Source organism: Lepisosteus oculatus, chromosome 11, assembly GCF_040954835.1.
Source record: "Lepisosteus oculatus isolate fLepOcu1 chromosome 11, fLepOcu1.hap2, whole genome shotgun sequence".
NCBI lineage: Eukaryota > Metazoa > Chordata > Actinopteri > Semionotiformes > Lepisosteidae > Lepisosteus > Lepisosteus oculatus.
In genome coordinates this window covers 35,482,936-35,761,887 of record NC_090706.1, presented here as the reverse complement: position 1 = coordinate 35,761,887, position 278,952 = coordinate 35,482,936, and the positions used below count along the sequence as shown (strand labels likewise).

The window sequence follows — 278,952 nt, the reverse complement described above, 5'->3', positions numbered from 1 at the left end:
ATTTATAAACACAGTAGAACACTTTTCTGGAACTGCCCAGCATTCATGGTTTAAGCATGTAGCTGTATGTATTGTAGACTTCATTCACCTATTTCAAGAGGCTAGAAAAATACTTGGTGGCAAAGATTATAAAACATAGTTCTGCTAGTTTAATTGTTTAAAATTCTATGTGAAATATAAAAGAAAAACTAAGTTACATATTTAATTAATATTGATTAAATCTTTGTTGCCAAAGGAGAAATGTATTCATCAAATATTTTTCATTATATTTGTTAACATTATCAAAGAAATTCCAACACAGTAGAAGAAAATACGGGGGAGATTAAACGGGTTGTCTGTACTGTACTGCTTCTTTTCTGTATGTTCTGAATTTTTTACAATCAAAACCAATTTCATAAACATTTTCAGTATAACATGATTACATACCTTTACTGAATTAAAACTATATTCATAAAATTCCTAGTTTTTGTCATTTGTAAAGGAATGTCTAGTAAAAGTGACCAAAGGGGAACTGAAACAACAAAAAACCTAATAAAAATCACTTTAACTGATATAATAATCATTTTGTGTTTTTAATTTAGAATAAGAAATTAATCACTTTTTATGGAGTATGTGATTTTTTTTATTTATATAGCTAATCCCTTTGTATGTTGACATTTTTTAAGAGAGAATTTGGAACTATTCCTTATTCTCAAAGGATTTCACCTATAATGTTAGCATCAATGGCTGATATAAAGTAACTTCTGGTGTCTAAAATAACATAGTTTTATCATTGCTTTCCTTGTGCAAAGCAAGTTCCATGCCTGCTTCTGTAAAAAACAGAGCAATCGTGATCCAAATTTAACAAACTACATCCTAGTCAAATCAGCCTGAGGTGCATATTAAAGTTTAAGCTGAATAATGGATTAAATTCTACTTTTTTTTCTTTTGCAAAATGAACAACTGCACTGCACAGCATCCTATATTCACCTATCCTTAGGGTCCATTCCCAGGTTATAAATTGTCTGCAATTGATTGCTCAGAAAATTGAGCCATTTCTCTTAAATTGTACAGCTATTCCCCTTGAAAATAAGTTACATTTAACTAATTGAATGAACTAATTGAATGGCTCAAAGCACTGTTCTCGACCTAGTCACATTATTCAAAATGGAAAAAAACCAACAACTGCTTGGCTTGAAGTAAAAAAAACATTACGCTTTCATGGAAAGGGTATCACTTTTGCATTCCAAATGTTGAATGCCTTCAGTACGTGTATAAATGCAGTGTAATGAAATAACACTTAAACTTTCCTGCAGAACTTCATGGGACTACTGCTGTTTTAAACGGAACTTGAGCACAGTCATGGTGAAAATAAAATATGTGCTCTATTCACTGCTTGTCTTTGACAAGAGAAAAACTCTTAACCTGTCTATAAATGCTTGTAATTCATATACATCATGCCACAGACGGGTATTATACTGTAAATGTGTATACTTTTACTACTTCTGTTTTATGTCTAATTGTACACAAAATCTTAATACCTTATTATTGAATAATATTATGAAGTTTCAAACAAAGGGTCAGGAGGAGGTCAAATCCTAATCTCACTCTCTTCTGCCTACCTACATATACTGAAAAGTCGTGAATATACTGAGACTGATACTAGTCATGATACCGAATCATGATTCTTGTGTAATTGTTTGCATGCTTAATTTTCACATCCGCTCACCTCCACCTTGCAGCAGGTGCCTGGATCAGCCTCCATTAAAAGGAAGGAGGGTTCTGTCGCCATCTTCAGTCAAGTTGGTTACCCGATGAAAGCTCACTATTCGAATTATGGCCCTACCCAATTAGAATTTCTTCAAAGTGCTGAAATATTTAATAAACGTGACCATGATTAAATAATCTTCATTATCATTATGATTACCTTTATCTGAATATAGCAACCCAAGAAACAATACTTCTCTATGACCAGATGCACAGATGTGGAGTATATACTGTGTCTTGTATGGGAGGAAACTGTCACTGACATGTTAAACCCTGACTGCTTTCTTTCAATTCCAGATGGTTTTCGATATTTTTGCTAGTATTATGACAGCCTGTGGTTTGAAATGGGTACTGTGATTTGCTGTGTGACATTTTATATAGAGCATCTCACTTAACATGTCATGTAATAAAACAAATATTGGATATAACCAAATAGAAACCATTGAATGATTACAATAAAAAATCTATTCTTGACCGATGTCAGAATCCATTGCATGTGCAGTCATTTCCCTTTATTAAAGCAGCCTGCATCAGCAATACATTACCAAAGAGCCTGGGGTGAAGGTGCTTCTTTAATATTTCAGTGTCTAGCCTTCAGCTCTGTATAATTACAGTTCCTTTCCTTGGTATGAGGGCTGATTTAAAACTCTGTCTCTTTGATTTCCTGCTGGGGCAATGAACTTCAGTCATTTCACAGCCTGCAGGCCCCTGCATTCCCATTTTCTGCCCAGGTGCCCCCTACAGCTTTAATAAGTGTATGCTAATGGAAGAAGCAACACAATAAGAAAAAAAAAGTAAAGCAATTAATTATCTTCAATTACACAAGTTTCTATGTGACAGCTGGATATTGGTACATGAAGTAAGCCTAAGGTATTTGGAAACATCGATCAAGACCTTCAAATCTGTCAGACGAATCAAAGCAGTATTTCTGTTAAATCTTTATATTGCTACTGTGCAGAGAAAATACAGTATGTGTATATGATTTTAAACAGACATACAGTATATTGCCAATGTCAGGGACCAAGCTGTTTTGTGCTGGTTTAAAAAAAATTGCTACCTAATGAATATAGAAAGTTATAATCATCCTAAAGTCTAATTTAAGTGTTTTATTTCCATTTAACATTAAAACATATATTCCAATTGTCTTTTAAATGTTTCTGACATGTTTTAAGAAACAGCCTGCTTACTCATTAACATGCTTTTGAAATTTGCGTCTGTACTGTGACCCTAGATACTGATTAGCATCTATATTGATCAGCATAGTGGAGATCAGTCACTCTGATCATAACGATATTGCCCCGCATTGATCAAGAAGAATTTTCATCAAGTAATCACTGAGTATGGTTTATCACTAATGTCATCAATATCTGACTATTAGCCTTCCTAGTGATTGGTGGTCCTTGGTAGCATAGTGTCTAATCAAAGGGATCTCAAATGTATATCATGCAAAACATGTACAGTATCTTTTGCCCATTTTGCATTGGTTAATGTGTGTTCTCCTCTTACCAAATTTACTGTTGACACACTGCAGTTCATGCAGCATATAATACAGGTATTAAATTAAAAGAATTTTTATTTCATGGTGGGTCCTAATAACATTTGTGACATTTTTAAAGCCTCTAAGTACAGTTGTTCCATTATGTAAGATATTTTATAACTGAGTTTGGTCAATACACCATAGTTCTCTCCAAAGGACTGTCTCCTACTTCCATGTTATAGTGTATATACTGTATATCATGTAATTCATATCATACTTAATACTTTCTATTGTGTTTTTTTCCATTACTTAATTTTTCTGAGCAGTTTCAAAGATAGCTAGCGTTTACTGCAATACACATCTCCTCTTAAAACATCAAATATAAACAAAATAGAAAAAAGAATTGCACAGTTTCAGCCTTTAATTCCTTTTATCAGCTATTCCACATGAATTTGTCTAACACACCCTCCCCCCTTCATTCCCCCTTATGACTCAATAGTTGTGTAACTAACAATTACACTAAAAAATCTAAATTTTCCATATTTGGTTGTATGTATTGACATGTGTTGATGAGTCAGAAGCAGACACATCCTCGCTGAGATATTTTGGAATCATTTTTCACAGTAACATGATACTTGCTGGCCTGTAACTACAGCACAGTGTGGATTGACATGTATTGCCTAGTTCAGCTAAATACTGGCCAACCAGAAGAGTTATTGCTGAGTAATGAGACAAGGATTCCTCTGCCAATTTCTGCGAACCCATTGCTTGTAGCTCTTAGTGCAGTCCATGCTGGATTTTAATAATGATATTTCAGGATCAAGTGTTTGTGCCATATGGTGGTTAGAAGCTTTTAGAGGAACAAAAAATCATGGAACCACAGAATTTTTAAATTAATCTTTTTGTAATTTGTTTTTTATGTCAGTTGTGCACTTAAATCTATTCCTTTCAGATACCATCTGATTCCTAAAAAGGAAAAAGGAGAACTTTAAAAAGCATCTAAAACTTGGGGCGAAGTAGGCTGGTAAGAGAATTTATTTTAACTGTCCACCACACACCATTATTCACCTTTAATTACAATAAATTACAGTCTATTATTTTATCTCCTGATTATTTAAATCAGTGCTTTAAAAAACAAATGATTTGGGTTTAATCAAATATTTGCAGCAGACAGTGCATTGGTTAAACTAACCATTTATGAATCTTTGCAGTCTGGGATATAGTAAAACGTGGCTTTTTTGAATAGGTCACCAGCTTTGCTCAAAACTCAAGCAGTGGTGTGGCCCTTAGCCAAGATGGCCCCGTTAATTGAGAAAACCTACAGAATGACTAATTAACACTCAGAGGGAATGAGATTCCATGGGAAGGAAAGGTGTTGGAAAGGGTGGGCTCTGTATGGAATTATCCACACCTCTGTACTTATTTAGAAACTTATATGGTCAATGGGAAGGAAAGGTCTTTGTCTAGGCTCCAGCCTGGGAGGACGGAGAGGGAAAACTCATGGGTGAAATGCTGGTCCTAAGATCAGATAGACAAGAAATGGACCCTATGTGGGTTCCCAGGCCACAGAAAATCCAAAAGAGAATAGTTGAGGGTAATCCAACACCAGAATCTTGAGGTTAGCGAATGTCCAGAACCAAAAAGATTAATCTAGAAAAACAACCATGAACACGATCCAAAACATGAAGACGATAAACAGGCCAAGGTCCAAAACCAGATAAGGAAAACCAAACCCGCAGCAAAGACAAAGAAGAGGATAAACAGGGAAGCAATCAGGAGCTGGGGAAAAAAATTGGAGAGCTCAGAGTAGTATAACCAACACTAAGCACAGCTTGAACAAAGAAGAGGGTTTAAATAGGATTGAGGAGTGGAGGTGTGGCAAGCTAGAGACACTAGGCAAGCAGGGATTGGCTATCGACATTTGCTTTGTGCCTCAGCTGTGCAGTTTGTGTAGGCACTAGAGGTTGGGGTTCCCTCTGGTGGCGAGATGGGGGAAAAGTAACACAGGGAAGAGCTTTTGCGAGGGGTACGGTACATTGGGAAAGCTTACAGCTCTATGCGACAATGAGCATGTGAGACTTAAGAAAGTGAAGCTTAGGCTGTCTTGAGGGCCTTCCCAGGTTCTGGACAGATGGGCTGTGTGGTAGTTCATTTGGCAGGCTTAACTGGGATAAAGTGTTCCCAGACACATTCTTGGCCAGCTGAACCAGGGTTGTCTGGAGGTGTCCACACCTGGTGGAGTGTTGTATTGCCAAGCAAGGTAGCCGCCTACCTTTAACCCACAGCTGAGAGAGGGGAATCTCGATGGTACATATTGAGTGCCAAGTCCTACTTAAGCCTAACCATCAGGATACAGACAGAGAGAATGGAAAGACAGAGAATAGAGCCGCTAACCTGATTGCTGCTGTGTCAGAGACATGGGTGTGTGTTTAGTAGCGCGTGGAAATAACTGACTTAAGTCACCGACTGCCACCTTTTAGTATTTAGGCGGATGCTGTTCTGGTGTACATCGGTCCTCTAAGAAAGTGGAGATGATAAAAAATGTGAAGCAATAGATTATATAGGAAAACTGTGAAATTTGAAAGTAAACACCTGGAAGTATCATTCTGACATAATGAGATTTATATTCCACCATTACTGTCTCCCTCGATACAATCTTGGATCATTCAGAAAACAAGCACTTTGATGAGGGTTTACAATATTTAGCCACCATATGGTCCAAATTGTATTGGAACAATTTACAAAGAACACTTTATTGCTTTTAGATTGTATGCGGATGGAAGACCTATTGCACAGCTGCTTTTTGTAACAGCTGGTTATATATTATCCTGCTCTTAAGTAAATATAATGAATAAACACAATGGATATCTATTCTCTTTAAGGTTGCCTTTTGTCATCTTTGTGCCACACCTTCAATGAAGCTTTGCCTTTGGCCTAAAGAATAATTTCTTTGCAGCTCATGTAATAAAAAGCTATAATAGTGTACATTCTTACCCAGAGTTTGACATTACTGATAAAAATAACTTGATTATATTATATAAAAAACCATTAACTCTATTGCAAAGATCACCTGGGATCAACTAAAAATAACTAAATGCATAAAAACTACTGTACATCTTCCATGGAGAATAAAAAATACAGTAAAGTAAGTAATTAGTTGTTTTCTAGTAAACATACTTTATTTCCGAGGGAAAAAGAAAATGTAAAGCTAAAACACACAAAATCTTGCATTAAAAATGCACCTATATTTAGTTAAATACCACTGAATCATACCTGATTACTGGATTACTTTCCAATATTCAAGGGAACTGATTTTAAATCAATGTGAAAGTTGCTCCTGGCTGTCAGAAATAACCGATGACTGGACATCTCCAGCCAAATTTTATTTAGCAAACAAGAGAAACTGTGTTAAGTTTTTACAAGAAGTGTTATGGTTTTATGCTCATATTAAAATTCATTGTTTATTAGAAAATTACAGATGAACAGGTAATTAATGAAGTGTAAATGAATCATGAAAAGGCTGGCAGACCCACATGCAAGGTGAGATGATCTAATTAAACAACTCTTTCACACGGATCCTATTGGCAACTGAAAGCTGTTGCTTCTCTAACTCCCAGTCACACCTATTAATGTGAATATTGTGTATAATTTTGGCCACTGTATTTCACAAGAGATATTGCTGCTCTGCAATCAGCCCAAAGATGAGAGAGCAGATATATTCCCTGGCTTAAACAAATGTACTTCACTGACAGGAAATCCTTAAAAATCCTCAAAGGCATTAACAAAGTCAACCCAAAGGACTTAATCAGAATCAACAGTGAAACATGAACCAGAGGGCATAAGTCTAATCTACAGGGATGTGCTTTTAAAAATGAGAACAACAGGCTTTGTTCTACACAACATGTGGTGGGAGTCTGGGAGGAGCTACCCAACCATGCTGTTAAAGGTGATAACCTACTGTACTGTTCTTTCAAGGAAGAGTTGAATACGATCTTTAGGTTAATTAGCTAGTATCATCAAAACTATAGGTAGATTTTCTAAAAGGCATCCTCTTATTTGTAATCTTTCTTATATGACAAAGCAAGAAAATTAAAAATAGGAGGAGAGAAGACATCTTTCAATTATGCAGTGCATCATCCTTGCAGCATTCAGTAAATATTGAAGGATAGATAAAGGCTTTTATATATTTTATTAATTCATTTATTTTTTAATTAATGAACTATCACTCTTCATTTTAAAATGAAAGAGACGGCTTTTTTGCTTGAAGTGTCCGCTTAATGTTTTGTAGATACAAAAAGTAAACTCCTTTAAACTCGAAAGTTAGTGTGAGCGTTCCACAATAATTCTTTGCTGAAGTTTTTAAGTTTGACTGCAGCTCAACTCCCAGACTTAACAAAATATTTTTATTTGTTGATCGGCTCTTTCAAAATAAAACAGCAGTTTTTTTTAACCTAAATGGGGAAGAAGAAAAATTAGAAGCCAAGGCTGTCAGAATAGTGCGTCTTGTCAAGTGTTGCTAGAAAATGTGAAAAATACGTGTAAAAAAATTCTTTGAAAATGTAAAGAGGGATCAGTTGATGCAGCATAGCAGACATTTTCTAGGACAGATGATAGGTACCTTCGAGTAATTTGTATGAAGGAATGAAGTCTCTCATGTGGAAAGCCAGCAAATGACCTCAAACACTGGTGTGTAAAGATAACAAATGGAAGCTTTGTTAAGATTGAAAAGCCTGTAAGCATAAGCTTAGGATGAAAATGTGGACAATATGTAACATTGTGTCATTCTAAGATGGATTCATATGCCTTCGTATCTGCACCAAGATTAGACAAATAAACAGCTGTTCACGTCTGAAAATATCACTTTTTTTATTCTGCAGCTCTGTATACCAGTACCAGTGGCAAAAGCATGAATGGGATCATTAGTTTTTGGTACCACTGTTGCAGATGATTCCTGGGACAGAATTTGCAAGGGACAAATTGAGGTGTTTACTGTTTTTAAGGCTTAGGTCAAATTCAGCCATGCACCCATAAAAAGTTTTACTTACAGTGTGGAAGGTAATGGCAGAGTGGTTGTTTATGTGCAAAGAAATGTAAGTCTAAAATCGAGATAATTCACAAGATAACAGTATGGTATTGTACATGTTTAAATGTAACATGACCAGGTTTCTTCTTTCTCCCTCTCAATAAGAAAAAGGTTTTTTTTTTAGCTGGTATGAAATATCCAAGAGTGTACTAACACAGGCTTTATCATAGATTGATATTTTGTTCCCTCAAAAAATCTGCCAAAGTCTTAAATAAAGGGCCCCACATTTGGTAGTCTATTGTCTTGTGATTGCAAGGCAGCTTTTTATGTATTTCAATGATTGTGCTTGGCATAACCTCGCTTCCACTATAGCACAGTTCACAGCATTCTAATCCAATAATGTTAAGGTACTTAAGGCATGCTGATGGCTGTGAGTAAAGAAACATGTCAATAGCCAACCACCTGATGTAATTCTGTGTAACCAGTCAAGAGGAAACTACAGCATTTTACTATGAATAACGAATTTGAGCACATTGGCCTTGAAGTTTTAAGCTTTATAAAATAAGGCAGCCTCCATTTGTTGCTGACACACAGTGGAAGAATATGCAAGTTCTTCAATATGAATGCGTGAAATTAATCATTTTCTTTTTATTAGATCTCAAAATCTAAAATTTAATCTCATCCTACCATTTTATCAGTGATTCCCCTGACACACAAATTCACAGTTTGGAGATTTTTAGGACATCAGCCTCCGCAATGCGGACATAATGATGTCTGAATAATTGACATACAGTACAGTAAAGATAGAGTTTAAGGCATATTTGGGAAGGAAAGGAAAAACCCAAAATATTTCAGTCCTGCGTAGTTAATTTAATGTATGTTATGTATGTCAGAATTAAAAATTCCGTTACTTTATTTATCTTGCATGCATGTGTTTAAAAGCTAAATCATCATGCAGTCTTGAATTTTTAAATACAATTTCCAAAGCTTTTAACTGACTCCTTTTTTACAATGTTTTCAGTTGTAAGAATCCTTTACTATCAAGGTTTTCCATTGTGATGATATTATTATTATTATTATTATTATTATTATTATTATTATTATTATTATTATTATTATTATTATATTCAGAGATGTTTTTAGTATTTTGAGGGTGGATTTCAAGAAGGACTTTCTGTCTGGAAGATGGTGGATTGTTTGTTCTTTGCATTTTTGTAATAACATTTTGTCTGAAAGCTTTTATTATTCACTTTGACAAAAATCATCGGAGCTGGCTTTTTTTTCCCCTAAAAGTGATTAACACATTTATAGACGACCCTTTAATCAACACCAGTTTTAATTGAATTCACTGTTGTTCCCTAAAGGTCTAGATGGATTTATCTCAGCTCTTCCTCAGCTTAACATTTTTTCCTCATTCGTTGTTGATTAATCTTACTTTGCTTAATCAAGTCTGCATTTTTGCTGTACAGAGGTGGTAATGAGTATTGAATGAAAAGTTTGAATTTGGCTGTCTTTGGTCTTTGTTTGTGTCAAAAACAAAGCTGGAAAAAACAGTGTAGGACTGTTCACTACAGTACATCCTATCCCAACACTCTGAAAGTAACACAGGAGCAGTTTATCTGGCTGAAGGGCACAGAGAAGCAAAAGTGAAGTCCATACCTGAAGCATAGTGTTCAAGGCAGGACTCAACCTACTTTTAATGAGATCTTTAAAGATTTAAAAAGGCGTTGATTAAATATTTCTTAAGTGTATGGGTTAAAAATTCTGTGTGGTATGATCATGTGTGTGGGTGGGTAATAACATAACCTTTATATTTTATATGTATCTTTCCTGTGAGAAGAAAAAAGCATTATTAATGCATTACATGCAGTAAAGCTAAAGATAAAAAAAACAGAATACTAAGCAGACTTTTAATTGCAGTCCTCTGCTTACTTGTTTTTACTGTATGTTACTATGGCATTTGTTCCCTCTCACAAACTATAGAGTTACAGACACACTGAGGGAGGATGCTTTATAATCATCATCCATGGTGTTACTGTGGAAACCAAAGAACTTTTGTCAATAAGGGGAAAGGCACTGATTATGAGAGACTTCAAAAAAGAATCAGCAAAGCTTGAAAAGACAGCAGTGACCTTGATTAGTTCATCTATGGGGGCTTTTTGGAAAGCATGACGATTTTTGTTTTGTTGTATTAATAATTCTGTATGAGACTACATGACACACACTAGTATCTATCTTTATTTTTGTTCTTAAGAAAGAAAATGTGTTTCTGTATTTTTAGAAGGTTGTAGTATTTGTTTACTACTATGTTTCATGTTGTATTGTTATTAAATAGACATGAGTTTTGAACTTCAACAGTTTATTCATTTTTTATTCAGTATATTACTTATGCAAAACAGTCATGTTTTGTTTATACTACTTCCTACTACAGCTTACACTACATTGACAATATATAAAAGAAAAAAAGCACAACATATTGACCTGTTAAAAACAAGAGCAAGACTAAATTCCACATTTAAACTAACAGTAAAAATCTGTCTTTCATTGAGCTTTTAATTGTCAGCAGTCCCAGTCTGTCCAAAAGAAGATCTAGGTAAAGAGTTCCATATATGTGGCACACACAAGAAGGCTGTGTGAGATTCTATATAATCTCAGTCATGGGCATTCAGTTCAAAAAAGCCTTAGAGCTTGGTCTCTAGATATTTTCAAAGTTCAGAAAGTGAGGTAGAAGTATATAATTTCGAAAAGCCACTCGTGCCTGTTACAGCTACTTTTTTTTTATTCAAAATTATTAATTCAGTCGTGAAACTCCCTTATTATTGTGAATAGGATCTGCTTTCTGCATAGACTTACCAAGTCCAAATTTATGTACCTAACACATGCACATTTATTTGTTAAATACATCAACATTTTAATAGTTGCTGGATACAGCAGCAAAATTAACATGGTTGCAGATGTAGATTAGATACAGTAATTAGTGGGCTGAATACAGGTAATATCTCTAAATTCTTATTTGTTGAGCCTACAGGAACTACTGTAGCTGTTGAATCATGCATCCCACACCTGTTTATATATCAGAGGCAGAGCAGGTGTTGGCCTAACAATGGTTCAGTAAGCATGTTGGGTTTAAAAATCCTCATAAATGTCAGAGCTTTTCTGTTTCGTAGGCACTTTACAGCCTGAGCAGTGCCTCATTAACACAAAATCCGTTTAATTTTAATTTGAACAAGAAATTATACCACCACTACCTGTGAGTCACTAGGTGCTTTAATACCCTGATTTTCAATTTAAATTTTGGGCTTTCTGTTTTGAGATGGAAAATAAAACCACTATAACCATAGATAACTATAACCACTTACCATAGATCACTTTTCTGCCATCTGACTGCACAGTGTTTGGAGGTACAGTGAGGGGAAATGTACAAGGAATGGATCATGAAAACAATGAGAAAACTGATGGGCACAATAAATAATGTACTGTATCTTGGTTCTGTTTGTGTCTGTGAAAAGGGTGGGCAGCAGAGAAAATCTAAAAAGTTTAGATTTGAACGTTATAACCTATATATGAGAGGGCTGCATATATTTTATTATGGTTGATAATATATTTTTTGAAATGACAAAAAAAAGAAATAGACTTAGAAGAAAACCACGCTTACTTGTCTTATAATATCCTACAGTTCAGTAGATGTCATATTTAAAGTATTTTAAATTAAACACATGAGTGAAAATAAGAGGCTTGGAAAGATTGGCTTTAAATTATTAATTGTCCCATTAGGGTCCTGTCAGAATAGCCATGACATCATTCTGTCGTGCTATAGGATGATACTCTGAAATCTGTGTATTTGGGTATAGCTGCAGTAAGGGTTTTAATATGACTTTCTGTTTCTCTAAACTAGTGCTTCTATCAATGGCACTACTATCCATCATGAAAGGAAGCACTTAGCCATAGGAACAGCAGTTAATCAATTCATCAACGCAGCTTTGAGCGTCTTAAAGCAGTCCAATAAATTATAGCTGCTCCATTCAGTTCTATATGGGTATTGACAGTTTTTTAAAAAGTAGCACATGCATTTCCATTGACTGAAAGAGTCATAAAATATGTTAATGTATCCCTTTGTTAACATAGTGTGCTTCTAATCATGGACTGTTTGTCACAAACACACTGCAAAATGTGGAGTTTCTCATCATGTATGCACTCACTGTACATCTTCTTTGTGTGCACTAGTGTCAAGAGGTTCCAATTACAATACAGCATGATTTTCTGGATTAAGTTGCCGGTAATGACTTGCACTTAGAGACCAGAATACCACTGAAATTTGTTCTACCTGCTGAAAGTTTATTGAGTTATTTGATATCAGACAAATACTTTGGAAGTGCCAATAAATTCCAACTCCAAACAAGTTCAGATGTTAAGGAAGTGTTACATAAAAAAGTTTAAACATCTTCATCCAGTATGTACATTTAAAAACAATTTTTCCGATAAGTCTGATTGGGTCCTGCCAATCTTCAGACTAGACTATAGTCAGCCATGTTCTTTCACAGCAACTTACAACTTCATATACACTGACAAATCAAATAATCATAATTGGAATGAGATAGGTATTAGGATCAGCCAAACAGGTTGTACTACCAGGGATGTTGTTTTTAAATTTTATTCTGGGTTTTTCACATATTTGTACAACAGTAACCTAGAAAGCTATACTGAGCAAGCGCTTCAATGGAGCCTCACAGAGTAAATCCCTGAATACACATTCAGCACACAAGTGAAGAACAAACACTAATTTAAAACAACAATAAGTTGCCTCATTTCAGTTGTTTTGCCATGGCTCATAGCCAACTGATTAGTACAGAAGCAAAGTCGCAAAACCTTGACGCTCTTTTATGGAATAATGCAGTAATTACTTTTGTGATGATAACAAAACAATTACCTTTGAGATCTGGAGTGTGAGGAAACTCAGGTAGTGAGAGACATGAATACAAAAGAACTCCATCTTTTGTTGACTCCAATGAGAAATTCAGCACACAAATACTGTACAACATGGGATTAACCCTCTCCTGTCAATTTGAATTGTAAGCAACATGCTGAAAAAAGGGATATACCTGACAATGAGTTAACCTTGAGCTGTTGGATAGGCATTTTCAGTGCTAATGAAAATGAAATAAAAATGAAAAAAAAAATCTGTATTTTTTCTTTTTCATAATTATCTTTCTTAGTTTTTATTGACTCCCACGCATCCACCCTACTGATTAAAACATAAACATAAATGCTCAAAAGCATTCTCACTTATGTGGACCTGGAAATCTTTGTTATTCTTATATTAGCTTTGTTACCAAATGAAGCAATTGCCTTTCTTAATATCTGTTTTCATTTTGTGATTCATTACTTGAATGAAAAAGAAAAGATCAGGCTTGCTCACCAGCTCCACCTGACCCTCCCTCAAACAGCTCTGCAATGCAAATAATTATCCCTGTCTGTGAATGCAAAAAGTGCCTCCAATCACGAAAATGTGAAATTCGCAACAGAAGCCCCTTAATGTGTAATTATACTCAGGGTTAGAAAAGCATGTCAGAGTGGATAGTTACATTCCACATTGGCTTTAAATAAACACATTTACTTTTGAATTAGAGGGTGAACATTAGTTAGCTACATTAGTCGATACAACTGTGCTCTTGTTTTATAGCCAAATAGAATTAAATAATGTTCAGTACAGCTAATAGCGTCACTTCTCCTGAGTATGTTGCTGTATCGATGTAAAGATGAAATATCAGATCAATACCACACCTAAAACTATATTGGTTTGCTGAAAAAAACTATATATTCACATAATAAATAAATCAAATAATCCTTCTTAATAATGTGGCTGTCTATCATGTAATTAAGATAAGTATGATATATATGTATTACAATAATTGGCTAAAACATACTTCAGCTGTTCCCAAAAGTGGAAAATTAAAGATGAATTAGGTGTCACTTTTGCAACACACAAGAGCTTTTAATTTGTTTTAATGTTAGACACAGTTAAATTGATTTAGTTCATTTAAGCTGTCAGTGTAGGATATTCCTTTACTGCATGTTTAAAAGTTTTTTTGATTGATTCTGGAGCAGAAATATATTTTTTGTAACATGGTAATAAAACCTGTATACCATATTTTAAATGAAGACTTACCTGTCCAATTATACAATTATACATATACAATTGTACAATTATAACATAACATTTCAACATGATTTAAATTCTTGATATTTAGACTTATATCCCAATGTTTTGTTTGCCTTTTTATTGCTTTTCCTATACTGGCTATAAAAGAAGAAAAGATTTATGGGAGAAAACCCTGTCACGCATAGGTACATTGTATAAGCATAGTTTTCTCTCAGTTTCCTACACCTGCAGTGGTCTTTTATTTGGTATTTGCCCTTCAAATCAGATGATGTGTAAATCTACTTTTGTTTAGTTTACTTACTCTCACAATAGTGTCACAGATGCCGGAAGGGACGAACCATGGAATGGCAGGAGAGTGAACAAAGACCCTATGCGTAGTGGCAGGACGGGGGTTAACCCGGGCTCAGCTGTTCAGAAAGTGCCGTATAGAAACCTATGCCCTCAGGCAGCGGACGTGGGCCGACCTGGAGAGACAGACAGGGAGAGAAGTTTGTGGTCAGAGCACAGGGTCAACCATTGTACAGCACCCCTGGAGCAGCTGTGGTTAAGGGCCTTGCTTAGGGGCCCAACGCAGTTGGATTTCTCTGCCAACCGTGAGATACAAACTGGTAACCTTCCAGCCACAGATCCTTCCAGATCCTTAGCCACAGAACCACTGCACGGCAAATAATCCATTTGTCAAGATAAGGAAGACATGTGTTGATCAATTTAGTGAGCTTTTCTTATAGGGTGCTGGAATTTGTATTTCAAATGAAATCTTTGAACTCCCTATTCGAGCAGCTCTCCTGCTTCAGTGGTGATAACAAAAAAAAATTAAGATGTCAAGATATAAAAAATGTACAGGTGACCGATAAAACGTCTCAGATCTGGTATTGGAGGTCTCCAGGACCAGGCTTGGCCATCCATGTATCAGGACAGTGGAAACACATGGATTCAGGCTGGACTTTAGAAGGAAATATATCCAGTAGTTTATTTGTGTTCATGGCTTAGAGCTCTCTGGAAGGTGAGACTTGTAGTTATAAATTGCTTTCTTTTGTCAAGGATTAATAGCTCAAAGAGGAAATGATTATGTCAGCCTGGGTTGATTCACCTCTGTATACTTCTACAGAAAATGCATACTGGGTTATGTACAGTAACATATGGCAGTTTTGTCTATACAATTGAAATGAGGCCTTTTCAACTAGATTCCTGCTCCATTAGCTCATTGAAAGCATTTCAATCCCACCATCACCACTACCAAAATAACTCAAAACATTCACAACTGAAAAAATACAAGATTTGAAAAAAACATATATAGGAAAAGAAAACAAAAGTATTTTTACTATCAGTAAAAATATTTTTGACTCTGAGAAAAATGTGGTAGCTTTTATATTTTAACCATTTTAGGTACTGTCTTTAAAATTATCATAAGATATCACATTTTCTCAAACACATCATTATCAGCATGAATCAAATTATTAGGCTATGTTTCACAGTCATAAGATGTGTTGGTATCTTTTTAATGGAGATTAAATAATTTAAAATCAAAGCCCTTTAATTTATCTTCTTGTATATTTTAAGTATGTTGCATATTTTTAATAAAAATAGGGATGCTGGAAAAACAATCATCATCTCCACATACGCATTTTCTTTTCATTTCTCAAGTAGTAATTTCAAAGATCAATCCCCAGCACCACCTAAAGTATTCATAAAAGGAGCAGCATCTTTCATCAAAAATAACATTTTTAATTTTCAGGAGCAGGAGTAAGTCTGGCAGAAAACCAGCCACTTTGTCATAGTCCTCCTACAGTCAGGCTTTCAGCACAGAGGAAGCCCTGCACTGTGGAGTAAAGTGTTAGATCTGGTGCTGTGATTTTTCATAAGTGATTGCCCCTTTATTTTCTGATAAATTGTTGAGCTATGCCCAGTTCGAAACAAGCTCGTGTAAGTAAATTATTCACTTCTGCAAACATCAATCAAAAATTGGCACCTTCCTAATATTGGTACACCAACTAAAAAAACAGCTTTCCAGGTTGCTAGGTCTTACATACTGTATTTAACTACTAGTATGACACATTTTTGAAGCACTGCTGAGTCATGGTAGAAATTTCATGTCTACAACTAATGTGCTCTGAAACTTGTTTCTGATGTTCGATGTTTGATGTTGATGTGGTAATTCAATACCCAAGGGGATCCATCTTCATATTTGCTGGGACTGTAAACATGAGAAGAGAAAAGTCCAGGTGTTTCATGTAATTTGACAAAGGCATTGCAAACAGATGCCGCATGAGAAAGACTTTATTGTTCCACTGATGCTTCCAAATTCATTAGGACTTTCAATGAGCAATCAGACTAGGCTTTGAAGTTAAGAACTAACTGTTAAAGCAAAAAGTGAATAAATGCTAAACAGGCCTCGGTTCTTTTGGATCAGTTTTTGCAGTATTTAATCTCTTCAGTAATGTGCGTCCTTCCCTTGCTATTCTTACTGTCTTGCAGTCTTTGCTCTGGAACCTTAATGACCTGGAGTGTCTGACTGTCTTGACATTAATTATTTGTTACAGATTCTTTATATAGCCATTTCGCACAAAGTTCTTCTAGGCTCTTCTACAGCAACAACAGCAGAGACAATATGAGACACATATCTGAACTTAACCTAACCTTCTCCTGAGCAGGCTCCTTGCATAGTTCATATACATTTTTATCTTTAACTGACTGCACCCACATATACTGTAATGCTTTATCAACTGAAAAGATATGAAAGCTGGAGCCCATACTCTACCACATATAGTACCGCTGTGGCACCACTTTAAATGATGGCACATGATGTTTGTCATAGAGGAGCCAAATGGGAAAGAACACACAGGCGTCTTTTAAAATAGCTCACAAAATATTGCCTCACAAGGTTTAGCAGCACCAGCAACAAATGAATAATTTAGTATTTCAATAACAATGAAATAAATTTGTTTCTAGTGAAGTGTTCTTATGGACAATCCCATTACCCAGCAGAAATAGATCCACATTCTGCTGCCAGACCTACTCATTATCAGAGTATTTTGGCATAAAGGTGCTGTTTAAAGAAAAAAAATGGATAGAAAATACTCTTCTTGATTTTACTATACATTGAATGTTTTTCAAAGAACTACAATTATATTGCAATTATATGTGTTCCTTAATACATCACTTAAAATATAAACTGGAATGCTTGCAAAAACATAGTGGTTAATTTTTGCTAACAGACCTGTGTAATCTCTGATTAAGAGAATGTACACAGCACAAATTTAAAGCTTCATGTTAGCTAGTTTACATTAAATGAATGGAAATATCTTGTGTTTTTACTGTCATTGGGGAATTGCAGATGGAATGACAGCTGATGTTTATTATTTGACATATATTGAAAATCTTGTGATTTTTTAAGTTTCTAATTTACTGTACATGGTGTAGTTTCAGTGAAGGTTAAGTTCAATAATTTTCAAGTACTGGGTTCCAAAGATACATCAGAATGCACAGATTCTCTGAAAATAAATTTTAAAATAGTTAACAGAGTTTGGAATTGGTACGTGCAGTTTTCCTATTCTGCTTGTACTGTATCTGAAGTTTTTGGAATTTTCTACAGTGTGGCTACCAAAAAGTACTCCCCCCCACAGTACCTCAAATTTTCTGCCTTTGGTGTTTATGATACAGTACATGAAATGGTTTGTTATTCTTTGCTATTGTACAAGGTATGTTTAAATTGAACTCTTTTTTCCTGTGCCTACCTTAGAGAGAGTTTACCCAAAGTACCCAAAGTTTGTCTTTCTGTCAATTTTCTGTACAGACTCAAGTCCTTAATGTTGATGAAACCCACTCAGGGCTGATAGAGGCACATATCTAGCGAATGTATAGACCTGCCAATTGCCTGTAGGCTTTGGTGCTATTTTTAGTAGCTTTCTCTGCAAAAGCTTGAAGTAGTAGAGCGTGGATATATATATATAGAGAGAGAGAGGGAGAAAGGGAGAGAGAGAGAGGAAGAGAGAGAAAGGGAGGCAGAACAGCACTGAAGGAACACGAGAATTCAGGGCATTAAGAACGTCAACAGAATCGTTCCATTAAGGTTTGTAAATCTGACATTCTTTTTTTTTTTTTGGCAGAGTATTGCTATATGATCCTTTTTATTTAGCGATGAGTGGTTTTAGAACACATTGCTTAAAGGCCCAGCCCCTGATGGAGATCTTAGCTACAGCTGTGGAAACCCAGGCGGTAGGGGAGGAAGATTGTCAAGCTGGAAAAGGCGTGAGCTCTTAGTTTCAGCACCATGTCGTAAGGACAGCGCCAGCGCGCCTGAGCCTCGGCGTGGTCATGGCTCCTGCACTGTTTTATTGCTGTGTGAGGAAGCGTACAGTATGTGTGTACGCAGGTGTGGATTACTATTTGTACGACGCGTCCGCCCCTCTGTATATTGTTGTTGTCGTTATCATTGCAGTCTTAAGATCCATGTTTTGGACCGTCACTATATTTAAGGAAACGGCTCAACAAAAGTGAAAACATGGATGTCGCCTCGCTTTTAAAAAAGAAATAATAAATAAGGCGTTGCATTGCAATTGTACGATTGTCAGATAATAGTAAAACGTTTTACGAATAACCCTTCATATCCTCTTTCGCGTTTCATTTTATGTTGACTTCATATAAGAACCTACAGTATTTACATGAATTTGTCTTCCTTATTTATTATTCTTTATCGTGCCGGCCATCCATGCTTGCATTTTGTTCCGAAACAATGTGTTCATTATTCTAGCTCGTTTCGTTTCTCGTACTATTGCAACAACCTGAAAGTGATACCTAGTTAGCGCAGTGTCAGCGAGTGGGAGTATTTCTTTAACGTATTATTTTACAGATTAACTGAAAATAGTGTGAATCACAGAATGAAATTTCTATTATTGAGATGACAATAATTAAGTAACAAAATAGTAATATTCTAGGGTCAAATTTGTTCTACTTCTAGGTTGTCCAATTAACCAAAGTAGTCTGGAACATACTGAAACTATTACACAGGTTCGCTAAGGGATGTGGTTGGGTGTTCAATGGTAAATTATTAAACCCATCTATTTAGAAGAAATTAGTCCATGGACTGGAGCTGTGCATGTTATATTTATATATATGTAACATTTTGTTTATTACTATTTCAGTCAATTCTACTGAATGTGTTGTTCTTTCAGATAAAAAAGCAACATATTCCTTCAGAATTCAGAACAGTGAACCACAGATAATGAGGGAACTTTGGTATAAGCAAACAATATTAATTGGCACCATATTTACGAAGATCCACAGTTAAACTTGGGTTATTCTCTGTCAGCAAAGAAAATGCTGTTAAAATGAAAACAACATACATGCTCTGTAAACTGGAGGTGCGCAAATTGATATTGAATTTCTGAGAACAGATTTCATCCTGCATACTCCTTTTACACATCAAGTACAATACATTCCCAACTAATGACTGAAACCTTTCCTTTGAATTTCCAAAGTCAGAATAAATATGTTTATATCTCTGTAATGGGAAGAAAAATATTGACATTCATTGTTCTTATCTAGCGGTCTTCTTTGTGGCATTTTAAATTACAGCTGGATGAGCTCTGTTAGGGCATGCACATCTCTTATTATCTCTGGCTGTACGCCATTGCTTGCATGGGCATGATAAAAATGCAGATGTATAACTTTTTATTAGTGCAGAAACTATTTTCATGATCTTGCTGGAGATTTCTTATTGTTGCTCAATGGTGGTCAGCCAAATCCTGATGGGTAAAACAGAAAGTAAATATGTGGTTGTAACAGCAAAGGACTTAGGTTTGTGTCTATCATTATTATTATTATGGCTCTTTCTACATGACACTTCATGAATATAATACAGTAAGGAGTCAACCAAAAGAAGAGACAATCCTCCAAGGAAAAAAGAAATGTATGTCAAATGGAGTTTTGGGACTGCCATTTTTTGCCAGCATTCTATGTTGATTTTAAAGGCTTCCATTGGTGTTGTGTTCTGTAAGCACAGAACAGAGGTTCTGCTACAAGGATCATCCCAAGGCGAATTCAGGGGATGAATTATTTATTGGTTGCTCAGGAATAACCTCAATCAGAATTTTGCATTACTTTTGTAAGATAAAAATGCACACCTACTCCAAGTACACATGAAGGCAGATAATTACCTGCAAATTGGCAGTGTGGGAAATAACAGGTGGCTTACTTATGTAAGGTACACATATAGCCTGCAAGGTACTTTTACTGTAATGCTTGACAGCACAATGTCTCATTCTACAGATCTGGTTAGGCACTATTCTATGCATTGTGGTTGTTTTCCTGGAGCTCAACTGAGTGTGATGTGGGTGAAGAGAGATCTGATGTTGTTAGTGTGAGTGTTCTGTATTTCTTCTTCTTTATGCATAATCCTGTAGGCATCTCAGCTAATATATGATGCTTAGATTGTGGGAAACATCTTGCTAGTGCATAATTATTTTGAGTTGAAGGTTTAAGGCTTCAAATGTTGAAGAACAGTCTGGATCAAGAAGAGTCTGGGTTAAGAAATGCCTGCTAGCAGTTTAGAATTTCCAAGGAATAGATTTAGGTAATGTTATTTCCATGTGTTTTTCATATACTAATCACTCTTAGTATCATTTGTAACAATTACAATTCTTCATATTTCACTTAAATCACGCCTTAAACCAAGATTGATTTAATAGTTAGGTTAGGTAGCTATTGAAAAAATACATGAGTACATTGATGATTAGATTAAAAACTTTCATTGTTTTAAAGGGATTTCAAAATTGTTCAGATTGTTTCTGAATAGTTTTGAAAAAGTCATATTACAGTATATGCCATGGGATTTTTGACTGGATTTTTGATAAAGCTATGTCCTTTGTCCATTGCTTATTTTGATAGATATAACCTTATAGATATATCCTTAGAGATAACATTACTTTAACAATAAGCTATGCTTATTATGATTGATGTCTGTAATATAACAGGAGCTTCATTCTGTATCTTGGTATAGTGTTTGACATAGCTATTATTCCTCTCAACACATAAATGTAAAGTTCTTTGTGTCTGTCACCTGGAGCTGTAATCAAAATCAAATCTTTTCTTTATTCTTTTGCAATGAATTAGTTGGGAGGGATTCCTTAATTCTTTGTGGTACATTTCCCTCAACTAATATCACTTTTAAGAATTTTCAGTTCACAGACAAAGGGCACTAAGAAAGAGAAGAGAAAGGAAATCTTATTTCAAGGCAAAATAATACAATGACCATAAAGGGCTAAATATCTGCATTCCACAAAATCCTAATTGTAATTTGCATATTCCTTTCTAAGGAAATGTTTTGAAAATATATGGGAATGTTTTTATTTTTTTCAAATACTTTTTCAAGTGCTTATAGTCTCAATAATGGCCAAAACCTAAATGCCATGCTCTCCACCATACAGATGAAATGCCTGTCTGCCGCTTCTTTTAGTGTTATTTGTAAAATGTGTAACTGAGCCAATGAAAATCAGCAATAACTGCTAAAAGATTTAATTTAACCAGGGTAGGTGCAGTTGGCAAGGCAGTCTGTATTCATTGCTTTTCCCTTGAACATGCTTATACTGTATATCATAGCATTTTTGTTGCACACCTATGGTTTCCAATGAGTAATCTGGAGAAATTTTGGACAAATATTAAGCTAGGAATCCACATGGCCAAATATGCTAGGAGGATATCTAGATTTGGTTACCATGAAGCCAGATGTACTGTGTTGTTAAAGTAGCTGTTTGTAATTGGATAGACCCTTAATCCTGCAGAAATGGGATGCAGATAATGTTCTTAAAATGCCAGGCTGACTGTAAGCATGTTAACTGTGGGCTTATCTGCTCTCCACAGACTGGGATGTGCTTGTACTGCTGTTTGGCTTCTCCTCACACACACACAATGTGCGGTTGAACACTATATCTGAGGAGCTTGTTTATGCCAGTGACAAAGGTTAATTAGTCCTCACAGGAAAGCGTCCTTCCTATGGTGACCTGAGCAGCCTTCAGCGCTGTTTCCTGGGCTTTGTGTTGACAGGCTTCCACATAGACAATCTGTGGGAACGGACCCCATGCGAATCTGCTTGCCGGTGCTGCATAGAAGCTGCCTTCCTTGAATCTCAGCTGGGCAAACCCACACCAAAGAGTAAAGTGCATACCTCACTGCAAGAGGAACATGCTGGCCGTTCAGGGTTTGATGCATTGCTGTCAGTTACCATTGACAGACACCAGCAGTGGGTAGCAGAGCCAGGAAGCCATACTAACTCATATACTGCCATTGTAATGTGATGTCTATGCTGATTAAACTCTGATCTAGTAATGAACAGTTGCAGGTCATTTTTAGGAATTAACAATGTTAGGAATGTTAGGAAACTCTCTCATACTTTCAAATGCATTTTGTAGCTTGTCTCATTCATTCCCTTCCTGTTTTTTTCCTGTTTTGATGTCCATTTCACGATTTTCTAATATTATTGAATGTTTTTCTCCTCAACGTCACCTTTTATTATTTCGATTGTTATTATCTCACATTTCGTTTTTTGTTTGTTATTTCCGGTTTAGACATTCTGTGAATAGTATTTTCGATCAGGAGGCTCTAATCAATGACAAATATATAAAATAGGATGTATAATGTAGCATTCCTTAAGAAATAGAACAGAATTCTTACGGTTGGTAAGCTGATGCGCAATGAATACAAACACAGAAATAGCTGTTAAGTGAAATTTGTTCTTTAATGCGCCTCTCACCTTTACAAATTGACATTTTCAAGAAAATCTTGATTTTTACTTTTCCATAAGCCCAGATATATAATATACAAAGTTCATTTGGCTCCACATCAATTATTTTTTTTCCAATGCAGTGACACACCACCCTTCACTCTTCAGTAGAAGGATCATAATTGGGCATAAAAGTGAACAATTGTGTACAGTTTCCTAGGACAGATATACTGTACCAGCTTCTGCAATGAAAAAATAAACACATTTTGAAAAATGGATATGTGCTGTATCTCTTCAATGTACTCAGAATTGATTTCTTCTGGTAAACAGATGGTTTCTTATAAGGTAGTTCCACAGAAGTCATCTTTAAGAATATACTGTATTTAAGAAGTGACAACATCCTCTGTACCCCCCCCCCCTCCAATCCTCTGTTTATAAACAAAATCTGCTCCCTTGCATTCTTCTATCAATAAAGATACATTTGTTTTTTCCCTTAAAAGCATTACACCCGCCTGTGTCACTGCTAGCAATGCTTAAATTTCACACTACAGAATTTAGAATCAAGCCTGAAATAATCATGAATATTTGTTCTTAAAATGGGAAAAGGTGTTTGAACTAACTTTGACATCCCTAAAGCAAGATCTTACCCAAATGTACCTCATCACATGAAAAAGAGATATTATTCAAGTATAATTTTAGTGTCACTGTCTTAAGAGATCTGTGAGTAGAAGGGTGTTGTTGTGCTCATTTTTTTCCATCCTCACATTTGAAAAATCACCAGGATTAACTCTTTTTTATCCTGTACAATTCACACAATTTTCTCATCACTGCTAGAAGTCTAGAGATGCTAAGAACAACTGAAAACTGGGACAAAATGCCAAGCACAAAAAGACACACATGCTAGCTCATTGGTGTTCAGTAAATTGGATCTACATATCAAACAGGACTTGATGCAGCTGATTTTTAAGAAAAATAACACTTACAGTAGACTGTACTACAATCATGAATTTTGTGCGTTTTGAACATGCTAATTTTAATATGGGAGGGTCCTGTGTTGTTTTTTGTTCCTTATTTTTTTGCTCAAAAATAAATTGTTTCCGTATCTAACAAGACTCTCGGCTGAAACCAGTCAAGAGAAGATAATGTTTTGCCAGGATTGCACTGCAGTGTCTCCAGAAGACATTAAAGTCAAGCTGCTTATGCAAATTTTGGCATAGGAAAAACAAGAATGTCCTTATATGAAATAATTGAAAAACGTCCCAATATGCTTAAATCTTATATATATATATACTGTATGTTCCATAACTTTATGAGGTTGTCCAAAATTTGAATGATTAACAATTGGCATGCACAGGTATGTTTTAAGTATGGAACATTGACTGAATTATAATCATACTGTAACTACATACAGTATAATGTGAAGCAAACAATATTATCCCTTTATATTTTGATTTTACCAACACGGAATAATAATTAGAAGCAACATTTTATTTATGATCGTATTATAGCACTGGTGTTTAACTAATTTGACATCAAATGAGAGAAAAAAAATCAACTAAGATTAGATTTTTTTTCTTAACTCAAGTGACAAGTAGAATTAAACAGCTTGAATTATTTAAGGAATTTTTTTAACCAGAAGCAGCTATATTTTGGTACATTTCCAATACTTTCTTTACTTTCAAAGCAAGTGAAAGAAAAATCAATGTGAAGCAAATGCAATTGCTATATCTAATTGACTGGGGATATCTTCGGAATGCATATCTTTCATGATACTTTTTAAAATAAAAGGCTGGACTTTTGCCGAAAAATGAATTGAAGAACCTGAGATGCACCCAGAAAAGATCAGATGGAGCAGAGGTTAACGAAAAGGTGGGGTGAATTGAAGACAGTAGTGCCTCGTAGCTACTATAGCCAGCAAGATAGATACACCCTGTAATACCACTCCTGGAGTACAGTGAGAAATAACTGTTGAATTCTTGTTTCCATCCTGCCACTCTGGATCTTGGAGAAAGTGTTCTGGTCTTTCATAATGGAGTGCTAACTCGTTGCTCGCACACTGCCATTCTTCTGTGCTGTTGCCTGGACTTGCCTGCTGTTCCAACCCAGCATTTTTCATAATGAGATGTTGTCTTGGTAACAACTCCCTAGACCTGTTGCTGTAATGCCTCTAAATTAGTCTCTGCCAGCTGGGAAGGATGCAAAGTCTGTAAATGGGCAAGGTGTTTGAAGCTCAGTTGGTAGCACGTCCTGTGAATTTGTAAATCAGGTCCATCCCGGTACCTCCCCACCCTCACCACTTGGTTCTAGTTAGTGATTCCAGCTTCTATGGTGATGAATTTCCTTTCAGGGCAGTAGTACAAGTTGGGTGACCTGAAAGTCTTTTGAAGCATCGGAAACCTGCATGTTTAATATCATCATGTCCCTGTTTCCAGTTTGAGTTAAATGGACCTATGAATGAATTAAATGGATATGAAGTTTCAAAATCAGTTTGTCCAAATCTGTTTTTTGCCTTTTGTTCTTCTAGTGTCCTGTACATTATCTTTTGTTTTTTTTATCTTACGTGAAACACACCCCTGTGAAAATTAAAATGTGAACCGTTTGTATTTTAAAATGAACGAGTCAGGGAAAAGCTTTAGTACAATCTAATCCAACCAGATTACTTAGCCCTAATGATGCTTAAAAAAATATTTTTCTACTTAGGGGGAAGGAATGATATACATATTTTGGTGTTTGATCCAGACTCTAAAACAGGGGCTTCTACACCTATCTATAGTTGGTTTGTTGGCTTCATTAGACCTTATCAACTTCTTTCAGTTCGTCAGGTGCTAGTGCTTTAGAGATACCTGGAAAACTGCAGACACTTGAACCACTATCCTAGAATAATGGAGAGCAAAGATTATAGACATGGACATTTTTAAGGCTAAGTCTAGCTCTGGTGTATGTCTAGATATAGAAAGCAACAAAGCACATTAATGAACATAGCACAAATAAACATATATTTTTATATTTGCATCTAGGGTGTCTCGAGTCCACTTAGTCATACAACTCATCAGCAATTAATGCTAGATAATTCATGCACAAATTTGGGATATTTTTGTGCAAGATTTTCTTTTTTTAGAAAAAATACAGATCTCGGGTCCTACTGATATCCTGTTTTTCGTCATAAAAAGTGAATTGCCCACAGATTGTTCACGATTATGGACTGCAATAATTTCCCTATTGCAAGCTGGGATCTGTACCAGGCAAGGAAGTGTCCCACTGTTAAAGCTTGCTTGCAGCCTAATTCAGTACATTGCAAGTGTATAATTTCCATATGAGACATCACAGTCTTTACTCAGCAGTCCTGAGTATGACAGGTGTCATGGGCATACTGTCTGGGTGTTGCTGTCCCTCTCAAATGCCCAAGGGGTGCCACTGACTCATTTTCATATATTATGCTTGGAAAAACACTAAATAATATGAATACCAAGAGCTGATACTGATTTCAAAGGACTGTGAAGTTGTTTTATCTGTTTTTTGTTTGTTTTTTAAACAGCTCATGATAATGGTTGATGCTCATTTTCCCCCATATTATCTCCTGCCTTATTATTTGCATTTGAATACCATTGAGACACGAACATTCATATTTTCAAACAGATGACTATAAAATCTGTAGACATTTAAAGGAATCTTCTTGGTAATAATTCAGGGTGTAGGCTACTGTGTTCTTAATGTGATGATTCTATATCTAATTCAGGTCAATATTGAAAATGTATTTTGCATGCTAATTTTTTAAGCCATGCATGAAAATTATATTATATCAATTATATTTTGGCTAATCAGGAACAAATAATATACTTAAATAAATAATTACACTTGGAATCTACTGTATATATCATTCATTATAGACTATTACATTTTTCATAATTAGAAAAAAAGGATATTGCAGAATACTCAATGCTCTGACAGTGTGAAGACTGACAGCTCTGTTGAACAGGGCTTTTATGATCCATAAAGCTGCCTGAAGCTGTAGTGACAACTAGGGAGCTTGTTGAAGGAGACACTTTTAACTAAATGTGAAAGTCATACAGTATTATAAACTTGAATATAGAAACATAGCATAGAATCCACAAATACTCCATATATAAAGTATTGTATGCAATTTAACCAAATGATACGTCCTACAGTAACTTTGTTAAGAAGCTTTGCTTTGATGTGTGGATAATTTATTTTCAATATGTTTTTGCTTATTCGATCTTCTTAATTAAATACTGCAACTGGTATTATAACTAAAAACAATGCAGTAAAATATTACACAGTTGTAGATTCATATAACTACAAATACAAAATAAAGGGGATGTTTCTATTCAAAAACATTTGAATGAGCCAAATAAGACACATTCAAAAGGCTTTTAAAATGGTGTTTCAGTCCAGGACACCAATATGTTGCCTTTTTGTGTTCCTAACACAGGTTCTGAAGGAATACTGTGTCTGCTGGCTTTTGATCCATCTGAGTTCTAAATCTCCAGTGCAAATTGATGACTTACAGTAATTGATCTGTTTGCTCATCTAGACTTTTAGTTAACTTGTTTCTTTGGTCATTCCCAAGTATTAACAATACCTCACTGCAAGGGTACTGTTTCTGACCACATGAGCTTAGATCAAACAGGCTTTCTTCATATTTGTTGCCTTTATATTTAACTAAACAGCCCTTACTATTTGACAGATTGATTTTGGCCGAAAGCAAATTTTAAAATATATCCCAAACAGAAAACTGAAATCAATATAGTTTCTCCAGAAGTAGGATCAGGATCCACTGTTTAGACCATTAAGATTTATACTTATAATAGACATCACAAAGTTAATTTCACTAAGCAAATCCAGGACTATGTCTAATGAGTAACTTGAAACACATATATACTGTATAGTATGCCTGATACTCAAGATAAACATTTAGAGTTGTTTGAGATTTGTATGGTCAAAGTTCACTAGACAAAAAATAAATAGCTAATGTAATTAACTCTAGTCACCATGAATCTAAACAAGAGGGGTGTGGTTTATGCCACATCAGTTCTAATATTAATCCAAGAAAAAGTAGAGAGTCATAATATCATAAAATGGAGCTCAATTTTTCAGTTTCTGGGAAGCATTCATTGGATTTTCCAGCACTTAATGTCATTTACTAAATAGCTACTGAATGATGTTCTTGTACTGAAGACAAAATGTAATTAGTTCATATCCATGTTGACCTTTACTCTTTCTGTTATTTTCACTAAAGATTTTGTTTGTTCCCTTCAGACCAATTAGTTCAATTTAAATATTTCAGGAACATATTCAGGAGCATATCGACAAATATAAAGTACTATATTTTCACTGATATACCTTACGGAGTATATACCAACATAAACTACAATTAAAAACCATGAGGTGAATGGAATGCAGTTCATTAGTATGTTTAGCCATCCATCCATTTTCTCACCACTTTATCCAATAGAGGCTTATGAGGGAGCAGGACCTCTCCTAGCAGGCACATTAGTATGTTATTAAGTTATATTTATATAGATTAGGTTTATGTTCAATTAAGAGTATTGTATAAAGAGGAACATGTCTGTGTTTATTTTAAAAAACCTTCTACTTCAAATCATTGTGTATGTTGGTGTAAATAAAGATGCCCATATACAAATAAACATGGACTAAAATGTCCCTAGAATAAATTTAAATACATGCAAAAATAAGTTCAAAATCTATGATTTTTAGCTTAAAAATATTGCAATACATTTTCTAAAACCATTCATTTCACATCATTAATATGTTCCCTTCTACTATAATAACTTGTATCCAAAGGAAAATCACAGTTGCACATAAATGCAGTACAAAGGGAGAATATTCCCCTCTGTGACCGTGAAAGCATTTTTTGTGACATTATCAGCAAGAGGTTCTCATGTAATGGTAATAGGTTTCTCTGATTATCCTTGGCCTGCCATTGGTAAGGCTTTAAATGTGTTCAGCTCACTTCGATAGAGGAATAAGGCTCCTTTGTGAGGTATTCTTATTTCAGGAAGGGCTACCTCTACCAAGTGCCTTTGGAGTCCAATTCTATTGATTATGAAAAATGATTAAAACACCCTCCCCACTGTGCTTTGAATTAGCTAAAAATAACTTCAGAGAACACCATGGAATTGGGGAGTTTAAGGACTCATGGCTAATTACTTTTTATCAGTTGATGGTACATGGGCACTCATCCGTGTCTTTGAAATGAAAGGTCACATGATCTGGACGATTCTGGCAATAATACTACCAATCTCTCGTCAACAAGATCGTTCTATAAGATTTTGAACTAATTTCACACGTTGATTCCCAGGACATCCTAGAAAAAGAGAACATCCTCATACTGTTCACTCTGCATTGCTTGAGTAGAGCAGAGTCACTAGTACATATTTGTGCTTGTATCGTAATTTTGGCACTATATTGTTTATAAAGAATATACAGAGGGTGCTAGATGCTACAGGGGGTTGACATCTCAGTTTATTCAAGTTTGTATGTAAATCCACCTTCAATGCTCCTATACTGGAGAACTAATATGCATGTACGAGTATATGATAATATCGCAGTATGTGTATCACGGTGTACTATAAGAGAGGTCAAACGGATTTCTGTGTTAGCAGGTGGTTCAGGCCTTTAGGAAATGTAATAGGACGTTTTTCCGCAGCTCTGATGATTCAAGCTTGATCCCCACTGCAGTTGTGAAAAGTACATTTTGTATGATTCCAGAGGATTTGTTTTCAAGTCTTGAAGTCCAAGAGAAGACATGAGACTTTTGTTAAAACAAAAGGGTAGTTTCACAACTTAAAGGGCTCCATCTTCATCGAAATCATTACCCAACACTAGGCTGTGTTAATGCTCGTTTATTTTTTATAAAAATGTGTAAAGATGCATTTGTGTACTAGAGCATTTCACTTCTTATACAGAGTTTAGCTATGGAACTTGGAAGAAATAATGTAATTAATAATCATAAAATAATTAATTAGTAATAATTTATGTATGTCCATACATTGAATGTGTAGCAACAATGGAGACCTCATCAAATGAGAAATTACAACGATTTTGCTCAGTCATTCTTGTTTATGGTTACTTTTACTCTCAAAGTTCCAAATCAGGCTACTTGTTGACCTTTTTGTTGTATTTCAAGTATTAAATCTATAAATCAATGCATCAAGTTTTGAAGACGGTATATACAGTACAGTATATGGCCTTGTGGCTTACATATTTTATCATACCACTATGACCTCATTCAGGCACTAAAGCTATCCTTTTATTACATTCTGGTAGTAAAGCAAAAATGCAGTGTTACTCAAATAGTTCAGGTGGGTAGCTGCGTCAGCATGCGTAGGCTGCAAAGGAACAAGTAATAGGTTTATTCCATGCTGAAAACAAAAGAAAGAAAACACAACGTTTCGGCCGTGGAGCCTTCTTCAGGTGTGAGTTCACCTGAAACGTTGTGTTTTCTTTCTTCTTTTTTTCAGCATGGAATAAGCCTATTGTGTGTTACTCAAAAGACCACTTGCTTCTTTTCTTCCTTTTACAGCCATTACAGTCTACTCCTTGCAATTGACCAGCATTCTAATCCTCCTACATTGCATTTTCTCTATTGAGCAGTGCTCCATTTGGTAATCTAATTATCTATTAAGGGGCTGTGTTTGCTGTCTGAGTAACTCTGTAAACTAGGCAGTGCTGTATTGAGCACTGTCTAATTAGCTTTTCTCCCTCTCCTCTCTCTCACTTTCTCTCTCCTGTCTCATCCTTTGCTTTTCTGTTCTACCTTTAACCTCAGACCTATACCTAACTCTACCTCTCCCCTTTCTTTTCCTTCTAAAAGAAATATTAGTTTTAAGTTCAAATCTACATTTTTCATGCTATAACACTGAATAGTGAACTCCCAAAATTTAAAAAAATACATTGGGCATGTTTCATGCAAATTGCTTAAACGAGTCAGAGTGAGAAAACATCAAATCCTGTAAATACAGATTATTGTGAAAATTTCATTACACACAGTTCCTGAAATAGATAAGGAAAATATGCAAGCACACATTTCAAGTTTTGCAAGTTTATCAAGTCTCTTGTCACTGTCTAACAATTTTGTAATTGTGTGAAACAATCTTCTGAGCACGCAAATATAAAGTAATCTAGTCAAGCTCTCTTTTAAATACCCAGAAGAGTTATATTGTAATAAACAAAATAAATATGATTCCAATTAATTGTTTTTGGCAGATAAGTGGAATTTAGATAACTGTATAAGCAAGACTCCTGGGTGCCTGTACTATTACTATGTATAGTATCTACCATGCTAAGATTCCCACTGGTACATTTCAAAGCAGTGATTTTCAGATTTATTCTTACATGACAGATTTACCAGTAATTATCTATATTGCTAAATGCCAAGGTAATGACAATTGTAGATTGCGATTTTTTGGCTTTCTATTCTGGCAGAATCATGTGATTATAAAAATGCGTTTGTTTCTGAAACTTCAAACAATACAAGGTTAAAACTGGTACAAGTGGTAAATTTCAGCCCTCAGGTTTTTGTCAACAGTTTTTTTTTATTGTAGCCGAATTCAAGCTTGGCCACAAACTGGGATAAGAGTACAATCCTACTGTGACCTTGAGGGGGAAGACAGTTATATTTAAATGATGAAATAGAAAACGCTGCAATGAAAGCCATGGAATAAATTCAACTAGTCACAATTAGTGCTGAGGCCTTGGGCATGCAGGTCAGACAGGTCTTCTAGAAGATGAGTTCATAATGATTGCCAAGCTTTATGTCAGGCAGTTTTCTTGAGGGGGTGAGAAAACCAATTGCCTGTGAAAATGGCAGTGTTAGTGCATTAGTTTATTAAAATTATTCTGTGTAAGATCACTGCCACCAAGCAAAGAAATACGTGCCTCCAGGTTACTTTTACTGAAGTTGTGCTGGTTCTTAGAATGCTTAAAATAAAGGGGGGTTAAGATACCTGTCTTCCTTATTGTTTCTGCACATTATGCTTGGTTAGTGTTCAAGACTGAATCTGAGGAGGTTGAAATGTAAATAGAATATGTGCTTAGTGAAAATACAGTATTGTTGTTTTTTACCACGAGTTGTTTTTGGAAAAGTTCCAGTCATTTTATTTTTAAAATTATGTGTTGCATTGGCGGGATATTCAATATTGTACTATGCCAATCTTCCTGTTCACCGAAGAATCATTTGTTTTATCTATTCAAGCTTACAACATTGGGAAAATATTAGAATAAGTAAAGTAAGAAAAGAATCTGCTGATGCAGCTTTACAAATTTCAGACGTGATCCTTCTTTTTCTAAATTACCAGGGGATATCCAAATTGATGCACCGTAAAGGTCCATGGGTCTGTTGGTTTTCTCACTGCAATAATTATACAGCATGATAATCCGAATTCCAAGCATCGAAGCTTTCTATTCGGGCTTTATGTTAGCTCTTTCAAAAACAATGCCTCCCATAGTTATAGTTATCTGCTTTGTTTCTCTTTATGTTTATGTATTTAAAAATCATGTGGTCTCCATGAACTGCTGTGTCTGAGGACAGTGAAGACAATAATATCTGAAATCTCAATTTACTGGATAAAACAGCACAGACATTACTCCTCAATTACTCATCCGGGAGCAGTAGAGTCTAAAGTGTACAAGAATGCTAAAGAACTAAGTCTGTGATCCTTAAAAATGGACCACTGATACACATGGCATTTGCTGTATGTGTAAGAGTTTGAGAACAGCTAAGACTGCAATCATTCATTAATTACACAACAAATTGCTTTGAACTGAATTTCTCTTTGATTAAAACAGGAAAGCAGAAATATTTACAACCTAAAAAAAGGGCTGAATGTATTCCCTGATGGAAAATCAATGTATTTTTTTGCCTGTTTATATGATTGCTTTATTCTAAAATACAGATGATGGCAGATGGCTTTTACAATAACCACCCACATGGATGACAAATAGAAAACAATGCATAGTGAAAAAACTGATATATATATACTGTATATTAAATAAATCTCAATTATTACCCCCAGATATTTCCAATTCTGTGTACAGAGCTAGAATTGAGACTGTTCAGAAATAATTTCTACTTCACTAGTGTTTGGAGTTCACTTTGGATTATAAATATATTGTTATACAGTAGATATGCTTTTTTGAGATTCCCAGCACACATTATCCTATAATTGCAAAATAAATGTACAAATGAAGATGTAAATGCAAGTAATAGGCATACAGATATATTTAACTAGTCATTTGAAAATAAATGCTGTAATTTCTCTTGAGAGCAACAGTCATTTACTAATCTGTGTTTCCTTAAATCGCTGTCTTTTTGTATAATCTGGGTTCTGTATTTTGCAGTCTTGCACATTGGAAGATCGATTTGAACTGGGTCTTTGTGACATAACTTCAGATCCAGGGCAGAATGATCAGCTTAAAGGCTCATGTGCAGGAAAAAAAAGTATTTTATATCTAGAGTTCCAGCATAAAGGATGGTGGGTAGATCCAGCATTATCTGCAACTGCAGAAATAGAAAGATTGTCTTAAAACACAGGTCTTTAAGAATGTTATGGATATCCTTAACTTCTATAGGGTGTAACCCTTGATTTTTTACAATATTATAGTAATATCTATCCACCCCTTTTGTAAATTTATTTATTGTGCAGGGTCACAAGGGATACCAAAGCCCTAGCAACAGGCACAAGGTAGTATACACCCTGAATGGGACACCAGTCCATCGCAGGGCACAGTAATATCTAGTGTAGTGTCTAATAATTTTTGTTAATCCAGATGTTCTCTGTGTTTTTTAGGACAGAAATTACTGGGTTGATCTTATTACAGTTGCGTTTGTACTGACACAATTTAATTTAAATGACACAATTGTTTAGACTGTTCATGTCAGGTGATATGATGATATCATTAACATAATCTGTAATGAGAATGTCTTCAGATTTTGAAGGTGTCATCTGAAAACTGGAGGCACTTTACACAAAGGATGAAACAAGCTACCCAGCTATGTTGAAGTCAGTACACTGGCTCTTTCAAGAAACAGCTGGATGAGATTCTTGGATCAATACACATTGACAAGTAACAAACAAGCTGGATGTGTTGAAAGGGCTTATATTTTGTGTTACCTAGCATACGTTTTATGATCGTAAATTATACCAATGAATAAATGCACAGTACTTTAGGGCAGGTCCTACCATCCTTGAATTATTTCACTAAATATTAAATGTAATGCTTTAATAAGAAAAGACAAAGAACAATTCCCAGCAAATGTCACAAAATCCCAGCTGGACAAAACTACCAGATTCAGCATAATCAGTTACAGTGCAAGTTGTGTTGAACTATCGTGGACCTGCATATAAATCGAGAATCCTTTCTTTCACATTTTTGTCCCTACAGCAAGAAAAGGGTCATGATATATTTATCACACATAAGCCACATAAATAAAGTATGTCAAAGATAAAGGAATGAGAGCTGTTGAAGGAAGTGGAATTCTATATTAGTGGCAAGATTTTATTAATTTATTTCCATATTTTATAAAGAGATGCATTTTTTTTTCTTGTGTGGGAAGAGCAATGCGCTGCAAGCTTTTGACTGTTTCTACTGTATCTAGAAACTTCATTCATCAGCCAGTCGTCCAAAGGAGAGAGGATCTGATATGAAATGTTAAACTCCAGGCCTCCTTCAGTGACTTGGCTGGAAACACTGGCACTTTTCTTAACAAACCATTGGTGTACCCTGACATAGAGTATAAGAGCTGGGTGCATGTGTTGTTTCTTGAATGTGGGTGGATGCTGATTGGCACATCTTGCCACCCTGTCTTCAGACTCTACGTACCTGATAGCAAATGATGGACACTAACTATAGAATCTGGATTTTCAGCTATTGATTTCTTGCCTTACACCCTGTGTCATTAACTCATTAAGAAAAATGGCAGGTCACAGAGGTTGTTATGGACATGGAGAGAGCCCACACACATTACACTAAAGAGGATATTTTGCATCACAAAAGTATTGTAAATGTTATTATTCTTGGTTCTTTCAACACATTTTAACAACATACAGTACATCTAAACAGGAGGATGACAGGGAGGAAAATAATTAAAAATATACTTTAATAATTCAGGCTTTTTTTTTGCCGATGTGTTCTGAACTTTAAAATAGGACCACAAAACATCAACAAAATATACATAGTAGTAAACATGGTATATATACTACTTGTTATAATAGTGCCATAAATTAAGTTTTAAAACAAGACATTAAAGGCATTTAAAAAACAATTTTGGCATCAAACATGAGCATGTTAAAAGAAAAAAATGTTTATTTGATATACAATATGTGCATTTCAGTCATCTCAGGGCAACCTTAAAAAGTGCCAACAGTAAATCATCGACCTCATACTGTAGCAGCAGTTCGTATTCAGTGCTGCTGGTGGATTTTGCTGGGCTCAGGATTCTACACGATTTTGTAAAAGTGCCCCTATCTGTCTTTCACTCATTGCTGCAAGGGGGATGAAGGATGAAGTTGACAGAACTGCTTACTTAGTTCACTTGTCAGATTATGTTTTTGAAGATGGACTCCTTTCAGCCCGTATTTTCATTTTGCTTTGCAGAACACTTGTTTAAAGCGAGCGGATCAACCTGCAGCTGAAAAAAGCTTCACAGGTCAGCGATGTGGTATTATGTAGAGCAGCAGTTCTACCTGGCATCATATATATCACCTAATCTGACTAGAATCAGGAGAGTGGGTGTCCCTAATGAGAGTAGAATGATACTAATGATGATTCACATAGAATAACATCACACAGTAAGACAAGGTGGCTAGGAATGTTTATTGAGGATATACAGTAGACTTACCCCACTTGGTTGAGTACCAACCACCAGGCCCTAAGAATTTAGGACACCAATACACACAGAGAGGTTGAGCAAGGGGTTGTTGCAAAGGAGGAGGCAGGTTGGATAAGGGATGCAGAAAGATGAAGGCAATAAAGAGAGGGAGGCTTGCTGTGGTACTTCTAGTTCTCTAGGAAGTGATGGCAAGATGTCAGCATAGGAATACCTTGATTACTGTGATAACTCCTGAACTTTCATTAAAAACTTAATTTTTCACTTCTTTTGACCACAAATGTAAGGTATATTTCTGTTTCTCTTTCTTGAAACACGTTGGACACACACAGAACCTTTTTTTCCCAAAAATGGTTTAAATTTAAAATGATCGTCCATGGGTAAGAGGTGGTCTGCAGTTATTTCAATGACTTATAGACGCTACCCTTAATCGACACTTCAATTAATAGTCCTACATTGTTTCTGTTGCAGAGCATAGAAATAAACCTGAAAATAAGAGGTCTTTTCCAGGAATCCCACAGAAGAACAAAGAATAAATTCCCTTGTGTTGTGGATAAATACCTGTATGGGTCAAATAATTTGCAGTGAAAGGGAAATCCCTCTGCCCTAGCAGCTAATTTAATTTTCAGAAATAGTTTACACTGACACAACCCCATGCTAATGAGACCTTCAAAGCATAAGGTGGTGTGCCACAATTGGTATATACTTTGTAAAACCCTTAAAGAGTCCATAAAAACAATATTTTAGTTTCATACCATATTTTACAGGCAAGTAACCTTGGAAGTGTAGAAGCACTGAGGATAATAATTTTGTGGGCATTTTTTTTTTAAATTGGGAATCAATTAAATAAAATTGAACAAGCTGAACAATAATACAGTAAATATATACTATATGTATAGTATTGTCGTATAGTCCGATATACAGTAATTCAAAGAGAACACTAAATCACTAATTTAATACCTCAATATATTCTCTTTAGCAATAGGGATAGAATGTGAATTTTTCAACCACATTCATTAAAGCCATTTATTTAAAAATACTGTGGCACTTGCAAATACCCAGCTGCACTGAAATTCATGCAACAAGTCATGGCCCAAATATATTATTAAATATTTTCAAGTCTTTTAGAATAGCCCTACATGTCTCACTGAAGAGCCCATGATCTCAGCCTACAAACCACCTAGGAAAAAAATTAATGTGGAACATTTCTTTATATACTTTATGTATATCTACATTTTTTTCAGGGAATTTGGAGTTGCAGCTATTTTAGAGAGAGTAACTGTTTCACTTTTTCCTTACTGAGGGAATTGCTCTGGGAGAAGCACATAACACGTGCAGTGCACCAGGAGTCAAGGTCACTGAAGGACATTAACACCAGGGTGTGATCGGCAGGCAGCAATCATACTTGGGTTCAGCCGGCTCACTTCATTGACTCAGACAGCACTGTCTGATTAAAAAAATACAGAAATGCTTCTCACGGTAGCAACCTGACGATAGTAGAATTAGAAATACACTTTGTGCATGTAAAAGCATTACCTCCTGTTTATTCCTTTTAATCATTTTGGCTTGTATGGTTCCCCCCTTGATCTGTGCCCCTTCCTTTCATTTTTCTTGCATACATTGTTCTCTGACACATAGACCGTCCAAGCAAATGGACAATATGTCTCAGACCTGCCTGAAAGATAATTCAATAGGAAAGCTGATGACTGGAAAAGCTCAAAGAAATGAAGAAAAAGAAAATAAATTCCTTCAAATCGAAATGTACTTTATTTGCACACTCCCTCCCTCCTTTTTTTTCCTGTGGGAAGTACTTAACATTGACACTTTAAGGTCAAGAAGTAAGGAACACATACTTTCTTCTATTCTTATTATCTAATGAGAACATGAGGATAATGCAGAGGTCCAGGACATACCAGCAGGTTAAATTTCTCAAGGTAATCAATCATCTCTTTCAGATCCTTCTTTGCTGAAAAGTGACACTATACCACTTCAGTAAGCAAAATACATATACAGTATAAAGAGAATGACAATAGCCAATGGGGCACTCAACACAACGGTACAGACAGAAAGCAATAGCACTGCAGAGCACCTGTGCACATCTACTCGGAGGACACATGCTTTGATTTCCAGGAAGCCCACAGCTGCAATGTCTTTTTTTCCATTTGGATTGTTGCTTTTTCTTGCTTTGTGTACGCTGCAGGTGAATAGTGTGGAATCCTATTGAAATTGTTTACACATCTCAGTACAGTATTCTGTAAGTCAAGGCTTAAAACACAGTTTCCTTAACAAACAGATTAGTAAAAGGCAATGTATCAGAAGAGTTCTAAGTGTTCATTAATGATGGAAAAAGATCTGAGAAAAGCTCAATTTGCAATCAGCAATCAATATGTGGGATTAGTTAAGTCACTTGAGAAACACTTTAAGCCTTGCTTCAATCAAGTTTAGACAAGCAACAAAATCACACATTCACCAAAATGCTTAGATTCATAAATGATGCAATATCTTCATAAAATCAGTATTTTGTCCTTGCATTTATACTATTTTAAAATCTTTCTTCATCAACTTGGTTTTCTCTTCCTTTCACAATTTGAAATGGTTAACTGTGTTCCTTTTGAAGTGGATCCTAGCTTTTCAAACTTCTTTTTCAACTCATTAACAAAATGGATGGTGCCCATGAGTCTTGTTTTATGATATAAAAAGTGTTGCCTTTTTACTGGTAGACTCCTGACATGCATACTAATAGGAGAAAATGTGGAGGCAGATTTGTATCTTGCTTACAAATCCTCTAGCAATCCAATTCATCTATTCCCATACCTCTGTTAGCCATAGGGGCACTTATTTGGCTTGCATACCAAATCCTTTGCGGAATACAAAAAGTAAAAAAGCACTGTATGTAATGCTAGAGGCTTCTATCTACACTCTCAAGTGCAAGAGACATACAGTAGAACTACTTCAACTTTCTCTTGTGCTCATGGACTTGCATAACTCATCTTAATGCACTAAGAGCAGTACTGTACTGTAGCTTCTATTTTTATGAAACCTATAGACATGTGAGACAATCACTTCATCTTTTATAGTCCAGAATTGTTCTGCTCTGATTCATGATCAGAGTACTGTATTATTATCCTAAATTCATGAGGGACAACAACATCCAAGAAATGGATGATTTGTGAATGTGATTATTTGGTAGGATAGGTTTGGCTTAATCCACTTGGTTAATGGGAAGCCTTCTGGCCGTAAAATGAGGAAGCTCAAACCCCATTCAGAGAGAGGAGTTAACCAAAGAGGAGCTGCAAGGTGGGGATGGGGTGGAGGAAGGATGCTCGAGACGAATTTGTGTTTGTGTTCGATATATATAGCTAATTTCTGTAATTATTGTGATTACGAACAGCTGTGTGAGATTAACTTGTCACTGTTATCCCTCCCGAACATCAGTTAATATCTTCCATTTAGTGGTTTTGAACCCTTGTCCTGGAGGCATTTCCGACCCTTCTGATGATTCTTAAACAGCTGGTTGATTTCAATTTTCATGTTTTTAAATTTGCTTTTAGACATGATAAGGTAAAATGAGATTTGACCCTTTTAACATGGTCACATATAAAGTATTATATGTGACCACAGTATTATATGTTACTCAAACATTAAACCTTATTTTGTTTGTTACAAACTACAAACAAAGCAGTCTAGAGTTTTGCAGTAATGAATTCGGACATGGTTTGTAAGTAGCTTAAACAACATTTATTTTCCTGTGTGTTAGGTTTTCAAACCACCCCTGTATAACATATCACAGCTTATGGAAATTATTCCTTTGTTATCCAGGTATATGACTGTGTTCAAATCAGTCAAATCCTCTTTGAACTTAAATATATTTGTTTTTTTTAGTACTTTTTTTAGTTGAGTACAGTTTCTGCACCAAAAATACTTAGATGATAATGTATTTTCAAGGATTTATTTATCTGTGTGATTTCCATTAAGCCTTTCTCTTCATGATTCTGAAAACCACTAAGACTGTTGTTAGTGCTTTTTTCAGTCTTAATGCCTGTTTCTTTCATTTAGAATTAATTTGACTTGTACTGCTGCAGAAACTACTTTCTTAATGTCTTTGCCAATTTGTGTTGTGTGCGGGTGTGTGTAGGTTAGAAGAGGGTCATGTCTGTCTGTGGTTTAAATAGTCCAGATTAATACAAGGAACCGAACTGCAGGGCAATTAAAATTTAGTTTGGTTACACAATAATGCCACTGTAAATGTTGTTTTCAATGTCATTAACCCTAGAATTTACAATGCAATTAAAATGCAGATGTGGAGGTGTAAATTATAGTACAAAAGCAATAAAACAAACTACCGTTTGTTACCATAGTATCTGTTTCTGCACCAACACTCATGATGTTTTCTCATCTAGATTTCAGAATTTCTGTGCTTTTCTTACCGGAGCTCAGATAACTATCTTACAATTCCAATATATTGAACTATACAGAACAAATGATAAAAAACATGCTACATCCATTGAAATAATTGCATGTTTTATACAGATACATACTGTACTATTGTACTATTTGTTTTAATGATCCTATACTTTTAAAATGTTTTAGAAGTTAACATCCATTTAACAATATGAGTTTGCTTGTAATTATGTAAACTAAAAATTAAACAGCATTTGTAAAGATTGTGCTAGCATAGGGATCATCTCTGGGTTATGCCTGTATACTAAATAATCTTGCACTATTGTTCAATAAAAAACAACATTAAGTCAACAAGTATTGACTTAGTTCAAGTAGGTAGCTCTGCCAGCATGTATAGGCTGCACAGGAATATGTAAAGGTTTGTTCTATGCTTGAAAGGAAAAGGAAAGATACACAACATTTCAGCTGTGGTTCCTCCTTCAGGTGTTGATGCTTATGACTTTTTATCTGCTGGATGGGCCAGGTTATTTATGAGAGAGAGAAAATAAATTCCACTACAAAAGCTTATTAGGCAGGATTCTAATTCCAACTCTAATACTGGCAACAGTTAATATCTCACCACATATACTAAACCTCATTGGAACTCTAGCTGTTGTTCATAATTCTAAAGTGGTTTATATTTACATGATGGGAAGTACTTAGAGTTGATTTTGTTTTCATGTGTGAATAATTGTTGAAAACAAATATCAAGGAATGGGTCCCTCTCTCTGATCCTCACATGGTGACTGCTTATCTGATATAAGAGGTACTGTATTCAGACTTGAATATGCAGGTGAGTTCTGTCAGGGCAAAGGTTGAGAACTTAATGTAGAAGCATTCAGTTTAACAGATGACTGGTGCTAAAGTTTCTGTTCTACTAATGTCCTTGATAAACTTCATTCTTAAAGATAACGTTTGTAGAGGTGATTATTACGCTTTGCTAGCTATCAACAATTTGCTACTTGTTTTTAGCACAGAGATCAACTTACTTGCCCAACACAGAAAACATCCGATGTCAATATAATCGAATAAGAAATCAAATGATTTGTTTTTCTTTATCCACCTTTTTGAATACAATGCCTTTAGACATCACATACTGTATGTGTAGAACTTTTGTGGTATGACGCAGAGTGAACATTCAATTTTCAAACTAAAGCCATTATTCTGAGGAGGGAAGCTGGTTTCATCAGGTGTGATAATCATCTGACCTTTTTCTTAGAAATGTGGTTTCAATATGCAGTACCTGGTTAAAAAAAATACACATACACATCTACAGACACACAACACAAACATATTCTACATAAGATCTTTAAATAAGGTGTATGTTGTAGAATTAGTCAATTAAAAGACACATTGTCATCAACAGAAAACCAAACCCTAAACTTCTATTATCTTATAACATCTTTAGAAAATCAAAAAAATCTTATAATGTCAGATCAAAAAATCATCATAAAACTAATTCAATAGTCCATTAAAATGATGTGAGCCTGTCCACAACATACTGTAGTATGATTGAAGATACATTGGTGATATAGTGTTTTAATAGCACAGTCATCATTTCTGATTTCCCAGTATCATAATGCTTAATTTATTAAGTGCCTGAGCTGGAACAAGGACTAGCATGAAAAGATCCCTAGTGTTATTATACTAACAGCAAGATATGATTAATATTCGAAAGCAGATCTGGTAAAGTAAACACAATCCAATGAAGTGCCTAATTAAAGTCGAATACGGTGAACAAGAGAGATCTGATATTTTCCATACAATCTTGGAGAGACAGAGCAACCAGAGAGAATTGGCATATTTCCAGATAAGATAAGATATTATAATGTTACTACTTTATATGTGGTGACCCTGTATCATACCAATTACAAACACCTTTGTGCTTTGTAGTACGTGCAGTAGGTAAGGAGGATGAATTGCTGATAAATACAGGATTGGCCTATGCAAAGGTGAGCACTGAAGGTTAAAAATATGACCCCAGCTCTGTGGCATTATTGATCTAGCTGAACGTAAATTTGATGTGCCTTTTCTAAATGGAAGGAGAGAGAGGAGGGGGAGGGTTTGAGCACGAGAGAGAAAGAGAGAGAGCGCGCTTGTGGCTGAGGATAATGATTGGGTGAGCTTGCTTTTAGGAAGCGATTATCATCCTAAACAGAAGAACTTGACTGCTTTCTGTTGAGGAAGCATACCTTTTTAAAACACAAAGCTGTAAGAAGGATTGACTGAAAAGGACTCTGTTAAAGGTTAGTACGGGACGAAAGGAGGACTTCATGACTACCTTCCTCTCGTCAAAAAGCAATCTGTTGGGTTTTTTTTTTTTAACGTTTTTGTTAAGGATTTGCATTAGCCTTTGCAACTTACGCGTAGCTTCTACTCCGTTTCAATACCACCTATAGTCACACGTGATTCCTATTTGTAATGACTTAAAAACGTGCATGTGTACGTACAGTAATCACTATAAGCAGCGAATGTTTATAAAAGCGTTCTTAAATATCTTAGAGAAAACACGTAGAGTGTGCGCAAATTCGGTACTGGAACTAATTTAAATACAGTACCATACAGTACAGTTTACATCACAGAAGCTGAATTAGTTGATGCAATAGTATCACTATTGGTTTTTGGAACACATGTAAAGCCATGCATTTAAATGCAACACGTGCAATAGAAGCTGAATTTCCTGTTTAGCAATGTGATTACAGTAGTTAAGGTTCGACGATTCTTTTATTGTATTTGTACTTTCCCTCTAATAACATCCGCGATACGCATGATGAAAAATATCAAGATGCATTGATAATCAAGCTCTGGGAGTAAAGATCAAATCGTTACTTTTAGTGGTTTCATTTTTTATGAATGTTTTTTTGTTACAATTAGTGTGAAGGGGTGCTTTAGAGTTTTTGCATTGTCCGTGGTGCTGAAGGGACAGCTCACGTCTAGGTTTTCTGAGATGCGGAGAACAACGCGCGTTTCCTAAAAGGATTTTTAAGATTATTCTCATAGGTAATAACGAATATACATAATGTAGCAATGCATATTTGTAAAAAAAAATCGAAATGATGGATTTTCACTTGTAATTGCTTGTCCACAACTTTTCTTAAAGGAGTAAAACCCGTGTGAAACGGATACTCTTAAAACTGAGGTTCGGTGCCTACAAATGAAAAAAGGTGTTCTTGCTGCCGGGGAAACGACTGGATGCACGGTGCTGATAGGGCAATTTTACAGGCTCCCTGGTGTTCAAAAGACACAGATTGTTTTTGTCTTTATTGCATGCAGTTTCAGATTTGTGTCACAGTGCAGTGGGAAATAATACCTTTCTAACACCGGTGAGTCTGTTGCACAGCAATTCTCTTTACAATGACCTCATGCATTGTTTAGTCTTTCCACAGTTCGTATTATGCTTTATTTATAATGCCTTTTAAAATAAAATATTTCACTTGTAATTCATTGCTTTGTGCGCTGGAAGGCATGGAGGTTGTTCCCACTAGGGACATACTGTAGATTCGTTTTGGGTCAGAGGTGGTTTTATGCTTAAAAGCCTCGGGTTCCCAGGACAAACGCTGAGTTTGCATCTGGCAATTGTTTTGATTTGTTGTCTGCACAAATAATTGGTAACCTATTTTTTGTCATATACCGGTGAAGCTAATCGATAGTTTGCACATTGTTTGCATGACGGTTTTATTCATTGTGTAGACGAATCATTGGGCGTCACCGTGACTGGCACTGCTCCAGCTCATTTTTTCGCTAGTGTCTTAACTTTTGTTGTCGGCAAGGTTTAGTATCCCCCATCTGTGGAAAAGATCGAAGCACTGTCGCCTTATTCGATTTCTCCTGGGGCTTGTGAGTTAGCTCTTTTTCAGCTTCACCTTATAAGTAAGCAAGATTTGTAAATGAACGAGGTGGATGCTCACTGTTCTGGAGCGCTGCAGTTCTGTTAATCTCAAACAGGTAGCGTTATTAAACGGGATGCAGTCCTCGATAGCACATATTTGCAGCTTGCAAGAGTAGATAAGGTAGACGAGCGTTAGATTTGTTGTTGTACTGTTTTAGCAGTGACAACTTTTGCCATTTAAGGAGAAGCGGTGGTTTGCGTTGCGGATGGTCATTTCCTTTTACAAAGCTGGAGAAGGACTTCGTCTCAGATGTCCCGTAACATATCTTTTTAAGTTCTATACAACACAAAATGTTTCATTTACAGTTTGTTTCTTTTTTATTTCCTGTACACAGCAGTGTATTCTAAGTGGAGTAAATTAAAATGCAGTTCATGCTTCTATAATATTTGTTTTTCAAACGTGTCAGTATTCATGTTTTATAACCATGCTTGAAAATTGCAGTCTCACTTTCACCAATAAAATATGACATTCTAAAATGTATAATAGAATAAAAACAAAGAGATTGTGTCCTTTATTCAGAACGTAATTTATTAAGACAAAGTCTGCAGAGCCAAGAATAAATAAATCGCTTCATAACAGAACAAGAACGTCTTTTGCTTTAAAAGCTGACACGATACTTTGTATGCCTGGTGTAGTCTGAGTACGTGATCGTGACAAACTGGGAAAGCTTTCACGTATTTACAGGTTCATTTAACGTGACCTGGTTCTAAATACATTATTTATAGGCAGCACGGCATATAAGAAAGTCAAGAACATTTTTTACATAATTTTTATAAAGACATTGTGGTGTTGATGATGGTGATGATGTTGACAATAGTCTGATAACAATTCAGCAGGAGTATAAAAAATAATAAACAGACAAAACTGTCTTGAGATGATTACTCTCTTTTCCGTCAAGAGTTGTATGGATTGCTAATCCGTTAATTGCAAAATTGTTTACTTTCTCTCAAAGTGCCTTGATATTGAAGATTATTGTCATTTTCTTACTTCAGTTCTTAATTTATGAATGTCAAAAACCAAAAGATTAATTTAATGTAGCAACAATAATAGATAATCTATTATCATCCCATAGTTGATTATTTCTTTTGCAGCTTGGGTGTTGATTTTGACTTGTACAGTACAGTAGTGGTCCCATACATGTATAGATATGCATATACATGAAAACATACTATCACAAAAAACACGACAATATAGATTTTTTTTCTTTTTGGGTGCATTCGTTCTTAAGAAGTGTCTTCAATGATAAAGATAAACTTTTTATCTCAGTTGTAAAACTTTGATAAGTGGGTACCTTTTAACGTTTTGCCAAGAGATGTAAACTAACTATATACAGTACTTACGTTTTTGTCCTGTTAAAGTGTAAACAATTTTCATGTGTCCTTTGGTTTATACTATGTCTTCCTTTGTGACATTTGCATGTGTTTTGTTTAAAGCAACATGCATCCAAAATATTTATTGGGTTAAATGCACATGTGGCCTTTGAATGGTAAATATTTTCACAAGATATCCAGTTTATTTAGCAAATATGAAAGAATTACATACTTATGTCTGTGGGTGTTTTGGAGTACTGTCTTTATACCCAAATTCATTGTGCCAGGATTCGTTTATTATGTTTTCATTGTTCCTACATACAGTATGTGTCAGGAAGTCAGGTGTAGAGAAAAGGGACAATTTTATGTTATAATTATCTGCTGCAGAATTTTCCAATCACCGTACTGCAGTTCATGTCGTTGAGTTATTCATTTCTATTTAGAGCCCTATTACTGCAGCTTTCCTAGACTATATCAAATGTATTTTTAAGGCAAACCCATTAATGTAAGTGATTTCATTTATAAATAGGGTCATGCATACACAATTTGGATGTGACACTGTGGTATTAAAAAGACATCAGGTGTATGCATATGCTGCATATATAAAATATACTGTATGCTCTTTATATGAGATACATCTTTATATATGTTTTGCTTCTTTGCAAAGAGCTGTGATTATAATTAAGTACTAAGCTACATGAGCTTAGACCTGTTGTACTCACAATGTCCTACTGGATATAATTGTATTTTGTTTTTCAATTTCAGCAGCTCTTTTATTTTGTCTGTAATAAAGAGACGGTAGAATGTGAGAATGAATAAGGAATTTCAATTTGCCCCACAATCAATGGTGCAAATGTATCCTGGTACCCAAAGTTAATGCGCGCCTGTAAAGCATATAAACAGAAGTACCAATACATCACAGAATGATCTTCAGTAATCTATGAAGCATGGGGGGGATGTTAATTGGAATACAAGCCTACTTTCTTTGTAAAAGGGGTCTGTAGGCAGCGTTCCAAAATTCCATTTTCCATTCCATTTACAACCACTCTATTCTCCGAAAATTTGCTGTCAATGATACATTCCAATTGAGTAACAACAAACATGAAAAAATGACACCAGGAATAAAGTTACCATTTTTTATTTAAAGCTTTACTTTCTAAATCTAACTATTATTATTTATTACAAATCGCATTGCAGAGATATTTTTTGGGGGTCAATTTTATTTGATTGAAACAAAACTAAAGTCACACTGTACTTCTGTGTGGTTTTGGTTGCTTGGTGATAGGCCTTGGGTCTGGTGATAAAATATTTGATATGATTGCCTTGTAAAGAAAATGTATGTAGTATTAGAAGGTCTGTTCTGGGTGGGAAAAATGCTTGTAAAGTTTCACTAAAGTTTCAAATCAGAACTCAGCTTTGTCCTTTTTTTCTGTTGATGTAAGAACAGATCTGTTGGTACAGTACGGTCTGGATAGATGCAGCAGATTCCTTTATACAGTATATTTAGCAGGATTTTCAAGTATACAACCAGCCTCGGGGAACACAGCAATTCCTTCACCAAGTGCTCCTTCAAAAGTCTATCACCCCACCCTGGCAGAAATTAGACTTATGGGATGTCTGATCACCATTACGCGCTCATTCTGAGTAAGCAGTGTCACGCTGTGCTAAGCTTTTATTCAGATTGTATGATGAATTAAGAACGTTGAGTCTTCTTTAGAGGCAGGATCACTGGATGTGAAGGGTAAGAAGCTGTAGACATCTTCTTTCATGGCACAAAGTCACTACCAGGACAACTGATGGAGGCGTACCATACTGGCTTCTGTGTGCAAATAAAATCAATTCCGTTGTAATTACTGGAAAATAACTACATTTTGATTTGAAAACTATCCAAAACTGAATACTAGAAAAAGAAGCTGCTTCTATTTTATTAGAAAGACCAAATGTTTTATTACTGTGAGAGAAAAAGATGTGATGAATCTTGCTAAAGTTTGCTCAGATGATAGTTGAGTAGCAACATGTAGGGCACAGAAATCCCAGTTCCAGATGACTGGTTGGTTCAAATCCTAGGTACGATACTGCTGTTGTACTCTTTAGCAATCTACTTAACCATAATTGCTTCAGAAAATCCTCTGTCATATAAATTGACAGGTTTAACAGGTTGTTATCGGAAATGAGGCTTGTTCTCAATTGATTTATGTGATTGAATAAAAAATTAAATACAAAAATAAAATACTTATAAAGCCGTGCAGTATATGTCTGTTTAAAAAACACTGGGCATGTCTTGAGGATACGTAACACTCTTCAGATGATGAAAAAGTTATTGAAAAATAACATGCAAATCTAATACAGAATTCTACTCAGTATTTTAACCTAATAAGTGAAGTCTACGGCATTATGCAGTAGACAGAATCTGCCTTTCGTCTTACTAACAAGCCATTAAGTGTGACCCAGACAAGAACATCTCTTACTAGGATAAATGTATTTCACATAATTACTTGGACAAAATGAGGCCTATTACCAATATTCAGTTTCTGAAGCAATAATGTTCCTGAATAGTTAATGGCCTATAACTGATTAATAATAACAGAAAGATTGTATGCATATTCGCTGGTGGAAATGAAAAGCAGATAATATAATGGGACAGATATTTGAAAAATGGAAAGTCCATTTATCAGTCTATCCAGCATTATAAAAATGCATATACTGTATGTAACAAAATTCACCAGACTGATGAACAGAATTAACTTTTTTAAATTGTAAAAAGATGTAACAAAGCCTTTTATTTATATTTATTAATTGACATAAATCTGTGACCATGAGTGACCGTTGAACATGTTATATGCTATGCTAATATATTTGATCAATATGAGTCTAATCCCTTGAAAAAAGAAAAATAAACTGGTGTTCAAGAAGGCACTGAAATCCTTAATGTTGCAGTGTCTTGGTAAAAATGCAAAATGCCGTGGAAAATTCTGTCCTGAAGGGATATTAGAAAACAGTCTGTGGAAAACGGGAGGATAGAAGCATAATCAAGTTAGGATTAGGTAGCTTGTTGGCATGAATAACTAAAAGATTTTCAAGGAACAATGAAGAAGCTTTGAAGTCCTTTACAAAGAAATTGGTGACATCGCATACTCTAAAGAAGCAATTGGCAAAGCCTTCATGATGCAAAATACTGTATTAACAAGTCCACATGAAGACCTTACATAAGCTCTGATGTGTGTTTGATCATCTGTGTTTGAATGGTTATGTGTTTGTTTGCCATTATATGCATCTAATACATGTGACATTCGTTAAGTGCTCACAGTTTTCTGAGGAGAAAAAAATATTTTTCCAGAAGGGTTCTAAGCATGGTCCTTTATTGTGCACACTAAAAGTAAATATCAGGATAGGGTAGTGCTCATTGACGAGAATATCTAGCGCCCACCCATAAAAAGAGGAACTAAGTTAAATGATTAGACACTAATTATGTCCTTTAATTACGTGAAGGGTTGTGGAAATAATAATTAGACATACATTCTGGGATTATCTGTGTCAGTAGGATTCTAGAGGTTAGTCAACATGGATTTAGAAAAATCGGGACTTGTTTAAATAAGTTGTTATTGTACATTGAACAAACAATAGCAGTAATGGCTACGAACAGAGCATATGATGTGGTATGTTTAAATTTTCAGAAGGCTTTTAAAAGCATTGTCATAAAAAAATAATTCTTAAATTGTGGGTGGTAGAAACTCTAATAATGCATGTCTTTGGGTGCAGAAAAGGGAAAATACACTAACTCAGACTCACAAAACAGAGCCAGCCCATGGCCAGTTGTGTGTTGCCACTTGGGGAATTTCAGTTAGAGGTGAATAATCCTATAGCCTAGATACAGACCATTAAAATCTGAACTATGTATCTTAGTCTGTTGTTCTGCCTTTTTAAAATCATTATCACAAAATTCTCAAATTTTCTTCATCAGACAATGTGAGCATTAGCACTGCTTCATGTGTTTTGATTTAATGATCATTTAACCCTAATTTTCTGCATCATTAAAATTCATATTTTGTGTTATTTTCCATAAGTTGTTCGATATGATTGCTTATTTTTAAATCTGGCAGTGCACCACTGTAGACAACAGCATGTCAATAAACAAGTCGCCTATTGCTTTGGATTGTTCTGATCTATTTGTTGCATTTACTTGGCATTCCCTTAAAGAAGGGGTTCCCAATTCTCATCCTGGGGATCCACAAATCTGCAGTTTTAATGAATTCACTTAAATGAAAGCATCTTTAATTCAGTTTCTTACAACCTTTGCAAATTTTTGGTGATTTTACCTCCTATACTTTCAGGAACAGAAAGCAAATATTTCAGGTTAAACATATGATTGCGTCTTAGAGTTGAGTTATTTTACTGTTCATTTGGAACAAAAACCAGCAGGTGTGCGGGTTAGGTGCTGTATGGGAAACCCCTGTTCTGATCTCAGTTGCACAGCTCATAAGTTAATAGACAATGCTGCCATAGCCTCTTGGAAAAAAAACATCTAATGAACCTATAAGTTAAAGTGAGTTAATGGTCAAGCTTTTCACTTGGAATGGAAATCGGCTGTCTTGTCCAGCAGCAGACTTTCGCAGCCGTAGGCAACAGTATAAAAAAATGCCATGTTATCTAAAGTCAGTGAACTGAATGCCCTTTAGTAAGCTTCCTTAAAATACCAGAAAGGTTTAAGGCATTGAGTGCTCTCTTTCACGCTTCTAAATAGTGCTTCCTCCAGGGCAGTATTCAGTAATTCCTACTTTAGTGCTACTGTATCTGCTATTTTGAATGAAACATAAAACAAGACTTTGTTTCAGTACTCACTGATAATTTTCAGATGGAATAAAATTCATGCAAAGGAAAGCAAATTAGAAATAGCTGCCTGGCACAGGATAGTATTTTCCCATCAAAGGCGAGTCTCAGGAGACAAGTGTGTCTGCTGAAAATAGCAGACAGTTTTAAAAATGTGTGTTCAGCAGGGTTCGGGAACGAGGTCCTGCAAAATCACCTTTAATGATGAAGTATTGACATGGACTGAAGTTGCTGATCACCCCCACTGACAGATGGGATATTTAGCAAGGTCTTCAATTGACAGGTCCTCAGTTTTCTGTCTGCTTTGTCAGATGAAGTCCTAGACGTCTAGTAATTCCTCTTTTTTTTCTCTTTCTCTTAGGTGATAAATCTTTCACACAGACCTATAAACACCTGAAAGTGAGCCGGCTGCATGCAAATTTCTCATTGGGTTTGAAAACACTTGAAGCAGCACCATGGATTTTGTGATGAAGCAAGCTTTAGGTGGTAAGTACAAGAGATAAGCATCTTAATTCTAATGGTACCAAGTACTTATTCAAAACTGTTTGAGCCTGAAATGGCAGTCTTTAATACAGAATAGTGCTCTGGGTGATTTCCTGTCAAGGAAGGAATGATGCATTGCAGACAGAACTGCAGTAATAGGGGGAGGACTGGAATATAGCCCTGGCCTGCCCAACAGTGAAGATTGAAACCAGCTGAGACCCAGTGAGATTACCAGGGACAAGATTCTCTCGTCAAGGTGACCTTAGCCCAATTCAAAATAGTGTTATTCAGGCTTTTCCAAGAAAACGATTCCAGTAAATGGAGAATAACTGATTTTACATTACTAATTGATAAACCCCATATACTGTATGTATTGTACATATATTATTTATACACACATGTTCATGCATGTGTGTGCACATGTCTAGAATAATTTAAACCAAGCTGAGTGGCACTTTACCTTGAGGTCGGCAAGGCTATAAATCCATTCTTGCATTTGAGTTAATAAGCTGGGTGACTACATGTAATAAAAGGAATTTATGTCCTCGCCATCAGTTCTTCCGACAAACTCAAATGGATTAAATGCCCTTCTCTATGGTTGCTGTGGCAATCTGATAACCGTTTATTGTGCCTCATTTTTTGCTGGGTCAGAATTCAATGGAAATTCTCACCCGTTGCGGGATTTGCTGTCTTTGTATTTCTGATATACAGATAGACAATATATGTCACATATCAGTAGAAGTTAACAAATTCAGTTTTATATAGTGCCAAATACATCAAAATACAAAACATTTCAAGGCAACTTGGGACAGTAAGCAAACAAAAGAAATACGTAATGACCAGATTAGAGTTATGAATACTAATAGCTAATTTAAGCTAATTTAAACCTCATTCTCATGAGGTGAACAGTCCTTGTACACCCACTATCCGTACTAAAAGCAATGAATGATAAATCATGGGTTGTTTTTTTTTTTGCTTTGTTTTGCTGTGATTATGAAATGAATTTTTGCCCAAAACAGTATTTGTGATGTGTTACACCGAAGAAAAATCATTTGAATTTATATTTGTAAGTGGGTGATGCAAGCGTATAAGGAAACTGACTGACTGCCATCTTAATTTTACTTTAGATAGATCAGACATATCACAGTTAAGTAAATAATATCTTGATGAACTATATTCAGTTAAATGTCAGGCTGTTCTATTGCAACTCAGTAGCATTTGTATTTTGTCTTGTGGTCTAATGTTATAGCAAAAACTGAGTATGAAAATATTGATTAAACTTCTCTTAAAACAGCATTGATGTTCCAAATAAAGTAAAACAGACTACACCTGCAAATGCGTCCTTGAGTAGTACTTTTACAAAAGCCAGGTTTATTCCCCCCAGCCACTGTATATATGAGGCTGTATTGTGAGAATACACAAAAGGTAGAAGCTTTCATAATCCTTATGGTAACCATACAGACCATTTTTATACTAAAAGATAACATTTGTAATGAAGAACGCTTCAGGCAGTTAGGGTCCTGATGTAATGGAAAATTGATTTTACTGTAGGGATGTTCTTGAAATCTAGTGTTATAGCAAACGTTAGACTTCAAGACTGGGCACACAGGTGTTTTGGGTCTCACATTTCTGTATGCTTGTGTTGTGCTTGAATGTTATTGAGACAACTGGTTGTTCTCTGGGTATTTGTAGTGTTCGTTCAATCAATGTAACAATTCTCATGTTGTTTGAAGACATCTGCATAAATATCAAGAAAGCAGTAGACACATTGTACCTCTTGTTTGAGCTTTAACATCTCCCACACAATCAATTGTGCTCTATGCAGTGAGGTAATATGAAATAAATAACTGATAATCTATTCAAAAGACAGGAAAAAAATGCACCACAGAATCTTTTTGGATTAAAGATTAAATCCGTGAAACCTCTTAATATATGGCAAGAATCTCTGCAGTTCTCTCAGTATAAACCTGCGTGATAGTGGTTTTGACAGCATCATTTTGTTATTGCAATGCTTTTTCCTATGGAAAATCTCTACCAGCTGTGCAGACACTCAGCTTTAAAGCAGCTGACAACAGAAAAAAGGGGGAGGGGATATTCAGTTCATAGGAGGAAGCTTTGCACTCAAGAGACTATCTGATCACGTTATAACCAGCACAAGGAAACCTGCAGAGACTGAATGGGTGGCTGTCCTTAAAGGCACAGAAATGGCTAATTGAGCGAGATTAGAATCAATCTGAGAACAACAGAAGCAGTACATCTAATTAAGACCCTTTTCCATGGGGGTGTGTGCACAGCATTCAACCAATTTTCCTTGTTGCTGTGGAGAAAGGATTGTAGCTGAGTTGAGAGACGCAGTTCTTCTTACCATCCTGTAAGGGGAAAGGGGAATATATCATTTTAAAGTTTGCTTGGCTATGATTTTTAAAAAACCTCACAGTGTGCCATTGGCATCAGGAAATATTATAGTATGTTTTCATCCATCCATTTTATAACTGCTTTATCCAGTATAGGGTCGGAGAAGGGACAGAAGCCCTCCTGGCAAGCAACAGGTACAAGACAGGGTACACCCTGGATGGGACGCATGTCCATTGCAGGACACATACTGACACAAATATGCAAACCCTCACAGCGCTAGTTCTCACACAAGCCAATAACCTGAAACTGGAACACCCAGGGGAAATCCATATAACTACAAGGAGAGCATAAAAACTCCACACAGATACAGTAGGACCTCAGGTCTGGAATTAATCCCAGAGCCCCAGCTCCATGTAGTTTCTTTGCATTAGAAACTTCTTTTAGAACAGTGGTTGTTGATGAGGTTCTAGCCACCTTTGGATTCAGCAGTAAAACAGAATATTTGTAAATACAGAAATATGGAGATCTTGGAGGAGTGTGAAAGCTCTTATCCAAAGTGAAATGATGCCCATGGTTAGTATATCTCTGAAAATTATACAGTTTCTGAATTATTTTTTGTTGTTGTTTTGGATTTCAGATCATTTTTGCGTTGTTTTTGTTTGCTGACTAGAGCTTCATGCTTTGACATTTCTGTTGATATACTGCAGAGCTCCCTGCAACTTAATGGAGCATGCTGTAAAAATGAACGCCATCAATTATTCACAGGCTTATATTCCCCAAACTTTCTGTGCATTTCATTTTTTGCAACAGTCAAACAAGTAAATAAGAGCAGTTCACCTCTATTTGCATAGCGGTGTACAAATTATTCAGTGGCACAGCAATTGCAATGCATGTCCTGTGTATTAAAATTAAATGGTCTGAGCTCCCATTGCTCTTTAGTTTCCTCTGCATTCTCCAATGTACTGTATGCTGTGCTGCAAGTTGTTTGTTTAAATGTTGTCTTTTTAACTGCTCCTAGTAAGAGCTTGAGTTAATATGAAAGAGCAGGAAAAAAAAATTAAAAAAGCAGGCACTATGTCTTGAGATCACGCTCTGTTTCACAGGTTACACAGTTCTTTTGCAGGAGAATATATTTATTAGAAGCTGTTTGTTCACTCAGCAGTGTTTCTGTGTGGAATACAGTTCTGCTGTACTGTTACTTGCACTGCATACAAATTCAACACTATAATGCAGAGAGCGAGGGAGATCATATTGTGATTAGCGCAAAATGAAAAGCTGCATTTTACTTGTGTATGCCTCAGTGCACAAATATCCATGGGAATATTGTTTTAAAGATTGAGTGACACTATTGTTTATTTATTTAACTAAGAATGATGCATTCTTGCTGTTTGCATGTTTCTTGGAAATATTTACAAAGCTATTGATTGTAGGATATTTCAAAATCTAACAAGACTTCTCTAGGCTCCTCCGTGACTTTTCTTTGTAATGCCATGTGAAATAATTGGGTGAAAGTAGAGCATTTAGTTACACTAAATGACAAAGCTTGACAGTCACATGATGCACTTATTTTATAATAAGTCATTGTGAATATGCCCTTTTCTTCTTCCACTAGAATTTCCAATAGAATATATAACTGTAGCAAAGAATGTGTATATGATATTTAAATGTGGGGTGAATTTCATGTTACCCTAGTTTATTGAGCTAATGAGGTTCAGTGAGCTTGGCTTTGAGTGTTTTAGTCCTACCGTGGTAAGGATCCTGACACAGTATGTATGATTTATTATACAATAAATGAGTTAGTTGTTTATGGGAGAGGTTTATTAACTCTTTCATCCCTTCTCTTCCAACTATGGACATAACATCCTAAGATACCATAAGATTCTGTGGGAGAAACAAAATTATGCAAAATGATTGTTTTTGTTGTGCTTAGTGACTGAAAATAAGTATATTTTTACAGTAAATGAAGGCATTTGAGAGTTAGTTTCTATTATTTTACATTTGGTGCATAAAATAAGGTGGCACTTTAGTTATTCTTTTCTCATTTTGCATGCATGTGATTGTGTAACCTTGTTTAAAAAAACACTCTTTTTGTCCCTGTTCATTCCCTGTTAATGGTTATGTAAGATGCCTTGTTGAAAACAAAACCCAGTCTTTTGGGTGAATTGCCTCCTCAGTAATGTAGTTTGAGTGCACACATTAAAGATGCTAATGAGCTGTAGTACTCTGGTGAAACTTTAATTTTCCTTACGGGTAGGGACAGTGCTCTGCTAGAATGAAGTATAAAAAGGATTTAATGTTTTTTTCTTTCTCCATGTGCATTTAGTTTTGAAAAAAATTTCTTTAAGTGTGCTGGTTGCTATTATGAAGGCGAGTACAATATAGCTTTGCTAAATTAAAAAGTACTGAAATTAAAAAGTAAATGATCCATACTTCAAAGAGAAGCCCTTTTGTTAAGAAGTTGCCATTTACAGTGTAGTTTTGTTTATTCTCACTATAAAGAGGGAGGTTCAGTGTGTATTAGTCATCATTAAATATTGTATTACAAAAAAGTGAAAAGTGAAAGTTCATTGAACTGGACAGATGTATATTAGCCTAAGTATTCTAAAAAAAAACTTTTTTTTTTAGTTTACATATAGAGGATGTTATTGGTAACTTCAATAAACAGGATCTCCATAGTTTTGTAGTTTTGGTTTTAAAAAAGATCTATTGTTTGATGCAATCACTGTTAAAAAAGACTCAAAAATAGCACAACAAAACATGGCTTAAAATACACTTTCTACATCCTTTAAAACAGAGCTTAGTCAGTTGTGAGTTTGCTTTATTTTCACAAATATTAGCACCGTAAGCACCTGTAACTATAATCAGTTATTCCTAAAATGTTGAGGTCAGGCCTAAAATGTACAAGAGAATCTCCAGCAGCCAGAGCCTGAATGAGCATTTCATTATTTTTTGCGGCTTTGTTCAAAATGGTAGAGAGACTGCTATGGAACATTGAAACAATGCCTTCAGATTTACAAGGGAACAGAAGCAGTGCAAACAAGACAGGTAATGGAGGAGCTTTGCATTAGGATAGGATCACACAGGAAGCTGTGCTTCTCTTCCAGATGGCAGACAGTAAGCAGCCTGCAGTTTGTCCTGGGGAAAAGCAAACAGTATGAATTTTTAATGGGGTGTCAGATGGCCTTTAAAATGCAAGCCCTACAATAAAAAATAATAACCTGAACACCTTGGGTGATTGGATTCCTTGTTTGTACTTATACTGTATGAAAATATAACTAGGATTTACAGTATAGATATAAGCAAAAGCAAGCATCTTGTGGGAGACAAAAAGAGTGTGGTTATCCAGAAATTACCTAAACTCCATTTACACCCGAAGAAGGCTCTACAGCTGAAACGTTTCTTTTCTTCTCTTTCCAGCACGAAATAAACCTTTACTTGTTCCTAAACTCCATTTAGTATTGTTAAAGCTGACATAGTTCAAGATAATGTTTCCACTATTGCATGTGTTGTATAGAAGGGCCTATAACATACACCAATAATCCAGACTGATGCACAGAGCAATGTGGTAAGTCACAATTTATTAAATATTTGTTCCCACTTTCAGTGCATGAAGGCAAATTGATCTAAGCACTTATTTTTAATATTCTCTCATTTGATGCCGTTGTATTAATGTGCTAATTGACTAAACGTAAAGTTGAGATTTGGAGCTGGTTAGTGGTTAGTAGAGCTAATGGAGAATTACAGATGGAAACGGGCACTTCAGTTAAGAAAGCACACTGAAAACCTGAGAAAATATCTAAATGGATCGTTAAATCCTATGATATGACAAGAAGGTTGCAACAGTTGCCACTAGCTTTGATTATACATTGTGTAGGTTTATTGCCCAATATGAATATTTCTCAGCAATTTAAAAATGTGTTAATTTTTAAAGCGTTTAATACTTGTACTCAGCATCTTAGTGATAAAGCTGTTTATAGATTTTCTTGTCTTATTTTGACAGTAGAAAACTCCATTATAGATGTATTTTTGTGCTCTGCAGTGGTTCTATCCAAGAGTGACTGTGTGATTTGTTTATTTTTCAAAGATGAAATTTGAGATAGCTACATTTATTAATAATAATAATTCCTTACACTTATATAGCGCTTTTCTGGACACTCCACTTAAAGTGCTTTACAGGTAATGTGTAGCCCTGCCTGGATAATGTGACGGCAGTCATAGTGCAGACAGTACGCTCACCATACATCAGTTATCAGTGCGGAGGAGAACAAACTGATGAAGCCAATTCATAAATGGGGAGTATTAGGAGGCCAGGATTAGTAAAGGCCAATGGGAAATTTGGTCAGGACATTGGGGTAACACCCCTAATAATTCTGTTAGTTTTTTACAGCAGGACAGATTTAATCTTGCCACTTAAGCAGTGCACGCTGTTTAAAGTTTATTTATTTATTAAAAATGCTCCTAAATTTATACTGCACCCCAGAGGACTGCTTCAGTAGGTGAGCTCTTCCTAATCTTCTCAAAGCTGGATGTACAGGTTGTAAGCGTGCAATGCTAGTTAAAGAGACATAAGAATGCCACTCAATCTGCTCTAAAGCTGAATAAGCCTATAAGCAACTAGAAAGTGTGAAATGAGAGCTTGGACTACTAATTACTGCTTGTCACAGTCAGATCTTCTGCTGACAGAATGAAACGTGGATCCTGCTGAAGTATTTATAGTCAAATAAGCATTTCAAGCTTGGAACTAAATCCTCTATTGTGTTAACAAGATACAGGTTAGCAGGAGGTGAAATGGTGCCAAGAAATTAGGTGAAAATGTAAGTTATTGGTGAAGAAGGGATTATACCATTTTAAGACAATTTCTTTAGTGGTTTTCACTGAATCTATTTCAAATTTCCCATGCTGTTATTTTTAAGTGGAAATGTGCAGTGTAGAGATGCATACAAACTAGACACATTGCAGAACAGATATACAAAAAAAACGTCTTCGCCCTACGAGTGTTTTTCTTTGCTACCTTTTCTATTGCCGGTCTATATCACTGTCAGCTCAACGCAAGGATGCACAGCAGCAGAGCTTCTCTGCAGAGGGCACTGTGACCTTGAGCTCAGACACCCTTCCCCCCACCTTCCCCTCCAAGGTTCTCTACACTGAGGGTGTGAGTCCCACTAGCAAGCAGCATGACTCAAGCTGGGCGCTAATCTGTCTTCCCCAGCACTCTGCCACTCAGATTCTCTGTTCATTTCGGAGTTCTGTACAAGCACACAGCATGCTCTCTGGGGCATGATTGCAGGAGCATCTGACTGCAGAACAAATTTATATTTACTGTATATGTCTGTTTGTTTCTCATCATGAAATTGTGATGCTGATTGAAAAAAAGCTATAATAAGAAAATATTGTGATTTAATGTTTTTTTTATTATCTCAGGCATATGTCATATAGGCTCTGGATGTCAATATTATTCTACACAGTATGTGTTATGAATGTTGTTTTAGAATATGTAACATCTGTTAATGTTTTAACCCATACAGTCTGATATCAATCAATCAATTTTTTTGTGGGTGGGTAGCTGCGTCAGCATGTGTAGGCTGCAAAGGAACAAGTAATAGGTTAATTCCATGCTGAAAAAAAGAAGAAAGAGAGCACAACATTTAGGCTGTGGAGCCTTCTTCAGGTGTCATAATCAATTTTTTTGTCATATAAGGCATAATCTTTTTATCTATTTATCTTTTATTAATCAGATAATTAAATCCAAAAATGAAAAGTAATAATACTGTGTGATTCTGAAAATGAACTCTATTCTGCAGAATTTAGTTACAATTTTAAAACAAAATGTTAACTTTTTTTCACCTTCCATGATTCTGAAACCAGCTTGATACAATATTACAGTATTTATTTTAAACATACGATGCTGTTACAATGCATTACTTTATTATAAGCATATGATGTTTAATTCAGTCATGGCTATACAGTAAAAGTAATGCATCCCTAAATATAGCTGAAAGTTAGAACTGTGTCATGTTTTATTTGAATGTAGTCTTCTTTCTGTTACAAGCATAAAACCTTCATAAAAGTTACAGTTCATGTACTGAAGATCAAAAGGAAAATCATTTGTAAAGGCAAAAACTCCACACAGTTTTCAGAAAAATTACAAAAAACTGTAGCAGGTGCACTGACATTTTATTAATCAGACATGACACAAGTAAATTCATTATGCTGATTAACACATGTGATCAACAGGATTGATCAGCAGGGGGTCAATTGTACAAGTTACCAGATAGTAACATTTGTGGTCACTGTTGGAAGCAGTACAAGCTGTGCATCTGCGACACATACAGTACTTGAACCAGGTTGCAGATGCTGTCTTGTGGGACTCTGTGCCATTCGTCTAGTAGAACTTTGATACACATGCGCCTGTTCACTAGATGCTGCATGTTCTACTAGCTTGTCCTACAAATGTTCAGTGGGCTTTATGGTAAGTACTTTAGGATGTCCTCCTTACTGTATAACAGTCACATTCTCATATCTCAACACTGCCATTGTTACAAAAGGACATGAATGTTCTCCTGACATGATGAACCAGCCAGGGTTCATCCAGGGTAATAAGTAAAAGCTCAGTAGTGACACTCTGGTTATGACCATCACACTTGGACCATCCTGTCACAAGATCTGTTGTACACAACAACTTGCAACCATCTTATGCCGGTTACTTCCTGTGATGACTGATTCTCTTAATGTTTATTAAAAGTTTTCAGAATTCCCAGAATTTCATATAATTTCATTAAAAATAGTTTCATTGTACAATGTTAAAAGTTGCTTTAAGAAATATCTTGTATGATACTGCGCGCAGCACTTTGGTTGCTTTAGGTTGTGAAAGGTTCACATTTCAACCAATTTAATGATTTCAGAGCAGCTAATTTAAAAATGATTTTCCTCAGTTTTCCAGCTGCAACTCTAAACCTATGATTTGAACCTCAGTCCAGTGCATGAATCTGTGTCCAGCTTTATTTAATTCGCAAGACACAACTATCTTATCTTTGTGCTACATACATATTTTCTCCACTTTAAGGCTGATCACTTCAAGTGTAGAAGGTTTTCTCCGAGTGTGGCATGTGCAGTTTCCTGCCAAGATATTCCACCCCCTAAAACCACACAGTACCATCTGCAAGTACCAGTGAATTCCTCCACACCACAAGGTCATCCTCTCACCATGGGAAAAATTGGGGCTTTTCAGTGTCTCCAGGGGATTATAGCACAATAACAGGCTCAAGAACTGAAAGAACCTGGTTCTCTGCCCCTCCTATTAAATTATGAGTCGCACCAACATTGTGCAACTGTTCAACTTGTTTCCTGCTGTCTCTGAAGTACCTCCCATTCTCTCCCCATGTACTGTAGCATCTCTTCCAGATTATTCTACATGAAAAGGGTGGCCTGTCATCGTAGTAGAATTCAAGAGTATTAAGATACCTAGGGCATTAAATTGCTAGAATGGATTCAATGACTGAATCACTTTCTCATTTACTGTACTTACTTAGCTGTTAGGTAGCTTTACACTGTGACAAAATACTGTAGGACTAATACGGGTGAACACAGTTTAGAAGGGCAATGAAAAGGTTATAGAGCTATAGATTGTAAAGTTGGATTTCAAGTATGTTATTTCTTATGGCATGGGACTCAGCTCTGATTAAAGCTGAATAAGGCAGCACAATGTCTGCCATTTTTTATCCCTCTGTCTCTAACAGTTTAGAGGACTCTAAAAGGACAAAGTAATTTTTGTTGGCTCATGATAAGAATCAGCCCTTTATGGTATTTACTGGCCGCAGCCTTCACTGTCGCTCCAGTCTCTGCAGGCAGTGAGAGACTGCCTCTTTCCGTAAAACAGATCAATACTGTGATAAAGTTTTCATTCTGCTACCGTATACATAATTCATATTCACTCAGGCGGTCCTGTCTTTACTATTGATTGGCCAAAGTAACAACAACGCAATCAATATAATGAATACAATCTTGGGGTCCTGCTGAGAGATGCCACATGTGTTGAGATATCAATTAGCGGTGATGAGTTTATGAGTTTACTAGTTAGAAGCAGCAATAGAGGCAGTGCACTTAGAACATTTTTTTTTCCATAAGAAATGCAGCTTGGATCAAAATTAAAAGGAAAGGCTCAAATGTTATTGCATTTCTCCTTGCACAGTCTCACCATCTGTACTACATTTAGCTCCTGTAATGACTTATGTTTGTTATCGGGAACGTGCACAGGAGCACAAAACGTAGGAAATTATTTTGTACATGTGGTTAAAAACTGCATAGAAATCCTGAATTGCTCCAGTGTGCACCATTCATTATATACTTAACTCCCATACACAATGTCCCAAAACTATTTGTAAGCCAGTTATGTATAATGAGAAGTGACATGTAATAGTATGAATCTATAAATCTTAATCAAGATAATATAAAGGTATATGGAAATTCTGAAATAGAAATAGTACTATTAGTTCACAATGAAACAGCATGCATAAAGTGCATACTGTAGGTACCCAATATAGAACTGCTTTAGACAGTGAGTGCTTTGTGTGTTGTTATGGTCGCCTTCTGCATTCCTGCAATGGACTGGTGTTCCGTCTAGGGTGTATCCTGCCTTTTTCCCACATTGCATTCTGGAACAGGCTCTGGGATTGCTGGGATAGGTGCTGGCTCCCCTGCAATTATTGGGATAAAGCAGTTAGAAAATGGATGGATGATTCCTCATATATTTCCTTGTGACGGTGGTGTACATTTTTAAATTCTGCTTCTGCTGCTGGATTTCACAGTCAGACAAAAAGACTTAACTCTAGCCCCACAGCTCCTTTGTGCTTTTCATGTTTTTTTGCGACGTACTTTAGGAACTTAACAAAAAGAGGAGGGTGTGGCACTGAGCACAGTAGAGGTGGAGTTTAAATATGAGGTGATTAATATGAACGTCTTATTATCCCTTCTGGCACGGTAGTATATTTTTACTATACCATCCATAGAGTAGTTCTGCCTGATTAGAGCATGTTTATGTATTTTTATGCCCTTGCTGTTAGTTTGTTGTTGTTGAGTTATTTGCATTTTTATAGGATAGCAGCAGAATACTAGTTCTAATAGACCAATTTATTTTTGTTGATAAATAAAGACTGTAAGAGCAGTTATTGCTTTTGCAAAGGGTTATTGTACATGTTGTACAATGTTCACAAAAGTGTAAACGATGGGAATAATGAAAGTCGTTAATATAGGTTGTGACAGTTAAATGTGGAAGCCTTTGATCAAGAAATGAGGCTGATTTTCTTTCTCAAAGACACATTCTCTTTTATGTGTCCATGTTCAATTAGAATTCCGTACTTAAAATATTTACTTCCATTATACAAAAGTTGCCTCTCTGGAAACAGATTCAAAGCATAGAATTAAATGTATTGATCTTTAGTTTATATTTGCATATCTGACCAAAATGTTTCAATGTTTGTTGAACCCGTTCGTGGATTTAATTTTGCAGAATATAATCAGAAGTTACATTTATTCCACTTGATGACTGTTTTACATTCTCCTGGGGAGTTTGGTATATAGATTTTGGAAGGCTGTGTTTATTCCATTGGCTGTGTTATGATTCCAGTCCATAAGACTGATGCTGTTCAGATGCTTCACAGCATGACCCCTAAGTAACACAGAAATTGAAGAAATACTTTCAAAAATATTTGAAGTTGACATTTTCCATTTCTGATTTTGTTTTAATTTTCATATGCAATGCACTTCTGTGCATGTCTTTTTTAAGCTACACTAGAAAATATTACACGTTACAATGTAACAATTTTGTAATTGTAATTACAATTGTACAATGTAATTACGTTGTAATTTTTCTTTATCTCGTCGAATTAAATACTTAAAATCACCAGTTCTTGGTTTTAGTTATTTGATATTTAGCGTGCTGGCAACCGGTTCGCACAACCTGTAATGTCGGCCGTGTCTGTTACAATACCTACAGTATATCTCTACGTGCAGACTTAGTTTTAAGCAGTGGAAGTGATTGCACTGTTCATAACTGACCCATCATTGCTGTGATCTCTAAATCCCACAAAACAAGTCCTCATGCTTGTAATGATTCTGTCCATATTTGCTAAAAATTGCAAGATTTCATTATGACTAAGCCCCAGTCGAAATCTGTACAAAAAAACTGAAAGTGCCAGCCAAGTTCACATAGCTTCTACATGCGTTCATTGCACAACCTAACAGATTGTACATACACTGACATCAGCATTGCTATCTCGTAATTACAAGATAAGGGGTTGATTGTTTTTCCCTTAGTGGCAGCAATGAGCTTCCGTAAAAGTTCCAGTGAGACACGTGTAAAGAAAAAGAGTTCAGAATTACCTCCATTACTTCATATTGTGGGGCATTTGTGCTGACTTTACAAAGAAGAGAAATGTGAAAAGTAAAAACAAAAGTTTACTTCAGAAACTAATTTTGCCAAAATTTAAATGCAGGTTGGAAAGCAAATTTGATTTAAAATGTATTTACACCTGCAATATTGTATTATTTAGGAACAGGTAAAGTTCCTAAATAAGTTCAGGTAAAGGTTTATTTCATCCCGAAAATAAGAGAGACACACCTGAAGAAGGCTCCACAGCCAAAATGTTGTGTCTCTTTTCAGCATGTAATACACCTTTATTTGTTCCTTTGCAGCCTGTGCTTGCTGACACAGCTACCTACTTGAACTTCTTGATTGTATTATTTATACAGCATCAACAGACTCTTAAATAGCAAAAGTAACTTTTCAGATATGTTTGCCATCTAAATTAGCATCAGCATAAATTGTCCTGAATTTAAATATGAGGAAGAATTGAAATCCTTGTTGTGCTAATTGTTAGCTATTCATCTGGAAATCTCTAGATGGGAGCTATTGTACTAATGGGTGTTAATCATCTAATTATCCCTTTTAATTATGTTTTTGCAGATTACAGCTGAAGTCGATATACATTTTTAGAGTGCACTATTGTTTTTTCTTTTTAACTGAAAATGATATTTACCTCAATCAAATTAATGCTTACTAAATCAATCCCCACAGACAGGAAAAAAATATATTTTAGAGAATTATATATAAAATCAAAATTAAAAATGGATGTTTATTCTCTCGCTAGTTCTTAATTTTTTTCTATTTAACATGCCACAGTTCTTTCTAAACTCCACAGCTTAAGTGTCAACAATATCAAGATATCAATCTTTTATGCATTTGCACAAATGTAAACTTCCTTCAAAATTGTAATCTCAGAATCCTCAGGCAAACTATTGTAGTAATATTTTCTCTCCAACTTCAGGTACACAATTTTCTTTAATTTCAAGCAGACATGATTTATGGTTGTTCTTATTCTGTACATGCCACATGTGAGAGAAGGTTTACAGATGAGACAATGTCTAATTATGTATGTAAAACCTCAGTAATAATTCTCTATTCCCATGGGTATACAACCTGCCAGTTCCATACAGAAATTACCACTAGCCCATAGGTCAATCTGTAGATATAACATCTGTAACCTTAGGATATACATCTCAAACTAAACTGTCTGTCTACCACCCATCTAAAGTTCTTGTGGTACTTGTACATTTATAATGATTAACCCCTTGGGCAAAATATGTGATCTGTAATCCCTTGGGTACACATCCATAATATTTCTGACAATGTGTAATTACCATCCCTTAAGTTATTATGCCTTCAAATCCCTATTCCTAACCTTTTTGAGCATAATGCCTTCATATCCCTCAGGTTTAGAAAATAAGGGCACTAGCACTAGAACAATATTACAGTAATAACTTTATATGACACATTTACTCCTAGTCTCTCCCTTTTAATATTTAGGCAACATTGAGTCTTACAAAGTTTTAGTGTTTAAAGATCTGAATATTTCTCCATCAGTGTTATTCTAATAGATCACATAAGAAAGACCTTGTTAGTCAGTCTGATACATGAGAAGCACAGTAAATCACTTAATATTAATTAGCTGTTTTTATTGTGTAATGCCACTCTACATTATGTAAAAGAAAGGAATTGATACAAATGAAACATCTAATTAGCACTAAAATGTAAAATCAGTAATAGTGGTGTGCAGTGTTAGATGAGTGCAAAATTTTATATCATGGACAGTATTGAAAAAAGCTGACTGAGGAGATCTGCCAATGAGAATATTGTCATGCAGAGCAAAGGTTGTACCTCATGGTCCTGGCATTGTTGGTCTGAAACTGTGCTGACTGACCAGTATTCACTAAGTGTGGGACACAATTAGCTGCATGTTACCTTGCCTGGAGTTGACCAGACTCTCCCAGGTTAGCAACATCCCTATTAATCCCTAGTAATCCCTATTACTTGTCAGGCACCTGTGAGCTTTCAGTGTTCTCAGTCAGAACTATTTCACTCTTCCAATTACCTGTATCATTTGCCCCATGGATTGCAACGTGAAAAATGGCAAGAGGCTCTGAATGTGTATTTTGGAGGAGAGCATGCACAGTCCTCACCATACACACACATTCTGGTATGAGAGTCAAAGCAATGGGAATGAGAGTCAAAGCAGAGAAGAAATATAATGAAAATAATGGCTATTTCTCAATTTAACTCCATGCTGTTTCTTTTCATTGCCTTGCTTACATTTCATTAATACTGAATATACAGACAGCGAAGGCTATAGTTCTTCCTTTAAAATATTGTTCCTCCGCAACCCTGAATGCAGTACGTAAGTAAGTAATTTAATCTATAAACATTTGTTGTATCTGTAGTAGATGCGTAACAGTGGCAGACATTCAAAGCTGTTGACAGGTCAGGCTGAGAGCTGGAAAGCAAAGGTTCAGCTCTAGGTGGAGGTAGTTAGTAACAGTGCCAGTGGGGCAGATGGCTCCAAGTGGAAAACTGTGCTCTGTTCCTGTAATACTGGTTTCTTCCCGCTGGTTTCTCTCTTTCCCTTTATTCCTCCAAAAAACTTCCTGACATCCTGCTTCTCCTCCTCTCCTCTGAAAATGTCATTGACTCCATGTGTCAAAACCGCATTCAGGGTTATCCTGAATGTGTCATCCTTGTGTCGCCCTCTTGTTTGAGAGTTACTCCAAAATAAAAACAAAGCAGCAATTTTAAACCAAATACAAAGCACAGGCCAAGAAATATGACCTTGATGAAATATGACTCGTAGACACAGAGGTACAAATAAACACCAGTAAAAACAAACCAAAACATAGTTCTTACTAATTTTGAGATCAATTATCTTAATTTAACAACTAATTATGAAGAATAACAAATTGTTACCACAAATAAAAGGTGTGGTTTAAATTGCATATGATAAATAACAGATTACACAGCAAATCATAGCAAATAACAGATTGCAAAGCAAAACATGTTCTTTGTATTTTATCCTTTTCAGGATTTTGATTTTTTTATCATTCAATAAACAAAGTTTTTCATATCTGTGTTTAATTTCTAGAAGGTACTGTAATTAGCATTCATTGTCTTTACTAGCTTTACTAGATTCCAACTTAGAAAAATTATTTGGTGCCCAATGATATTCTTAAAATATAGTGATTTTAAACATTATAAAAAACATCTTTATTCAGTTTAAATGAATACTGTATTTGTATGCATGTGTCCTGTAACAAAGCTAGCAAAGTTGGGAGACTTCAGTACTGAAGTGTGAGTTAAATGAGCTCAGGTATTTGCGATCAGTGTCATCTATAAGCTTTTATGCAACGGATGAAGAAAAACAATCAGCAGACATGATGTCAAGGAATGTCAAGCAATTCAGAAATAATTACAAATACAAAATAGTCATATCTTTCAAATACAGGTGAACATTAACAATACCTTTCTTTAAAATGATGTTTTGGGCAGCCTATCTTGGCTGCCTTTCTTAATATATATCAAAATGATGAATCTGGAAAGTGGATTTCCTTTTGCAACTTAGAATAGCACCAGCAGAAGTATTTACTGTATGCAGTGAAGCTTATTCCAGTGGCACTAACTTCACTACTTGACTGTAACTTTCTGTCATTTTCTCTCTGACTCAAGGCAGTCCACCCAGCTGTTTCAAGAAGTCAATGTCATTTTGCTCATCTCCCTACCACATCTTTTTTTCTCTGCTCCAGCAGTCCCTATCTCTAATGAAAATTTCAAAGGCGTGTCCCTCATCAAAGCATTTACTTTTCTCTCATTACCCTGGAGAAATTAAGAGTCTGAAGGGCTTATTGCTTTGTCCATGAAGACTTGGAGTCTACAATACAGGCTTGAAAATGTAGAATGCATGCTGCACATGTGCAAAGTGTGAATAAGTATTGAGAAAAAGCAGGACATATTCTGCTGTCTAGTATGATTTTTACTTTTATAAGCCAGAGAACTTGGTCTTGTTTGAATGTGAAGCACTTAAAATCACACCAGGGATAAAAAGAAACTTAGAACATTATCCACACAGATTTTTCTACCTACTGTTTCCTCTTTTATTATGTTATGCAGATGTTTTCAGTTATATTAAGGTGCATATGAAATTTAATACTAACCAGTTTTATTGGTGACTTTCTCTGTATTAATCTTTTTGATGAAATAGAGCAAGACTTATCTAGCAGTGTAGCTTACAAATATCTCCCACAAAAGGTACTCAGAGCTATTTTCTTTTTAATAAGAGTGATCTGTACTATTTAATTTGCTGTTATTTTGTATGAATGTGTATTAAATCCAACTCATATTCCCTCCATAGCGCTCATTATAGTTACTCTACTGGTTCAAAAATTCTTTACCACATTTTGTTACACCCACATAAAGTCTTTACATGTTCCAGAGCTATAAACATTTTATACATTTTGTATTCAACATTCTAAGAAAAAATAGTAAGTTGTTTCCCCAGCACTGCCTTAACCGAGCTTAATTTAAACAGTTTTTTTTTCATTTTCTTGAAACTGTAGTGGAATAGAATGAGTTCTGTGAAAGACTATCCTTTGAAATAGGGCTCTATTACATCTCTGTGGATTTTTGATGCATTTTGGATTTTCTTCACATACATAAAAAGCTTTTAAGGGTACACATGATCTCTCTGACAAAAGGAAAAAAGACATACTGTATCATGAATGCTATGTGAGAAGATGTATATTGATTCCAGAAAGAAATTTTCTGTGTATTTGTATATTTATTTATGTATTTCTTTATTATATTGGCAGGAAATCTTGAGTAGCAAAATTATTGGGTTACACTGGAGTCATAAGCAGTTTTATCTTCAAAAACAGACCACTGTCAACTACTAACTGTTTTGAACAACAACAATATAGTATCCCAAATATATTGTAACACTTTTCACAGTTCATGCCTCCTTTTTGCATTATCTCAGGGTAAAGATTATTGCCTGCTATATTGAAAGCCTCTGCTGGCTCAAGAAAGAGGAATAAGACACTTTCACAGAGAGGGCAGGAGAAGAAATTCCATCCAATCATGGTCTTATAGAGGTTTCATGTAGATTACATTACATGCCAATTTTTGATTCTGTTCTTCTTATAGTAAAACTCATGGGAAATGTATTACTCCTGCACAGCTAATTGCTTAATTCAAGAAAATAATATTTACAAGCATAAATCATCATACAGTATTTTAAGTTTCTCGTGGAATTAAAAGATGATCACACTCTTCTGAAAAAATAATATTGTCTCGATTAGTAAATGAATTGGTTTAGCCCCCTACATGGAGTTTGGAGCACAGATGGAATACGTCTGATGAACCGTGGAAGGGTTATGGTACACATCATCTACTGTAAGACTCTGAGCTAGATAAGGGGACATCAGGCCACCTGTGTTTCTGTGTTCTGTGCAGGGGCCACCAAAGACATGGGGAAGATGTTGGGTGGGGAAGAGGAGAAAGACCCAGATGCCCAGAAGAAGGAGGAGGAGAGGCAGGAGGCCCTGAGGCAGCAGGAGGAGGAGAGGAAGGCCAAACATGCTCGCATGGAAGCCGAGAGGGAGAAAGTACGACAGACCATCCGTGACAAGGTCAGTACTGGCCGGTCAACACAATGAAATGTCTTTTCTACAAGCTCACCGGGGGGGGATAAAAATCACAAAATTAAGGTTACGTAGTAATAGATAATAAGGCAATAAAAATTGAATCAAATAAACTCAGACAAAACTTAATATAAATAGAGCTGCTACCGTATGTGTCCAGGGTGTATGCCATATATTATGTCCAAGTCGTGCAGTATGCCGAGTACAATGAAAGCTTTATGTCCATGTAGCCATTACGGGTGATTTGCTGAAGGAGCTGCAGGTTGGCTATTTAGCAGTCTTATTGCCTGGAGGTAGAAGGTGTTCCGTAATCTGTTGGACTTTGACCGGATGCTTTGGTACCATTTACCAGATGGTAGGAGAGAAAACAGTTTGTAACTGGGATGACTGGGGTTCTTGAGAATGGACCTGGACTTCTTAAGACATCTAGCTGAGTAGATATCCTGGGTGTTTCGTAGCTCACAGCCAGGAATAAGCTGCGCTGACTTCACCACCCTCTGCAGTACTTTGTGATCCCGGGCGGTTCCCATACCAGGCAGTGATGCAACCAGTCAGGATACTATCAATAGAGCACCTGTAGAAGCTGGCCTGGATATGTGATGCCGAACTTCTTAAGCCTACAGAGAAAGAATAGGCACTCCTGTGCTGTTTTGACCACGATGTTGGTGTGGTGGGTCCTCTGTGATGTTAACTCCCAAGAACTTAAAACTGCTGACCCTCTCCACTGCAGTCCCATTGATATAAATAGGTATGTGATCTCCTCCTGGGTGTTTCCTATAATCCACAATCATCTCCTTAGTTTTACTGATGTTCAGAGAGAGGTTGTTCTCCTGGCACCATGCTGCCAGGGTTTCAACCTCCTCCCTGTAAGCAGACTCTTCACCATCTGTGATCAGGCCGATGACTGTTGTATCATCTGCAAAGTTAATGATGGTGTTTGAGTTATGCCTGGTGACACAATCATGGGTAAATAAGGAATAAGCACACAGCCTTGGGGGGCTCCAGTGTTTAGAGTCAGGGTAGAGGATATGTTGGTGCCCACCCTCACCACCTGTGGACATTTTGTCATGAAGTCCAGGATCCAATTACAAAGGGAGATGTTCAGTCCCAAGTCTTGGAGCTTGATGACAAGCTTTGAGGGCACTATGGTCTTGAATGCTGAGCTGTAATCAACAAAGAGCATTCTCATATATGTTCCTTTCTTATCCAGGTGTGAGAGGGCAGTATGGAGGGCAGTGGCAAATAGCATCCTCTGTTGATCTATTCTGGCAATACACAAATTGCAGTGGGTCTAGGGTGTCAGGCAGTGAGGAGGTGATGAATGCTTTGACCAACTGCTTGAAGCACTATATGATAACTGATTTGAGTGCAACAGGGCGGTAGTCATTCAGGCAACTGGCTCTTTATTTCTTAGGAACAGGGACAATGGTGGTTTTCTTAAAGCAGGAAGGAACTATAGACTGAACTAAAAAAAGATTGATTATGTCCGAGAAGACATCTACCTGCTGGTCTGCACATGCCTTCAGAACATGGCCAGGCCCTGATACGGCCAGTGATAGTATCAGGACCAGGAGCCTTGTGTGGATTGTGTCTTTTCCGGGTTGTATCTGGATTCTATCCATATTATCCATATTGTATCTATCCATATCGCCAGAATTGAAAGCAGCTGGTCTAGCTTTAGATTTGGTGCAAATCTCACCGTTTCTCTCAGAAACCCACGGTTTCTGATTTGGATATATGCGAACAGTAATCCTGGGAACCACGTTTTCAATGCAGTAGCATAGTCTGTATACAGACTGATATTATTTCCGGCTGTTTCGTGGAAGATTAACCAGTCAGTGGTAGCAAAACAGTGACTTAATGTAAAATCCGATTAATCCGACCAATGGCTCTTAATGCTGGCCTTTTCTGTTAAACTTCTGCGTGTAAATGGGAAGTACAGTAGCAGAATGGAGGCGTGATCGGATTTGCCGAAAGGAGGTCGGGGGAGAGCTTTGTAACCATCCCGGAAGGGAGTGTAAACATTGTCCAACATGTTTGTTCCGCGCGTCGGGCTGTCGATGTGTTAATGTAGATTAGGCATTGTTTTCTTCAAGTTCGCACCATTGAAATCACCCGCTATGATGAATGCTCCTTCAGGATGTGTATTCTCATGTCTGTTAAGGTGACAGTGTTCATCCAGTGCCCTTGTGAAGTTCACCTGTGGCGGAATATACACCACTGTGAGAACTCCCGATGTGAACTCCCTCGGGAGATAGAAAGGGCGACATTTTATTGTCAAATGTTCGAGATGTGTAGAGCAGTTGTTGAAGAAGTCTGTTTTTTTCCTAATAACATCAGTTGGGAGACCCTTTTTTTCACTTGACTAATATTCATGACATAATATAAGTTTAATACCTCTCCTTTGATCTGAAGAATATTGATCTTCATTTATTACTAAGCATAATTTATTTTTATTAATAATGTATTTCAGTGGAAAAAGGTGCCAGAGATTCAGAGTGAAGAAACTGTAAAGCCACAGGAGAAAGAACTATCAACTTCCTGTGTAAAGCTATAAAAAGAAGAGAAAGACTCTAAAGAGTAAAGTACAAGGTCCAGGCTGAGCAATTTAAGTGCTGTGAACCCTTTGTTTTTATTGCACTCAAATCCTAGGTCTAGCTTGTGCTTTTCTCGTTGCTGCTGTTGCTGTTTTTGAAAACCATTCTCCTTGGATTTCCACCAAAAGAAAAACAGTCATTCATATTTCAAATCCTTGTCAAAATGACTTAACCTCAAACTGCTTTGAATTAAAGGTGGTTTCATCTCTGTATTCAAAATTCTTAAAATTATTTATAAAGAGGTGTCACATGACAAATATTTAGAAACAGAAAATTATACAGTACGCTTTAAATATAGTTTGAAACATTCTTTCATCTAGCAGTTAAAAAATATTATACTAAAAATAACAAATAGATGGAATACTTTTATATTTTTAAATACGTTTTAATACTATAATGTTATTTTTAGATTGTTTAATCCTTATGTTTTATGGACAATATATACATTTTTTCTATAAAAAGGCCCGTAGAACAAAAACTAAATGTCTTATTTTTCTTTTTTAGAAGAGCACTTTAACTGTTACTATTATTAATTCTAAACAATATAAACTATATCAATAATTGAGTTTTTTAGATTATTTTGCTATTAAATATTCTTATTAATATTAATTATAGTGTTGTTGTTGTTATTGTTATTATTATAAATAATTATAGCTGTTCTTAAAGTTTCTCAAACATGCTCAAAGGAATAATGCATTCTTCAAATGATTCAATTTTTTTAACATATAGTCTTCTGAAATCTCGATATTCTTTACTTGCACATTGGTGTCTTATCACCTATAGATCCTTCACATATTTGTCTGGTGTCAAAAAGACAAGGTAGTCAGTGTTCAACCACTATTGCTCCTCTTGCTTCACGGTTGCCAGATTTTCAGCAGTTCAATGTCTAGTTCCTTTTTAACCCCATTAGTTTTATTTTTTACCGTTGCATGGTTGCATCATTGCCAAGGGCCTAGTTCCTACAAGTTATAGCTGCCCAGTGCAGCACCATTTTGTTTTATAACAACAATAAGCATTTATGAACCCTTTTATTGAATAAATTAATCTAAAAGGGTCATTCTGCTTTTAAAAAGGGGTCAGGTATCTAAAAAGGCTGAAGTAAAACTATACCTTTTAAGGGAAAAACAAATAATGAATTGCATAATAAGCATGTTATTATGATTTTATGGAAAATATAAATTATATTTAAAATAAAAAAATATATAACAGCAATCAATCTGTAAATGTATCCCTATGTTTCTTTTGTGTATGCACTTCAATCTTCAACAGGCATTCATTTGCTTCACTCTTTAGAAAGCTAATCAAATAAAAAGTTGAATATAGTGTAAATACCAAGATTAACCAACTTTAAAATAGTTACAAGTTAAAACTGAATAGAAGTTGTTTTTAATGGAACTCATTCCAGTCTCCAGCATGTACGCAACATATAATTAATTCAAACAAAGCATGTTTTTAATTTGCAGTCTGCTTCAGCTGTTCAGACAAGAGAAGTAAAAAAAACACAAAAGCATAATTACTGTCTAGCGTTATCAATGTAAGAGGAAGAAAAAAAATGTCAGTAAGGATTTCTGTATGACTGGTGATAGTAATTCACACGCAACACATTCGTCCCCATTAAGAAATCTTTTCTCACTCCAAGTGCAGTTTGAGTGCTATAGTGGTGCTCAGACAATTGTCAATTTGAGACTGGTTTGTATCATTAGTTTAGCTGTACTAGATGGGGCAGGATCTCCCATCTTTCTGTGGACAATTAACTGAGTGTCTTCAAGATTGGGTGGACTTCACTCAGCCATCTCCATCTTACTGCAAGCTCACAGTGCTGTCAGGACTCTTGAAATCAACACTAAACCTGCGATGGGCACTATGGAGCTCTCAGTGTGAAAAATGGCAGATTATTCTGACAGTGCATATTTCATAGGAAAGTAATACATAGGCCTCATATCACCTGCACTGGCACAAAAGGCGCAGTGGCAAACCTGAGTTGATTAAAAACTGCTCATTCCCAGTTGGTTGGTAAAATAATTGGCCATTGCACATTGTCATTGACCACACACTTATTTACTTGACGAGACACTGTCTAATACATTTGCCAACGGTTTCCAATCACGCTGCCGCAGACAGCTTTAATGTAAAAAGAAAAATAATGAAATCAGTGAACCTGAACATGACAGCCAAGGCATAGTTGAAGAAAGAGATGAGCTGAAATCACATTAAGCAAATTTATGGAGCACACATAATTATTTTATTATGCAAACTAATTAAACTTTTCTGCCTTATGATTATGATAGAAGAGGGGATACAATTCTTTTAATACTGCACTTATGTTAAAGCTCCCTAATTGAAAAATGTTTTTTTTTCCACTTTACTATTGTGTTCATACAATAACATTAAGTATTTTTTTTTAATTTTTTGTTTCAGAATTCAGACCTTGTCAACTATTCAGACCTTTGTCGCACTATTACACAGACAATACACTTTGCTTTTTTATCATGGAGTGAATTATTTAATCTCAGATCCAAGATTAAAGCACCCGCAAAATACAAAGTCCCACAACACAAACAGGTATTAAAAGCAAACCCTCTTCTATCATAATCATAAGGCAGAAAAGTTTAATTAGTTTGCATAATAAAATAATTATGTGTACTCCATAAATTTGCTTAATGTGATTTCAGCTCATCTCTTTCAAACCTAAAAGAAAGCATTTGATTTTTTAATGAAAATATCAGCAAATTATTAAAGATGGATATGAAGATTGTGCTGTTTGTATATATCAAGGGATGTTGCTTATCGAAAGTCAGCATAGCAATAAGGGACCACTATAATATCCTGTCAGACCTTAGACCAGGCAATAGCAAATGAGATCAAGAGTATATTTTTGTGTGTGTGTATAGATACAGCATTTTTGTGTAGGCAGCAAAGTATTAAAAACAAGATGAAAACATGAGCATGCAACTGAACGATGTTTAAGAAACTGAAAAATAAAGTTACTTCTTAGAGTGCAAGTAGTGGCCTGGTCCATGTAGCAAAAGTGAAATATCAGGTTAAATAGAATGAATTACAGGTTGTAATTTTTCTAAGCTATTTCATAAAATTCACACACAGCCAAATGTCATGCATCTATACACTGTCAATATGCAATTACAGTATAAGGAGGAACACGATATCATCAAAGGGCAAAGGATCATCACAGATTGTAAAATCAAAGCTAGGGAAATAATCTGACCCTCGCTATTTATTTGATGCTGCCCTCTTATCTCTTGATTTATCAGAAGATTATCTCTTACCTAAGATTTGTATTGAGCTATCGCGGCGATCGTTAACAGTGCAATTCAGAGAGAGGAGCTCTGTTGCCCTGTTCCACTGTGGCAGCTCTGCTTTGTCTGCCCACAGTACGGCCTGAAGAAGAAGGAGGAGAAGGAGGCGGAAGAAAAGGCAGCGATGGAGCAGCCCTGCGAGGGGTCCTTGACGCGCCCCAAGAAAGCCATTCCTGCCGGCTGCGGAGACGACGACGAGGAAGAGGAGGAAAGCATCCTGGACACTGTGCTCAAATTCCTGCCGGGACCCCTGCAAGACATGTTCAAGAAGTAACGGACACGAGGGGCAGGAGAGGTGAATGGGGCTGGCGGGAGAAGGGGATTGGGTGAGATTGCCTAACTGGGTCATCCACAGCGCCGTTTTTAAAATTAGTGTAATAGTAAAAATCATCCTCAAACAATCTGTTCGCACGACAGTCAGCGGGCAAATCTGAACAGCCAATCAAAAGAACTGATCTATTTGTCTTTTTCTTGTTTCATTTTCTTAATTGTAACTAGTGACACTACCAAGGATCTCAGAATTCCTGTCTCTCGCTCGATAAGACGTATTTTTGTTTTTTAATGAAACATTAATTGGTTGGGGTGTTTTTTAGATGTTGTCCACTGATAAAAAATTAACAGGCTTTCTGTATGAAAGATTAATGCACACCCTAAACAGGTAAGGCAAGCATAACATCCATTTTGAAAATATGTTTGAGACTTTGTTTAAAAATTTACATGCTGTATTAACTGCATTAAGCTCTTCATTACAGAAAGTCATATATTTATTGTTATTTTGTAATGTATTCCAACTACGCAAAACAGGCTGCTTAAGAAAATAGGACATGGATTTGGTACCTTTTACAAAACGTGGTTTAATTTAGCATATGCCTTTGTGCATTTTCTTGCACAGAGGTGTTTGTGGCGAGATGATTTATACATTTGTCTTTCTTTGCATGGGAAACAAGATTGCTCCCATTGGGGTATAACTGGAGTCTAATTTTTGTTTTTGGAGCTGCTAAACTGTGTTTGTCAAATACAGAATTTATTTCATTGTATAATAAAATGTATAAAGTGGGGCAAGTTACTACTGTGACACACAAAAACAAATCGGATAAATCAGTTACCATTTCACTTAAAGATGACTCAAAAGGTAGTTTTCCATGACATGGATTCATTCTGAGATCCTTCAGTAGGCTGTTAACTATTGCAATAGGTTTCTTAAGTAAGTGTAACACATCAGACAGTTTTGTGCCTCTCCTTATCACAAGCCATGCTGAAGAGGCAACTGTTGATGGTAAAATGGGACTCAGAAGGCAAGATGAAGCAATCTTCACTGTCCTGTGAGTTCCATCTATACAACCTCAATTCTTAAAAACCTCGCGATTGTTTTCTCCGTCTTCAACATGATGTGTTTTGTTCAATTGCTTACTTTTCTTTTTTTTTCTTTTAAGTTGCCTTAAAACAGCCTAAGTAAGCATTCAGCTGTGATCATGAATCGGCTACTGCCACTAGGTTTCCTTTTTATTTCTGCCTCAGTGCTTAGTTGTGAAAAGCTAAATGAATTCAGTCAGCCCCCTAATCCTGTTTCATTTTTTACTTTATTTTTATATAAACTAAGATAAATATGGCATGCACAGTGCATACCTTGGGATCTATATTAATGTTTTGAACAGCAGCAGCTACTGCCATACCAAATACATTAAATCCAGACTTTTATCTTTTGTCAAACTTTCCTGTACTCTGTTTCCGATCTGTTAATATTTTAGGTGGAGGTCTTCTGCTGTCTGTCTTTCCAATGGCTTTCATGTATTGCAAGTTAATATATTAACTTGGTCTAAAGCCAGTCAATAGTGGAAAGATATTCAAACTTCAATGCATACTGCAAATTCATTATTTTGTATTTAGATTTTTAAAAGTTAAGCCAAGGTTAAAAATGGACTTGTTACCTATAGAGAGATATCTCCATGAAAAGCATTTTGCATTTTGTTTACTATATACAGTATATACTGTATATATGTTAGTCTTATGTAAAGCAGAGTTAGTGTCTCCATGTATGACTCTATGATTGACACATAAAATGAAGTAGCTGAATAATTTCTTTCTGGCTTGGTTTATATTTAATTTCCCTTAGGATTTATAAAAATATGAAGATAGCAAGGCCAATTTTATGTGCATGAGTTTCAGTGATCTCTGAAGTTTCCTTTTAAAAGGTGTTTTTTTTATTTTTATGAAACTTCACAAAGACATTCTAGCATCTGTGTGTCATAAATGGAGAAAAATACTTAAATGGCGCTGATGATGAGTTACAAAATATAATTACTTAGACAGCAGTGAAGTACATAAGGGCATAAATATTGATGCTTTAAAGGGTACTGTAGGTGACAAAGTCTGTAATGGTTTTGCAGTATACCCTGAATCTGACCTTCATCTAGCTGGCAAGTTGCCAGAGTTTAGGACTATTCCAAAGACAATCAAACACAACCACTGCATGGAAGTGGACGTAGCCGATATATGATGTCATTTTGCATTTAAGTTGCCATGTTGCTTATATATGTGTCCTATATGATGTATATTACTTTTGTTATGATTTTGCCTATTATTAATGATTCTAGAAAGTTTATTACTGCTAATGAGTGGGATGCTACCAGAACCTAGAAATCACATCTTTCTAAGTCATTGGGACTGAGATTTTTAAAAGAAAACACAAACAAAAACAAATTTCTTCTTTATTTTATAGCTAAAATTTAGCTCCAATCGCCTTTCTACAGGGTCCCTTATGCACTTTCCTTTCTCTTTTTTTTTCATTTGACATACAGATTGGTTTTGCTAAGCAAACTGGATATATAAAGGTTAGATAACACGAAACGTAATGACTGCCAAAAGTTGAAAAGGCTTTGCAATGTGACTTTTAGCAATCTTTTCATGAAACTCTCTGTGTGCAACCTAAGGCACCAACAAAATGGAAGCATTGTCTTGTTGGCTTAAACAGGGACCAATCATTTGTGCATAAGGATCAGATGTAAGATGTGAGATGTCTACCACAGGATAAGAGTAACTTCCATTTTTGTAATTATAGTTGCCATAGAAATGTTTACAACCTTTACCATCATAATCCTTCTATGTGAATGTTTACACGCAGTTATTTACCTTTAAAGTGAAAATTTGACCTACTTAAAAATGGATCTGATAACTTTGTAAGTTGTATTTTTTATATCTATATATTTGGATTTTGGTATATATAGATTTATTTTGCAGACAGGCTGTCTTCTAACCCACTATTTTGTCTTCAGACTGCTGCCAGAGTTTTGCCTTTGCTTCTAGGGCAGATTTTCAACTTCCTTCAAAGTAAATTTTGATATTTTAGTGAGGGTTCCGCAAAGGAAAGGAACCACCTCTGACTGAATGTGTGCACTACGTACAGTATGTTGATAAAATAACAAAGAAACTAATTCCTGTTATCACAAGAATAAAAAAAAACTATTACAATATTTTTAACATTTTTTCACAAGGACTTTTCAGATACTAGTTAGCACCCTCATTTCTCAAACTGAATTTCTATCTAAAGTGTGCAAAACATTTGAAAAATGAGCATATACACAATATACACAAAAAAGCTACCATAATAGAAATTATCAGCTGTTGTTGGCTCTTATGTTTAAAGTGGGTAAATATTTTCAACTTCAACCTGTAGGCAACTAAGACAAGGAGAGTAAACTCATTTGGAGCTATTCAACTATAAAAGGCAATTATCTTTGAAGTTATGTCAATTGCAGTTGATGATATTTGGCAAAAGCCTGTTATATTAATTTTGCACAATCAATAACTCTGCAAAAAAAGCATGTCCAATAAATGTTGTTAATGCAAATGCGAATTTATGCTAAAAAGTTCTGCAATGTTTTATTCACCCTTGCCACAGTATACAGAATGAACAGTGTGTTAGCAGAAGTCACGCCTTATTCTATCAGATGTTGGTTTCCTTCAACCTATTTATTAACAATGCAATGATAAAGAGTGCTATGGAAGTGGCCTGTTTGAATCTGTTAACACCAAGACCAAAGAAGGATCCCCCCTACCCTCCTTCCAGCCCCCTTTTGAGATAAGTTTTGTCATTCTCAACAAATTAACCATTAATTTGCATGGTTTTGTTGATTTACACAGAACATAAAGTTATAGTTCTAGGACACTGTTTAAAAATCTCAGGTAATGGTTCTCGGTATAAAAAAATAATTAAACTATGCAAGAGAGTTGCTTGTATAGTAATTTGCTTATTTTATGGGATCCAATTTCCCACAAGACAGAAGGCTGCAGAATGTACTTCAGGATACTGGTATTTTAACTGTTCCATAGTCATATTGTTCAATACAATAGATTGTATCATCTTTTAAACTACAGTCGAGGCCTTTTACAGTAACAACAAATGCATTTACTCTCGTTCATGTAGCTGATCTTCAGAATACAGGAAGTTTGGCACAAATGTATTTCACATGACAACACTTTAAATTACAGTGTTGCTTCAAAGTGTTAATGTACCAGCATTTTGAAGTATATCCAGACGTGCAGTGTACTATATCAGTGAGATGTTTAGTGTGAAATAAATGGGGTGAAGGTTATCCAAAGGTAGTGCTTTGTTGTGTTTTCTAACAAGAACAGACACTCTGGAAAGCTCAGAGTTAGGGGCTATAGAAAGATGCCTTTATAAGACAGAGATGTGTGAGGAGGTTTGGACTTTATGTTGCTATGGCAACTAGTTTGAGCAGTAACTGTATTACAAAAGAGAAAACTAAATGTTATACTACATGAAGCATACCTTAATGAAATTAAACAACATTCAGATGTAGAAGAAAAACCTGATGCATCGTGATGATCCTTGCTTAGTAGGCATTACATGTGATCTGTGTTGCAAACGTTAAAATTATTGTTGAATGTTCTGAACTAACAAGTTTAAAAGACTGTCAAGCAAGGGAGAATTTGAATTATTAGTAGAGAAACTGAATGAAATTAGTTCCTTGTTAGGCACACATAGATTTGACTTAATATGTGTTTATTTCTTATGATTTGTAGAAATATTTCTCCTTCATTTTTTACATTCATTTAAAAACGTCCCAATCACCAGTGTTCTAAATGGCATTTAGAACACGTAGGCATGAATTCACAAATTTGCATTTACTGACATATCTATTTTCATTTTAGGTGCAATGTAAAAAATGAAAATTTAAATAATAATTCAGCTGGCACCTTATCTTGTCTACATACTGAATCTTAGATTTATGTTCAATTAATCACCAGTGTTCAAGCAATGGAAGGGTAAGATAAATATTTCTGAATTGCAACACTGAGTACTAGAACTGTCCGATTGAAGAATATTGAAAGAATATATTTGAGATAACTATTTCTGGGTTATTTCATGCACCATTTTGAAAGAAGATTTAGGTGTTTTTGAGGACAGTGGTCTGGTGTTTTAAAATGGGACTTTGGGGTAGAGGCACAACAGTCTGCCAAGTATCATGCATTAGATGAAGTCAAAAACAAACTTAAAATGAAATTAAGAAGCTGTTGTAGACAATGAAGTGATTTATCTGCTGTATAAATGTTCTGAGCTTTGAAATAGATTCCAAAAACACTCAAAACTAGTTTTTAGCATGTAAGGTTAATCACAGTGTAAAAAAAAAAGAAAACATACAAATAATCTAACGTATAAACGTGTTAAAGTGCAATCTTAATGTCTGAAAGCAAGAGAATGTGACTTCATCTGTGTGGTTGGGTTAAACATCTCATGCCTAGACCCAACACTGAGCTTTCTTTTCCTTATAGGATAACCTCTTTTATTTCTCCTGATGGAGGAATACAATGACAATTGTGTGGAAACCTAGAAAAAGAAAACTATTTTAAAAATGTAATTTCAGTTCTTTGCTCTGTGGAACGTTTTTCAAATAGTTAAAGCCATATTGTTTAGACTGCAATACTTAAAACAGAAAAAAGGGTCAGAACCTGAAAAGAAAAAAAAAGTTAAAAAGTTGTCGTCTATTTTCATTTCCTGTAATAAAACAACTATACATATATATGTTATTTAAAATGTGTGTCTGAAAGGTACTTTTCTTTCTAAAAGCCACAGTGATGATGTCTTTGTATGTAACTGTATGTATATACCTACCTGTGTGTCTATGTGTCTGTCCGTAATGTTAGCCAATGTTGTCAGACTGGTTTGTCCCTGCTCGTAATCTGTATCTGGACAACTTGCTCCACCTTTAACAGAATTCTCCACTGAAGTACAATATGGAGGTTATACACTCAATAGACACAACATGGCATTCAATTCTCCAGTGTACACTTAAAGTAGACCGGAGTTTACAACTCTGTTGTGCATCAATCAATACAAAACATTTCTGTTCCATTTTATTTTTCCTTCAACAGAATCTGTTCTTTTGAATCGAGTGGTTTAGGCTTTTTATGAGATGTAGAAACATCCTCCTTTAATTATGAAGTAATATTACAGTATATCACATCAAATTATTTTCAGAATAGCTCTTTTCTGATGACAGTTTTGTGAGTGGAGGGGTTTTCAGCTCAGAATGATGTACTGAATCAAAATCTAAAAAAGGAAATTGAGAAGAGTATTATTTTTATACTCCATATGAGGACACATTAAGATATTAGTTCTGGCAGTGTTGGAAGGGTTATTCATGCAATTAAGTAATTGAAGTTTTGCACCTACAGTATGTTGTTCATTGTCACATGATTATTTATAACTTGACTGACCTGTACAGTTACTTTATTTCATTTTACTTTTGTTTTTATTTTATTTAGCTTCTGTTTATTTTTTTTACCTTTAACTGTAAGATATACAGCATTAAAAACATGATTTTAAGAGCAGAGATTTACAGATATTTCAGTGCTATTTATTTTTAATCCGCTTAATTGGGTATGGAGTATATGTAAAGTAATGTCTTATTGAGTTTTTGTTATTGCAGATGTATATATATATATCTTAAAATGTTTTTATTTTTGATGCCCTTGAATTTACAATTGTAATTTTAAAAAACAATGAGACACTACCCCTACAACTAAACTTACTAAAATCTAAAATAGTGGTAGTATACTCTACAAACCATCTTACATTTTATTGAGAAAATCATGAAAAAATCTCTGAACTGTGAAAAAAGGTATAACAGAAATTATTAAAATAAATCATTACATTTGATTATATCTGACAATATATGTTTTTTCCAATTAGGCAATTGTCAGAAAAGACTAACAGCTATTGAAATAAGTAGCTATCAAAGTCATTTGTAGCCTGTTTTATAAACATACAACTTCAGCAAGTGAATCTGGTATAAGAACAGTATTAGTAGGCTCATATGTCTTGAAAAACTTTAATGCATCAAACTTAAAATGGGGCAAAAGGGCTGAACGAGTCATACAAAAACATTTACAGCTGTGACATTTCCTGTTTAGATATTTAATATCAATTAATATATATTTTATAATATGTTGTATGTTCAAAGGTGGAAAGGACACGTGCATTAAGAAAATGTTTTATTTAACGTGTTACCATTATTCCTGGTTGAAAGATGCTTTTTGTTAAAGGACAAGCCTAGTCTCCACAGCTATCAGAATTAAAGACTAGAAAGCAAAAAGGGGTATTAAAACCATTTACTTTTTTTTCATTTGTAGTTATTTCAGGACACTTGGGCCATTTTTGTAATCATCTTAGGGAATTATTAAGAATGATAGAAACGCATGAATATACTATAATGAACTGTCTATTTTGAAAGATAGTTGTGGTGTTTCTTTAAAAACGCAGTGTTACTTTGCCTTGCAGAAGTATTCAGGGCCTTCCTATTAAATTACAACAAAATACATACACATTTTGTAAACTTCATATTTTATAACCGGAATTTTAAACCAGAATGGTCAAGCTGAAGGCTTCTAGTGATAAGATCAGTTACAGTAAATGATAACAAAAACAGAAGAGAAAAAAATGAAATATGAAAATTGTGTAAGTATATAGTCCAATGAATCCACTATTTGGTGAAAGAACTCTTGGCAGCAATTCTAGCAGTTAGTTTTTGGGGGGGTAATTCTCTACCAGCTTATCAACTGTATGCAGGTTTAGTGCAATTTATTACTCAACAGAGTTGCTCAACTTGCTTGGGGATCCTGCACAGACAGCAGTTTTCAAGTCTTCATAGACTTCAAGTCAAGACTGACTCCACTCAAGTACATTTGGATTCTTATCCTTAAACCGTTGTCTTCTTTCTTTTTGTTGTCTTTGTTTTAAATGTGTGGAGTAGTATATAGCAAATATTAATTGCTACTTCAAATTTGTCAGGGCTGCAAGCTTTAAAGCCAATAAATAATGCAAGGATCAGAATACTTTTGCAAGGCACTGTAAATAGCTACAGTTGTTCAGGATAGCTGGTTTAGAAGGTTAAATTTGCCAGTGATGTCAATTTCTCTAAAAATAGTTAATAACGGTGTTTGAAGACCCTCCTCTTCTGAGTAATCTGCAGACAAATTAGTCAAAGAAGGAATGATAAAGATGATATACTCAATAATATGTATGCCTAGTAGGACATCCTGCTCAATTCTAATGAGTGCTTAGTTGTTAAAAGGTTTAAAGTTATTATGGTCACGCTTATTAGAGGTTAAAATATTGACTTAATTGGGTACACAGGAACTATACAAGAAAAAGAGAGGAGTAATCATGTAAAATCCAGGAGCAACAAAGCTAGGAATTTCCATTGTGTTATATTAGATTTTTTCTTGGATGCATTTTTCCTTGAAGAAAGGAAAAAATATCAATAATTTTTAAAACTTTTTTTTCTATACCATATTTTATTAATATTTCCAGTGAAGAAGCACAACAGACTGTAAAAAGCAGAAGCAGGTCATTCACAGCTGGTCTGGGTTAAGGCTATGAACTCATGCTGGCATTCAGTAAAACCCCAAGGGAAGCAGTGTTGAAATGCACTTCTGACTCTGCATGCTACACATTCAACTGAAGTTCAGCTGATGGGCTTCAGTTCCTCCATTCCCCCCGCCCAAAAGCTAACAAAGACAGAAGACAGAACCTTAAATTTTACATTTTTATCTTTTTAACTCTTCAGCATTTCATTCAAGACATCACTACTAAGAAAACTACATTTTGCAAAGGGCTATTTCCATCCATCCATTCATTCCACCCGATCTATTGCATTTAATTTTGTTTTACAAATATCATCCAGGCTCAGTAGGTATGATTTTGTTTTCCGTCTCCAAGCCATGATTAGATCAAAGGTTAAGTTATAGTGCATTAGTTGAATACCTTCTTGCTACTGTATGTACAGTACAACTCCAGAGACCTATTAAATTGGAGCCCAAAATGTGAGAAAAACACAAGGATTCAAACACTAGGGATTGGGAGTAAAGTAAATGGGAGAGATATAGAAAGGAGGTGGAATACAGTGATGTTTGAAGAGTTGAGAAATTGTTGAAAAGCTTTGATTGCAGATACTATCATATTAAAATGATGAAAGGAGTATTTTTTTATGCAGGGTGCTTTGTTCTTGTCTGAAATTCAGTCAGTCTATGTCATGCAAAGAAATGTGTTTGTTGAAGATTCATTTGCAGAGAGGCATTCAGCTTTATTTGTTGGTGTTGTATTTGCATGAACAGTAGATTAGGTTCTCTGTGATTGAAGAATAAGAAAATAAAAGATATATCACTTGCTTGTACAGTAGGTATTTTACACCTAAGGGGAATTTGATAAAATCTGTTAGAAAAATAATTAACAATAATTAACAATTTAGAATACAGTCTAAAATGCATTTTCAGTCTAGGGGAACATCACAATGTCTTAGACAGGCTGTTAAATAATGCACTTTAAGGTGTGCATGAAATTGATTGGAATGCTTCAAAACCCTTTGATTAAATGCATTAGGTGAGAGAAATGGAAGGAAATATTCAGTGTGCTGGAAACTTCTTGGTTTATTTTCCAATTTATTATATATATTTTAAAATATTTTATTCTCAAAAAGCTGATAGAAGTTACCTTACTACAGTTAAAGGAGTTGTCTGGTAGTTTCCATGATTGTCTTTTCTGTTTAATACAATTACATTCTTGAAAGAGAATTGCGTTAGTTTACTAAAGAGCTGAATGAACCTGAAAATTCAAATGAGCTGATAAACCCTTATGCTGTCACTGTAGCAGATATTGTGATTTAGCCAGTTTCTGTTGTAAGGAAAGAAGACAAATGATAAATAAATATACGTAGAAAAAAAAGATATAGCTGAATTACTGGAGATTTTTATTGTCTGCCCAGGTAACATAACTGTTTTGTCAATTTAAAAGTTTAAAAATAAAATACATATAATACATTTTTAACTGCACAACACAATGGTAAACACAATGAGTGTACAAACTGTATTACCTAAAGCCATGCTTGTCACTTTAATCTTTATAATTACATTAAAATAAGAACACCTTGTAAACTGTAAAATAATTAGTCACACACAAAAGACAGTTGTGTGAAAAGAAAGAGTCCTGTACAGATGTTTTATTCTTTAGTGTGAAAACATTATGACATTTATTGATGCTACATTAGGAGAGTTTAGGGGTTGTTTCTGAGGAACACTACAGAACATCGTAAAAGGTAAACCTTCTATCTAATCCTTTCAACTTCATCATCTGCAGAATCCCAAACACTGTGTTTAGTCTAATGTAGTGAGCTATCCTGTCCTGCATAAGAAACCAGAAAATGCCAAGAAAGAAAATAATTTTTATACAATGGTTTTAAAACCAGAAATGACAACAACATCTAAAATTGGTATTGCTTAATATGTACTTTAATGACAACATTGTCAATATTGTTTATTGTTGCACTTTTCTTACATAAAATTAGTGCATTATACGTAAGTAAAGTGAGACAGTTTCATGTAATCACTTCCAAGGAGGAGATATACAGTGAATTTTTTACCTCCATATTATCTAAAGAATCAGATATAATGCTCATTACTGTACATAAGAGGCCAAGTAATTATGTGTCATAATATGCCAGGTATAATCATGAACCCTAGACTTTAGACAGGTGAGATGAATCTTAGAACAAAAATCAAGTGACTCTTCAACTTCCCAAACATTCAAAACGTGAAAAGAATGCAGCATAGTACATACAGTACAGTAGCTAATCACTAATGACTTTCTAATTTTCACCCAAATATAGCAGTAAACTAGCCATAGTGATGTCCTGCCTAAAAGACCTTGATACGTGATTCAAACACTGTTACAAGCACCTGCTTCTGAAAGACATGAAAAGAAAAAGTATTTTCTTCATCCTTGGTGCAGCTGCCGTGTGCGGTGTGTACAGAATTAAACTGCTTGAAAACAGCACGGGTCGGAGCAAAGCAAGCAGTCTGCTTGAACACAAATTCTCGTACATTCCAGTATTGCTATTTGCACTAAAACCTATCATTGATCTTATCCTGACCAAAAAAAAAGAAAAGTTTTTCTCTCGTGTGGATGACATTTCCATTTACTAAAACACATTGTTTTCTGTTTTGTTTTGTTTATTTTTTTTAATGAATGTGATTAAGTTGAAAGGTTTTGTGTAAAAAAAAAGGCTGCTTTACAAAGACCACACTTAAAGTGTTCATGTTCTGTAGGGTTTTTTCTAATAATATTTTGGGGGGGGTGGGGGGGAAGTTGAGAATATAAACTGTGTGAGCTCTAATAGAAACTCTTTTACTGCATGTCATATAATGTATGTGGAACCAAATCACTGTAGAATTGTCACATCTCTGGATAAAACAACTTAGAATTCTTGAAAATTAAAATGCATAAAGAAATTAATAAAATGGTTTCTTAAAAAGAGACTCGAGTGGCTAGTTTTATTGTTTTATAATTTATCATTGTATTACGAGAGCTGGTCCAGGCTCCTGCGAAGTGTAGTTCAGGACCCTATGTAGACGATATAATCCGGAATAAAGTGGAGAAGGACGACAGGGAGGAGACGTGGAGGATCAGGACAGGTTGACAGACAGGGGCATGACGACGGTGATCTGGTGGGGGGTGGCGAGGGCAACCAGACAAGTTCTGACAGTCCAAGGGGGAAAATCCGGGGCGGCGCAGTCAAAGGTCCAAAACTGTGTGATCCATCTGAGACAAACGAGGCTAAAATCCGGAAACCGGATCCGGAACAGGGACAGGGAATAAAATCAGCGTAATGAGGCCAGGCGCTCCGAGCCCCGGTCTCAAATGGTCAGGACACCGTGAGGAAGCCTATGCTGTCCGGTCTCTCCTGGACCCGCTGGTAGGCGGGCTTCCGGATGTCCATCTCCCAGTGCTGAGCCAGGAATAGAGAGAGCGCCGGGCTTAAATAAAGACGAACAAACAATGGGCAGGTGCGCATGATCAACTAAAATACGAAAACGTTGGAGCACCCTTAAGAGGAGGGATGAGGATCACGACACATTGAGCATGTTGGAAAATATACAATATACACCATTTCAAAAAAGGGACTTCTCAATTAATATAATTTCTTATAAAACACAATCTATATAAATGATTATTTATGCACTAATAACACTTTATGTCCAAAGGGACATGGGACGACACAAGTTTTACATGTAAGATGGTTATAAGATTTATCAAACCCAATTTTTATATATATTTTATGTAATGGCTTGCTTCAGTTTTAGAGATTAAACATATCTTTATTAATTTGACAAAACATGACAAATGCAATGCACCTCCTTAATTTATTATTTTTGACACCTCAAAAGCTTAATAATGATATTCTAACTACTAAATCAGAATCTTTATAAAAACTCATTAATTCATCAAAATAAAACAATGCTAATAATTAGAAATTATTGTTGTTCTTTAATATCTTAGCTACAGATTGTGTTTGCTGATACTTAGAAACACTAAATTCAATAATTATACACTGTCAGGCAATGTAAGTTTCAGATTCAGAAAAAGAAGTTGTATAAGAGTCTGAGCCCACTCAGGTCAAATAATTTAGTTTTCTTTTTTCTTCATAGCCTCCCACTGCTTGGTGATGTGGGAGTTTGCTCACCACTAAGTAGTCTGAAGCTTGTTTTGTAATCATAGTCATTATATCTCTATGGCATTGAGTTGGACGAACTTTGCAAGTCAAGAATTACTTCCTTGAGTGCTCACAGCAATGCATTTTTATGTATTTGTGGGGGATGGAGCTGACTGTACCTTAGGTACTGTATGGTTGACATTTCTGATCTCATGCAAGATGTTTGTAAAACTGCATATGAGATATTCAGATGAGTGTACTGTAATTCAATTTTTTCTTTATGCTTTGAAGAATATACTGTACAAATCTAGGTTCTCTAGTATTTTTAAGATACTAAAATTCCTAAACTCTTCTGTTGTTTATAATGGTATGGTGGTTATAGCCTACAGCTGGTTACAGTATAGCCTTACATACTGTAGTCCTAGGTTTGATGATCCCAGCTTGAGGTGCTTGTCTGCATGTTGGCTGCTTTTGGCTGCTCTGATTGGGTGACTGTGGCATACGAGAATCAGAAACAAATAAGCACAACAGTACAAATGGCATCATCGCATTTGTGACCTTTCTGATGTTTCTCATGTTCCAAACAGGAAACAATTAACAGCAAATTTTAAAGTGCTGCAGGTTACTTACAAATCCGCTAATCAAGGTAAGTTGACATATTACATCTGGGGGTTCATCGTAAAGTAGTATTAATTAGAAATACATATTCATGCTTTGTGCTTTAGAGGTCAGTTGTGAGAATAACTATGAAAGCACGAAACATTGTGCTTTACTATATGTGTCTAGAGAACACTTGTTTGTTAATTTCCTTCGTCTCTGTGTTCTCTGACAACAGCAACATAAAGCTCACAGCACACAGCATCCATTATAATCCAAGAATACCTGGCTGTGAGAGTAAACGCCATATCAAGACCATGTTTGCTATACTTTATATGCTGTGGTTGTACCAACAATGGCCTCCAGTGTCTGTTTCTGAAAGGAAAAAAGGAGAAAGGGAATAGGATTTTCACCTTGTCAGAAACAAAGGGGGATAAGGAGGAAACATCCCCAAATATTATGAATTTCTCTTTCTATGAGTGTCTGTTTTCCCTGAGCCTGTCTCACATATACTGTATACAGAAAGGAAGGAGATAGGTGGGAACATACTATTTGCCTGTAGCACTAAGTGTCTCAAATGAACTAACATTTTGTACCACTTGCTCACTCATACTGTATGTACTGCCCATAAGTGCTTTGAGTAGAGTGTCCAGAAAAGCACAATATAATTGTAAGCAATTATTATTATTATTATTATTATTATTATTATTATTATTATTATTATTATTATTATTATTATTATTATTATTACTGCAGTTCATACTCTATACAGTATAGCTGATGCTACCAAACATAGTGCAAGATGTCAATGAAGCACTCAGATTCATTCCCCTCATCTGCAAGCTGCAAAAGACAAAGCAGGGCATATTTGGGGAGGTTCTAGTTTCCAATTGTCCAGGAAGCCAGTGAAATCACATATTTGAAACCATGAGCAGCAGCACAGAATAGGCACCCCTGCATAAACTGAAAGTGGACCTGCTAAATATCCATGTGAGTATTGTGTGACCCCAACAGCTACACGAAAAAGAAGTTTGCAATTTCTATTGATTCTGTTTCTGCTCATGACTTCCTTTTCTTTTCAAAATTCCTGTTGACTAATACATACATGCCTTCAAAAGGCACCCTTATTGGTTGCAGTCTTGACAAGCCGTGCTGTGCTTTAATTGGCTACGCTGTTTGGCTTGCTATTGATGTGTGTCCCTATATGTTATTATTCACAAAGTAAGGGCCAAAGTACAGAGAACAGAATAAAACCACCAGTGGGTTCCTGACCAGGATATTCTAACATTAATGATACAAAGACATAAAAAAAAATCTAAGATGCTCAAAATATTAGAAAGTTTTGAATGTTACACACTTTTCATTTTGTATAAAATGAACTATTTAGTAAATGTCTTACATAATAATTGAGAACACTTCTTTAGGTTTTCCTTTTAGTCAAACTATGAAACTAATGGTTAAGTCTGAGAAGAAAAGGTCATGCATTCTTATTCCATTTCTCAGATGTTCAATTCAAAGCCAATTCCAATAGGAACCAGACAGCCTGAGGTAAGAAACAGAGAAAGACTTATACATTTCTTCTTTTTTTTCCAGGTGAACCATATTATTATTCTATACACACACTATAGCTTTACAAATCTACATCTGGTGAATTATTAAATAATTTGCACTTCCCACCATTTTCATATTCTGCTATTTCTACCTCTTATTCAAATAAAAAAATGATCAAAAACAATACTCCATGATTGCTGTCAGTTCAAAATGGGGTGAGCATATAATTACAGTGAACCAAGCTAAGCATTTGAAAATCAATAACTGTGTCAATTTGAGTTGGAATATGTTCTGCATTAAAGCAGATCCAAAATAAAAAACCTTTATAATTACACTCTTTGTGAAACAGAAAAGATAATTATCTGCTATCCGTTTATGAGGAACAAAAGCCTTCTTTATTATATTCTTAAAAGCCTACAGAAAAACTGATTTGGGATTGTAGCTATAGTTTATGTCAGCCCATGAGACAAATGGGGTCTATCTTTTGGTTTTAGTTTATTTTCAAAGGTTCTGTAACCATTGCTTTAATAACAAGAGCTTAAGTAAGTGACTTTGTCACTCAAAAAAATATATTTATCAAGGCTTGCTGTAATCTGTGAAGAGTTTGTTACTTTATACCACACGTTTTGCTTCCTTATGGTTTTGAATATAAAAGTCAGCTCCTACATAAATTTAACATTTCCTAATTTTTCTTAAATTTCATTGTTATGTTTACTCTCTGTCAGTGCATGTTTTGCTTTATTGAGTGTAACGGGAGCCGGTCCAGGCTCCATGAAGTGTAGTTCAGGGCCCTATGCAGATAGTATGCAGGAAGTAAGTGGGGAAGGACAACAAGGAGGAGACATAGAGGATCAGGACAGGTTGACAGACAGGGTGGGTATGACCATGGTGATCCGGTGCTCGGGGGGGGGCGTGGTGATGGTAAACAATCCAGACAGTGCAAAGGGGGAATCCGGGGTGCAGTCCAAAGTACAAAACCGGGGGATCCAACCGAGGGGAAACAAACACAGTCAAAACCCGGAATAGGGGCAGGGATGGGGAATAAAATGAAGGTACTGTAACAAGACCAGGCACCCCGAGACCCGGACTCAGATGGTCAGGACACCATGATGAAGCCTATGCCATCGGGTCTCTCCTGGAGAGGAAGGATCCTGATCGTGACATTGAGCTGTAGATTGGGGGTCAGAAGTGACCTAATAACCTAATTTCAGTTTCATAAAGGTAAAAAAAAAACAATTCTCATCTTCCTAGTATAAAAGGAATAGAAAAAATTGCAAGCAAAATTCAACATATAAACAAATAAGTAAGTAATCTGAAGATATTTAATTCTTCAGAAGAATGGAGGAGTAAATCATGGCAGAGAATCAGACTATACAGAATAAGGCAAACACCTATCCAGAAATAAAAGTAAAATGCCAAAGTACATTAAGTGTAAATTAATTGGCCCAACTAATAAAGACAATGATTTGGGATGCAGGTTGAATCCTGCATTCCTAGAAATTGTTTATTGTGGGGGTTTAAGTGCTTAATTGTACAGGACGTAAAGTCCATGCTGATTAACATTCATTTTGTGTTAAGTGTCCAAGCTTAGCCAAAGCCCCAAATTTTGTAAGTATACAGAGAGCTATTGGGATAGTATTGTGAGATTTTTAAAATAAACTGAAAGTAGAACTTAATTCAAGGGGGAAAAGGGATCCCCTAGCAATAGATACTGAACTATTTCTATTTTTATTTAATATTTACTACAATTACAATGTAATTTGTCCAGAGCAACCTTCAGATAGAAGCCAGAAAACACAAGATGGAAGTGAGGGAGACCCAGAACAACATGGCAGTGGACTATCTTTAACAATCTTCTTCATCTGTCAATTAGAGTGGCGAGAACTGTAGACTATAGCAGCCAGCAGACAAATGTGGATGTGTGTGGGGCCCATTGTGCAGGCATGTACAGAGAGCACCAACTCCCTCGGCTGATGGAACTCAAGCATAAAATAGGTTCTCCTTTATTGCCCTCACTAATTTGGAAAATTAAATTATTTTTGTTTAAGCATGCATCATTGTTTTACCCTTTAATTAAGACACTGAGTCAGAAGCTTAAATATCAGACTAGAGAAATGAAAAGCTCAAACCCTAAACAAATCATAAGTGATTCATCTCCCTTTTAGATGAGGGCAATTTCTTTCACCTCTGCAAAATGTGTTTAATTTTTTTTTGTAAGACAAACTTAAAATATCCTATACTGCATGTACTGTAAGTTATTTTCTCTCACCTCTTAGCCCCTTTGGTCCCTGTAGCCCTGTAAGTTTGCTGTCCCAGTACACTCCTCCCAGCTAGTTGCAGGTGTAGTTCCTATGCCTGATCAGCAAGTGGTGAAGCTGTTGGTCACTGTGATCACTAATGGAAGCATGGTCATAGTTGCAACAAGGAGAACTGAAAGGCAACATTTACTCTAGGTTAAAAATGTTGAATGTAAATGTAAATTTAGAATATGTTTAGCAAATGTAATGTACTGAGCATGTGCTACAACTAAATGGCATTAACAGGTTCCTCCACATTTCTAGAAGTTGCTGAGACATCAGTGAGCTTAATGACTCCTTTTGTCCTAGCTGTTCACAGAGTTTCTCTCTCGCTCGTGCTGTTAGTGGAACTCTTCCCAACTGTCTTTCTGTCCTTCTGCCCTGCAATTCTAATTGCCGTTAAAATGTTTAAATCAACAAATATGTATCAATAAAGTCTTTAAATAAGTAAACATCATAAATAACCAAGTGTCAGATTCCTACACAAACAAGAAAAAGTACAGAATCACACTGGAAAATGTCAAGCCGGTATCATTGTGTACATGGTGTGTTCTGTTGAATGTTACAGACAGGACCCATTTTCGAAACCCTAATACTCATTCCGAGCTCTAAATGGTCTGTAATATATCCCCTGCCTGTGATGACCCACAGACAGCAGGGTTCCTTAGTGCACATTGGTTCTCTCTCCCCTGTCTGTCACTCTCTGAATGCTTCCCCTGAGACCTCAATCTCCCCCTGTCAGCTGTCAGGAGACATCAGCCATAGCAATCTAAGTTTCCAATAGCTTTCCTGACATCTAATCATAACTCGGATTTTTGTATGATTAGATTTTAATTCTGTCATGGGAATTACCAGCACCATCAGTGGATAGATTAGTGGCATCAAACAGAGTGTTTATTATCTAAGAAAAGTGAAAGTTTTATATTTGGCTTAATGTTTGGTGGTAAACTAACAAAAATAATGGCCTGGAACATTATTGGAACAGTTTAGCACAAAAAAGCCCTTGACTGTTTTCTGTAATGTTACAATACCAATTTTGGGAAGTCATTCCTTTCCACAAATTCCTGTTTTTATTAGCCCATCAACTTTGGAATTACAGTAAGATATCATTAGGATGTTTCTAACAGATCTGACATTTATTATTATTTGTATTGGCACAGGAAAATAGATTGAAAAAATATTGAACTACTATGATAGCACAATAAAATATATAGTTTTCAGTTTAGTATGCAGAACATTCACTTCTTACATTTCTACATTTTCAATAGCACAGCTGCTATTGAATTTTCAAGACGTAATCTCTGGACTATACCACTCCCCCCAGAAATAAAAACATTTTGCATACTCAAGGCACGAAAAGACCAAATCTTACATTTAGTTTATCATTTTTACATGAAAATGGTACAGCTTTTCTCTGTACCATTCATTATGTATGTGTTTTTCATTATTGTTTCCACATCTGTTAATAATAGCTGCATAATGGCTTTGCAAGTACCACTTCAGCTACATCAAAATATACATGAGACAAAAGTCCTGCTGTTTCAGATGGAATCTGCTTCCATTTTTTTAGTAACGGAATGAAAAAAAACTTTGAACATACTTTGAATGCATGAATCTCATCTAATGCAAACAAAGGATCTTAAGAGATGTTTGGGAGAGAGAAAAAACTTCAAGAGGTTGCATAAATAAAGAGAGACAGCTTTGTCCATCAAAATGTCACTTCAGCTGGATTTCAGTGTCACTACAGACACTATAGTGCTATTTGTGCTTATATTTCCTTTTGAAACAAAGATACCCCTAATGTGAACTAATCAGATGACTGTTTAAAGTAAACTGTGTGCTATTTAGATATTGAAAGCACGCACCGACCTCTTCCTCTTTAGATGTGTGTGTCCCAGTTCTGGCAGCAAGACATCTTTAAAGTTTAAAGTTCCTTTATGAACAGTTTGGGTCTGTGCGATTATGAAAATCTTCATGACAATTCCAGAATTTTGCAGGCTGCTGAAACAGATACCAAACAACAAAAACACAAAAATATCTTGGAAATTTCAACAGGGAATCATTTGTACAGTACAGTATGTACTGATTTAAATATAAAACATGGAGAATAACATGAATATCATATCGTTTTGCAACATCTTGAGATCAGCAATGCCTCCCTTCTGCCAGATTTCTTAAGATTTCTGGTGGTAAACTCAACGATTAAGTGGTTGTGGTGGACCAGTATGTGATTTCCCTCTAGAAAATAGATCCCAAACTAAGGTTCCTATATGGCAACTGGAATCACAGTGCTGTAGGAGGTCTTGTCCTGTGCATGAGACATTATGCCAAGATTATGTGAGTTAGTGATTACATGGTGCTGTTTGTAAGAATAGGGGTGTTAACCCCCAGATGAAGGCTAAATTCCACCCAGGCTGTCTCAGTCTGTCCAACTTAAAGACCCCCCTTAATTCCATGGATGAATCTTTCTCACTTGTCCTCCTAAGCTGCTGTGCAATGGGACTGCTAGTGCCTAGTGGCAGTTTCAACATGCATCTCAGTGCTGTATCTATGGTGGATGAATTGGCTTTCCTCCTGCAGTACTGTATGTGTAAAGTGATTTGGGATCTTTGTGAATGAAACACACTACGCAAATGCCCTTGCAACATTTGTTGCTGTTATTGTTCTGAACCTTTTAGCAGATGAAAAGACAATTAAAAATGTTTGCATTTTCACCGAATGCATGGGAAAAGGTGATCTTATGATAATCTGTTACTACAGTACCTGTGTAGTTAAAGCTTGTGAATTTTGACCAAGTCTCAGACTTTTGTTTATCAGCCAAACACTTATACCATATAGCTATAGCTTCAGGAAAAAAAAAGGTTGTTAAGGTATTTTAAGAAAGGATTTCATAATAACACTGTAACATAACTGTGTAGGAAATAAGAAATAATATTTCAAATACCACATATGTACTGAACTATTATGGTAATCCACATTTAAAGGTTTTCCTACTTTCTTAGCAGTGTGGCTGCATTTGTCACAGTTCGAAGCTTTATTGCACTGTCCTGCATTCCAGACATGTACAAAATCAAACTTTTATCTGCATAGCTAAATGCATTTTAACAATATGGTTTAAAAAGGAAAGACAAGAATTCTGTTTAAAAGGATCTTTATTTTAGTGTTATTTCCACTCACTTGTCTGCCTAATTACTCGTTCTAAAAACAAAATGCTTAATATTAATTTAGCTGCTCTTTTCATTAAGCACAGACCACATTCATCTTGGTTATTGTAAATGTGTTTTCATATTAGAAGTGCTATTTTCAATATTTTATCCTATGCATCACAGTTAGTCTGACTTGGATGAAAATTGATGTTCAATCCCTAATTACAATTCATGTTAGACATGACCTTAGAGTTTTAACTTTCAGTCAATCCGCCTCTGCAAAAACCCACTTCTTGTTTCCTGCAGCTTTCAAACCAAAGCAGAGGGACAGAGGGGAGGTTTGAGTTGTTTTTCCCCACTGGATAATGTGGATAATACATTCCCCTAATTTCTCTTCGCACTAAAAGAAAGTTTCTGCAGTGCCATTTCACACTAGCCTGCTTAGGAACTGCATACTGTGAATGCAGAACACTTGACAAATTCGCACTCCAAAATCCACACAAAGAATATCCTCATTTTTTTAGCAATGTATTTTCTTTTCATTTTATACTTTCTCAGTTTGAGAATACTTGCAGTATTCACTGCAACTCACGGCAGTGATTTTTGTACTGCGCTGAGAGATTGCAGTTCTGACACACACACACCCATCAAGACAGTGAACTTTTTCACTGGCCATCATTTTTGTGGCGCCTCTTGGGGAATCCCAGTCATAGTTGGCTAGTAATAAGACCCATGATCAAACTGAGTCATAGAGCTCATCCTATTCATAGAGCAAGTATCTTTGCTCTCTGAGTTTCCTGGGAGCCCCAGGTGTCCTTACCTTTAGAAAGCATAGAATTCATTTCCCTTTCAGACTGAAATATTCTTTGCCTTATAAAAAAAAACACCCTTGTACATTATCAAAATCCCCCTGAAAGCCTTCTGTTAGCTGTACTCCTATTAGTTGAACCAGTATCAACATGGCACAGCTGTGGTCTGATGAAAGACTGGCAGCCAGTGATTTTCTCTAGAACGGGCAATCACCTGCAGAAATCCAAAAAGGAAAGACATTTAATTCTGAAATAATTAAATTTGTTGACATACAGATAGTGGCTTTATGATAGAGTTTATGGCATATGCCAGACTCTGGGGTGAAACTCTGTGGAACACTTTCAGAGAAAATTGACAGGCCTACATTTTTGCTTCAGTTCACTCTGATTTTGTTATGGTTCCCTGTAGTCATTCTCCAGCTTTCATAAATCTCTTCCCAACATATTATAAGGGCAAAAGACTTAATTACCTCCTTGATTCTGATTGGCCTCTAACGAGCTCACAGCAAGAGAGGCTTTTACGCAGTGGCAGTAAGAGATGACAAATGCACCATTGCAAAATAGAGCAGTAAATTTGCTACCATAGAGTCTGCAGTGGCTTTATGATCTCATTCCAGCACCAGCAAAGCCCAAAGTGATTGTTCCATTTTATTATATGGGATCCTATTCCCCCGAACAAATTCCCTACATGCTTGGGGAATTTGCTGCTGTTGATGGCAACTTGGTTTACTTTCATTCCAAGCTCTCTTTTATTAAATTCCACCTTTATGAAGGTGAGTTCATTTATACAGATGAATAAAAAATGTATTTTTATTGACAGATACAAAACATAAGAGTCTGATAGGAACAGCTGACAATGCTTGCCAGTTTACTGCTGTGATTGTTCTTGGTCATTGTGTGAGTCAGTCTGTGAGTACCAGTGGGTTATAAGCTTTTTGTTTATTTCCGACATGTGCTTCTATAACCGTAGGGCAAGGTATTTTCTCTGAGCTACAGCCCATAGAACTCCGGCTCCACTAAGGATCTCTGATTTCTTTCACTAAATAAAATCCTCAGATTTTGATTCCCTTCAATTAAAACAAAAAGAAAAGGTTTTTGAACAGGTTTTTGCTGGATATAGTCATTTGTAAAACAAAAAACATTTTTTATATACATATTTCAGTATTACAAGTCAGTTTTTTCCTCTGTTTATTTCACTGCAAATGATGACATATTGTATAATGTATATGCAGGGTTTGTCTAAAATGAAATTAGTAACAATAATGAGAGATAGGAAAGTCTGTTTCTGCAAATATATCTGACAAGAGACTGAAAACAAGAGGATACTGGACTGCTATGACTAATTAATCACTATTTGCCTGGAGGGTAAGTGACTATCAGGCCTGGGAGCCTCAGAGGTTTACTTTCTCTATCTGGATGCTTTTGTCTTCCTCTCCTCTGCGCCCAGATGATTGATTGGTTGATTGGTTGAATGATTGATTGAAAATTTAATTTCAACTTAAAGCAACATGGGACTCCTCTCTGGACAACACTGACAATCCATCTCGGGGAACACACATACAATACAAGCAAAGTAAGATTAAGGAACACCACTTAACCTATTAGCCAGCATGTCTTTGGACACTGCAGACATGAAACTGGATACATGACCAAAGAGACATGAGAAGTAGTATTAATCACAATTCTTATGTGTTTTCATCTAGGTGGATGAATTTTGTTATACTTATATGTTACAGCCGTGGTTCTCAAACCTTTTCGATTAAGGATGAAACTATCAATTGCTTTTGTTTTAATTATAAGCATTGTATGAGCCATTATTTCAGTCATTTATTAATCACATGAAGCTAGCAGCCATATCACCCTGCAACTCAGAACTGGGAACCCACTGAAGCTAAGCAAGGCCGAGCCTGGTCAGTACCTGGTTGGGAGACCTCTTCGGAAAACTTATGGTTGCTGCTGGAAGTGGTGTTAGTGGGTCCAGCAGGGGGTGCCCACCCTGCAGTCTGTGTGGGTCCTAATGCCCCAGTACAGTGGTGGGGACACTATACTGTAGTGGGCGCTGTCTTTCGGGTGAGATGTTAAACCGAAGTCACGACTCTCAGTGGTCATTAAAGATCCCCAGGCATTTCTCGAGAAGAGTAGGAAGTTATCCCAGTGTCTGGGCCAAATGTCCCCCCTCAACCCTTACTGTGGCCTCCAAAGTGTCCCCATGTATGATTGGCTTGCACTTGCCCTGCGACAGACTGGCGTGCTATCCAGGGTGTACCCTGCTGTGCGCTCGTTGCTTGCCAGGTAGGCTCCAGCTTCACCACGACCCTCACCAGGGAAAGTGGAAGTGAAAATGAATGGATTAATCACATGATAACTTGTCTACGATTAGCACCCCTACAGTTCAATAAAGCTTAATCACTGAAATACTCATTGAGAATAAAAGAATCAACGTTCTAGCCGCCGGTTCGACCCAGTTAGAAGAAAACCCCAAGAAAATGTTTTTACATTGTTTACAAAGGAAAAAAAAAAAGATTTATAGAACCAGACGACACTTTCTGTGGTCTAACCGGGCGCAAATAGTTGGTAGCAAAATGACCGCGTAAAACACAGTGAGACAACAATACATGAGGTTTATAAAAAAGAGTACTGGTAAATTTTAATAAACATTTACTTCAAACCAGCAGAAACAGAACAAACATTTTTTTTATATATATTTGGAGTTATGGATGTGATTTGCAGTCTCATGTTCGACTCTGCATCCAATTTGTTCCGATACTTTGTTTTAGAGGACACGTACAATGAAAATCCGGTTTCACTCAGATAGGTGGTCACAAATGGGAGAAGAACAGAAGGAGCTTTCTTTGATAATACTGGATATCCGTTTTTGCTGCTGAACCAAAACTCTGCCAACTGCACTTCATTAAAAGCTGTTTGTAAGGAAGAGTCTGAAATCAGGTCAATGAACGTCTCATATTCTTGTGACGTGAAGTCCTGAAGTTTTTTTTTATTGTTTTTCACATTTTTTCTTTTCCTTTTTTTTTTCCTCTCGTGGTTGCAGTGAAGTCTAAGCAATCTTTCTACCTTGTAGCACGCTATTTTCTCTCATTGCGAGAGTTTCTGAGATTTGCCGAATGGCAAAATGGTAAACATTTTTATCTCCAAACAAGATAGAAGAGCAGATGGAAGAGGAAACTTCATCGAACACCTTTGAGGGACTTTCTGGCTCAGCGAAAGTACAGAAATGAATTCAGAGAGTGAATCTGAAGGTGACGTTTCAGAGGATGTGCCTGCTTTTTATGACTTCTTGAATCACTGGCAAAGCCATCATAACACATTTTTTTCATACCAAATTTGTATTTTTTTTGTTGCCTATGTGAGAGCTCACGGAACCCTTGTGGATGTCCCGCGGAACCCTTTGAACCACTGATAGCATTAATTAAATAATTAGTGTATATTTCATAAGGTTCAACCTTTTGTTACACCATATAGTAAACATTCACACAGTCCTCGGACTTCAATGAATGCTATTAAGAATACAAAATGGAAGTCTGTTTTTGTGTAAGAAGCCAAGGGGACTTGCTGGTAGGGACAGTCTTGGGCTTAGCCATGCAGGGGTTAATACACACAGCAGTCTGTCCTTAAAAAAGCGAAGCTCTCTTTACTGACTTGCTGAAATTAATTCAATTCCAGTTAGTATTCTTAATTGGAGTGTGGCATTACAAATGGGCAGACTGACAGCAGGTGCTTAATTAATTAGTTTAATCCCGTCCAGCTTTGTAACACAAAGGTAGCTGCACAGGCAAAGCACAAAGTTGTTTTTAATGTGAAATGAATGGCACAAAAAGAGAAGGGATTACACAGATTTATAGGATATTTGGGAATGGTTTAATTAAGATGTGGGAGCACAGAGGATAAATGTAAAGGGTAAATGCAATTAAAATGCAGCCTGCATTTGAGGGATAACACAAAATTGGATACAGCCCTAGGTAATTTTGGAAATGTGTCCCAGTCCAGCTTCATTTTACAAATGTAAATATAAATATTTACATTAGGCGCTCCTAAGTTCCAGGTCCCAAGGCAAAAAAAAACATTCAAAATGAAATAAATTCTCAATAAAATCATTGAAAGACTGAGGTCCAAATTAAATCCACAGTATTCCCAACAAGTATCAAATTTACTTCTCTGTTTTTGGTAGTAGCTTTTCATTGAATACATGTAGGACGTCTCTGGAAAACAGAAAACTGCTGTTAAATGATATTCTGGATTTTGCCATTACTGTGACTTGTGAAGTTTTGATTTAGCACAGGAAGGCAGTGTTACTTAAGTGTTACGTTTATAGTATTTTATAAATGTAAAGCTATGAGATCAAGTGAGATCAAAAAAATAAATTGAGGTTTAATAAATACAACAATTGATACAATCATCCATTCTAGTTAAGAGGCAGTTATTAATAAAGTTTTACAAAATACTTTTCAAAATTCATTTCTAATTGTTATTTTCCCTCTTTTAATTATAAAATGTTCATATACTGTGTTTCAAAGTGGCAATGCAAAAGTGATGTAGTGAACTAAAACAAAACTTGTGTTTCATTAAGTAAAGTGATAAAGACAGCAATTGCTTCACAGTTGGAGGACTTACTATGCAGACTGGCATTCATCTGGGCCTTACAGTATTGATACAGATCTCGGTAAATAGTGCACTACAGAAATATTGTGTCTGGAATCTAAACCACAACATCCAGCTCTTCACCTCTGCTTTCTGATTGTCTCCTGTCCTAGTTCTTTTATTATCCTATTATCCAATTTCCAAATTTCCTGCATGGCCTGATACAACACGGAAATATTTAAAAGCCCAAGTCTATTTAAAGCAAAGGCTGGTAGTTTTTGTTAAATAGAAAAAATGAAATATGCTGACATGGGGACAGTAAAAAATAAGTGTCAAACCTAAGAATGGGAAGGCAGACAATTCAAGCAAGTTATTTATTTTATGTATTTACTATTACATCATTCCTTTCACAATGAAGGGGAACAATTTCAAGAGGAGTTCCTTAAATCAATAAAAAAAGGATTGAACCCAGTTTATAGGATAATTCCTTAAATGTGCCTATAATTGAACAAAGCAAGATTTCCTGCCCCTGGTAACTAAAAAGGAATTAATTGTATGCATTAATTAGAACTGGGTATTACACAGAGGATACATTTACAGTATGTTGTTTTTATGTTCTTTAATAAAATGAAGATGAAAACATTTTATGTGGAGCGGTATACAGTGTTCATTGGGACTCACTAGGCTGTAAGACTGGTACAAAAACTAGAATAGATTATTTTTATTATTATTTAACCTTCAACCTTAAAAGCTCGCAATAAATGAACAAATATTTTTTGTCAAAATTAAGCTCTCTTGGCAAAACCTTTAATCAATTGGTCATGCCAGTGAGTTGAAACCGGCTTTCATCCCAGTTAAATAATTATGAATTTTAAATTGCTTTTGTCCTCCATCAGGTCTCATCAGTTCCAGTTTCCATGCAGAGATTTTATGCCAGCTCTTCGAAACACTCCAGCAGTAACAATGGATTTGCATCCTAAATTTGTGGCAAGATTGCTTTCCATTTGTGCTGCAGAGTGGCAGAGAGCAAGTCAACTTAAACATTAGGCACCATGGACAGGACCAGACAGAAAGGAAAGCTTACAACCGTGTCACAGATGGACCAGAGATTTTGTAGAACCTTGTTATCCTTTTCTTTTTTGTTGAACACCATTGACTCGCAGCATGAAAAATATCATTGAGCATATCCCATTGTGAGGGAACGACTCCTCTCTCAACAGAAGAGCAGAAGGAGTCAGAAATTAATCCCATACCTGCTCAGCCACTGTTTTCTAACCAAACAGGATTTACCTTCTCAATATGACTAATGTGAGAAATCACCCCAGAAGAGGATTCATCAATAAAGTGGTGTAGGATGTACGACTGCAGATGCAAAACAGGTTCTATTAGAAGTGTAAGCATGAAAGTGCTTTGAAAAATGCTTTAAATGTTACTCCTTTTCACACTTTCTGAGAAATGTGTGTATATTTGTGTACCACAAATTAAAATGGTTATTGTACTTTTTTTATAATTCAGGTGGGTAGCTGTGCCAGCATGTGTAGTTTGCAAAGGAACAAGTAATAAGTTTATTCCATGCTGAAAAGAGAAGAGAGAAAACACAACGTTTCGGCTGTGAAGCCTTCTTTAGATGTGAGCATTGGATTTTTAATGTTTAGATTGCAAATTCAGTGCATCTTATCATGTTTTCAGCCATTCACAGCTTAAAGGAGCCAGCTACTCATCTTTTTTCATTGTAGAAGTCATCTAAATATAAATTAGAATAGCATACTGAAAACACTTAAACATCATTCTTAAGTAAATATGAGCACTTCAATGTAATATTGTTTTTATACATCATGTACACCATTTATTAGAAGTGACCATTTATGTGAGAACAATGTTAACATATTACATACTGTGTAACATGTAATGATTATTAATGTATTAATTTAAAGTGCTTTTATTTTTTAAATGATGCATTATCTTAAGATCCCTTATTATAATGTTAAGAACACAATGTTCTAAGTAGTTACTTTATTACTTAATTGGTCTTGGTATTATAAAGTAACAGATAAAGAGGAAATATATAAATACCAATAGACTGTGGAATGATGAAAGAGTAAATTAAGTACGCCACACATGGAAATGTGTAATCATAGACAAATTAATTGGCCATTCATGGTGCAACAAATTATTTTTGTCTTGTAATTCTCTTTTGTTTTGTTATGACAATGAGGACATCTAGAACAGCATAAAATCTGTTTTTGAAAATGGATGCTGTTGATTTCAAACACAAGAGGCTGTATTCCTGACCCATATTCAGTGAGGTAATAGTGAGGAGTAATAAAATATTTTAATAATAAAATAGGAACATGTAAGGTAAAGCACTAATAATTAAATATGAACAAATATAAAAAAGACATGATCTCACCATGAACTTTAAACTAAAGAAAAATAATATTTAAAGACCTGAAGTTACCACATAAAAAAGTACAGTACTGTACATCATTTTATTTTGTGCTCAGTGAATGTATTAAATAGATAGACAGCAATCATTTCTTCATGAAGGTTTGACCACATTTAAGGTAAAATATTGCTTCTAAAGTAGCTGATGGCATAAGGGATTTCACTATCAGAATAATCACACGTTAGATAATGCGTTTATGGGCTATCACACCAGGAGATGCTGATGGTTTGCTTAAAGCTTCCTTTTGTCAGCTGAAAAATCAAATCGCTCCCAAGAATAAAACATCTTGGAACTCACTCAAAATATACAGTACATCCCATTGACTTGTTACATAAACAAGGTAATTTCTTTCTGTTGCAATGGGCTGCATTACAGTAGGTAGCTGGAATAATCAATAGGCTACCTGCAAATTGAATGCAAAATTCACAATTGATGTTCATGAGAACCTGATTGAAGCACCTTACCCACATCCATATTAATTATCTTGGGTTTTGGTGGAATTTATTGTTTAATAATAAATTTGCATGACCCCCTCATTGAAAATGTAATACTTGAAAAGTGAATGACTATCACCTGTTTCAAATGTGTGAAAAGTATAAGCAGTACATTGCAGTGCTGTAACACATTTCACAAATTACATGAAATTGGCTCAAAATGATTGTGGTTGCCTCTAGCTGTATAAATGTGTCAAGATAGCCTTCTTCAAAAGGCTGAAATCAGATAAACACTAAAACACACTCTCCCTTGTTTCCCCCATTTCAATCAATAAATTAAATGTTTCAAATATGCAATAAGAATACGATTATAATAATCCCCTGTGAGCAGCATTGCAATTAATTATTTACCAGAAGCTTGTAATTCTGAGGGCATGAAACATCAGAATGAATCATAAGATGATTTGGTTCAGAAGAAAGTTGCACCAAGGTCAATATAAGAAAATTGAATTCAGCATTTCTGATCCATGCACTTAAGAAGAAAGTATGGTCATTAAAAACAGAACAAAATTTGACTTTGATAATGTAGGCATGATATCAAAGGAGACTTTGCAAACTAAGAAATGTCTTTAACATACAGTACATACATAACTGTACAGTATGAGTATAATGCCAGAAAGTGGGTAACGGATTGTAAAATGTAGGAAGTAAAATTGTGCTCACTGGCACTGGTACGCTGTAAAGCATTGCATTGTATATCTAGCACCCTCCTGGAAATTGTTCTTGACTGCATATAAAATGATCATGCTAGTTTTTAATGTTTGTATTCGGTTTGTTCTGCCTTTGAATGTGCCACCTCTCTGAATATCAGACAATGACACAATCTGGGAATGAGTTGGGCATTCAAGCTTTCTGTCTGTTCCCAAGATTCCATAAAACAATATGTCAGTGAAGTATTTATTTAACGCCCTAGGAATGTTATATCCCCTACAGTAAGACTTTACAGGACGTTAAACAGAAGAATATAATGAGATAAGACAAAAAAGTTCCACGAAGTGTCCCAAACATCCCAATCTAGATTATTAATTAGTTATTTCCTTTGCAGTACCAATTGGATTTATTTTAAGTGTGAGCTTAAGCTTCAGCCTGGGCTTTTGAGATTACTACATTAGAAGGGGCTTTATCAATGCTTCGGAAATCCAGGGGGCAAAAAGTTTAATTAAAGAGCAGAAGACTTTAATTATAGAGGAGAGACCTGTGGGAATTGTTGGAGGTGGTGGGATTTGTGGGGGGGAAATTGGGACAATTCGTCAGGAACGCACTATCACTGTGAAAGTGAATAATAAATGAATATGTGTTGGCAGTAGTGTGTCCTTTCCATTTTTTGTCACTCTCTCGAGTGGAGAACTGGTTTATAGTTAAAATGCAAACAGAAAAAATACTCTTCTAAGTTTTGTATAGTTTTGTTTTTCCAGTTGAAGTTGTGTTTAATAATTGAGAGGCACAGCACCAGCCTTGGTGTGATTCCTGGAGGCAGCACTCCCTAAGGGTGAAATGAACTTTGATAGCTTCAGAAGGTGCAGTAAAACATTATTCTGCACACAAAGACTCTGCCTTATTAATTATTAATACCTCATCCTCACCTCCACCAGCATTCTAATCTACAAAGCCTTGGACCTCAGTTTAAATAACACAGCTTGGAGTTAGCAGCCTGCTCCCTGGCCCCTGACATTTAATTTAAACTAAAAGCTTAAAAAGGGACGAAAAGGCTCTGGTGCTCAAGTACAATTTGGTATTCTTCATTCCTCTAGGAGCTGGCTCTTGAGACAATATGTAATTCCTAAAGAAAATTGTTTAAAACAGTATATGAGAAAGTAATTTAAGAAAAAAAAAGTTGTGAAATAAAATGTTTAATAGTAAATGATAACTGCCAAAGGGCAGCACTGGGGTGCAGTAGTGAGTATTGCTGCCTCACAGTGCTGGGGGCCTGGGTTCAATTCCAGAACTGGAGTGCTATCAGCATGAAGTTTGAACATTCTCCCCATCTTTGCGTGGTTTTCCACTGGGTGCCCTGGATTCCTCTCACAGTCCAAAGACAACATGGTAGGTTAATTGGCTTCTGGGAAAATTGCCCCTAGTCTATGTGTCTACCCTGTGATACACTGGCATCCCATCCGGAGTGTATCCTGCCTTCCACCTGTTGCTTGCTGAGACAGGGTCCTGCACTACTGCGACTCTGAATTGGATGAAGCGGCTAGAAAATGGAAGAATGGATGAATAACTGCCAAATAAGCAGTGTAAGAACAACCCTTCATTGCTAACTAGTTTCTAAGATAGCAACAGGCAAGCCTGTAATGTTCCAGTATTTTCTTACATTTCAAATACACTTTCATAGTCATCTATAGTGGTGCTAGTAAGTTTCTGTCTTGCTGCGGATTTGTTTTATTGGGTTCTCTATCTATTTTTATGACTTAGATGAAGATCTGATCACATTTTAGGTCAAATGTATGCAGACATTCAGTGAATTTATGCAGACTTAAAGCTACATCAACGAAATTTATAATTTTATACTTGCAGAAAAGTTCTGCAAAAATCAAGCATACTGTATCTGTTACCTTTTGCTAAAGCTGTTTCCGTTGTGAATTATTCTGTAAATTACCCTAAATATTGTTTCCCAGTTGTCTTGTGAGTGGTTTACATGCTTTCCATCAACAATCTCCATAATCACCTAAACTAAAAGGTCAACCTGAAGAAAGCAATTAATTCCGGCTGTACTTTTAATTTCAGTAAAGAGACAGGCTGACTGTGTTCAGGAAACACCCCACGAGACACTTAATTCATTAGATTGCAGTTGCCATGCCCATTCATTTTGATGGTTTCATTAATCCTTCACAAACCACAATGCTAAACTATCTTTTAAGTCAAACTGACTTTTTTTGATCCACCTTTGCCTCTTTAAAACAGGCAAGCTATGAGCTGCAATACCAACACTGATTAATATGTGAGGTAATAGCGGTGCTTTCTTGGAACAGACTGTTATAATGAAAACATCTATAAAAGAAAAAATATAAAGGAAAAAGATTTTGATAAGATACTCCCTGGCTGAGCCAAGAGAAAACCTGTGATCCCTTACTTTTAGTCTGCTTCTAGAAAGTACAGCCTGTCCCCTTCGGCAGAGTTAATGTTCTTTTTAAAATTTATATTAAGATATCCCACCTTGCACAGTTAGTTTTAAATTTCTGAAACAGCTTTCAGGTTGTGACACTTACATAATTTTCACATTCTCATGGTACTGAGACTGCTGCTGTTTGCTCTTTTTAACAACTGAGATTGAGTTTTAGAGGATCTACTCCTGACAGAGAAGTACTGCTTTTAAATACATATTATGAGGTTTACAGTTTCTGAACGTTACATTTACAGTATAAAGTACCTCATTTTTTTACACCTACACAGGGTCAAAGTAAATTTTCCCTTCTTTAAAACAAATACGTACAGGTGTACCTATCTTATCTGACAGTTTGCACATCAAGGAACCTGAGATGTTTCCTTTCAGCATTATTCTTATCAACAGGTACTTTACAAACACATTCATTAATTGGTACATGCTTAAGTGTTGCATGTGAACAGGCTAATTTGATCATGTGTTTCAGCCTGTAGTATGACTGCACCCATTTCATCATTTTTTTCTGACAAATGTTCTATTGACTGAACATAAGGATATTTAAGACTCTAGCCTCATCTGCACCAGTGAAATATGATTATACAGTATGACACTAAGTTATACTGCATGGCCACTCTTTCTCACTGTCGTCTTGTCCAAGAGCCATCCAGGAGTTGTTTTTAAAGAGTGAGAGTTAGACAGCAATATAAGCAGTATAAACATAAATAACAGTGGAGAGCAACACAACACACATTACAGTATCAGATCTAAATATTAATTCGAAAACTGGTGTCAAAAAGAAATTGGATAACAGAAGTTGTAATGGTAACCTCACACTAACAGTACAAGACAATTTTTACATTTATTGTCATATCTCATTACTATTAGTCTACTATTACCATTACTGCACAAGCTTCTGTTTCTCCATGGGTAAATCATCATCCTCAGAGGACTTAAAATTCCATCCTTTTTGTTATGTAGGCATACACAAGGATTCCCATAGGAAAAAGAGGGCTGTCAGTATTGTGTTTTTAGTGACTATAACAGTCTTGTGTTGTCAGAGCCAAGCTGGTGTTGACAATAGAAGTGAACTAAGGAGCCAAGTGAGTAATCAAGCCCACAGAGGGGTTTAAAATTCAAGGCACATGCTGGTGACCAAGGAAGAAAGTGCATTAGAATAATATTACTAAACTGTTTCACTAAGTACGGATATCACCTGAGGGAGATAAATTTGAACTTTATAGTTTCATATACTGTATATCCCTCTTTAAAATCTAATACCTTTTAAGATTTATGATTGCAGAAACTGGAGGATAGTGAGAACAAATTAGTTAGATTAGTCATGTTTTTTTCCTATTTTTTTCTTCGTATTAAAGTACAGCTATGAGCACCAGTTGGTATTCCAGTCAAGACAAGTCATCTGTTCTTGCTGCAAGAGTCAACTTCCTGAAGAAAAAAAAATATTATGTCCCCGATGAATGCGTATCAACTGGAGTGGAAGCAATTTATGTCACTGAAGCAGATTCAGGTGTTTTAGTTTAATTTAAAAGCAGTGCTCAAAACTAAAAGCTTTTATAGTAGAGTATTTAGACTCCTGCAGTTTGCTGGCTTTGGCTTCCAGAAATGAATTCAGCTGTCTGTTCTTTATTACCTGGCTCATGAAAGTATGTATTCTGGGTCTGTAGGTGCTGGTTCATCCTTTTTGTATATTGATATACCTGTGTTAGGATTTGGATCATGCAAATCTGTGTCTGGACTGTTTCTAGTGCGTCATCAATTCATTTAGCTTCTGTATATACTGTATAATATGCTATAGAGTTTCACTTAATACTATTATCTTTTAGTTTGCCAAGAATTGTGTTCATTCTCTCAAAGGTCATATAACATTTTATACTGTATGTGGCTGAACTGAACACCTGCAATGATGTCAACAGTGTTGAAACTAAATATATCTTACCCATTGAGCCTGTGCTGTTTCTACAGCAGCACAGGCCTAATGGCATGTCTTTTCTGAAGATTTTTTTCTTTTTTACCTCTATCAAAACACTGTCAATGATATATTTTGCTGCTTTGACAAATAGAGCACATAGTCCTCATTATACCCAGCTGGCTGCTTGCAGCACCCTGACTCTCATTCCCATTACACAGTGCCAGGAACTCTGTGTGTGGAGAGAGACAGGGTAGGAATGAGAGGCAGCTTTGTTTCATTTGGGCTGAGTGCTACAGCGCTCGCCATTTTCACTGCTTTGGCTGCACCTCTGATTAATGGCTCCCCCTCCCCTCCTCCCCCTACTTTATTTCTTTCAGAGGAGACAAATTGCTTTTTATTTGTTAGGAAAACGAAAACAAAATGGAATAATTTGGTTGAGTTGCATTCCCCAAATTTCGCTTTCTCCTTTTCTCTCTGGGAACAGCACTGCCTGGGTTTTTTTCAGTACTTATTTACATCCAGAGCTGCAAACTGCAAGAGTTGGCATCTAGAATCTTAAATTATTTCGTTTAGCAGCACATCTTAACTGCCTGTTAAAAGAATAATTAATAAAGAAAATACATTATTGACTCAAAACAGCTAAACAAAGCCATCTTAAATTACTTTATAAACATTGAATGCTGACAGCAAAAGAACTGTTTTGTATTACTGTAACACTCAACATCGCTTTCTTATACAGTGTTTACTAATACTACATCCCTTATAATATACAATATTGTACCTTTTTGAGAAATGAATTATATAATGTCACAGATCTAAAATATGACAATTGCATGTAATTATAATCATATAAAATATAAAAAAAATATTTTCCAATATTTTTCAAGAACTCTTTCACTTGAGTATACATTTTAGTATTATAATTGAAATACACAACAATTTATACATTTTTTTGTAGAAGAACTTACTCCAACATTGTTATATTTCCTTAGAGATGACCATATGGTATCTTTTTATCATTTTCTGTTCTTGTGGAAAGTGAAAAACATTATCTCCTGCATTGGATTATTGATAAATGTTTGCCATTTACCTCTGTTTTTATGCGCTTTTAATATGTATTTCATATCTGCATTTCTGTTATAAAACCTATAATGTACCACCCTCAAGATGTCATTTAATCAAAGCTTCAAATCCACACACCACCCCTGCCCACTAACAAACATACTGTATTATTTCATCGTGGTTTCTAGTTTGCCAGATTCCTCTTACTAGTTACCAGTAAGGCAACAATCTTTTTAGAAGTTTTCTACGAATGAGCAAGATGAAAACTTTACCAAGATAAATCAGAGCTTACTGCCTCCTAAAATCTATTGCCCTATGAATTATTTTTGTTTCTGTACTACTGAAACCAAACATATTGCTGGTACAGTATGTGGAACAGCCTGCTTGCAAGAAGTAACAGACAAGGCCCTGGCAGCAATGAGAGGTATCTGGAATGTCCTTTCTCTGCTACTGGCTCCTCCAATGCATTTAAGCTGTTTCATGATAGATTTGGAGTAGCTTCTTATTTCTTCGGACTACAGAGTGCAACTCAGAATAGACAGGGTCTGACAGACCATTTCAAGGGGAGTATGTGATATGGGTTTCTACATAGGAATTGAGAACTACAAGACTGTGATTTTCCGGTCAGCTGGTATTATTTCAGTAATGGGAGCCTACAGCTGTTTCTATTCCTGCTCAGAAACTGAAACAGCAATGCAAACCTCATTGGTCGGCTATCTTGAATTTCCCCACAGATTTGTTTTCGGCTATCAGGGAATTTTTCTTTTTTTAGCTTTAGTGGCTTATGAACTGCAGTTAACACCTGTTTAATGCAAAGATTTAAAAAGAAAAGTCTGACATTCCTGAGTTCAATGAAATGGATATACTTTATAAGTAAAAATAAGTATGTAAATAGTAGATACCAATTCAGTACTATTAACTGATCATGTAAAAATAGCTTTGGGGAGACCTTAGTTAAAATATGTATTAAATTACCAATAACCAATAATTACACATGAAGAACAAAATAATTATTAGTGTGCATTGCTGCATATGTTGAAATATCTTACAGTATACGCAAAGAATGTTGTCACATGGTGTGAGTTGTTAGTACTAAAAATACATATATCACAGCAAAGTGACAGTCACTTTTACTTTTTTCTAGAACCACAGAAATGTTTCTTAAGTTAATGTAAATGTCCTTCTAAACATGAAATCATACATTTGTGACAAAATAAAGTGTTGTTTCTTTAATGTAAATAGTATATAACTAATCATACTATATATTTTTATTTAACCTATTTGTAATTGATTGGGAAGACAAGCTTGTATAAAATATTTTTTATGAATTAATTACATCCTTCCTCACAAAATAAAACTCTTGAGAACCCCAATGTGTACTAAATATGGCTGTTTTCAGAATTTGGTGAATATCTGGCAGTATTCTGACTGTCCGGTCTGCACCTGATCTCAGAATTAATCACAAAATGTCATATCACCTTTTTTTATTTTTTAGCTCTGTAATACTTTGATGTACAAGTGTCCCATCCAGGGTGTATCTAGCCTTGAGCCTGTTGCTTGGTAGGATAGAAAATTGATCGAAGGAAATACATAATATTCCTGAGCTCTAACTTTATAGAAATGGTTTTAACTTAAACGGAGATAACCAGCAAGCTTTGGGCTAATCATGGCAGTTAGTGGTTTTGGCTCCAGTTGGTGAGTTGAAATTGAACCAGAGATCAATCATTGTTGTCCAGTTTCACATTACTTTTTTCATTTCAACAAAAAGGACATTCAAGAACAAAGACAATAAATATTTCAGGGTGATTTAAGAAAAAAGTACTTATGAGATAGGGTTTACATACATTGTGTCTTACATATTGTATATCAGTATGAAATTCTACAGTATATTGTCAAGGCTTGCTAGCTATAGTTGTGCCTGATGTTGAGTCAATATTAGGCCAAAGGGAAAATTACATTAGCCCAACTCAACAAAACAACTGATGTTGGAACAATGTCCCATTGCTTGTGGGTTATCTGGAATATGGTGTCAGATTAAAAGTGCAGGAGCCAATAAAAAGAGACATCTGTTTTGGTGGCCATAACATTTTTTGCTGAGACGTGAAAATGTGTTTTTGCTGAGAAGCATGGGGATAGGTCACCTTGTTATCCTGTCATTTCCTTCCTGAAAATGCTTTCTGAGCCTTCAGCTTCTCTTGTTTTGTGCTTCCCTTTCTCTGAATCCCTGCAAAGCAAGGGGAGAGCAGCATCTCTTTTTTTCATATCTGTTTTTTGGATCTAACCCAAAAGATATCACAAGAGCTATCCAATGACAACTACTTTTATAATTGCAATATACATTGTATATAATGTATGTATGCACTGCTGTACAAAATAATGTTTTGCACAAAATACATTTTCTATTGCTTTACTTCTTTCACTGGGCTTTTTTCTTTTTCTTATTTAAACATACTGTACATTCATATGGTAATTTTCTGCTGCAGTTTTAGCCTTGTTTATTTTAACTAACAGTTAATATGGCTGCACATTATGGAACACACTTTGAGCTTTAGGATAGTGTAGAGAAAATCCAATGATCCCAATGATGTGGAACAAAGACATGATGGAGTTAGTACTATAACAATTTATTCTGGCTGCTGGTGTATGGTTTGTGAGTAAATCTTGAGTTGTGATGAAGTTTTTGATTATTCTAATCAATGTGAATTAATGGTTTTAAATACAACTTGAAATGGTTTTAAATACAACTTGTTGTATTAATAGTGTCCGGTTGTTACGATAGGATAAAAAAAGCTAGTGAAGACTTTGAGAAAATTGCAGATGCTCAGATGGTGACAGTTTTCCTGGTTCCTGGTTCCCTAAGCCAATGTGAGCTCCACTTCTGTCAAGAAATCCAGTGCAGTAACAGGTAGTCTGAGCCAGCCTACTCAAAATCCCTTCATAGCCAGCCTATTCAATATCCTCACCTAGCCAATTTATCCGTCTCACATATCCAAAATTAGGGGAAAGCTCCAAGATGCTGAAGAGACATCAATGTCTAAATACCCAGAAGCTTCCTCATCTGCAGAGAAAGACAACACTATTTTTTCCCACATTTGAAATAGACTGATGGGGGTACATTACTATATCCAGATTTGAGAGTAACAAACATGTCAATAAGGTTTAAAAAGGAGAAGGCAGTGTTATGCAACATTCTGGCCCATGTGAAAGGTTATTACAAAATAAAATGTATTATTTAGATCCATGGATACAGCAGCAGAGATGAATGGGCTAGATTTAATTACATTGCAGGGCTTGACAGTTTTAGATTCATTCATTGAAAAATGGTAATTCAGAGTGTTTATAAATCTACTGGTAGAAACAAAAAAGAAAATGAGTGTGCTACCAGACATATGATGTGCTCATCTATTACTCTATTGATTATTTATCAGTCTGTTTTAATGGAGAATATTATTATGACATTATTCCTCCAAAGTGTGCTCTGGAAATATCTTAGTACAGTATAAGCTTCACAGAGTTCACAGACTCCTTTTGCAAATATGATAATTAAGCATTTCTGCTGTTTATAGTAATAAAGGTTTGATGTTACACATTTAATAAACCATACAGAGAAAGTCCCTACAAAAGTTTGGTATTATTCCCCTGATTGGTAATTTTTTTAATCATTCATTAATGATTAAAAACACTATTTAAAACTGCAACCAATTTTTACACTTACATAAGTTGAAAATTCCTGTGTATATTTTTTGTATTCTGAAATACATTATTACGACCTATGGTATTAATGAAAAGCTGATAGAGCCTTTCTGTTACTTTTAACATAATAATACATTTTCTTCCATTTGGAAGTACTTGTGTAAAAAAACAAGATATGCCAGTACTAAAGTTCATTACTGTACTTTGCAGACAGTCATCTGCTCCATGAAGGGGTTTATATGTTTCTGAAGTGAGGTCCCACCTAGTTTGGCACAGGATTAGTTCTGTGTGGCTCCAGTTTACCACCTGCTGATTAGACACTGAGGTTTCAGCAGGGTGCAGCAACAACTATTTGTTTCTCTTCAAGAGGCCTAAATGCCTCGGTGAACATGTCTGCCTGCTTTTTTATTCATGATATCAGTAAGAATGGAGGTCAGGTCTCTGCTGACAGTCACTGAATGAGGTGTTGTTTTTTCCTCAGAAACTTTGCTCATGGACAGATGGAAAACGGGTTTTCTGATTGATAATGAAAACTAAAAATTCTCATACTGTCTAACAATACAAGGTGACACAAGTAAACCTTTGTGTTCAATGGTAGAAATGGCAATGATAATAATAATTAAAAAAACACTGTCTTGGCAAAACTGCTGATACAAAAAAAGATTCATCTGTTTCTGTTCCCAAAGATGAAATTTGGTACACTTTTATCACAATTTTCAAAAACCATTTTCAAAAAACATCACAACAACTTAAGGTAAACAATACTGTAAAGTACATGATTAATCCATCTCGTTCACTAATTAAAAATCAAATTGACTCATTGTCAAGTGTCCTTCATTGATAATATCAGTCTGTTGCTCTCAGCCGACATACTGTAGATCTGTCAGAATCACTTTAAAACAAATGTTTCAGTGAAAGATCTGTGTTTCAATATAAGAACGGACAAACACCGGAAAGAACAGAGCAATACAAAATGTCTAACACTTTTGCACAGCAATGTAAAAACTGTGCTAGGTTCTCATACCAGGTCTGTCTATGAGTGAATTTTAAAGTACTGCAGAAGATAGGGAAAAAAAGATAAATTGAACTCCGGGCATTATTAAGCTTTAGAAATACAGAATATTGTTACAAAAGGTAGGAGAATCCTTTTAGAAGGTTATTGAGCTTCAATTTTGCACCACTGTTCTCCCTACTGCATGATACTCTTAATCGATGGTGAAGCTTGGTCACTGTTTACAGAAACATATTGAAGTTTTATTGATTTTGATGAGGATGTTTGAAGGAAACAGATTTTTTTAGCTCCATTTGCACCACACTAAAAGCATCCATGGCCTCTTGAGCTAATTCTCCATTAACATCAACATGCCTTAAGAAACTGTTGCACATCTTAAGCATATGAAAATGCATACATTTGAAAAATTAGTGTTGGAATATAACACACTACCTGCGTAAAATTGCTTTTTGTTTGCTTATATTTTGCCATTTGTCAAAATCAAAACATTGAAAAAAGAATGGCCTCTATATTACAGTATTTCATTCTCAAGTGACGAGTTGAGCTGTGCAGAGCACCTTGACATTTTGTGATACATTGCCTTGCTTTCCTTCTTTCTGATGTGAGGCTGGTGGATTCTAAGTCAGAAAACCAAGTATTTATCTATGCTTTGAAAAAATAATGTTAATCTTTTTGTACCATTAGGACTTAACGATGAACAAAACCTAAAACATATTTATACTGGTTTACTGAGTTTACTGAGTACAAAAAATCCCAGCCTTAAAACCTTTACTCAATCCATGCACTTGAATTACATTTTTAATGGGTTAAATTTCAAGGTTTCTCCAGCTCATGGTCCACTCTTGCATTAAACAGCACTCTGAGCTGAGTTGCTCAGTGTTTCTCGGCTGAATGCTACATCGCTTTGTCTCCCTTATCAGCTAACACACAGTCCTCAGGTGAAGGCAGTGGGTCACATTTCCTCCCTGTCAGGGAAACATTAATGCTGTGATTAATTGCTGTGTCTTTCAGCATTAGGGAGACCTTAATCCTTCATCTTATTTATGATATGCAAAGGGACCCTGTGCATGTCATCACAGTGTCATCTGAAATTGTGTCTGAAAAAAACAGCCTCTGCAATGCCCTGTGGCACTGATAGCTTGTTTACAATGAGAAGGGCCCCACACATCACTATGCTTACAATTGATTTCCAATAGTGATACTCAAGAGAAATGAGCTATGACTTCCCGCAAAAGTATAACCCCGCCAATCATGTTGTATTTTATATATGGCATTGTCTTATATATGTTTATATATCATATAAGTTTAGTATGGTTTAATTAATATCCACATTTTAGCTGAAAATTAATCCAATTCAAAAATGCTTTACAACAACATATTTAATCTCTTAAATACATTTTGCATTCATTATTTACTGAAAAGACTACCATTTGAAGGAACACATCCTGTAGAATTATATTTTGTCATATGACGGAAGCCAGGCTTTAAATAAACAATGTTAATATTAAATAAGGTTTTAAATAGGCTCTTAATAGCACACATTGGGATTAAAAAGAACTGCAATTACACTATGCTAATCTAAAAAGTGCCTAAAGGTTTCCTTTTGTTACAGTTCTGTTTGGTTTTTATTTATTTTCTACTACATGTATGTCAACAGCAGCTAATTAAACCTCTTTTCCCAGCAGAATTGATGGTAAGTATTCAATTCATTTTTATATTAGGCAGGACTGCAGAAACGTGTTATAAAACGCAGTCCTTGCAAACTCAAAATTGTAAAATACAGTTAATCCTGGTTGAGAAACATTTGCATTGATAAGCTCTACCAGTGTCAGTTTTATTGAGTTCAGAAAGTAATTTTCTTTTTTTCTGGTTTGGAGTGATGGACAGATGAAAGTGGCTTAATGATTTTCTGTCTCCTAATAAAAGCTTACCATAAAACATTTGCATAGCAATTGTACTGAGCTCTGATTTCCTTTTGCAACATGATGCAATTATTACAGTTTACCAAGACTTATTCCAATGTCATTATGAGGGCATTTGGCTCCATGGGGTCCTAAAACACAATTTGAGCTGTATAGTTTTTTCTGCACTCATAGGTACACATGCTTCCTTGCTGAAATTAATCCAGGACAGCTCAAATAGAAGATTGATTTAATATTGATTTTTATATATAATATATGATCTTTTAAGTCCAATACCCTGCCCCCTCCCAGCACTACTCTGCTATTAATATGCTGTACGTATACAGTACTGTATATACTATTCATATTCTACATTTGTTAATTAGGACCTTGTTTATTGTTTATCTTCCTTTTATCATCTATACCACATCTAATTCCTGTCCTTGTGTGGGACTGTTATATTTGCTACTCCACTTTAGTTTTTACACACCTTCAACATCCCTCCCTCACCCTACTTTCTTTCTCTTTACCTCATCTCCTTCTTGCCAGCTACGGACGGGATTATGAATACAAAACTATATAAATGGAAATTCTTAACTGGAGTTTGGGAGGGATAATGAGAGACAAAGCCAGTTTCATCCTGCTGTTTTAAATCATAATCATTACCAGCTTTCACTATATACACTACAAGTAGTGTCCACTTTTTCTGTGACTGTGGATCAAACTCACCTATTTGTGAGCACCGACTTGTAAGCCTTTTCATACATCATACTGTACTTCTACCTCCCACGTTGGTGATATCACTCAGCTAGATACCAGTTATCAAAAGGACCACTGAGTTGCCTCTTCATCCTCAATCAGGACCTCCAGCTTAACCTTGTCCTTCACAGCCCACCTCTGTTTTTCCTGTTGCTTGTCTGCTATCCCTGCTGCTTCGCTGTCCCTGCTCCCTCTTGTTTTCTTCATTTCCTTGTTCATTAATATAATGTCTACTTTTTCTTGTTGCTCTCTTCTGCTTCTGTCCCCAGAATCCAGTGTGGCCCAATCACAACTTGTTTGGTACCTTTGGTCCCAGTTTCCTCCCTCTTGCCCCCTATTGCTCCTAATGACATCTCCTCAGCCCCAGATCTGTACGGCGTCCTACCTCTGGCTCATTTAACAGGCGTCCTACAGCTTTAAGTGTCTGCAAAAAAATATGACATAACTCAGGGGGAAGAAGGCTCTACACCTGTGACGGACGCCACAGCCAAAATGTGGATTTCCTTTTAATTTCCACTTTTCAGCACGGAATTAACATCTACTTACTCATATATAAAAAATAATTTATATATAAATATATACAGTATTTAACACTGATGCATAAAAACAGCAGGCTGCTCTTTGGTGCCCGGTGACCTCCGCTCTCAAGGTTAAAAGCTCATTTCTCTTGGGACAAATGCTATCTGTTCACAGTTTGAAGCTTGACTTTGAATGTGGATTTGCAGAGTGCTCTGTATTTTCAGGAAATTGTATGCTGTATCTCCAGGGAGACAATAGGTGAGATGGCAGTTCCACACAAAAAGCTTTCCGTGTTATCACATCCAGACAATAGAGCAGCTCCTCTCCTGACAGAATACGATTTTTAAAATGCATACCAGCTTTTTTTCAGCTGTGCTTTCCTCCCTTTAACTCAGTACCGTGTCCTCCTAAGTGTATCATGTTGCACCTAAGGTGCATTTACCGAAAGTAAATACAGACTTAGATAAAGAGTTTATAGGATTCACATTCATACGAGCACAACTAAAAAAGTCTATGCAATGTTTCTCATTTTGTGCAAAATCACATGAGGCAACATTTATAAAAAATGGGTGACCAGAATTGTCATGCTGGAGCTCTAGAGTGGAAAGGCTCATGTTGTGGGAAAAACTTTCATCACAAGCTGTAGTCCTACGATTAATACAAAGTGTATTCTTTACCCATATTCCAATAAGGCTACATGTTTGCAAAATACAGCCAAGTACAGACAGCCCACGTCTCCTGGTATTTCCCTAAGTCTGAATAACAGACCCCCCTCCTTCTGAAAATGAGTGAAAATGTCACACATATGTAAGCAGTAGTGTGGGTGTGCTACATTTAGTGAAGAGACAGCAATGAGGCCCATCCATCCATTGTCTAACCACTTTATCCCATACAGGGTCACGGGAAGCTGGAGCCTATCCCAGCAAGCAATGGACAAATGGTTGGACACACCCTGGAGGGGACACCAGTCCATTGTAGACCATTAAGGCTCCTTCCAATAAAAGTAAAAAGGAGAATAACCCATGACCCATTCATTAGCCAAGATACACAAGTGAAAACCACAGACCAATATATAATAACTTTGCATTTCATTTGAACTCCTGTTGTGATATTTTGGCTGTTCATCACTCTCTGCCTAATTTTGAATACTGAACATTTTAAAATGGAAGATGCTAAGAAGTCTACAACAATTTCCAGTATCGGTGAGATAGGCAATTACTGTTGTTTGATTGAAGCAAAGGTCACAGCATTTAAATTAGTCTCCTCAGAGCAGGTATTGAAAATGCTGGTTTAATTTGGGATTTTCAGTGCATCTAGTAAAAGGGTTCATAGTATGCCTCTATACTGTAACATTAACATTAGAGAAATGGGTACACTATGTACAGAACTGAAATTATAAGAATATCCCAAGTCCATTGCAAATTGCAAATGAATATAAGCCTGGTCTTTTCCTGTTATTGAATGTAATAGAAAAGAGTAAAGAACAGGAAAAGCAAAAGAGAGAGGTATTTCAAATTTGATTTTCTTTTCACATAATTACACATTTACTTAAATACTACTCACATAATACCACAGTATTTTTCTTTAGCAGAATCATTTGTGATGGTAACATCATTTTGTTGAAAAATGCATTTGAGCATGGAACAGACTGCTACAGTATCAGATAAGAATCTAATGTCACACAACTGCAGGTGCTGGAGATATAAATTGTTCACATAACACAGAGCAACTGTCCAAAAGGTGTTTTTCTTTTACTTTCTTTTTTCTTTGGTACAAAACGTAATATGAGTCATCATAGATCAAAGCAGAGCAATTTAACCAGAAGCATCATAGATCTGAGATTAAGGTCCATGCACCAGACTGGACAGCAAAGGCTGGATTGCATTCTCTGCCAGCATGAATGTTAAAATTAATCACAAGGTTTGCCACACAATGCCTGCTCTGTTTATACTTGTGCTCCAATTTTTGCAGAAACTCTCATGACATTGTTTTCTCTGTCTTTGATGGAGGTTCTGAAGAGGGCAGGCTGGAAAAGAAATAAGAAGGGTTTGTCATCCTGAATAAAAAGGAAAGCAGATAGCCTTTCAGTGTTTAAGGCTCTGGACAATAACCCTGTAGTTGGAGTGTTGATAAGGGATCTGGAGGTATAATTGCATCATCTGACCTCTCAGACTCTGTCTGCACAGCACACAGTGAGCTCCTTTGAAAGGTGAAAATGGGTTTCTAGCACCTTTGGACTTTGCTGCATAGGGTCATGCATTGTGAGATGGATTGAAATACACCAAAGTCACACAAAAACGTATACATAATCAAGACTAAATGCCACGGTGCTAGATCACTAGCTTTTGACAGGTTTGTATTTTTCCTTCTTTGAGTTTTGTACTGGCTCTTTTGTTGGTTTGCAGAAAATCAAAAATTCCACAGATCATCTCAGGCTGACCACGTTTTGTCATTATTATCCTTAATATTGTCTCCTCAATCAAAAATAAGAGGCACCTATCAATCACTATTTTGCAATTTCTTATTACATATGAGTTTGGATTTTCTTTAAATCATCTTCAGTTTTGCAAAATTCCTGATACAGACAAAAAGAACTAGGAATGTTGCAAAATCGCCTTTACTACAGAAATTGTGGAACTCTGTAGTATAAATATGTACAGTAATTGTGATGAGAATTCAAAACTGACCAAATGAAATTGGCAAACTTCTTTGTCTCAGAGTCAAAGGGGGCTTTGTGGCTTTGTGTTTCTTTTTACTACAATAGTTCATAACTGTGCTGAACCATCTATTTGCTTCATTAGACAAATTAAGTTTTTTTTTTCTATTTTTTAACCTAAGTCGCTTCTGCACAATCTTAAGATTCAATGATGCCTGTAAGCATATGTATTTGAATTTTTTGTTTACTATCACGCAAGCTAAAAATACAGATTTCCATTTGACAATGTTTATCTAGGATTATTGTTATGATAAAATTAATCATCTGTGATTCCCACAGGACCCCATGCATAATTGTAGCAAAACAAATCTTCACATCAAAAATCCTTCATGATATGGTACATAGCTTCTTCCAGAGATCTACACAACTGTCAAAGAACCTCATTAACAACCCTTACATTTAATTTTCTAACATTATTCATAGAGAACTGAAAGGATTTTTAGGATCCTAAAACTTAAGGGTCCCAAAATTGTTATAAAATTAATTTGAAAAAAAAAATACTCATTATGTTGTTCCTATTAAGAAAGAAGCAGCTTCATCAACTCAGGTTTGTGGTTTCTGACTGACAGTTAATCTGGAAATCAGATTAAACCTAGCGTTCGTAAAAAAAAAACATATCTGTACAACACCAGTAATAAAAAAATTCATCAGACTCCTCAGAGTAAATTTAAACTCCTCTAAGAAGTGCCAGTGATATCAGCCTTGTTGTCTTTCAATTTCCTTTGTGGGAGATGTAAGATAATAAGACTTCACAAGAGTCCTCATCACACTTTCTGCCAAAACAAGCAAGCTGCCACGATCACCTGATGAAAATGACTTTCATCACCTTCAAAATAGGAAAAAAAGAAAAGTGCCAAGATTTTCCACAAAATTATAGTAAAACAAAAGCAGCATTTGCAATGCCAATTTGTAATGTTGACAGATACTGTATGAGTCACTTAGCTCGCTGTACTTAAATAAAATATGTTTTTATAGACCAGGATTTTTAAATATGTAGTGTGTGAATCTATAAGGAATAAAATGTGAAATAATAAAGAAATATATTTGCAAGATGTTGCCTATCGCAATATGTAAGTACTGAGAAGTAAAAGTTGATCTGTTTTAATATTTTTTTTCCTTCCTAATGACTTGTCAGCCAGGCTCTGAGTCTGGCCCAGAAAATAGGAGCTGGTATGCTGTGCAGGTAGGGCACATGTTTCTTTTGGTCCTGATAGATGAAAGACTCCAGCTTCTATCTAAAGTCATTGCTTAATGATTACCGTGCGTTCATTCCATTAACTTCATTTGATCTGTTGACATTTTCCCTCAAGGAAGCAGCAGAGAGACAATGAGAAAAGTACTACAGCTGTGGCATAGCTGTCTAGCCCCTAACTCCGCAGAGTGAGTGGCATGGAAAGATAATGTGCATCAGTACGCTAATGTATGCAGTTCAATTCTTGGTTTCCTGCTGAGAAAGAGAATGGCGTGCACAGGGGTCCTACCCCATCTTCACCAGGACTCCCAAAGCGCAAATATAAACACATGCACACGAAATTTTCTGATTAATATGGTAATCTTATTCACAGCATTGCCAGCACAGCAAAGAATGGAAAATAAAGGACTGAACAAAAATTTATGCAGGCAGCTGGGGGGGGAGGGGGGGAGTCAAGTGGTACTCAAAGCAGAGTGGGTCTGTTTATTTCATGACCTCCGAAGATGAGCGCTGTATCTTCCGGCTACACGCCATCCCCGCTCAGTCTGACATCAGAGAGAAACCCCACCCTCCATTACAGTTCTTCAACTTCAAAGGGGGCCCGGCTGCCACTGCATTGGTTGACGCAGTGCGTTGGGGGACAAAGTCTCATAATATTCTCCTTCTCTATTGCCTGCTGCTTTAGTTGCATTAGGAGAATCAAGGGCCTTGCAGAGCAAGAGACAAGTACTGAGGCATTGTTTGCACTGTAGATTCTTGGCAAGTTGTTAAATGCCATAACATTAATATGAAACAATGAACGTGAGTGCAGGTAGCAGAAATGTGTATTCATTCAGATGTTTTTATACAAACGTACAGCTGCAGCCATTCAAAATGAGTGAGGTACGATGCGGTAAAACATGGTGGGTGTGTCGCAATATACTGCATTATACCGTTTGCAAATAAGATTATGATAACAGCATCCGGAAGCACCTTGTAAGACCTTGTAAAACCGCCAGGTGGAGCTAATAAAGCTTAACGTCTCATGTACAGTATTTGAGCTGTCTCCAGAAAACACTGCTAACAATCAGTCAAACACTGGGGACAATATTTTTCCAACTAAGAATTTAAGTTGTATACTCATTAGACTTTTAATTATTTTAAACTGTGTATTACAGCATGTTAATCATTAAACATAAAAAAGTCGGTATATTTTATAAAAGGAAGATTGCTCAGTTGGACAAAAGTACAAAACCTTCCACCTTCATCATAAATATTTTAATTATGCAGAAATATTTTAGGCATCAAAGTCTTTACGGAAGATATTACTAAAAGTATGTTTTTGTTTACTGCAATAACGAGCGAATTCGCAGAAAAGGTTATAACATTATAACTTTTTTACGAAGTATATAAACTTAATATAGTCAGAAGGAGCATGTTTTCCAAAATAACCACATGTAAGACTTTGATGCTTAAAATGTTTAGGAAGAAAGTGGAATACTGGTGTGTATTTTTTCTTTAAACTACCAATACCAGCCATATACAGTTTACATACAGTAATATGTTTATGTTCCTATATTAATATCGTTTATGACCTTCATACGCATTATGTTCCTCTAATAAAAAGCTAATAAAATTTCCCTTTAGTTGTAAAGATTCCATATAAATATTCAATATTAAGCAGATTAAAATATGCACAGTAAAGAGATCAAACGATTAAATCTTTTCATGAACAACCAATGTACCACGAGTGCCCTGTCAGTCATTTTGGCCAGCAAATCACGTACCGCGGTACAACACAGTGACCTGTGGGTAATTGCATGCGGTACAGGGTTGTACCCTGCATTTTGAATGGCTGCATCTGTATATATCTTGGTTTTACTACTCAACAGGGGGATATCTGAGGAAATGACAAGCACATAATTTTGCTTTCCACAATACTACCAAGAGCAGTGAATTGTAGTTCATTGTGCCACAGCAATCTCAAAACCTTAATCATGCTTTTAAGCAGTTTCATGTGAACATTGAATATTGATCAGCTTTGAAAAGGGGATCTATATGAAATGACAAAAGTATTTATTGACAGACTGCCAAAGTAAGGCTGCAAAGAAAGGATATGTTTCTCAACTTATGATTTTACCAAGAGAACAACAAAAACATATCTGCTCTCCGTTATTTGTTTAGAAATCAGCTACCAGCAGTTTAAAAAATAAAAGGGTGATTTTTTTCGAGCGATAAGACTGCTTGCTGTAGAAGAAAAATACCAGATTGGTTTGGCTCTAAAATCATGATGTTTCCTCTGCAGGAGATCCAAATTCTATATAAATTCCTTCCAACCATTAAAATAACTGTGTTCATGTGTACTGCTTCCTGTGACATTTCATTTAAATTTTAAAAAAAGAACCAAGAACACTGTGATGTAGCAAAGTGTTATTTTCATTAGACAATTAGACTCAAGTTAAATGCAGGGTTGCAATTACTATCAGTTTTAAAGCAACTTGCATCCCTCACCTCAGTTTTCACAAGTATCTCCAGCCAGGGCATTTAAGTTTAGTGAGGGAAATGAGGTGGAATCCTTTGCAGAATAAACTGATTCAAAGCCTCTCTCATCTCACAGAAAAGACCTACAAGTCTTGGGCCGTACCCCATGAGAAAATAAATCTGATGGAAAGAGAAAGGCAGTTTGTTTCCCTTTTTCTCAGTGATCCTGTTCACAGAATGAGTTGAACACAGTGCCATTACTCACATTGACTGTGCCATTCCATCATTCCTGCAAAAATGAAATCCATTTTCCTGCACTAGATCTATCATTTACCCTGTTACATCATTTATTTAAGGTTTTCCTGAGTGGAAATGGCTGATTAGGCACTTTCCCCTTGTCCTTTCTGGCAATAGCTATGAAGTGGTAGGGGGCTCAGATTCTTCACGAAACACATTCATATTTCATCAGTCCAGCAGGTTGCCATATGGCCTTCAGACAACCAGCAGGGCAAGACAGTAGGAGCCGTCAGTGCAATAACATTTCTAGGTTAACTTGCAGAAGCCTACTTGTGTGCTTAGACACAGTTTCACCTTGAAGCTGTTGCGTATGCTGAATATAGTGCTAGATAATCAGCTCGGAGTCGTTACAGTCGAACAAGATGCCAGCTTAATATGACATGCTACTGTATCTTAAGGAAATTTGGTTCTGCACAATCTATATGCTTGCAATACAATTAGTTGTACACAATGTTTACTCTTAGAATGTTAAATAGCTTGCCCTCTTGTGTTGTAAGGAGTCATTTTCCTTTTCCTGCTACCACATCTTAATTGAAACTTTGCCTTCACATTGGGAGACTCCCTGATTCCGCACAGAAACACTCAGCAACAACCTTTAAAGCTTTCTAATACAGTTCCCAAACCAAAGGTTAATGGGAAAATGCCAAAATGGAGTTTGGAGATGGCAATCGAGATTTTTATTGAATTGGAACCTCAGTTGCTCATTTACAATGAGACTAACTTCACCTGAGCACAGTGAACTTACTAGAATGCTATAATAAAAAAAGAAGCACGAAGGAAAGAAAGCAGTAAATTTTACTGGAAAGAGAAGGCATTGGTCAAGTTCAAATCCTTCTAAATGATCATCCCCTTTTCCAGTTAAAATAAGTGAAAAAGTCAAGCATTGCACACATAAATTAATGTTACAGTATGTTTCAAATTCTCATAATCGAAAGGAAAACAATACAATAGTTTTATAATAAGTGACTATACTAATACAATTATATACAGTACTTACTAACACTCCCCCTGTTCCATCAATCATCTTGTATTAGAAGATGTTTGATTTAAAGCTTGACCACTATGTTTAATGATCAGATATATTTAAATTTTATTTTTTTAAATAAGTAATCCTTGCTGTTGCTTTACTCTTCTACAGGATTTCTAACAACAGGTCCTCTACCATGAAATTTAAACGGACAAAAAAAACCTTTACATTTTGCCAGTTACATCATCTTCGATATAAATTAGACACCCTGAATCATCAGAGTTACATTTAATGATAATAGTGATGCTTAATTCATCTTATATGAAGAGGTGTAGGTATTAACTAAATGCACCAGGACTGGTTCTCTTTTTCTGCAGAACTAAGTGATTGCTAATAGATGCATTCTTACCTCTAGTCACCTAGAAATTTGATGTTTATTTCTTTTAATACAAGCTCAAGTATTAAAGCTCAAAGTCCAGATCTCCTTTGTTAATGTTAATGTGTATCAATGAAGACACATACCGTTTACAGGAATTCACAGCTATTTTTAACATTGTAAGAATTCTCTGCTTATTATAAGTTAAGGAATGAATTGACAGCAAGTCATTTTCTTGTTGACTAAAAGACATTTAATAATACCTTGCACTCAACAACAACTGCTTTTGTGAAAAGAAGAGAACAGTTGACAAAGTTTGCAAAAGGCAAAGTTAAATATGGCAATTATCATGAACAAATGATAGTGCGCGTGCTTTTTCTAATATCTGAGAGAAAAACAAAAGAAAAAAGAACACAAGTTACAGAACACTCACTAGACTAAATATACAAGAAAAACAAGGACATTCATATTTTGTAAGGAATATAAATTAAACATCGTGTTTGAGGATGTATATATTACATATTTACAGTAGCTTTACAGTAGGTATAGTGAGGTTTGGCAGCTCCTTAACCCACTCAGCTGAGGCCAGGGCCCTGTACATAAGACTCAGTCTCCAATACAGAGTGAAGGGTTGACCAAGGTGGAGAGGGGGAATTGTTAGGATCTTTATTATTTTTTATAACAGCTGGGAAGAAAGTGACTTGGATGTCATTATTCCTCTTGGACTTTCATTTTTCTGCAACGGATACTAAGATTTAGTTTGGACTTCAGGTGGGTTATGACCAAGATGGCATCGCAGTCCAGTATTTAAGTATTTAAAATAAAGTCAATAGAAAGTAGTTTACATACTGTTGTAACAGGACCCGGTCCTGACTCCCGTGTAGTGTGTAGTTTAGGCCCCTTTGCAGACGGTATGATCCGGAAGTAAGTGAAGAAGGACAACAGGGAAGAGACGTAGAGGATCAGGATGGGTTGACAGACAGGGGGGCGTGACGACGGTGATCCGGTGCTCAGGGAGCGTGGTGAAGGCGAACAAATCCAGACAGTGCAAAGGGGGAATCTGGGGCACAGTCTAGGGTCCAAAAACCGATGATCCATCCCAGATGAGACAGGGTTAAAATCCAAAGCAGGATACGGAACAGGAGGTTAAAAACAGAATGCCGAAGTTAGGTGCTCCAAGACCCTGGACTCAGCTAGGTCAGGATGCCAATTGGAAGCCTAAGCCCTCTAGCTGTGGACGTAGGGTGACTTGATGCCAGGCGAGCCTCCGGGCGTCCGTCTTCCAATGCAGAACTAGGAATAGCAGGAGCGCCAGGCTTAAATAATGAGAGACAAAACAGGGGGCAGGTGCACATAACAACTAAAATACTAAAATACATAAGGGTCAGAGCGCCCTTAAGAGGAGGGATGATGATAGTGACACTGTAGCACCAATATGAAGACTAAAATGAAGATGGATTCATTGGGCATGGAGTCAGACACACTTCTTCTAAGAAAAAGATAAAAAAGTCAGGAAGCACCATCTAACAGGACCCAACTGCAGACACCAGACACCTCTCCTTCATGTGAGAACTCACTGGGGAAACTCCCATGACTCTCTGAAGCACAGCACTGCTTACAGAGGGATTTTATTGTGGGCTGCTTCAGGGATACTCTAAAAATCGATCTCTTCATTGATGTAAAGCTGTCTGTGAAACACTGGGGACCATCCAGTCATGACTTCAGCTTCTATTCACATCTCTATACTTCTGAAACTGGTTTAGATGTGACAATGATCAAGGGATTCTTAAACCCACTGAAATTGCCTCGGTTGACTCTTGAATAAACTAAGCTTTTAGATGCTCCTCTATCTATGCTCGAGTTAAAAGGTCAATCAGAAGAAGCTGAAGCATAAATCTCCTGGCTTAAATGGCATTCCACCTGAGCTGTCACCAGTATTTTGGGATCAAGTCAGACCTTTTAATACCGAATTATGAAACCTTTTCATTACAAACCTGTGCTTTTCATAGATAAAAATCAGCTCTAAACTTGCTTCTTTTGGAAAAAATGGCTTGTTACAGCATGCTACAGTATAACTACAGGCTGTTTTCGTTAATAAACTCGGGCATAAAATTACCTCTATATCGTACTTGTGTCTCCACCTATTTAGAATAAATTCTAAATAAATGAAGACACAAGTACAATCTAAAACATGACATGACTGAATTTTTGAAGGGCTGATTTGCTTCAGATAATGTAAGATGCCTTATTGACTGTGACTGGTGTGATACTTCTACTGGGAACTTGATTGTTCCTCCTCAGGGATGATTCAATAAATTACTATAGAACTATCATTTGCAGTAATAAAAATCTGTTTTACAAAGTTGGGAAGAGATCGTTACATGCTTAAATCACACTTGGTTTAATTGATTTACAGATGTACAATTTACAGATTGTTCTTATGAAAAAGTAGGTGAACGGGAGCCGGACCAGGCTCCTGTGAAGCATAGTTCAGGATCCTATGCAGATGGTATAATCTGGAAGTAAGTGCAGCGCTCCGAGCCCCTAACTCAGATGGTCAGGACGCCGTGATGAAGCCTATGGCGTCGGGTCTCTCCTGGACACGCTGGTAGATGGGCTTTCGGGCATCCATCTTCCAATACTGAGCCAGGAATAATAATTAATAATAATTTATAATTGCTTACACTTATATAGCGCTTTTCTGGACACCCCAATCAAAGCGCTTTACAGGTAATGGGGACTCCCCTCCACCACCACCACCAATGTGCAGCCCCACCTGGATGATGCGACGGCAGCCATAGTGTACCAGAATGCTCACCACACATCAGCTATCAGTGGGGAGGAGAGCAGAGTAATGAAGCCAATTCATAGACGGGGATTATTAGGAGGCCATGATTGGTAAGGGCCAATGGGAAATTTGGCCAAGATGCCGGTTACACCCCTACTCTTTTCGAGAAACGCCCTGGGATTTTTAATGACCACAGAGAGTCAGGACCTCGGTTTTACGTCTCATCCGAAGGACAGCTCCTGTTTACAGTATAGTGTCCCCGTCGCTATACTGGGGCATTAGGACCCACATGGACCACAGGGTGAGCGCCCCCTGCTGGCCCCACTAACACCTCTTCCAGCAGCAACCATAGTTTTTCCCAGGAGGTCTCCCATCCAGGTACTGACCAGGCTCACCTGCTTAGCTTCAGTGGGTTGCCAGTTGTGAGTCACAGGGTGATATGGCTGCCAGAGTTGCCTGTCTCGAGAGAGAAAACAGATGGCAGGTCCACATAATCAACTAAAATACGAAATGGTCGGAGCTCCGTTAAGAGAAGGGATCCCGATCATGACAGTAGCTGGATTACATTTTGACAGTGCAAAACTGGTAATAGTGTAGTTAGCTGCTTTCTCTTATCGTCACAGTTTGTCTGGTTTGCACACTTTGCTCATATTTTCTTTCTCTTTCTTGTTTTAATATATACGATATTATAAAAATATGCTTGGAAAAAATAGCTATTAATTGTACCTAACTGGTTTGTAGGCAACGTAATCCTTTATTCTTCTACTCCACATAAGTACACTAAATGACAATTGTATAAAATATTTAGAATACTCTAAAAATATGCCTTTCTTTTTTATTTTTCTGACATGATTTTGTGGCAATTAACAGATTTATCAGAGCCAGGATTTTGTTTTAAATTTTAATAGGTATACAATGAAATTCTAGAGCAACTTGAAAGAGAAGGTAAAAAGAATTACAACACATGAAAACAAATAGCGCAGCTTTCCAAAAGCCAGTTGTGAAAAGATATTAATATATTGGCTCTAATCACATCACCACAGACACAGTCAAATGGTGGATAGAAAACAAAACATATAATTCTACTTTAAACTGCACAATAAAACAGTGTACTTTGAAGATGCCTTTCAGTATGAGCAGGTATTATCTAATATTGAGATTACCCATCCCTTTGGATGAAGATAACATTCACTAACACATGGCATGCCAAGAGTTGCATCCCTGGGACTGGCTAATTAAACTTAATCTCCTTGCTGTTGCTTCACTTTCTGTCAAATATGCTCAGTTTAAAGAAAAAGAGTTGGAAAGTTCTGCAGAAAATCAGAATCAAAGAGCAAAGCTTCAGAAATGGCTTAAACACATAATTGTGATATCCTTTATTTCAGACAACATAAACCTATTTTGTGTCCGTGTTCATTTATATATTATAAAACATTGCATATTCAAACCTATGTTCTTCTTATGGAATTTTTTATTTTTCTGCTGGAGATTTGGCCATCGATCATCGACATGCAGTCATATTCATTAAAAAAAGTGAATCTTCTTTTAGGCATGTGAAAATAACGAATATACTCAGTGTATTTTAAGATTCATTATTCAAAAGCTGCAAAGAGTTAAATATATACAGTACATTCCAAACTTAGTTAGGTTATAAACCATTAGGATTGTAAATATAAAATGTATATTTAACATACAGGAGACAAATGATGAAAGCTAAGCTTCTGTTGAATGATGGGCTATCAGTTTGGTGAGAATAAAATGCAGACTTGTTTTTTAACCTTTAGAATTTCACACACAGTAGAAACATTCAAGTGTTTTCCTCTCATCTGTGTTCTTGTAATAGCTTTGGTGGTGCTGCTGGAAAGTAAAACTGTACATTCACTTTCAAAAAGAGCAATATCTTTTCAGAATGAACCAAAAATTGAAATCCCACCATATATCCACCATCTTCCAATATTTTTCAGCTGATAGCCTACCCATGCATAAAGAATGTAATTGTTTGGTACAATAGTGCTGTTCACTTTGATGTGTAAAGGATGCTTAGCTTTCTAAGGTATAATGTAAAAGGATTTGAGTGGCAATTGTTACTGCAGGATCACCATCTTAAACACTGACCTCGGAAGGACTTCTTAGCCAGGCCAGCACTGGATTAGAAACCTGTAAGAAAAAGCAGGCTTTTCTTGTTGCTGCAAATTATACTCCTCCTTTTGGACCAGAATTTCCAAATCACAACGTGTTTGGCAGGGAACACTGCCTTGTAGAAGTTTCCATCCTTTAGATGAGATTTCATTACTTGATCAATTGCTGTGGCACAATTCAAAATAGTTAAGCGTGTTATGATGATGATGATAAAATGATTACCATGATGTTCCAGTTTTCTCTACTTGAATGTCACCCTTAATTAGATTTAATTCAACTGGTAAAGTACATTTTCAGTTCTCCACCTGATCTACTATGTTGTGGGGCTGCTGGTACATCTGGTACCAGTACTGGTGATCTTGTCTCACCTTGGTGGGGGCTGTACTTCAGTGGTGGATGAAGAAGGTCCTGTGTTGATATACAAATATTTAGGGGAGTTTGTTTGTGAAAAGAGTGAAAAGCAAATATTGCAATGAGAAATATAATAGATTATTATTAATTATCAGAATTCTGTGAACATGAACTTGAAATTGTACATTTTCTGTCTTGTGCATAGCTACAATACCATCTGTGCTCTCACATTTTTCACATTAGCTCAGTTTGCCCTGTAAAATGCAGACTTCTTTAACAGAAGTGTACTTTAGATTAGTGATTTAAGATATGGATGGAAATCTAGATTCCCCCCAGCTCAGTGAAATTGTGACAGCATAGTGCAATTTTCACATTATGTCTCTTTTTCTTATACGGTTACTGTATGTAGACTGAAAGTCTAAGGTTACATGCTGATCTTTAATTTTATACTTTTGTGGCCTTGGATTACAGTTGTGCAGAGGTCAAATCAATCTTTCCCATATGATTCACTCTGTGGGTTTCTCTTTAATGTAATGTGATTTTAATATTCTTTGTGTGTCAGAATGGTAGCTTAACGGTACTTATGATAGGATTAAAATAAATATCCATTACTTTTCTTAGCAGATTCCAACTTACTGCGATCTAATTGAAATCAATCTTTGGTACTTACAGTGAATATTACCAAAATAATATTTAGTAAACTGTTACTATTCTGAAAAAGAGCGCCTGAACTGTTGTATACAAATATATTAAAAATATTCTTATATTCACATTAGAAAAAAGCTTTGCATGCCCAAATACGATTTATTGGATCGACTACAACATGCACATCCAAATGTATTTGTTAGTCATGATTTAGAAACCTTTTTTCCAGAATGTAAAAAAAGTTAAATGTCATACAATTAACAGTAATGTAGTACCTTTTAATTTGTACAGGTGTTCTTCAGAGTAATTCATTAGCCAGAGCTTCAAAATATCAAACCCACTGTAAATAACCTCTGTACATAATTAGAAAAGCTAATTTTAAACCTTGGCCAGAGGGTGCTTTAAATTGACTAGTTAAATTAAAAATCAGGTTTATATCTTAGCAGCAATGTTTAATGAGAAGGGGAAATTAAGAAATTGGAGTTGGAGTTGAATAGTTGTTGATGTGACAGGATCAGGATGTCCTTTGATTACAAAAGAATACTATTCTAACATTTTTCAGTTTCTTAATTTCCTTATCATTAGGTAGTTTATAATGTGTGATGTACATATCTGTTTTCTTCACTGGGAATCTTGCTCACAAAGAGCTCTGTGTGGTAACACCTCCAGCATTAAAGAAAACTGTTTGGATACATTCCTAACTGTCACGATGCGTAGTTTAGGACCCTGTGCAGACGGTATAATTCGGAAGTGACCGGAAAAGGGGCTACGGGCAAGTAGTGGAATGGAAGGGATGGCGAACAGGGGGAGATGCCGACAGGGAGTCCAGGTGCAAAGGGGGACTGCATCGTGACAGAATGCAGAGCCACATCATGGACCCCGCGGACGGTAGTCTGGAAGTCCGGGACTCCATCTGTTTTCTTTTTTCTTTTTTTCCTCTTGGACTTTGTTTTGTTTAGGGCTTCGGAGCCGCCCTTGAAAAGAGGGAGGGTACTGTCATGATCGTCATCCCTCCTCTAGAAGGAGCTCCGACCCTTTTTGTGTTTTGTTTCATTATCACGTACACCTGTCTCTGGATTCACTGGATTATTTAAACCCAGTGCTCCGGAAGCTTGGGGCTCTGCACTGGAAGACGGATGCCCGGAGGCCCACCTAGCTTCAAGTTGCCCTACGTCCGCGGCTTGAAGGCATAGCCTTCAGAATGGCTTCCTGACCAAGCTCAGTCCGCCCCGGTTTCCCTTTTGGATTTCCTCGGACTTGTTTCCAGCATTCCCCCCTTGCACCTGGATTCCCTGTCGGCACCTCCCCCTGTTCGCCATCCTTTCCTTTTCTCTCTTAACCGTGTTTTCCCTGTAGCCCCTTTTCCAGTCACTTCCAGATAATACCGTCTGCACAGGGCCCTAAACTACGCATTGTGACACTAACTTTCTGTGTTAAAGGAATGTTTCACACTGAGAAGTGAAAAGAACTTGAGATTTTTAGTCTTGAACAGAAAAAAAACTACAATGGGATGTGATTCAAGTACTTCAAAGGTATTGACAAAGCTAACCAAGACTCCGGAATCAACAGAGAAGCACAAACCAGAGGGGACAAGTGGAAATGCATTTTAGGTTTGAAAACAGGAGGCTTGCCTTCACATAAAGAGTTATGTTAGTCTGAAGAGAGTAAAAACAACAATGTTGTTAAAGCTGATGCCCTGGTTTCCTTTGAGAAATGGCTGAACCAGAAAGAACCAAACAAGCTAGATGTGCCAGATAACCACCTCTCTTTTGTAATGTTCTTTTGTTTTTATGTTCTTATGGAAAATAACCATTAAAGCACATTACTGATGTATGGAATAATGGTCTTAACTTTTTTCAGCTGCCTATTCACTTACATTAAGCCATCATTAAGCACATCCGTTGAAAATGGTACTTCAGAGTATATATACCAGTTTACTCACTTCAACAAACAATCTGTTCTATAGCAATCTAAAACATCCTAGAAAAGCAGGTGATAAAAAGTACAGTAACTTCATAAAAATGTATTTAAAAATAGAAACTACAGTACTAACAAAGGACAACAAATTCTCTAGCCCTCCCTTTATACTATGCTGAATAATAGTTGCTCTGGTGGTTTCTAAAGTCATAAAAAGAAATTGAAATGCGTAACAATATAAAAGCAGGTTTTAATGAGTAATAATAAATATCACATGCTCTGTCTTCTGCAAATACAAAACGTCCATAGGAATTGCTGTCTGGAACTTACCCAGTTCTCATAATCAAAATACAACATACTCTAAGGCCATTGTAAAGTTACTTTGAAAAACTTTGATTATTTTCAAGGTCATTTGGATAGCAGTTAATGAAATGAAAGGAATCTGTCCTCATTTCTATCACCTTTACTTGGCTGAAAAATATTTAATGTAGAGTTGGGATCCTTTAATGACCCTTTATCATCAACCTTTTATTATCAGCATAAGTTTGGAGGAAGTCTTTGACATTAAGGGGGGCTAGCATTTATTCAAACCATGATTGCTGTACAAGACAAAAAATGTTGCTATTGTCTGTTTTCAGTCATTTTTCTTCTATAGGGGGATCATTGTCATGTATTTACAAACGATATTTTGTATATCATTAGTAGTGTACTTTTTTGGGCCATGTGAAATAAATTATGGAGTGTAGGATGGTCCTGGAAGAATTATTAGCTCCTTATGCCAAAAACTCCCTATAGGAATTCAGAGATGGCTATAAAAAGCTGTACCCTACATTAGGAAAAATGAGAGAAATTTCTGATGTCATCTTTATGGTCGCTTTTGCCACCTCCAGTTAGCACCTTCTTCAGTACTTGAAGAATTTGGGGCCAATAAAACCAGACCTACTAAAATGTATTTGGCCCTTTTTTTTGCAGACTTATATTGAACCTGTACAGCATTCACCTAAACGTAATGCCTGGATTTCCACATACTGTATGTGAAGTACATGTTGAAATAAGGTTATGTTTCTTCTTGTCTTTTTCTTTTGATTAATCCTTTCCTAATGCTAATTCGCACAGCATCTAACACTTAGGCTTTTACAGTCATTGACATAGAAAAGATTATTTTGTGTTAAGGATAATGACAGCACTATAATTTGAATTATATATGCTATTTGCTTCCCATTGCATTGTTTTCAAAATTATGCAGATACAGTTCTTTTTGAGTCTCTTATCTGATTTGCCAGTGTATTATTCAACTCCATGACTTGAGACTAACTTAAGTGTATTTGCTAAAAACACAAAAGAATTTAATAGAAGAAATTGGATGTTTGCACATTAGAGACTATAATGTTCAGAACAGAAGTAACATTAACACTTTGTCAAGTGACAATGCAATGGGAGAATAATGTTTCCTGCAGGCTTACAATTGTGTTTTCAGACTTCCAAACTCAGTTTGGTTATGATACTCAGTAAAAACCTATCTGGCTACAAATGCAGTCAGAGCTTCTCTGATTCATGTTTTTCATATTATTAAATTATTTAGCTTTAATGATCAATATAAGCTCACCTTTTGAACCTTCAATTGTTGGTTCAGGCTAGGTTTATGAATAAAAACAGACCCATTGCTCCCTGAATCAGCCTTCCAATGAACTAGACCAACTTTTGCCAGAGCAGACAGATAGTCACAGATCTGCTGCTTGTTGTAAAACAAAGAGAATAAATCTTGGCTTGTGTAGTTTGAAATTTCACTTTCAAGACATTCAGGGATTTAAGCCCAACTCAGAAATATTTACAATAATACAAATGTAGCAATTTTCTCTCTACTATAAGAGATGCTACAATTCTAATGGACAATTGGGTTTCAGTAAAAAAATTAAAATTACATCAGTATTGGAGTTTATTATGATGCAATCATCAGAATTAACAGAAATGTAAAGGAAGTATAACCTGTCAAAATAATGTGTATTTCTTACATGGTATTATGATTTAAAGATTGTAAAATTCCATTTTAATTTTAAAGTAGATGTGCTAAGTCATACAAGGTTTTTGGTTTAGATATCAGAATAGTTTTTTTATTATTGTTTTCAGTGGAAAGGTTACATTTCCAGCCCTTTAGTCTCAGTGTTCCTCGACCTTTAAAAACAAATCACACAAAAAAAGGTCATTTTGTTGTTGTTGTTGTTGTTGTTGCACTAGCTCTGTTGGCAGTGGTGCACAAATTCACTTCCTTTGTTTCACTTCTTCCCAGAATTACACTTCTGGGACAAAAGACCCTGTTAAATGGATGGAGCTGAAAATTCTTCTTCACATGCAAGGAGAAAAGCTTTCATCTGAAAGAAGTGGCACAGGAGATTAGAGGTCAGGTGAAACATTTTGCATGAAATGAGGTCTGCTGTCCCTTGGGTACTGGTGCCATTGATTTGAATCCCTCTGATCAACTTTGACATTCCATTAAGGGAGAGCAGAAAATGAACTTGATTGAGACTGACAAACGTTGTGGTCCTTAGTGTTTATTCAGGGTGTGCTGAATTTGTGATTGTGTCCAGGTGGGGGGGGCAGGACAGGGGGGTGTACCATATGTATGTTGTGGAAAAACAGAAGTAAATTGACCGTGCTGTAATGCAAAAGGCAAACTATCTCTTCCCAAAAAGAAATCACCAAGAGCTGACAGACAGAAACGATAGGGACGGCTCTCCGAGGTGAATCTGATGCGATATCACAACAATTTCAGAACTGTCTTTCCAGATATATGAGCACAATGAGGTTGGAAAATGTGATTAATTTTAAATTGCATGTCCAGAACGTTTAACCTTGACTTCGGCTTGACTAATGAGAGGGATATGCAAAGACAAAAAGTATGAAGAGAAGAAGGAATGACAATGAAAACAAGAAAAAAAATAAGGCAAAGCACAAAATTCTATGCAGGACTGCTGTAGAACAAGCAGTTCCTGTATTAACCCTGCCTGGGGCCAATTGTCATGCAAAGAAAAGCCAGGTGTTTGGAAGGATTATTCTTGATATGCTGTTTACAAGCTGCTGTCTTTTAATATACAAAAAGGGGAAAACTGTGATTTGTAAATCATTTCATTTTGAAATACATGCTAACTATTGTTCTCCTAATGCTTCATTTTAAATTAACGTTGTGCATTTAGATGCTGTTTTTAAAGATGTAGGCAGCAGGAGAATAAAATTAAACACATATATTTCAAATAGGCAGGAGAATCCATATAACGGTAACGTCCACTAAGAGCAATAAAAAAGAAAGTGTAGCTAACAAAATATTACGTCTAAAAGTGTAAGAAATAAAACCTTTGGTGTTTTGTTTTATGGTTGTTTTTTTTTGTTTTTGTTTTTTTTTAATTTTGGTAACCTCCCAAAGCAGACTAAAATGAGGGAATTAAACCATTGAAATTTTATGTGTATTTTATTGGGATGAAGCCACTTCATTCTGCTATAATCAATCCCATAAACAACTGTAGAGTTACCAATTTCCATGATTTTTTTAAGTGCTAAGATGTTAAAAAAATAATGCTTCCTCTCTAACACATACCTAAAGTGAGACATTGCCAAAACCCAAAATGCAAATGCAAATGACAGACATTTATAGATGTAGGTCTTGTAGTTTCTTTCTTATTCAAATGATAAGGACTTTTTTTCTATTTAGTGTGGCACAGGTAATCCTATTTTATAATATATATAAATATATAATATATATAAAAACTGCTTTTTCACTTCATAAACAAGATGCATCATGTACTCCTAAATTTTGCCACTCTATTGACTGATTCTTACTATATGTTGAAGCCAGTATACATGTATGACAAATTATCTATTTGTTTTGAAAATTAAATATGATATAATTTAATAGGAACTACACTATTTGTAACACAGAGAAACTCTTCAAAACCAGTAAAAAATGTGGTGTTACTGTCGATTAAATCTAAATTTAGGATTGCATTATTGTTTATGATATTCATTTCTCTGTAGACCACCCTCTTTCTTTTAAACAAAACCTCAGTAAGCTCTTGATCTTGTATTTTCAAATAAAATCAATGAATATATAATTTCCAGTCATGTTTTGTTACATTTCAAATGACACACCCACATTTTCCTGTTAAAATAAAAGGCCTCGCTCAAAGCTTTGATCGGCTGTATTACTGCCCATCATTAATTCATAACATGTAACAACAAAACTCAATGAGATTAAAGTCATCTGAAACCTCTGGCTTATTTGTGATTTTCTTGAATAATGGATGATTCAAGTCATGGGTTGTTATTTAGAGCACATACTGTTTATAAAATCAAGGCAGAGAATGGTTATCTTTTCTTAATGCAAAGGTTGACAGACAAATTGTATTTCATTCAAATCACTGCAGGAAATGATAAGCTTTTGTGATGTGATAGGCGAGGTAGAGAATTCCAAATAAAGGTATTCCTTTCAAGGCAAGTGCAAAACATTAAAGAAATGTAGGGGAACAATTTCTATATACAATTATGAATGATTAGCAACAGAAGTCATAGGAGATTTGAAACATACATTATCAGAAAAGGGCACAAATTCACAATGACTAAAATACAATCTGTACTAATTCCACAGAATTACAGAAAACTGAAAATAGACAGTTTTTGGCTTTATTCACTTTTGAAAATACACTCCTGAATTTGTCAAGATCAAACCCCAACCTGAACAGCATGCAAAAGGTTTCAATGGGCACCTGTGTAATTGCACTGTGGCACAATTAGGCAGTAAGTCTGTTTCTTTCTTTCTATATCTGTGAGTATGGTTACGAGTCCTGTTTTGGTAGTTTCTAAAAGTAAAATTATTTGATCATGCCTGTTACTTGGCAATTAAGCTCATGAATAAATCAAGGGTAGAAGAAAAGTAATCTCTTTAGGTTTCATCAGATAATTTCTCTGATTATTTTACATGTTCAATAGATGACTGTAATGTTTAATTTACATTCTGCTGTCTAACAAATTATCCCCCTTACCTCTTCCCTCAGTATGTGGACATTTTGGTTTCCATAATTGCCTTGTTTGGTACTCCTGCAAATGAAAGTGACAATATCAGTAAAGGAACTTATGTTTATTAACTGCCAGCTCTGACAGATTCTTATTACTTAGCCACTCTGGCTTGAAAAGCAGAAGATAACAAGGCTGAAAGTTCCTGTAGTTAAAAGTACAAATATGTCAGCCTCTGCGAGCTTTTATGACATGGACCAAATTGTGCCCAGAATCGAACTACAAGGTCGCAAAACCGACAAGAGCAACACGAGAGAAGTCTTTTAAAAATGGATGCCAGTGGATTTTTTTTTTCATACTAACACAGAAAGGGGATAGATCAATGGGGAAAAAAATCAATGCTGAACTCTTTAAGAAGTAAAACTGCTTGGTGATAGTGGACCCCTGATGTTATGGACATTAGATGATTTGCTCTTTCATTCGCAGAAGCACAGCAGTTCTCTCTATACGTCCTTCACAACCTCCTGGCAATGTGAACTGAGCCCTGACACCATTTAGTTATTGCTCTTTGCTTCTTTGCATGACTGTTTAGCCACAGCTTCAACTATGTCTTCCTGCCATATTGCAGTCATGCATCCTTTGGACTCATGCTGAAGACGGTCACCACTTGTATACTGAATGCTACAAGCTATTTGGTCTAAACTAAACATATGCACCTCAAGCATCAAAGGAACCCCGGTAATTAATGTAGTTGTCAAGCTGGCTCTTCTGTTGGACTCATTGACTTCTCCAGATGGAATAAACCATAGAGTTCTGGCTAAAGTCTGTGTCTCAATGTTCCCAGTTCGAGTGTAGTGAGCTGTTACTCAATACTTCAAACATAGGACTCCATGTGTTTAGTAAGTGTTCCTTTACACCAGGTCTAACTGATCTAAATTTAGTTGATTTAAGATGCATGATTTAAAAACAAAATTTATTTAAATCATATATCTTTTGCTGCGGCTATTAACTTACATCTTATTTTAAACTTTCTCAAGAAAAACATGAAGAAGCAAAAGAGATGTTGCAGTAAATCCATGAGTCAATGGATTTGCTTTGCTTTGCAGTGCATTATCCTGTGCAAAAAAGTCATGGTTACATGAAGATCTATCATTCACTGGCTGCACAAATAAGAATGTCGTCAGTCATTCAAATATGGTAATTCTACACTTATATTGGCACAAATTATAAGATAATATGCAATTTTAAATAATACATGTAATAATCACAGGTGAAGAGAGCTGTAAAACACTGTGAGTTTTATGTGTGGCATGGGTGGTACCAGTATGAACATCTAAAGAGTGCTTTAAAATTCTGTACTAGGCATAGGGTGGTAAAAACTTATTCTCAAGCAGAAGTACCCCTTACGATAAAGTACCAAGGTTTCAATTACAGTATACTTAAAATTACGTTGTATTCTTAAACTTGTTTCTTACAATAAATTGGACATATTGACTTGATATAATTATGTGTTTTTAAGAAAGTAAATACAACCAACAATCTGGCATAACACTGCCTTCTATTATTTCAATCTACTGAATGTATTTATTTTTCATCATCCATTTGCCCATTTCCCTTTTCATTCTTTCATTCTCTTAAAAAAAGTTTCCTGCATACAATACTGTTTTTGTCCCCCCCTTGAACGATAGGTAGCTCCTCATACCACTCTCACCCTTTCCCTCTCATCCCCTCCCTTCTGTCACGATTGTAATCCCTCCTCGTATTTTAGTTAATTTCATGCACCCGCCCCCTGTTTAGTCCTTTTTTATTTAAGCCCGGTGCTCTCGCTATTCCTGGCTCAGCATTGGAAGATGGAAGCCTGGAAGCCCACCTACCAGCGGTTCCAGGAGAACCTGTGGCAGAAAAAAGAATTGTAAAAGAAGCATATGATGCCATTTGAAATCAATCTTCAATTTCATTTTTTTTTTTATTTCTGGTTCTATTTAGATTAACTTGCATTTCATTAGGACAGCTACCAATTCTGTTAATTCTATTTTTGAGAATTTCAGCTCAGGCTTGCTGTAACATATCTAATATTACATTAAGTGTACTTCACTCTCAATTTTCAAGTGTCTGCCCTTCAGTTCACAAACCCAGAATTAAAGCGAAAGCTGATCAAAATAATTTCAAATATCTTACCATTTTATTTTTGTGCTGCCATAGTTTTAATAGTTTGTTTTCAGGTTTATCAGAACGGAACAATAGTGTAGTATGTATTTGAGATTAATTAAAAAATCATAATAATCATGCTTATATTTTATGTTTTTTTCTCTAGACTACCATATATTGCATTTAACATGTAATTCCTTCTTAACATTTGTTTCTTCAGTGGAAGAGAGACAGAAAAATCCCAAAGCATTTGAAAAGCTATATAATGTCAAATCCAATAACAATTTAATTTAATTAAATATTTGAAAATCAATTTGATTATAATTAATAACACTTGATTATTTGTTGAAATATAATCAAATTAATATTTGAACAATTTGATTACAATTATGCACACTTATGCTTATGTAACACTTGTTTGATTTTGAGCCTGTATTTTAATATTCCAAAGTAACATTAAGCAGAACATTGATGTTATAGGAGAAACTTTTCTGAAGAAAAACATGTAGAAATAAATCAAAGACTTTGTTAAAAGCAGAATAATACTGTATGTGTAGAGAGCGTTCTCTTCTGATTTAAATGGTGTTTCAGGGCATCATTCAATACAGACCCATGCTTGAAGGTGATTTTATTTCTGACTGTTTTGCACAAGAAACATTGGGAGATATTTTTTTTGTGCTTCACAAAAAACATTGATTCAGTTGGAGAACAGAAACAGTGATCGTCCAGGCAATTTCACCAGATAAATGTAAAATCTGAGAGACTCCTGCAAGAAAACATAATGTGAATAAAAGCAATCTAAAAAAAGAGACATGCTTGTGCTTCAAAGCAAAAATACTAACCTAAAATATATATCTATCAAAAACAGAGCTGCTGACCTAGAATGTTTTTCCAACTACGTTCTGCACTTCAAACTTCAAACTAAAAAAAACTTTTCTTACATTAAACATCAAGAAAGGCTTAGTGTCCACGGAGCCTTTTGTAAATGATCCCCAGTATCAGACCAGAAACTTGTGCCAGGCATGACATTAGTAACAAGCAGTGAACTGGCAAACCTACAATTTAACATATTATGATTGCTCTATTGGTCTGCATCTAATGGTTGTTTGAATTACGGTTACCACACTGAGCTATTAAAAAGACCCAGTAATGACTTAGGAGGATCCTGTGCCACCAGATACAGCAGACACAAATTACTGTAGCTGCTCTGATGGTGTCTATGTAAACTCCTATCTGGTGAAATCAACGGTGAACAGAACCTGGCAATACAGCTAGGAAGGTTTTTTCAAGAGCAGCTCCCTTTACACTTGGGTTCGTTTGGAACTACGCTGCAGGCAGTCATTTAGGTGATACAGGTGTGGGCTTCTGAAACTGAGATAGGTGGAGTGAACCATTGCTTAAGGTTGTTAGCATTTGCAATAATGTGCACCATCAGGGTAAACTGGAGGAGTCACATTGTAAATATAAAGGATCTTGATTAGATTCAATACTCCTCATGCTCAGGTCAGTAAAACTACAGCACATTTCAAGTCACAGTTTTCAATTTAGAAAATGGTTTAATTTAATTTGAAATACGCTCATACTGTGCTTTACTAGAAACTATAGTGTTTATATGCCTATTTTACCTACTGATATATTTTCTTATTAGTAGACAAATACCTTTTTGCTTCTTCGTCCATTTTTGATGAAGTTGCTTTTAAGTATCCTCTGATATCAATGAGCAATAGGACAAAATTGTTTTCCTCTCACGGGGAAATAGAAACAGAATGTTTTTTTTTTTTTCCACAGATGATGAAATTATAATTGTGCTTCACATTCTCAAGGCAAAAAACAACTTGCCCTTTGTATTAACAGCCTTCCACAAATTGTAAGTTCCTGCTGAGTTAATTACCTTTGAACTGAATAATGTTAAGACCTTTACCCTGGTCTATGTTTCACTAATGAATCAGAATCTTCAAAATGGGCCTCATTACGTTACTAATATCTTGATAGTTCCAATTATTATACATTGTAGTCTTTCTTAGAGATGCCATGATTTTAAACAAGACTCCTAGTACACCTGTGTGGCATGTTGGCTCAGTGGTTAGCATTACTGTCTCACAACACTGGGGTCCTGGATTCAATTCCTGAGGTACCATCTGCGTGGAGTTTTGAATGTTTTCTCCATGTTCAGTTGGATTTCCTCCGGTATGTCTTTGGGCTCCGACATACCGGTAGGTTAATTGGCTTCTGTGAATTGTCTTCTTGGGGTTGTGACTGTGTGTATCCTGCAGTGAACCTGCATCCCATCTAGGGTGATGCCTTGCAGTTGTTACTTACTGGATTACTTGCCTTCTGCTCCCCTGCAATCTGTACTAGATAAAGCAATTGATGCAAAATCCGGTATATGGTCTGCTAATAAAACAATTCTTAGGAATTGGAGTGAAAGGAGTGAAATTTAATGGAGTGAAAGGAGTATCTTTTAATAATGGTTTAACACTAAGCTGCCGACAACGGGTTTTATATTCAGTTTTTTTTTTTCGAACACACAAACAGCAACAGCTTCAGGGCAGGTGATATCATCAACTTTCCTTCCCCAGACAAGGACCAAAATGTACGGTTCTTGGCAGAAAGCTAGACAACCCATCTTGCCAAGCATATGCCAGCAGCCATATCACCCTGCAACTCACAAATGGCCACCCACTGAATCTGGCCAGTACCCGGATGGGAGACCTCCTGGGTTGTTGCTGGAAGAAATATTAGATTTTAGAGTGGCCAGTAGAGTTGCTCACCCTGCAGTCTGTGTGGGTCCTAATGCCCCAGTATAGTTACACTATATTGCCATTGTTCGGATGAAACATAAAACCAAGGTCCTGACTCTCTGTGGTCATGAAAAATCTGAGGGTATTTCTCGAAAAGAGTAGGGGTGTAACCCCAGCATCCTGGCCAAAATTCCCCCTGGCCTTTACCGATCATGGTCCCCCATCTATGAACTGGCTTCATCACTCTGCTCTCCTCCCAACTGATAGCTGGTGTGTGGTGAGTGTACTGGTGCACTATGGCTGCCGTCGCATTATCCAGGTGGGGCTGCACATTGGTGGTGGTGGGAGGGAGACACCATTGCCTGTAAAATGCTTTATAAGTGTAAGGAACTAATATTAGTAGTAGTAGTATCATCCCACTGCTACGAAGATGTTACATAACATAGACTACACACAGTAGCTATTGCACATCAAGACTACGACTAATTTACCTTGAAGTGGCAGATCTGCTCTTTTTAACTATTGCTCGTCTCCTGTGAAAGCTGCAATGTATCAGCCCGTGCTCAGATATATCTTCCATGTGCACATTTGCTTCACTCTCTCACCGAAAATCAAGTGAGGTGCGCTGCGCAAGTAATTACTGGCACCTGATTGAAGTCACAGTCGTCTTTCTTATGCAAAACTGCCTCATTTTGAAAAGTGTTGTTGTCACGAAAAGTATTTTCTCGTGGCTTTACATGACATTTTTCATACAGCATATATAAAATGCTAATTTAAGCATAAGTACTTTCCTTCAAAGCTTCAAGCAAATTTTAATTTTTTGGTTACATCTCACAAAAGGATTGCACGGCAGAATATGCTGTAAATGAATATAAAGGCAAACTCTTGAAGCTATTTTATAGCCATATTTGTAAGATAGGCATGTATAATATAAAGATGAACAAATTTGTCATGGTGCCGTGATGTACTTTAATGTACTGTATGTAGTGACGCTAAATATTTGATCCCATAAGCCCCAAAACAATATAAATAATAATGTTCCTAAAACAATTCTCTTTATATCTTTTTTGATAATTTAAATACATCAGCATGAACAAGTGAAGGTTTATTACATGCTGAAAAAAGAAACACAAACATTCGGCTGTTGAGCCTTCTCCAGGTGTGACATATGAACAAAGCCACCGCAGCCAAAACATTGTGTTTCTTTTTTTCTCTTTTCAGCATGGAATTAACCTTTACTTGCTCATTTAAACACTTTATTTGTTTCAAATATATCATTTTCATGTAGTATGAAAAGTTGTATGGTTCAGAATGCTTCTTATTACAATGGTCTCATAATTAAAGATTATGTGAGGATACTGGGGGACAGTTTCAATTCTGCAAGATATTTAGAGAAGGCATTAAAACAGAAAGAAGCTTATTGGAACCACTTAGAATGAAGAGGCTGGATTATATAGGAAAAGAGAGGGTTTGTACCTGTCTTTTAATGTCTGGTGTTTTTGCAGCTGCCACAGTCTTTTTGTTGAAAGTATGATCCCAAATAACAGTCAGTATATGGAGCCACCCCCAAAGGCCAACTCAAACTCATTATCATGAGTAAGGAGCACACAATACCATTGATTATGGCTCCTCAAGGGATAAATTGGACAAACCATGTGCGTAAATCCCAAGAATAAACACCACAGGCAGCCGATTACTTGAAACAGACTGTATTGGTAAACAATATACATTTTACTGACCGCAGTAAGCTTACTTGACTCTTTTAAAATAAGGATGTGTGCCTCAATGGAAGATATAAAAGACTAAAACAAACGAGACCACGAAGTTTCTACCAGATGAGAGTGTTTATCATCCATCATTTCATTTTCTAACTGCTTTATCTGATTTTCGGTTTTTAAGAACACAAATAAATTCAGAGAATCACAAAATAGAATGCTTTACATTAATATATATACTTAAAACAGTATATATGAACACATTTTAATAAGTTTAGACAAGGTAACAGTTACATAGCAACAATTTATCTTGTTCAGGTGCATTTTTTCCAAGTCATTTTTCATCACTTCCGAAACAGGACAAATCCTTTATCCTATACCGCTTCTCAGGGGAGTAGGAGCTTATCCCAGCAGGCGACAGACACAAGATCATAGGTCAGGGTGTTTGTGATTTCCATTCAAAATTCAGTTGAAGAGTTACTTGCTGCAGTACAAGCAACTCTGCTTAACAGAACAGTCAGGAATAAAGAGAAAACAAGAGGAACCTCAACAGACAGATTTTAATAGTGTTTAGTTTAGAAACGAAACATATTCTACAAGAATCCTTTAACCATTTGAATAAATCTGTTTCCTACTAAGAGGAATACTCCACTGCTACTAGATTAATGTAAGCTTAGTGAGAGTTGAACTCAACATGTACTGTTTCTCTTTCCTTGTGTTTTGGTAAACAGGACCTAATTGTCACGCATTCCGCAGGCGCTCACACTGTCACGCATTCCACATGCCGTCATGTTCCCTCGTGCACCCACTTAGACGCTCACACCGCAACTAATCTTCCTATCGCCTTTCACTCGCTACATAACCCTGCTCTTTTCATTTACTGTCGCTTACTGTTTCGGCTTCTCCCAGGAGCTCCCTAGTGCGCGTACCCTCCTTCTAAAGCTTATTCTATTCCTTACTACCTGAGTCTCGCTACATTCTGACCACGTTTCTGCCTTTGCGTTTTTGGATTAGTTGCCTCCCTGTATTGTCTCTGCCCAGTCTTGACTATCGCCTGCCCTTTGGATTTTGGATATTAATACTTTTTTTTGGTAGCCTTTTCTATTTGGATTTCCTATTCCTGCTCGGGGAATAAGCCCACTTGAGCCCTGCACAGGGTCCTTATTTTCAGCATTCATAATTGCTAACACTAATCTCTGTAAAATGTACAGTTTAGGGACTACCCTAGCCAGAGAAACAGAACATACAAACGGGATCATAATTCACATACATTCTTTTTTTATTGTGATTTTGGTAGACGGTTATCATACCCAACTCTTCATTCTGCCTTCACAAAAGGCACGTGTCCAGAGTTTATCGCACATCCTGGATACCTCTGCAGTGCTTAAAGAAAATGGCCATTTTCCATTCTGAATGAGGGCTGGACCTTTTCTGAATGTATATTTATACTTGAAAAGTTTAATAATAGCTGTTGTTATTCATTTATATTAATTTGTTACACTCCCAGTTCAATACAAATGTTCTTACTACAGATACACACTTCGGTATTTGTGTTTTCTGCACTGTACGATATACAGTGTACAGCACATTGCTTCTCATTTTGGCAGCTACTGTGTGGTTCTACAGTCATGGGCAAGGACTCAATTAAACTTTTGAAACTGTGTGAAGTCTGATAGTTAAGTTTTCATTTCTATGAGTATGAGGTTCAGAATTTGTGATTGGTGGTAGGGTCAAAACTGCCAAGCCTTGGTTGCAGGGATGTAATTAAATCTACATTCAGGAAGTAATGACCACAATTCTTCATTGCCTGGCTCATACAGTACAATTTTGGCATTCTGCATTTTCATAAGAACATTACAGGGCTGTGCTAAGGAAACAGGATTTGTACAGTACTTCCAACCTGTGGTTTAATGAGTATGATCCTTCCTGCATCATCTCCCTGTATGGTTGTCATGCTCATTAACGTGATTCCCTGCCCTGCTGATAATGACTCTTAGAGTAATTGGCAGTTTGTCAGTGCTCAGAAACAAATGTTTTCTATTTTCAACCCTTGGCTTCATAGGAGACTCTACAACACCCCATCCACCCCCACCCCTACCCCCTGTAAGGCTCTAGTAGAAAATCCTTGTTCATATAATGCACAATATCTGAGACCAGATACTGTTGGTAGATGTGGAGATGTAAAAAACTTTAATGTTTAATTACACTCACGTCTCTGCTATAGATGCAGAACATTTATTACTAAATAATGTATGTAGCTGGCTCCAGTGAGTACTTCTGATTGTGACTAGTTATGCAGATGTAATTTATTTGGCTTTCATGCTCCCTGAGGTTTGTAATGCAGGCAGAGCAGGGGCTTTTCGAATAAAAGAGTACGTTACCTTTAAGAGTGTACACACTGCAGTTTCAGCAGTCCGTTTCATCTGCGATTTTCATCCTTTTCAATCAGAGAATATTCTCAGATTTTACACAGCCTGTGGAGTTTTGTACAATATGAGATTATTAGGCCATGACCCAGTTTATATTGGGTTTACAGTAATTACTTAAAGGAAATCATTTACCCAGACAAAGTAAGCCATGAGCTATGGGCTTGGCAATCACCTCAGAATAAATAATTTTTGGAAATGAAGGGACCTCTTGAAGTGTAATCATCGTAATGACAGAATATGATGAAGAATACATAAAATTAAAAAGAGCCCAAGAATATACCTGTCATATATTTTTCCCTTACTTAAATGTGGGGAGGGCAATTGCCATAGTAGAACATTAGATGATTTCTGGAAATTCAGGGACATTCTGATTAAACTCTTGTGAAATCTTATGATGCTAACATTACCCTGGATACATACGTTATCCAGATATATAAAGAGCTACCATGCACCAGCTCCACTGGAAGAGGGAAATCAAAGGCAATGATTTAGACTTTTTATTTTATGTACTACAGCAGCATGATGACACAGTGGTTGGCATTGCTGCCTCGCAGTGCTGAGGCCTTGTGTTCCTGGGGTGCTATCTGCAGAGAGTTTGCATTTCCTCTGGGTGCTCCAGTTTTCTCTCACAATCCAAAGGCATGCTAGTAGGTTAATTGGTTTCTGTAAGAATGGTCCCTGGTGTAACTGTTCGTGTTTGTGCCTGTGGGTGCCCTCATACAAGATACCTCGTCTTGCACCCAGTGTTTCCCAGGATAGGCTCTAGGCCTCTGAGACTCTGAACTGGATAAGCCATTATTGAAAGTGATGTGATGATGCAATTTTATGTACTGCTTATCTCAGTTAAAACACTTCCAAGGACACTGTAAAATCTTAGAGAGACCACAATGCTCATCAGATCGCAGTTTGAGAACCCTTAACCCTTAGCGTACAACCACTTTCTTGTGAGGGCATAGAACTGTACAGTACATGATTAAAGCACTGTATCAGAAAGCATTTGAAAGGTGAACTTTAAAAGCAATGCATATGTTTGGAAAGTGACATCACTAAGCAGACTTTGGAACAACCTACCCACTGCTAATTGTTAATCCAGAACCTGATGGAAATTATATGTATTTGTATGAAAGATTATATCACATACTGTGACAGGTTTGTGTACCTTGTATCATTTCAATCTGTCAATCTGTTATCAATCTATTTGGTTTTGGAAATAAAATAAATTGTTGTTGATTGTAATTTATTGTGGGATGCTTTGAGTTTTCATCTGGACCAGGAATGCAGTTTTAAAATCCAAAGCTTTGATCACTTTGTGTAGCAGGTGTAAGAGTTAACACCGCATTCCTTCCGAGATGCCTTTAGTTAAGCTGTAATATCTGCCATATAGAAACTGATGTTCGCTGAGCAGGGAGATGGACCACACCCGTTCTATGTTAGATAAGCCAAGTTCTTTTTTTATCTTGTTCTGGTTTTAATAAACACCACATAATAATGAGGTAGACTAATGCTGCATGTTTGCTTTTTAAGTATTGTAAATATCTTGAGGCATCTGCTATAAGCATCTTTCAGTTTCCTTTTCCTTTGAAATGAATAAATGAAAGAGGCTCATCTGGGATGCAGTGTAAAGTGCCCTCTGAAAGCAAAGCTAATAGATCTGTTTCGAAGAGTTATTGAGGCAGGGAGCTCTTTTCGATCTCCACCGTCTGCTGTTATCAGTGCTGTTTAGCCTGTGCATTCAATCAAAACCCCTGCCATGGTCCAAAAGGAGCATGCAGCCTTCTGGGCAGAGAAACAGACCCATAGGAGCATGGAGATGAAAAGAGAATGTTTCAAAACTTCACTTAAAGGATGCTTTGTAATTAGCAATCACTTTTTTCAAATACAAAAGACTAAATCTTTTCAGAATAATCTGCAGAAAATGTAGTATATCTAGAGATCACTATTTGTATGGAAGAATGGTTAATAAATTGGAGTGTGATATTTGACTCTTTCTTATTAGGATATACAGTAGGTAGCTATTTTATTGCACATTTAAACAATGCATGGTCTCTATGGATATTAATGCATCACCAAAGTGTATTAATGTTTATTATTAAGAAGGAATATAATCACTTGTTCTTAAAGTCATACAGAAGTCAATTTCTATAGGTGGTGGTGGGGGGGGGGTAAATGTATGGTCACAAATTCAAGCCTCACAGAAAGAGAATGATAAAAAGTTCATTTGGAAGCACAAACTGTAGTTTTTCTCAACAAATTGAGAAGGATTGCACTGTTACTTCTTCAGATGAACCTTATTCTAGTTACACTGGGGTCATCATTGAGCACTCCAGACATGGTTGAATAATGAAGAAATGACATTACTCCTTCTCTAAATAAGCAATTAAACATAGCCAATCAATTTATCAGTAAGTCTTTGGGGGTGGAGGGAAACTAAATTACCCAGAGAAAACAACTGTAAACACAAGGAGAACATTCTCACTGTTACTTATTGTAGATCATTAGCTTAATGCACCTCTATAGAATTTTATAATTGAGGAATTAACTCCAATGTAGGGCACCACAGTGGCATTAAAACTAGCTAGTGCATAGTATTTGCATCTTGGATTTTATGCTGGACACATCACGTTCTCTTTATTAAGCATAATCACGTTTTTTGTTCTTCTCACTAAGAAGAGAAGATAGAATGAAATTATATTCATTGAGATTTCAGGATGATTCTCTTGTTCTGACCAAAGAAAAGAAGGAGCTGGTCATAAACTGGCCTTGTGGCAGGAAAGAATGCCATAGTATTTTTAAAAAATCTTTGAAACTTCCACACAGAACAATTTTAAAAACAGAGAAATAAAGCAAATTTATCCCTGGCTGGAGGAGTTTAAGATTTTTCTGTCTTGGCTTATAGACACAAAATACTTCTTCCACGCCATTGAGGTGCACTGTGTTCTCTGTGTTCTGTGTTCTGCATGAAATGTGTAAATTTCAGACAGGTGCTGCCCTTAGCTCACTTAATCAGTCACTAGGTTCCTTTTATTATCTTTTATTGCAAAATGATGTAGTCTTTTAAATCATAACCAAGAGACACTAATTTCTAACATAATCACTACAATAAAAAACAATGTGAACCAAATGCAATCATTTTGATTATTGAAGGGAACCAAAAGGTTAAGTCTGTCTTGAAGTGGCACAGTGCTTATTAAGCTGTCAGGACATCAACCTGACAGCATGTTATTTGTTGTATGGGTGCAGGCGGTTCCCTTTTTTTCTGATTTCAGCTCTGCATTGCGTGTGTGTTTTTACTTTAAAATTTTAGCTCACCTGTTACTTCAATTGCCAGAAACAAGAGCTCCTCCTATGCAAACATTCTGGAACTGCAGAGCTGCAGTACCAGTGAAAGCAAGCTATATGTTTGCACTGGTCTCACTGAGGCAGCCCTATACAAACATCAACCTCATTTTCCATTTAGTATATTTCAATTGTATTCTACATAATGACATTATCACATTTCAGGATTCTTCAGTCATGTAATTTGCCTTTTTGAACACCTTTGTGGTGAACAAAAATAATCAGTTAAATTAATTGAGTTTTTAACAATTGTGAGATTTACTAAACCCTATTTATTTCTGGTTAAGTTATCTATCCCTTTATAGAATTTAATGTTTTTATGAAAATACTTCCTCTTCTAATCTTCCCAGTACATATTGATGATGTGGAGTATTTTGAATTGTAACTGTATTGGTACTTATCCTCAAAGGGTTTCTCATTATATAGACTTCTATTTTCAGTACATGTGCTTCCACATGAACACAGAAAGGCACTTTTTTGCAAGCATGATTGAAATGTAAGTTACATGGAATTGGCCCATGAATCGGTCCTTGTGGAATATCTTTATGTGTTAAGGATCAATGTGTTAACATCTGAACATTTGCAATACAGGACAGGGTTGCAGAGGAGTCAGAGCATATCCCGGCAAGCAGCAGGTGCAAGGAAGGATACACTCTGGACATGACGCCACTCCACCGCAGGGCACACACAGATACAAACACACACACATGCACACCAGGGTCAGTTTAGCCACAAACTAATTAAGGGGCGGAGTGGTGGCACTGTGGCTAAGGATCTGTGCCCATGGCTGGAAGGTTGCTGGTTCAAATCCTGCGGCCGGCAGAGGAATTTTACTGCGTTGGGCCCCTGAGCGAGACCCTTAACTCCAGCTGCTCCAGGAGTGCCGTATAAATGGCTGACCCTGTGCTCTGAACCAAAGCTTCTGTGTGTCTCATGGAGAGCAAGCTGGGGTATGCGAAAAGACAAATTCCTAAGGCAAGAAATTGTATATGGCTAATAAAATGATATTACCTTATCTTAACCAAAGTCCAAGGAATGTGGTAGGAAATGGGAGCACCTGTAGGAAACCCATTAATACATGGGAACAAAATATAAACTCCACACAGACAGTGCCCCTGGAGCTGAACCAAAGCCCCTGGAATGACAATGCTAACAACTGTGCCACTATGCTGCACAATGTCAATACAATGTCTTTTTTAAGTACCTATAAAACCCCAGAAGCATTATATGATAATCCAAACAATTTCATCCTAACAAGCTAAATATCCAGATAATCTCTGTCATAATACATCTAGCCTAGGTGTTCCAGAAAAAAAATCAACAGTAAAGAAACCCCGATCAGTGTCAATTGGATTGTCAATTGCATTTTTTCTTGAATACAGCTCTAGATCTAAACTAGAACTAGAATACTGGTTCCAGTGTGTAGAATCTTTCAAATTCCAATAAACGTCAATGGCAAATCTGTTCAACCGTTTTCAAAAGTATAGAAAAAAATCCCTTTACAGTGTGTGTCTCTGCACTGCTCAACTAAAGAATCATTATCTGTTACATGCAGTTTAAGTTTTATACAATTAAAATGCTCTGAAAATAAAATGCTCAGGATTTCAGCACAATTTTAAATCATATATACTGTATATATATTATTTTTTTGTTCTAGTGTATTTTTAAATCTGTTTAGCCCCATGCCTGCACAATTTTAAGACGAACTGACTTTGGTGAAATAAAATACTCTGATAGTGTAAGTTATCACATTCACAGTCCATTAGGCCTGAAATATGATCTAAATTACTGACATCAGTTCTGTTAGAAAAGTTAAGCAAAAAAATAAGTATTGGCACTTCATTCTTGTTCTAAGTTATGCAGACATCTCGATCTAAAAGTTTTTAAAAATGTGTCGTATAATATTTCACAATTGTTTACTTCAAGCTGTTTGAGTTTGACATTGTTCTTAGATGAGTTAAATGATTACTCAATTAAACTTCTTTTCTTGCATTATGTTTAAGGCCTTTCCATTGGCAGCTGTTTAAATTAATTTTCTTTCTAGTTTAAAATGGCCAAAGCTACTGTAATAAATAATCACATTCCCATAATTCCCATTCATGGTGACTTTCTGTTCTTAAAAGGCACTATAAATCTGAAGATGCTACCTGTAAGATACAAATATACACAATTTTAATTCATCAAAAATTACTTTGTGATGCTAAGTTGCCCTGATCAATGCATTAGGGTACTTAACTCTGACTTTATATACGTGAAATTGAATTAGATGTCTGTTTAAACAGATCTGTTACATAGATTATAAATGTTCTGTATAGATATTGCCTTTATTCTCCTCACAAGATGTTATTTGATGAGCATTCTTTTAGCTATTTGGTTTTAACTTGAATATAGTACTGCTGTAATTATAAACAAATGATCGTTTCAGTTTTCCTTTCATCTCATAATTCATAGCCTGAAAGCTTTTATACTGAAGTGTCTGTTTTTTATGCAATAAGCTTTCATCTTCTTCTTTATCTTCATTCTGAGCCGCATTCCACTCTCTTTCGCCACTCCACAAAAATAAAAACACACAGAAACATTGAATATACTGCTTTCTAGGGACCATGTGCATCTGTTTGAAAAGGAAGGATACCTTCCTTTTGAAAAGGAAGGATACCAGAGAGAAGAACGTTTTATATTTGCCTATTCAATATCCTATAATTATATTTTAGTTTTCTGTGTTTCATGCATGTCAAAGCTGAGATTTGGGCATTTGTTACTTATACCCTTACATTCATATGTAAAATGCAAACAGTATTTATTTTCTTATTTCAGCTAAAAGCTTTGCCTGTGGCAAAGTGATAAAAACTCAGGTCTTCCTCAAAACCTATTTTGTTGTGTACCATTTCCTACCCACTGCCTTTCAGTTCGATGTTGATTTCATAAGTTGAAAACCAGGCGTTTACTTGGCAGAGGTTAAAAGGCTTGACTGTACTGCAGACATTATTTCACACATCACACACAAAACTTGTTTAATGTATAAGTTTTCCATCCATACCTAAGAAACGTTGTACTGTCTGCTTAATAAAGGAACATCTTTTTTCTATCATTAAAAAAACAGTCTTTGAGAAAGAGCTTACATGGATGATCTTTCCAGACTTATCCTACTGTATCTCTCACCTCCTGGGTGTAATGTGTGGGAGCACCTGGCAAATGGAAGAAATTCTTTTAAGTGCAAAGCAGATCCCAACTATTCTGCAAATGGTGCAAGAAAGAAAACTGGAACATTACAGCCAGTCTTTCTCAAAAGGTCTCCACTCAGTTGGCACACTATTTTCCATTTAAGGGCATGTCTCATTGCAGTTTTCTTTTTCATGTCATGTGTGCCTGCTGAACTATGGAGAAGGTACACATCTTGAAATAATGCTCTGAAAACGAAAAGAGGATAACAATTAAACTTGAAGCACTTAAAACACAGACACATTATAAGTATTTTCCTAGATATTTGTGCTTATTCTAATATTATTTAGAAACAGAAAATCCTGAGGTTAGCAAATATTCTGCTCTGGGTGAACTCAAGCATTAAAACTTCATAACTTATGCTTTTTGATCCTTAGGCTTTGAAGCAGTTTCTTTAGGACCTGATTAAGCCAAAATATTTCCCTGGTAGCAGATGCTTTAATTCAAACTATATGGACTTCTAATTAGTGTAACAGTTAGGTTGATCAAGCTATTTAATGCATAGCCATCAAGTCTGTTGGAAAGTTGAATCATAATTATAAATATTATAAAGTCTAAGTGTAATGATGCAAAAATGCAACAACGGGGGATTAAGGTTCTCCTCAAAATTGCCACAACAAGCCATAGAGGGAAGGGATGAGGTTTTTCAAAGCACATGAGAGTTAAGAGGAGACCAGGATTCTGGTCTAGTGGTCTGGTAGTGGTTACAGATCCAAAGACAGGATCACAATATGGCAGTGTAACTGTATAGCTCTTTGCTTAAAACCTATTAATGGGCACTTAATTAGACCTGAGAAACTGCAAAGAAATGAGTCTGTGCTTCTAGTTATGGATGTTTGGCAGTGCTGGAAATGAGGCTATTGACAAAGGTCGGCTTTGTGTACTGTAATGTAATAATTACAACATTCTGAATATCTCAGTTTTTAAACTTGACAAACAAGGAGCCACTTTGGTCAGGATCTTACAATAGATCCTGATTTGATTTTTTTTAAAGGAATGTTTTCTTTTATTATTTTTAATCTCTCAGGGTTTGTTGTATTTTGTGCTACTGTATATCAAAATATCCTCTCACTCCCAAAACATATGCTGTTCTTTGTTTGTGTTTCAGTACTTAATCGCCCATGACAAAATGACAGCTTTAGTAAATTAATTAACAAGTTTACATTCTGGAAAAAAAAAGTCTCACTGTGATAAATTGTTTATACAGTATATTCCCAATACATAAGTAATATATTTGAAAATACATATACTTGGAGTTGCAGCCTTCAGAAGGTAATGTTAGTATTTCGGAATTATTGAGATTCAACTCAATAATGGAATCAGAGAAATTGTAAAATTAGATGTTTTTTTTATATTTTTACCTTTTTGTTGTGTTTGTCCTTTATTATTTAATAATAATACATTTCAATTTCTTTCTCAGTTTTATCAAATAAAGGTTTTCAGTACTAAGTCAAGCTTTTTAACAATTTTTTCTGTTTTTGTTTTGGTATTAACTCTAAGATAAATTACATTGTCTAAAAATCAATCCAAATCAGTTTTTTGCCTGAATCAATTTTTATTTAATTGTTTAGAAACAGTAGGATTTTCACTAGTTTCAAGGTTATATAATGCTGAAGGCAAGCTTTCTTAAATCTAAGGCTTCTTAACTTTGTACCACACGTCTCCCATGTAAGAAAGGTGTTATCTAAGAAAACATTTTGGTGAAGCTATTGTATTTTATGTAGTTTTGACAGTTGTTTCTCCATGTCCTCTGGACAGTTGCATTAAATAAATGGTTTGATCAGAAACACAGAGCTACAGTATATGACATAAAAGACTGAAAGATCTTTTCAGATGACACCGTTTTAATTACACAAAGCATTCTTTTTCACAAATTATTTTCAATGAAGCCAAAACTTTTGTTGCTTGATGACACTCGTAATACTGTATATGAAAAACACTCTTCCAATAAAAGTAAAAAAAAAAAAGAAAAATATGAAAAATTCCTTTAAATACAAATCAGCTAAAACACAGTATCTACAGTACGCATTCAGCTCTTTGGAAGTGGAATGGAATCTTCAAGAACTATAAAGTCTTTTGAAGGTTTCCTTATTCCCCTGGGCTTTAAAAAGGAGGTAATATATGGAATACATTCAGTAGTACTATCAGTGTGGTTAAGGTCAAAGAACTCCATGAAAACTGCAGTTAAAATGGCCATTGACCTTCACAAGTTGGCTGTAAAAGAACCCACAGATGGCTGAATCTGCCACTTTCCACTGTATTATCTACAGTATTATTAAGACTTTAAAGCTACTGATATAGTGGTCATCTTTCCAGGAAGAGGAGACAGGTGGTTTGAGAGGAAGAACCAAAAAAAAGGGAGCGATTGACTTTGCCCATTACACCGAAACTGCTCTTGTTAAAGTTGCTAATGATCTCATAGCCTCGGATTTGGGTGTACCGAATTTTCATAGGTGTCAGTAATTCATTAGATAATGAAAGTCATGACATTTTATTTTTTAGGTAATAAAGTGTTGGGCATCTCTGGCAATGTCCTCGTGTCCTCTTGCAGAGAGTTAACAGTTCATTTCTCTGTATGGTTTTAGCTCTCAGAATGAGTAGGCTATATCAAGTGTTCTACAGGACTCCAAATTCAGTCTTCTGCTGTTTAGTATATGTATGTTTCTTCTTGGTCCCGCTACAATTTAGTGTTTATTTTTTTACACTTGGTCAAAAACGTATTGACATGCTCTGCTTTTAATCTGTTACCAAAATGCCCTTTTCAGTACTTTCAGATTCCTTTTCTCTGTGTGTATAGTACAATTGTGATAAGAGTATACATAAAACCAATGGAACTATAAAGGAGAATAAAGAATTATCCAATATTTTGATTGAAAATAAAAATATTAAATGGGATGGAAACTGCAATATAGGTTGTACTAATTGACTCATAATGTGATATTAGAAAGACTGCAGTTTCTTTGAAAAATAAGGTCCTTAATTAAGTAACCTATTTATGAACTGTAGTTACACTGTGAACATCTCTCTAGTTTTCATTTCTTTCATCATTTAAAATATCTAGCTCATAAGATCCCTGCTAATATGACACATAGTTTTGTACGCTGGTCTGCATAGAACAAGGCTCTAGAAATGCCTGTGTGAGCATGAAGGGAAAAAAGTCTCTCTGGCTTAGACAAAATGTGCAGGACAGAGTAATTTGTTTGAACAAACAATTTCTCTTGGCTGCAAATTGTTGTCTCATCTCGTTACTCTTTCTCAGGCTTTGCGTGGGAGAGAGAAATAAAGCAGTTTGACACTCGCCTAAACGACACTGCTTGGAAATCAAAGGCGCTCATGAAAGAAATTCAGAAATCAATTAAAGGACCCTTTGCCAATGTGATGCCGCAATTATCTGGAAGTGGCCTTTTACGGATTCAGAAACTAATTCATCTTGACTGCATAACATGGAGAGGTGAATCTAATTACTTTTTTTGAGAAAAAGCTGTCGTTTTTAAAGGTACCCAAAAACATCATGTCACTGACATGACAGACTACATTGTGGCACCAATTTTGTCTCCTATGTAAAATAAACATCCTCTCTCTGTTAATAAATATTTTCAGTACATAGATCTATAATAAAATATCTAGTATGATATATATATATATCCCATACTAGAAATATAGTTACAAACAGGGGGCTACAAAAAGAATTACAGAAAAAACTGAGCCTGACAACCAATAATTAGAATAAATAATCATAACCGCCAAATTGTAACAGACATGCCAAGAATACACCAAAGCGAATGGTACTATGCTATTAGAAGCACCTGAGATCTTTGTTCTCTGGTGCAGCTTTGGTGAAAAGAGATAGATATCAGGCACATTGGTTTTAAACAAATATTTTTTAATAATGACAATAACACACACTAACAACACACGACACAAAATACAACAGACAACATATTCTACAAACAAGGTGCTTCGGAGGCCTATGCCCTGACCAACCAGATAAACCTCAGAATGCTACCAAGTATTCAAATCCTATATAACAACTGCACAGGCCAAAAAAGAGATAAACCCATCTTCTAAACTAAACAGAATATGACCTACAGTTATATCTCTCTATAGATCTGGATGCTACAAAAAGTGAATGGAAAGACTATCTCCCTATTCTAAAAATGCATTCATTAACCAGGAGAGACCATTTTTAACTTAGGGATTCCTTATACAGGAAATCAGACTTTCCTAAAATCAACAGAATAGCAAGCTTCCTTCACAAATTCAAATACCTACCTTGAATCTGGTCTTAACAGCTGATTGGAATAAGGTCTTCCTGCCTGCCACTGTCCCTTCATTCTCCTTCTGTCTTTCTGTCCTTCCTTCTCCTTCTCTCTGTCTCTGTGTTCCTGGACTATTGATGATTCTTAATGATTAAACAGGACCTTAATCATCTAGGGTAAACCAGACACTTCCTTTGTACAACTTAGCAACCACATCAGATCCTTTCTTGCTTTGAAGCTCCCAAGAGAATTACAAATCTTGGCACTCACTAGATGTTGACCATTGCCTCATAATTCTTAGACAAATCAATAGCCCCTTCCAATAGGTGCAACAATATCATTGTCCCCAAGGACATTTAAAAGTCCAAAATTGTTCTTTTGCATTATAACCCTGTGCTACAGCAGTGATTTCTTATCATATTCTTATTACCTTCACCAAATTCCCTTGAAATCAAAGTAATCTAAATGTTTGATGTCTATGTGTGTTTTTATATTTATATGAATGTCTTCTAAATACCTCACAAGCTAAATCCACTTTTGATGCTACAGTCTTCTTTAAACTACTGGTCAATGGAATGCTTTAGAACCTTCGTATGGACAGGATTTATGAATATTTTTTTTAATATTACAGAGCAAATTACAGAGGAAGACAGATGATTAAGAAGACTCCTCAGCTTCAGGTGACTGGCAAGCCTGAGCCGACAAGAAAGCCAGGAATTGATCGAAAAATCTGCAGGAAACGAAAGGAAAAAAGGATTTTTTGATGGAAGAACAAAATTTATAAGGCAAGCCATTAATAGAACTAGTCTGATGAAGTAAAGGTCAATCTTCAACCCTAAGAGTTGGAACGGTGGCTGATGTTGCTGCCTTGCTGTTCTGGGGCCCTGGATTCAGTTCTGGACATGGGATGATATGGAGTTTGTGGGTTTCTTTACTGGTGTTTTTCCTGGCACATCTAAATATTATGACAGAGATTATCTGGATATTCTGTTAGGATAAAATTGATTTAATTTTCATGTAATTCTTTGAGGAGTATCATAGGCATTTAAACAAAGCGGTATAAAAATTGGGCAACAATGAGGCTTTGCAGCTACCTCACAAGTGCATAATCATAACACCTGGACAATGGAGGTCCGTAACACCGATCTCATATGGCCACGTTCGGTGGCACGGTTCCATTCCTTTTAATATAGCCGATCTGCTGAACCCATGTGAGACGTGGGTGCCCCGGCGGCCTCCTCCAGCCTGGTGGAGTGTGTCTCTCTGTTCGGAGGGCAACGGCGCACGCTATGGCGCCATGGGCAGGGGTGGAATTGTCGAGACGTGCGGCGTGGCCGAAGAGAGCGAGTCATCGACGGGCGACAGTGATTGTGATGGGCTGGTACGTGCGAGCAGCAACCTCCGAGTTCCGCACGAAGTCAGACCAGCGAATACGGAGAATCTGGCGTTGGTACCGCATGTGGAAGGACCGGAGTCTTTGTATGTCACGTGATAGTAAGGTCCAGGACTCTGAGCCATAAAGCAGAATTTATGCCCTCATAAGGGTCCTAGGTTCAATTACTGGGGTGCTATCTGCATGGAGTTTTGTAGGCAGAGTAGATATTTGTTTGCTCCAGACATGCCAAATAGTGTTGTGTAAAGTTTTCTAAGCCATCAAAAAGGATTTAGCAAAACAGCAGTGATGTTAATCTTTATGTGGCCTTGCTTTTTTCAAAAGCAATTCAAAAGGAGAAGCAGGTCAATCATTTTCTGTAGCAAACTTAAGGAATTCAAAAGATTTACTCAAAATCAGAAATGAAATTTACAGGAAATCCTGTTGCTCAGATTAGACCGTTTTTTGGCTTTTGTAACTGTTAGTTAAAAAATCTAAAAGAATAATTTTCAATGGCAATGGATTAAAATCCCTGTGACAAAGCAATGAAAGAAGGTTTAAATTTAGCTTGTCCAAGAAATTATGGAGAGGGTTAAAATAATGCTTAGGTTACTGTATGTTAGAGGATAGCATAACTGAAGATGTATTTTGGAATACATAAGGATGCAAGTTATAAAAAACTGGGATTAAGACCCACAGTGTGTGGCACTAGAAATAATTAGCAAATCAGGATTATATAGGCAGCTGTACCTTTAAGAACGGAGAGGGTTTTTGTTTCTGTGCCTTGCAGCTGTTTGAAAGTAATAGAATTTTCTGCTAGTCATTTTGCTTAATCTGATATGTAGCCTTTATACCCAGCCACCTCCCTCCCTAGCTATAAATTCACCGGCACACAAATACAGCGATAATCTTATAGAACAGCCTTGTCCAACAAATATTCCTTCTGTTTTTATCAGGTATTCATGGACCCAAGTCCCATTTGACAACTTCATCCAACAATCAAAATAAAATGGCATAGAAATGCATCAAATCATGATAACCTTGTTTCCTTGAGGAAATCCAGAGTTATTCTATAACGCCAGCTCTTGGTAATGTATTAACACAGGCTTCTAGAAGCACCATTTCCAATTGATTTAATTCCTTCATTTTATTCTAAGGTAGAGTTTTTAAACACAGCTGCCTACTACTGAATTATTACTCCACAACAAACTTTAAAATTCACCTTTACCACATCTCTGCCAAAAGCACCTTTTCTTGTTTGCTCCCTGTTCCATTGTCATTTTAGATGGCTTCTTAACTAAAGATTCTCAGACATAAAAGTGCCTTCTTCTGAGATCTACAAATCTCTTCTTCTATCAACTGAAATAATTGGTTAATTTGATTTAATCGGTTAAAGGCTAGATTTCCTTAAATGACTGAGCGATTGATCCACGTTTCTTCTTTTCTTCATATTAATTATACTGGGAACTAATTAAAAAAGGAGTTCTGGGTTTAAATTCTTGTAGAGGTTTGTCTCATTGTTCAGACTATCAAATACAAGCTACAAGTACAAAGCCCTTTCTTTTTTTTAATTTACAGTAAGTGATTTTATGATTTACCACATTTTTACAACCGTGTTGTAACTGCAAATTCCATTGATGGACAGAGCAATTTCAATGTTCTATAACTGCCTTAAAGCCATTAGGTTTTCTAGTAAGCTGTGTTTTGACCAATATCTGACCAATTTTTTTGTGGAATATTCCTCCAGCTGGTGGTAAATCTCTTACAAGGAGCAGTAGATCTAACATCATGTTTAAAGATTAATGAATGACTGGGGGGCATGTCACAGGGTTATGTCTGTCGATCCGCATTCTCATTGTGTGATCCTTAGCTATAAGACCAAGTCTGTAACAATCATAGCAATATCAGTGTAGGTATGTAACAAAAAAATATTTGGCAAATACCAAATAAGAAGTTAAAAATGAAATCTATACCGCCAGGTAAAGAACATTAAATATTTTCTGTTTCAACCTTCAATATAGGCCATAGACAATTTGCCATGAATAGGAGCTTTTTCAGTAAGGCAATTGACTTACTGAACAATTTTCAGTATTGAAAATTTGTCATTTTTGCAAATGTGCATTGGTTAATAATAGGAAATTGAAATTATGTTTGTTTTCAAGTACATAGTGTTTCCAGTACATAGAGTATCTGGAAATGAGTCAGACTAAACATTAGCTAAACATTTTGAAAATTCCCAAAAGAAAATGAGTTAAATGCCACATTTATCAACAGTTTTGTTCAGGAGAAAGACAGCAGGCAGCACATTTGTAGATACTGTTTTGAATGCAATATCGTATGTACTTTAAGTGGGCACCAATTTTCTGCATTTTTACATTTAATAAAATAAATTACGGGGAAACATTCTTGTGGTTTAAGAAAGGTCATAGCACTCTGTAGTGAAGACATCTTGATAGCCTTTGTAGAATAAAATGCATACAAATGAATAAATATCAATGCCATAGATATTTTAAATGTTTCATCTTCTTAGATATCTTCTTAGTTATATTGTGCATTTTATGTATCCTATGTTACGAATTCCCCAGAAGCTACTCCTCATGACCCTTGTTTCCCTTGAGCATTGTCTATGGACATTCCTCTGAATTTTAAATGATGTACAACTTTCCATTGTAGCTTTGCTTCAGGTAATGCACAGGAGTGCACGGGAACACAACTGAGTAAAGGGAACGTCTCATCACCGGTTGTCACAGAAACTGACAGGAAAGCTCATGACAATAGCCCAGGGTCCAAAGTGGACATTGCAGTTTCCTTGTCAGAACTCCTACCTGCCTCTCTTTGTGGTTTCAGGGGACAACTTTACAAGCAGTGTGTGTGATTCATCTGGCATGTTTCTGTAGGGTCACACCCCCCCGTTATTTGAAAGAAGAGTTCAAGAAAACATCACGTATGCACTTCAGTTATGCAGTTTTGTAATAGGAATGTTTCTCTGCCTTTGGATGCATAATTACTGTTTAAGTTGTTAAAACCTTTCAAAGTGGTCCCAATATTCCTTTTAAAGACTTTATACCCATGTGCTCCAATTCTCTTTGTAACAGATACCATATAAGATTCACCACATTAATGTTATCTGCGTTCTTTGAACAAACATAGAAAGGGAATATCATGAACAAATGCACATACACTTCCAATCTAAGACGAACTCTTATGACTAAAGAAAGACAAGGAAAAACATCTACTTACCAAAGATACTTGTCAATGGTTGACAACAGGAATGGCACAGATTCTTGCTCCTGTGTGGTGCGATTACTCTTCAGATAAGAGTTCCTTTACTTGGATTTCCCCATAGAAAATCAGTAATCTGATGTGCCCTTAATCCTTCTGGCCCTATCCAAGAAATAAAACATGCAGTGCTGCAGCATACAACGCCATATCTCCTCCATTCCCTGCCTGTAATGTATCTCCCATTATTTATTATCCCAAGATTTACTGTGAAACAGCAGAAAGAAACAAATCCACAAATAGCAATGATCCCGAGTTTCTGCATTTGCGATTCACTATGCAGTTTGAGACAATTCTCTGATTTAATTTTTCTCTTCACCTGATTTTCTAAGAAGCATCATTTCAATTAGCTCCTGTGAATCCAGGGTTGAGTGAATTGTTGTGAATGCTCCCTTTTTACTGGCCCCAGATGAACTGCCCAAGTTGGTTATTAAGTGATGCTCTTGACATACTTAAGATACCTACCATACTTTTCTCCCTTCCCATACACCATCACCTGATACAAACACAAATCCAAGTGCTCTCTGATCTCCCACAGACAGGTCAGTCAAAGTACAAAGATCTTCATTTCGTTCATTTGAAAGGGAAACGCAATGAATGTTTTTTTTGTTCTGAAGCTGCAATAAATCCAAGGGACCACTGAGGTCCATTTCCCAGCAATCAGTGGATTTGTACCCTGGCCTAAAAACTAGCAGAATTAAAGATGAACCTGCCTGATTTAAGACTTATTCAGGGGTTCACAGAATGTAAACAATCTAGGCAGTTATAAAAAGTATGGTAAAACATTAAATAAAAGTAATTCATTTAGCACCTCACCGTTAAAAATAAGAAATGTATAAAACTTTGTCAATATAAAATGAATATACTGTACCATGTTACAAAAAAGGATGGCATAACCAGGTAGAAAAACAGAAAGATGACTCCAGTCAGCAATCAAACCCCAATGATAAGGAACTAATGTCACACTTAACAGTGGATCTACCACTTGATTTTGTCTTTTTTTTTTTTACATGAAGGTTTGTAGAGATCCTAGAACATGCAGCATTTCCAAATTAAAGAGAGAGCTTTAGTTTTTCTGGAAAGATCAGGTTAGGTCCTTGGAGAAAACAATCTTCGAAGTGCATTAAGCACTAATTGACTCTCAAGTAACATCATGAAGAACTTTAAAATTTAGTTCAAAATAAACATTTTTTCCCACTCAACATTTAAGAATTAGACATGTTCTGTGTTGGGAGCCTGTGCTCATATTTTAGGTCACGATTATTTTACAACTAATACAAACAATTCTATACATTCAAGAAGAAAGCAAGTAAATAATCTATTACCATGACTTCAAGAAAAGCAATGCTGTCAAATCACCCACTGGAAGCTAGAACCCTTGATATATAAAGAATACACTGTTTAACTTTGTAATGGTCCTGCAAATTTAATGTGCTGTAACCAAAATATACAACACATAGTTCACTACAGAATAAAATATTCATGCGCAATGCAAAAAAAAACAGCAGCTGACTTGTCAAAAGCTTGTGTGGAATAAGAGAGCCACCTACTGGTTACAAAAAAAAACACGTTAAAAAGCTTGGGCCAGTTTCATTCTCGCTATGTCTTCTTAAATAAAAATAAATCTTACACTGCCCCTTGATTTCAATAATCTAATTCAGTGTCTGATGTCCATGTGGAGGATGGCCACCTTCCATGAACCCAAGGATGACCGATAAAGACTCACTGCCTTGCAGTTTCAGAGGACTTTGTATGGTTTGGGACAGGGCCTTCATCCATCTCCCATCAATTAATATTGATGTTGAATTTGTTTGTTTGTATTTATCCTGTTTTCGAGAAGCACTGTCCTCTGGTGCAATTACCCTGTCTAACCTTGAAAAAAGAGAACCATCTTTGGACTTCTAGATGACATTTAACCTCATGGCAGCAGAAAACAAAAAAAGAGACTAGACAGTTTTGATTGTATATTCTTTATTCAAGTTACTTCTAAAAAATAAAATTTTGCTGCATGGCAACAAAGATCATAATACAGTAATGAAAATAATTAAACTGTCTTGGGAGGAAGCAGGTGTCACAATAAGTATTCAGAACTAAGCAAAATTCACTACATTAAGGGATTTTAAAAAAAGTAATAATGTACATTACTAAGAAGCACTGAACCACTGCATTATACAAAGCATTATACCTGCATTCCTTCCATACTTAATGTAGAATGTTGCTGAAAATATCCTGTAACATTTTCCACATGACAAATGTAAATATTTTTACAACCTACAGTAATTATCCACATAACTACATACAGAGTAAATTATGTTCAAATAAGGAAAAGGAATGCTAGCGTTCGATAAGCCTGTTGATGTTCCAAGTATTTTTCCCCACACTACTTCCTTGGGATAGTTTTTGTGTTGGAAGACAAAATCTTGCCCATTTGTCTTCAAGATGGCTTGATGAACCAGATCCTGCCCATTCCTGTTGATGGTTGGTATACCACTTTTTCCATAAAACCATGACAATTTGTCCAAAAGGACAGTGGTCCACTGGATTTTGTAGATTTTTAAAATGCTTCTTACAGAGGTATTGTTTTGCAACACTCACTCAATTAAGGCTTAATTAGATAAATTTAACTTTCCTACACATCTGAAGTCGGTATCAATTTTATGGACATTACAAAACTGACTTATGAAGCCTTGCTTTACATTAGCAAAATCAGTTTGAAAATACAGCCAGTCCAAGTTTAAAAGTTCCTTCTAAGAAACATTTCATGTCCCTAAGTATGAAATATCACAACCTTATTTTCCTTTTGCCTTCATTTATTAAAACATATCAGTGACAGCTACTAAAAGTAATTCAGTATTACACAATGTGTTTATCAGTACTGACACTTTTGACCATTTTCTTTGGGAAATAAAGCAGTCATTGAGTTGTGTTGAAAAGCTTTGCTTTTCCAGGTACAGAAAACATAGCCCACACAGGGTAGGTGAAAATGAAAAACTGCTACCTATTAGAGAAAACAGACAGATTCAGACAAAAACACATCAAAGACCCACTAAAAATAGAAAAATATCAGAAAAACCCATTTACTCACCCAATACATGAAAATCAGACGTTCTGAGAAGTTGTGGGCGATCATACATATAGGTGTAAAAAACTAAAGACTAATTTAATGGTTATTACGGGTGTGTGGCTGTTAGGGGTTGATAAGATGCCATTCCTGCAAATGGGACTGCGTCCTCAGCACAATCTGAACAGACGGTTTCAGGCAATGGCTTACTGGCAGTGCTATGATTTATGAAAATATCATTAAAACATAAAAAACAAAGTCCAGATCACCATACTGGTTTGGTTGTCTCGCCTCAGGAGTCATTGGGCAGCCCGAAGAGCTTGACAGTGCCTGCCTCACGGTTACTGTCATATTTTCCATCCTTGTCATCACACGCATATGCCAGCAGGGGCCTTTTGGGATGCCAAGCAACTGTGAATGTTGGCGACTCACACTGCACCTCCCATAATTTCTCTCCTGTCAAATTATTCAGAAAAGCAAAAAAAACTAATTATGCAACCACAGCAGGATTACACTGCATCATAAAATTGTGCTTACTCTCTCGATAACTATAAATCTAGCACAGCCTTCATTAGAGATTTTTTTTTTTTTTTTGTAAGATGACAGCTCTCCCTCATTCGGCTAGCTGGGCGGAAAGACCTGAAAACCATCCTAATGGAAAGCAAACTGTTCATTACTGATTGACAAACAGTCTGTTCTGCCAGCAAATTGTTTTGGTGATAAAGAAAGACTGCAATCTATGCAATGTTCTTCAGTTCTTATCACTCTGGGATATTTCAAAAGTTCTAGTAGTATTTACTAATGGACAGGCAGGTGTGCAACACATATCACCTTGTTTTGTAGCATTAACTGCCCACAGTCCTCCAGCCAGCTCATACAATGGAAATTCTTTCATAAATTTAATCATGTTTTGCACCTTTCCACATCTCTACAATAGGTTTTCAGATATGCCTGGCACATAGTCAGGCATAATTTCCTATAACACAGCACCACATCTATATCTACTTGTAGGTTCAGTTAGGAACAAAACTTTACAACTTTTTATAGTGTGGCAGTAGTGCTTGAAAACACCAATAGAAATGTAGGTTCCCTGGTATGAAAAGCATTATTCTATGAAACTGCATATTATCCAGAATTTTAAGGAAGGTGTGGGGTCACACTGGGAGAGCTGATCCTCACAGAAAACATACTTTTCATTTCTGATTGACAAAACATGTCCTCATACCAAGAACACATAGCAGTCATCTTCTCCCTCACACTAGTTCAGTTAGTTAACCAAACCGTTTTTGGTTTTAACTTTGGCAATTAACTTGGCTAGGTTATCTAGGAGTCGAATAAGAATTCTACATAAAGTGCGGCTTATGTCAAAGTCTATTTTCACTAAGGTAGATGTTCACTGTTATATATTGTGTGCACCCTTGATGAAAAGGGATGACTAGGCCATCTAAATATAGCCTTGGAAAAGGAAAACAAATCTTGATTGTGTGTGGCAAGTTCTCTGCATGAAACGTGCAAGACAGAACATCTCACTAACTGGTGATTTTCAGGTCAAATAAAGTAAGTACTAGAATAGAAGCTTATGTCATGCCTTGTAAAGATATTAATGGAAAAAACCTTGTTGAAAGTAGGAAATCTGACAAATCAATGCATTTCTAAAACTGAATTTCACAATGCCATACATTAGTGCAATACAAAATTACAAAAGTGCATTTTCTTTTTCCACTTTGGCACATATTATTACTTAGGTTTTCAGGTCAGAGATGCTTACCTGTCTCCACCTCAGCAATGTCAATGAAGTGGTCCTCTGATGCTGAGGCTAGCATTTTCCCATCATGACTAAAACTCAGTGTCCTAACAGGCCAGTCAAGCCTCAGAAAAAAAAAGGTTAATCAATCAGTATGGAATATATTGAAGACACAGCAGGTCCTCTATAACATAAGGAATAATTCTAACATTCATCTTATGCATCACAGACTCAATTCAGATCACAATCATTTCAGCGTGATCAGCAGGAACTGCAATTAAATGTCACACAAAAATTATATCACACAGAGGCCTAACCTGCTGTTAAAGAAATCTTATTTCTGTAATAATTACTTCTAAACACCTACATGAAGGCACTATACCAATGGAGAATCTAGAACAGATGTATTGTTGTATTATGGGTCCTTTTTATGGCTATAAGAATAGTCAATATATAATATGCATAGTACAAACAGAATATTTTCTTCTCAAAACATCAGAATAGATGTTCATACATATAATATCACCCCATATAGGAAAATACTAAGAGTTCAACTGGAACTACATTATAACCAGAAAATTGGAATTAGTCAGGGTTCATGCAGGTATGGACTCACCTGGAAAAGCAGCGGACACAAACCAGCTCTTCCACATCCCACAGGCTAACAAGTGCATCCGCACTCCCTGTCGCAAAGTACTTGCCAGTAGGGTCAAACTTTATGCAGATACAATTTGAAGGATGAGCATTGATCGACTGGATTGGCTTTAGCTCTGGGTAACTGAAACAGAAGAACTCACTATAATCATCACTAGTAAAGGTGTTAAAAAGATTCACTAATTGCACATCCCAATCATTCTGTGACCTTCATTCACAGGGAGTTAATAAAAAAATACTATTACTTACACTTGTCCTAAAAACTAAATCTGATATGCAGCCAATTATAGTGTATATGCTTAACTGTATAAATGCTATACATTTACAATATACATGACCAATTATAGCAAAAAATAACAGTATCTGTGGGAAATGATTTGTGAATATATGTGCTAAAACACAAACACTGTAGTGGCCTATGCTCTTTCAAACATCTGTATTAAAGACAATTCATCACTTTGACGAACAGAAAGATTGCTTTCCCTTACCTAAGAATGTTGATGCAGCCGTTACCATTCGTCAAGAAGAACATATCATTATCGTTGTTCCAAGAGATCTCATTCACTTCAAACTTAAATTGTTCCTCTGCCCGGGAACGATGGGTTTTCGCATCAATAAAGGTCACAACATCATCCTTGTTGCCAACTGCAATTGTCTGTCCATCAGGGCTCCAACAGATGTTGATGTTCTCCCCTAGCCACAGAAAGAGCACATGAGCAATCAGCCAGACTGCCATTAACAACAGTGACCAACAAACATTTTTATCATGGGACAAATCCACTTTTGCTCGAATATTCAATTAACAAAAAATACACAAAAAGATGCTTTTTTATATTTGAACTTTACATTATGGTTTCATGTATTCTTTCAAACTAAGGCTAAAGGTTGGTTCAGAAAATTACAGTAATTTCTCAATCACCCGTGTTAGTTAATGCCTCCAATAGAGATAATGTTTACTCTGATTATGTCAACAGCAAACAAAAATCAGTAAATGTAACAGGTGTATGATAGTGTAAGATGAGACTGTTCCAGTAATGTCACTGCCCAGTTTGCCCAGTCCAACCTCCTAGAATTTCCTCCTCAATAGGTGAGGTAGTTTCTCAATGATCTACACTGCAGCAGGACAACAGTGCATACCCAGATTAGTGTTTCACTAGAGCAGTAGATGAAGTGGGTCCATTTCTAGATAGTTTGAGATTAAAAGAGCAATGTAAATGCAAGGAATTGTATATACACATTTCAGCGTGTTTTTATCAATGAGTCTCTGAACAAAACACATATTGTTCTGAACCTTTAGTATTGACAGTCGCGATGCACTTTGTAGTCCGAACATCCCAGATGCGTATTGTCTTGTCCCCAGAAGCAGTGACAAAGAGATCTGGGTTGGTAGGGTGCCAACATAGCTGGTCCACACTGTCTCCATGACCTCGATAGTTATTCTCCTTCACCTGAAAACAGATTAAAGTCAGCTATCAAAGAGATCCATCTTCACATTTTTCAGAATTGTCACGGATACATCCACTTAAGAATGTTAACACACATATCTAGATAAAATGGCACTTTATTCGTGATAAACATTTTACTTTAGGACATTGCAAACCTACACCGAATACAGATGAGCGGAGCTATCGATAATGGAACTTTTAGATGCAGAGCTCAGACTTTTGATGTGGAATGATTTTCTTTTCACGTAATAATGTAATAATAATAATGATAATAGCATTGGCACTATTTTCACTAGGTGTAGTACCTTAGAGCCAATTAATACAATATAATTCATATTTCATCTACCGTAATTGTACGAAATATCAATTCAGAGTCGACCAGACAGAATTCAGACGTAATGCACCTACGCCATCTGCCTTTCAACGGTGACATGACACGTAGGTTCATTCATTTGTAAATATATTCGTTAATTTAATAACTTAAGATAATAAAAAATTCCATTACTGAAGTTGTAAATCAAGTCTTTTAAGATGCTAAAAGCAAGTAAACAGATGGCATTCTTCCAAATAAATAAAAGGATGGGGGCAATGTTCGAAAACAAACCCTCACTTACCAGGCGGTCTTTTTCCAGAACAAACACACTGGCGGTTTTATCGAATGACCCAGATGCTAACCTCCTGCCATCGCAGCTCCATGCGACCGAGTGAACCTTAGCGCTGTGCGCCGGGAACTCTCGACTCTTGTTGTTATTTCTGAAGCTCTCCTGCATATCTTGGTAGTACTGAGACGCCATGTTTTAAGTGCGCCGGAAGAGATTTGATCTTCCTTTCCCAGCGACGTGGTGCATTGTGGGATTGGTGAAGTTCCGGTGTACAGCTTTGAGGGCGGATATGGAGTCGCATACGGCACCGGAAAACGAATTTACCTTTAATATTAGTTGTTGCGTTTTGCATCTTTGCGGCAGATTGTAGGTTTGCACAAAATTTACTTTTTCAGTTACGTTACACAGCTCTTCTAGAACAGGTCTGTTATGTGTCGTCTACAACACCTAGCACAGTCTCGAAAGCTAGCTGCGGTAGTCAGGGTTTGAATGGTTTCGCAACTCGCTTTTGCTTTTTTATTTAACAGTTATTAAAGTTTACAATTGTTACATAGGGTTTTTTTTTACATTAAATGCTACCTCCATTTGCTTCTCTGATGCGTGATACGATTTAGAAAAGGGCGGTTGTTACTTTCTGCATAGGTTCCTTGTGATGTCACAGCCGACGAGCAGTATAAGAACAAGCAATGTCTCAGCCAAGCCTTTTCATCTAAAAATGTTTTTAATTTAATTTTTATCAAGACAGTATAAATAAAACTATTGCCTTAAAAATTCCATCTTTGTATTCGTCTGATTTATCTTTGCTAAGACTGTGCAGAAATCATGCAAAACCCTGTTTTTTACCCAAATAAACTTGCTAAGCATCAGTTAAAACGTTTTGATTGTTTAATTTGGAGGATAAGCAAAATATCATAAATATAGCAAAAAGAAAAATCTGAATATGTGCTTATCATGGTATCGAATGTTACCAAACGAATTTCTGGTATTTTCATGAAACCCAAACAGGTTAAAAAAAGGTCATGCGACACAACAGTCTTAAACTTAATTATCTTTATCTACAGCGTGAGTTATGGAAAAAATATGTGCTGTCGACCAATATTTTGGAAAAAAATATTTAATGTTATTTCACTAAAGTGAATTGCTCACATATATATTTGTTTTTCTTTATAAGTAAGAATAATTCTGACACATTTTTGTATAAACACATAGTCCAGATACTGTAGTCCTATACATTCAGTACAGTATCTGGAATCCTAACACGGTCAAACCCACGATGCTTCTCCTTTATGTTTCCTGTATAACTTGATTTTTTATCGCTTTCAAAAATGGTGCAATACAGCTACAATTTATTAAATTTATTTTTCTCTAGGCTCAGGAATGAAAGCAAAGTCCAATGATGTAGTCTTTGTTATAAAAAATGGTAGCTGTATTTTATTATTCCAACATTCTGATAAAAGATGAACACTATTTTTTCCCCTGAGACAAAGTCATTTGAAAATATGACTGAAAAGCAGAAGTAATGAAAACAGAAGACGAGCACTCAAATTGCCAAAACTTTATTTGTTGCAAATTTTTAAAAAAACTTATATGAATAATGGAAAGCGGTGAAGAGTTTTAGAAACCTAAGAATAGGATGATACCACATTGCAAGTCTTTACATCTCAAGTGTACACTGTAATCTGGAGCCAGCAAACCCATATTCACACAAACCACTACCATACAGTGTTACAGAACATTAGATGGCAACAAAAAGGTGAACAATCAGGTGCAATACATTATACTGTGGTTAAATGTAATAGTAAGTCTACTGTTCCATTAACATCTGGCCACATAATGAATAGACATAGGCTTACTTCAAAATGTTAACAGTACTTTAGAACTTGGACTACCTGAAAGGGAGGCTGACAATATTTATGGTCTCTAGGGAGCAACCTTTAGGAGATTTTATCTTGTTTTACTAGAAATTAGTTCTTGATTTGAAATTATTTACTTGAACTTAAAATTCAGTACCCTCCAAAAAAGGGACTATAGAAAAAAAAAACATCTACACAGCAACTCCTCAGTAGTCAAATTCATGAATGATAAGAGAGTACAGCAACCTCTATATATTCAGTTAAACAGGTGAGTATGCATAAACTCTAAAGGGTATATTTGGTGTTTTGTTCAATGGGAGCATTTTAACAGCTGCGATTCACTAATAACCTGCATAAGCACTGAGAGAGCACAGGTGAAGTTTCATTTGTCAATGTGGTGTCTTCAGGCTTAATTTGTTGTAGTGAAAAAAAAGTATTTCAGACTTTCACTTATGAAATCTTTTTAGAGGTGTCTGATTTGAATTATGAGAACAATTACCTAAAAACTAATAGTGCAATACAGACTTAAAGGCTTTTTCTTGTTGAACACATAGAGGTATTAGACTTTACCTCTGTGCATAGCATAGGTCTTGGTGGGATACTCTTGCTTCCAAATTGTATTGGTGGGCCTGCTACATGTAGCCATACTCCAGCAATGAAACGATAATGGAACTGGAATATATACAGTAGCACCTTGTATCTAGAACAGAGGGAACTCACAGCACTTAAAGTGTGCTGAACCTCTGGAATATTATGTAACCAAAGCAGTACAACTACCTCTTTGGTGAAATGTGGAAGACATTTTTAGCATTTGTGTTTCCTTAGCCTTTAGTGTTTTCATTCTGGTTTACAATTTTTGGATTGACAAGCAAGTGAATTCTCTTGCAAGGAGGTAGGCAGAAGACACTTAAACTTATCTGACAAAGCTGTCCCAAAAATATCGACAGGACTGCAAACCTTTTATGTATATCACTGTTTTGTTGACATCTGTGCACAAAAGTTAGCATTGCATATAATTTAGCATAGTTCACCATATAATTGTGTGACTTTTTTTTTATTTTGTTTAAATGTCAGGCAGTGCATTTAAGTGGAATGTGGACACCTTAACTACTGAGTTAAAGAATAAATTAAGTTTGAAAGTAAAACGTGTTTGTGTTTTTTTTTCTTATATGAAGCAAATCCTGATTTCCAATAAAGCATTAATAAGTTAACACAAAAATATGATTATAAGTCAAAGCTTTCAAAACAGGAAACCTACAGTAAGAACAATAGGGATTCAACCCTATCTTTTACAAATTCATGGAACTACAGTATAAGATAATTTAGTGTGGCTTGGGTACTCATTTGAAGACCTAATTTTGAGCTCTCCTGCTTTTCGGTGCCTTAGTCTAATAAAAGATTGAGAGACAAAACAACTTAATATCATCCATTACATACCAAACAACAGTGCATTCCTTAAGCAGACACCAACCCCCGCTAGCAGACAGCATGTGCATCTAAAAACGTCTAGTGAACCTAAAGCTTTGAAATCATGTTATCTAAACATACAAAAAAACCTTTGTTCTTTAAATGGTGTGCAAATTGTGCAGCTGTCACCCCAACTCCCCCTACCCCAGCCATTTGCCTGTGCCCTGTTGCTGAGGTTAACACTCAGCATCAGTGCTACCATTCACAGGGAGGGGGCCATCCGGAGAGCCTGCAGTCTGGATGCCATGCTTATCACGGTTTGGAAGAGCATGGCTAAATCCGTTAGGTTGTGCGCACTTAGTTGCTGATTTCTTCTCATTGTCCTCACCACTGTAGATCACAAGTAACAAAAGCATTCTTTATAACTTCCAAAAACAAACAAACCCATAATTGCATTCAAGTCGTGGTGCATAAACCTGTAAGGGGTAGTTAGTTTGGATACTTTTAAGTTTAACTGAAGGTGTTTTCCAATGTGAGGATGTCTGCTTTTCAGGAATAGGAACATTTTCGCAAAATTTGATAGAAATGGAAACTTTCTTTTTCAGTGCATGTGTGCAGACAGAGTGTCTTTCTTCTACTACAGAGCTACTTGGCATTCGGACAGTGCCAATTTAGCAAAAATTTGAGAATGTGACTGCTCAGTTCAGTGTTCAGTTGCTAAACAGAACACAAAAGGAGCAGCTGGAGAATTAAAAGTCAAGATGCTTACAGTTTAACAATGTGTCGTATACGACGGAGAGGTCAAGGCAATTACCTGCCATAGCAGCCATTAGCCACCACTTCTCCTGTGCCCCTGTCAGCCCGAGAGCTGTGCACACTGCCCTCATTGCAGGATGCAATAGGCTCCTTGCCAGAATCTGAACTGTGCCTGGCATTCAAGCTTTCAGAAGAGGAGACCTTGCTCATTTCACTCTCCTTGTCATCTGTCAGAGAAAACAAAATGAGCATTTAGAATCGTGATAGAAGGCATCTTCTATCCTGTAATCATTTCTAGTAGCTCATTGCTGGGAAGCTGTGACAGCTGCCTTTAATCATTATGGGGTCTCCTGGGATGTGACAGAACAAAATATTGATGAATAAGAAAACCTCGAAAGTATGCAGTAAAACCAAATTAAAAAATCAAGTGCATTTCTGCCCATTTCTGTAAAAAGACTTGTTCAGAGTTTAAAGGGAAACTTTCATGCTTGAAATGGAACATTATTGCCGGAAATGTTAAACTGAATGCACACAATCATGAATACTGAGTAAACAATTTTTACTGAACACTAAAACAAAGTGAAAATGCAACCTAAAGAAAACAAAACAGCTATATTTGACATTATTAGAATTATCAAAATAATAATATGTATTAATCAGAGCTAAAATGCTCAGCAAGTTGTATTCCTCGATTCCTCCTGTTAAAATCCACCATCTAAAGGATCCTTAGCTTAAACAAGTACTTGGATAAGGTAGATAACGTCATCTAGTGGCAACATTAAGAACCGCTAAATAATCTGTTTCCCATAAAAAACCTCACCAAAGAAAAAAATAGAAGGATGTCATACATTAAATAAATACATATCTTTAAAGTAGGATACTGAAACTAGAAAACTGAAATCCATGTCCATCAGTGGAATTTGAGGTTACTGTATCACAGGGACGCAGCTGTCTGTGTGTTAACCAAGAAAGTCACCTCCTGTCTCAGGGTCACAGGCTTGTTTCCGTCGCCTCCTCAGAATCACTTCCAGTTCACTGTCCTTCTTACCAGGAGCTACTTCAGGAAACCCCCTGCTAGGGCTCTTCTTAACATTGTCCTATTATGTCAAAAACAAAAAGAAGTGTTTTTTTAACAGCGAAAGTACACAGTTAGAAAATGAAACTTTCAACATCGTTGTTGGCGTAACAACCATTAGTAGCAGAAGTACTTTGTGTTATATTTGTGGGTCTTTCCCACCTGGTGTTTTTAATGTTGTGGCTTATTAAGTAATATGCTGTAGATCTAGACTACCCTAGCTCTGCTCAGGGGCTGTATGTGAAGTCAGGTCCCTGGCTGCTGAAATGCTGAAAGAATGTGCTGTATTTCAAACAGTACAGTGCTAACTGATATTTTGTTTCAATGCCCCAATTCACACAGACCACATCTCTACGTTCCCATGTTTGTGATGACCTCTAGACTGCAATCAGTGATCAAATACATTGTCAGTATCCATCACAGGTTTGGGTCTTATATTTCCCCTATATGTAGTACTCCAGTTTGGTAAGTGATTTGATTCGCTCTCTTCCAGTTACTAATTGGCCTCTGAAGCAGACTCTGTTTAGATGAGGAAGCTACCTCCTCTTGTGTGGTTCAGCAGCTCTGTGATGTCCCAGTGACTCAGCTTGACGAATCTCTCATTCTGCTGGACATGAGGGGCTGAGGTAAAGCTTGACTCCTGGCTCTGCAGACCTGTGTACTGGACGGAGTGTGGGCCATTCTGCTTTAGGTGTAACCAGAATTTGAGGGCTATTTGTTGAATGGCATGTACAGTACCACAGGGAAACATCAATGTTTCTCTTGACGGCCATTACTGGGTGCATTTCCATTGTAGAATAAAAAATATATTTACAATAGTAAATCTCCATTGCATGTTTTGGATTTTCATTGAAGGTTGGAGTCTAAGGAATGGAGTAGGAGCTAAAAAATGCTAACCTAAAATCAGGATGAATAGAAATGTATACAGTATGTTAGTCCAGGTGGGTAGCTTGCATCAGCGTAGTGAGGGCTCACACCTGAAGAAGGCTTCACAGCCGAAACGTTGTGTTTTCTCTCCTCTCTTTTCAGCATAGAATAAACCCATTACTTGTTCCTTTACAGTATGTTAGGTCTACTTCTGAAACTGGGTTTTTGTTTCCCACATTTTAACTAAACCTTTGGTGGGTCTTAAACATACTGTCTTTATACTATAAAAAGTATACATGTACATAGTGTATGTCTCTTGGTAGAGTCCCAGAGGAAAGGAAAAAAAAAACATGTAATGAAACAGAAAATCTACCAAAATGCCCTTCAGTTCCTCCATGGCACTCTCCTGTTGTTTCTCTTCAGGTGGCTGGGGCTGCTGGCAGAAAAAAGGAGAACTGTTGTAAGAAAACGTTTTTAGAAAACAATACAATTCCATACCACAATATTTAGAAATTGTCTTTAAAAACATTTTTTCCCAGGAAGAATATTGCTGTGCATTTGATTTATTTGTCAAAGCTCACAAGAGACAAAAAGATTTGTGGTCTCTCCATGACCCCATAAAACCACATTCTGACCCCTCCAGATGTCTTGACCTCAGTTTAATAAAAGGTGACTGCAGCTACTTTGAAGCTAGTAACACTGCAAACCTGCTAATTCCTCTTAAAAAGGTAGCTTTGTCAAATAATCTTTTAAGTTTTTTTTAAGACAAATGCTAGTACTGAAGAACTAATTTCTTTAACATTAATCATATGTGGAAAAAAACTGGAATCTCATATTTTAACCTAATAGGAGCCACATAGGAGCCAAGAATTGGATCTCAAGGCCATTTTACAAATACCACATTGATTTTTTTATGGCCTTTCCAAGATGGTTTGTTGTCATGGTGCTTTAAAGTTAATCAATAAAACATATAATGGCATTGCATTTAAAAATCTGTTTCTGTTCCTATAAAATCTGGCTTATAGATACAATTGTTTACCTAATGAATATAGTTTGTGTGTGGAGACTGGAAAGAATATGTTTATTTACATACTGAGAGTAATTTCAAGTCAGGTTAGTTTATTGTGACATAGAAATGAACTTCTATATCCAGATAAAATAAAATGCTGCCAGCAAAACTGACACAATTGATAAAGAAAGAAAACTACTGTCTAAAGTAAACAGTAGAAATTCAATGTTTTCTTTCAGTCACCATTTATAAGATATTTATTTTCCCTACCTTAGGACCAAATCTCTTCATGGATAATGTCCGCCATGAAACACATAAAAAAGTGAAAAGGGAATATAGTAGGACATAAACATTAAAGCTATAAACACAAACACACATTTTGTAATAAAAAAGACTTAACTCCAAAATGTCATGGATTGCAATTTCAATTGATAAATAAAGCACAGGGTCGTTTAACAAAAATCATGTCACTACACAACATAATCACAGGCAGCTACTAAATTACAAGCATTTTATAACAAGCGAGCTGATTGTACTGAAAAGAAGTATATGGTATCTGCACCTAGAAGAAATGATTTGGAATGAAATGTGCAGATAAATTATATATCTGATATATAAAAAGGTTCTTTTGTATTGTTCTAATATTTTTGACCACTCACATGACCATCTTCTTAAATACAGCACATGCCAAGCTTACATAATCCTGTCAATCTGTTACATACGTATAACCTTTCATAAAGCAGTTGTATCTTCAAAACTGTATTTTTCTGTTATTTTATTGGGCTTGAAGTAATGCCAGAAAGTTCCTACTTTGGTCATAAGTCAAACAAAAGATTATAAATTATTGTGATTCACCATACCACCTTACAGCAAGTAGTTCTTTCTCACCTTGGTGTCTTGTCCCTTGACAGGTCTCAACACAACCCCATGCTTAATCCTCTCCATCATCTCATTTACTGCTTTCACCTTCACATCATCCACTGGCCCGCTCACTTCACAAAGGACACAGGACACAAGCCACATCATTAAAATTGCAGAGGGCTGAGACCGCAGAGAGGGGCACACGGAAAATACAGCACCCAAGGCTTTGCGGCATGTCTGCTGCTACCCCAGTCTCAAAAGAGCGAGATCCCAAACTTACCAGGTGCAGGTTCAGCCTTGAGAGGTCCTTTGGAGTTCTTTGAGGATTTTCTCATTATTGCAATGAGTGAGCTGTGTTAAAACAGATCAAATATGACAAATAAGTTTGGCTCTGGCTTCCTGGACTTGGGTTTCTACTTGTTACAAACACCTTTTACAGCTCTTACACATACAGTAACTCTCTAAAGCACTGCTCAAAAGCTAAAGAAGACAGCACCAAAGCGTGGATTGTAAAATAAAGGAAAATGCTGCATATACAGTATATTGTACTTTATGTAAAGCACTGTAAAGGAGATTAACTTTAAACTTAAAGATTTAAAGAAGAAAATAAAGTCTGTAAATAAGAGAAGGCCACTGAATCAACACAAGACTAATGTTGTGTTGTGGTGACCAAAACTGAACACTCAGTATTGTATTTAAAAAAAATAAGAAGGTACTAGATTAAGCAACACTCTCTTTTCTTGAGGTCCTTGAAGAAAAGAGTAGAGATTAAGGTTGTAGATCCATATATTCTAGTCCTCTTTAAATGCAATGTAGCAATCTATAGCTTTTAGTTTTTTTTCTAATTTTCCAGTTTTACCTGAGGGGATTGCAACGTGAGGGAGGGGGAGGAGGGGGAGGGGGCGGAGGAGGTGGAGGGGGAGGGGGTGGCTGGGGGGGTGGAGCGGGTGGAGGTGCTGTCCCAGGAGCTGTCCCCAGTTCTGACGGCTGGGTCTTCTGGACATCTAGCAGCTCCTGCACTGTGGAAAGATACAATAATCATTCATTTGTGTTGTGATGAAAGGCTTTACTAATAAAATGCATAAAACACTTTCATCAAAAGATATGCCAAGATACTTTACATAAATGACAGAATCCAATTAATCACTGAAGTATTGCACCCACCTATCTTACCTGTGACAGACATAACTTACCAACAAAACCATTAAACGAAAGATCAGGTAGGGATTTCACAAACTATTTCACCAGCTGAATTTAGGAGGCCAAATTGTGTTGGCCAAGACTGTAATTTAGTCAGGGCACTGAGGATAGCATCCCTGCTCTTTTTACGAACAGTGCCACGGGATCTTTAATGAAAGACAGGAAAGTTTAATGGCTCATCCAAGGATAGAACCGCTTACAGCACGGTTTCCTGTCATCATCCTGGAGCATAGGCTTAGAAGTTCTGGTCCAGAGGGAGTAGTGCCACCCACTGGTCTACCAATAAACTGTGACCTAAAGCAACAAAGTAATAGCAACACAGCAGGGATCCAGCAAGATACTATGGAATATCCAATATCCAATCTCTGGACAGAATCTCATTATTCATATAGTTATTCTCATTAAGAATTTCCAGATGTTTCCACATCAATTTGCATTTTCTAGGTCATGTTGCTCTACTGTTTGTTTTGGCTGGCCCAGCCACTGCAACATTTTAACACATGCTGAGCAATTTCAACAACTGGGGTCGAAATCCGCTACTCTGCTCCACAGTGCTGCCCCCCCACCTTGGCTCTCCAGTTGGCTGTTCTTCTCCTCCAGCTGCTGAATCCGAACATCTGCCTCCCGCTTCTCCTCCTCCACCAGCTCCAGGTGTTTCTGCTGCTCTGAGAGCTTGAGCCGGAGGGCAGACTCTTGCAGCTCAAGTTCCAATTCCTTTACCTGCCGGGAGAAATGGAGCCTGTTTGCAGGGCTTTTTTGGATGTCTAAGGCTAAGTGCAGAGCCAGGTTTGCAAACTAAAACTTATATAAGAAATTATTCCTGTTTTTTTCCTGCCTTCCACCCCGTCCCCTTAATTAAACCAGTTTTAAAACAACCTGAATTTAGTCTGCCTTGGGGCTTTAAATGTCAAGTTCATGACATACACCCTGCGAATAATGATGTGAATCTTTCCATTTAAATGTAAACAGGGCTATCGTTTCTACTGTGACTGTATAACAAGGCCAAACAAAGTACTGTACATCAGTCTCAGACATATATCATATTGTTTTATATGCATTTATAACACTTAATCATATAACATCATTGGAATTACAAATACTTCATAAACCTCCAAGACACATTCAAGAATACACAGAGAAGGTGGTGTGTCAGGTTTAATATTTGCCCTTTATTACATAACAGGGAGACTGATTTCTTTCTTCTGGGGTTTACTGCACTCTGGTGAGCAGACTGCACAGTCTGGCGGGCCAAGTTTCAGGATTAGAGGAGAGCAGGATTTGTTTCTAGGGCATAAAGTAGGTGGTTGTGCACCCTCACAAGCAGAACAGCTGGACAGTCTAAAAAGAAGGATTTTCAGTTTGTGGTTTATGTCTTTTTTCTAGAGATGTATTTTATTACTGGCTGCTGAATGAGGGTGGTTTCACAGCAGAGTTCGGAACTCAAGCTGCAGGACTAAAACACATTGCAGTACTCGCATGTGATCAGTGAACAACCAGCCATCCATTTTCTAACCACTTCATCCAATATCAGCTAATATAAGCTTCATAATCAATGACAGAAGTGGAAGGAATGAATGGAGGTGATCAGTGCTATATTTAGGTAGATCCGATTCAACAGCATGAAGACACATAAACACTTCAACAAACTATTGTACCACAGCAGCCTTATTCCACATGCCTGTGAACTTGATAACTTCTTGTTCAAGATACAAACTGGGAATTTAACCTTCGCAAGACAGCTCACAGTACTTCAATTAATAAACGAAGGCTATAAAATTCCAAATTTTCCTGATCATTTTAGGTGTAATGAATGTGTAAAGGTGAGTGGCATTGTGTTACGACACAGTGGCATTAAAGTCACAATCAATCTAACACATCTAAAGATGTATCATAACCGCAGCACTACAGGGAGGGCAATCTATTATACATGTTTCTGTAAGATGTGTCATTCCATCACAATCATCAATGAATATGAGTAATACCAAAGTCTGTTTGAAGTATTCATTGGCCGTATTTCATTCCGACCTTCCTTGTAATCATTTGCTCGTGTTTCTACAAATGCCCCAGGAGGGTCATTAAGAACGAGCGAGAACAGAATTCTACGTTATTGTTATAGAAATTCCACCTGTGCCTGATAACCTCAGATTAAATTACTGCAGCATGTGGCCTGTTTGTCATTCCATGACACTGAATTGCTTTAAAGTCTACAGCACTCACACGCCCTGTGGACTTCTACTTAATGCATAGAGAGAATGGTGGTTTTCTGCTATGCTCCCTTGCAAGTCACTGTTAGCTTGCCTCAGTATTTACCATATAATCCCTTCAACCTTGTACCAAAAGCATCTTTTGGCAACCAAGTGTTTCATTAATGATTAACATTTTAAAAATAATTAATTGTGCACCTTTGTTAATATATTGTAACGCAACGGGGGCTAAGGCGGGCGCCCTTGCCGCATTAGGTCGGCCCCCCACCGTCGGGGGCTTGAACAAAGGACTCCCGCGTCACTCAGCAGGGACCCAGCCCCGTGAGCTAAATCTCTCCACAGCCCAGTAGCTGTGGTCCTGCTATCACAGGGAAGGGCGATGACATCACCTGCTCTGGTACGCCGGCTCTTACACAGTGCCTGTCGGCCGTAAGCGTTACAATATAAAATATTTTTACGCCTACAGTATGCTTTATGTGATATACAACACTAGTGAGGGATTCTAATATTTATGCTAATGCATAATTATAGTTTTCACATTGGTGTTTCAGACAAAACGTCTGCATATCACACAATTGTATAAGTCATATGAGTTTATGGGTAATAAGCTGTGACATTATGTTAGAGAAAATTGAAGTGTCATTTACTCCTTTGTTTGTTTAATGTATAGTACAAATCCCATGTGTGGAAACTGACCAAATACTGTATGTCAACTCATGGGTGCAGGAAAACAGAACTGATCTTGCAGCAAAATGATCATAGGCAGCAATCTCAATTTATGGTATTTGTGTGGAAGTCAAAGCAACAAGGCATGAAATTATGAATGAAAAATAACTTTTTTGACATTGGAGTTACTTTCCTGGGAGAAAAACATGAACTCCAATGAGCAAATTCAGAGGCTGCAACGCAAACTGTTGTACAGACCTTTCTCTACAAATTCATAGTGTGATGGAATGTGTGATGGGATGTGAAGAAGTGCCATAATTAGTGTGCATAAACATAATTAAACCTTATTTTAATCATTTAATAGAAGGTACCCTGTAATGAAAAGGAAAAGATCCTTTTTACGTGTAATACAAATGTGAGGGTATCTTTATTCAGAGACTAATACCAAGAGACTTGACTCATACGTTGACATGACACTTAACAGACTACAATTTAGCACCAGAAATATTCCATTCAAGTCTGTGGGTCCCTACAAAGGCTGCTTATATCCGTCCAAGAGGCACAGTAAATCTGCATTTGGATCTCTCAGTTCAGGCCCTACAGAAGCCTAACAGAAACCCTCCGGTTGGGTGCTTACCTTCTGCTGGTGTTGTTGACGCTCGTCCTCCAGTGTTTTGGTGATACTGGCCACATCCTCCAGGGCTTTGAGGAGCTGAAGGCTTGGGTCTGCCTGCTGCAGAAGAATCATGCTCTGCCTGTTGGCTTCCTTCTGCTTGACCAGCATCTGTCAATGTAGATCATAGCCTGCTTTCAGCACCAGCTCGCACTGCAGTCTGGAATGATTCCAAGTGAGTGGAGACTTTCCAGTGTCCACCACCCAAACACAGTGCAGGAAGGAGGGCTAAAAACCATGCTGCATCCAGGGTGATGTAGAGAATTGTCCTTGCCTAAGAAACTGGCTGCCACAAGCCATGGCGTCTCTCAGCTGAATTCTGGAAAATTAGATCTTGAGGTCACAGAACACTGGTCAGCAAAATCAAATAACAGTGTATGTAACCACACAGACTTATCAGCTGCAACATACCGTATATATATATGTATATTTAAGTCTAGTCTACATGTAGGACAACAATAGAGTGTACTGTAAAGTTGATGGATTGACAGAACAGCAAAAGTCCCCTTGCTGACGTAGAAATCCACTTCAGTACGCGTCTAAAAATGAGATTTTATACCTTCAGCTTTATTCTAAAATTACTGGTAAATAGAAAGATCACCTCAATAAAATTAATATTAATTAAAAATCCAATTGAAAAATTCAGACCTGTATACTCAAACCTATATGCACCGCAATGGGTCTCATGTAATGGACATATCTTGCCTTGTGCACTGGATGCATCTTTTGTTTCTAGCGGAAATCACGGGGAAAACATTTTTCAGTAGATGCAGTTTTCTGATGTTGCAGATAATGCAACAGTAACTTTTCAAACATAAATGTTCTATAAATAAGTACAATTTGCTACTGTATGTAGTTGCATAGGTTATGAAGCTGGTGGCACAATTATACAAATCTAGATTTGGTTTCCAACCATGTCTGCAATACATGCATTCTAGCGCCACTCTTGGCACTGCTCTGACACAGATACCATCCAGGCTCTGCTTTCCCATCATACCTCATGAGCGTAGGACTCGGCTTTCTGCCTCAGGCTCTGTTCCAGATCCAACTGCTCCCTCAGGTCCTCATACTCCTGAGCAGCCATTACTGAGACTGTGTGGACGTAAAAAGAGAATGGTGCAATTTATCATGAGACTGAAGTTACTGTAATTCTACACTGTATACTCAATAGACATTAATTTAGCCAGACCTTTCCTGCTCTCCTCATTCTTTGGTGGATGGAACTAGACACTATCCATTACATTCATTAAACACATGGATAAAAGTCCTGGAAAAACAGTATCATTCCTGTAGTGTAGTGTTGATGCTGCTTGTGTTCACATTTCATTTTAGACTTTCAATTCTTTAGATATACATAATATTTCTTTTGCTAGATCATTTTAAACCATTTCTGCCTGAATGGATGAATCGTTAATGTTCTGCTGGGTGCTAGGTGTTTCGTCAAAGGCACAGTATCATCAGATGACAAAAAGGCAGTGGAATCTGTACGACTGCATTCAAATATCAAGCACCACAATGCAGAAGGAGCAATCAGCAGAATTAAATATATGAATATACATATATTATATATATTTATATACATATATAAATATATTAATACATATATTAATGTACATGTATTAAAGACCTCAACTCTACACCTCTCTAAAAAGTTTTAAAAAGAGGTTACTCAAGTCTAGCAGTATAAAAAAAGGTTAAAAAAAGCCATCAAAGGACAATATATTTCCACATGGTTCGTCACATACTTTATAACCAGCTCCCTCAAGGCTGTGAAGTCCCAGTGAATGGAAACCCAACTGCCTACCACAAAGACTTCATACTGTATAGATTACTGTTACAGGCATTAAGAGACCTGCAATTCACAGAAGGAATAACACACTTGCAATATTTATTGTGGTATGTAAGAATTAGTATCGGGGGGTGTCCATGAAGCCATGTCTTCTGAATTCCAACTCAAATGATAAATGCTGTAGGTTAGAATCAAGAGTGTCTCTAGACTCCACACGAACATTTAAGACAATAAGAAAGGTTTCAAAGGAGGGGGCCATTATGTCTAGCTTTTGTGGATAAAGTTGTATGTGAATGAGGAAACATGGCTGCAAAAACAATAAAAAAATGAATGATCAGTAATGTGCAATATTGATTTTTGTATAATTTGAGTTCAAATTCAGCAACTAGATTGTCTGTGGTTTAATTCAAATGGAGCAATGCTGTTTGCATTGGAAAAAAAAAACAGTCTAAGAGCCGCGTCCATGGTATTGCTATTCATTATTAAACCCCATCCTCTTAATTGTTAATGCACTTGGTCCCTGCCTCTCGCAAACACCATTTCTTAATTATTTTTTCTGCGCAGAAGCTACAGTCTTCATCTAGTTAATGAGCTACTGTAGGCCAGTAATGGCAGCATCATAAGTCAAATTTAATTAAGGCAGCTATGCATACAATTGTGATGGGAAAGCTGGGAAGGAAGGTCCATCTCTGCATGGAGCTGACATCAGACTGGGAGGCCCAGTGGGGATTACATCATCCAGCCGCGATGCTGCCCTTCATCGTGTTCATCGTGTGCCCAGTGCGTTTGCATTTGCAAAAAGTGTGTGGACATGCCTGCGTGAGAGCATGTGTGTCCATATACAGTATGTCAGACTGCTCCTATGGTTCTTCATCTTCTTTTTTTATTAAAGGCTGATTTTTGCTGCTGCAGAGACAGGAACACGAGGTAGTGTCTCCTGGGAAGCTGTTTAATCTTGATATTATACTGTTCACGCAGCTACACAGTTGTTAAAAATATGTGAAACAAAGCCTAATCAAGCATGATCAGAAAACCTTTCCATCTCAAGAGCTTAGTTGTAAACAAAATTAAGAACTTTTTTTACTGGCTACAGCCTAATATATTGCAGACTACTGATATATTGTATTGTGTTATTTGGACTAATTGTATGAAATTAACAGAAAATATATTTGAAACAAATTAAAAATGCAAAAATAAATGAAGAAACTACAATGTACGTGTTCTGGGTTAGAACTGTAGCTAATTTGATATCTTGAGTGGAATGCAGAGTTAATGATGTCATCGACCACATCGAGTATTTTCATTGCAAGAAACTAAACGAACTAGAAAGCCTATACTTCACCATGAGCCTTTGCTCACAGAGGCACAGAAAGCTGTCAGCAAAGGCTTTTAAAACCCAGGGTCATTGTAATTACTTTTTGCAAAAGCTATTTTTTCAGTCGGTACTGACGTGATAAGACATGTAATTTCATTACTGTGTGTCCTTGGAATTAAAAGGACTAATGGTTTCTCTCTCTCTCCCTTTTTTCAGATTAAAAGGAGCATGACCTGTCATTTATATGTGTACATGAGTCAATAACAAAATATACACCGTCCTTTAATAAAAACATTGTCACAATTTATTCTTTAACGCACTTTTAATCCCATTTCTGAGCTTTTTAAATGAGAATATCACTCTGACATGCAACAATGAATTAGGATTTATCCACAGTTTTAGCCAGAGACAGACTGATATAGCACAATTCCCAAATCCAAATCTTAGTTCCTCCAGTTATGAAACTGATTTAGACTTTTGTAAATGAACATAGTTATTAGCATTGATGGGATCTGATTAAGCACATTTCTGTACTCCATGAAATTGTTACCTCAACAATAAACATGTTTTATATTGCATCTGTGGCACTAAACCCCAAGAAAAGAAATCAATACTATTTAAAGATGGTCTGGTTATGCAAGGGAAAATCCAGGAATTATTTCAGTAGAAAATAACAGGCTGGACCATCACCAAACAGTAGAATGTTTGGCATCCAAGTTAAACTAGGCTGCATGTGTCACATTTTCTATGAGATTAATTGTTTGATATGTTTTGTTTTCCCCTTTTCATTCAACCTTGTTGAATTATTATTTTTATTTTTGCATGTTTATAGGTCTACTGTTCCAAATTAAGAAAAACTAATAACTACAGTATGACATATGTTGATCAAAAGGTTCCACCTTTGATGTTTGTCAAAGATAATCTTCCTCAAGCAGTTAAAATACTGTATCATTCTTTTAGAATTCTTCAATGGAAAAGATATAGCTCCAGTATTCCTTAAATTTGCTTCTTTCATGTCAGTACAAAGGTACACCTTCTTATCAAACCTCATTAAAGATTCCTTAGTCTCTTTACAGATCAAGAATAAATGAAGAAAACCCTGAGTAAAAAAATCAATATGACATCAGCTAGTTACGGTTTGTCGCCCAGGGAAATGATTCAATCAATTGAGCTGACTAGTTGAAAAGCAGTGACAATCTTTAAAAACGACAGATTACACAGAACAGGCCTGTGATGAGTATTATTTTATACTCCTACTAATGTAATATTTAGTAGAAAAGTGAGGTCAGTCACAGACTTCAATACTTAATAGAACATAAACAGCAATTTAAAACATATTTAGTAAGATGGCATAATTGATCATTTGAGAAAATGTTTCTAATGACTTTTTAATAAATAGTTCTTACAGGCCATCTGAGGAAAAACACCCTTAAATCAAATCAAAATGCCGCCATAGATGAACCTTTAAGTGTTGCAAGGAGTCTTTTAAATGAATTATCCAATTAACTAGCAGAAAGAACATTACATTAGCTACCAGTGCCATTAACATTTGAACCTAAAGCTGATCATTTTTGGTGAAATATGAGAATGGCAAAACCAAATGGCTGCAGTTTAAGGAGGAACTCCTAAAGAGGGAGTGTTTTTTTGTGTATGAACAAAACTGCAGTTTCAACAGAGCCCGACATTACTGACTCTCACCTCTGTTGAACCTCTTGATAGTCTTGCTCTGCTGCTCAACAGTTTTATGGAGTTCCTTCATCTCAGCCTGATCCTTTTCAATCTGAAACATCAGAGTTAACGTACATTAAACTACTATGCCCCTGAAAACCAGTGGCTGCTCTACAATATTTGCTCATTTCTAATAAGTCTTCTACCTTTGCTAAATATGCTCCCCGATAAAGACACTATTCAGGAGCTAACTAACCAGAAAGGTACCACTTATTTAAGGACAGATCCTGTACATCATATGGACCAGGATATACCCAGTTCACAAAGTACTAGGCTTCCAGCTGCAAAAAGGGGCAGTTGTTATTAGTACTGTTCTTAACCACAGTCATTCTTCTTAATTATGTGTGAAACCTTCTAAAAATAACAGATAAGCCCTTATATTTCAGTTCACTCACATTTAGTTAAAATAGTCATTCTGCTTTCACAGTTTCTATTTTAAATAAGTAATGAGATGCAATTAAAACCTACCAATTCGCTATTTCAAAACAGTACTGTGAAGCCACACAGCTAGAGTCTAGCTCTACTCTTCAGCTCTCCCTCAATTACCCTGCTCCCCAGAACAGGACTGACTTAATGGAGACTTGTTCCATTCATATTTCACACATGTCCAGCACTCACACGTGCGGTCAGCTCTTCAATTTGGCTCTGCTGGTCTTGCAGCTGACAGGTGAGCTGTTTCTTTTCTTCCAGCAGAACGCTCACAGTCTCCTGTAGGTCTGAAAAACATAGAGTCACCTTCAATGCTACATGGTTCATTGGCAAGTATGTACAGGAATGAGCAGAGCATGAACTTACGGCTTTTTCTCTGGATTTACATAAGAAATAATTTTTCATGTTGAAGTAATGATTAAAAGCACTTGTTTGCAGGTTATTTATATATATTTATTACATTTTTACATTCTGATAGACTTGTCTCCCTGTTGTGATTCTAGCCATGGTAGTTAAAATTTCAGTGTAATTTTAACAAAGATAGAACAGAAAGGTACAGTAATTATCAGATAATGAAAGCATTTTCATGACATGCATAACTAACAAGGTAGAGAGTTAATCCTCTGTTATTGGGGTGTTGGAGAATTTCTGCACTCCTCCTACTCTGTGACACTTTATTGCATGTGGTGCAGAGTTTATCCATCATTTGGGTCTTATCAGTGTCCCCAGTGCAATGGATACACATTCTTTCCTGCCAGATCAGGAAAGCCTCTCTTGAGTTTCTAATGCAAAAGGTGCAGCACTACACAGAAACAAAAACAACAATCTTTCTAATGGGTGTAACTATTGGGTAGAGCTAGCTCTTCCTGATTGAATGTAAATTAGACTCAGGTAAGGAAAGACCTCGGTCCTGAAAACAGTAGGCTAGAGTATTTGTGTCACATTATAAAAATGCAGGTGCAGACCTTTGACCTGTTGCTGGTACTGGGTGAAGGGGTCAGGGCTAGGGTCCTGAGGCTCAGCTTCCTCTTCCAGTGCAATGCAGTCCGAGATGCTGGGCAGGAGCTCATCCAGACAGGGCCTTGATGTCAGGCTGAGGTATTTCAGCTTCCTATTCTCACAGTTAAGCTGCAAATACAACCGAGCTCTGGGACGGTAATGAAAACAGGTGGCATCCTGCTATCCTCACAGATACAATGTGAGGCCTTAGGAAAAGTCCTGAGTGACTGATAGAAAAAAAACATTCCAAATTTTAAATATATTTGAAAAAAAAAGTCGCACCGGAATTAAGAATCATTCAGTTCTGTATCCTTACATATGCCCATGAAAACATAAGAGTTGGCATGAATAATTGATATAACAAAACCAGTACGTATTGTCCTTTACCCACACATAAGGTCAAAATTAAGTTGATCAGAGATACTGTACCACATACCTGTGCTGGCTGCAACCGCAAGTGAATGGTAGCTGTTCCTTCTACATTGTAGGTGACCTCACACTGTTTGAAACTGACGTGAGGAGTGCTTATCAAAATCAATCTCTAAAGCAAAGCTAGGTGTTTCCTGATGATGTTACAGTTGTGATTACACTGTGATTACAGAATTGTGCAATCTGCTGGGATGACAGCATGATAACTGTGCTCACCTTCGTTGCCAAAGCTTCTGCATTTTCTCTGCAGGACTTCTCAATCTCCAGCTGCGTCTGCAGAACGCTCACTTCCTCAATAACCATTTGTGAAACTAAGAAATAGGAGAAACAATACACTTTGTATTTAAGTGGTAGGAAAACCAGAATGATAGAATTAGGCAGTCATCAGAACCATGGTTTTAGAGTAGTATGTAGGAGACACTCCTTCATAAGGACAGGGGGGATTTTTTATTTATTTTAGTTTTTAATATACCAGTGAAATAAAAGTTATTTCATATTTTCATCCTTGTTATCATGGCAGAGGAATGAACATGTATGCTGATGGGCCTAATTTTATATCTTCCATGTTGGCTGTCTGAATTGCAGAAAGTAAACAAATATAAAGTACAGAAATACAGTCAGAAAATAATGTAATAGGTTAATTACATCATAGATACCAAGGAAATATAATTTCTCAGATCAGAATGGGAGACTAATTGAAATCATATCCTGAAAATAACGAAATAACTAAATTCTTGCCTGTGTTGCCTTTGCTCTGGGATTGATTTTGAATGTAAATCATTTTTATTGATCTTTCATTGGTTTAAGGTTAATTAAATAGCACACTCTAACTATATATATATTTATTTTGGTTTTGTTTTCTTTTATCGTCTTTGGATTACTGAAATAACAAAACTCTTCTCCACTGCCAAAGTAGGAAATAATGATGATCATTATACTTCACTCCCAGATAATATACTTTACTATGCACTTTTTGAAGAGAAAGCGTTGAGGAGATGATCCAATTTACCTTCTTAAATGTATTTTAAATGTATTAACATTTATTCACATTCATAAAGAGAATGGCACATCAGATTCACTCCTGAAGTTTAACTTGTTTGCTTTTCAGAAGGATTTTTTTCAGTTCTCTAACCTCATGGTACCAGATATTTTATACATTCCTGGGACTTCGCTCCTCAGGAAAAATGATTTCAACTGACTTTGCTTCATAATCTGTTAGCTGACCAGATGGAGCTAGCTGTGTGCAATGTGTGTGTTCTCATGCCTAAAAGCCTGGAAGTTCCAGCTCTTTAAGTGAGTCAGACAGCAGGAAAGATAATCCCACAATGTGACACACACTGCCATCACCTCCAAGCTCATGCCAGACTATTTGGAAAACAAGCAGAGGGTATCTTGTGTTGTCTGCGGTCACAATCAAAGAGAACTGAAGCCAAGAAATATGTTTATATCACAATAAACAACAGTTGAATTAAAGGTGCTTTTTACTTTTCGTATTTGTATAAAACATGAATCACTAGAAAAAATAATTAGCCCTGACTGTTTGCCCTAACAAAATTATAAAAGTATACAGTTAAGCAGGCACCAAAGGAGAAAAATAACTAGTTAGCAATTCTCCTCATTTTCAAATGCTTGCCAGGTTCTCATGTCACCATCAGAAGGCGCATTAAAAAGAAGCTGAGTCAGTTCAGGTGTAGTTTTGTTGCAGTGTGATATAATTGATCTACATTTTCTAGAGTTACATTAACAGGATCACGGATCACTGAGTCAGGTAGAGAGGAAATGCTGAAAAATAAGCAAAAGAAAATTCTCAGTAACTGAATCACCTGAGATTTTTTCACTCCTACTTTCTTTCCAAGAGAATTAAGCAGAATCACAGACTCAGTTAGCTCTCTCTGCGCATTACCAAACATTCCATAAATTACCATGACTTGGTATCTCTTGTTAAATCTAACAAAGTTGCCATTGAAACATCTCTGTATTGTAGAAATAGAAACACACTGAAATACTAAAACTGGAGACCTTCTGTTCAAGGATATTTACATCAAGTGCATTATCTTACATTGTGATTTTCAGATAAAAGGAGAGCAAAGAGAAAGAGAACTTTCTTTTCTCAGATATGTTCTAGTCATTGTAAGAATTTTAGTCAAGGCAAAAATAGGGATAACAGTTTGACTGACAGAGGCCTCATCCACAACAATGACGTACCCCCAGCAGGCGGGATTAAACAGCCAAGGGGAACAGCTGGGAAGTGCAGTTTGTAGGAGATCACTTGAATCAGTTTCCATGCTTACTGCCATTTATGTTGCTGGACATGGACCACTGTTCTATGACTTGCATGCCTTTCTCAGACTTAATCAATATGTGCCTTAGTATAAAAGTGATTTGTCTTTGTTTTAGTAATCAGAAGGTTGGCTCTTGTGTAGACGTCCTAGAACTGTGTGGCGTGGCTTGTGTTGAACTGTTTATGACATGCTCCAGTCCAGTGTATCCAGTGTACTTATTCACGTAATGCATGGTCTTCTGCTCTTTGTTTTAAAGTATGGGAAGAAAATACTATACGGTACTCACTATGTCAGCAAAGTGACCGTGATGTCATTTTTACAAAGAAAGAGGTTCTGGTTTTACCTATTTGTATTACTTCTCTTTTTGCTGAAACTCAAAACTTGGAATTCACTTTAATTCCCAGGTGACAATTGGTGACACAAAAAGTCAATTGTGGAAGCTAAATTAATCTACAGTTTGGTCTTAAGTTTTTGATGAAGTAGCCCTGCTTAAGAAAAAGCAGCAGTTTACCCAATGACTCAGCACGACATGAAAAAGGAGGTTTCTATTCTGTGTACAAAAGTGAGCTGCTGACAAACAGCATGCATCATTAACAGAGTGTTAGACCCAGTGGAATTTGGACATGTTATTGGATATAAGACAAATGGGTGTGGGCATTTTTCTTTGCTTTTTTGTTCATCAATTTGTTCATTTGTATCTCTGAAAAGTTTAATAAAACACCGTTCAAAGACCACTGGGGATTTGTTTGAAGGATTAACCAAACAGAGCTCAAAGAATGAGGCACAGAGTTAGGACTTATAACTGATAAGATAGTGGGTAACAGAGAAGACACAGCAGAATGCACTGCATGTGTACAAAGAGAGTGGGAAGTTAAGGCTAAACAAAAGCTTTGTGGACGCTTTTAATATCAACCTTCTTGAGTTTCAAGCAATATGGAATGTCTTAATGGCAAGAGACGGATTTTATCATCTACTGAGTGTTAACAATGGGCTTCATTTCAATGACAGTTTATAATATTAAATGTACAGGTTATTTAATACAGCCAAATGTAACACCATCTATTGAACAGATATCTCCTTAACAGTTTCAATTTCATAGTATTGCCAGGCCTACTGAATTACAGCAATGCCAAATAAAACAGTCTGCTTTCACTACTGAGTCGAGCTAACTCAGTAATAGATGGAAGCATATACCGTATGTTCCTTTTCTGATATTGTAAGGTTAATTTACTTTTATATCCATATGCTTTTTTTTATTTGGCACAAAGGCTTTCACTTTTGCTTACAAAATGAAAGGCAGGCAAATAGCTAATGGCTGGAAAGATGAGTTACTGTACAGAGACAATCACATTAAGAAGTCCCAGGGCTCTAAATTAAGATCATTAAATGTGAAATTAAATATCTTTTTTAATGGAAATAGCAAGCAATAGCCTTTCTCGTCTTTTCTTTGCACTTGTGCCTTGCTGAAATTGTGCAAAACACAAATTGTGATAGGGAGTATCACAGGGCTAAAACAGCAGCTGCATCATTCTGTACTATAAACTTTAAACATTAATTGCAGACTTTTTTTTAAGCTACCTCTCTGGAACCCTGATGCAATAAAGTCAGAAACAAGATGTTGTAGCTTTTTTCTTCAAGATTTCTGTGCATTCTTATGTTGTCCTTTTAAAGGGATTCGTCCAAGAGGAATACACAAAAATAATTGTAATTTGTTTGAGAAGCCACATATAGTATGAGAAAAATACTTTCTACTCATTGTTAGAGCTTTCAAAAGATTTACTTTATTTAGTTGTAACAAACAATAATGACATAGTAAAAAAAATAATTCCTCTACAAAAGTTCAGAAATAAAGAATGTTGTTAAAAATTATAACACTCTGGAGAGGTGTGAATTCTTATCCCCAGGTGGTCTACCATTGAATACCCTGCATCCTAGTGTTAAGATCCAACACAACAGAGATCCCTTCTTAAGAGAGCTCCAGTCTCACTTATGGTGGGTCTTTAACAGTTATCTGTTAGAGGTTGTATTCTGACATCACCAATTAAAGAAAAAGACTTCAAACTGCAACAACATGGTGTGAAGCTGATACAAAAATAAGTTGTATTCCACACAGATAATTGGTATGCATTATGCAGAAGTAATTAAAAATGTGAAAGGTATGAGGACATTTAAAAAACAGCCTCTGAATTATTCATGCAGGAACATCCTAAAGAGCATTCCCCCTGGGATGCCTTTTACTAGAAGCAGTCTTTCCTGCAATTTATCGTTTGGCTGTTCTGACACAGATGTATTGATCTGTTTTCTGTGGTTAGAGGTCTACATCCCTTAGTTTACTTCTCTCTGTTTGCCATAGACATAGTAGTCCAATTAAACAGACATAGGAAAAATTACATCTGGAATTATTTGAATAGCTGAATGCTAATTGCTAATTATTTGTAAATTTCCAGAATGGTTATTGCCACATACCATAATGTCTAATATACCAGTGCAAATCATCTTCAATACAATTCAATATACAGTATACAGGATATGCACCCCTGGAACACAGTGATCATGTGCAACTGAAAGCACAAAACCACAAAAATATTCCTCAAACTCAAACAGAATGTTTAGTTCTTTTCTGATTAAGACACCCACATGCAAATAGAAATTGGATGACAACAGCGCCAGCATCACAGCACCATGTTTATTTTTGTCAGCTCAAAACATAGACAATGACAACTTTGTGAAATAAAAATTAAGGTCACTACTGAATATTAAATAGGCCTCATAGACTACTGAACAGAAGACAAATCTAGCCACACTTAGTGAGGGTACGACATGATGAGATGGCTTTGTTCCAGAAATGGAAGAATGTATTCACCCCTCTCTTTGCTACATTCCTGTGTAGTTGAGCCCTCAGTCTATCTCAATACTGTTCATCATTTTGTCAGAATGCTGAAACCAGCAGCTAAAATTAACTGCTGATGCAACATTCTGAATCACTGGAATTACAGCCCTTCTGTGCTCTTAACCAGGAAGAAAGCAAGGTCTCTCATGACAAAACATGGTGGTGGTAGAAAATTGGTTTAGAAATTAATCTTTCAACTAGCAATAATCACTTTACAAGAAAAGAGGTTCCTGCAGCTAGGCAAACAAGTATTATGGTGCCATGTATTGCTGTATTAACAGTATTAGTTAATGCATGCATTTCACACAGTATAACTTAATATTTCTCTTTCCCTTCAAAGTAAATAAGTGTGAATCTCCCCATCTAGCATAAAATGTAAATCCACTCACAAATGGAAGATGTCTGTAATTCGTCTCTCAAGAGCATGTTTAACAGTGCTAGCTTCTCTAGGTAGGGAATATTTTCTAGTGATGAGATTTTCCTGGGCAATCTGGTCCTTGTTCAATATTAATTATGGTTTCTGCATCAGATTGTTTCCTTTGCTTCCTGTCCTCATTTGATTTTTGAAATCTGAATTACAATCTTTCTATGTATAGTCTGAATAAAACAAACAGGAGTGTACTATACAGATATAACAGAACTTGACTTTGTAGAAAACATCTGACATCATATGACATCAGTTTTAGCAATCATTGCATTAATTATGCTGTATCACAAGGTTAATTATTTGGAGTTCACATTTCAGAAAGCTACATTCTAATGAACAACTACAGCGGAGCACGTGTTTAGTAGATACTTTTGCTTCTGTTTCACTTAATTATTTCTAATAAAAATATAAATGGATTGTAAACTACATTTGTACAATATCTGAGAGAACAAGTTCTACAATATACTGCATATAGAGTGAGTTCTCAAAAGACATGTGATAAGAATTATATATGGGATTAGCCAATACGAATGAACAAGTTAAGATACACTTAAATTAACGTTTTGTTAAGAAGTTACAAACTGACATGTTCTATGGGGTGCAGTTCAGAGGAGGATATCCAGTCTGTTACTTTTGTATACAGTACTGTGTTTGGAAGAAATTCAAATATAGACATAAATTTATCATGATAAGACACAAAATGCAATGATAATACATTAGCTTATTGGGGAGTAAGGCACTTTGACCTGTTCCGTCAATGAGTCTAGTTAAGTAGAGACTTTACATTGGTTCATACATGTTGTATGAATTGCACAGCATTTGCAATAAGGCTAATGAGTTGATAGAATGAAAGGCACACACTGAATTGCTTGTATATGTGCCAAATAAATATCCCACAGTTTTAGCACTGAGGCCAGCCGCCACACTCATAAATAATGTAAATGAAATGCAATCCGGCAGAGTTTATTTTGGCCAAAGTCCAGTGCTTGTGCTTTTCTTCTCTGCATTAAAAATGGCACCTGTCAAAGGAGTTCCAGAAATAAGAACATGTAAAACCATGAGACGCAAATTTAATTAGAAGATATAAAAGTCCCTCTACATGGTCTTTTCCATAAAATGCCAAACAAGAAAATGAGAAAAAATAGTCAAGTGAATAAATCACATTCTCAATAATGTGCAAGCTGGTACTCTACTTACAGTATATGAAATTGACTATGTGTATGTTTAGTCTAAAAAGGTTAATTTCCTTACCACGCCAATAATAAGCTCATTCATTGAACAAAATTACCAGTATTAATTTATGTGGCTGCCACTTTTATCCAAAGCAATGTACAGTGTGAGTTTATAATTTCCTGCATTTTTGAATAAAATAATTTTGTTTGCTTGTTTACACAACCGGAGCAATCGAGGTAAAGCATCTTGCTTGGGGAAAAAATTGTGTTTTGGTGAATGTTAAGATCTAGATAACTCAACGCTACCTGAGGAATAATTTGTCACGATTCACTCAGATGGGAGAAGCTAGTTAGGGACACAAAGCCCTGAGATGGTGTTTGTAGAACGTGGGAGTTAGTTCCTGGCAGGAGGGAAAGAACACAGACTCAGCAATTTTCTGGTTGTGTTGTCCTAATGAACAGCTCCAGATTTGTGTTCAGGGATATCACACTTGGCTATTCTTGGTCATTGACTACTGTACATTTAACAATCGACCAAGAAATAAAACATTAAAAAAACAGGGAAGATTCTATATTAATATGGAAATGGAAAACAAACAACACATTGAGTGTGACAATGACAGCATTATTTCTTCAGGAAATAGGGTGAGATTCTACAATAAAATTGAAGATGTGAAATGCTGTTTCAAATTCTCAAATAAAAAATGAGAGTGGGGTTGTTTTTTTGATGCACAGTAAAATGAATTATTATTATATTTCTGTCTAATCATCACTTAGAGATCTATTTCAAACAATGACATACTGTATGCAATATTTAATTCTCCTGAAACAAGTAATTTTATTAAATATGCACTTCATTCTAAATACCTCTGACTGGAGTTCACATACTTCGAATGGTTGATAAAAGGTTATTTTATAGGAGAAGAAGGACATAAAGACGTCACACTTTAGAAGGAAAGCTTAAGTGACATTCTTACAAATTCATAACATAGAATAAGTCTGCATGGGTGTTAAGGGATTAAATCAGCCTAATGTTCCATCCCAAGACAGCCTGGAGATGGAGGCATCTGCTATACAATTTTTTTATGGGTAGTCACAAAATCTGCCATTGTCATGTCATCAAAAAACATTCCACACAGGACTCAAGACAACATAACAGCAAAAGCCAAAACCACTCATTGTAAGAACAAAACTGCAAATATTTCAAATCCATCCAAAGTAAAGGTAAACATATGTACACAATGTTATGGTTCATTAGGTATTGGAACTTAAATTGATATCTAAATGCATAGTATTGAATATACTAATGGTAAATAGATGGAAATAAAGATGTTTATAATATGTGTTAAAGTAGTACTGTGTTTCAGGCTTCAAAATTTGAAATATGAAACAAGACTTCTCTCCAACAGGCATCGGTCTTCTCCAGGTTAACTGAATTGCAACTGAATAGTTTTCGTAGTACAGGTCTGGCACTGAGATATAATATTAATAACCATTATTCCACTAATTTAGGTAGCCATTCCTCACTTCGATTCAGCATCAAGAGGTTTTAGGTCTTCAAGTGTCTGTCCCATGTCAGAACTCCAGTTTTCCTTTGTTGCTCACTGTTAACACTGTTTTCAGGTGCTATACATTAGAGTTCTGCTCATACAAATTCTGTTAGCCCTAACCCTTTACTTTGCAAGCTAACATTAAAGATGGTTTAAAGGGGTGCCTTCTCACTAGAGTGTAAATGTGCCCATGAAAATTACAGTAAGAGGTAACAAGCACCCAGCAGGAATCACAATAGAGCAGTGTAATACAGGAACAGACATTCATTTTCTAATGATGAATAATTTATCATTAAAGATTTTAATAATTCAATAAAATAACATGACAGGGAGGAGTAAAGCATTTGCCACTGACTACATGGCCTCCTGAGAAGCAGTACCAGTATAAAGAGCTCCACTTCTCTCCCAAGGTGTTCTCAGAATGACATTATGATTGGACCACTATTTTCTTTATTCATATTCAATGTCTAATAATGTTCAATTAAATTTCTAGACACGGGTGGAATGTCATCCTTCCTTTCCACTCTTTTGTGCAATAATGTTCCATGCACAATGCAAAGAATTCACAAGGACTTACTGTAAATAAAATATTTTAACTGGGCCTAAAGAAGTGAAAGATAAAACTGATCAATAATATAGTTTTTGAACATTTAAAAATTGAACATTTTAAAACTGAGAAAAACAGATGTCCTGTGCTTTTAGTCACCCTGTCAGACTTAGATTCTTGGATAGATTTCTTCTTAGATAAATGTCTGACTTTTATTTATAGGATATTAGATACAAAAGGCACGTTATTTAAGGACTCTCTTAGTCCAAAGCTCATTTTAACCTTAATGACATCACAACACTCTGACATAATAAACTGTTGATCAGACCAAGCAAATTGATTTTTGTCTGCTCTTGCATGCTGTTCTCTTACTAATCGTACAAGACTGATGATGGCACTGCAACAGATATTTAAATATGAGGAATCTAGGTGTTACTGGGTTCAATTTCATCTAGTGGAAATCCATCATTGCTGCAGGCTCTCTGTTGAGCCACAGGCTGAGTAGTCATGGAAACGGTGATATCTTTTCAAACACTTCTATATTGGCCATTCTGGGCAGTGTTGAGTTGCAGTGACAAAGGAGAAGACAATGGAAGGCCTGTGTCTAGAACACCTCTATGAAGATGAGTATTATTTCAGTATAGCACATTTCAAGAGTTCTCAAAGGATTCTTAACCAACACAGACCAGTTATTTTAATGGTACTGTATGCAGTGCATTGCCACAAGCTCATTTTAAATACAAGTTGGGATTGTAATTAGAGTATTATTTTAATAATGTTATTATTTGTGTTGCTTAGGAACTTAAAATACTCAGAAGTCAGGACCCCATTAAAAACTGCAAACTCTAGAATCAAATGTTCTAAACCTACTTATTGTCTACATCAACTTATTATCTCCATATTTTTGTTGTTGTGAACATATGAGGAGGAGATTTAAGTTGTTGCTTGTTTTTCTGCTTGAGAAGGTGCATGTGTTTGAGTGTTGGGGAAGGAGACATTTGCTGAACATTGTGGGAGACAACATGAGTTTCATAGACTGGATGCAACACTAATCTCTAAACTGTCAGATTGTAATCAAAACGTGTTAAATATTTAGCTTACAACTAAAAAGCACCTTTATTTACAACTCATTCCAAAATACCTTGAACCCATTGAGGCCTGTCAAGGCCACCCCACCACTTCAACTAATATGAAAACTCAACAAGTCGTTGAGATAATCAGATTGTGAAATTAAAATGGTAGCAATATTGTACAGGCTTGCTGTTTAGGATATACATTTTACTAGCCAGTTTTATTTACTTAGGGTAACACCTCTGAAAGACATATGGTATGTTGTTTTTCGGTTCCACCACCTTACACACAGATCCATACACAAAACAAATGCATGCTAAAAATGAGCAAGTTTTTTCTTATTAACTGGCACAATTTTATATGGTTTGTGATGACTGGCTGTTACTAAAAATAACAACACAAAGTGAAACAACTGTCAGTTTCTGCAGCTATTTTTAGCAAACATTTCAATATCTTTCTCTTCTTTTACCTCTAATTATCGCCCACACAGCAAAACCCATCACTCACCTCGTTTGATGTGTTTCAGCTGCCTCTCGGCCTCATCTCGCTGTTCTGTGAGTCGCTTATACTGGTAACAAGAAGACAGATATCAGAGACGTGTGGTAACCAAGGCTTGATTGAATCATCAATGTGCAAAGGTCTTGAGGAGTTCACTTGCCTTCATAAATTAACTGGTATATGCTGCTGCCTATGTATTGGTCCAGGCTAGCAACAGGTTGTTGCTTGGAGCACTGAAATGTGTCATCTCATATTACAAGACACAGCCAATTCCAAAGTGTGAAAATAACATCTGAAAGCATATATTAGTGATTCACAAACACCAGTGCTCTTTGCAGGTCCAAATCCTTAAGATGTATGTATTCATTGTCACAGAAATGTTGCAAAGGTTGTTTTTTATTTTAATTTGCTGCAAGTGCAAAATGTGCCATTCCATCCCGGGCTTTTCTTTCAGATGCTAAAATCCATTTCTTGGTCTTGATCACACAAGCACACTTTATCCATCAGCCTCATTCAGCTGTGCAAAAGATTCTATGGTCGATCACACCACTGAATATTCTTTGGTATATAATAAAAGAAATTGAACTCACTTTTGGAAACGTTTAAAAAAACAAGTGCATTGCTATCCTTCATGGCTGCTCCCTAATATGCAAGTTAGGTTTTCAAAAGGTTTTCCAAGGCAATTCTGGGATGTCTTCTGCTGAAACAGATCATTTTCTTCATAAATGGCATTAAGGGGCATAATAATTTTAAATTAGTTTGGTACTATGTACAGCATGATAGCTACTATGAAATACAACAATGCACAATCTAGAACAATGCCCCAGAAAATGCAGTGTGCAGAGGTCAGGTATTTTATAGATACTTTATATGCATCTCTAGGTCATTAAATCCTGGATTCGGCCTAGTAATTAAGCTGTTTTTATCTTCTCTTTCCAATTACACAGTCTCATGTCTCAAAAGGATGTCAGTACAGATTTACAATGAAAGTTTAACAGAATTTTTAAGGAAAATCTTTACAACATGCTGTATATTTTTGTTTAATTCTTAGGAAGATATAATTCATTGAGTCATCCCCCACATCACCACATCACATCACTCACCATGGAAGTTCACAATAAAAAGCTGTCTAGTACTGGAATTAATGTATGTTATATATTTTCAACATGTGGGATGTATTTAGTGTACTATGGAGATCAATGGGTGGTACTCACAAAGCTTCCATGTTGTGAAAAGTGCTATTGACAGTGTTGTGTTAGCTCTCAGATGAGTACCAAACTCAAAGACAAACGAAGGCTCCACAGCCGAAATGTTGTGTTTCTTTTCTTCTCTTTTCAGCATGGAATAAACCTTTACTTGTTTGTGTTTACTCCTTCTATCAATACAGTCAGCTACTAATGCCAAGCTTAGGTAACATTACTTTTACCAATGATTTCTCTCACAGAAGTAGATAAATCTATTCTACATTTTATAATCATGCAGTGTATGCAAAGAAAGAAATCTAAAATGGACACAAAGCAATTCCACAAATTAACATTTAGAAAGGTTTAAAACCTTGCAAAACTGCAAGGCTACTCCTAATAAACAGCTACTAATACTACTATGTATCAATAGCTAAAATAAAATATTATTAGTACTCATTGCATACCTGTTTCTATGTGGTGGTAATAATAAAGAACAGTTACTGTATATGATACTGCTATTTATCTTTATGTACAAAAACAGTCAAGTTCCTGTTTTTTTTACCATTTTGTCAGAAAGAAAGCTCCAACAACTCCTAAATTAATGAATCTTTAATATGCATTTCCAGATTCAAATACTAAAAGAATTTCAAAACAATAAAAGGACAAAATTAGGTGAGGAAATCTTCAGACTGCACATTAAATAAAAATAATGATGGAATCTTCTGGTTTCAGCAAGTTCGAGTATGTTCTTTGTGACATGTGCTCAAAGAGTTAAATGGAAAGAGAACAGGTTAGGAAAGACCTAATGCATTTTCTAGGGATGAAGAGGCTTGTAGCACAAACTAGGCCATTCCCTGCATCATGCTAAGCTAATCAGACATCTCCTGTACAAGCATAGATTCAGGCATAAAGTAGAATACAGTGTTCTTTCTTACTTGAACTAAGAACTAAGTGTAAATCACCTGGACTGCAAAGAATCCATTTGGACTGATTTTTTTCAAATGAAATCAACAGCTAGCATCAACCACTTCTTTGGAAATCTTTTTCTCATTCGAAATATGTCAGACCTCAAACCTTAGAAAGTGTGATCATCTCATATATCAGGAAATTTAAGTAATACACTTAAACCACTGTATCCTGTGTTGTTCATTAAACCTTTAATCTTAATTACTTGTGTTAATTTTTTAGACAAACTCTCCAGTCAACTGCTTTTTTAGGTCTTTAATAGCTGCCAGTTGAAAAAGTACTTGTAAAGGCTGCAGAACTCTGACTTTCAAAGACTGGGATTGCCTATCCTTGTCATACAAATTGTTACACACTACAAATCACAAGCAGAAATGTTATAAAATAAAATATATAAATATACCAACGCTAAAAATAAAACCTTCAGTGATTAATATTTACACCTTTGTCCATTATATTTTGGAGCACGGTGATCAGTTACATTTTAATTACATTTGGAGGTGTCAAACTCTAAAATAGTTATACAAATTTAAATAAATCCTCTGTCCCAATTTATTGCCCTTTGGGATTCAAAAAAGAATGCTGTACATTTACAATTGTTATAAATCTGTTAACAAATTAAGGAATTCCAAGATGAGCACAGACTCAAACATAGCTGAAAGTTGAATGTTTCTCACACTGCTTTCTGTTTTTTTAAGAAACATTTCAAAATATAAAACCTTTATTTTTATTTATACCATATTGAAGTGTCCCTTCTTGCAGCTGAATTGACAGCACCCTGCAAAAGTATAATCAGTCATTGAGCTCAAATAGAAAGCAGTCCTTAGCTGACAGAAATTGCAAAATTACAAATGTTAAAATCTATCAAGTCATATAAAAACCCATCCTGAACAAGTGCTTTCTCAAAAATCTCTCTTTTCACAGCTAAAAAGAGAAGCTAAATAATTGTCTGGCATCTTTTTTAACAGCCATCAGCTGGCCCTATTTACAGATAGCTTTTCCGAAGCTAGAAAAAGTGGAATAGGGATTCTGGCCCACTTTTGTATTTAAATCACACTTTTGTGTGTAAACCAATTTAAGTTTTTGACTAGCACTTTTGTCAAAAGATTGTATCAGTTCATGTATCATGTTCAGTTCTTCACACTTGTACCATGTGTTTAGCAGTAAACTGCCTAAGTATAAACAGATATTTAAACAATAAATCAGTAAGTTTTTTAGTACATTTTTGGCACTGGCATTTTCATAAAAGATAATAAGCTACATTGTTGACAGTATTGGGACTACAATAGACACAGAGTTTACAGTCAATTAAATTCATTAAGACACACAGTCTTTCAAAAGTCAATGAGATTGAGGTTTGCAGTCTTAAGCTTGGCATAATGAAGTTTAAGTGAATTTATTAGTTAAGATACAGGGACAAAGGTAATTTCCTGCATTAGTGAAATTAAAAGTTGTCCCAAGTGTACCTGAAAATGCACTGATCCATGTTCTATAAATACATACACATGGAGCATGTGACTTTGCTCAATTTTCTTATTTATATTGTACTGTATGCTGAAATGCCATTAATTGCTGCAATTGTATCCCTTAAGCAGATGTGGTGCAAAATCTGTGTGAATATCATATGATATTAATATGTAGTGACCAGCATACAAATTCTGCATGAAATACTAAATGTGATGCGTAGACACATAGATATGACATCTGCTGTGAAGATAAGATTCTAGTACAGTCACCGGCACGGCAGGGAGCTAGACAAGTCTTATACAAAGCTGTCCAGCAGCAAAATCCCAATTAAATAAATATGCACAAGCGATTCCTGTATTTTACAAACTGTACAATGCCCTGAGCAGAAAACTGCCAAAAGACAGAGAAAAAGAAATGGAGAAGGGTGTCTCACTACTCCCTATTTGTTAGGTCACCGAAAAAGCAAGTCAAAGACTGCCTCAGTTTTCAGGCACCACCTAAAATTATTTCCCCGACAATACGATACAAATGCATTCCATGGAACACATATAATAATTTGATTATACGTGTAACAGATTTAAAATGTATGTACTCTGTTATAATAACGTATAATAAAATAATACTCCTTCTTTGTCATACCTCACCTAAAACCAATTCTACACTATATATGGCAGGTGTATAAAACGTAATAGCAATGCTGGATATTTAAACATCACTTGGCACAAAGAGGGAGTTCATAACCACGAACTTATTTTTTTAAGCAGCGTTTCTTACCTCCTTTTTTACTTTCTGTGCTTCTATTTCTTCATCGCCTTCGGTTTCCTTCACCGGCATCGGTGAAGATGGACAAGGCAGCATCGTTTACCCAAATCGAACAGGAAAAAAAACCCACGCTACAGAACAGACACGCAGAGGGCTAAGAAAAAAAAAGGAATTTATGTACGAAAATCAGTTTTTATATATTGATATATGCGTACAATCGTCCACGGGGGAAAAATGAACACCTTTTTTTTTTGCTAATGCCAGGGTGTTTAGTAGGCATGCGCCCTGCATCTGCGGTACCCAGCCGGTGTCTCAGACAGGCTCCGCACGGCTTTTCCTCCCTCTTGCCGTCGGCGCTCTACTCCAAGAGCCTTTTCGAAATGTCTCACTTGGCTGTCATGCTTACTGGGGCTCCACCCCTCACTGAACATGCAGAACGAAAACGTACAATGCCCAGCCTGAGCCTGTGGGGCACCTGAGGTTTGCCGCATGGCGCGACTGAGCCTACCACCTGCGTCTGACTAAAATAACTGATCTCTTTAAAAACTGAGACAATATCAGGCTATGTGTGGCACCACAGCTGTAAACCATTCAGATTCTGCACATGGGGGGAAAAAAACCACTGTTTTAATGTATGCATCTTAATCTTTTGCCAGTTATTTTGAAAGGAGCAACAAAATTAGGAGATGTTCTTTGTCTTTTTTTTTCTTAAAAGTAATGTCAGTGATGTTTCCTGCTAGATCATTTCAGGTTCACTAGAATTATTAATCATCGATTCTGCTGGTTTTAGTTTGCATGCTTAGATTTCAAGACTCCAGGGTGGGGACAGGACTCTGCACCATCACCGGTCAATGACAAGGCGCTGTTAGCAACCTCGTCTCACAGCTCTTGGCACCAGGGTTCACATCCGGACGGGGGCGCCCTATGCGCAGTATGTTATCCACGTATAAGAAAGTATTTTAATCCGGGTTCTCTGGTTTCCCTTCACAGTCAAAATGCATGCTGTCTAGTTCGATCTGCATCTCTCAATTGTCCATCATATGTGAAGGAAACTATTGTAGCGCCCTCCCCTGGCGTTGCGGCCGAAGAGCGCCCGGCTGGCGTGCACGGCGAGGGGCAGGAAGGGAGTGGTGGTGGCCAGGGCGGGGACTAGGAGAACCGCTGGCCAGTGCAGCTGACCCGTTGCGGTACCGGTGTAGCCAGATCGCTCGGACTCGTGTAAACAGTTCCTGGTTTGGCACCCCTTTTATGTACCACCAGTGTAACTGTACCCGAATTGACACCAGTCTGTTGTATCGCATCAGCTTCTTTCTCTCTCTCCTCTTCTGGTGGCTGCTGTGCCACATGGCGATTAATTAAGCGCCGTGTTCTCAGTTGAGAAGAGCCTGAGTCACGGTCTCTCTCCTCGCCGAACCCGTCGCGTTACAATATAATGGTCCCATACAGGGTGTAACTGCAAATTGCGGGATTACACGCAACGCAGCCCTACTTTATGTTTGGATTTTGCACTTGTTTAAAACGGACAAATAAACCAAAGTTAGAAAAGGCTAATTTAGCTTGACTGGTTTCTTCACTGGGTTTTTCTCGTAGTACACATTATCCAAATACTACGGTAGAGTGCGGTGATGAATTGTATCAATGTGATACGGAAATGAACTCAGTAAATGAAGTGCTACTGCTGTTGTCCGGGGACTGTGATCCATTCATCCATCCTCTCCTCAATAGGGTCTCATCATAAAATGTTAGCTTTTTTATTGTTCGTAATTCGTGCAACCATTGGGCTTTATCCCACACCTTTAGGGAGTGAAAATGATGTATAGACGACATTTGTAAAAGGTGTGTAGTGTTGTTGCAGCACAGTTTTGCAGAAATCACCACGGTAAAATAATAAGTGTTATTTTAAAATTGCACTTAACACAAAATGTTTAAATGACATCTTCTAGATTACTTTTAGCTGTTTCATGTGCCAGCAGCCATATCACCCTGCAACTCCTAATAATCCCCAATCTATGAATTGGCTTCATTACTCTGCTCTCCTCCCCACTGAGTGATAGCTGATGTCACAAATATCACATGCCCTAATCAGAAGAGTTGCAGGTGGAGTCTCAAAAACCGAACACTCGCAAACAATTGCTTGCTCTTACCAAGAGGCTTTAACGAGCACGTCTTGATACTTCCTAGCGGTGTGCTTTTTTAAAAATCTGAAGAAGTGATCAGTTTCTCACTGTCTCCTTAGATGAACACGCGCACCAGGGGACGTGTAATGTCCCTATGAATTGGCTTCATCCCAGTGGGGCTGGACACTGGTGGTGGTGGAGGGGAGTCCCCATTACCTGTAAAGCGCTTTGAGTGGAGTGTCCATAAATACGCTATATAAGTGTAAGCAATTATTATTATTATTATTATTATTATTATTATTATTATTATTAAAGATTCGACCCGTCAGTCGAGCCGTGTTCAAAAATGCTTGAATCTGCAACTTTACGAACAACAAGATCACTGTTGCACTTTTTATGAATGTCATTATCCGTGTGTTTGTATTTACGGGGGTCTTATGCGCAAACATGAAGCGACGAGCTCACGTTTGCTTGTCCTGCTCCATGAAGTTGCTCACCCGCCCGTCGAACAGCACAAACGACGAAACTCCCCGCAATCGTTAGTGCTGCGTTTATGCCGGTTTGTGTCACTGTGGTAGCGTTTGTGCTGCTTTCATTTCCGAGTTATAGCGCCTTGTATTTCGGGTAATCAAGTGACTATCTAAAGGAAGTTTACAGATACCACCAAACTCGGTACTTGAACTCCTGATTGTGATTAAAACAATGGGGGTAATTTGTTTTCTGTGTCTGTCTGCTCGGGTGGGGTGGATGTTTCAATATATTTCAATATAGCGCCTTCTTTTCCTGGCTGTGACGTCACTCTGTGACGTACTAAACAGCAAAGTCACGACTACTAGATCTTTCAGCCGTGATCTTTTGATCTGTTGACCCCAGGCTTTGCAGCCTTTACACGAATAAACAGTCTTACATGGAGGAAGAAGTTACTATGTTAGTTCATTGGGTTAGGTGTTTTCTTTTAATTTTTAACCATGTTCTCGAAAATGTATTGCTTGTGTACTCCTTTAATTGGTGAAGAGACACCAGTTTCCAAATTACCGCTGGTACAACACGAGAGCCCATGTTCACATTTTTAGGTATTAGTTTCAAGATCGATATAATTTAACAATAAAAAACAAAATTGAAAGCGCGAGCATAATAATACAATGATCATAGGCTTTACATTTCTATTCATTTTTGAAGTACAAAGCAGAAGGTGTTTCCCCTACCTTAAATACACGATCAAATTGTTCAAATACCATGTGTTCATTACAGAAAGCAGCGGAGACAGTTATATTGCAAATAAAAAATATATTTGTTTCGAAGAGTACGGGATATTTTGAGTCAATAAAGACGTTAAAAAACAAGCCGATGTAGTTACTTTGCAAATAAGTAAAGCGTTTTAAAAATAGATTCTCATTGACAGTAAACAAGCCGATCCACCTGGCGCTGCTTCCTTGAACAGCTCTCAGACCCGTGATTGGCTAAACCCCCGAACAGCTCGGGCCGCGATTGGGTGAAGAGTGTGAATCGACACTCTGATTGGGCAAAGCGCCACAGCGGAAGTTCTGTGTGTACCGTGTGTGCTGGATGAACACGCTGGATATACAGTTACACATCCATTGGTTTCCAGCTACTGATCAATCTAAGAGAAGTCGCACTGAGGTTAAAACTGAATAGCAGACAAAGAATGTCACGGCATCCACAGCGCGTTCACGACTCCGATACCACGATCACATCGCGGTACCAATTGCGACTGGCGCATCACTCTCATGGCGCCACTGTTGCGACATTTAGTCCATATATCTTGATAGGACATACCCCGACAAAACGCCCCTGCCCCCATGTCGCGACATGGAGCCCACATATCGCGATATGGCGTACCCCGACAAAACGCCCACCCCCATGTCGTGACATGAAGCCTGTATATCGCGATATGACATACCACGGCAAAATTCCCCCCGCCCTATGTCGCGACATAAAAGGACCTATATCGCGACATGTCAAAACTGGCCACGCCCATGTCGCGACATGAAACCCGTATATCGCGATATGACATACCCCGGCAAAGTGCCCCCGCTCTATGTCGCGACATGAAACCCGTATATCGCGATATGACATACCCCGACAAAATGCCCCGCCCCCATGTCACGACATGGAGCCCATATGTTGCGATAGGACATACCCTGACAGGATATGCTGACCTCATGTCGAGACAAAAAATCCATATATCAGGACACGTCCTATCTGGGTGTATCATGTCCTGATATGAGACCTATGTTGCGACAGCAGTGCCAGGGTGGCATGGAACAAGGCGCCACTCGTAATATACACTGCCGCGATATACATGGGGTCCCTACCATGACATGCTGCGGAGGTCTTGTCGCGATGGTATCCCGCAGTTACGCATTTGGCAACAGCGTGTCACGGTAGGGACAGAAAAGGAAAACGTGCCTTTTAAAATAAAAACCATAGATCTTACAATCAGTGATTTTACATACATTACAACCACAGGTTTATGTCATAGGTGGTTAACTTGTTGGCATGCGTCATGTCTTAGTATTATTCACATCTAAGGAGGCTCATATGTTTATGGATATTGGTTGTCTTTAAAATGTTAAGTGTACGGGCTGAACTGTGACAGGGCGTTTGAACTCAGCAGACGGGGTCACTGGAGGTCAAAGTCATCGTGCATGGTCACGTGATTACTGGAAAAACAAGGCTCTATATCTCGGAAACGAAAGCAGCACAAACTTTACTTTTAACTGCACAAACCGGCACAAACGTAGCACTAATGAATGAGGTGGGTTTAATTGTTTGTGCTGTCTGTAGGGGGGCCAGCTTCACGGAGCTTTTACCTTACCTTTAAATATTAAGCGGACATCAGCATAACATACCAGAAGAACGTGCACGCACGTTTTGGTTTTAGAGGCTAGAGTTAATGCATCGCCCCCAAGGGTAGTATCAAGTGAGGCGCCATGAGAATAAACAACTGCGAAAGTATTAAAATATTAATTTGAATCGTGTTTGATCCTTCATTATGCTTTTAAACTTGTATGAAACCCACGAAATTAGTATGATATTTTCGACGCCAAAAGACACCTAATTTGGAAATTCCACAGACTTAACACGGAATTGTTATAGTCGCATTACAGTGCTAACAAAATCGTCGTACCTTGAATTGCAAGAATGGTCTGCTAATAAAAGCGTCATATACATACGCGTGCACTAGGAAGCTCAATACATGCTCTGGGAAGCAGCTGGGAAGTTACTTTTAACGGCACAAACGTAGCACTAACGAATGAGGCGGATTTCATCGTTTGTGCTGTCTGAGAGGGTGCAGCTTTGCAGAGCTTTTCCCAGGAGGTCTCTTATGCAGGTAGTGACCAGTCTCACACCTGCTTAGTTTCAGTGGGTTGCCACTTAATAATAATCATTGCTTACACTGATGATATAGCGCTTTTCTGGACACTCCACTCAAAGCGCTTTACAGGTAATGGGGACTTCCCTCCACCACCACCAGTGTGCAGCCCCACTGGGATGAAGCCAATTCATAGGGACATTACACGTCCCCTGGTGCGCGTGTTTATTTAAGGAGACAATGAGAAACTGATCACTTCAGATTTTTTAAAAGCACACCGCTATGAAGTATCAAGACGTGCTCGTTAAAGCCTCTTGGTAAGAGCAAGCAATTGTTTGCTAGTGTTCGCTTTTTGAGACTCCACCCGCAACTCTTCTGATTAGGACATCAGACATGCTCACACAAACGCACAGAAGACACTGATATTAAAATGCAAAATCCAGCGCCGCCCCCCACCCGGGCAAACAGAGGAACACGATTGCAGAACTGTTACTCTCGCACCGGTAACAGACGCTTAAACTCGGCAGACGGGGTCACTGGAGGTCAAAGTCACCCTGCATGGTCACGTGATCACCGGGAACACAAGGCGCTATATCTCGGGAACGAAAGCAGCACAAACGCTACTTTCAACGACACAAACGTAGAACTAACGAAGACGGTGGGTTTAATCGATTGTGCTGTATGTGTGGGGGCCAACTTCACGGAGATCCCGGGAAAAACTAAGTTTATGCTAGAACAGGGGCAGTAGGGAGCCTCCATAGGCTGTATGGGTTCTAATGCCTCAGTATAGTGACTAGTGACTGGGACACTATACTGTAAAAAGGTGCCATTCTTCTATTGAGACGTAAAACTGAGTTCCTGACTCTCTTTGGTCATTAAAAATCCCCACAGTGTGTCTTGAAAAGAGTAGGGGTGATACCCCTGGTCAAATTTTCCATTGGCCTTTACCAGTCGTACCCTCCTAATAATCCCCATTATGGACTAGCTTCATAACTCTGTTCTCCTCTCCCACTGAAAACTGATGTGTGGTGAGCGTACCTGTGCATCATCTAGGTGGATGCTGCACATTGGTGGTGGATGGGAGCTCCCTTTATCTGTAAAGCACTTTGAGTGGAGTGTCCAGAAAAGTGCTACATAAATGTTAGGAACTATTATTATTATTATTATGTTGTTGTGCTCATTCATTAGTTTTCCAGCAATACCACCTTAAGAGATTACTGTTACTAGGTGGAACAAGTTACATAGCTGTTGCAAGGATGAAATTGAGGAAAAAGGGAGCTGCAAAGAGATGAATGCTGGGAAAAGATTGGGTCCCCGCTATATACATATATAGTGTTTCATTAATGAAGACTACTGATACAACAGGTTTTAACTGGAAGTGAACTGAATGGTGAGCACTGAGGCCAAGCATAGATTGTTGGTAGTATTGTAGTACAGTAAACCTCATGAGTTTTCTCAGCAATAAATGATTGCAAGCACTAAATGTTATGCTTTAGACTGCAAAATTCATTTGAACTCCCAAACCCTGCTGCAGTACTAGGTTTCTGTCCGGTATTGATTAAGGAGCTCCTCCACAAAGTTCTCCTAAAGAGTCTTCAGCTTATCTATTGCTGAGGCCATCTGGGTAAAGGCATCAGTATTTTTACTGGTGGTCAGAGTGCCAGGATGGGGAGAGCACATGTGAACTCTGGCACAGCATACTAGTACCTCCCTGATATGCTGTCTGTTCTGTCAGAGTTGGGCTGAAGTCCTGCAAATCATTTAAGGTCATAATTACGACACAAACAATGGCAGTACCTCTTGCTTGGGACACTAAGGTTTTAAGAAGAATAAAATAGAACACTTGATATCAAAGAACTTTTTTAAACTGGTTTATTTTAGTTGTTAAATGATAAATACAATACCAGTTCATGGGATTTGTAGGAAAAGATAAATATACAAATGTTTTTATATATTAGTGCCTACATACATCTAACAAATATTTAGGGGAGGGAAGCATTCCTATTTTTACGAACACTCACAGAAGCATGTATGCTCCTTGAATTTAAACTATATTATATATAAATTTAAACTAAACGCTTATGTACAATATGCTTTCTGTGTAGGAATTAATGAGTATTCTCAAAATCGCCAGCACCCATAAAAAAAAGCGTATTACGAACCATCAATTAACATCCGGGTGATGGGTGAAAAATGGCAAGAGTTAGAAATCCTCCAATCAGAGCTCAGACATTCTCCAAGAAAAAAAAACTACTACCGGAAGTGGCTGTGCTTGTGTGAGAAGACGGTGTTGTGGTGTTTCTGTGAAAACAATAATAAAACTAAATCGTTCAAGGTAAGTTTTTTTTTTAAAGAGTCTTATCTCTTTAAGCATAATGTTAGCGAATTGTGAGAACATGCATTAACTATTCCCCTTTCTGGTTATGCATAGTGTTTCACATAACATCATTTCCCTTTTGACCACGCCATGATCAGTGTGACCTAAGAATCCCGAAAGTCAGAAACGAGTAGCAGCATTGATTACTTTAAATATTCTGGATCATTGCAGTTTACAAAACGGTAAAAGGCGAATGGTGACTGTAGGCCTTAGTCTCAAACATACCTTCCCTGCGTCGAGTCAATCCTTTTGAAATAAATAATATCAAATCGTTCTTCTGCCTACCAAGGTAAACAGTAGACGAGGGATCGTCCACTGCCCAATGTAGTTATTACTTTCTTAAAATGTTAAATGGGGAAAAAAATACTTGTCACTTTAGAAATTGCAGTCGTGTTCTTTTAAGTAGCGGTGCAGCGAACGATCTGTGGCTTAGCCGTTTTTAAAGTAATTCTTAGAAAACCTGAGAGCAGCAACACAAACGCGGTTGAATCCCCGGGGTTCGTGACTTAGTATAACGGACCTGTAAAAGAAAAGGCGTATTTGATCCGACTGTTTTTTTTGTTTGTTTTTTGTTTTGTGAACGCACTCAACAATTTGCGAATTCAGGAATTCTGTAAATACTGTATACCACATTTGGTTTCATTGGGTATGAAATAGTAGAATAAGTGTTGCCAGATGTTATTCGTTTATCTTTGTAGTCGATGGAAACAAAGGAGTACCTGCAAGATGGGATAGTCTGACATCTGTTGTAACCTTGGGTTTTTGAGCGTGGCAGGGAGGCCTTGTTATGAATGGTTTGTAATAAAAATAATCACATTTTCTGCGTTAAGAAATCGATTTGCACGAGGGAAACATTAAGGTATTCATGGTTACCTAGATCAGTGGTTGTCATTCCTGGTCCTGGAAGATATCGCCTCTTCCTGGTGGCCAATTAATTATTAAGACTGCCAGTTAGCATGGGTTGGTCATCAGAAATTTGATCTTTTTTTCTTAATTCTACACCTGTCCTTGTTCAGTTTTGTGGAATGTCTGTAAACCAATTTGTTTTGGTTGGAGTGTTTGAGATTGTCAATGGACAATATGTCCAGTCAACCTGTTAAGAGGTGCTTAGACACAAAATGAAGCATTTGACAGGCAGGTTGAGTAAGGAATGGGTTCTGATTTTTAAATGTGTTTGTAAAAACACATAGAACAGGTTTTTGGGTAGCCAAAGACAGAAATGGTTTCAAAAGATCTAATCAATAAAGAAGTTCAAATGAAGAAATAAGTCTATTAATTAGTCTATTTAATCAAGAGTACAGTTGTAAGACCATGACAGACAGGGTTATTCTAGGATCAGAACTACTGTTTTAAAGCCAAAATTAGTTTACAGCCAGTTCAGTAACAATGTGGTCTTCTATCAAACAGTACTTAATTTATACAATATACAGTGTTGTGAAAAAGTAAGTACACCCCATGAAAAAGTGTGTGTTTTTCAACATATTTGCATGTATGGATATTTGATCTTCATTTCAACAATACTGATAGATAAAGGTGATCTAGTTTAACAAATAACAATGAAAATTATTATTTGCAATCATTTATTCAACAAAAAAAGGCAGAAGTGCAATTGTCTGCTGTGGAAAAAATAAGTACAGGCCCTGGCTTCAATAGCTGGTGTTGCCCCCTTTGTCAGAAATCACTTCTTGTAGGTGTTTGTTGTAATTGTCTATCAGTCTCCTACATCGACTTGGAACATTTTTTGCCCACTCCTCCTTACAGAACTCCTTCAACTGTGTGATGTTTTGAGGGCCTTCTTGTATGTACAGCCCGCTTCAAGTCCCCACAGCATTTCTATGGGATTAAGCTCTGGGGTTTGTCTTGGCCATTCCAGAACCCTCCATTTCTTCTTTTTGAGCCATTCTTTTGTGGATTTGCTTGAGTGTTTTGGGTCATTGTCTCGTTGCAAGGTCCACTTAAGGTTCAGTTTCAGCTTTTTGACAGATGGCCTCACATTCTCCTCAAGTACTCTCTGGTTCAATGTGGAATTCATGCTTGACTCTATAATGGCAAGCTGGCCAGGCCCTGAGGCAGAAAAGCCGCCCCAAACAATATTTCCACCACCATGCTTTACAGTTGCTATGAGGTTCTTTTGGTCAAAGGCAGTTTTTGGTCTTCGCCAAACATGATGTCTGGCATTGTGGCCAAACAGCAAACCTTTGTCTCATCTGTCCAGACCACATTGTTCTAATAGTCCTGATCTTCACCCAGGTGTTGTCTGGCAAACTTCAGTCGTACACCTATATTCTTTTTTGAGATCAGAGACTTCTTCCTTCCTGACCTTGCTTGTAGGGCAAAGTTGTGCAGTCTCTATCAGATGGTTGACTCATGCACTTTGACATTGACTGAGGCAAGACTTGCCTGTAACTCCCTTGATGTTATTCTGGGGTTGTTGGAGACTTCCTGCTGCATCTTTCGGTCAGCTCTTGGGCTGAATTTGGTGGGACGACCTGGCCTGGATAGATTACCAGTGGTTTGAAACTTTCTCCATTTGTAGATGATCTTTCAGACAGTGGAGTGATTGACTACAAATTGCTTGGAAATGGTTTTAAAACCCCTTCCCCAATTCATAGGCATCAACAATCTTTCTTCTGAGGACCTCGGAGAGCTCTTTTGATCTTATTATTTTAAAAAAAATAAGATCACGTTTATCTATCAGTATTGTTAAAATGATGATGAAGTATCCTTTTGTCCACAAATGTAAAAAAGACGAACCTTTTCATGCTGTGTACTTACTTTTTCACACCACTGTATTTAATGAAAAACATGCTTATTTATAATGATTTTTGATAAACAAATGCTGATTTAGTTGTGCTTAATGTTGTAGTAAGTCAGAATACAGAAGGAATATGCATTGCTTTAACAATGTTATAGTGGTATTGAAATTAATTTGTATTGCAAGTTTTTTAGAAGGAGAAAATTAATTGTTAATGCGATCAAAGATCATTGGCAGGTTTCAAGCAATGGGTTACTAATAACAGCATGAGATCATGAAAGGATGAGACTGCATTCAGTATGAGATTAGTAAGCATGTGACAAGTTGACATAATACTTTATTAGTATTTAGAATTTATTTTTATATTACTGAAAGTATATTATTGAGGCTCACAAGCCGGGATTTTAGAGGGCCATGCCTATTTGACATTTTCTGTATTACCTGCGTAGGAAGAAATTCCTGTTTTCTGTAAACGTGCCAAGTACAAACCTCCCAACAGTCTGACATGACTAACAAAAGGCTCAGATTTTAATGAGTTTTATTTAATCAGTTTTCTTTATATATTGTTTCATCTACACAGAATATTGCTATCATCTCAGAAGAGGAATCCTTCATCTTTTAAGGTTATTCTCCTGTTTTTTTTTCTCACTACAATTTTGGACTCTGAGACTGATTATTGGTCTGTATCTTTATTCTGTCCTTAATATATAGTGTTCACATTTATATTTTTTTGTCCCCGGTTCACCCAATGGCTGAAAATCTCCCTTTGGGTAGTGATAAAGAAGCATTTACAGCTGGATGTGATGTCAGTGCTTCTCCAGAAACTTTAAATATGGATGTAAGTGAAGAGCAGGCCCAGAATACCTACAGTGAGCCACCAGAGCTGTCTCACAGCACTGTATCTTTGGAGGTTGCAAGCAAATCCCAGGAGTCTCACCCTTCCCAGAGCTCTGGAGAAAATACGAATGCTCTTAATTTGTTTGCTACTCTTGGTCTGTCACCTGAAGACTTGGATGCATTGGCACAGATTCCGGAAAATAAGATTACTGTGGAAACATTGCCTCATCTTATCATGCAGCTTAAAGCAAAGAAAAGTGCAAGAGGTCATTCATCAGACCATCGCAGCCAGCGTAGTGCCTCCCCTCCAAGAGAGCAGCAGTACAAACCTTCAGAGGACAAGTGGCAGGACGTTGGGCCCAGTAGTAGGCCCCCCAGATCTAGCAGTAAATCTCCGGTCCACAGTTATGTGGTTGATTACAATTATGGAAAATCTGGGAGAGAAGATCGCGCAGATAGAGCGAGAGAAGATCGAGATCTCCGTTATTCGAAACCGTCCCACGAGAGACCTTATGTAGAGAGCAGACCACGGTCTCCGTCATCATTCGAGGTCGATGATTTTCATGGATTAATGCCCCGCTCTTTTCCACACGTTTGCTCTCTTTGTGATTTTGATGTGAATTCAAGCAGGGTAAGTTTTTGTTTTTCCACTTTGGTTGGTTTCGTCTCTCTTCCCTTTGTAATCCACGAGCTTCAGTGTTTCATGTTTATTTTTTTTTAATTTGTTTGCAACTTTGTTTTGTTTTTCAACATTTTACTGCTGCTTTTTCGAAAAGGTTGAATTGCAAGTTTGCAAAAACTAAAACGTGGCTGAAGTTACGTCTTTGGACATCCATAAAATGTCCCAAACTCCTATAAAATCGAATCTGTTTACCACCAAAGTGTTGATCTGTGATGGTAAAATTGCACTCGGAATTCAAAATGAAACAGTCAGCACCACTTAACTAAATTGCATTGTGGTGACCTGTTTTGTATTTTTACAACATATCATTCACCAGTTCTTTAGAAATAAATTCTGTTTAAAATCATCAAAATATAGATGTCCTCTTTTTACACACCATTGTCTCTCTCGTTAATAGGCCATCCAAGCAAAATAGGAAAATTTCTCAGTATTAGTTAATAGTGAAATATTACAGTCGCCTCTTTCACTTATTGGTTTTGGGTACTTAATAACATCCTTATATTTTGTTGAAGAGTGTTAGGAAAAGTAAAGCACAATAGGTTTTAAAAAAGAGATCCGTTTAAATCAGGTCTTCAAAATGCATAACTATACTAACAAATGTACAAAACATTAAGACTTTGTTGTCATTTCAAACTATGAACAGCAGCAATGGAGGCTGTAGCAGAATTTTAGAATTCTGATTTTCACTTGGATTTTGAAAGGCCCTTGTAGGACTAGCTATGTTGTAGTATCATGAAAAAAAACAGATTTTTTTTTTTAGGCCTGGAGTCAGCACATTAATGGGGTCCGACATGCAGAGAATCGACGTGACCTCCTTCGCATGTAAGTTGTACTTGCACTGAGCCGAGATGTACTTTAATACAATATAAGATAACAGCCATTGTTTCTGCTAGATTACAGTTTTTTTTGTATTCATTTTGTATTGCTTTGTAAGATGTCCAAGAATATTGAAACTTTAAAGTGTTAATGAAATTAATTTAGAAATTCACTTAACTTACACCTACATAAATTCTTAAAGTGATTTATATTCTTTATTTTTTTTATTACTTTGTAGATATCCAGGATGGGATCCACAATTCATATCGAACAGAATGTGAGTAGTGTGATTTGTAAACTGCAAAGAGGTTACAGAATACACAGCCTGCAAATACAACATAAGGCTGAGTTTGATTTCTTTATACTGTCTGCTAAATGTAGTCCTGTGCTCCAGTCACCTGTTATACCGCTTGAAATGTACTTAATTTTTTGGCAATCGTAGTGGTTAAGAATGTGCATTAATTGTTGAATTTGTCTTAATAGTAGTGATATGTAATCCATGTTATTTGGTAAATTCACTTTTAATGTGAAGGATCTAGTTATTGCAACAATTATTGTTATCAGTTTAATACAGCAACAACATGTTTAAAAACATAGAACAGAGACCTGACGGTATTTTCTTCCTGCAAGGCCTGACTCGTATCCACCAGATGACCTCTTGTCTTCCGGAAGAGCAGGATCCCGGTCAAGCAGCTCACAGAGGAGACCATATAGTTCAGATCGTTCTGCGGGTAATAAAAACAAGCACCGTTTTTCATTTGGCTGATGCTATTGAGTAGGCAAGTACGAAGTGTTGGAAATTACAGATGGATGAACACAAACTGTTGTGATGCCTGGCGATAGTCCAAACTTGCTGTATAGTTTCCCTCCCCCCATATTATTTCTGTCCTAGATGCATGCCCACTGAAGTTTCCAACAAATTGATTATTGCTTACTCAAAGGTCAGTTTAGTTTTGCCATTCGTGCTTCATTCCTGCTGACTTTTCCAGCTATACTGTAGCTGAGGTGGCCATTCTAGGACTGGAGCAGTATGTGATCACTGGAGCTATTTTTTTTTGTCAATTTCAATTATGTCTAAGATACTAGTCAAGCAAGGTTCCTCATTTGGAACCTTACTTTATTCTTCCTGGAAGCAATTGTCATTTTAAGAAACACTTAGGAAGTTTTAAGAATTTTAATGTACAGGATTATCTTCATAACCTGGCTTTAATAAGCTGGATCAGAGTTTCTCTCATTTGTCAAAAATCCTTGGGACCTACTTTAAAAACAGTTTTAGAAATGTTGTCTACAATCATGCACCGTTTAAAAGCTTTAAAGTTAGCCCTGAGCTGTCAGCTTTAATTAAACACAAGAATCTAGGCTGGCTAAATGCTAAGGCCTCTAAGAATCCCACTTGTCTTTTTTCCCATACAAATTGGAAATAGGCGAACTTATCTAACTTCCTAAACATTTCCTCAATATGTAATGAGCTAAATTTGTGGAGAAGAGAGAGTTTCTCTTTCTGTTATCAGTTTAAATTATCTGCCTATATAAGGATTATTGCTATTGTTGCCATGTACGGACCATGTACAGTGGTGTAAGAAACCAACACTTGTATTTGAATTCTTCTGGTTTTAAGGTGAAAGGGCTACACTTCCACCAGAAAGACGACCCCTTCTGAAACCAAAGGTAATCTTTTTCCTTTGCTTCAAAATAATTACTGAAGAGTCAGTCTTTGTTGTATTTGACCTCCATTCTAAAGAAACCTGCTGTATTGCTTTTCTGTAGTATTTCATAAGTATGTATTCTTTCTTTGCTGTTGACGTTGTATGACTGTATGGATTTAGGACCATATGAGTGCACGCAGTATAGACTTTCAGTGGAACTTGAAATTTAAACTACTTGAAATGATGCAGTATTAAACTTGCTACAGTTTATGTTTTGTGTATTCATACTGGATAATTCTTTAAATGGCAAATTCAGTAAATGAACTGGAGGGGTAAGTACTGTATGATATTCTATTTATAGATACTTATTATACATCTTCGTACTTATTACTAATTAATTATTGTTAAACTTCACTGAGTGTATTTGACAATGTTCAACTACAATTGCTAGAAAACATCATGAGGGCATTTGATTATCTTTCCTTAATGCATTAATTGAGCTGTGCAAAGTTTTGTTCTGGAATTATTTGTGTTGTGGGTAAAGATAAGTCACAGCAGTGAATGTTTTTATTCTTGACACCAGGCAGGAACAAGAGTGGTGGTCACTAAATTTCCAAAAGGGACTTTGGATGTCAAGGATTTGCTAAAACTGGCTGAGCCATTTGGGACTGTTGTTAAACACTTGGTGTTCCCTTGTAAGGTAGGACTCTTATAATAATAGGTTGTATTCTAGCACTAAGGGTTTACAGCATGTGGAGTTTGTTTTTAGATCCTTCATGTATTTTTTAATTACTTATTTGTTAATTTAAGATGAACATCTGTGGCACATAACCTCCATGTATTCCTTTATTGAATTTTAGCATAATCTTTACTTTTATCTTCTGGTTGATTCATATTTATACTGCTTAATTAGCAAACATTGTAAAAGTGTTGATACCTTTGCATATTGTTAAAAGATCCTTTCATCTGTACTAACAGTTCACCATTCATATTCTAAAGTTAATGATTTAGTTCTTGAAGAATTCCATAGCAAAGGAGTTTAAAGGAAACATTTGACCATATTGAACATTTTCATGTTCACATGTAAACTTGAAGAAAGTCAAACTTTTAACTTCTGCTCAGGTGATATTTGTGATATTTATATGATACAGGTAGATACTGTAGCTGATATGATATTTCTTTAACTATTAAATTCTAGTTTTCTGTGTAGTAGTAGTCTTGGAATTATGGCACAGTCCTTAACTACAGTCTAGCAGGGTTTTTAGATGCCTGTTTTACACTTGGGAATATTATTATTCTGATTTATCTCAGAAAATCTTAAGTTCATGTATATAGTTAAGAGCTCACTTAAAACATAAATCACAGGATGCTGAGGTTGAAACTGCAAATGTAGTGGTGAAAACCTCCCAAGCTAAGTAATCAAGGAAGTATCATCCAAAACTTCAGTAGCGTTTAGAGCACAGCTTATTTTTTCTTTTACTAGACACAGACATCTAAAACTTGTGTGTACTAAGGTTTAAGGAAAGATACACATGCAGAAAACGCTCCTGATTGCAAAATCATCTATCCATCCATTTTCTATCCACTTCTTTTTACATTTTAAGTTGTTACATTGTAAATGCTGAGAAACATTGTGACTCCATGCACAACAACATTGATTGAGAATTTTACATGTCTGAAGTCAGCAACATTTTTCAATTACTCTGTTATTTAGGGTTTTTTGGAAATGTCTACACACAAAGAAGCAGTAACTGTGGTTAACCACTATCAGAAGAAGCCATTCTTTGTAAAAGATATAAAGCTACTCATCTATTTGTCCCCTGTTGTTGAGAGCATTAAGGTAAGTATTATTATATTGTTACAGGCTATCTTATAAAATAGAATCTAGATTAATATGTTTAACAATTCTCATATAATTCTACCACCAAGTATGCCATTAATTTTTCTATCTGGTCAAATTGGAAGATAAATATAAAAATTTAAAATACTCCCTTTTGAACAAATGCTGAATATTGTCTTTATTTTATTTTAACCACGAAGAACATTTCTATTTACTTTTTTCCAACTTTAAAATTTCAGCCAGACAGTTTTTTCCCCACTCTCTTCCTCTACATTTGTGATTGTTTTAAATGTCTCGTAACTGTTAGTAGACATGTACACAGAGTAAAACCAGATTTTAAAGTCAAATGAGCATTTACAGAGTCTTATTGTTCTCCTGTTTATAGGTGTCCATAATATGCTTTGCTTAACATCAAGCTTTTTTTCCTTATGATTCATTTAGACCCCTAGACTGGATGTGCCTGAAAAACATTCAAAGAATCAAGGTTATGCTGTGGTGTGTGTTTCTCACCTTCCAGTAGGAAAAGACATAGAATCTGAACTCATTGATGTAGCTAAGCTGTTTGGGGAAGTGCAGTGCTCTAAATTTTCAACAAATGAGGTAAGTAGTGAGAAAAAAATGGCATTTGAGGGCTATTAACATAAGGATAATTGATTTTTGTTTATTGTTTCCATTTTTTCATTATGTTTTGTAGGCTCTTATAGAAATGGCAGATTTTGAAGATGCTGAGATAATGGTGAAATACTACAGTTCCAATATGCTCAGGATCAATGGCAAGAGTGTGAAGGTAAAATTGTGGACAACACACAAAAGGCTTAGGTAAGGAATATACCTTCACAGATGTACAATGAAAAATGTTCATCTACAGCATGTTTATTCCAATTTTTTTATCATACCTTGCTAATGCATTATCCACAACTGTTAGGGGGAAAAAGTATATATACTGAGAAGCACTAAAAAAAAATATCTTGGTTCCAATTTTAATTCCTCTCAGTAACATGTACGTTAAATAATTTAAATCGTAATATATCATTCATACAGTCAGGAGAGTGTTCAGATTTTATTTACAATTTGAAGTTGATATGTTAGACTTTGCCCATCACTAATTGTTTCGGGGCTGATTATATCTGTATGAACTATGTTTCTGTGTAGTATTTCAGCTTTAGTAGAATCACATACTGAGAGCTGTCTTGTAGAGCTGATGATTGTGTGACAATTTTAGGATGAGCCCCGATTCGGCACCCTCTAGAAGGGGTGAAGTGAGCAGAAGGCACAGCAGTAAGCATAGGAGTGAAGAGTCTTCCAGGAGCTCTCATTCCAGAAACAAGGAAAGGACTCCTACACGCGGGGATTCCACAGAGAAAAAGGAAGACCTTACAGGGGAGGAGGAAAAATCTGACGACGAGCACAAGCATGAAGATGATGTGTTGGGTGAGTTGGATGTGGAAGTTGATGAAGATGATAAGGGAATGATGGTAGAGGAGGATGAGGATGATGCCAAGGAAGATGTGGCACAAGATGATGTGGCATCATGGACCCCAGGAGAGGAACCAATGGAGACGTCGGTGGAGGGTGTGGAGACGGAGGCAGATGTCCCAGAAAGAAAATCGCCTGACAGTGCAGAGGTTTTAATGGAACAGAACCTGGAGGAGAAATCTCAGGAGAGTTCAAAGGAATTGTGTGGGAATACAGAGGCAAAACCTGGAGAGAATTCTCATTCGCAGGATCTGATGAAAGAGCTGCCAGTGGAATCTGCAGAAAACTCAGAGATCCCAAAGGAAGAGTTAGTAAAGGAAGAAGCCACATCAACAGAAGAAAAGGAAGCTGTGGAGTCAAATGAGTGTGAAGAGGTAAGGAATTCTACTGTGGTGATAACACATAGCATCATATGTTCTGGAAAATGGAATAATAAAATGTTTAAAGGATTGTCATGTAATTAATACTGAAATTGAAGATCCCTCCGTTTATATAATATCTATATCACTACTGCTAAAGAACTGGATTGCTAGAAAACTGTTAAATGCTAAAGAATACAATTCTGATAAAAGTAACGCAAAGCATTTAGTGAATTGTGCAGATGCTGTGGAGAAACTGGATGCATTCAATCCTATTCCCAACTGAACAAGTAATAGGTTTATTCCATGCTGAAAAAAAGAAGAAGAAAGAAAACACTTTGGTATTATTATCTGACACTCTGTAAATTCCAAGAACCTTAAAATTCACATTGATTTAATGTATTGTAAACGGTGCCATTTATTATTAATAATAGCAAAATGTTATATTTTTATTTTAGGAATGTCTAGATCAGTAATGTAGAGTTAAAATTGAATCTGACTACTTTTTTAGTTTTTGTTAATCATTGCTAATACTTCTTGTACCAATAAATTGAGTACTGATCTATCTTCTTAATGTATAATTTAAACATCTTGCATTTGTTTTATCTGTTAATAAAATCTTTGAGTGTCATCTGTTTTAAAACCTTTTTAAAGGGTTGTACATGCAGATGTGCATCTGTCACATCTAGCAGAATATTTCAGATTTTGACATTTTAAGAAATAGCTAAATAATGTAATTGAAAATTGTAAAAGTTTCATCACTGAAAATATATTTCTAAGGAAACATGCTCAGGAAGAAATTCACAGCTCTATAATTTGTATTCTATTTTTTCCAATGTGTTGTTTTTTAAAGGAAGAGATGCTAGAAATGGATTTTCCAGAGAATTTGGATGACTTTGTTACACTGGATGAGCTAGATGAAGATGCTGAAAATTCAGAAAATACATCGGAAAAAGAATCTGAAGTATCGTCTTCTAGTAAGGCTTTTTCTGATGATGTTAAATGTTTTAGGATTTTTTAAGAGTGATGCTATACAAATTCATCAGAAGCTCTAAGATATTCAAGTTTTAGTGTACCTAGAAAAAGCAGAAGAGAAAAGTTGTTTCTAAACTATAAATCAGTGAGTCTGTTTGGTGTAAACGCATACATGCATACTCATACAAGAAATGCACTTAATTGGTAAATGGGATGACAGCATAAGCAATGCAGTGAATCTGCTTAATGGCTGAGAGCTGCCCCCGATAAATGGTTCCCAGATGATTGTTGAAATATATTATATGTTTTGTACCACCATCAGAAAAGTGTACTGGCTTTGTCACCTTTGTTTCATTATATATGCGGGAGCGTTAGTGTATCTTAAGTGTAATAAATTACAAGATTTTTCTATTCCAATGTTAAAGTATTATTTGTTCTTTTTATGTCTTTTGGCTGTGCATTTAATATCCTAACTTTTGCATGAGAAATGACAGTTTATGGTCCATACATACTCAGTTTATGAGTATAAAAGTGTTATTAGAAATACAGAAAGTCCTGAAATGTCTTCATTTTCCTTTTAGGACACCTGCAGGAATCTTTAAGGGTTAGTATACAATTTTGTTTTCTCTCTTTTCTGTTGCCGAGGACAAAGAATGTTTGCCCTACAGCAATTAAGGTGAAAATATTGTGTGCTTTTTAACAGGCTGGAAGAGTTGTTGTCATTAAAGACTTCAGAAGAGGATATGGCTCTAAGGAGGACATTTTTTATCTTGCCAAACCTTTTGGGAAAGTTACCAAGCACCTAATACAGTACTACAAAAATGAAGTAAGTGCCCTTAATAATTTGAGCTAGTGGCACATCTCCTATTATCACATAAAGCCAGTAACTTCAATAAATGTTCACTACAGCTATGGGGCTACACTGATGTTACCTTTTGACATTAATATACGTCATTTAGTTTGTTGTTCGTTATACACCACTCTGAAAAAATGATGATTGATCATGTGGTTTGTAGATATGTATTAAATGTAAAAAGTTGTATGTTCCTGTCCACTTAAATTGAATTGAATTGAATTTATGTATGAGCTTCTTTACAATAAAGATTCAACAGGTCTCTGTTAGCCCCTTATTTCTGGTATGGGAAACATTTCAGTGCTAATGTAATCTTGGGTACATTGATGGTAGTGCTGTTAGAAAAATAGAGGTTTATATATTTTTGGAGTGAATCATAGATACTATAAAAGTGGTGTTGTATATAAAAAGGAACACTTAAGTAATAGCAATACTAATTATGGTTGGTGTACCCTGTGACATATGTAACATGACATTTTTCTTACAAAACTTGACATACTGCCTTAAATGTTATAGCATGCAGATAATATGTTGTGATTGAAGCAGCAGATTATTTTTTAGCTCTTTTTGGAACAGATTTGTAAGTGTCTAACATTGTCTCTAATATACATTGATTTCCTTGTTATATTAGGCACTACTGGAATTACCAACAAAAGAAGCAGCAAGCAAAATGGTAGAATTTTACAGTACAACCAAGACAGCACTAGTGTGTGGCAAACCTGTCACGATAAGTCTATGGCTTGAAAAGGAGGAGTTAGAGGTATGTTCATGAAAAAAAATAAAATGAAGTATAGGTGCTGCCAATGCTTGGATCTTTTTAGCATATATTTACCCCATCATGCATGCAAAACTAATAGAAAAAGAGCTAAAATATCACACTGTTAAGCTAGAAACAAAAAGGAGTATTTCATCCAAGATGTAGGGGGTGGTATCTGGAGACCCGGCAGTAGCTGTGGGGGACAAATGTGATGCAGAATCAGGTTTAAGGTTAAAACTCATCACTCCAACCTTACATTTTGTTTTCAAAGTAATGAAAACTGCACCAGCCATTTCATTAAATTACTCAATATACATATGTGCGTGCAAAGGTCCTACTGTGCTTTGCAAATTATTTGTTGAGGTAATGACTAATTTTACATAATGCAAGTTGCATACATTCTGACTGTTTACTGAATACAGACTGTTAAATATCTTAGGTAAAATGCTGAAAATTGAAAAACAATGTTTGTAAAACTTGGGAACTGCTGACCTAGATATTTTAATTATCTGTTATATGACTTGGCAGAGTTTTCTTTGTTCATGACTGAACTTGTCTTATATTAGGGTTTGGGTGATATGCTTTATAATAAGGTTGCTGGAGGTACAAAATGCTGTCTGGGTGATCCGGAATTGTCCTGAGGGCTTTATAATAAAGTCTGTTGAGAGAAATATTGAGTTTGAATTCCATCATAGAAAGTATATTCTTTGAGATGATATCAGAAATTATGTTGCCCTAGATATAGCATGTGTATACAAACACTGTTGGACTCTAGGTCATGGTAAATCCAAAGCATACAGTATGTAGTGCTGGTATACATGTTCTAATCACATTTAATGTATTACAGTCTGTCTTCCTAAACTTTTGTCATTTACCTGTTTTTCCAAAGGGCCCAAGTGGAAGATCAGTTTTCATCACAATGCTTCCTTTTGTAAAGTTTTCTGACTACTCTCTCCTAAGGATTGCTCAACCTTTTGGGAAAGTCACTGCCTACTGTTTGAACTGGACTTACAAAAGGGTATGGCATGCATCTTTGTAAGTTAACTCTACTAGAAGAACTGGGGTGTTGGTCAGAACTCTCCCAATTAGATATATAGTTGTGTCTCTGTGGCTCATCAGCAAGACTCTTAGAAATACTGTTGCTGTACGAAAGCACAGAAATGGCTTTTTGATGGAGGAATTGTTTATTTTCAAATTGTTAAATATGTTTGTCTTAAAAATGCGACATAATCTTGAGATGTTCTATAATTAATTCTGAGTCAATATGCATTTATACCAAACTAGCTCTTGTGGCCTTGAGCTCTGTATTTATTACCTGCTTTCTCCAGAAAAAAGTGCAAGAAGAATTTAAGGACTGTACATGATATTTGAATCTTCTGTTTCACATGGACATACAGTACCACAGTATGTTTGGATCTGCTTAAAACTGTTTCTACGTTAATAACATTTTATTTTTAAAGGTCCCCAGCTATAGTGATGATATCTGAAGTCCTGCATTTTTTTAGAGCAGTATATTCATACATTGAGCTTTACGTTTGTTTAAGTTTGGTTGGAATAACATTGTCTGAATTATACCGTTGAACAGGCTGTAAAAACAATTTAATTGCTAATTTATATGTATTCACTTTATGCATTCCCAAATATTCTAACAGTACAGTTCCAATTGTTCTGTAATAAAATATTTATTCCATAACAGAAAGGCAGTGTCTATTTACACAAGTTTATATTTAAATCTAGCAGCAATGGAAATGCAACTCCAGATGGGAAAAGATTTGTTTTTTTTAGAGAATTTCAATTTTTTAGCACATAAAAATTTAAGATCCTTGCTTTTCTGTACTGTTAGCCAGCATAGTGGACAACTAGGATGCAGCATTGGAGACTCTTATCGAGGAGTAGAATCCTTGATATACTTTTTTTTTTCCGAAAAGAGGAGGTCTTTAGTATCGGGTCTAAACAAATGTTTGTTTTTCAGTGTTACATTCAAATGGACACCACTGAAGCTGCAGAGAAAATGGTGAAGACATACTCTCGGTACCCACCAAAATTCTACGGCAGATTTTTACATGTTTATTTGTGCAGGAAGAGTGACGCACTGATACCTTGGTATGTGATTGTGCCTTCTATCAGACTGTTTTTCTTCTTACTGATCACAGTGAATGGATTGTAATCATGGGGAGGGGGTGGCTATGCTTTATACTTGCTTAATAAATACTTTATATTTAGGGAATATTTGCTATATCTGATCTGGAGATATTCTCAAAAAAGAGTGCACTTGATTGATGCTTCAGTTTAAACTTATCGTAATGGTAAGTTCTTAAGTCTATAAATATTTTTACCAAGTTTAACACATATGTCAGGGTGAATGGTATTGTAAACTCCATTATGACTAGAAGGCATGGTACATCTTAGCTCAGCTGTGTTGATTGATTTATCATTCACATGATATCAGGAACACGCCATTGGTCGTGTGGATTGAAAAAATTAACCTTCGCAAAACTTCTTCTTCTGTTTAAAAACGCATGGCATTATCGATGGCATTTTTTTTCCAGACGTTACATTCCCTTCTGTGCTCAAACACATTCTCGTTATTTCGGGTTGTCTTTGTGCAGGAAGATGCCCCCTCCCGAGCACGACAAGAAACCCGCTAAAAGAGAGCGAACAGAGAGCAGCCGGAGTGAGGAGGACGCTCCCAGCAGCTCCCAGTCTAAAGCCAAAGCCAAGGAAGAGGGACCCACAATGAAAAGGCTCTGCACCCGGGAGGACAAGGGCTCTGCAGAGAGGACAGGCTGCAAAGAGCAGCAGGAGTCTGCTGTGAAGAAGAATGAGCAGGGAGAGGCTGCAGACTCTGAAGAGAAGAACAGCGAAGCCCCAGACACTTCCCAGAAGACTCCTGGAGAAGGGGTGAGCAGACAGGATCTCTTTCCCACATCAAGAATTGTTTTTATGCTATTTATACACAATGATGTGGAGAGATTCTGCGTAAATGCAAGAAGGTCTTTTACCTTATTAATCAACCGCATCAAACGGAGACATTATATTCACAACAAGTCCAGCATGACATGTTTGTCAAAGTCTGTGAGCAGATTGTGCTAAACCTGTTGAAACCTATTCAGGTATCGTAAAAATATTGAAGTATTTTACATGTGTTTTCATCAGGGTGAAAGCAGTGTGTCAGACAATGAACCCTTCAGTGTTGCTCCTGAGCAGGCTGCTGAAAGCAGTGAAGTGAGTGAGCAGAATGGTTCTGGCGCTGCCTCTTCCAATGGAGAGAGTTCCCAGGCCTGTGATAAAGATGAGCCTGAGAGGAAGACACCTGTCCCTCTGGGGCCATACCAACCCAACAACCCTGTGGGTAAGAGCCTGCGGAGGAAGGTGGCATACAGCAATTTCTAAATAATAAATACAAGAGCGGGGGACTGCATTTCATAGAAATTCTCGAATGAGTAAACGATGTTCATTGATTTTTTTTTTCTGTAAAGTATTAATTGTGGGTTTGTCTCTCAACTTTTTTTCTGACTACACATAAATTTGAAATGCAATAATCGACGACCTAGACATTTTCAGCAAACATGTTCGACAAAAACAGTTGTTTTGTGAAAAGTAGTTAAAGAGGAAAGACTACATTTACAAACGCATTTCTTGTATATTTCCCAAGTACCTGTAACAATGTTGGCTTGATAAAATGTATATAGCTCATAGCTAGTATTGCAAAATATTAATGCTGTTATCTCATACTTTCATGCTTTTTTGCAGGACTGGATTATATTGTCCCAAAAGTTGGTTACTTTTGCCAGCTGTGCAGTCTTTTCTACACAAGTGAGAAAACAGCAAAGACCGTTCACTGCACCAGCCTGTCTCATTATCAGAAACTAAAGGTAAAGGTTTTTAGTGGACTTCTCCTGCTTGATGTAAACGGCAGGAATACATTTCTTTTAACACATAAGCAGCACACATTTATTAGAACAATGTTAATGCTTTTCAGTATATTAATGGAAATGAAGTATTATTTTCATATCTTAATAAAAGGCAATGAACTACATATAACCTTCCTTTCAATTTGAAAGTTATAGTTACACATAGGTTACTTAGCATTTATTTTAAGCACTGAGAGGCCTCCCTTCAAAATGTATAGACTAAACATAACCCACTAAATTAAGCCGCTATCGGTTATTTAAAGGAAATTTGCAAGAAGTTAATAAAATAGTATTACTACGAACCATTCAAACTATCTTAAGAATCTTATTTCTATAACATTACAAGAGCATCTAAGGCTGTATCCTAATTACAATGAAGGTGGATAACAGAGAATACTAACTGTTTTGTAACAGTATTGTCATCAGTTATATTTGGAGAAGACTGATGTCTTACTTTTTTTACTGTATGATGAAAGGTGTAGAGTTCTCCCATTTTGCTCCAGGCTGAGTCTTCTGAAATAGTTTTCCAGCCAGTGGCACACTTGCTATTGTTCATCACACTGAACATCCCCTTCTCTTGTCTTCCTTCTTCACCCTTGTCGTATCAGTGCATTTTTATATTTATAAGTGGGGTCACCTTCACTTCATGCCGCAAGGCTCAATAAAAAGTGTTGCCAGCTTTTTTTCAAAATTGAATTTGCATCCTGTTTAATAAAGATAGCCCCGAAGCTGGACAGATCCTTTGGTTGGGATATGCTGTTAATAAAGAAAGCGGTATCCCTTCAAAGCAAATGTGCTACAGGCTTTACAGCTGTGGATTATTGCTTTTTCTCACTTGCACTGGATTTTCTGCAATGTTTTCTTTTTCAGGAGAAGCTGGATGAAGGCAAAGACAAGGCACCAGAATAGGAAAGAATGAGGATGCATACTGAAGAAAGACTGCTGAATAATGTTTTGCTGTCAGGATGCTGGGATCAGTCTTTAATCTTTTCCACAACTGGAAGTGTTTTTTTTTTATGTTCCAGAATGCTGTAAAGATTTTGTTTAGGTTCGCCTGACCATCCCAACAACTGAACTACACACAAATCAGCTGTATGTAACTAAGGATGATGTAAATCTTTTGTTCAGTTATAGTGTGCTTGCTCCAGTCCACATTTCTTTGCACATTCCAGGAAATAATTGTAACTGGTTACCCAATAAATGTTTCACAGTTGTCTGAATTAGTTTCATTAGTTTGCAAACATCAATGTAAGACGGATTGCTGTAATCACAAGTTATTGGCTTTTAAAATACTTTTGGCTACATTTCATGGGTTATTCACAGAACCTAAATTGCCAAAGCATATAGAAAACAGAATCCTGACAAATTAAGAAGAACCTTCTAACTGTTAAAGCCTTTGCAGAGTTTTTTGGTTTTCAGGAACCATATCTTACACAGACTACATCTGTGAGTAGATGTTTTAAGATTTACCTGATATTCATTTTGTGAATTTCATTTTTTTTTTCATTTTGTACAGTTTTTTTTCAAGTTTTTATTTCATTTAATTTTCAGGCTTGTCCTTTTGCAGGACTTTTTGCATTAAAATCTTAAATGAAAAACGTCTGTGAGTCATGTTACATTATAAGAAATATGCTGCAAATTTGGTGTTTGTGTTATGCGTGTGATATCTGGTTCCCAGATAACATTTAGGTTCTGCTGATTGTTAAAGAGGGTGGGTTTCATTTAACACCTCGGCAAGGCCTTCTGAATTTTACAACGGACAAATATGAAAGTTGAACTTCTTGAAACATCTTTGGAAGATGACAAGACCAATGAATCTACCTCATAAAGTCATTTTAATTGTTTTTTTAAAACATTAGCACCAGTACAGTACGCCTAGGCAGCACACGTTTTTGTAATGATTTCGTAAATATTAGTTTTTATTTGCTCTACTGAACATGGAGTCTAAAATGAAACAACCTGTAGCTGCTAAGGAAAATGTTATATAAACCATTCCTGACTTAATATCTGATGGTAGGATAGTCCAGGCTCTGCTGAAAGAGAATCTGCATGGTTTTTATTCTCTATAAAGCAGGGAAAGGTTATTTTAAAAAATATGCAGTGTTGTGTGTAGTAAAGGAACTGCAATGTTTACCGCTAGCGATGGTACACATTTTGAGCCATTTCTCCCTGTAGATGCTAATAATCGCAGTGGTGAAAATGAATTACTGTGCCTCAAATGAACAGTAAATCAAATCAAGAATGTAACAAAAATGACATAACGTGAAAATTATGCAAAATGGGAATAAAGGAGTGACGGGGGGAAAACCCCGACTACAGTTGTAGGACATAATTACAGGGTATACAGCGAACTGTGAAACAGGCAGATTTCACTTGGTAAAATTATATTGCTCAGATTGTATTTATTACAGAATATTAGCACATTTCATCCTTCCGTTACATCGACGTGGTATAGGACCACGCAATGTAGGTTTAAAATCAAGATGCGAGAAAAAAAAAAACTTCAAAACATCCAACCCTCCTCTTTTAATACAACAGTATCGCTTTAGCGGTGCGGGCTGTCCCGCACTTTTCGTCTGTTGTGTATTCACTCGGTGTCCATTATTTTCGCCGGTTTAATTTTCAGATTGCCGAGATTCGAAAAGAAATGAGCTGGTGTCGCATTTGTTTCAGCAACAGAGGGGGCGAAAGGGGCTTCGCCACAAGAAAATACATTTTGAAAGGACGTGAAGCGTCACGGTATTCTCTCGATCCTGTGCTCGACTGTTGATTTCTCCGCCTTGCGGCCGCACAGGGGCCTTTTAATTCCGGAAGTTAAACCGCGGAATCTCTTCTTTCTGCGGCGAAGGTGGAGGAGGGAGACGTGAGTTGTAAACGAAACATCCACTAATAAACTTTATAGTTACGTTTTTTGTTTTTTGTTTTGGGTATAGATATATCATTTGTAAGTAAAACTGCACGCGTCATTTTAGTAACAATATTACTGTATTTTCTTGTTCGAGGATATTATGCTAGACGGTACATAGACTGTAAAAAAGCGCCTTGGCCTGCTTTGGGGGCCTTTTGGTTTGGTCGGCTTTTCGCATTGCAATATGTGAGGTTTGTGAAGGTTTTATTATGTGTTTGCAACGTAAGAGTGTTGTGCATATTGCTAACTGAGATAATCCTGTCAAGATGAGAAACATTTTCAATTAAATATCGCAAATGCGTGGTGTGAGATCTAGACCTTTCGATTGTGTGATGCCTGCTAATGATCCACATACGCAGATCATCAGTAAAAGGTTAATTTTCAGCTTTTACTTCTGTAACTATATACCTTGGGGTTAGTTATGAGTCGTACGAAATTTGCGCGCAGCAAGTCGCATTATGCGTCTGAAATCCTAAAACAGATTTTGTTTTGTTACGAAAAAGCTGAAGTTAATGTTTCTAAGAATTGAGGTATTGTTTATTTTTTAGGAGGGTGTATTAAAACTAAGGACTACTGCGTCCAAATTATTAGGTGGAGTGCTAGACTTGCAATACTGCAAGACGTCTGTTTGAGAGTATCAAATGACTTATTTTAAATGACTTTTAAATAAAACATGAATTTAAAGATGTAATATTTAATTGATGTAAACCATTTACGGTTATTTAAATTCTAGCATTCCATAATTGCACTGCTTATAACATGTTTGTTTGACACTGGACCTAGGCTTTTACTAGTTCTTTGTTGAGACTTGCGATTACAAGTTCATTGCGTGTTAAGATAGACTGCAGGGATGTTCTCCCGTTAAAATGAAGGCGTGGTGGCGTATTTAGTTTTGAAGTAGTATAGGGTTGAGGCATTTTTCTGCATCTTCGTGAGGCTTTTATTGCATCTTCATTTATTTCATGCAAAAAACAAACGGGATAGGTAATATAAAGTTCTGGAGCGTAGTGTGCGTTCGTTTTGAATAGCTGTGCCGTTTCCACATTTGTGAAACAAAACTTGTAGCACAAACATGGTGAATTTGGAAAGAAAAGGGTCTAAAAGCTTTCCTAAATGAACGTTTTTTGTTCGTTTTGCTATTGTTTTTGCTTAAAGAGCAGCTATGGAAAGATGGGGGGGTCTTTAATGGCCGCCCATCAAGGAATTAGGTTTTCTGGAGCGAAATGGCAGATCAGTTAGTCTTTCGCCTTCCTTTTCAGGGGTATGCTTTCAGCTTTAGTGAATTTGGTTGGGGGGAGGGGTGTCGTTCTTTATGTTGAACACTTCACTTGTTAGCTGACTGTCCAGCACTTTCTTTGTCCTTTATGGTGGCATTCTGTGTGATTCATTCCATTTGGGCTCTGGGAAAGCTGTATTTAGCTACACCTTTTGGGCACTTTAAATATTACACTCAGATTTTATAAACCCTAGTCGGATATGTCTGCTTTTTTATTGCCTGTAAGATTTCTTTGGTGAAACCCTCTTTGCTTTTATAGTCATATCCTTGGCTTGCAGAATCTATGAGGACTGCTCGTCTATGCCATTAGATTATATAAATATATAGTGTTCTGTGATATGTTCATCTCTAATGATTGCTACCAAAAAAATTGGTGCCCTTATCTTGGCTAAACACAGTTTTAATCTGAATGTCACTTAGTCTCATTCTGGGCTTAATGCTGATTCCTCGTTTTACAAGATCTACACCCATCTGTGAGCCCTGACACCTGCAAACAATAGCTACCTGCAACCACTTCTCACATTCGTTATTACCTTTCATGTGCTCTTAGCAGCTATGGCTTTTATTAAAAAGCTGAAATCTTTCAAAATGTCTGCTAATGCCTATTTTCCCCATGTTTGACCATTGACAAGTTGTTTGACCTATACATTCTTTGCAGATTTGCAGTGTCATGGTGTTAAACTGCATTACCTTAGGTTATTGCCCTCTTTAGAGGAGCATTTTTTAAAATATTGGTGTTCAAAGCACGTTTCAGCATAACAGATACTAGGGTCCTAATCCTTTCTGATTGTGTTTCTGCAGAGCATTTTGATACCATCAGAGAAGAGGAGTACTCCGATCGCTCAGTTCACTTGTCCTTTTATGCCTTTGACTTCCACTTACAGACTTTTTTTTCCTGGAGACTTGTTAGTCTGTGGCTTTGTTTTCTCTGTGCTACTGAGCTAAAATACAGCTTTGTCTGGCAATGTCCCAGAAGACCCCATCTAACAGTGTTCATAAGGGCTTTACTGCAGGACGAGGTCTCCTTGCTGCTGCAGAGTCTCTGAATTTCAGCATGAGTGACCAGCGTTCCCATGACTTCTACCCTCCATCGTCAAGGCCCTCTAATAGCATGACATCTCCTTTAAGGGCTGAGGGCCGAGGCCAGGATTCTTACCCTTCGCTACGCACTGGAAATGTTGACAATGCTATGAAGCTCTTTGCTAGTCTTGGTCTTTCACCCAAAGACCTGGATATACTGGCACAGATTCCTGAAGATAACATCAGTGTGGAAACGTTGCCGCGTCTTATAATGCAGCTTAAGGCCAGAAAAGGTGAAGGGAGCCGCCGTATGAATGACCCTAGAGATCTTCCACCCCTCTTACCGGATCCCCCCTACCGGGCTTCCAGGGATGACTGGAATGACGTCAGGCATGCTAGGCCTGCCAGTTCTGTCGGAGAATCTTCTGGCCGCAGTCAAGCAGTTGACTTTAGTTACGGCCACGCGCAGGAGGGGCAGTCCAGAAGCTTTGAGAGAATAGGCTATTCCGAGGGAGGCAGCAGAGATCGCCGTTATTCTGAGCTTTCCCAGAATCGCTATGGTTCCGACAATCAGCAAATGGGCACGTCTCTGGGATCCGAAAGCCTGTTTATGCAGAGGAGGACAGGGTCCCCCTCTCCTGGCAAAGTTCAGGATTTCCATGGAGTCATGCCCCGGTTGTTCCCTCATGTGTGCTCACTTTGTGATTTTGATGTGCATTCTAGCATGGTGAGTATTCTTTTTACATGTAAAATGCACACCTTATCTTACCAAAACACTATTTCTCCTGTTTGTGTACCTTTACCAGATGGTAATAGTTGCAGATCTTTGCAGTTAAACCTGAAATTGGAACCTTAATTTGTGAAAGGTTTTTTTTTTTAACCATGAAAATCCTGGAACTGCATCTGGAAATCTGGAATTAAGTACTTAATTGTGCCTTTCTTTCCTGTTGTATCAATGGAAATCAAGCTGCCTTGGTCGTATCAGTGGGGAAACAAATTGTTGCATCTGACCTGCAAAAATGCATTTCGATACACAAGGATATTGTGAAGAACAACAAGGGCTCTTCTTTAAATGTGAATTTGGGTATGAAAGTAGCTTTGGTGTGCATTGTTCTTTCATATAGATGGTTAAAACCCAGAAGCTAAAAAAAAATCAATTCTTCCTTGCAAATGTAGTGCATATCACAAAGCTCTTGTTTAACATTTTGATCAATGACTCTGGCATCTTACATTTATTTTTGAAACAATAGGGAATCATAAAAGTTCTTTAACTTTCTTAATTTCACAGTTAGTTCAATGTGGAGCCTGTTGGTGGTTCTCCTTGTAAAGTTGCTGTTCAGAGATCAGACTTTGAGCCCAGATCTTGCTGGACCAAGTTTGCACTATTTGCTGGTCCCATAGCAATGCACAGAATTGGCTCAGTTCCTCCAGGTTTGGGTGGGCTTGTGCCGGTCTGGGTCTTTCTTACACCACAAACCCTGCTCTGGTTTGCCAGGAGCTTGTGAACTTGTGAGAGCTGCATCACTCCTCCAGTTGATGCTACCTCTCCTGTAGGTGCTATGGGATTCACTCTCTGAAGAAGAACTGGGTGGCTCTGACTTTATTTCAGAGGAAAACATACAGGGACCCCATCCTTTCTACGAGGGCCTACTGCTCCCTACAGCAGTCGGCTGGATTGACTAACAGTAACTGATTTTTAACTTGGCTGTGAAAGGAAAGGGGGAAATGGCCATGTGTTTAACTTCTATGTCTTTGGCTAGTTTTCCCTTCTCCATGTGCAGAGTAGGGTCATTTTTCAGATGGATTCGTTTTATGGAAAGGCTTTATTTTGTTCTCATAAGTGCTTATTTTTTATGCAGGAGTGGACTCAGCACATTAACGGGCTACGACATGCAGAGTGTCGTCGACTCCTCCTTCAAGTGTAAGTGAATTTGTTGGATGGGTCGTCACTGCACTGATGTTTTTGTTGAGAGGAATTCCAAAGATGTAACACTGTGAAATGTTCTTGTTTTGGCTAAGCTGTGTGGGGTGCTTTTTTATTGTAAATTTGTCATTCAGAATGAACTACTAATCTTTTAATATCTCACAGGTATCCAGACTGGGATCCTCAAAGTCTGGCAAACAGAGTGTGAGTACCAAGTTCTATGAAAGATTCGTCACTATGGCTGGGACAGTAGTGTCTTTTAATCTGTTAAAATTCACCATGCGCTGTAAATAAGTTGTACTCCATAATCACAACTTAATATGTAAGGCATTGTATATCCAAAACAGGGGAACCTTATTAGGAAGAAATGTAGAATAGTAGCAAATAGACTGCACTGTCCTAAATGGACATTGCAAGAGGGGAATGTAGTAGGTTGTAAATTGCTGCTGCCTTTTTTAGGAGTGGACAGATGGTTTAAGTGACTGATTTGCTCAAGTTGTAGTAAGCAGAATATGTATTTAAAGTGAAAGTAAACCGAAACAGCAGCTCCTGAGTCAGCAGGCGACTATCTGATTTGTGCTGGTTCTTGAAAAAATGCTGTAACTATACCTCTTTATATTCACAATGGTGGGCTAAAGTGCCTATGTGTGCTGAATGTGGAGTCCGGAAGCTGTCAGCACATTTCTGGACAGCCAGCAGATCCACCAGAGTAAATCATACCAAATCGATGGCCTTGTATATCAACAGTGATTAGACGGTAGAATGCATCTGTGAATTGAAAGCGCCTCAGCTTTAATTACTTGTTGTAGACCAGATTTGTTTTGTGACTAGCTATCATTATCAGTAACCCTCTTACCCTCTCTCTTAATGTCTTCTTAGTAGAAACCTCATGGAAGCAGGTGATTTTCACAGAGGCTCCGTTTTAGCTTTTAAATTGATAAGAACTAAGAAGATCATAATGTTAACCCCCCAGATTAAGGTAAAACCAGTGCTTAATCTGACAGCGTGTAAGATTGTGACATTCATTCTTCCCTACAGGCCAGATGCCCTCCTGCTGGAAACAACCAATCGAGCAGAAGGGATTCTGGGTCCTGCACCCCTTGTTCCTGGGCTTCAGAGAGGCGGGCTGACCTCCACCTGGACTCCAGGTAACATCACAAATACTGCAGTGTTGATATTTCGTATGTCGTTATTGCAGACTTCAAGATGTGTGCAGGACTTGTGATGCAGTTTAATAGGGTGTAATATTAGAGCAGTAATTGCCATTTATGCCACAGGCAATGCACAGGCTTAATGATCTTGTGCATGTTTGCCATGGGAAAAGTTACGTTTGTTCTGAAAGGCCTTTACAGTGAGTAATTCCTTCTGAAATATATAAATATTGTTCTTTTTTGGTAATATGGGTATAAATCAGCTATTGCTTCATGTCTTTCTCATTTTTATTTCCTTTGTAAGGCAATCTACTTTCAGGCCAAGGTGATGCAGCCTTTCCTTCAAAGCCAAAGGTAATCCTGTTCTGTAACTGAAGATATTTACCAAAGCATTCAGATAAAATATTTACTAACCCATTTATATTTAGCAATGCATTAACAAGAGCATTGGATTTATGTATGTATTTTAAGTAAATATTTTGATAATAAAACTAATATTCAGTGGTTCAGATTTTGATAGTTCTGAAAGTCTAGAGAAATTTGAAAATTGGGCAGGACAGGCTTAACCCTAATAAAGTTTTATATTTGTGGAACTTTGTTTTAAATATGAGCTTAAGTCTATTGCAAAGGAGTAGCACTAAAACAGCTGTGATTCAGAGTTGTTCTGTGTACTGTATCCTTTCTAATGTCTTTCAAAAGTATTCACCACTTTCCAAGCACCAGCACCTGAAAACCATAGGGGGAAGTTGGTATATTGGTCCAATTCAGTTGACTGGGACATTCATAAAATGAAATTAAAATTTGCTGACACTCCAGCTCATCAGAAGCGGAATTGTATGCTCTTGTCACAGGCTGTTGTAGTGATCTCGAAGTAATGAAAGCTGTCTTTCTACCAGATAAGAACCAAAGTGGTGGTTGCAAAGTTTGACAGAGGGGTAGTTACCCTGAGTGGTTTGAAGTCGCTGATCCAGCCATTTGGAACATTATGTCAACATCTAGTACTGCAGAATAAGGTAAACACAATTTTGAATTTACAGTCGTTTTTTGGTAATAAGTTTAACATAACAGGCCATATAGCTTTGTGATTTAACATTTAAAAAGATGTTTTGTATATGAATTGGGGAAAATTGAAACAAATGAAAATATCGTCTGTTTTTATGATTTAGGCGTTCTTGGAAATGTTAACGCATGAAGAGGCAGCAGCTGTGGTGAATTTTTACCAACAGAAACCAGCTGTGATCCATGGGAAAAAAATCACTTTATATTTGTCTCCAGAGATCTACACTATTAACGTAAGTTTATCTAAGCTTTGTTTTGAGCTGAGCTCAAGATTTAACGATGGGTTTTCTAGTCCTAATTAAATTGATTGTTTACCATTTTTTACTTTTTGTTAAAAGTCAATTGTTTTCACACTACTAAGATTAATTTTAAAAAGTTGATTCTTAAAGATATTTAGTACTTAAGTCATTTACCCCTACTTGTTTCATGGGCAATGTTAATTGAAAGACTCGACGTTTTCTGATCTCCCAACAGAAACGCAGAAGTGGAGAAAGCAGAGAGAGTCAAGTGGTGTATTTCTGTAACTTGCCAAAAGTGAAAGAGAAGAAGACTGAATTGTTGGCTGCAGCCAACCGCTTCGGAGTTGTGGAGAAGTACCTGTTTTTGAATGAGCAGGTATGCAACAGTTTTTTTTTATGTTTACTTTGCTTTTGAGTTTTGTAAAGAAAATAACAGTTCGATTTCTTTTTTTCCCCCTTTAGGCATTTGTGCAAATGAAAGACCCTGAAGACGCAAAGATGATGGTGAAATACTATACTTTACACCCTCTTCACATCAGAGGCCGAACTATCAGACTGAACATCTGTACAAAGTACAAGACCCTCACGTAAGGCCATTGCATCAGTATTTTGTTTGCAAAGAAAAATCTGCACGTTTGTTATGTCATGCATTGCTTATATGACACTTCTGTATCTTGGTGCACTCCTTCAGGAAGTTCTGCCAGTGGTACTTCAGATGTTCTGCAATGCCATTAACTAACACTAAAACTCTTACACTGCAAATATTTACAATCTGAGAAACAGTTTGAAATAGGAAATTGGACTCATCTGTGAAGAGTATGAAGTTGGTATGCCACATTAAACTGTGGCATATGTAAAAAGTGTCTCAATAACTTCTGACTCTTTCCAGATCAGATCAGCTTTTCACTGTATATTGACCCATGGTGATACCTAACTTAGACGCAAAGCTTGCTTGTGCTGACAGTTGTTGTATAGTAGAAATGTACATTTTTAGCCATTTGTATATCTAGTATTCACTTTTGTGACAATTTGTCATGTAATCATTGTAACTTTCAGAATCACTTTTCAAGATTACACCACAACAAAAATAATAATCAATACCCTGGGTCAAAAAAAGAACCAGTTTGAGAATGAAAGTTAGTTTTGTTTAGGCTGTTTGCTTCAAGGAGAGTGATACACACTTGACCTATCACTGTCTTCTTTCCTGCAAACAAAGAAGTGAAAACATTTCTAGCCAGTTAACAAATGTACCCCGTCCCATCTATAACCTGATTATCTGATCTTTTAGGTCACACTCTGTCCTTGGCATAAGTCTGTCCAGAGCATTGCAGATTTCACTTTTGTGTTTCAGAGTGAATCCTTCCAAGAGTACTTCAGGGAAGCTGGAGAGAAGCAGCAGCAGCAGCATAGGGAGCAAAGACCTGTGTAAAAAGCCACAATCCACAACCAAGGAGAAGACCTCCAGAGATAAAGCTGCTTCTGCTGGAAAAAAGAAAGAGGAGCATGAAGCCAAACCCGAGGAAAATTCTGGAGACGAAGGGTCTGGGGTGATGGCAAGGGAAGGGGGTGCAGAGGGGATTGAGGTAGAAGAGGGAATGGAAGAAGACTCAGAGGAACTAGCTCAGGCCTTGGAGATGTCTGAAAGCCAAGAGGAGGAGCAGGAATCTGACACTTTGGTCCAAGAAGAACCAAACAAGGAGCCTACGGCAGAATTTGAAATCAAACAAGAAGAGCCAGAGGCCACGCCCCTGGACGTTTCTGAAACAACGGAGCCAGCTGAAAACGAGGAGCCCCAGGAGCCTGCTGAGATGAACGCGCTACCGGAGAAACCCACTGAAGGTTTGGAGGTTCCAGCAGAGGTAGTTCCAGAAGAGATGGGGGAGAGTGCAGAGGTACCAACAGAAGAGAGAGACAATGAAGAGGTAAGGCAATGTGTGAAGTCAACGGTTCTTGACCATGTTTCATTTTTGATTGTGGAAAAAGAATCGCTTCAAGAGAAGAGTCTTCAATAGACTACATTTGTTTGTTGAAATAGTACATATTATGATTCCAGGAAGGGTTTCTGGAGCAGGATTTCCCAGAGAACATGGAGGATTTTGTTACTTTGGATGAGTTTGCAGATGAAGATTCAGCAGATCTTTCACAGCTTGTGTCAGAAACCGAAATGGACACTTCAAGTAAGTTTAGTTTCAGCCATTTCACCATTACTTTATTAATGTATTGCCATGTGCCTATTTCCAAATACCAAGTGATCCCTTCTTTAATAAACCTGAAATTGATTTAAAGGAACATTCATCCAGTGAACCATTTTGGCACTAGAATGCTATTCTAGGAAATGGAAATTGGTGAATATATTTTCTGCATATCTCTTGCTAAGTTTTATCTTTTGAAATTTTGAGTTGGCTTTCACGGAAATGAACTGCCTTTACACTTATTTATGCTGGACTTCTGTATTTTTTTTTACCCATTCGTAGACAAGTCTCCTTGTTGCATACTTAATTTTTCAATACCTTTTTTTTTCCTTTGTAGGAGATTCAAAGAGGGAATCCCAGGTGTGTATCTTTTTTTTTTTCTCCGACAGCAGGTCACAATGCAATACAAAATAATAAAAAAAACATAATGGTTTGTAAATACTTATAGTTATCTCTGTGGAGATAACTAGAGTGGATTTAAAACCTCTTTAAATACTCAAGGTAATGTAACTGGCTAGCAGCAGCATTCCCTAAGTGGTGGCACACAATTGGCAGTGGGCTGCCCCAACTGGATTAATCTTTGTATGTTACCAGGTCTGCAGTGGTGTTGTGAAAGGTCAGTTGGTCAATGGTTGTGCAGGTTGGAAGAGCATGTCTGGCCATTGTCATTCAGTGTCATTGCTGTCAGATAAAGAATTCCAATGATTCCAAATTGTATGGGTTTAAATGATAAATGCACAAGTTCCACTTTCTTTCTGTAATGCTATCAAGAAATGTACATGTTCCATAGAAAATCCAACTTTTGGTAGAAGCTAGTGCATGCAATGAAAGTGAATGTTCATTGATTTAATCATGAATAAAAGTTTAATAATGAAACTGTCTCGATCTCCCTCTTGGCAGGAAGGGAAAGTTGTTAATGTTAGAGGATTTAAAAGAGGTTACAACTTCCTAACCGATATCCTGAAACTTGCCAAGCCTTTTGGGAAAGTTGTACAACATCTGGTACTGGACACCAGGCATGAGGTAGGGTTCAGAAAGACAAAGGACATGATCACAGTCATTTTGATTTTACCTTCCATCGTAAATGTACCACTTTTTTAGAGAAGGGTTCTGAGGCTTGCATCACAAGACTTTGCTTTTGTAGTGCTGAAAACGTTTTGAACCTTTCTGCCTTGATCAGCAGTTTTTTTTCTGTATGAAACAGGCGTTTTTGGAAATGGCAACACCTGAGGAGGCAAAAGCAATGGTCGAATTCTACAATACAAATGTCACGGCAATGGTGTGTGGAAAACCTGTGAATATACACCTCTCACACACCTATAAGACCATACAGGTATGTTCAGCGTGATGCAAAATAACATTTTAAGCAATAGAAGTACTTTGTTTTTGTAGCACAGAACGCCAATTTAAAAAAAGCACTTGAGGTAGAGAACAGCTCTTTTTAGACATTATAGCCACAGAAGAGCTATGTAATTTGTGTTGGTGCTTTTCAGTGGCATTTTTCCTAGAGGGCTTTAATCTAAACAGATGACAATGTATTATTTAACATGAAGATTTTTTCCCCTGTTGTACATATTCATTGTTCAACAAAATGCCAACTTTAACAACTAAAACCCTTTTGTCGTCTTTACTCAGTTTCAGGAGAAAACAAGTGGAAGAGTCATCTATATTGGACAGATCCCCTGGTTTAGGTTCACAGATGCCTCACTTTTAAAACTTGCTCAGCCTTTTGGAACTGTGAAGCGGTATCTTATTAATCGGAACCGTAAAGAGGTATTTAAAAATTTAATATGTTAAACAGTTAAACTGTGGTTTTAATTTAAGTATCTGGTGTCATTAATAAATACTTGGTAACAAATGTCTTGGCTTCCTGTTTCTGCATTTACACAACTGTATTAATTACAGTTTGGGGTTTTACTAGTATCTGACTCATTATTCTCTTTCTACTTTTGGAACCATGATAAGAATCTGAAAAATTACAATCTGCATTTTGTGTACTCTCAATAGACACATTTCCAGCATAAATAGTAGAAACATTTTTCACATTGTGCATAGGGTTCTGTATTTTTAGGGATTGTGTAACCCATCATTTAAACTTACTTTTGATCATTTTTAAGTTCAGTGCATTAAAAATAATTGTAAAATGAGATGAGCTTCTTGTCATTTAACATCTTCTGAGTCGCTTTCAGATTTAACCTTATCAATCTTTCAGTAAGGCTAGAGTTTCTAGCTAATCACTGTTCCCAGAGCACAAAACAGAGATCCCAACAATTATGTTTAACACATGAATTTCAAGTATACAGTAGTTAAACTGTTGTTTGAAATATTGGCAGTTGTTTGTGTTAATCAACCACATTACTCAAAGACCACTAGGGGGTCACTTTTTAATAAAGGTTTAATTTTTTAGTGTAAGTTGCATAGTAAATTAGGGTAAGGTAATTTTTAGTCTTTAGGGATCAATTACAAGAATTTCACAGAATTCCTAGTTTAAATTGATCCTTGGAAAGTTATACTAATATGAGATTTTACAAATCATTTTGTTTCTTCTTAGTGTTTCATTGAAATGGCAGAACCTGAACAGGCAGAGAAAATGGCACAGGCTTACAAAGACAACCCACCTAAATTTGGAGGCAAATGGCTGACTGTGTATGTGAGCAAAAAATATAAAACACTTCGAGGGTAGGTATTTGTTTTTCCCGTTCTCTACTCTTAACTGCTTTTAAATTGATTGTGGTTATAATCACACTTAGAGGTACCTGAGGTATTGGGCATGTTATCTTTATCAGAGAAGCCTTTCACATTCTAGGGGTTAGGAGATTGTAAAGGTGGTTAATACAGTTTCCTTCTCTGCACATTTGTGACAATGGGGATGACATGCATACTGTGAGTTTAGTTTCACCCATGTGCTTTTCATTATTCAGCTCAACTTTCATGTAGACACTAGAAGAATGAGAGATGGTGACGGCTGTGCAGTTTCAGGTGTTCTTACTGTATCATAGTTTGCTCTTAAAACTGGTCTTTTTTTTTCCCCCCCAGACGTAAGCCCTCTCCTTCCGACGCTGAAGAGGAAAGGAAACCCAAGAGAGAGCGGACAGAGAGCACCAAGAGTGAGGAGGATGCGCCTGGCAGCTCGGAGTCTAAAGCCAAGGCTACAGAAGAGGGCCCCCCAGTGAAGAAGCTCTGCACTCGAGAGGAGAGAGGCTCGCCAGAGAAGCCGGACGGCAAAGAGCTGCAGGAGGAGTCTGCCACGAAGAGTGAGCAGGGAGATGCTGCGGATGTGAAGAGCAGCGACTCGGAAGAGAAGAACAGTGAATCTCCAGACACTGCAGAATGCCAGAAAAGTGCTGAAGAGGTGAGCAGACAGGATCTGATATTCCGTCCAAAGCAACAGGCTGCAGTGGTGTAAGAGTCTGAGGATCGCTCTCTCGCGCTCCGGTTCCCTCCTTGTCCTCTTTCTGTGCTGCTCTAGAAGTGATGAAGATTGTAAGCACTCTTACAAAGCAGTTAACTATTGGATGTAAAAAATTCCTTTTGATCCTCACTTGACTGGCTTTGTAAGCTCAGCCGCAACAGTTCAGTTTCTATCCAGATTTAAGAACTTCAAAATGTGAACTTTCATTTGCTTTGAAGACCACTGTAACAATATTTAAATATTTATGATCAATAAATGGTAGCATTTTTCTTGTTTTCTGTGATAGACCAACTGAGCTCTACAGGAATTCTGTAATAAATCCATGTCTTTCAGGAGCCCAGTAGTGATGATGCAGGTGGAGCTGCATCTTCCAATGGAGAGACTACCCAGGTCTGTGATAAAGAGGAGACTCCTCAGACTAAACCACGGCCTGAGAGTAAGCCAGAGCTGACACCTGTCCCTCTAGGGCCATACCAGCCCAACAATCCTGTAGGTAAGCAACTGCGGAGGATTTTTTTTTTTGGTTGATTCAGCTCCTGGATTAAAATGGTTTTATAAGACAGTAGGTTTTGTTTTACAGTTGGTTTTTGATCATTTTTCAGGTGTGGAGTATGTGAAGATGGGGTACTATTGCAGAGTCTGCTTCCTGTTCTACTCCAATGAGGAAACTGCAAAGAAAGTTCACTGCAGTAGCCTGTCTCATTATCAGAAACTGAAGGTATGTTGCGATTAGATCATCTGTGATTTATGCTGGCCCTGTTTAAAGTGGATTTGCTCAGAAAAACAGCAAATCTCTAAAATACAAGAGCTTTGTCTTTCTGCAGGGTACCTAATTCAAGTGGTAGATTAAGTGGGTCCCCTCATATGTAAAGTGCCTTGAGCTCTTTTGAATTAAAAACACAGTAGAAATATAAATTATGTATGTTGATTATTATGATTTGAATTAGTTTTAAATCTACATCAATGTATTGATACCAGCAGTCGTCATAAATATCAATAAGTCTGTTTTAATGGGGGGATATTTCAGTAGGATCAGGTGGCTCTAGATTTCGGCACTTTTAACCCCGGGTTAATCTTTGCTGCTGGAATTGGTGTTATAATGACCTGTTTCCACTTCTTGCATGACTTTGTGAAGCCTTGTGGGTCCCAGTTTCCAGTCTTATTAATAAGGTTTATTGGCTTTTTTTTAATTCACCAATCGTTATCTAATTCTGGTAACCCTTCCAGGCAGTCTTGCTAGAACCGAAAAGTCCTCCAGTTTAAGTGCTCATTATGAATTGAATCAGTGTAAAATACACTTGCAGTCAGTTATGGGTCAGAAACGTTAACTTTATACAAAGACTATGAAATACTGCAACAAGAATAGCCTGAAAGTGCTGTTCTGCAAATCTTAATTTAATTTTTTTTATTTAATTAATTTTGTAATGGAATAACTCTAGGATTGTTAGCCCTTTTTTGTTTTAAGCAATATTTTCAGCAACTTTTACGTGACATGAACAATTAAGCTGCCTACAGGAACCCATCTATGTTTTCTGGTGTTTAGGTCTCAAAGTGCACTAAGTCAAAGCATTTGGCCAATGTAAAGAACAAGTATATTTCTGGCCCTTATTATTATGATTAATACACTCTGATGAAGATAAATAATTACCTTCTTGTGCCAATTTGTTTTTTGTATTTTTTTTCAGAAACACCTGGATAAAGAGAGAGCCAATAATTCCCAATGAGATTTAAGTGTTAAAAATTGATCCTATTTTCAGCCTATAACATACTCAAGTGTGAAAGATCCATGCAAGAACAAAGTATTAGCTTTCTTGAGGAAAATTCCTATTTTATACATTGATTTCTTATGGTTGTAATAGTTTTAATGTTGCATGTGCTTAAAAGGATCCAGTTTTATTTTCATTTATTTTTTGACAATTCCCCAGTGCATTGATACATTGGAAAAGATGCAATGTCCTAATTTGCTTAAAGAAAAACTGTAAAACTTCTCTTTGGATTCTCAGTATACCAGTGGGAAAAGTACGGCATCTTTAAATGTTTCTTTTTTCAGGTTAGATTTTTATAATGTTTTCTCTCATGTTATTTTCTTTTTCCATAGATTTGATCCATTTCTGTAAGCATCACAATAAATGCTTCAGTTGCACAGTGAAGTTTTGTCTGTGCTTCTCAGTGTGCATAAGTAGTTGATTTCTAATGTATTACAAACCACACGTTGTGTCAGAAGGGTCATTCATTTTTCTCAACACCAGTGATTTAAAAAAATAAACTACAGTGAAACTAAGAATTGATTGAGGTTTTGTTTCTGATTTAAATATATGCTAAAGATTTTGTTCTGTCAGATATGGTCAAGAAGTTAAATGGACTGCTACAAGGTATTACTTCTTAGCCATACAAATTAGACCATGTAAGATGAAATTGGTGATAATGCAAAAATAAGACTTAAGTCTTCAGTAGGTAAACAATTTTCTACAATTTTAAACTGATTTATTGTATCTTAAATCTAAGCAATACATTTATGGTCTGTAGTCTGAAAAATTCTACTGTATAAGGACTGTTTTGGAGTCAACCACAGGTAGTCCTCGATTTAAGACAGGGTTAGGTTCCAAAGACCCCATCATGTCGATTTCGTCGCAGTCGAAGATCGCGTGTATCGCGATTCTACACGAGCCATATGGATGTGTAAAGAAGTAACATCCATAAATGCTACATTGTGTAATACACTTTTGTTATATTTTTTTTGCCAGTTTTGCTCTTTACTCATGATAAAATACAATGTAGATATTATAAAATGAAATACACTAAAAGTAATCAATAATGGAAAAAAGTGCTGCCTTGAACTTGCCAATAATGTAGTCAGCTGAATGCACACTGGGCCCAAACACTTTTTTTACTTGCTAGCCATTTGCTTGCTAACCACCCAATCAATAACATGTGGCAGCATGGTGTCGCGCAGGCTGATGACGTCATCAATGTTGAACGTTACGACCAACCATGGGACACAAAACACGTACTGTACAGTAATACGATTAAGGGGATGGCCATCATAAGTTCGAGGGGTCGTAAGTCGCATACATCATAAATCAAGGACTACCTATATTATTCTTGGCATAGTTTAAAGTACTATAAAGCTCAGTTAAGAAAACAAGCTGTTAGCAATGTTAAACTGATTTGTAAAAGCAAATCAAAATAGTCACATGGGTGAAAATAAACATTTTTAAGAGAAACACTTATTTATGTCTATATCATTTCTGATGAATTGGAGAGAAGTTGCAATTCAGTATTCCATGAAACCATTGTTTCTTCCACATTGTGTTTTCTTGACAGCAAGCTATGTCCGAAGTCCAAGAAACACATTAAAATAGTACTTGATTCCCTCCATAGGTTTGAGCTTCAGTATCATCCTGTGAAATTGAGGACTGTTTGTGAAACCTCCAATTTATCTTCCCATTATTTTTCACGTACAAAAGCTTCTTCAGATACTGGATTTGGTGCTCTGGGTTTTTAAAAATTCCAGGCACTGAAGTTTTGTCGAATGGGTGGACCTTTAACGGCCCTTAGACTTGACAAATATGGAGGATCTTACAAAACTGATAATGGCCTCATGGACACAAAGATACCTGCCTAGCTCATGGATCAAACGTTGAGTTGTTCTAAAAAGGGAAATAGTTTAATTTTCCATGATTACAAAGAGTTACTGGAGTTTCCGAAGAGCCAAGCAGGCTGCACAACACCAAAAAAGGCACTCTATGGATTTTGCGAAAAACAGTTTTGAAAGGCCCACTTGCAGAAACTATGTGTACATTTTAAAAAAATGCTTTGTATTATCTGCACACTACAAAAGGAAGAAGAAGCTTTAATTTCACAATTACCAGAGGTTGAGTTATGTCAATTTTTATTAAGATATAAAATATCACCGACAGCTGGTTTCTGTCTGAAATGCAATAATTTAATTTTAACATAGTTTATAAGTAGTTATTGTTCATGGTTACTTGCATTTTCTAGCCTAAACCTGATCCATACGTTTTACAAACTGACAGGATTCATTTAAGTTTATTTAGATGTTACGACACTTCAGATTCAAGCGATTTGGTCATTAAAGACCCAATGGTATGGCTTATTTATAAGAGCAGGAGTGTCCTGGAAAAGTTCAATTCTACACTTCCATAATATTGCCTTCCTAAATTCCCCCTTTAAGTACCAAAAGCTTCACTTATCTTCTCCGTCTGATCTACTGTGTAGCGGGACTGCTGCACATTACTTAAGTAGATGTTGCCCTGAAGTGGTGGATCTGATCCAAAACTAAATGTAATGTACAGTGGGATCCTTGAGAATAAAAACTATTATGTGAAACTCTAATTAATAATGAAATATATTCATTATTTGTGAGGAATTGTCCACTCCAATTTGTGACCTTTGTGTTAGGAAGATAACTCATCTTTTGTACATTAATCTCATGCTGTGCTGTTGACAACGCATCCTTAGTGCACGACTTCAAAACTCAAGTCCAGGATACCTAATAAGAAATCAAACAGATCCTGAGTACTAGCTTATTAAAGATCATAGAATAGATGTTTTTTAACCCTAGTGTCCAACCTAAATTATACTTTGGCTTGTTCACTCTGTTTAACAATTAAATGTTAATTTTCAGAAGCAAATCCAGCTCTAGTTATTCTAAAGATCCAGATGTGAAACCAGATCTTAGTGTTATAGTGATGCAATGCGATGAAAAACTCACCTACCTAGAGAAATTCCTCCTGTGCTGTTGTAAATGAACATTTATTTTTAATTTTACATTAGTAATGACACTTACACAGGGCAAAATGGAAATAAATTAACAGTAATGCCAAAATTAGGTTGGGGGAAGGGGTAATGAATTGTTTTCTGCTCTACTATTCTTATAGAAAAGGGCCTCCAATTTAGCAAAGTGTAATAGATGTGTTTTCCCCACACTTGAAAGCTGGATATACTGGTTCACTGAAAGTTGTTTTGAATGTATATAAGTGTAGCAAGGTATTGGCTGTGTGGTAGAAAGCAAGTGTCCCAGCCTCATAATCCAAATGAACCCTGATACAAGGAGGGCTATCGATCTGGGCCACATTGGTGCAGATGTTGTGGTGCCAAGCTTTAATGTCTCCCTTGATGTAACTGATGCACCAGGACATGCTGTTGTGCCCTAAAAAGGAAGGCAGAAGTTTTTTCCTGTCCAGGCTCCGGTAAGCAATTCCAATCTTGAATGAGTCGCCACTCACACACACATCCCACGTGTGGGTTCCAGAGTGAAAGAAATTGGTGCAAAGGACCTGCGGATCGAAGCTGAATCTTTCCTGATGCGGAGGATAAGCCTGTCTGGAGTCTGACCAGCTCACAGTCTTCTGATCCTCTGATACAATTAAGTTAGGATGGGTGGTGTTCACATCAAAGGTCAAGCTCTGACGAACTAAAAAAATAGTAAAAAAATGTTGTTGTTATAGCATATCACAGAAAATGTCCATAAAAAGTAGATTTTGTACAGGTTTTCTTAATAAAGGTTATTACTACTATTTTTGATGATAAAATATTAATAAGTCAATTCATCCTATCAGTACAGAGGAATGATGAGGATATGAGTGTTTCCTCACATGAGTTTCAGAACAGGTAATTGCTGACCTTACTTACTTTTTTTTTAAGGATTGTGAACTTTAAAACTACTGCACTAATAAAGCATATTTGGCATTAGTCAAAGGCATAGTGATGGATTCAGCACGTTGCTCAATTGTTATTAATGTCTAACAATTTCAGCTAAAAAATGTGAAGAAAGCTGAATGTCTAGCAGATGAAGGATTTTATTTTACTAAACTAAAATGACTAAAATAAACTGAAATAAGATTGGAGTACTAAGTACTACATGACTTGAGAAAATATAGGATCTACAAAGCTGATGAAGAAGCAGCAGACTGAAGTAGCATAAGCAGAGATGTAATTGAAGCCAAATTAAAAAAGGGTCAGATAGTACAATTGTCACCCCTGAGGTTGGCCATGAACTAGCTGTGGCCAGTGACGCTTTAAATGAACTTATGAGAGCTATACAGAAGTAAAAAGAATTACCACATGGGAGTGTGAGACATGCCCAATTTTTTGGGATGGTAAATCAATTAAAACAAATTAAGCCTTGGCAAATAAGTACAACTACTTTGTTTCACCTAACCTGTGTATTTTAAGGTAAATGTTTTAAAAAGTTTGTGATTTTCCATGTACAGTATAATTAATTTTACTGCAAAATTTAAATACATATATAATTCTATCTATTTCATTCTATAGTTATGGTATATCTTAAGTTCAATGATTTTTTATCAAGGGTGTGAAAACATTCTGTGAACCAAGTGGATACAGCTGCAGTAAAGGTTAAGAACCGCTGATATAAACTCTTTGCTTCTGAGTGTCAGGAAATAATTATTGGCTGTTTAAGGTATATTACACATAGAAATATTAATGATAAAGACATGAAAATACGTTTTTTTTTACTCAGTATGTTCCATGTTGCAGTTTGGTACATCTGGGTCTCGTGTAACCTCTCCTTCAGGATTTTTAGTACTTTATCTTCGTCCAAAGTAACATCAGTGGGTTGGGGCTCCAGAATATCCATTTTCTTTTTATCTCTACCACAGAAAAAAATGAAAGTATTTCCACTATACCCTTTCCATAAGTCTGAAGTTTCCATGTTGTCATTTGGTAGTATTGGTTTCAGGTTTAGGACCAGACAAAGATGAAATCAGAATTGTAGTTTGCCCCCTTTTTTGTTGTCAGTTTTGAATGCATGCTCATGAATGAAATACATAAATACAGTGATGTGAAAAAGACAGTTAACCCCCCGAGGATTCTGTGGTTTTACATATTAAAATATATCAAACCTTCATCTAGTCCTCACCATGTCCAACAGTAGATAACTAACCTCATGTGACAGATAACCATTTCCTGAGTGATTGTTCTGGCTAGCCACTACCTCCAACCCCATGCTTTACTTAATGTTATGAACTCAAGTGAGAAAACCCATTTGTGATTATATACTGTAGAAAATCCTTTCTAATTGCGTTTAAAGTGTGACCAAACACCTTAAAATATTTCAGCCCAGAACTACAACAGTTTTGCATTTATCCTGTTTTGCTTGGTAAGTTACGATATCTTTAGATTACGTATCCATTCACTTTTAAAAGACAATAAGACTTGGCTTACCTAGACGTTGATTGATGAGTGGCCTACAATGGGGGAAAAAAGTATCTTGTTTAATTGTTTACAATTAATTTTTTAAACAATTGTTTAAATGAAGAAGTCATCCCAAACTTCATTGAGCGTGATTATTTTTGTCTTTGATATCTACAACCATACCAAAAGGATAAACTGCCACTATTAAATAAGGAATATACTAATTGAAACAGATATAGGTTGAATTTTTTAATGATCCTTAGTGATATTTGAATATATATATATAGATTGCCCTGTGCATGCCATTTTGCTGCCATTTTTGATCATGTCCAGAAAAATGATGATATATTTGCACAGAATTTAAAACTACATGAAATAAGAGTTGAGGAGGAGCCATCTTTAAATGTTTTGTTTTATATTATTTGGTATATTTGGTGAAAGACCTGAATGCTGAGGGGTCTTCATGTTTGTCTGTAAGAGGTATACTATATGTACGAAAGAAATAGTTAATTTTGATGAATATCCCAGACTAAATTTGTGACTTCCTTTCTTAAAAAAAGAACAGAATTTTTTGGGGCAGAAGTGCAGTTAATGGTAGTGGGTTCAAGCGTTGGATGGGATGCTGCTGTAGTAGCCTTCCACAAGATACATTACTCAGATTGCACAAAACAGGCTCTCTCCAGTTAATCATTTAAACTGAGACTGTCTTCTCAGTTGACCTACTGTATCTCATTAAATAGGGAGTTGCTTGCACCTGGATGAGGGAAAATGGGTCTCTGTTCATCATATCCTGCATGTCATCCAGTCGCAGCTTCATGCTCTGTGCTGTTCCCTCGATCTCCTGGCAGTGCTGTTCAATCCTGGCCACCACCTCACTCCCCTCCGAATCAATCTGCCTCAGCATGTACAGCTCATCCTCCTTCATTCGTTTCTGGAGCTCCATGAACATGTGGGACGTGAGCTTTTTCAAGTTCTCAATGGACACCTGTGAAGTCAAACAACCTTGGATTAACAGCCATGCTCGCTACAAAGTGGCTAGGTTTGAAGTTTAATGTTAATATCAGGCTGAAGGTTTTAACCCTGGGGCCTGCCGATAATTTGACTGTGGATTACACAAAGAAGTTACCAATTATTTTTTCTCTTTTTCTTTGCAATCCATAGATAAAGTCAAAATCAACACATGGATCTTGGGTCAAGTCATAAATTGAAGTGCAGTTTAAATACAAAGGTCCTTATTACCATGCTTGTAATAGGATCTTTGACTGTATTTTATAGGCCCTCTGTTAAAGAAAATGTGTTGCAGTGTATCTCATCAGGAAGTGATTATATGTCAGAGTAAGGAAATCCCTATTTATAGCCATCATGTTCTGTATCAGCTTACAAGCTAATTCTTATCTTCTCTGTCTTCTTTCTATGGCTGCACCAGTATTTGTTTTGCTCTCCCTCTCATTTTAAAATTGGAAATTCGACTCCCCATTTTTGTTTTAACAGAAACTTGTAATAACTGGTGCCGTATTTGCCCGGCAACCATTTTTCTGTAAATAAAACAGGACAGCTTTCTTATTTACCACACAATACATGATTGATTGTGCTGTGTTATGTTGCCATGGTGAAAGGCTCAGGATTGATGAATTATAGGGAAGAATTCAATGAGAGTTATCCGGATGCCATTATCAGTATTTGTAGGATACCTATCGGGAAATATTCTGTTTTGGCATGAGGTTTCATTAATGGGCAAACAACAGTTGCCCTCAATCCAAGCACAAAGATAACCTCAGTAAAAAATATTTATGTAATTAAATGAATGTCTTTAAAAACCATTCTCCAACAGACCTTTGTTTTCTCTTTCATTTTGCTTGAGATGAAAATAAATCTTTGGATTTACAAACTGATTTTTGATCTACAAAGTCTTTGCTTTCATTGAAAAATACCTTTAAATCAGCTTCCGCCCTTTTCAGGAACAGCTTCACTCTGCTGACATTAAACAAGTTTTCGTGAATCCCTGATATCTCCTCCTTCAGTTCTTCCTGTAAAAAAAATCCACAGGCCACGATGTTACACGGTCCTTCAGGTTATCCATAATCTGATGGCAGCACAAATTATTCCACAGAAGTAAAAAAAAAAATGAGTAAAGCACATATGAACATTCATGTCAAAATATCATTAAATCAATTTAGAGTATCAACAGTATATCAAAGAAGGTTAACAAACCACCACTCAGCCTTGTGACGGAGGGAGTCACATAGAGAGGGGAATGCAGTACAAAGGCAAAGCAGATAATACTAGGATTCTACAGATCAAGAATGAGCGATCACAAATTGATGACTTACATTAGCTGCCTCCTCTAGGGAGATTACAGTATGATTCCTGTGGTTCCCAAGGACAGTGCAGGACACACAGACACAGCACTGGTCTTCTCTACAGTAGAACTCCAGGGTCTTCCCATGCTCAGAACACTTCCTTTCCAAGAAGGAGCCAATGGGGTTCACAAGCTTGTGCTCTTTCGGGTCAAGCTTAGTGATGTGTGTCTGTAGGTGGAAGGAACAGAAGGACGTTTCGCACTTCAGACAGGTCTTGATGGCGCAGGAGGACACGTCCATGCAGAAATCACAAAGGACACCGGGAACCAAGACGTCAGGCTGAGACCTGCGCACCCAGAGTTTCTCCACAATGTTGCAGAGGGTGAAGTTCTTCTCCAGGCTGGGTGGACTGGGAAAGGCACAGCGGCACTGAGGGCAGTCGTACACGTCCTTATTATCCTTGTTGACCCAGTAATCTTGGATACACCTGAGACAGAAGCTGTGCTGGCAGGGCAAAACTGCAGGCTCTTTGTAAAGGCCCAGACATATCACACAGGTTAGCTCCTCTTCAAGACACTTGGATTCCATGCTACAGCTCAACAGCAGCCACAATCTGAACAGGAACAAACACAAAGCATAGAAGCATGATAAGCACCCAAGCTGGAGGGGCTGGAACTAATCTCACCACGCCTACTAGAGGCAGTGTCTTTTAACAACAACAAGCTAATTTAGTGCTTATTCTTTCCATGAAATGTCTTTAGCATTCTAAATCCAGATATTTCACAATCACCTTTCAGTTTCAAAATTCTATTGTCACAAATCCTTTTCAGCAGTGTTTATGCTTTCTTTATGAAGCCTAACAATGTTATGTCCGGATCTTTGATCTTAAAGCTGTGTAAGTCCTATTTATACCCCTTGGAAACAACTCAACTGGATTACTAGTTGTGCGGGTTTTCAGAGCTCCAGTAATACTCTCCTAGAGCACCTCAGGAATCTTCACACCCATTACTGTTTTCCTGTTGGTCTCATGTATTGTGTTCCAGATTTTTTTTTTCTGGAATGAATACTGTTGCGTCACTATTGAAAGATAAAAAGTTACAGAAGTAGAATGAACACTATAATTTCAAAGGAACGAGTAATAGGTTTATTCCATGCTGAAAAGAGAAGAAAGAAAACAAAACGTTTCAGCTGTGGAGCCATACAGGTGCAATCTATAGTATAATTTAAAACACTTCATCTTAGCAAAGAACTGGATGGGTGTTACTATAGTATGTTTGGGGTATGAAACCTTTACCTTGAACATATTTTCTTTTAGGAGACCACTATGTTATTATAAATTTGTTGAAATGGCAGCTTCATGGAATATGAAGAAATATCCCTTTACTTAAAGTCATATAATGTAGACACTAGAAAAGAAAAACCTTGTTAGGGTTAATGATCCAAACACTGAGATGAGAAATGTTGGAGGCTGTGATACAACACCCTTTTATTTCATTACATTTCATATTTATTTCATGTTACAAATACTTGGCGTCATGTAAATCTAATAGTGCTGTTACAACAATCAGCATCACAATGAGGGCAGATCTGCGCGGACATGTTTGTATAAAGTCTAATGTATAATGTAAAGTATTGTTGATGCCAACAGTCATCAACGCTTCTCATTAGCCTTACTTATATCGATTTGGGGTTGCTTCTTTAGGGACACAATTTATTTTTAAAACTAATACTAGTGTAACACTAATGTAAGTTTAAGAATCAGTATGGTATCCGAGAAGGGTTTGGGGAATTCTTAATGGGAAATTAACAATCGTCCCATGAGGGCTGAATAATAATTAATTCACAACTACTTCAAAGACAATTGCAAGCATCCTTACTTTAAACATGTTTTATAGTTAACAATATTCCACGTTAGTGCCAATAAACTAAATAGCCTTTTCTGCTCAATACATAAAACAGATCTAGATTCACTGCCAATTAATTTAAGATTAAATTAAATAAATGCAACATCCCGGCAGATCCTGTTTTTTCTGGTGAGCTCATAAAAGGGGGGCGGCGTCTACCCTCTCTTGACGTTGCGCGGTGTGCAGCAGTGTTACCAAAACAAAGAAGCAGAGCGGCCATTAGACCTGAAATCAATACAAGCTGACTGTCCAAGGAGCTCCGGGCGTCTTGCACCTTGTCAGACTGCAGCATTTAATTGTTCCCCTCATCACTTAAGCGTTGTCGGTAGGAAACGTTTTCCCCTTTTTGTGCGTCTCGTTCTTCCTCCGGATTTATAAAAAAAAACTAAACTCGGTGGAACTGTGCGTTTGCGCTTGACAACTTAGTCAAGATGGCAGAACTGGTGGTGCTGCACAAGAGACAAGAGGTTCGGGCTGTCGTGTTTGTCCGCGGCATGCAGCACTTGCTAAATCTTCGCATTTGGCTTTTGCGTGGCTTCTGCGTTTGCAGTTGTCCTGTTATCCTGTACTGGCTTGTATACTCGGTCCGTTTTGGTGCTTTTGACCACGCTTTTGACTTTTCGAGAGACAGGTTTTGTGTTGGTCTGTGGTAAACATCCGGGAGTCAAGTCTCCGCCCTCCTGATTATTTAAGAAAAACCATTTGTAGTATAAAAATGCTTTCTTGAAGTATCATAGAAAGATTTCAGACGAATAACGTCGATTTGAAATGTTAATTTGCGTTGTTTCGTATTGCAAAGGGTTTCCTGTCATTCATATATCCCACGTAAATGTTCTGTTAACATGATACGATGTTCTTTCTACAAAGTCAGGCACCTGTGCGCGATGGTTTGAGTTTAGAAGACTCTCGTACCTTAAAACTTAAGACCAAGCAGGTTTTACGCGTTTTTTTCCTGATAAAGCATTGTTCCCCATTTCTCCTTGATTGAAATAAGTGTTCCTAATTGCTATCGTTATTGGCTAGTTGTAAGTTTTCTACAATCACTTGCACCGGATATTTGTCTTCAGCGCTGCGTACAAACATCTACGAGTGCTGTTTTAATTGCATTGATTGTATAGGCCTTACTATTTATCGTAAGATATTCATTCAACCTGGTTAATTTATACCGGCTGAGAGTACAGCTGTCAAACTTGTACATTTAGTACACATAATTTAAACTATACATCAGATGTACTTAAATCAGTGCGCCAAAGGTTTATTCGTTTGAAGTGGACGACAGTGCAATATTGTAAAAAGTGTTTTGAGGTTTGAAACGGTCTGTAGACCAACAGCTTTTCAGAGATTTGTAAATGGCGTAACATTTCATTTTGCTATAACATTGTCTGGGAAGCATCTATACTTCTCTTGAAGTTTTATTACTTAAATATGTCCCTTACGCTCTCGCCAAAAAAAAAACTAGAATGAAGATGGTTTGCTGGCTTCATAATGAATGTAAATTGCTGCTATCCTATTTGAGGCGGTGTAAAACTGACTTTTTCTCCCTACGTTTTTTTTTTTGCAGACTTATGAATCATTTGGAACAGTGTAGGACATTATCACATACATCATAAAAAAATAAGTGACTGGACTAGTGGTGGAAGGAGGGTGTGTGCATTGCAAAGCAGATGAAAATTTAAATTACCTACACCTCTCAATACTACATAAATGTATCGTTGTAGTTCATTTTAGGAATGTGCAAATCTATTCCAGGGAAGAAATGATAAATCAGTTTAGAGGGTTAATTGTTACCAGCTAGACTTAATTGATGTGAGGACCTCTACCAACACTTTTTATGAAATAAGATGTTGACTTCAGATTAGTTTTTTTTCCCCCCACAACTCAAGAATTGCCCCTTGTCCCTGGTTCTGAATGCACTTCCCCTTAGTTTCTGATTATGTTGTGGGACTGTATCTGCTATAGATTCCAGCAGGCTAGTGGGGCACTTAAATATGGGCAAAATCATGTCCTCTGGTCTGTTAGTCATTGCTTATTTGTGATGAATTGGGTGGGGGTTGTCCCCTACATTGCCATTTACTGAAAAATACTGCAGCAGTAGCCCATTAAATGCAAGGGTTTCAATGATCATTCAGTCTCATTTGGTACATTTAACTCTCTAAGTATTCCTTTTGTACTTTGTAAATCTGTTGTATTCAGAGTTGAATTGACTGCCACTTTACACTTGAGGATGTGCTGTTAGTGGTTTAAAGTTTATCAGTATTGTGTGCTATATTATAAGGGAAGCATTAGGGGGTCTATTGGTAAAACTGTCTAAAATATTAAACTGTTCACTTATAGTTGCCCCCCTCCTGGGGTTAAAGTGTGTGTGGGAAGTTGATTTGTTTCCATGACATGTTTGAATTTAACCAGTGGGCACAACGAGCATGTCTTGGGAGCATTTGACAGCCATTCCCACTTATCTGCATATTATTAATTGATTAAGATATGTTTAGAAGACTATAGGTGAGTAACAGTTTTAAACCCAGTTAAAACGCCATTGTGGTCAGTACATTTCTGTGAAATTATGCCTCTGAAGGAGATTTGTTCTGGCAGCACAAATGGATTAAAAATGTAATTGATGAATCAGTTGGAATGAAAACCAGAGGAGATTGGTGGGTACTCCAGGATTAGTTTCAATTATCCTTTCCTAATATGGGATACCCAGTTCAGTTTATATATATATATACATACTGTCTTTGCTTCTCACTATAGAATGATTCATTTTATATAGGCTAAAATCTGCGCTGAGGTGGTTTTAATGACCAAAACCTACGAAGCATAACATTTTAGTCATTGAGGCCGTGGATGAACAGTGATCTTGTATTATAATAATGTGTGTTTCTTGTTTTTAAAGGGCAACAATGAAAGACCCCAGCCGCAGCAGCAACATGCCAAGCATCGTCAATGATGATGTGATCATCAATGGACAGTCCCACGAAGATGACAACCCCTTTGCTGAGTATATGTGGATGGAGAATGAAGAGGAGTTTAATAGACAGGTACAGTTGAATCAGGCTTGTTTCAGCACCCCTAGCGTAATGACCAATGATTCCTGGGTCATTTTTGTTCGGTTATTGCTATATAAAGTGAATTAAGTGATTCCTTAAAAAGAAAAAAGGTGCATGCGTTTCATTTTATGACCACCTGGTAAAAAGTAGGTTTGCGGTGATAACAAAATTTCTTCAAGCTGTTAAGTGAACAGCACTTAAAAGATATGTTTGGAAGTAATGGGTTATTAGGGATGTTATATGAAAATTGTGGTTCTGTTGTAATTGGTTAAAAGGTTTTTTCTTGCATTTCCCGTTATCCTGACTTTTTTTGGTACTTTCATTATTATACATCAAGGTATATACAGTAGGTAGTGAACAAAAAGATGGAAATGCCAAGGCAAAATCATGGGCATTGGGTCGATGTGTGGGGCTGGTATTGTCTGTATGCTCTGTGGCATGGTCTAACAGCAGGCAATCAGTCAACTCGCAATTGCAATAGAAGCAGAAAATGCTGTCTTGGGTGTTTCAAAATATCCCAGAAATGTGTCCTCATGATGTGATGGGGGCATTAGGGTTTGTCACCCTAAAAGAAAATGTGCCTAAGAGTGTTGCATAACTACCAGAGCCCTTCACTGTTGTAAATAGCCCGTCAAGGCTGTAGAGTTCTTTAGGTTGTTGCAACACATCTGACCATATTGCATTTCTCCATTGTTGGTGTTCTTTGCACCCTGAACCCGCAAACGTGCACTGACAGGTGTGATAAGTGATCTGTGCAGTGCAGCCTGAGAAGGGTATCCCACCTCTGGAGTTCTCGGCGGATGGTTTCCCAATCACGTGTTTTTCCAAAGTCTGTTTTCTGGCAGCCAGGACTGTGCAGCATCAATCAATGCGTGAGCGACGCGTATGAGGAAGCCCTCACTTAAAATATCCTTGGAGTTCCTCATTTACATGCCTGAAACTAGATGATAGCCATGTTGAAGCCATGGCTTCTTGATCAAAAAATAACTTGATGGGATCCTTGGATCAATTAAATACTAACTACCATATGAGTTAGTGGGGCCTTTTCTCATCTGTATCTTCTCATGTTATAGTAGAATGTGGAACCTCTCTTTATTCTAAGCTGAGGAATTCCTCGGGGACTGTAGCTGTTCAGCTTCTCATGCGGTGCCTTTTTTCCAGATTGAAGAGGAACTCTGGGAGGAGGAGTTTATTGAGCGTTGCTTCCAAGAGATGCTGGAAGAAGAAGAGGAGCATGAGTGGTTCATTCCAGCCAGAGACCTGCCCCAGACTATCAATCAACTTCAGGACCAGCTGAATGGATTGGTCATTGGTGATGGGAGTGTTTTGGAAGACCTTGTGGTTAGTACACATGTTAATATCTCACTGGTTCTTGAAGATCGTGTCAATTGCAGTGAAGTAAAATTTTAACATCTCCTATGGGTTTCACTTTTAGATGCATCTCTTAAAACCTGTACTAGAAATCATTCATTATATATGAAGAAAACTTTCACAAGAGTCTAATCCTATGTTTTTTTCTCTTTACAGGTCAACAGTAATTTAAACCCAAATGCAAAAGAATTTGTACCTGGCGTTAAGTACTGAATCTGGGCCTCTTGGTGGATGTAGCACAACCTCCACACTGTGAAGCCAGTATTAGATTAATTGTGGAAGCTTCTCTTTGTCACTGTGTTACACTTAATGCATTGCCAAAGTTTTCAGTTAGTCTTGCATGCTTAATTAAAGTGCTGAGACTGTTATATGAAGCAAAAGCTTTTCTTAGCTGAAAGTCCTGATTTTGGCGGGGGGGGGGGGGTATTGCAAGCCCAGAGGAAGAGGCACCAGTCAAAGATGGTGGTATGTCTGCAAATTGTTGGGAGTTTTGTTTTGTCATTGTTGCCTTAATGTAAACATTCGAAAATCATATGTTAGTCTTTAAAAGGATTTTGGTGTGAATTTTTTTTATTTCCGAAGCATTCAAATTTCTGTTAATAATGAAAGCATCTTTCTATTTTTTTTTTAAGGCTGCAATAGAATGACTTATTTTTAGTGCAGAGTATTTTTATGAAGTTGAGATGCTTTAAAAGGGACATTTAAACTGAGAAAACATTCCTGTTCTACAGAAAATTGGGATTTTGATATTTCTGTTGTCTTTTTAGTTTTTTTTAATGCTTTATATTTGCTGATGCCTCGAACACGTTCAGTCCTGCCTTGAGTGATATTTGGAGTATTCAAGAACACTTGCAGTAAATTGCATCCATTAAATACATCCATGGTTTCAAAGTTCTTCACATTAAGATGTTGACTACTCACCGTTTTTGTTTTATATTTTATGCACTTTTAAGTTTTTGAAGCAATAACATGCTTGAGTTTTTTTTTGTTCATGTTTCAATGCAATACCCTATTTTTGTATTGGGGGGGAAAACTAAACATATCTAGTTTGCCCTAGTTGTTACCTCATTTTCTGTTCCCCCTCCCCCTTTGGAATAAATAGCCAGATTTGTTTCTATTAATTGATTGTTCAATTGGCATGACCGCTAAGTCTCCTCACCCCCACCCCTCCCCCCCCCAGCAGAGTGAAACTGAGAGGAAGGGGGTATGGTGATCAATTTTTCTGTTACAGTAACTTTAATGGTGCCTCTGACTTCTATTTAATAAACTGCCCCAAAAAATTAAAAGGACACTTGTCATCCTCTTTAAACCTTTGGTTTTTTTGAGCAGTTTATAGAAACACTACATTGGGATGTCTACAGCACGGCAAGTTTTTTTTTTTTGGTCTGGTTTTATTTCTCTTCCTTCTCCCATCCCTCCCTATCCAGCCTCTTTCAAAACCTGGTAGTTGACACTGCCATGTGGTGTTGAATGTGAATAGTGTTAAAGTTTAAAAAAACAAAACACAAAAAAAGAAATAAAATGAAAAATATTGTAAAAAAAAGCATTATATTTTTTCAAAAATATTTAAAAAATAAATTAGTGGAATGTATTTTTTGGGTCTGTGTTTAACTTTAAGCTTGTCCTGTTTTACGTTTATTTTTGTCATTTGTACTTGATATGGGGAGCCGTGCTCCCTCAGACCTGTAGTTGGCAATTAGACTCCTCTGTCTGTAAGATGCTACTACGTAGTTCTTGCACGCACTTCCGTTTAACTTCAGCTGTTCTTTATGAACAGGATCTTTATGTATCAGATCGGTGCCATAAATGTTAATTAAAACCACAGTATAACTGTATACAATAAAACAAATCAATTGCTTACCATGTGTACTGAGATTTGAGTCCATGACAACTGTGACATCTACTTTGTGATTATGGGTGTCGCAAATGATTTTCTTTGGGGGAAGAAATTACAATCCACTTCATACTTCAGAAGGAACTTGTATGTATTCAAGTATTCCTCTTTCTCTCCAGCTGCACATTTGAAATTAATGTCCCATGATCTCAGCTAACCTCACCTCTTCACTTACAACAGTGTGTCAACTGAGATCCAGATCAGAGTTAAACATTTTTAACAGACTTTTTTACTTTTGGGTGGGGAAAAGTCAGTTGAGTGTTTGGAAAAACACGAAAGAGATGCAAATAATTCCTAATTGTGCTCTACTCATTACTTTATCAATGGCCTGTGCTTTTTGCAATTGTTTTATCAGTTAATTGGGGAACACCTGCAGAACTAGTATTCCAGACTGGACTTGGTCACACTTATAGACGCTATTTTCAGCTAAATGCTGTCATTCTGACTTGCATGCGCTTATTCCAGTTAGCTATAGATTGTGTATGCTCTTGGACTTGACACCTCTGCATTTTGGACATTACATTATTATCTGCAAGTTTTATGACTATTTTGGAAACTGGAAAAGTAAGCTGGAATGCGAAACTAGAAACTAGTGGCAATTTTAAGGCCTTTCTAAGGTGCCATGTTATAATTATATCTTGAGCAAAAGATCTGGTTTACTGTATACAGTTACATAACAGGTCTGTTAGAGATGGTACACTTGCAGCTGTTGTCTAATCTCAAGCCTTGACAGTCAAATAGCCAGACATTCTAAACCATGCTACTATAAGGGTTTGTCTTGCATGTCTAAAACATGCTCTTTTTATTGTAATTTGTTAATCCTCATGTTTAGGCTTTAGTATTATATTTGACATATCACCCTTCAATTATATCCTGAAAGCACCAATCACTGCAGAAATGTTTTCAATTAAAAAAATAATGTATCCTGTTCATACATAAGGCCATTATGTTAATGAAAACTCAGAGTAGGTTTTTTTCCCCATATCTGTGACCACTTATGCTAATGAGTGGACTCCTCCCCTATTACATGTTGGTGTTGGTTAATATTCAGACAGTGCCACAATGATTAATAGAAATTGTGAATAATTGATATGGTTATAGATGTTGTATCATTCCCAATATATGACTTATTCACTCGTGCCTTTTTACCACTAGATGGAGCTGTTGTCCAGCTTTAATTTCTTGCCAAGATACTTATGTTGACAAAACATTGAGAAACTACAAATGTTTGCACTTTAATAGTTTAAACTGGCCATTTCTCAGACATTTTGAATCAAATAATTTTGGAAATGTGAATTATCCTTAACTGATTTATATATAAATCTGATCATCTGTATGCTGCATGACATCAAATCAAAAGCATTTTATGGTCTTACGTATTTTTCTGTATTATATATACGCATTTGGAAAAGGGCATTTTTAAACCAGCATGTTTTGTTGAATTTTGCCTAATATTGGCAATGCCTTTTTTTTCCCCAAAAGAAATACTGTATGCTTCCTTTGCCAACAGATGGCTCTCTAGCTAAAGGAATACTGTCAAAGCTGCACAATTTCCAGTATGTTCTGGTTGTATCTGGCATTTTCAAAGGATTACTGACTTGTAAATCCATATTTGTGGTTTAAGTGCATTGCAATCACCTTGCTATTGAAACAGATTTTTCTTTTTCATTTGCCATAATGTAATGGGTATGTCTGTATTTGCACACTGTAGTAGATGGAATATTTCAAGAACATTCATGTTACATATTCTTTACATCGATTCAGTTGTTGTTGTGTTATACAAAAGAATGTAGCTTGGTTCACAAGGTAAAATGTGTACTAAACCTCTGTGTTGAAGTAAGAGTAGTCCCTGACTGAGGCACCTTGCTACATGCTAATGAAAAAGTGTGAGTTCCTGCAGTTGGGAACCATGTCTGAAAGGAGTTCAACTGCTCGTACTTTGAAGCCTGGTTTAGTGGCTGTTCCTTTGACTTTGGTATAAAAGCTTTAAAGGGGTGGCAGTAGCATGAGATGGATCAGACTGCCTCCCCATTGTTGCCACTGCAGGTCAGATACCCCCAGACTGAGGTCTGCATGCTGATGAGCCAGGCAGATGTCCATGATCAGGTCGGTATTGAAGGAATTCTGCAGAAAGGCAGGCACGAAAGAGGTCTCCAGGGTCCTTGTTTCAGTGTCGCATTCTGACAGAGGAACATACACTCATATCATTAACCCGTATATGAAAAAAGCATGCAGATGTCACCACAGAGCTGCAAGTGCATGGCCCTTGAGACCTGGAGACACTCCCTGGACACAATCAAACTTCTGGCTCTTACATGACTGGGGTGCCCTTCTCAACTGGATCCAGTGTATTGCTTCATCTTTCCCAGCTACAGTCATTATCTATATGATCGTTCTGTGGTTTATTCAATATTCCTTAATCACTGCAAGTGTTTTATGATAGAACTTTCACATGTTAGGCTGGTGCTTTTTCACCTTTTCCGGACATTAACATGTCTTTAGTTTTTTTTTATGAAGACCTAAGATGTCTTTGCCACAGACATTATAAACATTATAATAAACTTTATTTTACATAGCACCTTTAAAAGTGGCTTCTCATAGAGCTTTACAGAAAAAAATAAACGATGAGAGGAGATGGTAGAATTACACAGTTACAATTAGCATTTAGAATACATATGGGAAAGCAAGGGGGCAAACACAAAACCAGTTAAATAAGAGCCCTTCTAAAGAAGGTTTTGAATCTGGATTTGAAAGCACTCAGGGAAGGTGAGTCTCTGATATCCTTGGGGATAGAATTGCAGGGCTTTGGGGTCAACATAAGAGTGTGGATGGTCATTGGGGACAGATAGGAGACCAGAATTAGATGTTACAAGGTTGCTAGATGGAGTAGGACGACTAACTCGGACAGGTACTGAGGTGCTGAGCGATGCAGAGCCTTACAGGGTGAGCATGAGAATTCTAAAGTTGACATGAAACCTGATAGGAAGCCAGTGCAAGGACTCCAGGACAGAAGTAATGTGATCACTTGCACAAGACCTCGTCAAGATTCTGACTGCTAAATTCTGGACATATAGTAAGTTTGTTTAATGTGGATTTAGATACCTCAGCAAGTAAGACAAACAATAATGATGGGACAAAAGACCTTCTTTGATGATGTGCAGTGAGTCCGATTATTCACTGCTATGAAAACTTTTTCTTCAGAATATTTTTCCGTCTGCCTTACTAACTATTTGGTGACTTGATATTTGCCTTCTTTTGTTCACAAAGCCATAGAGTGTATGCCATAGAAAGCTCACCTCTGGCAGGCCAACCAGGTGCTTGAAGGGAAGAAAATCCTTCGAGTAGAATGTGGAACCTAGCTTAATGTCCACAACCGAAATCAAACCTAGCCAAGCTTCCCATCAGCTCTCCACTCCTTTAATTACTACAACCCTTGAAAAGCAAGTCTGTGTTTCTCTTCCCCAGTTCCCCAGGTTACCATTCTGTGGGATAATCTGTTCTCAAGAGTTGCTACGTGCTTCAATAAAGGATTCGACAGTTCGATAAGCAAGCGCAGTGTAAAGTGTTCCACACTGCAATCCCTCTAATCTACACCTGCTTCTGGTCCCAAGGCAGAATGAGTATACCCATAGTCTAATGCCAACACAGAGGTAGACATTTTACAGAGCTCTGGTGTAGCACTACTATTGTTGTGATATAATTGCAGTTGGATAGTCAGTACCCTTACATTAGTGGTGGTCCAGCTCTTTTGGAGGAGACCCCTAATACAAGAATGGTGCCATTGTTTCCCCCACTCTCTTTTGTCCTCTCACATTCTTTCAAGAGGTTTCTATTTTAGTAGAGGATTGTTTAAAACAAGTGTGAGATTCTTGTTTTAATGCAGAGAATGATAAACATTTCTGAACCTCTTTCTTTGCTGGATGTTGAGGTAGCAGGGGTATCAAGACCTTGTTTCTATACTGCATGCCATTTCGAATGGTTCTTTAATAGTAAGAAACATTTAGTGTGGTCAAAGCACATGAAATATTTCTAAACTAAAAAAAAAACGAATTGATATATGAAAATTGTGATTTTGGAATCAGCTGGTAGTTGCATGCTCTGTTAGTTGTTGTATAAGGAATTGGTTTCCATGTCCTTCTGAGAAAGTACAATTATTTTAGATTTCAAAAACTTTCAATATTGTTAACCTGATCACCACCTAACCACCAGCCTTCCAAATAGAAAACACTTGTATTTAGAGAGATAACAATCGTACAGTTTTGAAACATATCCAGTCATTAATTTCTGTCACAGGAAAACAAATATAGCACAAAACTACTTAGCAAACTAAGGTCTGTGTTAAGTTCATAATTATTTTGACTTCTCTCATTTCCCCATTGTTCATAAAATGTACAGTAATCAAAAATAAAGATGACATATAGATACAAATTCATAGATGGCTTTCAAGTTTTAATTGAATCTTCTAGAGACATATAGTTTACACTATTTCAAATCTGTTAACTGGGTACAGTTGTCACGTTTTTCTCCCGAAAGTTATATATACAGTATTTCCTTGAAGAAATCAAAATTCTTGCTTCTGCTGTTCATTAAAAGTGATACTTTTCCCTTCATGGCTAATCTCTAAATCCCCCTTCTTTCACCAATTTCTCTTTTTAATGGGAGGAAATACGATCTTCCAGACTTATAAAATACAATCTTTTTGCATAGCTGTGAGATGCATCTTTTTTATTTCAGATCTCAAAATCCTTCATTTTGGAAACAAAACCAGAACAAAATGCATTTCTGATCCCCCAAAACCCAACCTCTCCCTCCCTAACTCAATCCACCATCACTATCATCCCCCTCCCACCACCACCTCAACACACTGCCTCCCCACACTCTTAACCCATAGCTTTCAGATGCTAAATAAGTGGACATATGGGGAGGAGGTCTTTCTCCTGCCCTCCTAAAGATTCAGATTGTATGACAAATCACGTCCCAGCCCCCCCTCCGCACACACACACACACACCTCTTCAGACAACAGCTTCATTAGAGTGAAAGGAGGAGTTTTTGCAGTCTCGTCGAGTCAAGCTCTGACCTCCTTCCCCTTCTCAATTTCCCTATTGTTTGCCCCGGATTCAAGTTATTGCACTCCAAACCATATGGCTCATTTGAGCTTCTATACATGATGCCATCTCTGAAACCTCAAGCATTCTGATAGGTGGCTAGGTGGAGTCTCTCTTGGAGCACCTAGACTGAAAAATATGTGGAGAGTCAAAGTCAAAATATTAGCACTAATACTACTATTGACAATAAACCAATGTGGCTGACAGTCTTTGGGTAGAGATTTCAGTTTTTGTTATGCACTTATTCTTTAGCATAAAGGAATAACTTTAGACACCCCAGTGTTATTCATTTGTCAGACAGTTTAGCTATGTACGGTAAACATTTCATTCTTCAGAAGCCTTGTAAGTTCAATATCCACATGACGCTTGTGCGTCAGAAAAAGACATAGATAGTCTGTACAAGTACTTCTTGAGGACTGTGGACGTTTTATGCACAGGTTGTCATGATGACTGGCATTACTAAGTGCGTACTGTAATAGTTTAGTCCTGTGGATAGTTGTTAAGGTTGGAGGCACACCCATGGAAATTTAAATCTGTGTACAAGAGAAAATGACCATTTAGCAGAACAATGGGTAACAGCTGAATATGACAATGATGGTCTAAAGGATTATTATGTTATACAATTAAATGTAAATCTGTAAATGTAAATTTCCACAAATTAGGAATACAACTTTGGTGTTTAAGAGCAGAGAACTTGATGGTATCTACTGACCTTTAAATGCGAGTTATGAGTTAGACAGTTACAAGTTACGAGTCTTGACTTGGTGATGTACACTGTCTCTTGCAGAAATCACATACACTTTTAAACATTTTTTGGAATTGGATATCTAAGCCGTATCTAAACTGGATGTTAAGAAGCTTTTAAATCAAGAAAAATACAATTCCTGCAAAAACTAATCACCAAATGGAAATTAAACTGAGCTAAATTGGCTATTTAATTCAAAATGCTTCATAATAATAATGAGAAATTAAAATAGATGCATTCAAATGTGTTAGCTTTAATTTACTTCTTGTGAACCTGTCCATGAATTATATTGTGTTCCTGTTCAAGTTTGTTTTTTTCTAAAAACAAAACTTGATCGACCTAAAATTTTAACCTATTTTATTCACCTTTTTTGTAAACGTTTTTTTTTTCTACTACTTGTTATTAGGTCCTGTACACCAGACTCGCAATCCTATAAAAATCCAAGAGTAAATATCACAAATTCAGCACGCTGGACAGCTCTTAATTAAAGGTTTTAAGAAGCACAGCTAAACTACCAGGTCCACCTGTCAATCCGAGTTATGGAAGAGAAGGGAAAGATGTCGAGCGACTCTTTAAACACGTGTTTTCTTTAACACGTCATAGTGAAAGATCATAACGGAATTCCGCATTGTCTTTAGCGGCAGTGTAACTGCTCAGACATTCGTGAATAATGTTTATCTGCCAGCGTTTTGCGCTACTTTTATTGGCTCCAATTTTAATTGACGGCCATGTGTCAAGTAACAGAGTGTGACAAGCAGCTGTCTTGCTATGAGAATCTAAAGGGTGGATTGGCCCGTGAGGTTATCCGATCTCAACTGAAGAAGTCGAAAAGTTCTGAGAAGAGCTGTTGCATTCTGACATCAGCCTCCGGGAACGTTTCAACGTGTGATGTAGACACCTTTGAATCTTGGTCTGAAAAAGCACGTTAAAGATTTCAACGACTTCTTGTGGGCCAGATGTTTCCAATTCTCCTATGGTCATACTGTGCTTTGCTGTCACGTCGAACCTGTCACATAGTACACGGGCGTGGGTATAGTTCGCTCTAGAGCCTTTCCAGTATCAATAGCACTTTTTTTCACATCACACGTAGAAAAGTGTGAAAATCTTTATTTGGGAATCCTCGCTGTGTGCCTACACGCACGTAAATTGTGCACCCTCAATTGTAACAACAGCCTTCAAGAGCAGGCGATAATGATTTTTTAAAAATAAATTACAGAAAAGCAATAAATCAAGAGCAGAACTGCTACTGTATCCTCTACCAAGATAGAGAATTGAAGTGGATGTCTAATCGCAGAGGTGAAACTGTGAAGTAGAACCTAAGAGACACACGTAGTTAGTAACTACAAAAGAGTTGGTTTCCATCGCCGTTGTAAGCATGGACTTTGTTTTCTTTTTCTTTTTCTAATGCCTTTACAAAGATGAAGGGGAGCTTTTAGATTGTGGAGAGCTGTATCACGACACAATTGAGGCACTGGAGTAAGGAATTAATTACCATTCAGAAGTAATGGCCCTATTCTGCCCTGCTTGAGGTTTTTTAAAAAGCAAGAATAAATAACGAGAAAAAAAAAGTCTTGTGGCTGCAGGCCTTCTACAACACCAAGGGATTATTCCAGGGATTAACATCTGAAAACTCCTATCAGACTTTCTGACTCAAAGATCTTTTGCGCGCGGTAATCGCATTAATACCCGGGGATTAATGCTTTGCAGAATGCAAAATTGAATTTTAAATCAAATTAAATAAATAGATACGAAATAAATTGAGGAATCTACCGCCCAGGACTGGAGAAAGTATATCCCCCACACGCACTTTCTTTGCTCTGATTCAATGGGGGCATTACGATTCTCAGAATCCGTCTTCGCGGGCTGTTCCTGGGTATTTTGTTCTGTGCTTAACGCAGGCGAGGACAGAAATGAATCAAGCACCTGCCATGCAAATCTACACCCAGCCCTCTCCTGTGGATTAATCACCTATACTACTGCCTATGTATTATACGTATGTATTAGATGTGTATTCTGTCTTTAATAAGAACAAAAGAAAGATTACAAACGATCGAGAGCATGATACTAGTCCCTATCAAGGTTTATTTGTGTATGTAAAAATGAAGGAAAAACTATTGTTATGAGACGTACAAAATAAATTAATGAGATAAACTACTATTTTAAAAAGCTATTGCATGCAGAATATCAAGGTGAAATGTCAGTAAAATCCAGACAATGTGCTTTCTTTTTAATTGAAACAATAGCAATAAGATATACATTCCATTTATTTTTAATGTAAAGCAAAACGAATAGCTTCTTTTTAAAAAGTTGTCTAACAAGGATTAGTCTCTTCTCGGAGCAAGTCGATTGTTTCTTTTTCTCACGTGCTTCTATATTGAAATGCAATCACATCTCGTGCACTTGTGTCTAATCCTATCACAGGATCTCCCAGGCAACTCAACTCAAGTGTGGAGGACGAGTGTGCATTTTCAACCCCTAGAAGAACACCCGACCGCTTATTCTGCGAGATGCAATTTCGGTGGCCCAGCCCCTAGCCTGTGTAATTGAACTCCAGCCATCTTGTAAAACTGTTACTTTTATCACTTTATAAGGCCAATAAGCATGCTCTGCGAGAAAGCCTCCTAATGCCCAGAGTAATACCAAAATAAGCAATCAAGCTGGTCCTGGTCTTTGATGTTAATGTTAACATGTTGGTGCCGTAATAATAAAATTGATCTCCCTGTTATCCGCTCCTTAGAATATGTAAATATTTTTTGCGGAAGGTCTTAAATGTGCGCATTCTGACTTCAAAACGAAACCTTTTGTGAAGAGAAAAGGTGCTGGACTTTCCCTTTTCAAATATTTGCCAAAGACTCACAGAAGGATTTAGGTATCCTTCATTTACAGATGCAGCAAGAGGGCTATCTGCCCAATCACACATAGTAAATTGCAATATTGTGTAACGTCCTTAGTGTGGCTTATGCTCTGCTCCGTCCGATCAAATGTAAAATAATCTTTAACCAGTCCCTCAGAAATCACCTGCTGCTCGAAGCCCAGCCCTTGTTCTCCTTTCAAGTCGAATCATGAAATATTTTTTTTTTGAAAAGACGCTTGAAAATATAGAACCGTCGAACACCGAAAGTATAAAAATGCGACAGAAGCGCTGTGTGTTGTTCACGCTGGGAGTATTTGAATAAGAATAATGTCATTGGACTGTAACAAGCAGAAAGAATGAGTGACAAAGGCGCGCGGAGGAGCAGTTTGGACGGAGGACAAGCCGAATAGAACTGAAAGGAACTGAGAGGAGACGTTTACAATGGAACAATTCACCTTCTAATCGCTTTGATATATTATACATGCCTGAAGACTCTAAACATTGTGTAATTATTTATAAATGACTGTCCCCCACTCTCACTATTATACCATAGGGAGAAAAGCGCTGCAGGTCTCTCTCCAAACTATTTCTAAATAGTGCTCCCACCCTTTTTTGTCAAAAGAATAAGGAGATGTTGAAAATGGAATAATTAATGGAGAATTGTATGGCTGTCTCATAAAAATGTCTTTAAATTAACTAAATGAAATTACCTAGTGCAGGGCTTAATGTTTTTAATGCTCGTCGTCGTCATGTGCTGAATTTTAACTACTTTTGGACTTTTGGAGCATGACTTGGGAATAGTGAATAAATAGTGAATTAAACCATGGTGCTTAAGCATAAGAGGAACTAAGAAGACTTTAACAACCACTAGTCCGTTGCGTTTTATCCACCTTACAATCTAAATTCAATAAAACAGCAAAGCTAACGTTTCTTATGCTTGAAACATACTTCTGAATATTTTGCATTAGTGTGTGGCATCTCTGAATATTGTCGTTGCTTGTATAATATTTGTGTATCATTATTGGTAGTAATAAGATAACATACTTGTTCGAAACGTTAGGATTGCTTATTGATATAGTTGTACATTTAAAGGGAAAAAAATTGAATCTAAGGAAATAGTCACCTTAAAATACCTTTGATTGTGATGTGATTAGATTAGCGACGCCCTTAATGCTGGCGTCACTTGTTATATTTAAACTATATTTAAGTTATATTTAAACACGCAAGAAGATGTAAGAAAATATAGACTGATTTCATTGTGACTGCGTAGTGATGTTAAAGTTTTATCATATTATCAAAGAAAGACATTTTATTGGAAAGAAATTTGCCGGAATTTGTAAGACAAATGCTTCACAACTGGGGCAAAAAAAAAAAAACAACAACAAAAAAAGTCGTTTAAAAATGATCAGAAAAAACTTGCAGTTTTGGTGTTGCTCTGGCCCATTTCTATTTTTTTTTATCAATGCACGCTGATGTCTGGATGGTTTACAGAGATAACGAGGTAACGGAAGCAAAAAAGCTTGCATTAAATGTTTTCCAGGATGCAAACCTCGAAGCACACACAGTTCACCTTTTTAAACTTTTTGAATGACTTTCTCTATGCCCGTTACTAACACTTGCCAACTGTAAGGTGCTGAAAGAGTAGACCCCCCCCTCCCCGAACCCTCTGGAGTGTGCCTTTGCCTCCGGGGCTAATCACTTCTGTTCTTCCGACGTCTTATCTTTTCATTTTCCTCTTGAGGTTTAACTTTAAGTGGGCTTGGTCTTCGGTGCGCTGATAGCAACAGTGCAGCTCGCGTGGCTGGACAGCGGCTCCGGGCTCCCATTGGCTGGCAGTGATTACAGGCACGCTTCGCAGGGTGAACAAACAACGGGCATAAATTATGCTAATAAGATGGTCGTGCGGCACGGGGCAGACCTGATGCAACTCATTCATTCATCCTTCACAAAAAATGCCAAAGAGGTATGGCTATTGTTTCATCAGGGTATATAAGGGATCTGACGCCAGTCGTGTGCCAAGCTCGCTTGCTCACACGAGTTGACTGCAGCAGGATCAAGACAAGACGCGTGCCTTCTCCCTCAGAAACTTCTATTTTTTTTTCTTTGATTTTGCCTCCTTCCAAGAAACCTGCATTCCCGTCACCCAAAACTTTGAAGAGGTACGTCCGTGTTTCTCTTGAATTTCTTTCCATCCAACTACATAACACATCCTTTTTCCCTAGTCCCTTTTTTGCCTCGATATTAATCCTGTACCGTTTTTTTATTTTATTTTTTTTTCCAGACCAAACATGTGCACCTCCGTGGAAAACCTGTACTCCGACTTGGACAGCTCCAGTTGCGACCTGTCCTACGTACACACGGATGACGAGGACTCGCGCAGCAGTTCTCACGGTGCCTCGCCGTCCTCCTCCCTCGACCAGCCGTCCTCACCTGCTATCTGTCAGGACTCGGCCACCCCGGAGCAGAAGAAGAAACGCCGAGGCCGGGGGAAGAGCGAGGTCGCCGTGCACGTTGTGAAGAAGAACAGGCGGATGAAGGCCAACGACCGGGAGAGGAACAGGATGCACAATCTCAACGACGCCCTGGACAAGCTGAGGAACGTTCTGCCTGCCTTCCCGGACGACACGAAGCTCACCAAGATCGAGACCCTGCGCTTCGCCCACAACTACATCTGGGCCCTTTCCGAGACCATCAGAATAGCCGACCAGTGTCAAGAGAAGTCCCGGGACCCCTCGCTAATGCTTCCTGGAATGGGACGGGTAGCAGATGCGCCGAGTCCGGGCAGCGACGCTTTCTCCTGGCTGTCAAGCGCATCCACCTCGTCCTCGCCGTCATATTGCACTTCAAACCCCAGCAGTCCGGCGGTTTCGGAGGACTACGGATTTCTGCAGGCGGACAGCCTGTACAGCTATCATAACTTCGCTACAAACATTTACTGAGCGGCCGGCGAAGCCCGGTGTGGCTGATGCTCACGTGACCTCATAAAAATGTCAACAATGACGAGAGTTATCATTGAAAATGAGTAAGAGATGTGGCTGTAACACTAAATTTGACCCTCCACGCATTTAATTACTTCATAATGTAGAGGGAATTGAGAAAGAGGTACCATAGCTTGCCCAGACGTTTTCACTCTTTGCCTTAAACGTTACTCCTCGACAAACTGTTTTGTATGTAGAGACCCTCATATTTGTATTCTGCAGATTTCACTTACTTTTTGCTACTGCAATTGGCCCGTGTGTTTATCCACCTACAAAAAAAATGCTATAGAACCAACAGGTCTGTGGGAGTTCTCGGACTGAAGCGTTGTCTCTTCTTTTCTAATTTTCACGCTTTATTTTTGCACTTTTTGGAACTCCAGTAACCACAGATAACAAAAACAACCCAACAACTGTCCACTCTGCAAATCTTGACCCCCCACCTCTATTAAAAGAAAATTAGAATTAAAAAGAAGAAAAGACAGATTTGCTTTTGCGGACCGAGGTGAAAAGTCAATTTTACAATTTGTAGAATGATAATGAAGAAAAACGAGCGTGGAAATTCGGTTTCAACGCCCTGACAATAGACTGAAAAGCCCTCAAAAGACAAGGATCCGGCCTCATGCATTATGTATTTTGACCTCAGAACACTGTGCTGTCTTCCCTTACTGAAAGACTCAATCCCACAGATGAGGACTTTTCCAACAGGCTTCATAGTTCTTTTATTTTAATTTATTCAACGTGTTGCTTTCATATGAAAATGTATTTTTATTGTATATAAAGAGATCTATTATGTATTTACCTCAAAGTTTTTAATTCTGGCGTCAACATGTTTTTGTACAAATAAAATTATAACGTTTTTTAAAAACAATTTTGTTGCTTTGTCTTTTCTCGCGGTTTGGTACCAAGTAATCACAATAACTGAAATCCGGACGCCGCCGATTTGGTCAAAGTTTCATGTTCAGCGTAAGCAAAAAAAGAATACGGAGAAACACATACAGGCTTCATCTGTCATTTTCTTTTCATAATATTCATCTAAAAATGATCTTTAGGTTCAAACCCAAGCAGCCAGAAACACAAATATGTTATTCACCTGCAAATAATAGTATGAAAGTAAATCGATAATGTAGTGATGTTGGCCTATTAATGGAAGTGCCACTACTCAATTGGCGTCTGTTTGCGAGTCTGTTTGAAACAAAGGAGGTTTGATGCGTCACTAAAATGACGGTTACGGAAAGCCAGGGCAGCGGCAGGTGGATAGCTCATGCACAGTTCACAAGGATGCGTTTTTGACGCGTCGCTTCAGCAAATTACGCGGCACCGCGGTGAAGTCATTGTCTTTGAACGTCACTCGCTACATTTCACCGTGCTTGCTTTCCATCAATAAAGTTAAATATCTTCAGGAAAGAAGGATTAATGAGGAGTTGCTATTTGTGACTCTTGAACGAAAGGACACACAATTGCTCTGTATATGATATCGTAAACATATCATGCACATTTGAGGGCTGTTCAGATTATTTTGACAGAAGTATTAGTTTGCATCTTATAAATCGGTGACAAATAGCTTAGTGTAAAGTTAAACATCACGGGGAATCAGACTGCGCTGTTTGCTGCTCTTGAAATATTTGAACAAATCGATTGAATTAACATTGTAAATACAAAAAAAAAGAAAAAAGGCGGAGGTCTTAAAAATATCTGCAATGTTTGTAAAGGCTAACTTTCGCCGAGGATCGTTCAAGACTTTAAATGGGAGTGTCAGAAGTAGCTCGTCTACAATGCTACCTCCTACCACACCATAAACGGATTTATTGTTTGATATTTTTAATTGTAACCCCGCCTGTAGTTTCATTAATTAAAAAGCGTGTATTTCACCTGGGGGTTGTTGCCTCGGTGGATTTATTTCATTACAGCGAGGGAAGTCAGTAATCCCGATTCCGCTCTTTCACTGTGATATGGCTTTGAAGAGGTTTTGATGCGGACTCCTTTGTGATCCTGGGATCATTTTATTTCTTAAAGGGCTCAGGTTAAATCCTCTATTTGTGAGTCCGGCATGCGGTCCAGCCACGGCTGTTGTATATGCACGTGTCACGGATAGAGAGGGATCAGGGGAGAGAAACACATGCTAACTCACATTAAAGAGAAAAGAAGGAGAAAAAAAACCCGAATCCAGCCTGTCTAATCACAGACAGGGATACAGCCAAGTGTTAATCCAAAGATTAATCTCTTTCAGAATGGAAAGTTTCCATAAAATGACGTTTGCAGGCGATCCAGCACTTGATTGATGTGATGGTAAAAAGAAACCTACAAATGAAACATCGCCACGATAACCGCATATTATTATTATTATTATTATTATTATTATTATTATTATTATTATTATTAAGTCATATTTTCTGTTTGTTCCGCATGTTATGCAACAGTCTGTACGTAGTTAAACGAAAAACAAAGTTTTCAAATGGAATATGCCAGATAACTGAAATGATTCCTGCATGAGTTAATAGTTCTAAAATTCAGAGAGATCCGTGTTAGCCCAATATATAAACTTTCATTACCAGTGAAAGGGAGATTGCGATGACCTTGGCCCTCCATTTCTTCACTTTACTGTTTTCCTTTTCTTACACGGGAACAATTTAAGTTAGGGTCAGACCTGTTAACGAACCCTATCCCCGAAGAATTGGCTGCACAATTACTGCTTAACAATTAGCTTAGCTGAGAAACAAACTTCCCATTGCAAAAATTCTCCTGGAACCCTTTTTGTAGCTAAATATCCACCCTGTTGTGATGTTACAGAGATGGGCTATGCTATATTTGATTTTGTTTTGAACTGAAATGATTTCCCTGGGACACGGCTTCTGAATCGTATTTTAATCAATAATTACATCGGCGTTTTTCCTAGGAAACAATCATATTGAAGAAGGTCTCCCCATGAACACTACAGTAGCTGCACGCATACAGCACCTGTTAGGGATTTTTGTCCGAAATCACAAAGCTTTGGAGTGTCGTTAAACGTATAGGACGCATAAAAGCGCGCTTATGTCTTATGAATCTGTCCCTTTGTCCTAATGCATAGAACCATAAAAAATTACGAACCAAACACTGAGTTGGTCGGGTTCAGACGTTGGAGATACGAACGAAGCTCGCACCTGCAAAGCAATTAACACACTTTTATTTCATTGGATGCTGTGTTATTTTATATAAACTCAGTGCACAAAGCTGTTAGCGTCGTTTTAATAACAGTTATTAACTATGAGAAAATATAGGAAATGATTTTAGAGCGAAGCGCTATTAATGTGCTGGCATTCAATGTTTTGAGGAGGTAAGTAAATTATTATATAAAATGACACAATTTATACACAGCTGTGAAAGAATAAGTTTGGAAATTGATCTCAGTTTTGCTAGCCTGCTGTGTGTAGAAAGCCTGTACACTATGCGAAAACTCCAGGCTTGTTTAGGAACGCCAAAAGAAGACCTATAAATACGAAAAATGGCTGTAAACCTTTTTAAAGTTAAACTAAATGCAATACTTTTCAAATAAAAATGATTACAAGCGAATCCTCGCGTTTGTGTTTTCAAACGTTAAATGTGATGTGGAAATGCTCTTCTTGCCTCGGAAATCCCCTGTACTGTTGCCGAAGGATGTCTGCACACTGGAAATGGAATTCTACATTGTTAGGAAAGTGACACAGACTGCTGTTGGAGAGCCTAGTTTGAGAGAAGAGCAAATTGTTGCGAGGCTCGGCAATTAGTTGTTGTACTATCGTGTGTCCTTAATTTGGCATGAATGGGGACAAAACTTGTCAGAGGATGATTTATGGGGCTTTTCTTATTTCAGGATTTGGGCTGCATCTGTTAGAAAGTCTCTGGTTTCAACAGAGAACGCGAGCAGGGCTATTCCATTAATTATACCCATCTAGGAAACCTGTGCCTCCGAAACCCTCGAAGTTAAAATGACCGCTAGGCAAAAAAAGGACACGAAAAATACTCGTCTGATTCGACTTCTGAAGAGGTGGACTGACACGTGAAAATATAACAATTGGCTTACGTGAAAAAAAATGTTTTGGGCTATACATTAAGCTACTATTATTGTAATTTTATGAATAATAGCAGTTGTACGGCAGTGCAGTGTAATCGTTTTATTATAAATACATTGTCTGATGGTGGGTGGTCGAAAGTTTAAACAATTGAATACATCTCTGGGCTCAGCCATCTGAAAAATACTTTTTTCGAACATTTTATAAACGCGGGAAACAAGATGTTTATTAAAGTAAATCGGGGGTGGGGAATACCCTCTTTTGTCTCTATACATTTACATATTGTTTTGTTTTATTAATCCTTTAAATGTATTTTTGTAACATCAAACCAAACTAAGACATTATGAGTGTATATGCACTTTTAAAATAGCCAGAAGTGAAACACTATGCCTTAGCTGGACACAAATCCATTTCTATGGATTTCTGATAAAGTTGCCTGCACCTGCCCTGAAGAATGAGGTGGTTTTGTGTGCATTTGCCCCCTGGGGCTGAAACCCAGTCTTGGCAGTGGACACCGAAGGTCATCGTGATCCGTTGGGGAGAAAGACCCCTGACCCCC

The 278,952-nt window shown here is 36.7% G+C and overlaps 8 protein-coding genes and 1 long non-coding RNA gene across 15 annotated transcripts; 5 read left to right on the top strand and 4 right to left on the bottom strand.

The window, feature by feature from the left end:
• The first annotated feature begins 18,387 nt into the window (after positions 1 to 18,387).
• On the top strand, positions 18,388 to 87,053 carry cplx2b (complexin 2b). 3 transcript variants are annotated; one of them, XM_015349991.2, is made up of 4 exons: positions 18,388 to 18,475; positions 50,819 to 50,943; positions 69,125 to 69,300; positions 75,300 to 87,053. In XM_015349991.2, the coding sequence occupies exons 2-4, from the start codon at positions 50,913 to 50,915 to the stop codon at positions 75,495 to 75,497; spliced, it is 405 nt and encodes a 134-aa protein (XP_015205477.1). In that variant the 5' UTR covers positions 18,388 to 18,475; positions 50,819 to 50,912; the 3' UTR covers positions 75,498 to 87,053. The 3 variants fall into 3 exon arrangements, with proteins under 3 accessions (XP_015205477.1, XP_015205476.1, XP_015205478.1); XM_015349990.2 differs by lacking the exon at positions 18,388 to 18,475 and adding an exon at positions 42,550 to 42,676; XM_015349992.2 differs by lacking the exon at positions 18,388 to 18,475 and adding an exon at positions 43,673 to 43,753.
• Positions 87,054 to 126,454: 39,401 nt separating this feature from the next.
• Positions 126,455 to 164,925, bottom strand: LOC107077685 (uncharacterized). Its single transcript, XR_001478681.2, has 5 exons — positions 164,815 to 164,925; positions 163,451 to 163,594; positions 131,054 to 131,095; positions 129,334 to 129,394; positions 126,455 to 127,443 (listed from the first exon to the last, which is right to left on the bottom strand). It is a non-coding gene; the product is annotated as an uncharacterized lncRNA (long non-coding RNA).
• Positions 164,926 to 165,443: 518 nt separating this feature from the next.
• thoc3 (THO complex 3) lies at positions 165,444 to 171,310 on the bottom strand. The gene is made up of 6 exons (XM_006631906.3): positions 171,008 to 171,310; positions 170,240 to 170,396; positions 169,437 to 169,641; positions 168,911 to 169,072; positions 168,319 to 168,419; positions 165,444 to 167,006 (listed from the first exon to the last, which is right to left on the bottom strand). The coding sequence occupies exons 1-6, from the start codon at positions 171,185 to 171,187 to the stop codon at positions 166,843 to 166,845; spliced, it is 969 nt and encodes a 322-aa protein (XP_006631969.1). The 5' UTR covers positions 171,188 to 171,310; the 3' UTR covers positions 165,444 to 166,842.
• A 1,225-nt stretch (positions 171,311 to 172,535) lies between these two features.
• shtn3 (shootin 3) lies at positions 172,536 to 205,590 on the bottom strand. 2 transcript variants are annotated; one of them, XM_069196159.1, is made up of 17 exons: positions 205,081 to 205,590; positions 200,702 to 200,762; positions 190,472 to 190,566; positions 189,793 to 189,955; positions 189,017 to 189,114; positions 188,369 to 188,450; positions 184,564 to 184,658; positions 183,531 to 183,677; positions 180,590 to 180,743; positions 179,683 to 179,842; positions 179,104 to 179,174; positions 178,851 to 178,954; positions 178,233 to 178,247; positions 177,327 to 177,386; positions 175,988 to 176,108; positions 175,070 to 175,238; positions 172,536 to 174,645 (listed from the first exon to the last, which is right to left on the bottom strand). In XM_069196159.1, the coding sequence occupies exons 1-17, from the start codon at positions 205,162 to 205,164 to the stop codon at positions 174,492 to 174,494; spliced, it is 1,833 nt and encodes a 610-aa protein (XP_069052260.1). In that variant the 5' UTR covers positions 205,165 to 205,590; the 3' UTR covers positions 172,536 to 174,491. The 2 variants fall into 2 exon arrangements, with proteins under 2 accessions (XP_069052260.1, XP_069052259.1); XM_069196158.1 differs by having other exon boundaries at positions 177,327 to 177,389; positions 205,081 to 205,589.
• Positions 205,591 to 212,800: 7,210 nt separating this feature from the next.
• On the top strand, positions 212,801 to 231,029 carry LOC102693424 (matrin-3-like). Its single transcript, XM_015349993.2, has 21 exons — positions 212,801 to 212,857; positions 216,235 to 217,122; positions 217,934 to 217,995; positions 218,228 to 218,266; positions 218,620 to 218,720; positions 219,608 to 219,657; positions 220,219 to 220,335; positions 221,350 to 221,475; positions 221,917 to 222,075; positions 222,170 to 222,294; positions 222,698 to 223,325; positions 224,164 to 224,287; positions 224,867 to 224,889; positions 224,989 to 225,111; positions 225,770 to 225,898; positions 226,785 to 226,913; positions 227,868 to 227,998; positions 228,505 to 228,796; positions 229,052 to 229,247; positions 229,649 to 229,770; positions 230,680 to 231,029. Exons 2-21 carry the CDS (start codon positions 216,403 to 216,405, stop codon positions 230,716 to 230,718), a joined length of 3,435 nt encoding a protein of 1,144 aa, XP_015205479.1. The 5' UTR covers positions 212,801 to 212,857; positions 216,235 to 216,402; the 3' UTR covers positions 230,719 to 231,029.
• Positions 231,030 to 232,367: 1,338 nt separating this feature from the next.
• On the top strand, positions 232,368 to 248,214 carry matr3l1.2 (matrin 3-like 1.2). Of its 3 annotated transcripts, none has more exons than XM_015349899.2 (21): positions 232,368 to 232,672; positions 234,795 to 235,740; positions 236,873 to 236,934; positions 237,103 to 237,141; positions 237,976 to 238,085; positions 238,393 to 238,442; positions 238,985 to 239,101; positions 239,255 to 239,380; positions 239,622 to 239,762; positions 239,849 to 239,973; positions 240,738 to 241,308; positions 241,440 to 241,563; positions 241,916 to 241,938; positions 242,479 to 242,601; positions 242,783 to 242,911; positions 243,214 to 243,351; positions 244,130 to 244,257; positions 244,615 to 244,930; positions 245,324 to 245,483; positions 245,593 to 245,708; positions 246,676 to 248,214. In XM_015349899.2, the coding sequence occupies exons 2-21, from the start codon at positions 234,958 to 234,960 to the stop codon at positions 246,712 to 246,714; spliced, it is 3,420 nt and encodes a 1,139-aa protein (XP_015205385.2). In that variant the 5' UTR covers positions 232,368 to 232,672; positions 234,795 to 234,957; the 3' UTR covers positions 246,715 to 248,214. The 3 variants fall into 3 exon arrangements, with proteins under 3 accessions (XP_015205385.2, XP_015205383.2, XP_015205384.2); XM_015349897.2 differs by having other exon boundaries at positions 232,368 to 232,753; XM_015349898.2 differs by having other exon boundaries at positions 232,368 to 232,908.
• Positions 248,215 to 249,708: 1,494 nt separating this feature from the next.
• On the bottom strand, positions 249,709 to 255,076 carry LOC102693015 (E3 ubiquitin/ISG15 ligase TRIM25-like). 2 transcript variants are annotated; one of them, XM_069195571.1, is made up of 6 exons: positions 254,500 to 255,076; positions 254,101 to 254,196; positions 252,924 to 253,154; positions 252,200 to 252,222; positions 251,480 to 251,625; positions 249,709 to 250,427 (listed from the first exon to the last, which is right to left on the bottom strand). In XM_069195571.1, exons 1-6 carry the CDS (start codon positions 255,055 to 255,057, stop codon positions 249,907 to 249,909), a joined length of 1,575 nt encoding a protein of 524 aa, XP_069051672.1. In that variant the 5' UTR covers positions 255,058 to 255,076; the 3' UTR covers positions 249,709 to 249,906. The 2 variants fall into 2 exon arrangements, with proteins under 2 accessions (XP_069051672.1, XP_015205250.2); XM_015349764.2 differs by having other exon boundaries at positions 251,492 to 251,625.
• Positions 255,077 to 256,543: 1,467 nt separating this feature from the next.
• LOC102683519 (polyadenylate-binding protein-interacting protein 2) lies at positions 256,544 to 262,648 on the top strand. Its single transcript, XM_006631905.3, has 4 exons — positions 256,544 to 256,698; positions 259,264 to 259,408; positions 260,579 to 260,758; positions 260,945 to 262,648. Exons 2-4 carry the CDS (start codon positions 259,271 to 259,273, stop codon positions 260,999 to 261,001), a joined length of 375 nt encoding a protein of 124 aa, XP_006631968.1. The 5' UTR covers positions 256,544 to 256,698; positions 259,264 to 259,270; the 3' UTR covers positions 261,002 to 262,648.
• A 10,553-nt stretch (positions 262,649 to 273,201) lies between these two features.
• neurog1 (neurogenin 1) lies at positions 273,202 to 275,194 on the top strand. The gene is made up of 2 exons (XM_015349759.2): positions 273,202 to 273,546; positions 273,669 to 275,194. The coding sequence occupies exons 1-2, from the start codon at positions 273,353 to 273,355 to the stop codon at positions 274,324 to 274,326; spliced, it is 852 nt and encodes a 283-aa protein (XP_015205245.1). The 5' UTR covers positions 273,202 to 273,352; the 3' UTR covers positions 274,327 to 275,194.
• The last annotated feature ends 3,758 nt before the right edge of the window (positions 275,195 to 278,952 follow it).

Coding starts and splice junctions, on each gene's coding strand:
- cplx2b (XM_015349991.2), top strand. CDS start 50,913: ATGGATTTTGTGATGAAGCAAGCTTTAGGTG. Junction 50,944..69,124: donor GATGAAGCAAGCTTTAGGTG/GTAAGTACAAGA, acceptor TGTTCTGTGCAG/GGGCCACCAAAGACATGGGG. Junction 69,301..75,299: donor GACAGACCATCCGTGACAAG/GTCAGTACTGGC, acceptor GTCTGCCCACAG/TACGGCCTGAAGAAGAAGGA.
- thoc3 (XM_006631906.3), bottom strand. CDS start 171,187: ATGGCGTCTCAGTACTACCAAGATATGCAGGAGAGCTTCAGAAATAAC. Junction 168,420..168,910: donor TGTGTCCGCTGCTTTTCCAG/GTGAGTCCATAC, acceptor TTTTTTTCTGAG/GCTTGACTGGCCTGTTAGGA. Junction 167,007..168,318: donor CATTGCTGAGGTGGAGACAG/GTAAGCATCTCT, acceptor ATAATTTGACAG/GAGAGAAATTATGGGAGGTG.
- shtn3 (XM_069196158.1), bottom strand. CDS start 205,164: ATGCTGCCTTGTCCATCTTCACCGATGCCGGTGAAGGAAACCGAAGGC. Junction 179,843..180,589: donor CAGCCAACTGGAGAGCCAAG/GTGGGGGGGCAG, acceptor ATCTTTCCACAG/TGCAGGAGCTGCTAGATGTC. Junction 178,955..179,103: donor CAAGGCTGAACCTGCACCTG/GTAAGTTTGGGA, acceptor TCCTTTGTGAAG/TGAGCGGGCCAGTGGATGAT.
- LOC102693424 (XM_015349993.2), top strand. CDS start 216,403: ATGGCTGAAAATCTCCCTTTGGGTAGTGATAAAGAAGCATTTACAGCT. Junction 218,267..218,619: donor CAATTCATATCGAACAGAAT/GTGAGTAGTGTG, acceptor TCTTCCTGCAAG/GCCTGACTCGTATCCACCAG. Junction 218,721..219,607: donor TAGTTCAGATCGTTCTGCGG/GTAATAAAAACA, acceptor TCTGGTTTTAAG/GTGAAAGGGCTACACTTCCA.
- matr3l1.2 (XM_015349899.2), top strand. CDS start 234,958: ATGTCCCAGAAGACCCCATCTAACAGTGTTCATAAGGGCTTTACTGCA. Junction 239,763..239,848: donor ACCTGTTTTTGAATGAGCAG/GTATGCAACAGT, acceptor TTCCCCCTTTAG/GCATTTGTGCAAATGAAAGA. Junction 242,912..243,213: donor ACACCTATAAGACCATACAG/GTATGTTCAGCG, acceptor GTCTTTACTCAG/TTTCAGGAGAAAACAAGTGG.
- LOC102693015 (XM_069195571.1), bottom strand. CDS start 255,057: ATGGAATCCAAGTGTCTTGAAGAGGAGCTAACCTGTGTGATATGTCTG. Junction 251,626..252,199: donor ACTCATCAATCAACGTCTAG/GTAAGCCAAGTC, acceptor TTTCTGTGGTAG/AGATAAAAAGAAAATGGATA. Junction 250,428..251,479: donor CATACTGAGTAAAAAAAAAC/GTATTTTCATGT, acceptor CTATTTTTTTAG/TTCGTCAGAGCTTGACCTTT.
- LOC102683519 (XM_006631905.3), top strand. CDS start 259,271: ATGAAAGACCCCAGCCGCAGCAGCAACATGCCAAGCATCGTCAATGAT. Junction 259,409..260,578: donor AAGAGGAGTTTAATAGACAG/GTACAGTTGAAT, acceptor CCTTTTTTCCAG/ATTGAAGAGGAACTCTGGGA. Junction 260,759..260,944: donor GTGTTTTGGAAGACCTTGTG/GTTAGTACACAT, acceptor TTCTCTTTACAG/GTCAACAGTAATTTAAACCC.
- neurog1 (XM_015349759.2), top strand. CDS start 273,353: ATGGCTATTGTTTCATCAGGGTATATAAGGGATCTGACGCCAGTCGTG. Junction 273,547..273,668: donor TCACCCAAAACTTTGAAGAG/GTACGTCCGTGT, acceptor TTTTTTTTCCAG/ACCAAACATGTGCACCTCCG.